The following is a 273,648-nucleotide window of genomic DNA, read 5'->3' as shown; positions in this document are numbered from 1 at the left end:
CCCTCCATCTTTGTTTCCTGTGGGTGGAAGGCAGTGGGAGAGAGCAGCGGTGCTGGCTAACTGTTCAATACACTGCAGTGGAATTGGGTTAATTGGAAGATTTGGTGGGTCTACATCTCCATGGGTCTAATCTTTAGGGATATGAGGCACTGTTCTCTATTATAATGGGGGTGGGGGATTTCAAGTCACCAGCTTCCAAAGAGAACTAACAAAGATTTCCTGAGCCTTTCTCCACAAGAAGCAATGAATGGAGCAGTCGACTCGGAGATGGATGACCTGGTCTCAACCCTGGCTCTTCTATTTATTAGGCATTGACCTTGGTCAAGTCACTTCATTCATTCAACCAGCATTTATTAGTCACATTCACTACTCATGGGGAGCAGCTAGGTGGCATAGTGGATAGGGTGCATGACCTGGAGTCAGCAAGACTCCTCTTTCTGAAGCCAAATCTGCCCTCAGATGCTTACTAGCTGTGTGACCCTGGGCAAGCCACTTGACTCTGCCTTAGTTTCTTCATCTGTAAAATGAACTGGAGAAGGAAATGGCAAACCACTCCAGGATCTTTGCCAAGAAAACTCCAGATAATCATGAAGAATTGGACACAACTGAAAAACTACTACACAACGGAACCATTTGTAGTTTCAAGGAACACAAAGACTAAAATGAAAAAGCTCTTGTCCTCAAGGAACTTACATCCTATTGTTGCAAAGCAATGCACACATACAAGTCAATGCAACATGTATACAAAGTGATGACAGTCTCAGAGGCAGAGGTGAAGAGGGACTGCTCCAAAAATAGGACACAACCTGTACAAAGGCCCGGAGGTAGGAGATGGGATGTCATGGACAGGGAATGGTAAATATTTTGGTTTGCATGTGGATTGTGTGAAATGCAGTCACACAGCATAAGCCTGGAAGCATTCATGTCTTCTTTTAGTTTCCTTCCCTGGGCTTCACCAAGAGAGACATAATTTCCAGGAACGGGCAGGTGAGAGTCTCACTGCATTCTGCCCCATATAGACCACACATGGGTTACTGGGTTTGTATCTGGACCCATATAGACCACACATGGGTTACTGGGTTTGTATCTGGACACCATAGATTAAGAAGAACGTAGATAAGGTGGAGAGTTTCCAAAGCAGGCCAATATAAGGCTTTGTTGAAGGAAATGGGAATGTTTAGCCTGGAGAAGAGAGGACTCAGGCAGGACATGAGAGCTGGGTTCAAAGATTTGAAGGGCTGTTGCATAGAAAAGGGATCTGACATTTTCACTCCCAGCTGCGGGGCACTGAGGAAATTGCTGCAGATAATCATTTAGGTCCAATGTCAAGGGGAGAACATCTAGGGGCTGCCTTTGCAGAGAGCGGGTTTCCCCTTATTGAATGTCTTCAATCAGAGACTGGTGAACATTATGCTGAGGGTTCATTTTGGCATCTGGGTAGGACTTCTGGGTTCCCTTTCTACACCTAAATGCTGAGATTCTGTAGCAAAGATTGCGTGGAAGGCTGGGCTTTGGCCAGGGTCAGAGGGATAAGTGGAGCAGGCAGAGATGGGAGCAATAACTGAGGAGAATCCAGTAGGAATGTATGTGGGCTCCTCCTTGAGAATTATTTAAGCCAGAATTTAAATCGGCTAGGATGGTGACATTTTTTCACTTTTTAAAGAGTTGTTTGGAATGAATAAATGAAAAACTCATTTACTAAGCACTTCCTATGTTCTGAGCACCACGCTAAGCACTGAGGATATAAATAGAAAAAGGCAATTGAAGGAGCCGGCACAATGGCAAAAAACCCAAACCCAAACCAAAAGTGAACTTGTTGGTCTACAGATCATTTTCGCAGGATTTCAAGTTTTGCATGTAAGGCAGTTAGGGGGTACAGTGGGTAGAGTGCCAGGCCTGGGCTGGCCTCAGCTGGTGACTAGCTGTGCGACTTAACATTGTTTGCTTCAGTTTCCTCGTCTGTAAAGTGAGCTGGTGAAGGAAATGGCAAACCACTCCTGTATCTGCCAAGAAAATCTCAAATGGGGTCACGAAGAGTTGGACAGGGCTGCAGTGACTGAACAACACTAACAACACCAACAAATACTTCTTGCCCACACAGGCAAATGCAGAAATACTGTGTGTGTGTGTGTGTGTGTGTGTGTGTGTATGTGTGTGCATGTATGTGTGTATGTGTGTGTGTGTGTGCATGTATGTATGTGTATGTATGTGCATGTGTATATGTGTGTGTATGTGTGTATATGTGTGTATGTGCGTGCATGTATGTGTGTATGTGTGTATATGTGTGTGTATGTGTGTATGTATGTGTGTATGTGTGTGTATGCGTGTGTATGTGTATGTGTGTGTATGTGTATGTGTGTATGTGTATGTGTGTATGTGTGTGTATGTGTATGTGTGTGTATGTGTATGTGTGTGTATATGTGTATGTGTATGTGTGTATATGTGTGTGCATGTACGTGTGTATGTGTGTGTATGTGTGTATATGTGTGTGTATGTGCATGTGTATATGTGTGTATGTATGTGTGTATGTGTGTGTATGTGTGTATGTGTGTGTATGTGTGTATATGTGTGTATGTATGTGTGTGTATGTGTATGTGTGTATGTGTATGTGTGTGCATGTGTATGTGTGTGTATGTGTGTGTGTATGTGTATGTGTGTGTATATGTGTATGCGTATGTGTGTATGTGTATGTGTGTATATGTGTGTGCATGTATGTGTGTATGTGTGTATGTGTGTGTATGTGTGTGTATGTGTGTATATGTGTGTGTATGTGTATGTGTGTATATGTGTATGTGTGTATATGTGTGTACGTATGTGTGTATGTGTATGTGTGATGTGTGTATATGTGTGTATGTATGTGTGTGTGTATGTGTGTGTATGTGTATGTGTGTGTGTATGTGTATGTGTGTATATGTGTGTGTATGTGTATGTGTGTATATGTGTGTGTATGTATGTGTGTATGTGTATGTGTGTATGGGTGTGTGTATGTGTATGTGTGTGTATATGTGTATGTGTATGTGTGTATGTGTATGTATGTGTGTGTATGTGTATGTGTGTATATGTGTGTATGTATGTGTGTATGTATGTGTGTGTATGTGTGTATGTGTGTGTATGTATGTGCATGTGTGTGTATGGTGTGTATGTGTGTATGTGTGTGTAGGTGTGTGTATGTGTATGTGTGTATGTGTGTGTATGTATATGTGTATGTGTGTGTATATGTGTATGTGTGTATGTGTATGTGTGTATGTGTATGTGTGTATGTGTATGTATGTATGTGTATGTGTGTATGTGCGTGTGTGCATGTGTGTATGTGTGTGTATGTGTATGTGTGTATGTGTATATGTGTGTGTATGTGCATGTGTATATGTGTGTATGTATGTGTGTGTATGTGTGTGTATGTGTATGTGTGTATGTATGTGTGTGTATGTGTGTATGTATGTGTGTGTATGTGTATGTGTGTATGTGTGTATGTGTGTGTATGTGTATGTGTGTATGTGTATGTGTGTGTATATGTGTATGTGTATGTGTGTATGTGTGTGTGTATGTGTGTATGTGTGTGTATGTGTATGTGTGTATGTGTGTGTATATGTGTATGTGTGTGTATGTGTATGTGTGTATGTGTGTATGTGTATGTGTGTATATGTGTGTGTATGTATGTGTGTGTATGCGCATGTGTGTATGTGTGTATGTTATGTGTGTGCATGTGTATGTGTGTATGTGCGTGTGTATGTATGTGTGTATGTGTGTGTGTGTGTGCGCGTGTGTGTGTGTGTGCACGGCTTTCTATATGGAATATAGCTAGAAATCAATATTTGAAAATACACTGAAAAGAGACCAAATTTGTAGAATTTGCAGAATAACCTGAGTATTCTAATGGATTGGAGCTGATTTTGAGAACCTTGGAAACAGGGAGAGATTTAGCCGAGGTGGTGCGGTAGATGGAGTACTGGGCCTGAGAATTAGGAAGACTCTTCTTCATGAGTTCAAATCCAGCCTCAGGCACTTACTAGCTGTGGGACCCTGGGCAAGTCACTTCACCCTGTTTTCCTCAGTTTCCTCATCTGTAAAATGAGCTGGAGAAGGCAATGGCCAGCCACTCCAGTATCCCTGCCATGCAAACCCCAAATGGGTCACTGGGTCTGACATGATTGAAACAACTGAACAACAAGAACAAAGCCTAAAACCCAGTTTTTTTATCACTAATATGACCCAATGAGACCTTTAAACTGGGAGATACCCAGGGCTGTGCTGGAACCAGCCCCAGTGGGCTCGGAGCTGATTGTTAAATTTTCAGTGTGAGCACTTACACCCTGGGTAACTATATATGTTACAAATCAGGGCTCTCTTTGTTGTTTTGTTGGTTGTGTAATAACAATTATGATAATGGCTAACATTTATATTGCATCTACTACGTGTCAGGCGCTAGGCTAAGTGCTCTACGATGATTGTCTCATTTGATCCTTACAACAACCCTGAGAAGTAGGTGCTGTTGTTATCACCCCCATTTTAAAGTGAATGAGGTTAAGTGACTTGCCCAGGGTCACATAGCTAATAATTGTCTGAGACTGGATTTGAACTCAGGTCTTTCTGACTCCATGCATTATGGCGCCCCCAGCTGCTTTACTGTCTAGATTTAAGAAAGCAAAAGAGAAAATTTTAGTAATACAAATTAAAGTCTTTTTTTAATTTTGGGGAGGGTAGCTGGTTGTTAAACATTTACCAGCCCATGCCTGGGAGATATCTACATCTAACCATATCACTTCCCTGCTGAAGATCCTTCAGTGACTCTCTGTTGCCCCAAAGGGGCATTTGAAGATATCCCCAATCTACCTCCCAGTACCTTCACAGACCTATTTCACCCTTCTCACCTTTACTGTCGTTTCCAGCCAAAGCTTCCTATGTGATGTTTTTGCAATGACACCTTTCTTTTCCTGCTTTGTGCAGACATTCTTTCTTGTCTGGGATGCACACCCTGCTTTCCTCCCACTCTGAGAATCCCCATCTCTGTAAGGCTATGATCAGGTGCCACTTTCTTCCAGAAGCTTCCTCTGATCCTCCTGATCTCCTGACTGTTCTCATCTTCAAATTACTTTCTATTTACCTCTCTAGGTAAAATTTCATCCTCCCAGTAGAACATAAGCTGTGTTTTCATTTTTGTCCTTTTGCTCATAGGGATTGCATCTAGTAAATGCTTAATAAATGTTTTATCCACTATACTCCAGAGGCAGTGGGTGGTGCAGTGGCTAGAGTGCTGAGCCTGCAATCAGGAAGGCCTGAGTTCAGATCAGGCTTCAGATACGTGCTTACTGTGTGCCCCTGGGCAAGTCACTTAACCCCTGTTTGCCTGAGCTGTAGAATAGAGATGATAATGGCACCTACCTCTCAGGGTTGTTGTGAAGCTCAAATGACATAATCTTTGTAGAAAGTGCTTAGCACAATGGCAGGCATATAGTATATACATGCTTGTTCCCTTCCTCATTCATTTATCCATCCGTCCATCCATCCATCTGTCCATCCGTCCGTCCGTCCGTCCATCCATCCATCCATTCATCCATCCATCCATCCATCCATCCATTCATTCCACTTATCCTTCTAGGTCCTGCATGGACAAGGAAGACTAGCCCACAATTGATGTTTACTAGGTATCTGTGGAATTTAGTTCAGTGTGAAGGTCTTATGTCTGCCTGATACAGTGGGTCACCTTCCCAGATCCATCATCATTTTCAGGACATTCTTCAATGACCCTGCCTAGCTCTGCCAGCCCCTACTACAGGCCTGCCTAGTTGTCTAAATCCCTGCACATCTGTTCAGCTGTGATAGTGACTTGGGTGCCTGGTTCAGAAGAAACCAACCAACCAGGGCCAAACCTTCCATTACTCAAAGAAATGTAAGTGGCTAGAATCTAAAAATAAATCAGTGAAATAAAATTGTGGGGTGAAAGGCATGCCTGGGCCCAGGGCCCAAGCAGGCACAGAATATTCCACTGAGATTTTTTTTCCTTCTCCTTTTGCAAAAGATGATCACAGCCGTCCCAGGGGAAAGGGAGCAGCAAAATACCCCACATTGGAGGTGGAAAACAACAACTGGGTGATTTCCCAGGGATGCTGAGGGAGCAACCTGACTTCCCCAGGGTGAGGGAGGAGAAAATGGAGGTGATTTCTCTCTCACCTTCACCTCCTCTATGAAGTACGTAGAATCCTAGCTTCAGAGCTCAGAGGCACCGCAGAGGCCATCTTGTCTAAATTCTTCATTTCACAGATGAAGAACTGAGAACAAGATGTGAAATGGTTTACCCAGGGTCACACAGCTGGGATGTAGCTGAGCTGGGATTTTAATCTAGGTCTGCTGACGCTACAGCCAAAGTATTATTATTATTTTGAAAGATACTGATGAAGTGTGACTTGTAATCATCTCAAAGGATGATTGATTTCCTGGTAAGGAGGTTTCCTAGGAGCATGATCATGATGGAGTCGAGTCCAAGGAATTTAGCTAGCATCTTAAGCTTTCTAAGTGTTCCTGATATAATATATGTCTAATAAGAGACTAGCCAATGAGCCCAGTCCATATGAATGTGCTCAGAATGCTAATCCATGTGATGCAATCCTCACGTGGATTTGGAAATGTTCTATGTTGTAACTAGCTCCAGTCTGCTAGCCACATGATGAAGAAGAGTCTTTTTAATTAGTAGAGTAGTGGGAATTGGGGACATTTGAAAAGCATGCAGTCAAGAAGGCCTGAGTTCAAATTTGACCACACATAGTTACCAGCTGTGTGATCCTGGGTAAATCATTTAAACTTTGTCTGCCTCAGTTCCCTCATTTGTAAAATGGGGATAATAACAGCATCCATCTTGTAGGATTTTGGGAAGGATTATTATATTGTGAGCATCAATGACATAATTACATATATATTGTTATAATTATATTATAGGATCAATGAAATAATATTTGTGAAGCAAGCAAACAAGCAAGCAACCATTTGTGAAGCACTTGGCCAATGCCTAGCATAATTAGGTGCTTTATAAATGCTTATTTCCTTTTGCCCCTCCTTTTAGGGAGACCTCTTTAGGCGATGTTCCAGAGAGAGAAGAAACGGTGCTTCAAGGGCAGAGAACTCAGGCTTTCCCCATTCAAGGTTGCCGTATGGCCTGTGAATGTAGACCTCTATTCTCTGCCTGGGATTTGTTCTTTTGTAGTAAGTAAAGGCCACTGGAGGATACAACTTTGTGCCCTTTGAAAGGTCAGGAGGCTGAATCACAGGTAGGTCTGGGAATGCACTCCATGCTATGCTTCAGTGTTGAGGCCCAAGAGCAATTTCTCAGACTCCACCCAGTGCCAGCTGGGCCAAAAGTTCATATGGCAGAGATGCTGAATGGGGATGCTGGTAGGACCAAAGCTATGTAGGAACTTTGTTCAGCTTAAGCCCAGTCTTCTCAAAGAATGAGGGGGTAGAGGGGACCTTGTGTTCCCCAGGTGTTGAGGGGACTTGTTAGTACTTTGGTTGTTACTATGTCATTGAAGTAAATATCCTTCAGTAAAAACAAATTGGTGTCATTTACTCAAGTGGAACTGGAACTGTGGTGTTCATCACTTGTAGTTTACAGTGGGGGAAATATACCAGAATGAGAGCTTGAGTCAATATTCTATCTATCTATCTATCTATCTATCTATCTATCTATCTATCCATCCATCCATCCATCTTTCCATCCATCCATCCATCCATCCATCCATCCATCCATCCATCCATCCATCCATCCATCCGTCTGTCCGTCTGTCTGTCCATCCATTTGTCCGTCTGTCTGTCTGTCTATCTATCTATCTATCTATCTATCTATCTATCTATCTATCTATCTATCCATCTTTCTACCCACCCATCTATCCATCTATTCATCCATCTATCTATCCATCTAGCTATCCATCCATCTATCCATCTTTCTATCCATCCATCCGTCTGTCTATCTATCTATCTATCTATCTATCTATCTATCATCTATCCAATATTGTGTGGCTCTGGAAAGTCACTTTACTTCTCAGCCTCGATTTCCCATCTGTAAAAATTGCCCCCATCCTAGGGGTTATTGTGAGTATTGAGACAATGCTGTTTTTAAAGTGCTTTACAAACCTTAAAGCTCAATATAAATGCTTGCCATCACCATCATCATCTGAAAGTGGATATTATATCTCCTACCTCACTATTGATGTGACTTTGAAGACTCTCTACTTCTCTGGGCCTCAGTTTCTTCAACTGTAAAATGATGGGGTTGGACTAATTGATTTCTGAGATATATTCCACCTGAATTCATGCTCCTAAGAGTGTTTCATCATTTGTCCTTTGGCACAGTGATGAGTTATTATATTTAATCTGAATTCATACAGAGCAGAACAGTAGAGAGTCGAAGGATCTGGGTTCAAATCCCAGCCCTGACACTGTCTGTGCAAGTTACTTTATTTCCTTAGTTTTCCATAGATTTCTTATCTGGAAAAAAGGGGTTGGATTGAATGACTTTTAGCTCTGTTTATGGTTCTGAGACTCAATGGCTAGTGCTGTGTTCTTTGCCAAAAGGGCCTCCCCTTTGCAGCCAATTGAGTCCTGCTTACCCATCTTTCATGGAGGAAATAGAACTTAAGCTAGACTTTGATAATATGATCCCCTTCTCCTCCTTTATATGCCCTGAGCCTGCCTACACCATGCCTAGGGCATAGGAGTAACTGAATTCATGCTTGTGGAATTGAACTGACTTAAGGTTTTCTCTGATTTCTCCAGCTCACAAGGGGTCCCTGCAGCTCCTCCTGTCTACCACGTGTTTTGACATTTGGATGATATGGCATCCTGTAAATGAACTCTTAGGAGCTTGAGATTCAGGGAACAGGCACATGGTCTCTGGGAGGGGAGAGAGAGGGAAAGAGGAGAAGGAAAATTATAGGCGCCACTCCCTGTGGGGTCTGCAGATCCTGTTGGTGCTGTTGTTCAGGAACTCAGCCTCCATCCTGATTTACTTCCTGCTGAGCTCACCTGCCCAGTTCCATTTTTGGAGCCCAGAGCCTCTGAGGCCAGTGTTGCCTTTTTCAAAGCTTTCTCTCTTCCCCGTCCCCATGGGAGTTCTTGGTGGTGGCTACATCCCTCTACGTGTTGCCAATGTACTCACTCCTCTCTTCCATGACTTTAGCTGTCCCCGTGGCATCTTTGGGTGGGAGGAGATGGCTGGTCAGAGTTAACCCTTGTTAGCCAAAGGTTCAGGGCAGTTCCTGGGGACTTGAGGAAGGATGTGATGGTGAGGGTAGAATTACTGGGTGTTTCCCACCCTGACCAGAAGGTTTCTATTTCCAGCATTTTTAGTTCTCCTTGGTGATGCTTCTTGGTATAACATCAACCTCCTTCAAAGCTTAAATAAAAAATTTACCTATATGGAGGCCTATTTCATTTATATGGAGCCTATTTCAATCCCTAGTTGTTAGTGCCCCAACCCCCCCCAAAATATTGATTTTTATATAGTTTATATTTACTTACTAGGTACATGTTTTCTGCCCAATCGAATGTAAGCTCCTTGAGGGCAGAGCCTTTATTTCATCTTCTAACCATTCCACCAGGGGCTGTTTCTCTTGTGACTGACCTTTCAGCCTGAGTTCCAGCTCCTATACTCAGTCTTGTATATAGTCAAATCAGTCACCAGATATAGCATCTTCTTGCCATACTACATCATACAGACTCCTCCTTTTACTTCCTCCTCTGGGGGAATTAAATTAATACCACCCATGGCTTTACTCTCCATCCCCATGTCTTCACCCTTTCCTGACCATCACTTCTTCATATCTGTCATCTCCCCATATCAAAATGTAAATTCCTTGAGGACAGGGCTTAGTACTTTTTCTTTTCCAGACAGCAAACATCTAACACTGCTATTTATCCATCCATCCATCCATCTATCTATTCATCCATCCATTTATCCATCCATCCATCCATCCATCCATCCATCCATCCATCCATTCCTCCGTCCATCCGTCCGTCTGTCCGTCCATCCATCCATCTGTCCATCCATCCGTCCATCCATCTGTCCATCCGTCCATCCATCCATCTATCCATCCATTCATTCTTTGTGTCCATAGCACTGTTTCTGGACCACAGTAAAATTTAATGAATTCTTGAGAATAAAATGGACAGGCAAAGTATGGATTAAAGGCTTGTCTGGTGGTGTTTGTTTCAAATATTTAATTGAGCAAGCATTTATTTGGCTCCTATGAGCCAGGTATGGGCTTAGACACTGAGAACACAGAATCCAAACCAAAATATGCCCTCTGCCCTATTCCTTGAGGGCAAGCCCTTTCTTGATTTTATCTTTGTTTTCCCAATACAATACTCAGCTGGTGCTTGATTCTTGGTAGGCATGGAAGCTAAAATCTCTGTAGTGCTATATGGTTTATAAAACCCTTTTCGTATATTAGCTCATTTGCTTTGCTTTGATCATCACAACAACTCTTTGAGGTAGGTGCTATCATGATCCCCATTTGACACATGAGAAAACTGCAGCAAAGAGAGGTTACATGAGTTGCCCAGGGTCACATAGCTGATAAATGACTGAGGCCAGTTAGGCTTTTCTGATTCTGAATCCAACATAGCACAAGAGTAGGATATATTCAAGCCCAATTCAATTCTGATCCAAATTTATATTATCAGACATTTTTGCAGCTCCAATCTGGGCAATGTTAAAGAAATGCCTTACTCAGAGCCAGGGGCATCCAGAGATTCTAAGGCATCAGTTCCTTGATAGAGGAAAGGCTATGATGAGAGGACATGTCCCTTACTCCTCAATTCATAGCACTAAACACTTGAAAGGTTAGAGAAAATCACAGAATGTGAAACATGCAGAAAGGGGAGTCACAGGGTCCTCCACATTTAGAGTTGGAGGTGACCTTGGGGGTCATCTTGTCCCACTCTCCTTATTTTACAGGAGAAATCTGAAGCCTGGAGAGGTGATACGACTTTTGCTGGAGGAAATTTTGCCCACTTTCTGTTGGCTTTCAAAGGATAGGGTCTTTGCCTTCCAAGTGCACACCTAACCCTGGCTCATAGGGCTGTGAGAGTCAGTGTGAGTCCTGAATGAGGGAAGGGAGAAAAAGTGGATTCAGATGAGCCATGCTCTAAGTGATGTTGCTATGCCAACTGTCTTTGTTCTCTAGATACTTTTAGCTGAGGATGTGAGATCACCATCAATGCCTGGCTTGGAGACTTAGGTTGGGGGTAGGGCACAAAATTCAACAAGAAAAAAACACCTTTCCCTCACTTTAATGGGTAACCCCCAGGACTGGGGGAAGATGGTGGAACAAGGCAGTAGATTACCCAGTTCTCCCAAATTCCCCTTCTAATAACTTAAAACAATGACTCAAATTGAATTTTAGATGGGCAGATATAATAAAAAGTTGGGGTAGTCATCTAGCCTAAAGATCTGACTCTAATTTGACTATAGCCAGTGGTCTGACTAGGAGATACAAATGCAGGCTTTGGGGGCAGGAGTGTCAGAGGAAGTTTTGGCTCAAGGAACCCCAGGGACCTTGGGTGGGGGGTTTGGGAGGCTGATTGGGGAAGAATGACGGATGTGTAATATGATATCTCAAAGAGTCAAAGGAGCTGGGTTTGCAGCCAAGAATAATCTACCTGAGCACAATCTTGCATGGGAAAAGACCAGAATTAATGGAAAATTTGACTTTTGGATACAAGAATCAGGAGAAATGTAAGAAGGTAAATATGGAAGACTAATCATGAGATTTAATAAATTCAAGCTTTACTGTCTTATATGGGAAAATGGTATTTGTAACTCTCGAAGATGTTATCGTTATTAGGGTGGGAGAAAGACATAGAGAAAGTGTGTATATAGATAGAGGGCTTGGCCTTGAGTTGATCATGATGGGATGATTCTAAAAAATAAAATTGGGTAAGGAGAAGTAAAATGGAGCAAATTATCTCATGAAAGAATCATGAATGGAAGAACTTTTACAGAGGAGGGGAGGATGGGATGGAGGGTGGGCAGTGCAGAAAGCTTATTCTCAATCAGAACTGGGTTAAAGGGGAAATAAAATATACATCTAATGGAATATAAAAGTCTTCTTAGCTTACAGAGAAATTAAAGTGCATGGTGAAAGGATGAGGGAGGTAATATTAGAAACATGTGTGGAGTATGGAGACAGTGGTCAGCAGTAAGCTAGATTTCCAAGGAGGGATAGGGAAGAGAGAGAAAGGGAGAGGGAGGGAAGGAGAGAGAGAGGGAGAGAGGGAAGGAAAGAGAGAGAGGGAGAGAGATGGAGGAAGGAAGATGGAGAGGGAGAGGGAGAGAGGGCGAGTGAGAGAATAACCAGTGGGGGAAAATAGAATGGAAGGAAATGTGAATGGGATGAACTTGCCCACAAAATGGAAACAGATAGCAGAATGGATCAAATCCCATAACTGAACAATGTGTTGTTTACAAGAAACACATTTAAAAGTGAGAGACACACATAGAGTAAAAACATAGGGCTGGAGCAGAATTTATTAAATTTCAGCTAATGTAAAAAAAAGCAAGGGTAGCAATCCTGATCTTAGACAAAGTTAAATCAAAAATAGATTTAATTAAAAGAGATAAGCAAGGAAACTACATCATGTTAAAAGATAATGAAGTAATATCAATACTTAACATACATGCACCAAGTTCTATAGCTCCCGAATTTAGAGCTGAACCTAGACTCAGGAGACTCCCTTTCCTGAGTTCAAATCCAGCCTCAGGCACTTACTCTATGACCCTGGGCAATTCACTTAACCCTGTCTGCCTCAGTTTCCTCATTTTCAAAGTAAGCTAGAGAAGGAAATGGCAAACCACCCCAGTATTTGTGCCAAGAAAAGCTCAAAAGGGGCCACAAGGGGTCAGACATGACTAAAAATGACTAAACAATAACAAACAAATTACAGGTGGAAATAGATAACAAAACCTTAATACTGGGGTACTTCAATCTTCCCCTCTATGAACTAGATAAATCTAACCAAAAAATAACTAAGCAAGAAGTCAAGGAGATGACTAGAATCTTAAATGAGCTAGATATGATAGAATCTAGAGAGAACTGAATGGAAATAGAAGGGAATATGATTAACTGTGAATGGCAACTATTCTCAGCATTACAATGATTCAAGACAATCTCAAAACACTCCTGATGAAACATGCAATCTGCCTCCAGAGAAAGAAATGATATTCAGTCTGAATACAGACTGAAACACACTATTTTTCACTTTCTTTCATTCTTTTTGTTGGAGTCTTCTTATACAAAATAACTAATATGGAATTTTTTTTTTACCAGATTGCATGTTTAACCTATATCAGATTACTTGCTATCTCAGGGAGGGGGAAGAAAAGGGAGGGAGAAAGAAAGGGATAGAATTTGGACCTCAAAACTTTACAAAATGTTAAAAGTTATTTTAACGTAATTGGGGAAAAATAAAATATTATTAAATAGTTTTTTGTATAAATAAAACCAATGCAGCCAAGATTAGAGGGAAAGAAGGAAATTAGGAAAAAAGTGTTTCTAGCCAGCTTCTTGAATAAAGATCTCATATCTCAAATCTATAGATAACTGAGTCAAATTTACAAGAACATCAGTCATTCCCCAACTGATAAATGGTCAAAGGATATGAATGGGCAGTTTTTGAAGGAAGAAATCAAAGCTATATGTAATCATATAAAAATGCTCTAAATCATTACTGATTAGAGAAATGCAAGTTAAAATAATTCTGAGGTACCAATTCATACTTATCAGATTGGCTAAAATGATAGAAGGGGAAAATGAAAAAAGCTGGAGGAAAAATTTGGGCACTAATACATTGTTGGTGGAATTGTGAACCGATCCAACCAATTGGAGAGCAATTTGGAATTATGCCCAAAGACTTATAAACTTTGTATGCCCATTAACACAGCAATACCACTATTAAATCTGTTTCCCAAGGTGATCAGGGGAAAAGTAAAAACAAAAACCTATTTGTTTTAAAATATTTATAGTAGTTCTCTTTGTGGTCACAAAGAATTGGAAATTGAGGAGATGTCCATGAGTTAGGGAATGGTTAAATAAATTGTGGCATATGATTGTGATGGAATCCAAGTGTCCTGTAAGAAATGACAAGCAGGTTGGTTTTAGAAAAACATGGAAAGACTTGCATAAAATAATGCAGAGTGAAACGAGCAGCACCAAGAGAACATTCTAAACAGTAACAGCAGTATTCATAGAGTAACTGTAAATGACTACTGGGGTGGGGAACCTGTAGCCTTGAGGCCACATGTAGCCCCCTCAAGAGAAGCCCTTTGACTGAATCCAAACTTCACAGAACAAATACCCTTAATAAAAGGATTCTTTCAGTCAAAAGGCCACACCCAAGGATGTAGACGGTCACACGTGGCCTCAAGGCTACAGGTTTCCCACTCCTGGAGCCTATACTGAAAATTATGATCATTCATATCAACTATGTAGGACTTATGAAGGAAAAGGCTGTTCACCTCTAGAGAAAGAACTGACACATGGAAGTATGTATTGTATGGGTCCACATATAGATCTATATCAGATATTGGCCTTTTCTACTGTGGGGTTGGGAGGGAGGGAGACAAGTTGGAACTCAAAATGTAACAAATACATAAATAAAAAGAAATCATAGTAATTTAAATTTAGATGGGACTTTAAGATTTGAAATAACTTTACATATGCTATTTGTTTGATTTTCCCAACAACCTTGTGAAATAGAAGCTATCCTTAAGCCCATTTTCCAGATAAAGAAACTGAGAGTTAGAGAGATTGAATGACTGCCTGGGGTCACACAGTTATTGTGTGTCAGAGATAGAATTTGGTATCTCTTATAGAACCATTAATTCTTATGCCTCCCACTGAGTGTGTGTAGTTCCTACAACTATGTCTCTCAATCAGTTCCAGGGACTAGAGATTAGGAATCTGGGTCAGAAGGGCAGAAAACATTTAGACCAATTTCAGCGTAGGTCAGTTCAGTTCAACAAACATTGGTTAAGCACCTATTGTGTGCCAGGAACTGTACCAGCTACTTGGGACAGACAAAAAATGGAATAGCCTGTGTTCAATGAGTTTGTATTCTATTGTTTGTCAAAATGATTCTTTCTCACTGGAATTCTTTAATTTGTCATTAGTTAATGACTTTAATTGGGCAGCTAGGTGGTACCACAGTGCACAGAGCACTGAACCAGGAATCAAGAAAACTCATTTTCCTGAGTTTGAATCCAGTCTCAGATATTTACTAGCTGTGTGACTCTGGACAAGTCACTTAACCCTGTTTGCCTCAGTTTTCTCTTCTATAAAATGAGCCAGAGGAAAAAAGTAGCAAGCCACTTCGGCATCTTTGTATATATTGTATACATAAGCTTCTAAAAGTTCGTTGGTGTCCAAGCTTGTCTGTTGATACAGAACCTCTGACCAACTTTGTGTCAAAAGCTCTTGAAGGCAGTTTCATCTCTCTAGTTAGACCACAATTGATCTTTCTTAACCCAGTCATCCAGCTCAGATGTCTGTTGTGTTTTTTCCCCACAAAACCTCTCTGTCCTTGTGATAATATAGAAACAGAAAGGAAAGTTACATGCTAACTTGCTTTAAAGTCCAATTCTATGAGATGATTCAATCCTCAATTGGAAGGGACCTCAGAGGACATTTACTTCAACACATGCCTGGCGAAGCACCCATCTCCTCTAGAACTTTCTCAACCAGTGGACACAGATTTCCACATCATGGCCATTACAATCAGAATTGGTCATTTTTGGATCTCCATCGACCTTGTTTTTAACTCATGTGTTCTGATCAATATATTAAATTTCTATTGCCTGGTCACCTAGCAACCATCACTAAGACAGAATTAAACATCACAGCTCTTGTCTGGCAAAGGACTCAGGTTGGAGTTGGAATAATCTGAGGTTGGAGTAGAACGTATCTTAAAAACACACTTAAACAGAACAAAACAAGATATCAAATGGTTTCTCCACAGAGGCACATTTATTATTACATTTCCCGGGACCCAAAGCAGTTCCCTCCCTCATCGCTCTTCAGTGTGCTGCCTATTAAGTAACCGCTAAATTAATTATGGGACCTAATGAGTTAGCTGATACAATTTAGTGGCTGTGGGGGAATTTATAGTCACAGAATAAGAGATGGAGAGACTTTAGCCATTATCTGGTACAACCCACTCATTTTATAGAAGAAGGAGCAGGGTCAGAGATAGGAAGTGATTCACTTAGAGTCACATTGGGCAGAGCCAGTATTAGAACCCAAGTCCTTGGACTTCAAATCTAGTTCTCCTTCTTTTGTGCCACAATCTCTTGGATATGTGTGAGACAGAAAGCAAGATGAGAGACACAGAGAGATAGAAATGTGTGTGTGTGTGTGTGTGTGTGTGTGTGTGTGTGTGTGTGTGTGTATTTGTCTTAACCTGGGATTTTACAGGTATGGGGAATTCTCAGTATGGAATCTCCCTCCAGTGATGCCATTGGGTAATTCTGGGTTTCCCAAAGTCCTACTAGTTGTCTAGGGGCTTCCGGGGCTCAGAGGTTAAGTGACTTGGCTGTGGTGATACACAGCCAGTATGTCTCAGAGAGGACTTGAACTTTCCCATCTCCAAGTGTGGCCCACTATTCACTACACCGCTTCTCATTATGTGTATAAACTTGTATATTATATAATCCACATTGCTAAATGCTTAGAAATAGAAAATGCTGTAATTTATCCTAAGGTCAGAGGATAATAAAATGAGAGCAGGGAGGGCCTTCAGCTCTCATCTAGGCCAAATTCCTCATTTTATATAGGAAGAAACTGGAAGTCAAGTGAGCTGCCCAAAGTAATGTTGATACATTGATGGATCTGCAATGTCATCATGGCATTCTCTGCAGGCATACAGATGGTGATCCATTCATGTCTGCCCATAATGTGTGGATCACAGCTCTTGTCATCACTGCATTCTCTGCAACCATGCAGATGGCGATCCATTCATGTCTGCCCGTAATGTGAGCCTCCAGTCCATGCCCTGGCATAGATCTCTTGTATGATTCCATCCATTGTGCTGGGCAGGACGGGGGGGCAATTCTTGTTGATCAGCTGACATTGTATGCATGATAATGGGCCCAAAGTAGTAACATAACACAACTGGGATTCTAGTCCAAGCTTTTAAACTTCTGATATAGAGTTTTCTTCCCTTTTGGAAAAATGCCACCCTTCAGAGTATAATTCTTTTTTCCAGTATTTGTTAAGGCTGTCGAGATTCTTTTGGGCATCCTCCTCAGGAACATACTTTTTAAGGACTTATGACGAGATACAGAATGAACGCCGTTTTCCTACTAAGTGGGTACATGGATAATTTCGGTCCATATATGTACATTGTTGTTTTTCAGTCCTTTTCCAGTCATGTTTGACTCTTTGTTATGCCTCGTGGGGTTTTCTTGGTGAAGATACTGTAGTGGTTGGCCATTTCTACGTCCAGTTCATTTGACAGATGAAGAAACTGAGCCAAACAGGTTTTAGTGATTTGCCCAAGGTCAAACAGCTAGTAAGTGTCTGGGGCCAGCCAGATTTGAACTCAAGAAGATGAGTTTCCCAGACTCCAGGCCCTGCACTCTATCCACGGTGTCACCGAGCTGCCCATATACGTATGTACATACAAACAAATATAAGAAAACATAGAAAGTCCCTTATGGGACTTGCCTTGGACAAGTTACTTAACCTCTCTGGGCCTCAGTTTCCTCATCTGTAATAGCAATAATATCAGACATGTAAATAATGTTTTAAGGTTTGAAAAGTGCTTTGTAAACATTATCTCATTTGATCCTTACAACAACTCTGTGAGGTAGGTGCTATTGTTACCTCTATTTAACAAATGAGGAAACTGAGGCCCGGAACGCAATGTTAAGGTGGCCTAGGGTCCCACAGCTCTTCCTACTCTAGGCCTATGATTCTCTGATCTTGAAGCATAAAGATTTTTTCCTGAAATCCCTGAAACATCTCTCCCTACATCTGGACTTGTGAGGATAGAGGAGAAGGCTGAGAGTGGCAATAGAAATCATATTTTGATTTTGAATAAATCAGATGGAGTGAATTTTGTTGGGTTGTTTCATTTGTGTCCAGCTCCTCATGAAGCCACTTAGAGTTTTCTTGGTAGAGATGCTAGTGTCTGCTCTTTCCTTCTCTAGTTCATTTTACAGATGAGGAAACTGAAGCAAACAGGGTGAAGTGACTTGCCCAGGGTCACACAGATATTAAGTGTTTGAGGCTAGATTTGAACTCAGGAAGATGAGTCTTCCTGCTCTATGTATTATGGTACCACCTAGTAAGTTAAGGTTAAAAAATAAAACAGATCTGTCAATTTCTTCAGAACAAATTCATAGCTATCTCAAAGTTCATGAACAGCTGTTCCCTGGAAGAGGGAATAGACTTAAGATCATAGACTTAGAGATGGAAGAATCCTTAGAGGTTCCCCAGTCCAACCCCTTTATTTGACATATGAGGAAACTGAGACTCATCAAAGTGAGTGACTTGGCCCGAGGTCATGTAGCTAGAAGTGACCATCTAGGACTCTGTGCATTCCACCATGCTGCCTTCTCTTTGACCTCAGTTTGCAGGGTTGGGAACAATGGGTGATCATTGCAGAGAGGCAAATTTAGACTTGATGGAAGGAAGAACTTCTTAAAAAGTCTTAATGGATTATTCAAAAGTGGATTGGGTTGCCTTGGGAGGTCATTATTTCATAGGATCATAGCTCCAAATTTGGAAGGGACTTCAGAGTACCATCCAATCTAATCTCATTTTACAGATGAGGAAACTGAGACCTCATGGAGTTAGATGACTTGGTGAGGGTTATATAGGCAGCAAGTAGCAGACAGTGGGTTCCTTTTCAGTGTAGAATATAAAATCCAGGCTCAGCAACATGTTTGTCAGGGATGTTGTGTGTTGAGACACATTTTAGACTAGATGGTCTACCCCACCGCTGATAAACTGTGGAAATGAGCCAACAGGAATAAGCTAAGAGGGACCTATTGGGAAGATGGGGAAGATAGCCTCTGGAAAATAGGCAAAACCATGGGGGGGGGGGTAGGAACATGCCTGAGGGCCTGTGTAGATGTTCCAGTGGTGGTTATCTGAGAAGCCCCTGATAGAAGGAGAATAAGGCACAACTTGAAGTCAGCCAGCTTTAATGCACTTCCCTGCCTGCCTGTGTTGGGGTAAAAGCCGTCTAGACAGCAAATGTGTTTTTCTGCAAATGTTTTCTAGTTGGACCTTGGCCAGAGTGGAAATACCTTACCTACTCAGACTTGCTGAAGATGTGTTTGGTGAGATGGACTCTTTATTCAGGAGAAAAAGATAGTAGTACACCAGGGAAGCCACAGAATATTTCCTAGATACAAAAGGGCTAAGGCTTGGGTCACCAGGGTTCAATCAATGGTTGTTCCAAACCTTCTCATCTCTTCTCATGCACCTGTGCATCTCACCTAAGTCAGTCTGCTTTCCTTCCCTTTGCCAAGGCCAAGCTCTCTACATTTACCTTGGATATAATGCCCTCTCTTCTTCTCCAGTAGATTGCTCCCACTCTCATCTCCACATTATTTCTCTAATTTTAATTCTCTCTCAATCTACTGGTTACTTCCCCATTAACTAAAAAAATACCCATGTCTTCTCAGCCCTTGTTAAAAAACCCAACATTTGTGCATCTCACCATCTCTACTTGCTATCAGCTATACCCCTTGAGAAAGCCATTTACATGGAGTGTCTTTACTTTCCGTCTTTTCAGTCTTTTCTAAGCTTTCTGTAGTCTGTCTTCTGACTCCATCATGCAGTTGATTCAATATTCTCCCTTAAGTTACTAATGATCTCTTAATCACCAAAGTGGTCTTCTCTCAGTCTGCATCCTTCTTGACCTCTCTGCAACTTTTGACACCATTGGCCACTTTCTCCTCCAGGGTATTCTTTCATGGGTGGGTTGTTGTGACAGTTTCTAATTTCTTCTCTGCTTACTCTTTCTCACTCTCCTTTGCTGGATCTTCATCCAGGTCAGCCAGACTCACTAAAGCTGTATGTCACCCAAGGCCCTGTCCTTATCTCTTGTGATCTCATGAGATCATCACCAGTCATCTTGACTTTTGTCTTGACACTGGACTGGGATGACTATGCAGGCTGGAGGCTGATGACTTTGCATAGCTTTGCCTCACTTAAATTCAATTCCTGCATAAGTTAAGACATGACCCTCCTGGTGCCATTGGTCCTCTTTGAGAATGAAGGATGAGCAGCAATAACAATATGTGATCTCATAAGCTCCCCTGGGTTCAATTATTATCTTTATGCAAACGATTACCAGACACACACACACACACACACACACACACACACACACACACACGCGCGCACACACACACACACACACACGCGCACACACACGCGCGCACACACACACAGCCCTTATCTGTGCTAAGTTCATCTCACATTATCCCCTGCTTTTTGGGCACCTGGAACTAAAAATCTGGCAGGTGTATCCTACTCAAGACCTCTAAAACAAAACTCGCTGTCTTCTTCCCCAAATCTCTCCTTGTCTGAATCCCCTTAATACTGTTGAAGGCACCGCCATCTTCCCAGTTACTCAGACTCAAACATTAATGTCATCCATGACTTCTCACTTGCACCCAGTCCCCATGTCTAATTTGTTCAGAAATCTTATTTCCACTTTGACAATCTCTCATATGTGTTCCCTTCTCTTTGTTCTCATGGCCATCACTCTAGTATAGGCCCTCATCCCCTCTTGCCTTGATTATTGCAGTAGTTAGACTCCCTGTGGTTAGTGGTTAGACCCCCTGATTTGTCTCCTATCACTCTAATCCATCCTCCACTCAGCTGCCAAAGTGATTTTCCTGAAGCACTGGTCTGACCATGTCACTCCTCTATCCAATGAACTCTAGTGGCTCCCTAGTATTGCCATAATCAAACATCCAGTCCTCTGTCCAGCATTTAAAGCTCTTCACAATGTGTTCCCTTTCTTACCTTTTCTTACACTTCACTTCTCTTCATGAGCTCTACGCTATAGCTACAATGACTCTCTTGCTGCTCCTGGCACATAACATTTTCTCTCTGAACTCTGTGCCATGTCCCAGGCTGTCCCCTTGGAGAGACACTCTCCCTTTTCCCCTCAAGGGCTGGGACTGTTTTGGCATTTATTTGTGTCTGCATGAGCAGTGTGCCTGGCCAAAAGTATGTACTTAACAAATACTTGTACGCTGACAACAGAGGACGAGATGGATAGTGTCATAGAAGCAATGGACATGAGCTTGGGCAGAATTAAGGACATGGTGGAGGACAGAAGGGCCTGGCTGCTATGGTCCATGGGGTCACAGAGGGTTGGACTGGACTGGAGGACTGAACAACAACAAAACTGACTTACCACATCAGATCACCATGAAGCCAAGCTCCAGTTTTATTTGGGTAAAGATTTATGAAGTGACTTCTATGCCAAGCACCACACCAGGAGGTGAGGGAAGGAGAAAGTTCAAATAAATCTCTGTCCCTGCCCTCATGCATTCTATTCCCCAGCTAAACTGGCTGCTTCTCTGGCAGTTTTCTGCATTGGACATTCTATTTGCCATTTTGGTGCCTTTGCAAGGTTGTTCCACATGCTCCTCTCTGAATCCTTTCCTCCCTTCAAGGCTTACCTTAGATGCTACTTCCTACTAGAGACCTCTCTGAATTTCTTTAGATGTTAGTTCCTATACCTTCACAGTGAAATCCATCTCTCTCTCTCTCTCTCTCTCTCTCTCCCTCCCTATCTATCTGGCATTTATTTAGCCTTCTCTCCACAGCCCCACTCTCTGACCATCTTCTCTCCATCAGAAACTTGTACTCTACCAATGGAAGCTTCCAGCTTTGATACATGAGCTTTTTGAATTATCTTGTTGGAAACCAGGGCCTTAGAATGTTTTCTGTGTCTCCTCATGTCCCAGTGCAGTGAAAGTTTCCAGTAGCCCTTTACGTGTTGTCTTCTTGCATTAGAATGTAAACTCCTTGAGTGTAGGGATGGTTTTATCTGTATTGGTATCCTAAGCACTTAGGAGAGTGCCTGGTATATAGTAAATGCTTAATAAATACACACTCTCTCTTTCTCTCTCTCTTCTTCCCCCTTCTCTCCCCCCTTCTCTCTCTCTCTCTCTCTCTCTCTCTCTCTCTCTCTCTCTCTCTCTCTCTCTCTTCTTCTTCTTCCTCCTCCTCCTCCTCTCCTCCTCCTTCTCTCCTCCTCCTCTCTCTCTCTCTCTCTCTCTCTCTCTCTCTCTCTCTCTCTCTGTCTTATCTACGTATATCTGTGGGAGGCAGGGTAGAATGGCAACCCATTCCATTTTGTGAGTTTTGTGAAGGTTTTCCCCTTATGTCAACCCCAAACCTGTGTCTTTGCAGCTCCCACCCTGATCCCAGTTCTGTCCTCAGGGATGAAGAAGAACAACCTCAATCTTTCTTTGACATTATGGCCCTTCATTTATCAGTTGTGCTCTTCAGGTTTGGGATTCCAAGCACCCCTCTCCCCTCTGGGATGAATGGCTCATTTAGAGCCCAGCTACCAAGATCTGATGGCCCTCAGATCTTAGAAAGACAAAGGGATGCCTAGTGGATAGTGTACTTAATTCCCTGGGCTACCTGGATATTAGGAAAAAACAGCCCATACTTGGGAGGATATGTGGCAGAGTTGCATGGATGGGATAGCCATGGGTGGATTGGGATAAAACCAAGGATTCCATTTGAATATTTGAAACTAAGGGTGCTGGAGATTGGATTTAGATCTAAATGTCCTGGACTGAAAGCTCAGCTCTGACACGTCATACCTGTGTTATTTTGGCAAGTCATAACTTAAAACAACAACAAAGAGAGGGTGCTGGAACTTCCAGCATGCCAATTCTCCCAATGTCCAATCAGACTTAACAGGATTCTTTTAGAAATCAGGGCCTGAAGTCACAAATGTTCAGATCTCCACTTGTTCCTGTTTCCTCTGTCTGTTTCCTCCTTTCCCTACCTTAGCCTGAAAGGGGCTCCATCTAACCTCCCTGTGTCACCTGAAAATAGTTGTCATGTCAGAATCACCAAGCCTGAGACCTGGAAGGAGTCATAGCAGTCACCTTCTCCAAGTCCTGTATGAAAGGAATCTCCACTATGATATACTCGACACGTTGTCATCGAGCCACTGCTTAAAGATCTTTAAGGAGGGAGAATCCATTGCTTCAAAAGTGGCCCATCCCACTTGGGAACATCTCAAATTGTTGGCTAATTTTTCCTTACATCCAGTCCAAGTTTGCCTCTTTTGTACCTCCCACCCATGGCTTCTACTTCTATCCTCTGGGGCCAAAGAGAGTAAGGCTGACCCCTTCCCCATGTGACAGCCTATTGAATATTGGTTAGGGGCTGTCTCTTCTGCAGAAGCCTGGAGTTCCCATCTTGCCTTTGGGGACTTTTACAGAACCAGGATCTTTGCACAGTCAGTTGTTTTTCTTTCTTTTTTGAACTAGTGGTTGGTTGATAGGTGCTTAATAAATGCTAGTTGACTGACCTCATGACCTTGCCAATCTACATTTTCTTCTTCTGTAAAATGGGGATAATAATGTTCATTCAGCCTTGACTGAGAGAATGAATTCTCTCTGAATGTACCTTCTCTTTCTTGGTGACACCATCAACGAAAGGTAAACTTTTGTCTTATCCTGAACTGAAAGAAGTCTCCACTTCACTTCTTGGCCATTCCTAGACCATGCAGCCACTCACAGATCTTCGTCTGCCTGCCCTCTCTTTCTAACGCTACTTGATGAGTTACCTCCTCTCACTGGAATATGGAGAGGATGTAGAACTAAAAATTAAATGAAATCGAATTTGAAAAAAGAATATAAATGCCTTAAGGGCACAGACTATGATGCTTTCTTGTACTTGCGTCCCCAGAGCTGAGCCCATGTCCCTTCTGGGGTGGTTGACTCAAATGAGAGGTGGTGCAATAGATAGAGTGATGGGGCTGAAGTCAGGGAGAGTCATATTTGTGAGTTCAAATCTAGCCTCAGACATTTATTAACTGCATGACCTTGGGCAAGTCACTTAGTCCTATTTGCCTCACTTTCCTCATTTATAAAATGAGCTGGAGAAGGAAATGGCAAACAACTCCAGCATCTTTGCCAAGCCTGGAACATAGGAAGCCCTTAGTCAATGTCCTGTTTTCTTCACTCATTCATTGAGTGCTTGGGATTCCAAGCACCCCATTGGGTTTATTATCATCCCTATGCAGATAGATGACATACAGCCACAAATATCCAGTCATTGTCTCTCCCCTGAATTTCAGTCTCATATTATAATGTAGGGGAGTGAGATGAAAAGTGATAACCCACATAGAGATAGCTTTGAATAAACTGTGTTGCTACTTACAAGGGGAGGAGGAGAACAATATCATTGTATGGCCTTTGTGCCCTGAGTGGGCAACCAGAAGCAGAGGGGTTATAATTACATTCTGGTGGAAGGACAGCTAGGTGGCACAGTGGATAGAATGCCAGCCCTGGAGTCAGGAAGACTCACCTTCCTGACTGGTCTGAGACACTTACTAGCTGTGTGACCCTGGGCAAGTCACAACCTCATTTGCTTTAGTTTTCTCATCTGTAAAATGAGCTGGAGGAGGAAATGACAAACCACTTCAGTATCTTTGCCAAGAAAACCCCAAATGGGGTCACAAAGAGTTGGGCATGACTGAAATTACTGAATAATAACAACAAGAATTCATGCTCTTGTGGAAGGCCCAGACCCTTCAGGGCTCAAACTTATATATAGCTCGAGACAAAGAGCCAGCATCATACCAAAGACAGGGTATTTTCTAAATTGCCTAATAAGGTGTGAGGACTGGGGGCAGAGCTGTAGAGAATTTAACTCCAATCGTGCCAGTCCAGCAAGAGACCAAAAGGACTAATTATCAGTCTCTGGGATTATTAGCTGTGACATATTGGCACCCTTGTTTTTCCTTGTCACAGGGGTTAGGGCTATATCAGTCAAACCACTGTTAACTGGTCAACACATCTCCAACCTACTTGATATTTTAAAACTGGATGTCCCACAGTTATCTCAAATGCAACACGTCCAAAACAGTTCATTATCTTTCCCTTCAAAATCTGGCCCTCTTCTAAATATCCCTAGTTTTACTAAGGAAACCTCTATCCTTCTGGTTCCCTAGGTGTGTAACCTTGGTGTTATTCATGACTCTTCACTGTCCCTCATCCCATACAGCCAATCAGTTGCTCAGTCTTTCTGGTTCTACATCCACAATCTCTCATGTTCTCCCATTCTCTCCACTCTAACAGCCACCATTCTAATTCAGGACCTCATCACCGCTGCATGGATTTCTACAAAACCCTCCTAATTGGTCCCCCTGCCTCAAGTTTCTCCCCACTCCAACCCATCCTTCTTACAACTGCCAAGGTGATTTTAATTAACTAGAAGTCTGACCACTGGTTAATAAAGCCCAGTGGCTTTCTGTTGCCTTTAGAATTAAATGTAAAATTTTGTTTACTTTGTAAAGCCCTTCACAATCTGGTCCCAGCCTAGCTTTCCAGCCTCACTGGACATTACTCTCTTTATACTCTATTGTGTATCTCATATCTCCGTACCTTTCTACTCCCATGCTTGGATTGCCTTCCCGCTTACCTGTTGTCTCAAAGAAGCCCTTGTTTCTATCAAAAGTCTGCGTCTATATGAAACCTTTCCAGAGCCCCCAGCTGCCAATGCCTCTTTTCCATTCACTTTGCATTTACTTTGTATTTTTTGTATATACTTACTATGTGGTGTTATTTCTCAAAATGGAAGCACGCTTTTGACTGTGACACCAGCTACCTCTGAGAAGTGAGTGTCATCCAAGCAGAAGCAGTTTGGAAAAAACCAAGAAGGTGGAAGAAGGAATGTTACATGTGGAGAATGGCAGGGAGATCAGTTTGGCTGAGACATAGACTTTGAGAGGAGTTATAGGGAATAATTCTGGAAAGGTAGGTAGGAGTCAGACTGTGAAGGACTTTCCTTGCCAAAGGGAAGAGTTTGTATAAAGTCTCATTTTCAGTGAGACGCAATGTGGTGTAGTTGATGACCTTGGTTCAATTCCATATTTGCTGGTACGCTGACAAATATCACAGATCCAGATTTAAAAAAATGCATGTCCCTTCTGGGGTGGTTGAAAGACTCAAATGAGAGGTGGTGCAGTGGATACAGTGATGGGGCTGAAGTCAGGGAGACTCATATTTGTGAGTTCAAATCTAGCCTCAGACATTTATTAGCTGCATGACCTTGGGCAAGTCACTTAATCCTATTTGCCTCACTTTCCTCATTTATAAAATGAGCTAGAGAAGGAAATGGCAAACCACTCCAGCATCTTTGCTAAGAAAACCCTAAATGGGGTCATTAAGAGTTGGGCATGACTGAAACAACTGAACACATAAGGAGCTTTGCAAACCTCAAAGGCTACATATATGTAAAGTACTATCATTAATGAAATGGGGAAAATATTATGTATATTATCATAGTACTGACTTCCCAAGGTTATTGTGAGAGTCAAAAGAGACCATGTAGGCTATGTACTTTGCTAACCTTCAAGAGTTTGGTAAGTACCAGAAATGGCTGCTGTTTTCCCCAGTACTAACCTTGTAGGAACATGGAGGGTCATTCATGCTGATGGGGGCAGAAAGAATGAAAATATTACCTGAAACTCTTTGATCCTCCTTGACAGCGCTCATCTTCCTTATCAATTCTTAGAATGAGAAATGAAAAGGAGAATGGACTCAGCTTCTCCTTCCCTCTCTTCCCCAAGACCATTTTTAAACAAGTAGCAATAAATTATAATGATTTATATTTACATCTAACCTTGATAGGGAACATGTTGGCATAATGGATGGAGTATCTGGAATACCTGGGCTCAAGTCTGGCTTTTGAGTCTGAGTAAGTACCTTAACTTCCCAGGGACCCCAGGCAATTATCTAAGCCTATTTATTATCAAACCATTGCTGATCTACATTGGTGGAGAGTTTCCATATTGAAGTTTCCCCACTTTGACAAAATCACAGCTGTTCACCCTATCCAACCCCTGTTTTATGTAATAGATGATTAACTGGACCCCTATTTTATTGGACTCCTATTTTGTTCTGATAAGTATTAATCAGTTTGATACGATTCCATAGGGGTGATATTAGGCCCCAGAGCTGTGAACTGCATATTGTAAGTTCACTTGCTTAGTCATAGGAAGATAACTAGAGGACCTCCATCCTTCTTTTTCCTTGTTTCAGTGACTAAGCCCAGAGTGGTGGGAGTTACTCAATTACATGGAAAGTCCCCCAGCTATTTTTGTTGCCCCTCTGTCCCTCATTATACCCCCAAACATAAGGAGATGACGATGAGCACTTGACCAGTAAGTGGCCATGGGTGTGCTCATCAGGCCCCCCCAAAAAGATAGGTCTGTTGAGGTCTGCTCATTAGCCCATTTGTTAACCAATGGGATTGTGTATTTTGTGTAGACCCTCCTGGAGGGAAAAGGGCAAGGCCTATCAAGCAATGAGATTTTGCATTTTTAATTTGCTTCATCTGTATTGTCTAGTTATCAAGCACTATAAAACTAAGGCCTTGGAGGAAGGGGGCATCTCAGATCATGAGGAAAATCTGAGGTCCACTTCATCAGGGAGGGGTATGGGACCTTTAATAAAGTGCCATTGACCCAGAGCTCTGCCTCAACAGTTTTTCTTACAGATTGGACACTTTTGGAATTTCCACACATGTAACACCTGAAAGTTTGCAAAGCACTTTCTTTGTGATAATTTTGTCAACTAGGTAGTCAAATATTTTTGTCCCTATTCTAAATATGAAGGAACCGAGACTTAGAGTTGTCCAATCTTAAGTTAGTGTGTTAGTAAGAACTAGTATTTGAATCCAGATCTTCTGACTAGCTGGTGGCTTTCCCATGAGACCATGCATGTAATATAAGATGGAAGGAAGTCAAAGATGCTGCTTTCAGACTTTACAAGCCACCTCAAGTTCACACATTCTTTTTGGGAAATATATTTCTTAACCCATTGTGATGTTTCATACCTTGTAGGGCTCTAGCTCCTACTTGGCCCCTGGGCTCCTTCTTTTTCTTGGGAGAAGCACTGCCAGGGAATGTATTGAGTGGTTAACTTGAAATTGTGAAGGTCTGGGTTCAAATCTTGCCTAAGATACTTATCATCAATATGACCACGAGAAAACCTCTCTGAGCCTCAGTTTCCTCATCTGTAACAAGGAAATAATAAAAACTCCTTCCTCCCAGGGTGGCTGTGAGCACCAAAGGAGATGATATATTTAAAATGCCTTGCAATTCTTATTTTACTGTGCAAATGTGTGAGTTGTTATTTGGTCAGATTAGAGAACTGAAGATGACAAAAAATTAAAGATGGTGGAACCCTGGACTGCTCTCTCTCAATTTCCTGAAATCTAATTCTTTGAGGACATAAAACTACATAACAAACTACAATTGTAAGGCAAAGCAAAATGTATTTATTAATAACTTACTATGTTCCAGGACCTGTACTAAGCATAATTAATGGAATTGTAGCTTCAGACCTTGAAGGAACCTCAGAGGGTATCTGGTACCACCCCTTCATTTTACAGACACCTGGAGTGTTGAAGTAACTGACACAAGGTTATATAGATAGTAAGATAGAAATTGAACCCATAGCCCTTGACTTCAAATTCAGAAGTCTTCATTCTCAAATTCAAGGTATAAAATATGTCTCTACCATTGCTACAGATACTGGTGACTCTAGCTTTGATAATTAGGATAGTGAGGGGCCCTGAGTTCATACTATTTGAAGATCAACTGAATGGATTGGAGATTAGAGGGTTGTAAATTCAGAGCTGGGAGGGACCTCGGAGTCTATCCAGTCCAACGTTGTTCATTTTGTAGACAAGTAAACACACTCAGGGAGATTCATGTCTTGGCTTCAGGCAAGAAGATTAGAAAGGAGGGGAATAGGGAATGATAGCTGCAGAGGTTATCATCTGGAATAAGGCATAGACTTATTCTTTTTGTCAGTAGAATTAAGGGCAATGGGTAGAAAGTGCAAAGAGGGTAATTTAGATAGAGCTGTCTTAAGAGTCCTAAGGCTGCCTTGAGAATTAGTGGGTTCCCTTCATTGGAAGTTTTCCAGCAAAGACTGGATGATTAATTTATGTATATATTCTAATGGAGAGCTATTTTCTGGCATGAATTAAACTAAGTGACCATTAGTGTCTCTTCCATCTCTGAAATTATGTGAATCTTCAAAGTAGAATACTATTTTGACTCCTGAAATACAAAACCATCTTTAACTGGACAAGATTCCTTTAATACCCAGAGAGTTCCAGGGCCAACCATGTCAGTTTCTTATATCAAAAGAACTTCCCTCTTTGGTGTTATCCATGGTCCTGGCATTACTTCAGTCTTTGACTACCCTTACCACTAAATCTTCTGAAGTAGAGAGATCATGGACTCTCAACCTGGGGTGCACAGACCATTCATGGGCAAATTTCAGGGAGTCTGTGTACTTGGGTGGGGAAAATACATGTATATTTTCAGTAACCTCTACCTAGAACTTAGTATTTCTTTCAATTGTGAATTAAAAACAAATAATTTTTTCTGAAGAGGAGACCATAGGTTTCACCAGAATGCCAGAAGGATCAATAACAGAAAAAGGTAAAGGGCCCTTACATAGTCTCTCTATCTTATTCCTAGCCACATACTCTCCCTTTGACCCCTCTGACCTTTTGACGGCCCAACATTGCTTATTAGTTGGTTCTTTGACTTCCTCCTCAGATCTCTCTACCCATCTAGCTATGACCTGGCACATGATAGGTGCTCAATAAATGCTTATTAACTGATTGACTCCTTCCCTTGCTACCCTGGTAAAGCATTCTGTTTTTGAACATAACCAGCAAACGTCTTTCTTTTGCTGGCATCTACCACAGTGGCTGGTACACAGTGGGTGCTTAATAAGTGTTTGTGAGTAGATTGAATTTTCGCAACAGTAATGTGATTCACTAAAGCATTATAGAATTTAAGGAAAGACATTTAAAATATTTTATTAGAGGACACATTTCAATATTGAACAAGACATAAATATATTGCCTGTATTTATAGGAGTGTAAATGCTTATCATTTGAACTACATTGTTGAAACAAATAGAACAACTCCCTTAAAACATGAATGAATTGCATGGTCCACAAAGTACATCTCCCCCCAATAATTTATTTGTCTGCTTATTAATTAATCTATACATTCATTTAATTCAAGAAAAATGACCAGCATGATTTTTTCAATGTATTAAAGAAATGAGTTTATAAAAATGGCACGTGGAAAATTCAGAAACAGCATAGTTCAAAGATAGTCCATTCCATGAGAGTAAAATGTCTTAGAAGCCATTTTCAGCTTGGGTGTCAATGCAAAATACTGCAGCTGATTCAAGTATACAGACGTTTTTGCAAGGCAGGATGCAAGTCAAGCTCATGGACAGACCTATCAGGCACATGAGCATTCTGTCTGTGACAGCAAATACAACACAACCCACATTGCCACAATATTAGGAAAGATATACATATATATATATATTTCACAAAATATAAAGATCAAAAGGTACCATCCACTCAAGATATCATGTACAGAGGTGATCAAATACCCAAAGCTAAAGAGGGCCAGGTTGAATCACATATGGCTGGTATGTTGGTGGAAATTTCACAGAGAATGGGGGTGATGTCAGTGGTGGTGGGGCTCATTTAGCTCATTCATGTTAAGGGTTGTGTGGGAAACCACTCTATCTGGTGGGCAGCCCCACTCCTCACCTATTTATTCTGATTATGACATGGAGCTCGTATCCTGGGTAACTTTTATTAGAAAAGAAGCAGAAGAGAGGCAGCCAGCTGGGACATGTGCTCAGATTCATGCTTCAAGGAGGACTGTGGCATGCTATTGAACCAGAGCCTTAATGTCACAGGGATATAATGAATCTTTACTCGGGGTGGACCACATATCATGCCAGGAAGAGTAAGCAAAAGCCTATCAGTTCAGTTGCTAGCTGATAATACTAAAAACCTTTCACTAAGCATTTCTTTTGAAGTATTACACAGGACTTGTGACTGCTTTCCCACCTCATAAGCCATCGTTCTCACCTTGGTAAACCCTCTTGACATAACAGGCTGAACATCATTCAACTTTCAGTGCCAAAGTTTAAGCACTTCTTGAGAAACATAGAGATTTAATTGTTACCACAGCCAGCATTTAAAAAAATTGATTTAAAAACACACCACCCATTTCTCTCTTTTGGAAAGCCCTTCTCACTTACTGTAGTTTAAAAAAATAACACTGCATTTTAGACAACACTGGATTGTTAATGCCTTACAAAGCCTTTGCTCACAGCTATGGATTAGTTGCCTCACACACAGTGAAAGTTTTATTTACATGATGAGTGATCAGCAAAAAAAACTGAATTCCTTTTTTTTCTGTCTAAAGACAAATGAAAAAGAAAGGGTTCTGAGGCCCAGTTTTTCCAGTGGCATAAACTAGAGGGGCCCAGGTTTTTCATCCACTGGCCCTTTAAAGGTTCAGCCTTGGGTAAAAGGTAAAGGGGAAAAGAAGGGAGAGATGTGTGGGCTTAGGGGTAGAACTAGTGATAGAACTAGTTTACTGTGCCAAGTCCTGGGATGCAGAGAGAGCCTTCTGTCATGACAGTTTTCCTTGACAGGGACTGGGGTTTCTGTGGTTGCATTTTCTGTATCTGTGAATTTTGTTCTTTCTTTCTTTGGTGATGTGGCAGTGGAGGGGTATTGAGGAACATGGTAGTTAGAAAGTTAGAATCTGGGTGGTGGGAAGGAAAGTGGTGTAACCATGAGAACACAACACAGAGAGAGATTGTTACACTGAGTTGGGTCTCCAAGAATGTGAACAATTGGATCCTGAAACCTGTTCTTGGCTTTTGCATGTTTGTTTTTGCAAGTGCTCATTAATTCATTCACTTAGACATGGGCCAGAAGGCAGATCAGGACAATGGACATGGGATGGGACCCAAAGCAAAGTTTCTTTTAAAAAGAGAGCCTTCACTTGAAAGTCAGATGGCATGTAGACTCAGAGCTGGAAGGGACCACAGAGTACATTGAGCCAAACCCCCTCATTTTAGAGTTGAGCAGAACAAGGCTCCTTGAGGTTGACAGAGCCTCCGGTCACAGAATTAGTGATCAGCCAAGCCAAGAAACCCCTCTTTTTACCCTACCACATTGCATCTCTTGATCCAATTTGCTTAACAAGCATTTTAAGCACCTACTGAGTGCGTGCAGAACACTGTCCTAGGACTAGGGGAGATACAGAGTTTAGATTCAGTTAAATTCAATACATAATTCAATTAAACATCTACCATGTATGAGACACTGTACTAGACTCTGGAGGTAACAAAGGCAAAAATGAAATAGTCCCTGCCCTCAAGGAGCTTACATCATACTGGGTGAAGACAAGAAGCATAAAGATAAATCAATTCAATATAACCACAAGTTTAGTACAACTGAAGAGGCTGGGAAAGGCGCAATATGAGCCTTGCTGTGAACTATTAGCCCCAAGAAGCATAGGTCAAGAGAGAGGGCATTCCAGGCATGGGGAAATGGCTGATACAAAGACCCAGAGGAAGGAAATGAAACATCATATATTGGGAACAGCAAATAAACTAGTTTTGCTGAAAAAATAATATCACTGAATCCCTTTTGCTCAAAATTGACAAATGAACGAACCCAATTTCATAGGGATATGTTCTTGACATGAGCTTGAGAAATCAATTAGCACCAGATGAGATTTCTGTCTTTTTTCCCCCATGATAGAGGAAGTGGGTTGCCTTTATTCTGAGATGATAGCTGTGCGATTTTAGGAAAGTTACTTGATCTTTCTAAGCTTCAATTCATCAGATGTAAAATGAGGAAGTTGGACAGGATAACCTCTGATATCTCTTCTCAATCTGAATCTCAGAGCCCACAAGTTATACCTGACTTTATGTAATAGGCATTTTCTTGTAAAGCTCTGCCTCTGCTTAACCTCACAGTGTCCCAGACAACTGAACTATAGTTGCAGTAGGGGTGCCAATCAGCTTTGGGAGAGTAAGTTTCCTTATGATATACCAATGAAATTACAGGTCTAGGAAAAATAAAAATATCTCTGTAAAAGGATTCCTTGTCACTTTTTTTGAGAGGTTGAGGAAATAAACTACTCTCAAAATTTACACTTTATGCTTAAGTTCACCACAAGGTACCAAATTATACTTTCGTTTACCATGAGCTAAACTAGAGGGAATCTAAGTGGAGCAAATATTTGTCCCTTTATAGAAACTGAAGAATCCTTTTCTGAAGTAGGCAATTCATATTCACATGATATAGACCAGCCCCGTCATTTATAATGGAAAAAACAAAGTGGATGAAAAATTGGCCAGATTACAACATCCCATTGGATGGGCAACCCACTGAGTCAGTACATTAGTGATCTATGTTGGCTGGTCATTTCAGGTGGATGATGATGTGGGCCCACAACAGAAGTACAGAGGAGAACTTGGGAAACTGTGCAGGGCTTTCAATGATAAGCAAAAGTTTTATGTTTTAATGCCAAGATAGTTTTGGAGATGTCGTATGGCTACAAATAATAGAAGACCATGATTTCAGAAGAATTACATAAAATCTCCCACTCTCTGATTCATCTGTGTTTTTCGGTTCAAATCTGGGTATACTGGTTTTTCTTAAGGTAAGGTAAATCTATATTCATTCAGGTCCAAAATCAAGCAATTCATCAGTATTCATTTATCAAGTACCTATCATATGCAAGGCACTGGAATCCTGAGGATACAAATACAAAGAATGAAGCAACCCTTACTCATGAGGGGCTTACATTCATAAGAGGATACAGTCATATTTCACTTTATATGTTTCTATATTATTAACATTCATAATTAATTACAGATCATAGATTTAGAGCTGGGGGGACTTTATAGATTATGTAGTCCAATATCCTCATTTTATAGACAAAGAAACTAAGACTTAGAGAGGGCGAAATGACCTTGCCAAAGTCTTTGGGCTCCCCAGCTTGTACTCTTATTTCTATGATTACCAAAAAGTTGAATTTTCTTATTTTTCATTTGTGCCAAACATTCTCAATAAAATCCCACAGCAGCTTTCTTCCTAGAAACCCCCAAAATGATTGATAGGGATAGAATATGTTCAGGCAAAGCTGAATTAGAACATGAACTCCATATCCAAAATTTACTTAGGGCCACTTAAACCAAGTTTAAGACCCGCAGCTAGGAACAGACTATATGGAAAGGGTTATGACAATAAGGTAAAATAGTCTAGGAATGTGACGGAATGGCCATAGTCAGACTGGTCATGATGGGCTAAAGCTTGGGGTATAACCATCCTCACATCATACCATTGCTTGTATAAATTCTGGAGCCAAGTAGTATAGTGAAGAGAGTGCTGGACCTGGAGTCAAGATGACTTGAATTCAAATCTTGCCTCAGACATTAACTGGTTGTGTGGTCCTGGACAAGTTACTCTCTGTGTCTTAGATTTCTCATCTATAAAAGGTGGGGTTTAGCTTGACGTCTTCTATGGTCTTAAAGTTCTAAATGTCTTCTAGTTCTAGATCTATGGTCCTATAGATCCTGTCTCAGATACATAATAAGTGCGTGACCCCAGTGACCATATGACCTCTCTGTGCCTCAGTTTTCTCATCTGTAAAATGAAAGAGTTGCACTTGATGGCCCCTATGATCCCCTTTATCTGCAAATCAATGATCCTATGATTTTATGATCTAGAAATCAAATGGAGAAACCCAAGGTTAGACCTGTGGTCTTAACACATGTAGCCTATAAGACTGTTCTCTGTTAGCTTGTGTTGATTTGACTCTGATTAGCTAGAGAGCCTCCAGAGGAAGGAAATCTAGATGGTGAAGGATCCAGGGTCCAAGCCACATGAGCATCACTTGAAGGAACTGGGGATGCTTAGATTGAGAAGAGAAGACCTGACAACTGTCTTCAAGTATTTTAAGAACTGTTAAGTTTCAGAAGGATTAGACTTTGCTTGGCTCCAGAGGGCAGAAATAGGAGCAGTGAGGAGAAGCTGCAGAGAGGAAGAACTTAGTTTGATATGAGGAAAATCAGAGATTTCTAAAAGTGATACGCCTCTCTCTCTCTCTCTCTCTCTCTCTCTCTCTCTCTCTCTCTCTCCGTCTCACTCTCTCTCTCTCTCTCTCTCTCTCTCTCTCTGTGTGTGTGTGTGTGTAGTATGTTCTTCCTCCCTGGAAGTCTTAGAGCAAGGGCTGGATGGCTATCTGTCAGGCATTCTTTTTCAGGTATGGATTGGACTTGGTGGCCATTGAAGTATTTTCTAACCTCAAAATTCAGTGATTCTGGGACTTAGATGGATACATTATAGTTGAAATAAATATTTTGGTTCTTTCTGATCCCTCACCACCACTGCTCCCCTGTCTCTGCCTGATCAGTCACAAAGTCATCTTTAAGCTGTATCTCCAATCCCCTCCTCTCCACTCCTGATGCCACCACTCTACTATAACACTCATTTTTTTTTTCTGGACTAGAAACTTAACCCTCTTTCTACAGTGTCTCCATGCCCTTATCCTTTGCATGATGTTTAAAATAATTTTCCTAATGTACATGATTGATCTTATCACTTTCTGGGTCAAAAACTTTACATGACTCTCCTTAGTTTATGGCATAAATATGAATTCCTTAGCTTGACATTCCAAACTTATTATAATCAGATTTTATCCCGTGTTCTCAGGTTTACCTCCCATGTCTCTCCTTCATGTCCTAGTAAAATTGGGGTGCTGGCTGTTCCTTGAACTTGCCTCTGGGGATTCCCCATGGCTGGACTAGTTTGCCCTCTTCATCTCTGCCTCTTAGAATCAATAACTGTCTTCTAGGCTCATCTAGGGTATCCCCGAAGCCTTCCCAGAACAATTCCTCCTGATGTTCTCTTCTTCAAATGCCTTATATTTTCTTCTCTGTCCATATGTTGCAGCAGGGCCATTTCCATGCCATAGTAGAATGCCATAGTAGGAGTGTTTCAGTCAATCAACAAGCATTTATTAAGCACTTACTCTGGGCAAGCCACTGATTAAGAAAGGCAAAAACAGGAAGGTCCCTATCCTCCAGGAGCCCACATCCTAATGGGGAAGACAACAATCAAATGATTGTGTTTCAGGTTGGTTTCTTTGCCTTGCCACCCTCAGTGCTTATCACAAAGCTTTGCCTCTAGTAGGCAATTAATAAAACTTAATGAATAAAAGAATGGTTATGAAGGTGATTGTGCTAATATACCAGAGAAATTAGCTATTTTGATGGAAGTAAAGAGGAGGAAATAGAGCAAAAGGGAAGGCAGGGCAGAACAGGAGAAGATTCTGTGAGGCTATAAAGAAGTGTGCTCAAAGAGTGCCCAATCACTGAATGTGGTGATAGATCAGTTTGGCATGCAGTAATATTGGAGATGTAGGGGAGAACTGGGAATTTCTGAAGAGTAAATGGGTTGTTTTACAGCCAAAGAAATATGGATATTGGCCTACAAATAGGAACTGACCCTTCAACCTTCTAGCTCAGTCACTAACCAGAGGGCCAAGATCTTCCCCTCTCTTGGCCTGAGTTTTGTCCTATTTAAAATGGGGTTATATTGTACCAAATCTGAGGTCCTTCTAAGCTCTGACATGTTGTGTTTCTATGAATCTCTATTTCTACTGCCCTTCTACCATGGACACCTTGCTCAAGTCACGTAATGCCTCAGTTTCTTCATTTGTAAAAGGACAAAAAATCAGCTACATGGCCTGCCTGTGAAGTCCCTGACAACTCTAGATCTGTATTCCTATGAACTAGGAAATACATGAAAATAATGAGCTCAGGGCAACAAAGATTTCTGCCTTTTCCTCTACTTTCACAGACCCAAATTTACCTAGTTTGTTCATTGTATTGTATTGCATTAAATTGTACTGGGTTTTTATGCTGTAATTGACTTGCACAATTTTAATGGCTAATTGATATTCCAGCACCCTAAGATAACGAGCCCATAGATTTAGAGCTAGAAGATAACTTAGTGGTCCTCCAGTGCATTGTCCTTATCTGAACTGAAACTGAACTTCGGAGAGTTTGCCCAAAGCCACACAGTAAGTAGCTGAGCTGAGGGTAGAATCCTGACATGCTGTCTTCCCAGCTAGCATTCCTTCCTCTGATCCATCTGTGGAACCTCTGTCTAGGTTCAAATCCTGGTTCTATCTCTTACTACATGTATGGCCTTGGGCCATCTAGGGGGAAGTCCCTTCGCCTTTAAGGTGAAGTTTCCTTAACTATAAATGATGATGTGAGCCTAGATGACTGCTGGGCTCTAAATTTATGAACTCATCATTGTTTCATTTCCCAGATACGGTCTACACTTAGTCTGGGACTCTTTCTTTTTTAGATTACTGTTAGATGTGCCTCGCTCTTTGTCTGTTCTAGTAACAATTCCCATTACTTGTCAACACTACACAAGATGAGCATCTGAAAGACTGACCATGCTATAATGAAAGAATTGTTTGTTTTTCCCACTCATCTCACCACTGGGCCTGGCTCTAAGAGGCAGAGAAAAAATAACCAAGCTGTCCTACTTTGAACAAATTCTGGCAGATGGAGGTAGGTGTGGGGAAACCAAAAAGCCATCTTTGCTGGCCACTTTATCTAATACCCAATTTGCTTCAGTGGTGGAGAATATTGTAGGACAGCTTCCTTGTGTTGCATAGACAAGGCTTTTTGTATGATGGCCATCCCTTACCGAGTGGGCTCCTGGAAACATGAAGAGGAGCGAGGTGAGCCGAGCATTTGCACACAGCTTGAGTGTCCTCTGTAGGAAGTTACTGTAACTCAGTTACTGGGTCCCTCTGTGGCCATTGGCTCTTGCCACCCCCATCAGCAAAAATGCAAACTGTGATCTCCACTCACCTATCTTGCAGAGGCTCTGGAGGGCCATGGGGCTCATGGCCAGCATTGTTTATGAAGATGGTTGGAGTCAAAGCAGGCTGAGATCAGCCTTGCTCCATGACCAAGTTTGTGGGCAAGGAACAGATGAATAGAGTGTCGTCAATGGCTCCGGCTGGAGCTGTTTGAAGGTGTTTTCAGGGTTAAAAGTCCTAGTGGTATGAAAAGAGATTACAGTAAGTGAGCACCAAGGTCTCCTACAGCACTTGTTCCTTAGTTGCTCCAATGGGACTTCCAAAGGAGAATTTTGCTTATCATAGAATAGTATCCTGTCTGCAGGGAGACTCCCTTCAATGTCACATAATTAAGTATAGTCTTCATGTGCGCAAGAGAGTATCACTTTCACAAAGAGGAAGGAATTTGAACAGAACTAGCCCCAGAAGCAATTGAAGAGTGTCTGAAGAGTTTTGATTAAAAGTGAATGTGATTAGACACTGAGGACTAAATAGATCACTGACTCAACTGAACAGCTGGTGAAATATTCCCATGCTCAGATGCAGAACCTCTGCTCCCAAGATCAGCGGATCAAAGTAGCTGTATGATGTTAATCTTGATACTCAGGGGGAAAGTATCGGTACTTGGTACTCACAACTGAAATGATCCCAACTAATGCACCATCATCTAGGCAAGGAAGTTCAAGGGAAGCAAGTGTGAGTTGAAAAATAGAATCTCAGAATTGGAAAGGACCTTAGAGGCCATCTGGTCCAACCTGTACCGGAGTAAGAATTTCTTGAAAAGATTTATGGCTAGTGTGATCTAATTAGGAACAATCCACCACCCCTAGGACTACCTATTCCATTTTTGGAGAGCTTGAATAGTTAGCATGTTTTCAAGTCTAAACCTCCTTGTCTGCAACTTCTAGCCTTTGCTCTAGTTTTGCTCCCTTGGAAGAAACAGAAAAGCCAACTCCCTCTTCTAATTGAGTATTAATGAGTAGTTACCATTTCCAATGATTTAATTTACAGACCATAATCTTTAGTGACTACCATGTCCTTTCCCAATAGAGTCTAGACTTCTTGAAGGTAGGGACTGTTTTGATTTATCTTTGCATACTCTGAGACTAGTACAGTGCCTAGTTTGTAGTAGTTACTCAGTAAATACTTGTTGAATTGGTCTGAATGGAACTGAAGTTGTCCTCCTAGACAGGGCCAAATCTCATCCCAGTCCATCAACTCTTGGAAACACAAAAGGAGATCAAGGAGAAGAAATCTTGAATTTTTTCCTAACTCAACCAACTCTCTTCCCAACTCTAATGTTGTAGAATAGAATCCTGGTGCTGACAGTGCCAAGATTGTTTAGAAGCTAATTCTAAGAACACAAAGAAAAAGATTTAAGGGGATAATTTTGAGCTCTGAAAAAATCATAACCCAGGGACTATTTTTTCATCTCTTCTGGGACTTAGCTCACCCAAAGGCATGGTTTTGGTGGTTCAATGTTTTAAGTGGGTATTCACACACATCAAATGTGGTCCTTAGGTAGGAGTAGTCCTAGATATAAGAAAATGAGCAAAAGGTTCTGATGGATGCTCAAGTGCTGACAGTAAGCCAAATGCTCACTTCCTGAGGCTCTTCATGCCTCCTTATCACCAGAGCAAGTTGGGTCTTTGTACAGTTTGAGACAGGCATTGTGCACACCCCATTGATCCCTAGTCCTATGAGTTTGGCCCTTCCCATTAGTTGTACTGACTTCTAGGGATATATAGGCACTTCAAAGTTCCTGCTTTAACACATTCAAAAAAGCTTTTCATTCTGGGCCAGTTCTCCAAACTAAAAATAGAGGCAGTAAACATAAGTCAGGAAAAGGGTCTATCCATGACTGTCATTTACTTAAAACAGAAAACACCGAGGCTTGGTGCCAATATAGAATGATTTCAGACAGTGTGGCATGCTCTGAGTTGCAGGGATCGATTTGGTTGATTGGTTAAAAAGCCAATTGAAGTTGCTGATCTTTTTTTCCTAACTCAACGTGCTAAACTTGAGATGATATCATCAAAATTTTAAATTGACAATCGCATATAATTTTATGACTAATTTCATACTATGGGAAAATGTCAGAGTGTAATTCTTAGGTTCCAGAGAATGGGAATGGGAATGGGGGTGGGGCCTGAGGTATTTAGGGATATTTGACATTACAATAGTCATTGTGGTTGATGTCCGATGGCTGGACAATTTCTGGCTGGTTAATTTCACTAGAACTTTAAGATTAAGCCTCCACCATGTTCTTGTTTGTTTGTTTGTTTTGTTTTTGTTTTAGGTGGCTAGGTGGCAAAGGAAACAGAATGGCCTGCATTGGAATCCTGCTTCGGTCACTAGTTGTATGATCCTAGGCAAAGCTATTTAACTTTTCTCAGCTTCAGTATCCTAACCTGCAAAATGTACATAATAAAAGCATCCATGTCATAAGGTTATTGGGAGGATTGAACGAGACAACATATGATGTACTTTGTAAACTTTAAAGCATGATATAAATTCTATCTATTATTATCAAGGGTTTCTTAACCATAAATTACGGTTAGAGATACTTAATTGTAAAGTGCTTAGAGATCGTCTCTCAAAAGACATCATCCACTTCAGGGGGACCAGAAGCTACTATTCTTCCCAAGAAGCTGCTATTCTTATAGGTGGTGTTAAAGTGGGAAAGTCTCATCTAGGCATTTCAACTTAGATGAAAGCAGTCCCTTCCAATCCAGATAAATTCATGAAGACTTTAAGTGAAGGATGACAGAAAAGTCCACAGGACTATCAAGGTAGAGCTGGAAGGGATTTTAGAGGCAGAGTCCAACCTCGTCATTTTACAATTAAGGAAACTGAGGCAAGGAGAGGTTAAGATACTTGCTCAAGGTCACACATATCATAAGTGGAGTAGTTGGACTTTGAAGCCAAGTCTTCTGTTCCAAATCCAGTTTATTTTCTCCTCCTGAATCATTCTGAAGTCTTTAGGTTTTGACCCCTAAGTTCTTCCTGTTCAGGAAGACCTGTCAGACATGACAGAATCCCCATCATCTTGTATAATTGCTATAGAATTAGTGAAAGTTAGAGAACCATAGTACCTTTGAGCCATAAATCTGGAGCTCAAAGGGACCTCAGAGGCCCTCAAGTTAGAGTTTCTTCTTTGACAGAAGAAGAGCCTGAAATTTAGAGAGAGGAAGCAACTTGCCCATAGGGGAAGTTACTACATGATGTTCAGCCACCATGCAAACCTAGTCTGGGTACAAGGTAGAGGGCTCATTACACCAACAGGAGTGAGAACATATGCAGGAAAAGTTTTTTCACTAGAGAAGCTGGTGAACACTTTCAATAAAGGAATGGGACAATATCCCCCAATGCTTCCCAACTGTGAAAAAAGTGCCCACAAATACTCTTAATCAATCCCCATTAAACATTCTTCCTTGCAATATGAGAGATGATGACCTCAAACTACAGTATCATTGCCAGGACTGCAGGAAAGGAAATAGAAGTGTAGCTTGACCTTGTTCTGAGGGCTAGGTAAACTTTGTGCCTTAACTAGGGTGAGGTGATCAGGACTGTGCTCCAGGGATCAATAATTTTGAGCAGTGGCATCAAACAGAAGTAGAAATGGGGCCAGTAAACCATACATAAGGATCCCTGTGGGCTGCATATTGACTTAGAAAAACTACATATTAGCATTATCTCTATTCTATTGTATTTTTATTTATTTTGTTAAATATTTCCCAATTACATTTTAATTACATCTGGTTGGTGCTGCACTTGGGAGTGTCTGACACGTTTGATTTAGAGAATGCTGACAACACTCATGAACCTTTAAGATAACTGAAACCATTGAGTTGAGCACCTAGTCAGCAAGAGTAATAGGTTAGGATGGGAAAATACAAGGTGTCATCCCCACGATGTCCACTACAATCATTTCATATCATTTCCCCTGGGTGCCAGTTCCTAGCTATGTCTCTGCTTGTTAAACACTTTGAAAATATTAAAGGAAAGGTGGAAAGAAAAAAAGGTACCACGGAAAGGATCCAGAGACCTTCTGCTAAGCATTGACATCAGTGATCTGGTAGGAAAATACACTCATAAATTGGAGCTGGCTCCTGCCCACACCTCGCAGGTGTGTTGGATAGTCTGAGCCTGGCACATTGTGCAATAACAGGTAATGGATATGGAAGTCCCGATGTGCCCTTCATTTGCTCATAAATGAGTTCCTGAAATACCCAGTGATTTGTTGAGAAGAGTCTTGCTGGCCCTGGCCAAACTGAAGAGGCTGGGGAGTTGTTTGGCAGCCTCAATCTTCAGGTGCACTGAGCTCCTGTGTTTCTCATTCTCTCTTTTCCCTTCTGTTCAGTGTGCTGCAAATGACTTTTTTTCTCATCAGCTCCTCAAAAAGACTTACCTGGTTGTATAGTTAAGATGAAATTCAATTCAACAAACCCAGCAGATATTAATGAAGAGATAGAGAGCCATGCTCAAGATCAGGAAAACCTAGGTGGAAGCCCTTTCTCTGACACATATTGACTATATGACTCTGTGATGGGGCTGCAGAGTCAGGAAGATCTGGGCTTTGAGTCTTGTTTCTAACACCTACTGCCTGTGTGACCCTGGGCAGGGAGCCTTGTAGGGATCTAGGCAACTCTCTAAAATGAAGTTGCAGACAAGGCGCTGACCTGCGTTGATAGAGAGAGTTTCCAAGCTAGGAGTTCCATATACCAATGAAATCAGGTCTAGTACCTCCGTTGTTTCTAGGGACTGGACACTGTACTAGGTGCTGGGGATACAAACCCAAAATGAAATCTTTCCCACTTTTAAGTGGTTTCTATTCTACCAGAGGATATAGTATATAAATAAGTAGATGTAATAATTGACTTTGACACAGTGCTCTTACGATCTGCAAAGCACTCGATACACTCTGTACATTTCCTTTGGGCCTCACAACGACTTGGTGAAGCAAGTGCTCTTTTATAGATAAGGGAACTGAGGCTCAGGTTCACATAGTTCACACATGTCTGAAGTAAGATTCTAGCCACCATGCCATGCTGACTTTCAAAGTACTGACAGGAGCCAGAGTAACAACAAAATTCTCATCCTCATTGCTCAGTAGAGTGGAAGCTTTCTGATGTCAGGAACGATCTTGTTTTCATTTTCGTACTCCCCCCAAACCTGCCCCCCTACCTGTCCCTGCCGAGTCTAGCACCGTACCTTGAAGAAAGAAGGTACTTAACAACTTTTTTTGGATTGGATTAAACAAAGTCTGATCTTCAATAGAAAGTAAACTTCTTGATGGTAGGGACTGTTTCATTTTTGCCTTCACATCGACTAGGGTCTAGCAGAGTGCCTGGGACATATTAGGTGCTTAAACTTGCTTGTTGAATGGAATCAAATCTTTTGGTGAAATGTGACTTCTCCTTCCTCCACTCTTCTTATAGCACTTTGTCTCTATCTCTCTTTTGACCTCATAGCCCCTTATCTTGTATCTGAATTATCTGTGTGCATAGCATACCCCTTTATTAGATTGTGAGCTCCTTGAGAGCAGGGACTGTGGGGCTCTGTATGTGCAGCATCCGGAACATAGAAGGCAATTAATAAGTATATGATGAATTATTGAACTTTATCAGTGAAGGATTTCAGTCACCTTATTGGCACTTTCAACACCCCACTCCCACCCCCCCCATCCAAAAAAAGAATTCCCTCTCTTTGATTCAAGAACTCAATGAATGTCATCTCATGCTAGTCTCTGGAGATTGGGCATTGGCATCAAAGCAAGAATCCAGAGAAAAGTATACCTCACTCTCATATTTCCCACAGCAGAGATTCAGGAAGGATCTGCAGTGGTCAGGTTGAAGAACTTTACCTCAGAGGAGAGGAAAATATGCTTAGGGATATTGAACTCCATTTTGAATCCTCTTTCTTTCTCCTGTTCTTATTCACTAAAATAGTGACTGAGGCCATCAGTAAATTCAGCCTGGAAAAAAAAATCTCCTCACGCCATCAAGAAATAACTCCAAACTTAGAGTGTGGGCTGAAAATATTCCCGATGAAATCATAATCATATATTTATAGTCTTTTGGATTGTGTAGGAAATTTTGTTTCCCATGATATTTTTCATTGGAATGACCAAAGACAAAAAGGAAGGCTCAGAGAGAAAGAGTGTTCCCAGCAGGAAATAATGATGACCATCGTTCTAAGTCACTGAACTAGGAGATGATCTCTCACTTCTCCCTTTTTCCTCCCCACTCCACCCTAGATCGAAGGCCCTTGCCTTTACTCCAGGAAGAGTAACTATCCAGCTTGATGAGTGGGAGATGGAATGACAAATGACCTAATGACATCCCTCTCCCTTGGGACTGCTCCAGCCCATTAGACCTCCTCCCCGTTCTCACTGAGAGAGATGGTGTGGATCTTAATGGTGGGTAGCTGGCGGTTCTCTTGGATGACTGGGCCTGAGGACCCCATGCAGCAGCACACCCTCAGAAAGCTTTTGCTTCTCACTCGGGCTGAAGTGCAGGTAGACTGGTCATGGGACACAGTATTCTTAGTGGGCCCACTGGATGTGGAAGAGAAAAATTTCCACTCGCAGACCCCCTCTGACTTGGAGATTTTATAGAAGGTCTCCCCTGATCCCACTGGGATACGCACCAAGTCCTTGTGCTCTTGTATGGCGTGGCTGGGTGGGTTGAGGGTATAGCCAATGGTATGTTTTGTGGACTGTTTTCTTCGGAGACACTGGACTCTCAGGACATTCTGAAATGCCTTTTTAAACTCTTGACTGGAACAGGGATAGATGATGGGGTTGATGCAGCTGTTTAAGTATCCGAGCCAAAAGACTATTTTAAAAACAGTATCCGAGGGCTTAGCTTCAGGGAAGAAAGACCCTAGAATAAAACACAAATATGTTCACATACATTATTTGGTTGGGTTGAAGCACAGCAGAGTAAGGTGATATGCAAAAGGCTACAAAGTATAGTACAAGGCCAGAAAAAATAGATCTTGGGATAAAAAAGGATGAGAAAGCTGACTGTAAATCCTTTCACTGTCACTAGCAGGCTGTGTGACCCTGGGCATGTTAGTCAACCTCTCTGTTTTACCTTTCTTATTGGGCTATTGTGAGCCCTTAAAGCACCATAGAAATTTGAGCTATTTTATTCTTTTATCTATTAATTAATTTATTTTTAGGTTTCAACATTCACTTCACAAGATTTTGAGTTCCAATTTTCCCCCCATTTCTCCCCTCCCCCACACCAAGATGGTGTGCATTCTGATCACCACTTCACCCAATCTGCCCTCCCTTTTATCACCTCCCCCCTTCTTTTATCCCTTTCCCTTCTATTGTCCTTTAGGGCAAGATGGATTTCTATACCCTATTTCCTGTATATTTTATATTCCAGCTGCAGGTAAAAACAATTTTAACTTTAGTTTTTAAAACTTTGAGTTCTACATTCTTCCCCCTTCTCCCTCCCTACCCACCCTCATTGAGAAGGCAAGCAAACGGATATAGGTTATATGTGTGTAGTTAAGCAAAACACTTCCGTAATGGTCACGTTGTGAAAGACTAACTATATTTCCCTCCATCCTTTCCTGCCCCACCCCCATTCATTCTATTCTCTCTTTTGACCCTGTCCCTCCTCAAAAGTGTTTGCTTTTGATTGCCCCCTCCTCTCATTTGCCCTTTCTTCTATCATCTCCCCTCTCTTATCCCCTTCTGCCTACTTTCCTGTAGGGTAAGAGAGATATTCATACCCAATTGAGTGTGTATGTTATTCCCTCATTAAGCCAAATCCAATGAGAGTAAGGTTCACTCATTCCCTCTCACCTCCCCCCTCTTCCCCTCCAATGTAAAAGCTTCTACTTGCCTCTTTTTTTGTGAGATAATTTATCCCATTCTACCTCTTTCTTTCTCCTTCTCCCAGCACATTTCTCTCTCATCCCCTAATTTTATTTTTTAGATATCATCCCTTCATATTCAACTCACCCTCTGCCCTCTGTCTATATGTATATGTATAATATATATATATGTATATGTATGTATATATATATGTATATGTATGTATATATATATATATATATATATATATATATATATATATATATATATATATATATATATATATATATATATGTTCCTTCCAACTACCCTAATACTGAGAGAGGTCTCATGAGTTACAAATATCATCTTTAATGTAGTAATGTAAACAGTTCAACTTTAATAAGTCCCTTATGATTTCTCTTTCCTGTTTACCTTTTCATGCTTCTCTTGATTCTTGTATTTGAAAGTCAAATTTTCCATTCAGCTCTGGTCTTTTTATCAAGAATGCTTGAAAGTCCTCTATTTCATTCAATATCCATTTTTCCTCTAAAGGATTGTACTCAGTTTTGTTGGGTAGGTGATTCTTGGTTTTAATCCTAGCTCCTTTGACCTCTTGAATAGCCTTCTGATCCCTTAACGTAGAAGCTGCTAAATCTTGTGTTACCCTGATTGTATTTCCACAGTACTTGAATTGTTTCTTTCTGTGTGCTTGCAATGTTTTCTCCTTGACCTGGAAACTCTGGACTTTGGCTACAATATTCCTAGGAGTTTTCCTTTTGGGATCTCTTTCAGGAGGTGATTGGTGGATTCTTTCAATTTCTATTTTCTCCTCTGGTTTTAGAATATAGGGCAGTTTTCTTTGTTAATTTCTTGAAAGATGATATCTAGAATCTTTTTTTTTGATCATGGCTCTCAGGTAGTCCAATAATCTTCAAATTATCTCTCCTAGATCTATTTTCTAGGTCGGTGGTTTTTACAATGAAATATTTCACATTGTCTTCTATTTTTTCATTCTTTTGGTTTTGTTTTATAATTTCTTTATTTCTCATAAAGGCTTTAGCTTCCATTTGCTCCATTCTAATTTTTAAGGAATTATTTTTGGACTTCTTTTTCCATTTGGACAATTCTGCTTTTCAAGGCATTCTTCTCCTTATTGGCTTTTTGGTCCTCTTTTGCCATTTGGGTTAATTTATTTTTTAAGGTGTTATTTTCTTCAACATTTTTGGGGTCTCCTTTGGCAAGCTGCTGAATAATTCTTCATGCTTTTCTTGCATCACTCTCATTTCTCTTATCAATTTTTCCTCTACTTCTCTTACTTGATTTTCAAAATCCTTTTTGAGCTCTTCCATGGCCTGAGACCAATTCATACTTTTCTTGGAGGCTTTGGATGTAGAAGTTTTATCTTTGTTGTCTTCTGGTTGTATGCTTTGATCTTCCTTGTCACCTAAGTAAGATTCTATAGTCTGATTTTTTTCCTGCTATTTGCTCATTTTCCCAGCCAATTACTTGACTTTTTAGCTCTTTGTCAAGGTAGGACTCTGCTGCCATTATGGTGGTGTACTGTCCCAAACTTCAGGGGTTTTGTGTAGCTGTTTTCAGAGATACTCCTAGGGACCTGTAAATTTTCAGTTTTTCCAAATTTGTATGATCTAAGGAGAGGTGTTTACTCCTCTCCTGGCCTGTGCTCTGGTCTGTGAGTGACCACAAGCACTCTTTTCTGCCTTGGAGCTGTGAGGATTCCCTCTCCACCACTGCCACAAGCTCTGCCATGCCATCACTTCTTGCCCCAGGATTGCCACCCAGGATTGTGACCCAGATCCAAGTAGGGCAAAGCAAGAGAATCCTACCTCAACATCATCAAAGAGATCCCTGCAATCCCCCTCTGATCAGCTGCTCGATCTCCCACTGTCGGTGGGCTGAGAGCTCTGGAAGCAGCTGCTGCCACCATTGCCCTGGAGCTGGGGCCAGACCACGCTCCTCTCTCACCCAGGTCTGACAGACCTTTCTAACTGAACTTCCAAGTTGTCTTTGGCATTTGTGGGTTGAGAAGTCTGGAAAGTGCCACAGCTGCCAATGATTGAGTCCCCTGAGGCCTGCTCTGGCCCATCTGTGGCAGCATGGCCCATGCTGGACTGTGTTCCTCTTCCAGCCCAGTGAAACAGACCTTTCCTATCGACCTTCCAAGTTGTCTTGGGCTGAAAATTTGTTTCATTCTGCCATTTTGTGACCTCTGCTACTCTAGAAGTTGTTTATAGAGTCATTTTTACAAGAATTTGGAGAGGTTTGGGGGAGAGCTCAAGCAAGTCCCTGCTTTTACTCCACCATCTTGGCTCTACCCCCTCCCCACCATTTGAGCCATTTAAAAAAAAATCATGATGTATGTAATTTTGGGAAAGTCATTCAATCTCTTTGAGTCTCAATTTCCCCATCTGTAAAATGTGAATAATATCTGCAGCATCTACCTCACAATTGCAAAAAGCAGGTGAGAAGTGTTTATAAAGTGTGCTGTTAAGGGTAAAGTGACTGATGAATGTCATCTCTGCTTTTACAAAGTTTGCAAATGGTTTGCCATATATTTGTACTCTTTGGAAAAAAAAAAGCTATACAAACCAAATCAAGAGGGAGGCCTTTGAACTGCTGCTTTCTTTACTGTCTCCTGAACACACTATGTTTATCTTTATATCTGGGCCTTTGCTTTACTCCCAATCCTTGGCAAACTCCAGTGGCTCCCTATCACATCCAGGATCAAATATAAAACCCCTCTGTTTGGTGTTCAAGGTCCTTCATAACCTAGGCCCCTCCCTCCCCCCACTATTGCAGTCTGTTTATATCTAACGACCATGTTCTCTTCGATCCAGTGGCACTGGTCTCCTTGCTGTTCTAGGAAGAAGACATTCCATCTCTGAGCTCTAGACATTTTCTCTGGCTATCTCCCATGCCTGGAATGTTCTCACTCCTCATCTTTGCCATCTTTGCTTTCCTGGATTCCTTCAAGTTCTAGCTAAAATCCTGCCTTCTACAGGAAGCCTTTCTGAATTTCTTAATTCTAGCACTTCCCCTCTGTTAATGATTTCTTTTTTTCATATATTGCTTGTTTGTACATATTTGTTTGATTGCTCAACTGCCCCACCCCCTTAGATTGTGAACTCCTTGAGGGCATGAACTATCTTTGGCCTTTCTTTGTATCCCTAGGGATTAGCACCATGCCTGGCACAAGGCAGATGCTTAATAAATGCTTACCCACTAGCAGTGTGGAGTGTTCTTCTCATTCTCAATCTATTCAAATCAAATCAACAAATCAATCACCATCCTTCAAGGCCCAGCTCAGATGCTACCTCCTCTAGGCAGCCACCTCCTCTAGGAAGCCACCTCCAGGAATGACTTTCTCTTTTGTCTCCTCCTGAGCCTTACAGCATGGACAGCTCCTTTGGTAATTAATGTCATTCCCCTGGTGGCCACATGGTATCAAGCACTAGATTAGGAGACCAGAAAGACCAGGGCTTGAATTTTATCTTCAAAATTACTAGTTGTGCAACAGAGGGAGCCTCTCTTAGCTGCAATTAAATTAGTAACAAATATCTTTATAATAATGAATTATATTGAATTTAATAATCTTCATAATATTTTCATTCTCTTTGTAATCATTCTCTAAAGGCTTGTTCCAAATGTTAAGCAATCCCTATGGTCCCTTTGAGCTCTAAGGGTTAAGTGACTTTGAGCAAATCCCTTAGCCACCCCAGGCTTCACTTTCCTTCTCTGTAATATGAGGTAGGAAGTGTTGATCACTATTATCTCTTCTGGTTATAAATCCTATGAATTCATGAAAGGAGAAGATGGCATCTTGTCACTTGGGTGAATCAGTCAGTAAAGAAACACTTATTAAGAAAAATGATGTCATTTTGATCCTCTTTGAGAATGAAGGTCAACAACTAAACATTAAGCACCTACCATGTGCTTGGCACCGTTCTAAGGCAGTCCTTGACTTCAAGGAGCTTGAAATCTAATGGACAAGACAAGTAAACGAATATGTTCACACAAGCTACATACAGGATATATAGGAAATATTAAAAGAAGAAAGTCAGTAAGTAAGAGGGGTTGGGAGAGGCTTCCTGTAGATGATGAGATTTTAATAGGGATTTAAAGGAAGCCAGGGAAGCCAGTATGAAAGTTGAGCTGCCTCCCTTCCCCCCTCATCCCTCCAAGTGGTTTTAAGATCTTCCTGCATTAGTGCTCTCATGTGAACACGAAAGCATCTCTCTGGTATTCCTTCCCCAGTGAATCAATCAAAGGAAGAGGTGGATGAGTGGAGAAGGAACGAGGTGGGGTGGGCAGTGAGTTACACTGTAATGATGACTTTAATCAAACAGAAGGGAAGGAAGGGCCAAAGGCCACCATGTTTGGCTAGCTGCAGAGGGAACTTTAATAAAGTACAGAAATAGCTGTATAGCCCAACGTTCTCTTTTCCCACACAGCCAGTTAACACTAACAAGCAGCATCACTAACAAGATTGTCTGTACTTTGTGAAGGCCAGAGAGTGTGCCTAATGACTGCCAGGGAGAGCTGGGTGTGTCAAAACTACCTTGAATGGGAGTTTCTCTTCTGAAGGAATTAGATTAGAGATAAATTTTCCTTTTTTGGAAATTTTTAGTAGATAAAAAATATGAAAATTTCTGAACTCTGACACCACACACTAATGAATGGTTATAAAGTTGTCTGAAATTTGTCATCATCCTATCAAGTGGTGACATTCTTGAATTGGTCATTACTTGAGGTTAAGTGTCAGAAAGCAAGAATGAGTGGGATGACAATAGCAGTGAAAATATTTCATATGCCTGAGGTACAAAATTTTAGGATCTCCTTTTCTTTACTCCCTCATTATTTCTCTCCGCATTCCTTTTATGTGACCCCTTCCTTCCTCCTGATCTCCTCTCTGCACAAGACTTCATGCTACCTTCTGGTTGAAAGCCCTTCATTTGACTCCCCATCTCTTCTACCCAACAATACCCTAGACTTCATAATTCTCTCTATCCTTCTAACCTCCCTTGACTGTGGAAAAATTCACATTTAATCAGCTTTTGTCAGATATGTGTTAGGAAAGCATAGATCATAGATTTAGAGCTGTGATGGGCCTTAGAAGGCATCTGGTACATTTTATAGCTCAGGAAACTGAGTTCACAAGAAGTAAAATGATTTTTCCATGATTACTGGTAATATACTGAAGCAAAAAGTCAATGGTGCCTCTCAAAATGTGAATGTGGCAGTTTTTCTTATTCAACTTGTCCCAAACTAATTCACACAAGACATTACTGACTAAAAACCCTAATATTCTCAGCAATTCTTCTTAGCACACCAAATAGGATATCTGATAGACTGAATTCCAGACAGATTGAAGGAGCTCTGCATGTGTATGTGTGTGTGTGTGTGCGTGTGTGTGCGTGTGTGTGTGTGTGTGTGTGTGTGTGTGTGTGTGTGTAATGGGGAGAACAGGGATGAGGATCTAGTCCTTAAATCACACCACTCAGTGTATTTCCAGGTTTGAAGAGCTGTCAGTGTGAAAGAGATACTAGTATTGATCTGTTTAGTCACAGAGGATAGAGCCAAGAGAAATGGATTCTTGAAAGATTTTGGCATCAAACAATGAAAGTCATCCTGCAGTGCAATGGACACTCTCGTGCCTTGCCTGATATTAACAATCAGAAGACTACAGCAAAAAACTTATGTCACCATTAAGGATAGAGGGTCCACCACATTTGGGCTCAAATACCACAGTCTCAGATGTGGCTACAGAGGAGATATAAATAAGACTGAGGAAAATCAAGAAGAGAAAGCTGTCCTTGATAAGTGGTCAACCAGTCTTCACCTGAAGATCTTCAAGGAGGGCAAATCCATCACCTGTCCAGGCATCTCCTTCCACTTTTAGACAGGTTCTAATCATAACAAAGTTTCATTGGATAGCAAACCTAAATTGGCCTCATTCCCTTCTTCCCATGACTTCTAGGTCTTCTTTCTGTGGCCAACCAGTAGGATGGTATATCTTTTGAAGATCATCCCTTCAAATATTTAAAGACAGTTATTGCCACTCAGGCTAAACATTTCCAATTCCTTTAGCTAGTTCTCATATGGATTGAAGTAGTTAGAGAATCTCCACCAACTGGGATATCCTCTATAAGCTCTATAGTATATTAATCAACAAACATTTGTTAAGCACCTACTATGTGTTAGGCACTGTGTTAAGATACAAGAAGAGGCAATATCTTTTTAAAGATGTCATGCCTAGAACTGAGCATAATACTGAGCTAGGTCACAAAACCTGGATGAGATGATGATGACTATTGTTGTGGTTGTTACATTCTGGTTGGGGTCTGACCAGAGCAAATCCCTTTGCCTTTTTAGATCTTAGTGGAGGTCCAGAAAAGGAAATTTATTTGTCCCATTACAACAATCAGAATTAATGGCAGAACAAGGAACATAAGTTTATGGTTTCTTGTCCTCTCCTTTTGCCATGATACTGTACTGTCTACCCAGGTTTATATTGTATTTTTTTTTTAAATTTATGGAATAAAACAAGCATTTCCATAACATACTGTAACAAAAAAGATGATTGTGCATGAAATGGCAAATCCATTATGTACAAGTTGCTATTCCTTTCAAATCTATAATAAAGTTATCATATAAATTTCTTTTTTCTTCCCTCTCCCACTCTAGAAATGGCTACCACTACACACACACACACACACACACACACACACACACACACACACACATACGTAAATTTATTCTATACAGATTTCTATTTGTCAGTTCTTTCTCTGGATGCAGATAGTGTCTTTCTTCATATGTTCTAGCTTTTAAATGAAATTTTTGGTAACCCCAGAATGAAATAAAAACATACAACATGTGGACATTTCAGTTTATTTAGGACACCATGGTATACTGGATAAGAGCATTCGACTTGGAGTCAGGAATAGCAGCATTGATTCTCACCTCTTGTGCTTACTATCTGTGGGACTTTAGATAAGTCATCCAGACTCTGTGCCTCAGTCATCTCACCTGTAAAATGGAGTTGAATTCAACCTTTGCAGTCCCTTCCCATTCTATGAACATATAATTGTTATAAGAATAACAGTAAAGACAGGAGGGGCCAAAGAGAGCCCAATTGCATATGGTAAAAATATAGAAAGTCATAATGAAAGGAATTATGTCACAGTGGAAACAGCTCAGGCTCGTATGTCAGATGATCTGTGTTCAAATCTTGGCTTGGACAGTGTGATATAGCAACCAAGAGGTAGATGCAATTATTCCTATCTTTATAGATGAGGAAACTGAGGCAAGCAGAGAAGTGACTTTTCCAGGGTCATACAGTCCTTAAGTTCCTGAGGCAGGAGTTGAAATCTAAACTTAGTAATTACACATAAGCACCTAAAGGAGGAAGTCATAGCGTTACGAGTAAGGGGGAGAAGGGAGTCCTTTGGAACCTTGCTTCCCAGAATATCAGGGGTGGAAGCGGGTCTCAGACCCGCTGGTCCTATCTGTACATGGACAAGAAATTCCTCTAGAAAAGGGGACCATTGAACTGTACATAAGGATTCCTATGGGAAACATACAAATGATTAAGAACTACATTTTAAATACGGGGCCACTAGGTGGCGCTGCAGTGCGAAGAGCGCTGGGCCTGAAGTCATAAGACTCATCTTCCTGAGTTCAAATCTAGCCTCAGACACTTAGTAGTTGTGTGACCCTGAGCAAGTCACTTAACCCTGCATGCCTTGGTTTCCTCATCCGTAAAATGAGCCAGAGAAGGAAATGGCAAACCATTCCAGTATCTCTGCCAAGAAACCCCAAATGGGGTCACGAAGAGTCGGATATAACTAAAAAACCGTAAGTCACAGAGAAGGTGCTGCCCTGCTATTAGTGGAAGGAGTTTGTTCACTTGGGATTTCTTATATACATATATTCAGGCCCTATACTCTATCCATTTGGCAATTCAACAAGCACTTAGTAATGGAATCTCCCTTCTCTGCTCATTTGCACAGGCTGGCTGTCCTTCATGCCTGGATCATTCTGTCTTCTCTCTTCTGTCTTGGAATTCCTTGAAGGCCAATTCACTGACTACCTCCAGCCAGAGGTGTTCTTTATTCCCTAGTTAATTACTGTCTCATCACATCCCCAAAAGACTTTGTATTTTTGTCTCACTGTTGCATTTATTCATAAGCGTAGTTTCTACCCAGTAGAACACAAATTTTCTCCCAAGGCATGGACTGCATAGCTTTTGACTTTTTATCTCAAGCACCTGGCATGTAGCGACCTCAGCAAATGATCTTTGAGTTGACTTCGGCACTGCTACATGCCAGGCACTGGGTTGGCATACAATAAAAAGATGAAACAGTGTCTACCCTCAAACAGCTTGTGTTCTACTGCAGGGAGATAAAGACAAAATGCATACAAAAACAATACAATTTAATTGGGGGGGTACTCTCAAAGAGCTTGTGTTCTATTGGGAGAGACAGTATATATGCAGAGAAACTGACAAAATGTATATGAAATACATGTAAAATAGCAGCTCAGGGATGAGTACAAGCCTTATGTAAGAGTGAGCCCCTGAAGTGAGATTTGAAAGGAACTTGGGGGAGGGAAAGAGGGAGTGCATTCCAGGCACAAGGAAACAGCCCAGCCAAAGGCTTGGGGTCTGGGAGCTGGTGGAGACCAGCTAGTCCAGGCATGGGGAACCTGTGGCCTTGAGGCCACAGGTTCCCCACCCCTGTCTAGTCCAAACACCTCAGAATCCATAGCTCAGAGGTGCCTGCAGCTAATTAGTTTAAGCCCAGGCTTAAACTAATGCTTAATGTCAAAATGCCTATCTGCCCTCTCCAGCAGCAACCTGGTTTGCAGCCATCTGAACAGAACTTTTAACCCTTGACTCGGCTCCCTTGGTTCACTCAGTATCTCTTGGCTAAAGCACTGCCTGCAGAGAAGAAGGACTAGACAGACAGACTCCACCACTGCCCAAGTGAGGTTACTTCCTGGGCTCCGAGAAGTCCTCACTATCTCCAAAAATGGTTTTTCCCTGCCTGGCTGGATGGTGCCTGGAATCCTACTATGATGGTCTCATTCTTTTGATCAAGTTCACTCGGCTTTATTCGCTGTACAAAATGCTGGTAAGTAGGGCAAAGCTGTACTTTTCTGTTAGCCCTGGGAGGAAATGAGCATAATCAGATTCACAGAATCATGGAGTTGGCAGGGGGTCTCCGTGGCCATGGAGCCCAATCCGCACTTGAATGAGGATCTGAGTCCATAGGCATCCAGCTTCTGCCGGAAGGCCTCCAGTGAGGGGAGGCTGCCGGCTCCACTCTGGGACAACCCTCATTGCTGGGAAAGTTTTCTGAGCATCTGGACTGAATTGTTCTCTTGCTCCTGGTTCTACCCTCTGGGGCCCAAGAGAACCAGTCTGAATACTCCTCCACATGACAATTCTTCAAAGACTTGAAGACAGTTATCACTCACCTCTTCCCCCAGCTACACATGCCCTGTTCTTTCAACTGCTCACGTCCCCATTCCAGATCCTTCTCCATCCTGGCTGCCTTCCTCTAGATGCTCTCCCCCAGCTTGTCTCAGTTCTCCCTCAAGATGAGGGAAAGCTGGAAGGGACACTAAATATCCTATATCATTTTATTGAAAAGGAAACCAAGGGCCCAAAGCATGAAGTGACTTTGTAAAGTCATACAAAGGTAGGATTTGAACCACAGTTATTCCAAAGCCGGCATGCTTCTTACTGCATAGTGCCCACTAAGTCACACTACCATGTCAACTCCTATTCTCGACATCACACTACCATGCCAACTACTGCCCACCATGTCACACTGCCATGTCAACTCTGGCCTACTATGCCATACTGCCATGCCAAATCTTACCTGCTACGTCACACTGCCATGCCAACTACTACCTGCTATATCATACTGACACATCAATTCCTGCTCGCTACATCACACCACCATGCCAACTACTGCCCACTATATCACACCACCATGCCAACTACTACCTGTTTTGTCAGCCCTCCCCGCCAAATTCCAGTGACTCCCTATTCCCTCCAGAATCAAACCCCAAATCTGTTTGGTGTTCGAGACTGTTAAAACCTAGCCCCTACTACCTTCCTAGTCTTCTTATACCTTACTCACCTCTGTGTACTCTTTGACCCAGTGACACTGGTCTTCTTGCTGTTCTATGAACAAGATACTCCCTCACTTCGCTCTGGGAGCTTTTTATGGCTGTCCTCCTCCCTGGCCATGCCCGAAATTCTCTCTCTCTTCATCTCTGTCTTCCCTGGCTTCCTTTAAGTCTCAACCAAAACCTCATTTTCTGCAGGAAGTCTTTCCCAACCCCTCTCAACTCTAGTGCCTTCCATCACTTAATATTAACTATCCTGTATAGCTTATTTGTACATAGTTGTCTATTTGTCTCTCCTATTAAATTGTGAGCTTCTTGAGTTTGTTGTTGTTGAGTTGTTTTAATTGGGTCTGACTCTTTGTGACCCCATTTGGGGTTATCCTGGCAAACATACTGGAGTATTTTGCTAATTTTTTTCCTCCAGCTCATTTTACTGATGAGGAAACTGAGGCAAACAAGGTTAAGTGATTTGCCCGGGGTGATGCAACTGTTGAGTGTCTGAGACTAGATTTGAACTTGGGAAGATGGGCCACCTAATTGCCCTAGGTGCTTCTTGAGAGCATAGGCTATATTTGGCTCTTTGTAGTATCCCCAGAACTTAGTACAGTGCCCAGCACAGATAGGTGCTTAATAAATGCTTCTTGACTGACTTTTTATCTTTTCCTAAAATCCTGCTTTTCTAGAGGAGGAAGGGTGAAAAGCAAACTTGAGAGCAGTCTACACTGGGTGGTGAAGGTGACCCCAACAGAATATCAGCTTAGCAACGGAAAGGAAGATTAAAGATCATCTCACCTAACGTCCCAATTTTTCAGAGGAGGAAACTGAGGCCCAGCGAAATGACTCAACCATGTTCATATAGGTGGTAAGTGGCAGAGGCAGGTTAAGAACCCAGGTCCCATGGGAGATCAGTGGCATCCTTTTAGAAGTCCACCTTCTTGTCTTCTGTCTCAGCTTTATGCAGAGGGATTCAGTTTTGACATTTGGATATACCTGAGTTACTCAGAGACAAAGCTCCTTAAATCTCATGTCTTTATAAGCTGGCCAGTCTCCTTGAAAGGATTTCTCTCCTCACTGATGCCAGGAGCATGATCAGAAATGCCCTTGTTCAGCAGCCTTGCTGATGAGGATATGTGGTGGGCATATGCCACAGGCATCCTATGCCAACAAACCTAGGGCACTTTGTTTTTGCTCAGAAGCACACCTTGTGAATTTTCCTTCTCTAGTGAAGGCATGATCCAGACCACTCTCAAAGGAGAGACAGCTGGTAAGGCAGCATAGAGCACTGAACCTGATGTCAATTCAGTCCTGGGCTGAAGTCTTGCCTCTGACACTGGCAGTAGGAACCTGAGCATATCATTTACCCTCTCTGGGCCTCAGTTTCTGTGTCTATGAAATGGGGATAATAATATCAATTTCATAGCAAAACCTTAAGGGATTATATGAAAGATACCATGGTGCATATGAATCAAATGAGATAATATATGTAAAGAAAGGGCATTTCAAACTGTATATGACAAATATATGCTAATAATTCACAAAACTAACCGAATAATAGCAATGATTGTCATCCTTCTAGAACCAGTCTTTTCTTCTTTAAATGGAGGGTTTTGGTTTGGACCAGATGGCCTCCGAGTCCCTTCCAGCTAAGATCTGAGATCTTTTAAGTGATCTCCCAGCAGTATCCTGGGGTCTCTGTCTTTTCCCCCATGGGGCAGGTTCTCTCTTTTCCCCTAAATGAAACTATATCTTCTTCCACCTGCTTATGCTGTGGCTCTGCTTAATCTGCCCACCTCCCAGGGCTGAGCATGACTGATGATTTAGAAACTCTAACGTGTTTTTATTATTCTTATTTTTTCCTTAAGAAATGTGAGTTCTTATTCCTGTCTCTGTTTTCTTCTGTGACAAATTTCTACTCATCCTTTGGGGCCCAGCTGAAGGGCCCCTCGTCCAGGAAGACTATCTGGCTGCCTCTAGCCTTCGTGGACGTGCTGTGTGACACTTTGCCTTATATGGTCCTGTTTTCTAATCCTGTGTCTTGTTACCTTGTCTATGGTCCACAAGGACAGGGCCTGGATTTGCTACTGCTCAGGTCTCTCTTGCATCCTCTTTACTCCTCAGCATCAAGGAGCCCCTCAATAGGGCACCGAACAAATACTGACTGGTTAAAAGAAATGTGGATTCTGTTTCCCCTTCAGTGTGAGCTGTTCGCCTTGATCCAGGGGTTGGGCCTTTCCCCTTCCTGTCCCATTTCCAAACTTTCCCTGCATGATTTTCTAGCCTCTATTTATAAGAAAACAAAGACACTTCAAATGGTCCTCTGCATCACTGTTACAGACACTTCATAAAATTATTACTTCTAGTACTTATAAAGACATTTTATAATGTCCTGGTGAAAGGGCAAAGCATGTAATTAAAAGGTGATAACCATCAGCGGTCTCTCATCAGAGGATCAAAAATTTGTGGGATGGAGAGCAAAGCCAAATACCAGAGGCCCAAGGCAAGATCAAGCAAAACATTTCCAAGGGATCCCCCACAGAGAGAGTATTTCAGAAAGTATTCCAGCCTTTGGTTTCAAGAGAGTGGGCCAGGAATGCCAAGGTCCTAGTCTGTTTACCCACTAACTGCTTCATGTCAACAAGGAAATGTATTGAAGGGTTGGTTCTGATGGGTTACAGTCTTGGAAGAGGGAAATTAGCACAGTGATGCCAGCTCCTGAGCCTCCTGAGTTGGAGTGCTGCCTCAACCTTCTTCTGGGTCATTCTGGCTGGGTTTTATCTCAAGACAAGAGGGATTTGAGGGTTAGTTATTCAGAACGCCATGGTAAAGTGGTCATTATAAATCTGTGTTGTAGGGGTGAAAGGGGAGAGGAGAGGCCTCACCACACTTCATTCCTGGCTTTTTCCATCCCTTCCCTCTAGTCATTGCTACACATGAGTATTTGTCACATAGTGCAAAGCCATATTACACTTTATATCTATATGCCTCTATTTTTCACATGAAGCACGCCTATTAAAATAGCAGTTGACATCCAGTTAGTGGAATAAAGGTTACAAAATACTTTACATATAGTCTTCTCTGACCCTGGGAGGTAAGAAGTACAGGTATTCTTACATCACATCATGTCTGGAATCTTGGGTTCCGTTCTGGGCACTACAAGTTAGAAAGGTCCTCATAAGCTGGAGAGCTTCCAAGGAAGGTAACTCTCAGCATGTAAGAGGTGTTTAATAAATGTTTATTGATCAATTGGCAAAAAGGCCTGAATTCATGAACTATGATGACTGGCTGAAGGAACTAGGGATACATGGCCTCGAGAAATCAAGAAATCAAGCATTTATTAAGTGCCTACTATGTGCCAGCATAGTGTTAAAGGCTAGGGCAACAAAGAAAGGGGGGAAAGACATTTCCTTCTCTTAAAGAGCTCATGATCTAATGGTGGAGAGAATATGCAAATAGCTAAGTACAAACAAGATAGATGCAGGGTAACTTAAAGGTAACCTCAGAGGGAAGATACTAGCATTAAGGAGGAATTGCAAAGGATGGTTTCAGGAGGTGAGATTTTAGCTAAGACTTAAAAGAAGCCAGGGGAGGAGGGAAAGAATTACAGACACAGGAGACAATGCTGGATGATACCTGGAATCAGGAGATGAAGTGTCTTGTTTAAGAAGCAGTAAGGAGGGCAATGCCACTGGACCACAGAGTATTGGGAAGAGAGTGAAGTGTGACAAGACTGGAAAGATAGGAGTAGGCCAAGTTATGAAGGGCTTTAAAAGCCAAACAGAATTTTATATTTGATTCTGGAGGTAATAGGGAGCCAGTGGAGTTATTTAAGGGAGGGTATATGTGTGTGGCATAGTAATATCTGTATTTTAGGAAGATCAGTTTGTCAGCTGAATGGAGGATTTACTGAAGTAGGAGAGTCTTGGTGCAGGGAGAAGAGAAGGCTCAGGGGAAGTTAGAATTGTCTTCAAGTATTTGAAGGGTTATCATATGGATTGAGCACTACACTTGGAGTCAAGGTGACCTGGGTGCAGATCCTGCCTCCTGACACTTACTAGTTGTGTGACCCTGAGCAACTTCTTTTAGCCTCAGTTTCCTCATCTGTAAAATGGGGATAATGATGGTGTCTATTACAAAGGGTTGTTGAGAAGGTAAAATGAGACAATACTTGTAAGGCATTTTGCAAAATATGGTCATCATCATCGTTGTTGTTGGTGGTTATTGTTGTTATTAGAAGGGGTGTAAGACTTCTTCTGTTTGGCCCCAGGAGAAAAAGGGAGAAGTTGCAAAGAGGCAGATTTAGGCTTGATACAAAGAAAACCAATTGTGACAAGTTTACTCATCTAATAATGGAATGGGCTGCCTCCAGAGGTGATGGCACCCCTCTCCCATCACTGGAGGTCTTCAAGCCAAGGGTAGAGGATGGATGGCTACTTGTCTGGTATGGAGGTGGTGGGATCCCTCTCCCATCACTGGGGGTCTTCAAGTCAAGGGTAGAGGATGGATGGCCACTTATCTGGTATGGAGGTGGTGGGATCCCTCTCCCATCATTGGGGGTCTTCAAGTCAAGGGTAGAGGATGGATGGCCACTTATCTGGTATGGAGGTGGTGGGATCCCTCTCCCATCATTGTGGGTCTTTAAACCAAGAGTAGAGGATGGATGGCTACTTGTCTGGTATGGAGGTGGTGGGATCCCTCTCCCATCATTGGGGGTCTTCAAACCAAGGGTAGAGGATGGATGGCTACTTGTCTGGTATGGAGGTGGTGGGATCCCTCTCCCATCATTGGGGGTCTTCAAACCAAGGGTAGAGGATGGATGGCTACGTGTCTGGTATGGAGGTGGTGGGATCCCTCTCCCATCATTGGGGGTCTTCAAACCAAGGGTAGAGGATGGATGGCCACTTGTCTGGTATGGAGGTGGTGGGATCCCTCTCCCATCATTGGGGGTCTTCAAGCCAAAGGTAGAGGATGGATGGCCACTTGTCTGGTATGGAGGTGGTGGGATCCCTCTCCCATCATTGGGGGTCTTCAAGCCAAAGGTAGAGGATGGATGGCCACTTGTCTGGTATGGAGGTGGTGGGATCCCTCTCCCATCATTGGGGGTCTTCAAGTCAAGGGTAGAGGATGGATGGCCACTTATCTTGTATGGAGGTAGAGGGATCCTTCTCCCATCATTGGGGGTCTTCAAACCAAGGGTAGAGGATGGATGGCTACTTGTCTGGTATGGAGGTGGTGGGATCCCTCTCCCATCATTGGGGGTCTTCAAACCAAGGGTAGAGGATGGATGGCCACTTATCTGGTATGGAGGTAGAGGGATCCTTCTCCCATCATTGGGGGTCTTCAAGCCAAGGGTAGAGGATGGATGGCCACTTGTCTGGTATGTTGTAGAGCAAACCTCAATCAGATGCAGACTGTGTTAGGTGGCCTTCCAACTTGGAGGGCCTCTGATTCTTCCTATTTTACAGATGAGGAAACTGAGGTTCAGAAAGGTTAAGTAACTTGTCCACAGTCATGGAGATAGTGAGTGTCAGGGATGAGATTTAAACCCAATTCTCTTCTGACTCCAAGTTCAGTGCACCTGTTACTAGAGTATACTCCCTGCTTCTAAGGGGCTTTTGGGGTGGGGGTAGGAGTGGGGTGAGAGTGATAACATTTATAGATAGAGGTAATTCCAAAAGAATCTGAGGCCAGAGAGAGCTCTAACATCTAGTTAATCAGTCAATTCACAGCCATATGTCAAGCACCTATTACATGTTAGGCAAGGAAGTTAGGTGGCCCAGTGGATAAAGCACTGGGCCTAGAGCTCATCTTTGTGAGTTAAAATCTGGCCTCAGACACTTACTAGCTGTGTGACCCTGGGCAAGTCACTTTACCCTATTTGCCTTAGTTTCCTCATCTGTAAAATGAGCCGGAAAAGGAAATGGCAAATCACTCCAGTATCTTTGCCAAGAAAACCCCAAATGGGGTCATGAAGAGTCAGACACAGACTGAAATGATCAAATGTGCATGCCAAGCATCAAGCACTGTGTTAAGGGCTGGGGATACAAAGAAAAGCAATAATAATCCATGACTTCAAGAAATGTACATTATAATTAAGAGACAAATAACTATACCCATGCAAGCGATATGTAGAATAAATGGAAGGTATTCTCAAAAGGGAAGGCCCAGGCAACCGCAGATGAATTGGGTGCAAGCTTCCTGGAGAAGGTGGAGTCAGATTAGGCTTTGTTGATTCACCTGACCTGAACTTTGAAGGAAGCTACGGTGTCTAAGAGGCTGAGGGAGAGTGTTTCATTCCTAAAGGTGTGGAGGGGGAGAGATGGACCACTGAGTAGAGAGAACATAAAGAAGATTTGTCTAGAATTAGTACAATGTAGGCTATGCCTGGAAATGCAGGCTGAAACCATACTTTGATAAACTTTAAACGCCAAGCTTAGAGGTGTGTACTTTATGTCAGATACAGTAAGGGTTTATTGAACTGGGGAATAACATTGTCGGACCTGAGCTTTAGAGAGACAGCTCTGTGGAGGGTTGACTGAAGAAGGGAGTTCACAAAGAGGCCATCAGACTAGCCTAAAGCAGGACCCAAATGAGGGTGGTGGCTGTGTGAGTACAGATAAGAGGATATATTCAGAAGCTGCTGGGGAGATGGATAATAGGATTCTCTCATATGAATCAAGTGTTCAGTTGGGGGTAGTGAGGGGAAAGAAAATACTTCTTTCCACCTCATCATTCAGACCAAATGGATTTGACCTCTCTGTTTCTTTCTTTCTAGGTACCACAAGTCATTCACTACCTCTTTTCTTTTTGCCTTTTTAATGAATAATGAATCACACAACCAAGAACAACTAGGATGGATCCTTTACATTGTATGGGCCTGCTTTGATACTTCAAACCAGCATATAATTAACTCTAAAGGACAGAAATTCTAGAATTAAACATCTGTTCTTTAGAGTGGAAGGGGTGGGAGGTTAGAGAGGAGCAAAGCAGCATATCACCAAGTGCATGAATTCTCTGCCAAAAGAAGGTCAGCACCAATCAGACATGCCTTGTGCTCTTTCCTCTAGGGTAAGGGTCATAGCGGCAATCATTAGACTGTAAATTTTGTGAGGGAAGGAATGATTTTCCCTTTATTCATGTTCTTAGCATTTAGCATAATGCCAGGCATATCATCTGTACTTAATCATTGATTGTTTACTTGTTGACTAATAACAGCAAAGCCTGAGGTATACTCAGTAGCACTACAGCCACCTGGTTTTTATTCTGTCAATCTAATCTCTATTCCTCCAACTTTACAGTGGGAAAAACTTTGTCCTAATTGGAAATGCTTTCTTACTTCCTACTGGAGCTACACCCCTTTTTCTTACAAAGGCCTATTACAGTAGAGGGAAAGAAAGGAGAGGGGTGATCACTATTTGAACCTTACTCTCATCAGATTTGGCTCAGAGGGAATAACATACACACTCAATTGGGTATAGAAATTTAACTTACCCTATGGGGAGTAGGAGGAGAAAGGGGAAAGAAAAGGAGGTGGGCTGATAAGGGAGGAAGGCAGACTGAGGGAGGCAGTGGTCTGAAGGAGAACATTGGTGAGGAGGCATAGGCTGAAAGGAGAGAGAAAAGTATAAATGGGGGAAAATAGGATGAAGAGAAATACACAGTGAGTAATCACAACTGTGAATGTAAATGGGACAAACTCTTCCATAAAATGGAAGTAGATAGTAGAGTGGATTAAGAACCATAATCCTACAATACGTTATTTACAAAAAACACATTTGAAGCAGAGAGATACAGAGAGTAAAGGTAAAAGGCTTGAGCAGAATATATTATACTTCAGCTGAAGTAAAAAAAGCAGGGGTAGCAATCCTGATCTCAGATAAGACAAAAGCAAAAATAGACCTAATCAAAAGAGATAAGGAAGGAAACTACATCTTACTAAAAGGTACCTTAAACAATGAACTAATATCAATACTAAACACATATGCACCAAGTGGTATAGCATCCAAATTCTTAGAGAAGTTAAGTGAATTACAGGAAGAAATAGACAGCAAAACTATACTTGCAGGGGACCTCAACCTTCCCCTCTCAGAACTAGATACATTTAATCACAAAATAAACAAGAAAGAAGCTAAGGAGGTGAATAGAATTTTTAAAAAGTTAGGTATGGTAGGCCTCTGGAGAAAATTGAAGAATGTACCTTTTTCTCAGTGGTACATGGCATCTACACAAAAATTGACCATGCCTCAGGGCATAAAACCTTGCACTCCAATGTAGAAAGGCAGAAATATTAAATGCATCGTTTTCAGATGATGATGCAATAAAACTTACATGTAATAAAGGGCCATCAAAAGCTAGATTAAAAATTAATTGGAAACTAAATAAGCTAATGCTAAATAATGAGTGGTTCAAACAACAAATCATCAGAAACAATCAGTAATTTCATCAAAGAGAATGACAATGATGAAACAACATACGAATACTTATGGGATGCAGCAAAAGCAGCACTTAGGGGAAAATTTCCATCCCTAAATGCTTACATGAATAAAATAGAAAAAGAGGAGATCAATGATTTGGGTATGTAACTAAACAAGCTAGAAAAGGAACAAATTCAAAATCTTCAGTTAAATACCAAATTAGAAATACTGAAACTCAAAGGAGAGATTAATAGAATTGAAAGTAAGAAATGATTGAACTAATAAATAAAACTATGAGTTGGTTTTATGAAAAAACTACAATACAATAGACAAACCTTTGGTTAATTTGATTAAAAAAAGGGAATAAGAAAACCAAATTACCAGTATCAAAAATGAAAAGGTTAAATTCATCACCAATGAGGAGGAAATTAAACCAATAAATAGGTGCTATTTTGCCTAACTGTATGCCAATAAATCTGACAATCTAAGTAAAATGAATGAATACTTACAAAAATATAAAGTGCCCAGATTAACAGAAGAGGAAAAAAATGTAAATAATCCCATTTTAGAAAAAAGAAATTGAACAAGCAATCAAACAACTCCCTAAGAAAAAATCTCCAGGGCCAGATGGATTTACAAGTGAATTCTACCAAACATTTAAAAAACAATTAATTCTAATACTATATAAAATATTTGGAACAATAGTTGAAGAAGGAATTGTACCAAATTTTTTAATGACACAAACATGGTGCTGATACCAGGAAGAGCCAAAACAGAGAAAGAAATTATAGACCAATTTCCCTAAGAAATGTTGATGCAAAAAATTAAATAAAATATTAGCAAAGAGATTAAAGCAATTTATCATCAGAATAATATACTATGACCAGGTAGGATTTATATCAGGAATGTAGGGCTGGTTCAGTGTTAAGAAAACTATTAACACAATTGACCATATCAACAACAAAACTAATAGAAATAATATGATTATCTCAATAGAAGCAGAAAAAGCTGTTTGACAAAATACAACATCCATTCCTATCAAAAACACCAGAGGGTATAGAAATAAATGGAGTTTTCCTTAAAGTATCTATAAGCAGTATAAACAGTATTTACCTGCTAAAGCAGAAAGATAAGCAGTATCTATCTAAAATCATCCGCAAGCATTATATGTAATGGGGGTAAGCTAGAAGCTTTCCCGGTAAGATCAGGGGTGAAGCAAAGATGCCCATTATGACATCCATTACTTAATATTGTACTGGAAGTGTTAGCTTTAGCAATAAGAGAAGAAAAAGAAATCGAAAGAATTAGAATGGGCAATGAGGAAATAAAACCATCGCTCTTTGCAGATTATAGGATGGCATGCTTAGAGAATCCTAGAGAGTCAAGTAAAAAACCACTTGAAATAATTAATAATTTAGCAAAATTGCAGAATTTAAATAAGCCCATATAAATCATCAGCATTTCTGTATATCACTAACAAAACCCAGAAGTAAGAGACAGAAAGAGAAATTTCATTTTTAAAAGAATTGTAGACAATAAAAAATATTTGGGAAGTTACCTGCCAAGACAAACTCAGGAACCATATGAACATAATTGGAAAACACTTTTCACAAAATAAAGTCAAATCTAAATAATTGGAAAAATATCATCTGTTCATGGGTAGTCTGAACTAATATAATAAAAATGTCACCTCTACCTAAATTAAGTTACTTATTCACTGCCATACCAATCAAACTACCAAAAATTATTTTATAGAGCTAGAAAAAATAATAACAAAATTCATCAGGAACCACAAAAGTCCAGAATATCAAAGGAATTAATGAAAAAAATGCAAAGGAAGGTGGCCTAGCTGTACCAGGTCTAAAATCACATTATAAAGTGGCAATCATCAAAACCATTTGGTACTGGCTGAGAAATAGAGTGGTGGATCAGTGGAATAGATTGGGTAAACAAGACACAGTAGTCAAGGACTACAGTAATCAACTATTTGAGAAACCTAAAGACCCCAGCGTCTGGGATAAGAGCTGATTATTTGACAAAAACTGCTGGGAAAGCTGGAAAATAGTATGGCAGAAACCAGGCAACACTGTGTACCAAGAAAAGGTCAAAATGGGTACATGATTTAGACACAAAGGGTGATACTGTACCAAGCAAATGAAGAGAGTAAGGAATAATTTACTTTTCAGATCTATGGAGAAGGAAGGAGTTTATGACCAAACAAGAGATAGAGAACATTATGAAATGCAAGATGGATAGTTTTAATTACATTAAGTTAAAAAGTTTTTGCACAAAGCCAATGCAACCAAGATTAGAAGGAAAGCAGAAAGCTGAGAAACAATTTTTACTAACAGTATTTCTGATAAAGGCCTCATTTCTAAAATATACAGAGAACTGAGTTAAGTATATGAGAATATAAGCCATCCTGCAATTGATAAATGGTCAAAAGATATGAACAGGCAGTTTTCAGATGAAGAAATTGGAGCTATCTTTAGTCATATGAAGAAATGTTCTAAATCACCATTGATTAGAGAAATGCGAATTAAAGCAATTCTGAGATACCACCTCACACCTATCAGATTGGCTAATATGACAGAAAAGGGAAATGATATATGTTGGAGAAGATGTGGGAAAATTGGAATGCTAATGCATTGTTGTTGAAGTTGTGAACTGATCTAACCATTCTGGAGAGCAATTTGGACATAAAGGGCTATAAAACTGCATACCCTCTGATCCAGCAATACCACTAGTAGGTCTGTATCCCAAAGAAATAATAAAAAATGGGAAAGGACCCAAATGTACAAAATACTTATAGCAGCTCTTTTTGTGGTACCAAGAACTGGAAATTGAGGGGATGTTTATAAATTGGGGAATGGCTGAACACGTTGTGGAATATGAATGTAATAGAATACCACTGTGCTATAAGAAACGATGAGCAGGTAGATTTCAGAAAAACCTGGAAAGACTTACATGAACTGATGCAGAACCAGAAGAATATTATACACAGTAACAGCGACATTGTGTGATGATCAGCTTTGATAGGCTTGGCTCTTCTCAGCAATGCAAGGATCTAAGACAATTCCAAAAGACTCACCAAGGAAAATGCTATTCACATCCAGAGAAAGAATGATGGAGTCTGAATTCAGATCAGACCATACTATTTTCACTTTTGTTGTTGGCTTTTTCTTTCTCACGGTTTTTCCGTTTTGTTCTGATTCTTCTTTCATAACACAACTAATGTGTAAATATGTTAATATGATTATACATGTGTATCCTGTATCAGATTGCTTGCTCTCGTGGGGAGGGAAGAGGGGAAGGAGGGGAGGGAGAAAAAATTTTGGAACTCAAAATCTTATAAAACTGAATGTTGAAAACTAAAAAAAAATAAATTTTTTAAAAAGAAAAATAAACAAACAAAAAAGAAAGGGAGCTTTTTAGGCTTTGGCACTTGAGTGAAGGGTTGAAGGGAGCCAGGGATTTTAATGGTGAAAGTGAGGAAGGAGATCACTCCAGGCATGCAGTACAGATCTGCAAAAAGGCATGATTGTGATAGATGGAAGACCACGTAGAAAGAACAGCAAATGGGCCAATTCAACTACAACAGAGAATACGTGAAGGCGAATCATGTGTAACCAGCCTGGAATTGTGGGCTGGAGCAGAGTGTGAGGGCTTGAAATATAAAACAAGGGACTGTATTTATCCTAGAGTCAATAGAAGGGAACCACTAGAGTTTTGAGCAGGGAAGTGATATGGGCAGATATGCTTTAAAAGTATGTCTTTGGCCTCTGTGTGAAGGATGGATTAGAGAGGAGAGAGGCTGGATTCTGGGAGACTCATTGGGATTCTTGTAGTCTAGATTCTAGCCTTTCCCACCTCTTTATCAACACTGCTGCCATGATGATCCTCTTTTGATAACATCTCTCTTCTCTCCTTTCCAGGGTCATTTCTATCTTGCTCCATATTTGGATGGGCCTGCCCTCAATTGAGAAAAACCTTTACTTGTCTTGTACCTGCCCTGTGAAATCCAGCTACTTTCCATAGTATCTTATTCCTTTCATGGCTTAACATATCAGATCCATGGTTGCCACCCACTGCCTCTGTCTCCCCAGCTCCAATTTGTAGTTTAACAAAATCCTCCAACATGGCTTCCACCCCCATTATTTGATTGCTCTGGGTGCATGGTGATGCATAAGCAATGGAGGTAGGAGCAGCATGCTATGAGTGGCTGTCGGGAAAGAATGCCCCTTTGGGTTGAGGGTTTGCAGAAAGGGGCCTGTCACTTTGTCAATGCCTCCAGATCTCCTTTGAGGTAAGTTTTCTCTGACCTACTCTGAGTTGACCTTCCTAGCTCTGGATCACGGCTGCACATTCCTTCTCCTGTCTCCATCCCAGTCCCCTGGGTTGTGTTACTCACATGAACTTTGACTTTATGGCCTGGTCAGATCATAACTTGGACCATGATGCTGTTCCCCAGGAGAGATCTTCCTCTTATTGTCCTTTTAATTGATTTCTAATCACAAGATGTCAGCGGTCATCCATTTCCATCTACACTTGAACAAGAAGCCATCTATTTCAACTCATACACCTGTACCTGACAAGTGGTGTTCCAGACTTGACTTTAAGCCCTCCAGCAACAGAGAATTTACCGCCTCCTAAGGCATCCCATTCCACTTTAGGAGAGCTCTAATTATTAGGTGACACAGTGGATTGTGTACCAGGGCTGGAGTCAGGAAGACCTGAGTTTAAATCTGGCCCTAGACACTTACTAGCTGTGTGACCCTGGGCAAGTCACTTAATCCTATTTGCCTCAATTTTCTCATCTGTAAAAAGAGCTGGAGAAGAACATGGCAAACCCCTCCAGTATCTTTGCCAAGAAAACTCCAAATGGAACCACGAAGTGTCGGACATGACTGAAATGAACGAAACAACAATAACAATTTTTAGGAAATTCTTCCTTATGTCATACTTACATTTGTTGCCTTGACACTGCCGACCCCCACCCTGCCCCATTGCTCCCAGTTCTGTCCTCTAGAATCAAGTACAACAAAGCCTTAGCTTTCTTCCACAATGGCCCTGCCCTGAAATGTGAGGCTGGATGACCACAGAATGGGTGTGTTATGTTCCTTTCAGGTATTTGCTAGATTAATTGGCCAATGAAGTCCCTTTCAACTCTCAAAATAGTGTGATTCTGTCAAAGAGTTTAAGATAGCTATCATATCCCCAATTAGCCTCTTCCTCCCAAGGCTAAAATCTCTAGTTTCCCTAATCAGCTCTTGCAGGCCAGTATCAGTAATGATATCCTTTCTCTAGGAGCCATGACTTTAGCAGTCCAAGGAGACCAGGGCAGGAGAATTGGGTGACCCAGTCTACTGAGGGGATAAGCACCCCTTGTTCATCAGAGCATGTGCCAATGCCCTAAAGGTTAGCCATGACTTTGATTATGTCACAGAACTCTGCTTCCTTGATAAAGAAGGCCTGAGTACCTGATAGTAGTACACATATTAAAGTAGGTCGTTTTAATCAACAGAGAGGAGAAATTGCCCATCTGCTCCCTTGGCTTGATAATACAGTTCTGGTAATACAGTTCTGGCTGTCAATTCACTTGCAGTATCAGAAGTATCAAAGCTGGAGAGCATGTGGGGTGGTGGGTCTGTGTAGATTTAGGGGAAAGTCTGATAGTTTCAGATACGTCTTTTGACAAGGTCAGACCCTTTTTTGAGGTGGTCCCTTACAAATTATATTGTTCATCCTTTGTTTTGAAGAAGACCAATGACATCATGAAGGAGTGATGTCTTTACTCATGGGTGAATTGGATTTAAGTGAGACAGAGCTGTGCAAATTGTCAGCCTCACTCTCTCTTCGAGAGTCATTGAAATCCAGAGGCAACACAAAAGTCAGGATGACTGGTGATAGCCCACGATGTAGTGGATGACCTTGGCATCTTTGATGTCTCACCAAGTTCTAAGAACTCCACAGCACTTGCTTCAGCCACCTTCATGGCTGTTGAAACAAATTGTTCCCGTCTGGGAACAATTCTGCTGGGAGAAGTCTTCGCATGCTTTGGATAGTTAACCCCTTAACTCACCAGTGGGTCTAAAGTCTGTTGGCTACCCTCAGCCTGGTTTAGCCCATCTGTTGAGATGGTTTACTAAGGTGTGGCCACTGAATATACAACAAGGGCCTGACCAGGTAAGCTGAATCTTTTTCAAAACAATTGAATGTGGATTTAAATGGTTTTGAGCACAATAGAGACAGAGTTGGCATCTGGGTGTCTTGAGGTTCTCCTATCATAGGATTTAGAGCTGGAAGAGATCTTAAAGATACTCTTATAGAAATCTTACATTTTACAGATGAGGAAACCAAGACCAAGAAAGCTTAAGTAACTTGACGAAGGTCACAGAGGTAGCTAGTCACAGAGGTGAGACCTGCTCAAGTGTCTGAATGTCACAATGGAAAGAACACCTGACTTGGAGTCAAGAGACCAGGAACACATTTGTTATTTCATTTTAGCTTCTATTATGCATAAGCTGACAGGATTCAGGTCTGGAAGGGACTTGGGACGTTGTGTAGTCCAATTCTCTCCTTACTCCAATGAGGAAACTGAGATCTAGAAAAGCTAATTGGTTTGCCCCAAGTCCCACAAGTAACAACTGATAGATGTCAGATTTGAACCCAGATCCTCTGAATCCCAAATCATGGCTCTGACCATTCTACATGTTGCCTTTCAGCCAAAACTCAGAGAAGATTTAGAACTGGACGACACTTGAGATGTCATATAATCTAAACTGATCATTTTTCAGATGAAGAAACTGAAGGTCAGAGAGGTTAAGATACATGTCCAAGATAGTAGATAATATGAAAGACATCCAGAGTGCTGGGTCAATACTCAAAGGCATCACAAAGGGCAGGCTGCTGAAAGCAGATTGACTCACCAGGGCATGGTTTCTTGGGGGTTTTCTCTTGTTAGAGAAACTATACATGCATTTCTGGAAAAGATCTCTCCCTACTTGTCAATCTTCATTACTTCATACACATAGTCCCCATGACCTTTGCTCAATCTGGATTCCAAAATTCTTCAGCTAATTATGACAAAGATGTGCTGAAGTTTTGGAAAGGAACAGGGTAATTCCTCAGAAAATCCAATTTTCTTGCTTTATAGCTCCCTTTGTGGTGATGACAATGGGCAGAGTGTACTCATCCCAGCTGGGTCCTCCCTCTCCTATATATTTTTCACTTTCTCTCGTGCCCTGTTCTCCTCCCCTTCTCTTATCTTCTCCATTTTCATGGAAATCCTTTACAATATATCACTTGCTTCTTCGCCTTCTTAAATAGAATGTGATGAATATAATTTAATTTTTTTCTTGGTGACTTAGGGTCACCATACTGAATATCAATTGATCACTGTGCTTAAAGCAGTGATGCCAGCAAGGACTCTTGGTATGTATTGGACTATTTGGCCACACACCAAATGGTCTCAAAATGGTTTTGCTTTTATGGTTTTCCATCTGCTTTTTATAACTTGTTCACCTCTTCCTTCTGCTGTCCACAGTCACTCCTGCTGTTCAGAGCTCCTCCTAGTACCCATTCAGTACCTTATTCATTCCACAAGAATTTTAATAACACCTAATCTATATCCACAAAAATCTTAATAATACATAATCTATGTGCAGGTGCTGGTGATGCAAAGACAAACATGAAAGCAGTTGTTTGCGCAGACTAAACACGTGTTTATCCTCCTATGGAGGAAAATCTGATGGATTTTATGACAGACTATAGTGGCTCAGACACTTTTCCCACTTACTTCCAGGTTATTGCTATTAAGCCTGATCTTAGGCTGAATGGTGTTGTTATATATATCAAAGATGCATCTTAGTTTCAGAAAAACCTGAAAAGACTTGCATGAACTGATGCATAGTGAAGTAGACAGAACCAGGAGAACACTGTACACAGTAACAGAACAAGAACTATAAGTGACTTAGCTATTCTTAGAAATACAATGATCCAAGACAAGCCCAAAGGACTGATGATGAAGCATACTATTCACCTCCAGAGAGAGAACTGATATTGTTTGAAAACAGCCTGAAGTTTGCTATTTTTTACTTTCTTTTTTTTCTTTTATTTGAGTCTTCTTGTACAATATGGAAGTTTTTTACAGAATTTCACATGTATAGTCTATATCTGATTGCTTACCATCTCAGGGAGGGAGGGATAGAATTTGGAACTTTAAGCTTTAAATAAAAATATTAAAAAAAGAAAACTGCATAATGGAGAATAGAAAATAAGAAGTATAATAATTTTATTGGGAAACCCATTCTTCTCATTTTGAAGAATACATAGTGAGCTCCCCACTGTGTTCAAAATAGGATTCTATTTATATGCAACAATTTGTATATAAAATATATGGCCTAAAGCAACATACATTTTTGCTACTTTGGGGAGCCTTTGTCTTATCATTTTTTATTATGATTACTATAATCTAGCTGAAAACTGTGATGTCTAAACTCTTAATGGGCCAGGCTTTTACTTCCTCATTACCTCTGTAATAAGGAGGAGAGATAATAATAGTACCTACCTAGAAGGACAGTCCTAAAAACCAAATGAGATAATCTATACAAAATGATTTGTAAACCTGAAATCTCTAAATGTTAGTCATTATTAGTATTATATCTTGAAATCACCAAGAGAAGAATATATTCAATCCCAACTCTCTACCACTAAAATTCTTGCCTGGTCTTGTATTTTCCTCAGACCTGGGGCGCATAAACTGTTCAGTTTCAGTGAGAAGCAGAGAGAACATTGGTATGATCATTGTGTTCCAGACAAAATGGCTACTTGGAGTCCATATTCCATCCTTCTCCTCCTTGTCTTGACACCATAACCAGAATACTCTCCATTCTCATCTCCTTCTCTTGGAATCTTCAACTCCTTTCATGGTGTAGTTCAAGTGCACCTTCTATGGGAGGTCTTTAGGGATACCCCTTACCTAGTTGTACATGACTCACCCCCCCAAATTACATACGTTAGTAACCTTTTTCCCTAAATGGAGAAAGCATTACATAACTGACTGTATTTGGAGCCAGCAGACATTATTTCAGTTTCCAGTTCTGCTAATTATTGTCTTGTGACTTTGAGCTAGTCACTTATAAAACCATTGGCTGTCACTGTGGAGTGTGGAGTTGGCCAGCAAGCACTCCATCTTTTTCTGCTCCATAGAGGCAGACATGAATCTTTCCCAGGTCTTTCCTGTCTCCTCCCTAAGGAGTGGTTTTGTATGGGTTCACTGATCACTGTCCAATTCTCTCTTTCTCTCTGGATATTTAATCAACTACAATCTTTGATAAAAAATAGCTCCTTTTAAACCATGTGTCCCTCAGTTCTGCATGGTTCTTTCCTCTATTTTATAGAGTGTTTATCAGACTTAATACAATCACAACAGCACAGAACCCCCAGTTAGGAAGATATTTAGTATGCAGACAGAATTTTGCCACTGCTGTCATTTAAATTGGACTTTATCTCTAGCTAGACCCCAGCCTCTTTATTTTGAGGCAAAATGAGGCTTCAGGAAACATTTAAGGAAAAGGAGCAAGCAGAGTATATTAGTCTCTGCCACAGAATAACTTGCATGGCCCAATTGGCAGTCCGCTACTTCTCCCTTCTCTGCTACAGTTCTGCTCTCCTTCCAATTCTGAGCAGCACCAAATGGCAGGAAGATTTTCTGTGTCCAATATTCAAACATCTTTGTATTCCCATTGATCCAGGAGTTCCTACCCATGACGCAGATGACAGCCTATCCACATTTATCCATCACGTTTCACCCACTGCCCCTTTGCCTTCCTTCTGGGGTCAAGCAGAGCGTGACTCATTTTGCTCCTAAATGACTGCCCTTTAAATTTTTCAAGAATCTTTTTCACTTCAATTTAATGCAATTCAGCTGTGTGCCAGGCACAGTGCTACAATAGAGAGGAGCTTGCATTCTTCTGGAATGCAGTGCCTCAATTCACCAAAGCCCAAGCTTGAAAATATCAGTAGGTTGTTTGGTCATTTTTCGGTTGTGTATGATTCTTCATGACCCCATATGGGTTTTCTTGGCAGAGATGCTGGAGTGCCTTGACATTTCCTTTTCCAGCTCATTTTACATATGAGGAAACTGAGGCAAACAGAATGGAGTGACTTGACCAGGGTCATATAGCAACATTGTCTGAGGCCAGATTTGAACTCATGAAAAGGAGTCTTCCTGACTCCAGACCCAGTACTCTATTCACTGTGCCACCTAATGAGTGCATATGATCACTGGAAATGGAGGCTATGGGATATCTTCACCTATCTACCTCATGCTTTACCCTCTTTTCTATAGCAAGGTGGAACTTAATATCCATGGTCTTCTTCCCCAGACCATCAACCATGTTCCTATAATTCTTATAATTGTGAAGTTCAAAGAGAGATGGGGCTAGAAGTTTAGGAATCACAGGCCAGTGGAGCCAGTCTGACAGTGGGAGGGCTAATCTCCACCCATCTGTCTGACTGGATGATGGTAAACTGAGTCCTTTCCATGTAGCACTCAGCAAAGATGAGAGAACATAAACCAGAATATCCTACTACATGTGTCAGCACTGGATAGAACAATATCCTCGATTCTCTCTTCACCTTCTGGGGTGTTTTGGTGTCTCCACTAGACACAATGGGACTTGGCCCAGGAGCTCTTAATGATAAAGCTGAGAACATTTTTCAAACAAATGGGAATCTGGCTTCTGTTTTGCCCTTTCTTTGCAACATAATAGATAGTGGTGGGGCAGAGAAAGCAGTTGACCAAGTCCATGGTAGCCCTGAATGTAAAAGAGGCGTAATTCATGGAGTCTGTGACTTTTGGCTCCTTTAAAGTGGAATGTAGGAGGAGAGCCAGAGTTTGATAAAAATAGAAGCTATCCAGTGTCAAGGCCTGTCTCCAGATGGTCTATGGGAGTCCAAATAATAACTCTTCAACAACAAGGTTGCCATTAATATGCACAGAGATTTCCTGTCTTAGAGTGGGGCAGTAAACAGAAAGGATTTCAAGCAGTATCCACAGCAAACAAGTGTTTTTCTCCAGGATGGAGGAGAAGGTTAACCTTTCCTCTTCTGGAGCACTCTGGGAAAAGATACTGGATGATTTGGGATGGGAAAGAAGAATGATCAAATGCCATATATTTCTGTATCACTTCCTCTTTTGTGAGAGAGACGGAAAGACACCTATGGGCCTCAATTTCCTCCTGCAAAATGAGGGGATGAACCAACTGGCTTCTGGGGTCCCTTCCAGCTATAGAACTATGATGATATTATCCAGTAAAAAATATGGCAATCCATGATTTCCTCTGTGCAGGTAATAACCAGAGAGGAAATTCCATCCACCAACATAGATCGACAACTCCTCTGGAACATATAGGAGTATTAGCAGGAGTGCTGAGAAGTTAAATGATTTGCCCAGAGAAATAAAGGCAATATGTGTAAGAGAGGATAGAAGCATTGATTGGGAGCTGGAAGGGGATCTAGAGATTTTCTTCTCCAACCCCTTCCAGGCAATCATGGTTGCTGTTTTCCAGATGAGGTTAAATGTCTTGCTTATGGCCACCTAGATAATAAGCAGCAGAGGTAGGTCCTTGACCCCAGATCCAGGACTCTACTCCGCAACACAATCTCTCTGAATCGTCCTGACTCAGAAGCCAGACTTCCTTCCACTTCACCGCAGCCTCTCCATTTTAAGGTTTCCAAAAATAAAACAACCTCCCACCCCCAACTCACAATATCCCTGTGAGGTTTGCAGAATAATTATTATGATGCCCATTTTACAGATGAGGAAACTGAGGCTAATAGCAGCAAGGTGACTTTACTCATAATTATATAATTACAAAATATCAATATCAGTAATAAAAAACTAGGCACAGTTGGAACTGGCAAGGAGTAGCTGGAACTTTGTTGTAGGTGTTGGCATCTCCACCAGGGGTGACATGTCCCCGGGGGTATGCTGTCAGTTGCCTGCAGACTTTCTTGGATGCCACCCTTCCCTGGACCCCTAAGAGTCCTTCAGGCTTCACATACTTCTTCTGGGGACCTTCCTCTGCAGAGGACTTCTCTTTATGTGCTATTTTCCCTTTATGTGGTGCTAAGTCTAGGAGCTCTGTGCCAGGATCATAAGAGGATCAGCTGAGGAGGATGCTGGGATCTACATGGAAGTCAGTGCCTAACAGTAATTGTGATTTCCCCCTTTCTCCATAGAAAACTCAACCCCCTCCCCTGCTAGTCATTATTCTCCTCTACCTTCCTTTTCTACTTACTCCAGCTCCCTTCTCCATCGTTAATAATTTCCTTCCATCTTCTGGTGTTCACTGAAACTGAGCTTTCTTCTGAGGATGCTACATCTTCTACAAGACTGACTCTTCCTTCTTTGTCACCATCATCAGTCAGTAGCCACCTCATCTATGTCATCTATGGACCTTCAGATCACTGAGTCCTCCCTCTCCCCTCCAATAAGCTCAATACCCAAGCTCACAGTCTGCTCCTCCACTCCCAACTCTAATTACCTTTGAATACCGCCCCCCCCATTACTCAGTTTCTTTAATGCCCATGATCTTTGGTTCTACTTTATCACAAACAACCAATCAAGACACAAGCATTTATTAAATACATACCACGTGCTAGGTTCTGTGTTGGGTACCTGATAAACAAGCATGAAAATAAAACACTTATTGCTATCAAGAAACTTACATTCATAATTACATTAAAAATACTTACTAAATAAATACATGGTAATGTTTTTTGAGGTAAGAGGGTGTTGTACAAACAAAACAGCTAAGGGGAAGAGGCAAATCCTCATGTGTTGCAGAGTATGTGAAGGGGAAGTAATACGTGATAAAGCCATAAAGATTGGTTGGATCTGAGTTGTGCAAGGCTTGAAATGCCAAACAAATAGTAGTACACTGGTGCTGCCTCATTACAGCCCTGGAGAGTTGATTGTTAAATTTCCAGTATGGGCAATTACACTTTGAAAACAGTCAAACACTTCAGATCCAAACATGATTTATTGTTTGGCTGATTGTCTAGATTTAAGAAAGTGATGAATAAAATATGAATAATACAAATTAAACTTAAAAGGGTATTGTGTGTGTAGAGTCAGTTGTTGCACATTTACCTGGAGGTGGAAAATGAAATATCTACTTTGAGGAACACCAAGAAGGCCAGTGTCACTGGATCACTGAATGGGGGGTGGGATAGGGTGGTGTAAGGTACAAGAAGAAAGAAAAAAAATCCCTTGCCCTGAAAGAGCTTGGGATCTACCATCTGATCTGCTTTAGGAATATCATTATGGTGGTTGTGTGGATGGAAGGGTTAGCACAGAGAGAAGCTGGAGGCCAGAAGAAGCAGTATTTGATTTCTCTTCCCCCGACTCTGCCCATTGGACCATAACACTTGTTTTAGACCTGTTGAATTTGAGGTGTCTATGGAACATCCAGGTCCCACAGAGATAATAATCATTCTTGCTCCACCTACATTACAGCACAGTTGTGAAGGGAGGTCTGTGTAAACCAGGAAATAGTGCATAAATGTGAGCTATAGTCCTCAGAAAGCAGGAAGAATAATTGGCATGTTCCTTAATTAGGCTTCTGTTTGTAGCTTTATTGTGGAGGGTAATCCCATTTTTTAAAGCCCACTTAAGTGAGTCTCCATGCCTTGATTACAGCTGCCATTAAGTCCGAGTATCAGATGAGTCCAGGGCCCCACTGGGAGATTTAAGCCTGTGCTATTCACACATACTTGTGAAATTCAAGCATACTCTTCTCTGCCAAGCACTAATGATAGTAATAAATTAAGGAAACACCCAGCTTTGCAAATCAACATTGTCATGAATAGTAGATTTTTCTAATAGTCCTTTACAGTTTCTAGTAGTGACACTGATGCATTCACTGGGGGAAAGACTACTAGCTTGGGATTTCTCAGAGAAGGTGTCAGGGAATTAGCAAGTCTTGAGATGGGACTTGAAGGGTAGGATTTGGACTGGCAGAGAGGAGGAGGGGGCAAAGATGGAGAGGTAGAAATGAGCCTGGAGCAGTCATGGGAACAGATGGATATGATGGGGGGATGATACTTGAGAGCAGAGAGAGTGGAGGTTGTGTTGGGTCAGTTAGTGGTCCTTGAAATGTTAAGAGGGCACTCCAGTCTCCTGCTTCTATATTGGTAAAGCATTTTCTCTTCTAACCTTTCAAAGGCCTATTGAGAGGTCCTATTTGGCCTACAGGGCTTTCTCTAATGAAGTGTTGGGTGGGCAGTCAGAGGGGGTTAATTACTCTTTGGTCCACTTGAGAGCTCAATAATATGAAAAATAAGCTCAGAAGAAATTTGTTTGGCCACTAGATTACCCCCTGTGTTTCTTCTTTCTTGGGAAGAATCCTCAAGAAGAGAGAGTCCTGGGTGTGAAGTACAGGAAGACCTAGATTTAAATCCTAACTTTGACACTCACTAGCTATATGACCATGGTAAGTCACTACATCTATGAGCCTCATTTTCTTCATTTGTAAAATTAGAATAAAAATATCTGCCTCTCAGGATTGTTTTAAGGCTCAAATGAAATAATGTATGCTTGACAACAACTTTAATAGATTTTCCCACAAAAATTACAGTTACTGTCTCTTTAAGAGGGTATGGAATCATGAATAGTGACAGTTTAAAGACCATTCTGTAACGAGTCAGTGGGGAGATTGAGTTTACCTTTTTTCTATGAGATATCTGTGAGGAGATGGAGAATTTTGTTATCTATAAAGGGATTGAGTTTTAACTGTCGTCTGTGAAGAGCCTGAGAGTTTAATTATTATGTTAGAACTCAGGTCAATGAACTTTAAAAAATATTCTGTTAAGTAGATTTCAATCTTGTTGATTTCTTTTGTGTTCTAACATATTTTGATCCATGAATTTAAGAGCATTTTTTTTCCTGAGAAGGGGCCCATAGACTTTACTAGACTGCAATGTTATAGAAAGGGTTAAGAAATCCTTCGTTAGAGAGTTACCTCTCATAGCTAGAGAGAGACTGAAAAAACAGAGTGAAAGAACTTATCTTTTACGATGTCTGAATTTAACCCTCCTTATTGAAAATAATTAAGAAGATTCTTTTTAAAAATTTTTTTGAGGGGGGAAGGCAAGGCAATTGGGGTGAAGTGACTTGCCCAAGGTCACACAGCTAGTAAGTGTGTCGAGTGTCTGAGGTTGCATTTGAACTCAGGTCCTCTTAACTCCAGGGCTGGTGCTGTACTCACTGTGCCACCTAGCTGCCTCAATTAAGAAGATTCTTGAGAGATTTTGGCTGATTTCTTGGGAGCTGAATAGTGGGACTGTGTTCCTGAAGTGAGAAGTCGAGTTAGCTGCGATGGTTAGTGGCAATTCTGGCTGCATTCATTACAACAACTGAAACATTGTAAATGATTATGCTTTTTAATATTTGTCACATTGTTAAAAGTTGCATTTCCTGTGACTCAATTATTTCAGCCTGGGAGAACATAGGTTTTTATATAGAGGAACATGAGAATCTACTTATGGGAAAAGATGTTTCTCCAGGTTGTTGAAGAAATGATTTTTCATCAACAGGAATAAGGACTGAGCGCCAATTGAGTAAGACAAGATAGGTGGTTCAATTTTAGTACTTAATAAAGAAATATCCAAGCATATCTCCTGAATTACTGCAGAACTTGTGATGATGGTGAGTGAGTATGGTAACAACTGAATTAACAATCTGTGACCATTCCAGGTAGACGATATATGAGCTTAGTTGACCTTAAACCCTGTTGTATATGTAAAGCACTTTGCAAACCAAACCTCAAAGCCTATAGGAATGCCTTCTCTCATTTGTGCAGTGTGTAATTGAATCTGGCTGACTGCCTGTGAGAGTGGGAGGCAAGCTTATTTAATGTCAGTATACCAGGCCTGGAATTCATTTCCTTCTCACCTTTCCCCCACAGAATCCCTTTCTTCCTTCAAGATACAGTGTAACCACCACTTTCTATAAGAAGCTTTCCCTGATCCTCCCCAACTCCCTAACTCCTTCACTTCCTTGCTTTTTATCTGTCTTGCATTGACTACATTGTATTTATTTGTATTTGTCCTCGTTATAAATACTTTGTATATACTTATACACATAGTCGTCTCTCTTGATAGAATGTAAATTCCTTTCCAATAAGGGATCCCCAGGACCTAGCATTGTGTCTGGCACACAGTAGGCATACAAGAATGTTTCTAGACACCTTTTTTGATGGCTGTCTTGAGCCCTGCCTCAAATATTTGACTTTGAATCTGTCATTTAACTTCAAGAATTCCCTTCCCTAGATGAACAATTCCTTGAGGACAAGGAATATTTCTTATGAATCTTTATATCTTTCACTGTGCTAATCCTATGTTATGTGATAATAAATCCTTGTTGAGTTCTTGAATAACTCAATCAATGTTTATTGATTAATTAATTAGACCCATCATGAACTGACTGAATGACTGAGCAACAAGAGTCAGCCAGGGGCTCAGTGGATAAAGTACTGGGCTTGGAGTCAGGAAGACCTACTTCACTTCCTGGCTGTGTGACCCTTGGTAAGTCACTTAACCTCTGTCTGCCTGACAAAAGATCCACTGGACCTTTTGGAGAAGGAAATGGCAAAGCACTCCAGTATCTTTGCCAAGAAAGCCCCCTGGACAGCACTGACCTGCTATTGACCACGGGGGGGCATGAAGAACTGGACATGATTAAGTAACAATGACATGATACTCTAGTTATTTGAGCTTATAGTCTACTGAGCTCCCAAGATATTTTTCAGACAACTTGTTGCCTACCCAGATTCATAAGTAAAATTTGTTTGGTGGGGGAGAGACTTTGGGATGCTACCTTATTGGGGGTACAGAACTGATATAAAGATAAGGGTAAGATAAAGACCTTAGTGAGAGCCACTATGTGTATAGACCCCACGACTCCACTGCTAGGGAGCCAAGCTTCTGGGGAAGAGACCATGATGAGATGGGGCTGGTGAAGGCTCACTTTACAGAGGAAGAGCTTAGAATCCCACTCGAGCCATTCCATTCCAAAATCATCTGAGGCCTTTAATTCCAAGAATCCCACCAGGATAACGGCCTTATATCTTCCCTGTACAGATGCTGTTGCATTGGGTGAAGGGGCAACTTATTTATCAGGGTCTTGTAGTATAGCTTTGCAGCTTCTGAGACTTGATCTTCAAATCACTGGGAGAAAGCAAGGAGAGTCAGAAACATCTGGCATGACCACTGTAGAAGGGAAAGACATGTTTTGGCCCCGCTTTGCCATGGCAACAGGACTCTCAGGGCACATGTCCAGGTGCACAGGGGTGAGGGGAGGAAGCTTTTTGTCATTATACATTTTCACTTTCAATGGCTAATAACAGTTCAATTGTTGTTACATGGAGGGGCATTTATTAATGGAAAAAGGGTTCTTCTACTCAAAAAAGTTGGAGAGAGAGTGGATTCCAGGCATGGTAAACATAGAAACTGAAAAGGGCAGTTCGAGGGCTTTACAAAAAGTATGTTAGCGTCTATGGGGCTGCTAGCTGAATGGACTGGTTCTCTCCTAGATTCAGACTGTAAGACCCCTACTGCTCCAATCCCTAAGACTTCATTTTGCTGATCATGGGATATCCCTCAGTACCTCAGACAATGCAGTTCTCACAGCGGGTGTCCAAGGAAGTTTGTGAAAGCTCTTTGAGAAGCATAAATAGGTCTCCAATGCTTTTTAGTTCTGTGATTTGCTGGTATGTGTGCTTGTGGGTGCTGGGGTTTTTATGTGCTCACACAGGCCACAAACATTAAGGCGGCTCACATGATGATGATGATCATAACACATGACATTTGCTCACATGGGCCATTGGTTCTGGACCCTCATTCAGAAATAAGATCTTAAGTACTTAATTTCTCTCAGTCTTCCCCAGTGGGACTAAAATAGAAAGTAAAATAACAATAAAGTCATGTCAGAGAGCAACGATGATATTTTTCACAGGGGCTGGTATCATGTTGGATTACTTTGCATGTATTTTATTCCCTTCCATTAGAATGTATGCTCCTTGAGGGTAGGGACTATGTTTTTGCCTTTCTTTGAATCTCCAGAGCTTAGCACAGTGCCTAGCACATAGTGAGTGCTTAATAAATGTTTGTTGACTATTTAACTTGCTTTGAGAGAAATCATGGTATACTGGACAGATCACTGGCCTTGGGGCCAGGAAAAATCTGAATTTCAGTCTTGCCTGTGATACTACTGAGTGTGTGACCAAGTAGGCAATCAATGAGCGTCTCAGTGCTCTAGGGTCTAGACAGCCAAGATTCTAAGGTAGCCAAGACTAAGTTGCAGAGCAGGTACCAGCCTTCATTGGTAGAGGGAGTTCCCTCATCAAAGTATTCTCTATACCAATGAAATCATGGGTTCAGTCTCCATTGCTGTAGTATATTTACTTTGTGTACATATAAGTATATGTATGCATGGATACATGTGTGTGCCTATGTATATGTGTGTGTATGGATGTATATCTGCGTGTATTAAAATTTATTGATTGATTCCTGCCATGTTGATATTCAAACATAAACAGCTACTCTGAATCTGGCCATCCTATCAATTCTGAAGCGATCTGATTGAATAAATGTCTAGTCCACATTTCTCCATCTTCTCCACTAGAATATGATAAGATACTTTACCAAACATCTTGCTAAAATCTAAGTAAACCATATCCACAGCATTATCGTCATCCAGATCATGCCATATGAGTTGAAGTAATTAAAGAAGAGAAGACTTGGGTTGAAGGATGGGGGTGAGGAAGGGTTGTTGTGGTGGAGGGAGAGGTAATTAGCTTTGTTCTGCTTGTCCTCCCCATCCCGGCCAGGTCATAACTAGAAACAAGGAATAGATATTACGGAAATGCACATCTAGGCTAAACATCTAGGAAAAAAGTCCTGACAATTAGATCCATCCCAAAGTAGATGTCATTGTAGGTCTTTAGTGCTTCACTTGCTGGGTGTGTTGTAGAAGAGATTCTTAACCAGACTCACGTGGGCTTAGGTTTTCTCTAAAGTCCCTTCTGGCATGAGATCTTTGATCCCATGAGTCAACTAGCAATTCTCACTTCAGCACGGGCTGAACTAGATCACCACTGAGGTCTCTTCTAGCCTTGAAATTCTCTGGTTCTATTACCGTGACTTGTCCCTAACTCTGAATGTGACTTTCATTGCTTGTGGCAGAAATCTGGCTCTGAGTTGAAGACCCTCCTTTGGGAAGGCCCAGGGCTCCACCCTCTGCCTGGCAGAGCCCTGTGGGCTTGCACATATCAATGTTGTTCAGTGATCTTTCTAAACCTAGAGGGCAAGACACTGACAAGAAGGTCCTCACCCATCATGCTCATGACAAATATCAGGGCCATTTTCATAAGAGTCGGCATGCAAGTCCTGGCATCAGAGCAAAACTCCAATTTGGGTGATTTCACGCTCCCTTTCTGAATTCCTCCTTCAGGGCTTATTAAATATAGGCAAGTACAGTTGAGGTTTTTTTTTTTAATGTTTTCTCCTTTTGAGAGTCTGTGAACTGGCATGGCCTAAAACGGTTGCTCCATTTCATGAGGGAGAAGAGTTGCACAAGTTGCATAAACCAAACAATATGCCCGGTTCTTCTGTTCCATGGTCAAGAGTAGCCTGGTGGGAAGCATCTCAGGTGATCTGGACAAAGGAAAGTTGACAGCGATGCTGGAACTGAACCCGATGGGAAATTTCAAACAACAGATTCTGTCCTTCTAAATAATTAGGTGGAAAGAATGGTTGTTGGTTGTGGGATATCATTCCACTCCTCTCAGTCCAAACAACGTGCATGTGCCAATCACAGGTCATTGGCTCCACATCCAAAGTCTGAGATGAAGAAATCCAATTAGCTTATCTGAGAGACAGAAATGTGGGCAGAGCTATAAATATGACAGGTACATGATCCCAAAGCTACTGGAAGAACCACTCAACAGAATGAAGCCCTGAAATAAAGCCTTTCATGGAGCGGCAACTGGTCTTTAAGCTTATCCATCTACCCCACAGCAGAGCCAACTGCCCTCAACGATTATTACTCATGTGTAGGTAGGGCTCAATATATTTGGAAATAACTGGACTCTGAAAGGGAGACTTACATTCATGGCCCACATCAGAAGCTCACTATTTGTGTGACCCTGGGCAAATTGCTTAACCTCTTTCAGCGTCAGTTGCCTAGTTACCTCCTGTTTATTCTTCTCTCTCTCTGTCCTCTCACCATCTCCCTCCTCACAAGTGTTTTGCTTTTGACCAGCCTCAGTTTACTAATAAGTAAAAAGGGGATAACAATAGCACCCCACTCTTAGAGTTGTTGTGAAGATCAGATGAGATTACATCCTTAAAATGCTGTATCAATGTGAGCTATTATTAATTCTCAGTAAATATATCAATAAATATTATTAGTTAAATAAAATATTAATTATTTACTGTATTATTTAATTAAAATATTATTTAATTTATTTAAAGAAAATAACTAATCAATCATTCATTTAAATAAAATTATTAATTATTTAATTTATTGTTTACTTAAATAAAATTATTAATCATTTAATTTATTATTTATTTAAAGAAAATCATTAAATATTTGATTACTCATTTAAATAAAATTATTAATATTTAATTTATTATTTTAAATTAAATAAATATTAGTAAATATATTAATAGCAACAAAGATTATGATGGACCTCCAGATTTGGAAAGGGCTTTATATACATCATATCAATTATCTTCACAACCATCCCAGGAGGAATGAAATAACCTCAAGAGAAGGGATCGCATTTGTATTCCTAGCACCAAGCACAGTGTACAATATACAACGGATGCTTAATAAATATTTGTTAATTGATTTAAGTTGGAATTATCAGTCTTCTTATCTCCATTAGGAGGAGTCTTTTGGGATCACAATGCTAGATTCTAGAGCTAGGAGCGACCTCAGAGGCCATCTGGTCCTTTTTCGGATGAGGAAACTGAGGTAAAGTGATTTCCTCAGTAACACGGGTAGTAAGTAACACAGATCTAGAGATCTGAGGGGCCTCAGTAGTTTTTGAGGCCATTCTCTCCATTTTATGGCGGAGGAAGCTGAAGTCCAGAGAGGTTAAAGGGCTCCTTCAAGGCCGTGCATAGAGCACAGTCACCGATCTAGAACTCTGACCACACCGATCTAGAACTCTGACCACACCGATCTAGAACTCTGGCCGCCTCTACAGTCATCCGGTCTGCCCTCCTGATCTGACATAGAAACAAAAGACCCAGGGGAGTTAAATGGTTTGTCCAAGGTTACTCAAAGGGTCAGCGCCGGTGGTAGGATTTGAATCCGGGTCCTCTGACTCCAGAGAAAGCCTCTCTCTATTGTCCTCAGACATCAGGACTCACAGCGTCAAGCTCACATCACTAAAAAGTGGATTTTCTTCTTATTAAAATCAAAGGTTTCTACTTATTGGACTGTTTCCCCCGCTAACCCTCCTCTGGCTCCTCCCCCTTTGGTCAATGTCTGTTACTGATCTATAGAAGCTCTAGTGATGATGGGGATCTTTAGGGAGCCAGACAAAGAAAGGCCTTGGTGCTATGAATTGGGAGCTCAACCAGTCAACAAACGCTCACTGAGCCCTGGCTCTATGCAAGGCTAAGGCTGATCACAACAGTTAGGCTTAGAGTTAGGTTAGATCAGGAGAGTGAACATGTCAGACCTGGGAGAAATCCAGTACAAAACAGACAGGGGAGATAGAAGGTCTTGGATGGGGAATGGCACGGAGGTCAGATTGGATAAAGGGGAGGAAGAGCTGACTAATGCAATTCAATTCTATGCACAATGCCATGGGCATACAGGCATCGTGGCACAAATGTACTGGAATATTTTGGGAGATCAGTGCCTGCCCTCAGGGGGCTGATATGCTACCTAGATAAACAATTATTGTACTTATATTCCCTCATCTCCACAGTTTAATCATTGCCCAGGGAGCTGGGACCATTGTACCAATGCTTCTCGCAAACTCATGAGTCCCTGTGGCCAGAATGGCCTTTGTTTTCTTTGAGTGACTCAGTTTACTTCATTGAGCCTCGCTGGGCGCTGGGGCTTCTCTTCCGGGGCAGGAAGCCCAGAAACCATGCCAGGAAGAAGAGAACTTCCTGTGTGATGAGTCATGGGGCTGGCTGGGGGAGGTGTTAACTCCAGAGCCACGCCCTATTGGGTATTAACCTAGTCTACGCTAGGGGGAGGGGCCAACTCAAGAACCAATCGGCCCTGGTCATTCAGGCGGTGCTTGATGATGTCAAAAACTCTACAAGAGGGGAGAGGACAGCTTGAAGAGCTCTTTCCTTTTCCGGTTGGCGTGGGAGCAGTGGGGAGCATGACTCTGGGCCAGCCCTTGTCCTCGGGCTGAGCCCAGATGTTGGTAACTATGAATTGTATTGGGTCTGTCTGTTAATATTTGTAATTTGTTGTATTTAGTTCTGAAGTTTGGGGTGCTGGCTTTTTCCCCCTAACTAAATGAATGTTCTGAACTTCGGGGTGCTGGCTTTTCCCCCTGAAGCAAGTGAATGAATCTGTATTGGGTCTGTCTGTTGATATTTGTAATTTGTTTGTATTTAGTTCTGAAGTTGGGGGTAGTGGTTTTGTTTTCCCCCGAACTAAATGAATGTCCTGAACTTCAGGGAACTGGCTGTTTGTTCCCCTGAACTAGCTGACTGTAATCTGTATTTGGCCTGTCTGTTGATGCTTGTCTCTTTGCTGCCCTGAACTAATTGAATGCTAACTGAATGCTGGCGTTTTCCCCTGAACTAAATGAATGTTGTCTGTATGCTAACTGAATGCTGGATTAAAGTAAGCTGGTCAATCCCTTCACCATGCTTTCCTTGTTTAAGCAGATAAAAAGAACCTGTGCTTTCCCGGTGTGCCAGCAGCCTCCTGGGTGCTGGCTGTTGGGGGATCTTATGACCCCACAGGAGCTGCTAGCTGGGTTGTTAAAACAGTCCCTTAATTAATTTCCTCCTGAAAATCTCTCCCTCCTCTCTCTCTCTCTCTCTCTCTCTCTCTCTCTCTCTCTCTCTCTCTCTCCTCTCTCTCTCTCCCTCCAAGTAGATATCTTCCCTCCCTTACATTTTTAAAACCAAAATATTTACTTCTAGGGATACAGTCTATACAAACTCCAGATTGTGAACCATATCATTTCCTCTTAGAAAATAGGGGTAGAGTAATCTAGTGGAATTTGAGGTTTGAAGTATGGACCCTCATGAGGGAGTGTGAATGTGGTGCAAAGAACACTGGCTACAGTCAGGAAATCTATTGGGTTCTGACATTTAATAGTTGGTTTTTTCCCCTGGCAACTACTTCTGAGCTGACTCAGTTTCTTCATCTACAAAGTGGGCATAGCAGTAAGAACTTATTAAGTACCCACTATGTGCCAGGCATACTGTGACATGTTGGGGATATAAAAACAAAAGCAAAACCATCCCTACCCTCAAGAAACTTACATTCGAAAGGAGGAGACAACATGAAAATATAGAGGTATATTCAATATATATAAGGATAAGAAGTTGCTTCCCTGGCTTCCTTCAAGTCCCAGCTAAAAGCTCACCTTGTACAAGAAGTCTTTTCTGATCCCCCTTAATTCGATTTCCTTCCTTCTTGTGATCATTTCCTATTTATCCTGCCTAGGTTTGTACGTGGTTGTTTTTGTGTTGTATTCCCTGCTAGACTGATCTCCTTGGGAGCAGGGATTGTCTTTTGCCTTTCTTTGTAATCCCATAATTTAGCACAGTGCCCAGCACACAGTAGGTGCTTCACATTCCCTGCCTGGCTGACTAGCAGCTTGGGGAGTGGGGAGGCTAATGCCTACCTTTTCTGCCAACTGCACAGCATTACTCTTATGATAAAATAGGGGAATAGAAAGTGAACAGAGAGGTTCTATAACAGCAGCCTGTTATACAGACGCCAGGTATTAGTCACAGTGATGGCTCCCAGGAAAGTCAGGAAGGATGAGGGGTGGCAGAGAGCAATGATGTGATTGGGAATTGACTTGCAATTTTCTTGGCATAGGGAATTCCTAGTGAGCAAGTTATCTCTGAAGATGAAGACCAGCACGTTTTCTAGATCTTTGTCTTAAAGAGAGTTGCCTGGAGTACTGAAATGATAAGTGACTGGTCCAGGGTCACACAGCCAGTCTGTGTCAGAAGCAAGACATGTATCGTCTCTCTAATACGGCCCTTTCTCTTCTCTTATTCTGCCCCCTACTCTAGTGAAGGACCTCATCAACTCGTACCTGGATTATTGCAATAGCCTGCTGGTGGGTCTGTTTGCCTCAAGTCTCTCCCCACTCCAATCTATCCTCCATTCTGCCACTGAAGTGATCTTCCTAAAGCACACAGTGACAATCCTCACACACATAGAGCTTCACTATACACATGGGGCCCACTCCTCTTTTCGTTACATAGATTTGTTTGCATGTTGTCTCGCCCACTAGATTGTAAGCCCCTTGAGTGAAAGCACTCTCTTTCTTGCCTCTTTTTGTGTCCCCAGCACTTAGCACAGCATTTGGCACACAGTAGGCATTTAATAAATGTTCATTGATTCATTGGCTACTTAAGTGAAAACCCCTTCTCAGGGATCTTGTAGAAGGCATCTCTACTCCAAAGAGGGGTCAGTTTGGATGAACTTAAAGTCCTTGTCAATTCTGAAGTTCCATCTTTTTACTGTTTAATAGAAAGAACAGCTCTACACTCTTCTTTTTGCTGCACATATTCCTGGTTTTTTAATAGTCCCATTGTGTGACCACACAAAAAATTCCATTATCAGTCATTAGTTCTAGTTTAACCTCCACGCAGAGGTCCTGGCTGCAGTTACAAACAGTTCACAAGTTGTGAACATCGACTCCTGCCACATAGGCTCTCACCAAGCACTATTAAAATGGACAGACTGTGAATCATTGCTTGCTCTTTAGCAGAGAAGTTGGTGGACAAGGGGAATATTTTTTCAGTTTGACCTGCCTTGTATCAACATTGTCTTCTTCCTCAAATGGAGCAGCTTCTTTAGAAGAGTTCAGTAGCTCTGATTCAGTTGGGGTGGCCAAACTATCCTGTGCTTGACAAAAGTGGTAGGCAGCGTTGATTTGGGGGAGGCTTACAGATCAGGCTTACAGTCAAGAGGCCAAATGTATCTTGGTATTGTTCCCCACCTCTCCCAATTCCCATCTTCCATTAATCCTCTCCCCGAAACTCCTTAGGTTCAATCTCTACTTTTGGGGGGTTCCTTTAATAGGGGAATGAATAAATGAAGGCTTGGAATTCCAATAAATGAAAGTATTGGAATGCTGTTAGATGGAAGAGAGATTAGACTTTACGGTATCTTACAACTGGCTAGAAACTCAGTGTCTACCTGACCAACCCATATCCAAAAAATAATCCTCTCTGCAACACACCTGACAAATGAAGATTTCCAATGAGGGGGAACCAATCACGACCCTAAGACACTCCATTTAACATGTACATAATACAGGTGTGTAATAACATCTACATGTTAATATATTTCCATGTACTTATATACACACATATATGTATGTATGTTGTGTGTATATGTGTAACCAACAGCTAATTTCTCAATAGATAAGTGATCAAAGGATACTAATAAGGAATTTTTCAAAGCAAAATTTCTAACCCACTTGAAAGAATGTTTCAAATTACTAAATGAACAAAATGCAAATCGAAACAACTCCGAAGATTTTACTTCGCACTGTGCAAATTGGCAAAGATGCAAAAAGATGGGAATAGTCAATGTTGCAAGGATTATAGGAAGACAATGCACACTGGTGCATTGTTTGTGGAGCTGTGAAGCAAGTAAATTATTCTGGAAGTAAATTTTAAATTATGCAAATAAATAAAATATCCATGTTCACACTCTTTGACCCAGAGATACTACCCTAGGCTTATACCTCAAAGAGGGTACTGATGAGATAAAGTCCCTATATATACCAAAATTTTTATAGCAGCAATCTTTGGGATAACAAAGAATTGGAAACAAAATAGGTGCCCATTGACTGAGGAATGGCTAAACAAGTTGTGGCACATGAATGAAAGAGAATGCTTTAAGAAATGATGAAAGTGATAAATGTCAAGATGCGTGGAAAGATCTGTAAGAAATGATGCAGAGTAAGTAAGCACAACCAAGGAACAATGTACACAATGACCACAACAACGTAAAGGGAAAGAAACAACCACACAAGAAAAGAAAATGAATGATGTTAAATTATAAAGAACAGGTATGGTTCAGAACAAGAGATATGCGAAGAGGCGCCTCCAACACATGCTTCTATTGAGATAAGATATCCATGAGTGTGGTACATTGCATATATCTCATATTCTTCATGTATTGATTAGTTTTTATCGATCTTTCGCTATAAAATTTTATTATTAATAGCTAATATTTATATAGTGATTTAAGGTTTGCAAAACCCTGTACATATGTTATCTCATTTGATTCTCACAGCAGCCCTGGAAGACAAGGTTTTTTTTAATCATTCCTATTTTACAGATGATGAAACTGAGGCAGGAAGAAGTTAAATGACTTGTCCAAAGTTCCACAGTTAGGAAGTGTCTGAGGCAAAATTGGAACTCAAGTCTTCCTGACTTTAGGTCCTGTGTTCTAGTCCGTTGTGCCACTTTTGTTATATGGGGTAGGCTAGTTTAAGAAGGTAATGAGAATGGATATTTGGAGAAATTATGACCATGTTAAAAAAGGTATCAATAAATCAATCATTTATAAGAAAGAAAAGTAAGATCAGAAAAGGAAGTGGGTTAGTCAGAGAGTGAGTGTGAGAGAATAGATAATCATAGCTGGGATCTGCACTGAGATACTCAGAATTTAAGGAGGCTTAGAGTACATTGGGAAGACCCTCTGGTAGGAATCTGTGAGAGAACCCAGATAAGAATCCCAAATGGTGAGAAAGAGCATGTGAGTCATGATTTTTTATCTATACATCTCACATCAGTCTCCTGATTGGTAATTGTCTCTTCTAGAACAGTATTTTAGGAAAGCCCCAGTCATGGCACTTTCATCCCCTCCTCTCTGGCCTCCTCCTCTGCACCCTCCTTGACAAATTGCTGGTCAATATTCAATGACCTGAATAGGGTCACAGGTCTGGCAAAGCAAGATTCAGAATAGGGCATCCTTGTCTCCAAGTCCAGAACTCCATCCTTCATACTATGCGACATCATGATGCCTCCTCTCTTTTCATAACCAGAATCTTTATTGGATATATGAACATGGACCCTCCTCCCCCTTAAGCAAACTCTATGTGTCCACAATAGAAATCATCATTTCTCAACATCCTCCCCAGGTCTTCTTCTGACCTTCTCCTTCCCTTCCTCCTTCCTTCCTTCCTTCCTTCCTTCCTTCCTTCCTTCCTTCCTTCCTTCCTCCCTCCCTCCCTGCCCTCTCTCCCCTCTCTGTCTCTGTCTCTCTCTCTCTCTCCCTCTTTCTCAGGGGCACTATCATCCTTCCAGGTTCACAAACTTAAAGTCACCCTCATCTTCTCATTTCCTTTTCCAAATATCCAATCAGTCACCAAATCAAGTTGATTATATTTCCATAACAACTTTCACCCCTGAACCCTCTTCTTCACTCATAGGCCAACTACCCTAGGTCAGGCCCTTCTCATTTCTCAAACAGATTATTTCAGCTTCTTAACTGGTCACCTTGCTACAAGTCTGTTCATTCTCCAATCCATCTTCTACCCAGGGATCTAGTGAAGTGATTGTTTCCAGTATTTTCCCCATATTTACCAAAGAATAAACCGAGGGTAAGAAATCAAATAGATTGCCCAGGTAACACAGGAAGTCTGAGAAGGAGTATTTAAACCTAGGTATCCTTAGAGAGACTTTTGCATTTGTTTTTGTCTTTAAGCAGAAGCTGGACATATAATCAGGCATATCATGGTGGGGATTCTTTTAGGACTAGGTTGAAATTGTCTGCCTTAAGGCTTTTTTCAACTCATATTCTGTGATTCTATTTCTCTAGCACCTAGCCCAATACTCTACATGTAGTGGGTGTTTCAAAATGCTTGTTGAATTTTAATTTGCATCTTTTATACACATAGCCCTTTATATTTCCAAAGAGCGTTTGCATACATTATTCCAGTGAAATAAGAGGCATCTAGGTGGCACACCAGGCAGCTCTTTGTTGCAGTGGATAAAATGATGGACTTGAAGTCAGGAAGACCTAAGTTCACATACTGTGTGAGACGCTGTAAGCCTGGGCAGGTCATTTACACACACTCTCTCTTTCCTTATCCATAAAATGAAAAGACAGGATTCAATGAGCCCTGGAAGGATAGCTCTAAATCTATGATACTATGAAATTTGATCTTTATTAAAATAAAAAGAATACCCAATGAAGAGCTTAGGGGGGTGAGTATGAGTAGGTGCAGAAGTTACATACCTTACCCAAGGTCACTGAGAGCTGGTGCATATGTGGGGCTTTGCCTGTCAGTGGAGGAGATGGGATTTCATCCTCCTTGCCTCCTTGGGAAGGAGCCTGATCAAATCCCCTCTTGCCTCCTGACACGCAGCCATGAATCTGGTTCTTTGTATTAAACCATGTTTTCTGAGATAATAAACAATTGATCATCTGCCCTACTCTTCTAGAAGGTTGAATGTTGAGAGGATGGGACTGGAAAGACCTGTTCTGACCATGTGTGGGCAACCTGACCTTGTCCCTCTGGGTTCTTTCATCAAGCTCCTCAGCTTTAGGGAGTGAAAAGAGAAAGAAGAGTAAGAGATGAAGAACAGGGAAGAGGGAATATGGGAGTCAGTGTTTATGAGCCCATTGTTTGCTTAGGAGTGGAGGGAGCAGAAGGAAATCCTTCGTGGGAACCAGGGTGACCCATCTGGCTCCTTGAACCTCAGGCATGAGAAGGGGGTATGTGTGATATTCAGAGCAGTAACCAGCACAAGGAGAAGTTGCCTTTGTCTCAGGGTGTTGGCATGAGAGGGTATGACTCCTCACCAGGGATTGGAGAGCACAATTCTGTTCTTATCTGTATGCTGTTTTCCACCCCATCCTTGTTACTTTCCCCATGGTGACCTTAGCCACCACACTGACCGCTGATGTTTACTTTTGTTGTTCAGTCATATCTGATTCTTCATTGGGATGTTTTTGGGCAAAGATACTGAAGTGGTTTGCGATTTCCTTCTTCAGCTCATCTTACAGATGAAGAAACTGAGGTAAACAGAGTTAAATGACTTGCCCAGGTTCCCACAGCTAGTGTCTGAGGCCAGATTTGAACTCAGGAAGATGAATCTTCCTTTCTTCAGGCCTGGCGCTCTATACACTGTGCCACCTAGCTGCCCTCCCTTATGCTTACTACCTGTGTGAAATTGGGCAAATCACATTCATCTCCACTGGGCTCAGTTTCCTCATCTGTGTAACAGGGAGGCAGGGTTAAGTGGCTCCTAAGATCCCACTGAGCTTTAGAAATAAGATCTTATGATCCTACACCTCATCATGAGGTTTTATAGAGACATAGGACACATCTTCATGCAAGAGACTCTGGCTCAAGAGCTATCCTTTGCTGGCATGATTGTACCCAATGTGGTTCTTTCTCCTGAGATGATTCTTACTTCCTCTACTACCACATTCTCATAAGATCATAGATTTAGAGCTGGAGGAGACCTCAGAGACCATATAGTTGAACCACCCATTTTATAGGTGAGTAACCTGAGACCAAGAGAGGAGAAGGTTCATGGTTCCCAAGTATCAGAGGTGGGATATGAATCTAGGTCTTTCTGATTCCAAATTCTTCATTCTATCCATTACACGTACTACATCTTAGCCAGTCCCTTGTGAAACTAATGCTATGTCACCACATTTTCGTACTTGTCCAGTCTCAATCTTGGACTATCCTCGGCTACCCTTAATCTTCCACTTTCTATCATAATCTTAACACCCTCTAGTACACACTGCTATGCTCCAGAATCAAGTTCAGCTAGTTATAGCTCTGAGGCTGCCTAAAAAGAAAGAACAGGGAGTGAATATGAAGATGCTTCAGTCGCAGTTAAATCCCCAGGGAAGCAAATGAAACCTGGGTAGCTAATGGCCATCTAACCATTTCATTTCCTCTGTAGGCATATTATAGTTTTGGCATGGAGAGAGGACCCTCAATACCATAAAAGCTGCAGATCAGCAGGTAGGAATAATGTTAAACAAGCCCATCTTGATTCCTGGAAAATTAATTAAGGCAAAGCTTTCAGCCTGAGAGCAGGCTTTCTCCTGAATTTGCTGTACATTATCCTCCATGTCAGGGGAATTTCATTTCCAATCAAAAATTGCGTTTTCATTGCTTTGATGCTGGGGTTTAAGCAAGTGGACAGGAAAACTCAGCCTGGCCCTTGATGACAATGTGTCAGGTCCATTTGACCAGTAGGCTCTGGATTTGTCTAAAACAGAAGCAGGGAAGAGAGCGTTATGCATCCTTCATTCTAGCTGAAGCTTGGTAGCTCTATTTACTGGGATTTAGGGCAGATGAGTGAGAAACTGATTAATGTAGTGAGAGGGGCAGTGATTCAAAACAAAAACAATGAAGCATAGAATGTCCAAGTGGAAGGAACCCCAGGGGCCATCTGTTCCAACTTGTATCTGAGAAAAAAAGCTTACCTTGCAACATACCAGAATAGGGATTATTCAGGTTCTGCCAGAATACGGCCAAACTCAAGGAACCACTCACTATCTCAGGAGGCAGCCTATGCAACTTTGGGTTAGGCCCAATTTTGCTCTTACATCAAGCCTAAATCTATTTCTCGGCAAATTCTATGGAACACACATTGTTCTCTTTGCACAGTGTTAAGAAAGATCTTGATAAAGTGGTGAGAGTCCAGAGGTTGGCATACAGGATGGCGAAGGGTCCACTGTCCATATTTTGTGAAAAGCAGCTAACGGAACTAAGGATAGTTACCTTGGAAAAGAAAAGTCTCAGGTGAGGGAACATGGTGGCTATCTCCAAGCATTTTTTCTTGGCTGGCATATCATACTATTGATTCCTTTTAACCTGGCAGTTCAAGAAAACCCCCAGGAACTATAGGAATTCTTGTCTCACCTGGATATCTCTTGTCTTATAATTTTGAAGTTAACTTTTTGAAGCCAAGTTTGAAGTTTACACTTTTTCCTTGTAAAATCCTTCCTGCTCAGCATTCTAGTCTTTTCTTTACAAGTTAATATTGACTTATTAATGACTACTCTTTGGATCTAGTATTTCTGATCATTCTAAGTCCACCCAACCACAACATTATCTAGCTTATACCATCTTACAAATAAAGACAAAATACTAGTAGGTATTATAACCCAGAATATAACATTCCCATGAAATAACATTGTAGTGAAAAAAAACAATGTGGTTAAGCTGTATCTGATGCCAACCATGGAGCTGCCTTTACTTTTGTTTCTTTCTTATATTAAGACAAGGACATGAGGTGGCCTCAGGATAGAATCCAACAAACTCTGGACTTGATAACAGAATTCTTAGGACTGAGTCTCAGTCTCACCACCTATGTGCTGCCTGAAAATTGATTTGAGGATCCTAAGATTTGAGAATTGGAAGGGACCTCAGTGGTTATCTAGTTCAGCCCACATATAAAAGGGATATCTGCTTTAACATTCCTGCAGAGTGATCATCCAGCATCACCTGCAGAGATGCCAGGCTCATGACTTGAAATTGTAAGTGGCTAATGGCCACAAGCAATCCTGCAAAACTCCCAAGTGTAGCCCAAACCAGTTTAAAATTTAATCGAGGAATGTTTAACGAAGTAAATGAAAATATAATATGACATGGTTGATGTTTTAGTTCAGTCATTTTTCAGTTGTGTTCAATGCTTTATGACGCCATTTGGGATTTTTTTCTTTTAGCAAAGATATCAGAGTGGTTTGCTGTTTCCTTCTCGTAGCTCATTTTACAGGTGAAAAAAAAAACCTGAGGCAAATAGAGTTAAATGACTTGCCCAGGGTCACACTGCCAGTAAATATCTGAAGCCAGATATGAATTCAGGAAGAGCAGTCTTCCTGACTCCAGACCTGGTGCTCTATCCACTGCACCACCTAGCTGCCCAGAGATAATGTTAATGCGACTTTTTCTAAGTCAATATCATGCTGGCAGGGATCTGTCATTTTACTGAGTTTGACACCACTGAGCTAGAAGACCTTCAGGGAGTGTAAAGCCATGACCTCCCAAGGCAGCACATTCTGCTTTTGGATGGTGCTTGCTGCTAGCAAGTTTTTCTTGTAATCAAACTAATATGGGCATATTGTTACTTGTACTCATTGCTCCTGTTCCCTCCATCCCCACCCCAGACTAAACACAAGACTTCTCCACCTGATAGCTCTTTAAATATTTTAAAAGAACCCTCCTGTCCTCCCGAAATCTTTCCTTCTATATGATAAAAAGTCCCCTGTCCTTCACCTGATTCTCAGATGACAGGTACTCAAAACCCTTCGTTATTCTAGTCATCCCCCTCTGCCCTCTCTCCAGTTTATCAATATCTTTCTCATTAATAGAGAAATCACTTTCTGTATTGCTTTGTTTCTTCATCCAAAAACTCAATTCAACAATACAATTATGTTTATTAAGCACCTGCTGTAGCCAAGACTTGTAGATGACATGGCTCTGGTTCCATCAATATCCGGAAAATTGCAAAGCCTTCAGGAAGGGGTCTATAACAATCTAAAGAATACGGCCAAGCTATTCACAGAAGAAAAACCGAAAGAATGAAAAATCTTTAATATTGAGATTATCACATGCAGTTAGATAAACTAGAGAGCTTGTTCATCATTATCTCTATCTCTATAGCTGTGTTTATATCTCTTTTTCTCCCAAATCTATACTGGCTGCATAGATAAGATTATTTTCTTTCCTTCTCTTCTATTTTCCTTTTCTTTTCCTTTCCCTTCCCTTCCATTTCATTCCTATCTTTTTATTTCATCCTCTCTTTTCTTCCCTTCTTTTCTACTTTCTTTTCCTTTACTTCCTCCCTCCCTCCTTTCCCCTCCCTCCCTCCCTCCCTTCCTTCCTTCCTTCCTTCCTTCCTTCCTTCCTTCCTTCCTTCCTTCCTTCCTTCCTTCCTTCCTTCCTCTCTCCCTCCCTTCTTTCCTTCCTTCATTCCTTCCCTCCTTCCTTCCTTCCTTCCTTTCTTCCTTCCTTCCTTTCTTCCTTCCTTCCTTCCTTCCTTCCTTCCTTCCTTCCTTCCTTCCCTCTCTCCTTCCTTCCTTCCTTCCTTCCTTCCTTCCTTCCTTCCTTCCTTCCTTCCTTCCTTCTTTCCTTCCTTCCTTCCTTCCTTCCTTCCTTCCTTCCTTCCTTCCTTCTTTCCTTCCTTTTTTTGCTTTAGTATCCGCAGAGTAAAACACAGTGCTTGGCGCATAGTTGGTGCTTAGTATATTCATCATTAGGTCCTGGAACATAATATGGCTCTTCCTCCCTCCCTATTCCCCCGCTCTTTTTTTCTGTCTCTTTCCTCTCTCTTTCTCTCAATATTCTTTCTCTTATCTCTCCCCTCTCTTTTCTCTCCTTTCTTTCTTTCTTTTCTCTCTCCTCTCTCTCTGCTCTTTTCTTTCTCTTCTTTATCTTTCTCCTCTCTCTCTTTTCTCTCTCTTCTCTTTCTTTTGTCTCTCTTTCTCTCTCCTCTCTCTTGCTCCTTTCTCTCTCTCTTCCTCTCTCTCTCTCCCCTGTTCCTCTTTTCTCTCTCCTCTCTTTTTCTCTCCTCTATTTCTTTTTTCTCCTCTATTTCTTTTCTCTCTTCTCTTTCTCTCTTTTCTCTTCCCCCCCCCCATCCTCCACCTCCTGCTTCTACTCCTGCTACTCCCATAGCTACTCGTTATTCTATATGATATATTCTATATATCGTTTAGCAAACACAGGCTTTGGGGTTTCCTCCTTTCCCTGTATTTTTTTTATTTCAGTCCCTCTTTATCACATCTGAAAGCTTCTGTATATTGCCTTCTGTATATTGTCCTGATCGAAGGCAATTTCAAAAGCTTCATGATGGAAAATGCTATCCACATCCAGAGAAAGAATTGATGGAGTCTGATTGCAGAATGAAGCATATGTTTCTGCTTTCTTTATTTTTTCATAGTTTTTCCCCTTGTCTTCTGTTTCTTCTTTTACAACATGACTAATGTGGAAATATGTTTTACATGATTGCACATATATAACCTATATTAAGTTGCTTACTATCTTAGGGAGGAGGGAGGAGAAGAAGAAAAATCTGAAACTCAAAATCTTGTAAAAATGAATATTAAAATTGTCTTTTCATGTAATTGGAAAACTACTATTAAAAAACCAAAACCAAAACCAACCACCAAGCAAACAAAACCTACAAATATATTGTCCTTGAGCCTCTTCACCACATGTTTCATCCCTAACCCAAAGTCCATTATTTTGGAAACCTAAGCCACACTTCAGATATTCAGTAAAGTTACTTGGTCTCACATCCTGGTTCTGCCCCTTCCTGTGTGACCTTGGGTGAATCACTGCAGCTCTTTGGGCTTTTGGGGTTGGGTCTGATGGCTTGTCAGGTTGCTGACAGCTTTCAATTGATGATCCTCTGATCTGATTCCTAAATCCTATCCTCCAGCATCATCTTCTTGGCCTCTTCCCATGTTAACTTCCTGCATCCTCCTTTCTTTCCTCAAGTCCTAACCTTCAATCAGCAGCTGGGATGAAAACACCAGCTGATTGCCAACAGCCTTCAGTTTCCAGCCCAGGACTTTATAATCCTTAGCAAAACATTTTGGTTTCTTTCTGGCAGCAGCATTTGTCCCCATGCAAATCACAATAAATGAGTGGTGGCCATCAGGTTTCACTAGCATCAGGAGACTTTCAATTCCATTCCAGATCCATATCCCTGGTGGACAGAAGACAAGACTCTCTCCTACTCATGTCAGATCCTCCCCACCCCTCTGAAATACACAAGAAGTTCCATTTTGATTTTTGCCTTTGTAGCACAGTGTCTGGAATATAGTAGATGCATAATAAACAGCTCTTGGATGAGGCAATGAATAAGGATTGAAAGAGGGCTGCCTTTATGTTCCCTTAGAAAAAGTTGCAGGTTGGGGGTCTCTTCTTCCTGTGGACAATAGTGGATGTCTTCATATCCATTGGTACCCAATGGGTAGGAACTCTACTTAGCATTCTGTGCAATACGGACAATTGCCTTCTTTTTAGAAAACCTGATTCTACCATATATAGAAAGCAGAACCCTAATAAGATGACTTGGCACCAGGCCAAATACCACCAATCATTTCTTGGACAAGTGGTATGGGGGCTCATAGCTGGAAGGGATTCAAGGAGTCAGACACAGGCCTTTGAGTGACAATAGAGGCAGGGAGGTGGACTTCACCTCAACCTGACATCTGGAAATTTCCAACACTAATTCTTGCTAACTATATTTTACCTCCCTTGTTTCTATGTTACTGGAAGACTTCAAGCAGAATTACCATTATAATAAGAGCTAGCATTTATATAATGTTTTAAAATTTATGGAGAAACTGAGTCTCAGAGAGATTAAAGTGAGTTGCCCAGTGTCATACAGCTGGTCATTATTTGAGTCTGGATTTGGACTCCAAGTCCAGAACTCTATCCCCAGTGCCACCTAGCTGACATACAGGATTAGATCTAGCACTCAAAGGAAACTCAGATGCCCATTAGTCCAACCTGTTCATTCTACAGATGAGCAAATTGAGATTGGGGCTCAAAAAGGTTAAGGGACTTGCTTAAGGTCACACAAATTCTAAGGTTCAGGGTCAGGATTTGAACCCAGGTCCTCTGGCTCTTTGCACTACAATGAGATTCCTCCAGTACTGTCAGCACCCTCTAAATTTGGTGCCCTGAGAAATAGTCCCATTTTGTTTGCCTTAATTATGGCTATGAGAGGAAAGACCTCAGAACTATCATATAGCCCCAGCACTTCAACTCAATCTAGTGATCCAATTCAATACCCATCTATCCAGCACTGACTCTAGTCACTGTTTTACCCTTCCCTTCCTTGCTCGTGTCGCATGCTTCCTCCCTCCAAATTCTAGGCATAGATTTGGAATTCTCTCTTCTTTAGTGTCTTTTTTTCTTTGTTATCCCTGACTCAGGTCTCTCTCCATGCTAAGCTAACCTCTGTTCAGATGTCAAACTGATCTTCCCAAAATGCAAGTGTAACCAGTATCCCAAGGGACACTACCAGGCTGTGAAAATAGTCAAGGCTGCACTCTGTACTCTCTTCAGATCACAGGATTTCAGAGTTGGATTAGACCTCAGCTGCCATGTAGTCCACCCATACTTCAGAAAGAATTCCTTCTCCACTCCACCCGACAAATGGCCATTTAGCCCCTGCTAAAAGACCTTGAGTGATATCTGCTGAGGCACCATAATGTAATTTGCAGAGAACTCTGTTTCTTGGGAAGTTTTTCCTGACATCAAGCCTGAATTTGCTTATTTCCATCTTTCTACCCCCCCTTGCATTGCTCCTCATCTGCTCTCTGGGGTTAAGCAGAACCAATCTCATTTCAATTCTATATGATATCCCTTCAAGAACTTGATTATTGCTCTCATGCTCCTCTCCCAATTCCTCCAGCCTTGTCCCACTTCTTACTCCTGGACCTTGGGAAATGGGCTTTTTGTTGTTGTTGTTCAGCAACATATCACTTTTCATGAGCCCATTAGGGATTTTCTTGGCAAAGATCCTGAAGTGGTTTGCCATTTCCTTTTCTAACTCATTTTCAGATGAGGAATTGACATAAATAAGGCTAAGTGACTTGTCCAGGATCACACACCTAGGAAGTGTTTGAGACCAGATGTGAACTTACAAAGATAGGTCTTCTTGACTACAGGCCTGGCACTCTATCAACTTTGCTACCTAGCTACTCCTGGAAAATCAGTTCTGGACTCTGTTTTCTAGAGTAAATGTCTTCTGCATTAATTCTATTAAGATGATCTGAAGACAGTAGACTCTGGCCTGCTCCTGAAGCCACACTTTCTTTAAGCTCTTATTTCCTTCAGCTTAGACTCATAGGCTACCGCTGCCTTCATCTCACCCTAGGATGCCATGCCTGGTGGGAAAGCATCCTTTCCTTTTGTGCTGTCAGGAGGATATTCAGACAATGACTGGGTTAACATGTCAAATAACAAGAAAAATGAACCTTTGGAGTCCAGAGGACGTTCTTTCAACATGAAAATGGTAAGAGTTATTTGAGGGCAAAGCCAAAGATTGTTTGGTGGGATGGACACCATATGGTTCAAGCTGGCAACAGGACCATAGCTGGAGTTTGTATCAGGGATGGACACATCAGCCAAAGAACTGACGGAGAAAGAAGACACCCTGCCCTGATTCATTTCAACTGTCTATGACACTGACCATGCCATCTTTCAACTAAAAACAATTTCTCCTGTATTCTTGTTCCCCCCTTCCTGTCCAACTTAGATACAACTGTCAGACTAATTTTCCCAAATCATTACTTTCATTATGTCATATCTTTCCCTAAAAATCTGCAATGGCTCCCTTCTTCCTATTACTTCCAGAACTATTTGGTCTGGCTTTCAAGGCCATTAATAATCTGGCCTCACCAGATTGATTCAACAATTTTTTCCTCATTACTTCTCATCCTCCCTCCCCCACTTTTGCCACATTTAGCCAAGACATCTTGTCCTCCTCAAACCTGCCTCTTTGTCTCTGTTTTTCTTCTTGTCTGTAAAGCCCTTACACTTCCTCAGCTCATTTAAATCCTATTCACCCTTCAACTCTGCAATCCAGTGACACTTACTCCTCCTCACACACAATGATATATTTCTTGACTCTAGGCATTTTAATGGGCTGTCCCCCATGTCTAGAAGACTTCTTCCTTATTGCCACTTCTTGGCTTCCCTGGCTTCCTTCAAGTCTTAGCTAAAGTTATACCTACAGAAAGCCTTTCATGATCTCCCAGAATGCTAATGCCTTCCCTCTTTTAATTATTTCCAATGCATCTTGTACATAGCTTATTTATACATAGTTGTTTACTTGTTGTCTTCTCTGTGAGGCTGATAGTAAAGGGACTGACTTTTACTTTTCTTTGTAGCTTCAGCATTTATCACAGTGCCTGGCACATAGTAGGTACTTAATAACTTCAAGTTGACTGAAGGGCTCGTCCCAGCTTTCCATTCCCACAAAGCTTTCCCTGACTAGTCTTGCCTTCATGCATTCATCCAACAGGATTTGCAGTTTTATGTGAAATCATCTTTTTTATTGTAATATGTTGAAAATGTCTGTTTTCTTCCATAAACTAAAAAAAAGAGAATTTAATAAGTACCTATGATGTGCTGGGCACTCGGCTTAGGTAGAAAATGGGGATACAAAGGCAAAAAAGAAGCTCTCTTTGACTGCAATGAGCTTACTTTCTCTTGCAGAAGTGGAGTCCACATGCACATAGATTAGTAAATATATACAACACATACAAAGCAAATATAAGGAAATTTCAGGGGTAGAACACATAACTAGGGAGCTGAGAAATGAGAAGGCACTTGAGTGAAGCCCTGATTAAGGCAATCAACAAGTGTTTTATCAAATGCTTACCATGCGGCAGACACTATGCAAAGACAAAAGTGAAACAATCTTTACCCTCAAGGAGATTACATTTTATATAGGAGACATGTTCACATATAAGTATATCTGAAATAAATACATGGTACTTTTGGGTGGTGGAGACAATGGTGCTTGCATTGAGATTTGAAAATAAAACAATGAGGCATTCTAAGAAGTAGAGGTGAGAAGGGAATGCACACTAGGCATGGATGACTGACTGTGCAAAGGTGGGAGGGCAGGAGATAGAAAGTCATACATTAGGAATACCTGGAAAGAACAGTTTGGCTGCACTTTAGAGTTTATGAAGAGAAGTAATATATCATTAAGGCTGGAAAAGTTGGTTGAGGTCAGGTCATCAAGGGCTTTAAATGCCAAGCAGAGGCATTAGTATTTGATTCTAGAATTAATAGGGAAGTTTATTAGTTACTCAAGACAAAGGCTTGGAGGTGGGAGATGGACTGAACTCTCTGTTCTGAATTCCCTTTGTGCTGATCATCAATATAACAGTTCACCTTGGAGACTCCCCAAAAGCCAAAGCATGCTGAAGTGATTCTGAAAGCCTCAAGATGCTTTGACCAGCTGATTCTCTCCCTTGCTCAGAGACAGACACTGGGACTGCAGGTATTAACAAACCCAAGAAAAATAGTATGTTCCGTAGAGCAGAAGTGGTGAATCTATGGTTCTCCTCCCTTGCCCTAGAGTCTGAAGTCTTTTTTGGCAGTGGTTTAATTAACTTGGTGGGGAAACTGGGGCAATGGCTTCTGTCCAACACCCAAAGGGAACTCCATTGCACTTTAGGGGGTGGCAGAGGGATGGAATTTCTTCTTTGCATGGAGCACATCAGGGTTTTCCTTCCCCTATTATCAAGATGTTTTCTTAAGGTTAATCGAGTTGATGGTCCCCTAAGATATGTTAGCACCAATCTTGTGGTTTTCATTGACCAGCTGTTTTAGGAGATGCCTTTTTCTGGGCTTTTATGGAACACCAAAAGAACATGCTTTGGAGATGATTGTGGGCCTGGCCCCAGGTCGGAAGAGTATGTGGCTCCAACAAAACAGCCTGACCTTTACTTTTCAGCTTCTGAGGGAGCCCCTGTCCTGAATACAGCCCTCATATGGATGTTTTAGAACAAGGATCTAATAATAAGCATCCAACTGAGGGAAGGGGAAAGGCTGAGAACACTTGGCACAATAGAAAGGTTGTAAAAAGGCTTATTATAGAGACTGCATATTAAAAACAGCAGGGCTGCAGATCACCAAGCCCATTATCCTTACCAAGGGCATGGGAGAGAGAGAGAGACAGAGAAGCAAAGAATGGAAGGTTTACAACATTTCTTTTATTTAAGATTGACCGATGTACATGGCACTGTATCATGGCTGATGTGCGTGGCACTGTGTTGTGGCTGATGCGCGTGGCACTGTGTTGTGGCTGGTGTGAGTGACACTGTGTTGTGGCTGATGTATATGGAATTGTAAAGGTTGCAAAGCCCTTTATGTACATTATTTCATTTGATGCTCCCAGCAGTCCTGTGATGTTGACTAATAATTATCTTTATAGGTGGTGTAGTGGATACAACAAAAGACCTGGAGTCAGGAGATCTGAGTTCAAATCTAGCCTCAGATACTTATTAGCTGTGTGACTCTGGGTAAGTCACTTAACCTCTGTCTGCATCAGTTTCCTCATTAGTAAAATGGGGATAGTAGCCCTACCTACCAGGGCTGTCATGAGGACCAGAGAAGATAAAATATGCAAAGTCTTTTCAAACTTCAAAGTGCCCTGTCATCCACTGCATCCTGAGCCATTGCTAGTTGTCTAGCCATTTGTCTTGCCATTGGACTTTGATGACTTTGGAAGAGAGATGGAGGCTGAGGCCTTATGCAAGTCTGCTTCACTTAAATCCAATTTACATGTGAGTCAAAAGGCATCACCCAAACCCTTTTACCATCTGCTTATTTGATTATTTTACTATCATGCTGCCATTTTGGTTCTCTCAAGCATGAAGGACAAAACAACAACATAAACGTGAGCTCTTACTGGTATGATTTTTCTAATTTTATAGATCATGGGAATATAGATTTTGAATTGAAGGAAACATAGAGGTTGTTTAGCCCAACTCTGTCATTTTACAAATTAGGAAATGGAGGCCCAGGGGGAGGAAGTGACTTGACTTGTAGGATCATAAATTTAGAACTGGAAGGGATGTCCAAGGCCCTCGAGTCTCTCCTTTTATAAATGAGAAAACTGAGATTTGGAGAGCTGAAGTGACTTGACTAAGGTCTCCTAGCTGCTAGGTGACAAAGCTGGAATTAGAAGCCAGTTACTCAGACCCCAAATCTAGTGCTCTTTGCACTACCCAATGATATGTTCATGGCCACACAGCTTGGAAAGATTTGATTCTGATCTTGTTTTCTCCTGCCTCTGGGACCAGTGCTCTTTTCCATGCAATGGGTTGCTTCTCAGAACTGAGAATCTCAGAATTTCAGTTCGAAGAGTCCTTGGTGGTCCTCCATTCCAAGTTGTACCTGAAAGGAAACTCTAGAACAGAATACCAGCCAAATGCTCCAACAGCCTCTGCTTGAAGTGCTCCACTGAGAGACAGAGAGACAGTCCTCTTTGGGACAGTTCTAATAGATGGGAAAGTTTTCTAGACATCAAGCCTATATTGGCTTCTTTTCACCCATTATTTCTGGCTTTGCCTTCTCTTTTGGTCAAAACCAGAACACTTTACTCCTTCCTACATTTAGCAACTTTGCGAATGCTTGAAGATGGTTCTCCTGTCCTACCTGATGTTTTCCACTTGATTCTCTTTGAATGTGAGAATGCTCTCCCTCTCCACTCAAGAAATATCCAAAGCCTAGAGAAACTGAGCTACTAGGGTCACATAGTGGAAGTATCAAAGGTGGAATCTGAACCCAAGTCTCTCCTGAGTCCAAATGCTTTCTGCTGTACAAGCTCAAAGAAATGTTGGAGATTCACTAGCCCAATGGTATAATTTTACAGATGAGGAAATTGAGGCCCAGTGATGTCATAGGGGCATAGACTTTGAGCCCAAGGGGAGCTTAGAAACCATCTAGACTAAGTCTTGCATTTTGCAGATGAGGAAACTGAGGCCCAGAAGTGAAGTGACTCATTGAAATTCACATAATTAACAAGCGTTAAGAGCTAAAATTCAAAGACAGGTCTTCTGAGGCTGGATCCAACATTCTTTGTAATGGGCCCAGATCTAGCCTTCCCTACTCCCTCCATTTGCTGGGCCCATCTCTACCATAATAGTGAGTAAGTATGTAAGTATATAGACGGACTTGGAGTTGGAAGACCTGAGTTCAAATGTTCCCTCAGACACTTACAAGCTATGTAATCCTGGGCAAGCTATGATCTCTCTGAACATGTTTCCTTATCTGTAAAATAAGGTTAATAATTGCACCCTCCTTGAAGGGTTGACGTGAGGGCCAACTGAGACAGCGTGTGTAAAGAACTTTGCAAATCTTAAAGCATTATGTAAATGTTATCGTTATATAAGCACCCGTTATTTTATATATGTGTGTATGTATTTATTTGTTCATTTTATATTTATTCCACATATGTTTTATACTTATTTGTTATAACTCCCATTCAAATTTAATCCATTTGCAGTCGGGATAGTTTCATTCTTTGTACTTTTATCCCCAGAGTCTATAAGCCAGTGCCTGATTCATGGTAGGTGCTTAATAAATAAATACTGTTGATTCATTGATTTATTGATCCATGCAGTGTTACTCTGGATTTGTTGTTGGTCTCCCTGTACTTTCTTTCATGGGTTCTTCTCTTTAACTGTGGCAACAAACTTTTTTTTAATCTCCCACTAAAGTATAGGCCGAAGATGAGCAAGGAGTGTAAGTGGTTTTCTGAGGCTTGGAATCCCAAGCTCTTCAGTGCTATGGACTGGCTATTTCAGTAATCTGACCACCACCCTAACCATTAACCATACCAAAGCCTAACCATGACATACCATGCCATCCTCATGAACTGGATCAGTTCTAAGGTCCGAGGAAGACAACAAGGCAGACTGCTCTATTCCATCACTTTGGCTAGTAACATCCATCTGATATTTCCTCTGCTCCTATCTTGATGGAAATCAGGTCCTGAAACTCATATTAGAATAAATAGGGTCTCAAGAGAAAACTCTGGCTGCCTCCTATTTTTGACTGGGTTGGAAATAGCACCCAGAGCTGTTTTTTCCTTCTTTCCTTTCTTGTCCATACTGGGGACCTTGGCTTTATATGAACCGGGAGCAGAAATATAAATCAAAATCCTGGGCCAGATGCAGAACCACTTGCAGCTAGAATCCTTCCTCAGGTGCAGTGAATTGGGACAATAACTTTCTTTATCTTTTTCCCAGTTCCTACCTTGGCTAATGTGACCAGTGATTCATTTGGGGACGTAAGTTTGGGGAGTAGGGTTGGTGGCAGCCCTACTGGTGCTAAAAAAGAACTGAGGCTTCTAAATACATAGACAACCAGTCTAATGTAAGCAATTAGCTTCCCTTCTCACCCCTCCCTATTTTTTACATACACAAATTCACAAAATCCGTAACTAAGCAAGTGATAGAGATGATCAAATGAGATCAATTAATTAACAAGCATTTATTAAGCAGCTATTCTGTACCAACGCTGTTTGGCTTTGCAGATACTAAGCCAAAAATAAAATGCTCACTGCCCTCAAGAAAACTATATCCTCTTTGAGTGGATAATTTAGATTAATTAAATGAAAACTTCTGCATGAATTAAATCAATGCATATGGAATAAAAAGAGAGACAGTTGAATGGGGAAAAAACCCTTTTGATCAAACATCTCTGGTAAGAGGTATGTAGGAAATTGATACAAAGACATAAGACCAAAAGCCATTCCCAATTACCTAAGTGATCAAAGTATATGAACAGTTTTCAGAAAAGAAAAATCCAAATCATCAGTACCTATATAAAAGATTTTTGCAAGTCATTAGTAATAATTCTCCATGATATTAACAAAAAGAAATGCAAATTTAGGCTTTACTTCACAAAGATGATAAAAGCCATGATACTGGAGAAGTTGGTGGCAAGGCAGGCATACTAATATATTGCTGATGGAGTTATATATTGGTCTGATTCCTTTGGAAAACAATTGAGAATTATATGACAAAACAACTTACAGCGAGGTCCAATTGCAGAAGTGTGAATAATGAATCTATGGAAATGGTTGCATGTATTTGAATTCACATTATTAAAAGTTATAATTTTCTAAAATATGGCAATTCATTTCATCCCAGTGGAAATCGGCAGTGAAAATTCGAATAATACTACCACTTCACAGGATTCATTATTCTCACTAATTGGAAGCTATCTATAATTTGTTCATATGTTTGGACCTAGTGAATTCACTCACTTCTGGTCATATTGTGCCAGGAGGTTAAATGACAGGAATTATAGGGCTTGCATAGGGAATAAATTTATGATTTCAATTGTATAGGAAAATTTCAGATGAGGAAATTTCCTTTACTAATACAAGTCTTCTTTGCATTTTAGAGCCTTGAGGTTACTTCAGATGTAGACATTAATGGGTTTACCCAGCTTCACACAGGCATGTTTGATCCCAGGTCTTCCTGGCCCTGAGGCCAACTCTCTGCTCACTACCATGCTGACTCTCTGATAGAAAGTAATCCTGATATATAACAAAATGCTTATGGCAATATTTTTAGGGTAATAAGAAACCAGAATCAAAATTGGTGCCAATAAATGAGACACCAACTGAACAAGTTACAAGGTACAAAGATATGGTGAAATAGTACTGTGGTATAAACATTAATATATATGAGAAATTGAAAGATGTATGTGAAGACTTACACGAAATGGTACCATAAGAAGTAAGCAGAAATATCAGACAACATACATACTGACTGAAAGGGGGCAAACGAAAACAATACTGAAAGGCTGTCAAACTCAGATTGTGACAAGTTCAGTCTAGAGAACTGTTCTCCTCTCTCTTAGTGGAGAATTGGGGGCCGTGAATGTGGAGTATTTGCTGTCAAACTTGTTCCTGGGCCTTTTGGCTGTGCTTAAAGGTTTTTCAATCACAAGAGACAGTACAGTGGAGCAGGTTACAGAGAAATGTCTGTGGTGTAAAAATAAAAAGGACCAGTAAAAAGAACCATCTATAGCAAAGGTGAAGTCAGGATTGTCTCACCTTTCCCCCCAGACCCTTCAGGCTACATATATGTTTGGCAGCTTTTGCTCTTCAAGGCTTTATTTCATGGCCATGGCAAACCAATTCCAAATACGTGAGAATATTTCAAGGTCATGAAATGATCATTTTTTTTCATGGTCACTCCAAATTGATTTCACGTGTGTAAGAATGTTAAGTAGGGAGACAGGAGATCAGACCAGGATCCCTAGTGCACCAGGCCCATAGGCATCTTCCGAGAACTCTCAGGTAAAATGAAAGAAGAAAGGGACAGCAGAGGGTAGAGGAGAATATCATTACTACCAATGACATTGAATTGTTGAAGTATTAATGGTATTCGGGGCACTACCATGGATATAGAGTCCAAGAGGATATGGGTTCGCATCTCAGCTCTTCGATTTTATGGATGTGGCTTTATTTAAGTCTCCTTCCCTCCCTGGATCTCAGTTTTTTCATTCACAAAATAACTATGTTGGATTAGATGGACCTTCAAGATCTCTTAGAGTACTAAATCTTTGATCTTAATGAAAACTGACCTTTGTAGATGCCCATTGGTTGGGGCAATGGCTAAAAAAACGTTATGGTATGACATGGTAACGGAATAGTCCTGACCCATAAACTGACAACTACAGAAGCCTAACAAAGAGCATAGAAAAATGTAGGGAGACGTCTATGAACTGGCATAGTAGCAAGACTCACAGTTAGGGTTAGCTGAGTTCAGTTCTGATTCTGCTCTCTGCGTGTGACCTTGGGCAAGCGACAACCTCCCTGAACTTCAGTTTCCCCCTCTATCAGTTGAGGGTGTTGGACTAGGAGTTGTCGGTGTCTAAGACATAAGTACAACCAGAAAGATAACATAAGGACAACAACAATGAAAATAGAATGAATGGAACAGCAACAGGAAAACTCGAACTGAATGCGATATAATTATAATGTCCAAGTTTGGAGCCAAGGAAGAGCCATGAAAAGAGATTTCTCCATGATGCATTGCATAGTTGGGGACCTATGGATGTGGAGCACTACAAATCGTGTCCAATTTGGTTAGTTTTGCTAAAATTTTAGTTGTTAAAATATAGAAATAATGGTTTTCTGGGAGGGGTGGGAGTGGGAGGGATTATTTTGGAAGCTGATGGTGATGTAAAGACAAAAGGCATCACTAATTTTTTTTAAAAGAAAAGACACTGGTTTTCAATGATCAATAGTGGTGATTCCTCACATTTTGAAGGTGACGACCTTTTTGAGTAGATAGAAAGCAAATTGATAACCAGACTTATCTACCATCTTTTTAATATTTGCTTCTCGTCCACAATGTCACACATTTGTTCTAAAAATTAGAGTGACTAAAGAGTCATTTGTGTTTGGCATCATTTTGAGAAATGCACTAATGCTCTTTTCAATGAACCCAGTGACCTCCCGGGATTTGGCCAACCTCGGGCTGGAAAAAGCCAATGTGCAATGACAAACCAAGTAATAAGAGAGTTTTGCTTGTGAGAACTGTTAATAAATGTCCATGCTTCAGGGCTTCAATGTGCTAAAGCTCAGAACTAGTGAAAAAAGACAAGGACAATAAACAAGATTTTAAAAATAGAGTTATAAAGAGAGGACTCAAAGGCGTCAGAGCTCCTGCTTATGGTGGATGAGATGGTGATAACTGACAATAGAGAGGAGGCAGAGCAGGTCAATTTTTATTTTGCTTCTATTTTCTTTGCCAAGGAGAATGATTTTTGAATTAGAAAAGGCAGAATAGAGATGACTAATAGAGACTTGGTACTCAGGACAAGTAAGAGAACACTTAGCTGTTCTTGGGGAATTCAAGTCAATTGGCCTGATTAGCTACACTTTCAGACCCGCAAGGAATTGTTGGATACGACTGTTGAGTCACTGTCAGTGACCTCTGAAGGACTGGGAAGAAAGGGAGGGGAATTGCCAATTGAGGAAGGACAACTGTTCTATTTTTTTTCCAAAAAAAGGATGAGACCAAGACTAAATTATAAACTGGTGAGTTTGACTTCAATTCCTGGAATAATCCTTGAACATATTACTAGAGGAATGGTCAGTGATTATCTGAAAAGGAAGTCATGACCTATAGACAGCTTAGCTCCATCAAGCCTAGTTAACCCTATCTTCTCCATGACAGCATTACTAAATTGGGAGATGAGGGGACATCTATAGCTGTAATATGTCTGGACTTATTTGCCATAGCTATAGCAAATAGATGGCTTATTGAGATCAAGAATGGTTGTTAACCATTCACTGTTAACATGGCAGCAGGTCTCTAATGGAGTGCCCCAGGGATCTATGTTTGGTCCTGTGCTGTGTGAAGGGAGGGAGTCTACTAGTTCCAGGTCTCAAACTATACCACCAAACAGTAATCATTAAAGAAAATTTGGTACTGATTAAAAAAGGGAAGGTCAATCAGTACAATAGATTAAGTACATAACACACTGAAGGAAATCAACATAGTACTGGTTTTTGATGAACCTAAAGACTCAAGTTATAGGAACAAAGACTCACTATGTGACAGAACTTCTGGGAAAACTGGAAAGTAGTTTGGCCAAAATAAAATCCAAATGGATATATGACTTAGACACAAAAGGTGACATCATAAGCGAATTAGAAGAGCAAGAAAGAAATTACCTTTCAGATCTGTGGAAAGAGTAAAAGAGCATTACTAAACAAATGATAGAGAGGATCACAGAAGATCAAATAGACCATTTTTATTACATGAAATAAAAAGGTTTTACACAAATATATCTAAAGCAGTTAAAATTGGAAAGGAAACAATGGGGAAAAAATCCTTGTAGCAAGCTTTTCTGACAAAGGTCTCATATCCAAGACGTATGAGGAACTGATTCAAATTTGTAAGACAAAAAGTGATTCTCCAACCAATAGTCAAAGGATATAACAGACAGTCTTCAGAGGAAGAAATCCAAGCTATCCACGGCAATATGAGTTAAAGTTTTGAATCAGAGACCTGGAAATTGAAGGAACTCTGAAGTTCTACCTCCAGCCTATCAGACTAAAAAAGGTGACAAAAGAGGACATTTGTGGGGCTGCATACACTTTGGGTGGAGTTGTGACTTGGTTCACAACTCATTCAAAGAACACCTTATAAATATTATCTCATTTTATCCTTACAACCATAGGAGGTAGAAGCCATTATTATTATCCCAGTTTCGAAGACAAAGAAACTCAGGTAGACAGTTTAAGTCCAGGGTCACACAGCTAGGAAGTGCCTGAGTTTGGAATGATGCCAAGAAAGTTAGGAAACAGGGCATTCCCTTTGACCCCAGCTATACCACCATTAGCCCAGTAAACCAAAGAGATCAGAAGAAGAGAAAAAAGGATCTGTGTGTACAAAAATATTGATAGCAGCTCTTTTTGTAGCAGCTCAGAACTGGAAATCGGGGGGAACTAATCAATTGGGGAAGAGCTAAACAAATTTTGCCATTTGAATGTAATGGAATATAATTGTGCTGAAAAATGCTGGAATTTATGGTTTTAGAGGAAATTGAGAAGAGCTCTATGTACTGATACAGAGCTGGGAAAAACATCTATGTAGAGGCAGCAATAGCGTAGAGAAAACCAACTTTGAAAAACTTTAGAATTCACATCGCTGCAATGTGAGTCCAGAGGACTGACCACCTACTTCCCTCCAGTGTGCTCATGGACTTGACATGCAGGAGGAGACAGACATTTTTGGACATAGCCAATGAGGGAATTTGTTTTGCTAGTCCATGCATATTTGTTATGAGAATCTTATTTTTAATTTCTGATTGAATAGTGAAAAGAGATAATAAATGCTTGTATAAATAAATGAATGGATTTTTTAAAAGGTAGTGGTTCTCCTTTCTTGGAGGTCTTTGAGCAGAGGCTGGTTGACCACTTGGGTGTGTTATAGTGTTCAGGTTGGATGGAAAGGTGGCCAAGGGCACTTCCAACTCATAAATTCTGGGACTAGTAGAGTTTGATAAAGTGCTATTCTTGTGGAAAAGACGGCTAGCACTGTGCTGGTTGATTGTGCTAGTAATGTTAATTAGATTCATAGTCAAATGATTAGATTCAAAGAGCATGTTCAAGGGAACTGTTGTTCAGATAGGAGTTAGATTGTGACTTTGGAGGTCCCCTACAACTAAAAGCTTCTGGAATCCCTGACTCTCTCAAACACACAACTCATCCGTACTTTCTTATGCTAGATATACTAGATAAGTGACTTATAGAAACCCTGATCAAGGCCAGAATCATCAGAATTTACTATTTTGTATTTTTCGGTCATGTTCAACCTTTTGTGACGCCATTTGGGGTTTTCTCAGCAAAGATGCTGGAGTGGTTTGCAATTTCCTTCTCTAGCTCATTTTACAGATGAGGAAACTGAGGAAAACAAGGTTAAGTTACTTGCTCAGGATCACATAGCTAGTAAGCATTTGAGGCCAGATTTGAGCTCATGAAGGCATCTTCCTGATGCCAGGCCCCTGTCCGCTGTACCACCTAGCTGCCTCCATTATGATACCCTAGAGATCATCTAATGTAATCCCCTCATTTTACAGATGAAGAAATTGAGGCCCTTGTGGAAATCTTCTTCTGGCTTTTCTATCTATCTATCTATCTATCTATCTATCTATCTATCTATCTATCTATCTATCATCTATCTATCTGTCTGTCTATCTGTATAGATATATAATAGCTAGCATTTAAATGAACATCTTAAAGTTTGCAAAATGCTTTATAAATATCTCATTTTATCTTTACAACCATGTGAGGCCTAATTTGAACTCAAGTCTTCTTGATTCTAGGTCTAGAACTTTTTCCATTGTGTCATCCAGCTGCCTTAATGTATAGATGTGTGTGTATTTATATATGTGCATATATGTGTATGTCTATGTCATCTCTTCCTATATCTAGATCTTCTATGGCTCTCAGGACTCAGCACTTGCCCACCCATCCAATGTCCCCCACTCTCCCAGAATGAATAGGCCATTACTTTCATGGCTATAACTTTTCCTGAATAATGTGCTCTGTATCACCTCTCATCCTAAGTCAGCTTTGTCCCTGTGATGCCTCCTGCCTCAGGCTGCCAAGTGTCTTTTCATTCCCTTTTGCATCTTTAGCCATTTTAGATTTTTCTGAGCTGGGGATTACTTATTTGTTTGTTGTTTTACCAGGCCCCATGAATGATACCATGATTAAATGTCTATAGTAAAGAAACAACATTTGCTCAAAATGTTGGTTGGCTCTAATAACAGTGAATAAGGACAACTCCTGACTTTTATATAGCACTTTATGGTCTGTCAAGCACTTAGGAAGATTATCTTATTTAAGTCTCACAAAAACTCTAACATAGTTGGAAAATAAACAGTAGCTTTTACTGTGCTGGATTTCCCAAATACATGACCCCAATAACCAGTCACATATGTTTTTTTATAAGGAAGACAAGACTCCAGTTAGTGTTACTACAGTCTGGAAATAAAACACGCACACATATATACACACACAGCGTGTATATGCAAGTATATACATATGTATTAATGAATTTATAATAGAATATATAAATTATATCTCATATGCAGATATTGAGAGAGAAAGTATTGTATAGTGGTTAGAGAGCTAGCCTTGGAGCCAGGAAAACTTGGCGTCAAGCCCTACTTCTGATACATACTGGTTGTGTGATCCTGGGAAGTCATTCTGCTCTCATAAAGTTGTAAATTTAAGAGAAGAATGACCCACAATCATAAGTCGATTTCCTATTCCTAGTTCTTGTGCAGAGATATATAGTGCATTTATAGAACTATAAATATATACCCCAATATTATGTGTACATATATATTTCACATCTATATATACATATAGGCATATATGATGTCTCCAAAGCCTTAGTGAAGTATATGTGTATGTATGTCTCTATGAACATATGCAGTTAATTTAAAAAAAATTTGCTTTTAATTGGACCTGTGATCTCATTTGTGTAGGGAGCTTCTGGTTCAAAACTTCCTTGACCAATGCATATTGGCACCTCCTTGGCAACTTTAAGTCTTAGAGATGCCTGAGGAACTGAGAAGGCAAGGACACACACAGGGTTACAAATCCTTTACGTATTATGAGCAAGACTTGAACTCAGGTCTTTCTGACTCTGAGGCCAGCTCTCGTAGAATCATAAGACCACAGATGTAGCATTGGAAACAGCCTTCGGGGCAATGACATCCAATTGCCTCATTTTACATATGAGGAAACTGAGACACTGAGGTTCAGGTTCACAAAACTAATACATGTCTGAGGTAGGATTTGAACTCAGATCATCCTGAATCTCTCTCTTCACTATACTGAAGCTGCCTCTCATATATAATATAGACACTCAAATACAATATATGTAAATGTGACTCTTCCTAGAAATAGCTGTTTCTGCAGGCATTGCTGGTAAATCTGGTCCTATTAGAGGTTTTGGGAAGGTCACTGATGCCCCTGAATTCATCTAAATGTTTCACCTGAGTAACAGAAAACATAAGGGAATAGAAGTGTCCCAAAACAACTCGTTCTTTTTACACAAAGCCTTCCTCTCCAATTCCCATTTCTCCTTATGTCACGTTGTTTATTTTTCTTTTCTTTTTTTAGCTTTTTATTTGTTATTTAGTATGAATGTTTGCACTGGCAAGCTCTCCGTTAACATATACAAATGGGACAGGAATTCCAGTAGTCGGACATCTGGGGAAATGAGTATCTGTTATCCAGCTCCACTCTGGAATACACCACTGGAGAGTGGCTCTCCCAGAGGATGCTGGGATGAACTCGGGAATCGTTTAGACAGGGAAGTTTCATTTCTCAGGTTCTCATGCCCACATTATGGAATGGTTTGGCTCTGAGAGACTAGATATTAAGCACCAGATCCAATCAATATTTCTCACTCTGTTCTTCTTTAATAATTTGATAACTATGTCCCTACCAGCTCTCAGTCTATGATCCTGTTAGCCTAAATAAACTGCTTGGAAAAACATCTTCTGGTGACTCAGCTTTTATTGTTCAGCATCTAGAATGCATAGTATGTGTATTACTGCCAAGAACAGCTCCCTGAATCTTCACATCTATGTGGTTCTCCTCTATTCAAAATACAAGAGGATGACAAAAGAGGGTACTTAGACACAGAAGCCTCAGTTTTGACTCTTATCTCTGCCACTTACTAGCCATCTGACCACAGCCTCAGTTTACTCACCTGTAAATTGAGAAGACAATACTTACATCTCTGATCTCATGGGGCTATTAGGAAGAAAACGAATCAATGTGCTCTGTGTCAAAGAGGTAGAGCATCTGGTAAGAAGGACGTCCTCTGCTCTGGTCAGACCACACTTCGAGATTGTGTTCAGTTATGGGTGATGTGATTGAGGAAAGGAATTTTTATAATAAATTCAGCTTAGATTTTTCAAAAAAAGAAGATGGAAGCAAAGAATGAAAGAATTTCAGAATTGGGGACTTCAGACACCTTCTAGTATTAACCCATACTTCCAATCCCCACCACTGTGCACTTCAAAATTGGCCAGAATGTCTTTGCTAGTTGTTGCTGTTCAGTTATGTCTGACTCTCTGTGACCCCATTAGGGGTTTTCTCAGCAAAGATACTAGAGTGGTTTGTCATTTCCTTCTCCAGCTCATTTTACAGATAAGAAACTTTGCTGAAAGATCTCCATTGATGGGGAATCCACCAGTTCCTGGGGAAATCCATTCTGCTTTCTGATAGCTTTGTCATCAAGTAAAAATCTGCTCTGCGAATTCCTGCCGCTGCTGCTACCCTGATGGATGAGAGCCCACTGCAGCTAGCTGGCACCTGATCAGGCTTCCTCTAGCCACTTTATTTTCCTGCCCACTGCTGCTGCAGTAAACTCTGATCCTGACCACCAAAGCCTCTCCCTCTATCTCACCAGCCTCTCTCTCTATCTCATCAGCCTCTCTCTATCTCACCAGCCACTATCTCCAAAAAGCACAGCAGAGTTACACCATGGGTGGAAGGAGGTCTTATACCAATACACTTGTAGTTCTCTGAAGCATTCAAGCATTTACAGATCTCTAGCTTTAGCAAGTGCTGGGGTTACTTAGTTCTTTATCATAAAATTAGAATTGGGAGAGACCTCAGAGATCCCATCATCCCCTGTGCTGGAGGAAAAGGCATCCTGCTACCACATCCCTGCTAGTGTTCTTTTATGCCGAAGAAAATATTAAAAAGGAAAGTGGTTACAATTATGGAAAGCTGAGAGGTATGTTGTGGTGGAGAGGCTTAGCCAGGAAATCAGAAGACCTGAGCTTAAGAGATGATATTCCTAATCTTTAGGAGGGTGGCTTTGAACCCTGCCCCCTTCCCTCCTGGTGTGCACGACAGTTTCGTCATCTTTAAAATGAGAATTGTCCAGGATGGAGAAGATGGTCTTTAAGCTCCTTTTCAGATCAGAGATTCCATGATTTTTTCAAAGGGACTATTACCCTGGCTCCAACCCCAGCTTTCTCTCCATTTTTTTACTTTATTCCAGCAGATCAGAGCCCCATGAATAAGCAATCCTTAGCAAATCATGTGACTGAGGTTTAGCAAGTGAGCACAACAGCAGAATCTCCTGAGAGTTTATAGATTAAATGATAAGCAAAAGAAAAAAAAGTATTAATTAAGTGCTTATAATGTGCCCAGCCCTGTGTTAACCCCTGGGAATACAGATACTAAAGTATTCCCAGTTTGGTTAGAATATAGAGATTATATTGTCCAGTTTCCTCATATTATATATGATGAAACTGAGTCCTAGGAGGTGTGCCCAAGCTCATGTAGGGAGTAGCAGGATCTCTGGGATGAAGAAAAGCTGGGTTGACTTTTGATGCTCAGAAGGAGATAACACTGGATCAGGGCAGCGTGAGAAGGCAGGCCAACTCAGAATCAGGACATGTGACCTTTACTGACCAGACTGTGCAGACCCAGCCTCACAGCCTTTCTTGTCAGAGTTCATCGACTTAGAGGATCAGTGCTGGAAGGGATGTTAGAGACCCAAATGGCTTTGCCAGAATTCAAAACCAGTCCCCTGCCTTCAAATCCTATGCTTTCCTTCTCCCACACAGTTACGTACATTTCGGGCATCTCCAATTGAGAGCTAGAATAGGTTCTCCTGTAAATCCTTTTTCACACATGATAGAACTGGTTGCAGAGTATAATATTATTAGGATTACCTTTTGGGTTCATTTTGGGCTAAATAGGCTTTGGGAACTGAGCCATCATTCCTAACAGAGGAACCATTTATGGAATAATAACTAACATTTATAAAACACTTTAAGATTGGCAAAGCCCTTAACATACATTATCCCATTTGATCCTCCAAACAGCCCTGTGAGGTAGGTGTTATTAATATCTCCATTTTACAGATGAAGAAACTGAATGTCAGAGGCATCAGACTTCCCCTGGGTAACCCAGTGTGGACCCATTTCTTCCTGAGCTCATCTGTCTTCTCTCTCCAAGATATCACCCTCAAGTGCAGTGGGAGTCACCCTATTCCAGGGGTTCTTAATCGTTTTTGTGTCATGGACACCTTTGGCAATCAGTCTGGGTAGGTCTATGGTCCCCTTTGCAGAACAGTATAAATGCATAACATAAAACACATGGATTACAAACAGAGCCAATTATATTGAAATACAGTTATCAATTTTTTTTTAAAGTTCATGAACTCCAGGTTAGGAAAACATCCCTAATATTATAGTGGCTTCCAGGATGTCCAAACCTCCCTAACCCCTGGTATTTCTCAGCCTTAATGAGGTTGTTGTAGCTGATAAAGCTCTGGGTTTAGTGTCAAGAAGATCTGGGTTCATATTCTTGCCTCAGACACTTAATGCTGTGTGACTCAGATGAAATCACTTAACCTCTCTGTGCCCCAGTTTCCTCATCTCTAAAATGAAGGGTTTTTTGACAAGATGATCTTTGAGGTTCCTTCTAGCTCTACACTTAAGGTCCTTTGAATCCTTCCTTGGTGAGGTACACATGGACTTAGGGTGTTTTGAATCTTTCCCTGGAGAAGAACACATAGACTTAGGGTGTTTTGAATCTTTCCTTAAAGAGGTACACATAGACTTATAGTCTTTTGAATCTTTCCTTGGAGAGGTACATATAGATTTAGGGTCTTTTGAATCCTTCCTTGGTGAGGTACACATGGACTTAGGGTGTTTTGAATCTTTCCCTGGAGAAGAACACATAGACTTAGGGTGTTTTGAATCTTTCCTTAAAGAGGTACACATAGACTTGTAGTCTTTTGAATCTTTCCTTGGAGAGGTACATATAGATTTAGGGTCTTTTGAATCTTTCCTTGGAGAGGTACACATAGACTTAGGGTCCTTTGAACCTTTCCTTGGTTGAGGTACACATACCCACTTTATCCTTAGTCTTGAGCCATACTCTCCTAAGACCCCCATTGGTCAAAAAACTTTCTATTTAATAGCTCCATGTCACAAGACAGAGTACTATTCCCTCTGCAGATGGAACTGTCCAGGAATGACCCAGATGTATGGGGAGAGGCCCTCTGGTGGAAGGCCTGTCCTTCAGATGGGCTGCTTGTTATTCACTGCTTTTTTTTTTTACAAACATGCACATGTGAAACCTAGTTTTACAGGCCCATGGGGCCTTGTCTTAATGTGGCCCATATCCCTTGTGGCTGAAAGTTTAGCCCAGTCAGACCAGGCCAGAATGCTCTGGTAGAAGGATGGAGGGGTGATGGGTGAAACTTCTGGGACTGGCTTTGGGCTTCAGCCAGGCCAGTCTTCTTCCTTGACAGTGTCTCTCACTTCCCCAACTCCCATCCTAATTATTGCTCATTCTCATCTCCCTCCTTCCTTCCTGCCCCTTCCAATCCCACCCAAGTGCTGCCTCATCTGTGAAATGTTTCCTCGCGACTGCATCCCAAAGCTTGGCCCTGTCTCCCCTTTTTAGCTTCTTTGTGGTTCCTCTTGGCGCAATACAACGAAATGCCATTTTATATGCTGCTCTTGTCTGTAACCCAATGTACCAGAAGGACTCAGCGTTTTATTATATCAGCCTAAAATGCTGGCACTCCATGATTTGGAAAAATTAAACTCACTGATAATCTCCAAGGTAATGGAAAGTACCTCTTCTTCCTCAGATTTTCCTAGGAAATAGCTGTCTAGGTTCTTCTTTGCCCTTATCAGCCAGGTGGAGCAGTAGATAAGAGTCCTAGGCTGGGAGGCAGTTTAAATTCTGCCTCAAATGTTAACTGTGTGACCCTGGACAAGTCACTTAACTTCTGTCTGCCTCAGTTTCTTCATCTGTAAAATGGGGATAATAAAACCACCTACCTCACAGAATTATTGTGATGATCAAATAAGATAACAAAACCATAAAATGTTACATAAATGCAAGCTATTTTTATGGTCATTGATATCAAATTCTGCCCTGAATTAAATTTATATGTTTGTGTGTCATTTCCCCCCAACAGAATGAAAGTTCCTTGAGGGCAGAAATAAGAGGATCATAGCACTGGAAACAGAAAGTATCTCAGAAGCCACCTAGTCCAACCCCCTCATTTTATAGATGAGGATACTGAAGACCAGGGAGGTGAATGACTTGCCCAAGGTCATATGGGATGATATGTAAGTTTTTTTGTATATCTACATAGGGACTTAACTCATCTGTAATTTCCTTAGTGTACTCTTATTCAGCCTTTTCAGTTATGTCTGACTCTTTGTGACATCATTTGGGGTTTTCTTGGGGTTGCTGTTTCTGTTTCCTTCTCCAGCTCATTTTACAGATGAGGGAAACTGAGGCAAACAGGGTTAAGTGACAGGGGCACATAGCTAGTAAGTGCCTGAGGCCAGATTTGAACTCAGGAAAATGAGTCTTCCTGGCTCCAGTCCCAGCGCTCTATCCACTGTGCTACCTAGCTACCCTTCCTTAGTATAAGGAGTTTCCAAATAAAGAAACTCTCTAAGAATGCATATTAAAACCTTCTCTCCAACTTCAGTTTAGTGATTTGTCCAGGGTTATTTTGCCACTACGTGTCAAAGATGGGATGTGGACTAAGGTCTTCTTAACTCCAATCCAGCTCTCCATTCACTGTACCACAGGACCTCACTATCTAGTAGATGCTTTAAAATGTTGAAATAAATAGAATGGTACATGGTATTTTTGGCAAAGCTACAGTAAGGAATCGACAATGATTTGGGGAGAGAGAAGTGATATGAAAGACTTATTTTAGGATAGGTCTGACTAGGTCCAAGTGACTAGTTATATAATAAGAATGAGAAACAACAGATGGACAGCCACAATGCTACAGTTTTCCTTAAGACTCTCAGAGACCCCCCAATTGAGAAATGGTCAAAGAATATGGACAGGCAGTTTTCAGAGGAAGAAATTAAAGTTATCTATGAAAAAATGCTCTAAATCACCATTGATTAGAGAAATGCAAATCAGAACGACTCTTAGGTACCACACCTCTCCTGTCAGATTGGGTAACATGACAAAACAGGGAAATGACAAATGCTGGAGAGGATGTGGGAAAATTGGAACATTGTTACATTGTTGGTGGAGTTGTGAACTGATCTAGCCGTCTGGAGAGCAATTTAGAACTATGCCCAAAGAGCTATAAAAATGTACATACCCTTTGACCCAGCAATACTACTTCGAGGGCTATATTTCAAAAAGATCACACAAGTGGGAAAGGGACCCATACGTACAAAAATATTTATAGCAGCTCTTTTTGTGGTGGCAAAGAATTGCAAATCAAGGGGATGCCCATCAATTGGGGAATGGCTAAACAAGTTGTGGTATATGAATATAATGAAATACTATCATGCTATGAGGAGCAGACAGACTTCATTACAACCTGGAAAGACTTATATGAACTGATGTTGAGTGAGGGGAGAAGAGCCAGGAGATCATCATATGTGATTACAGACACATGGTATCTGTAAGGACTAACTTTGATAGACTTGGTTCCTCTCATCAATGCAAGGTTCAAAGACAGCTCCAAAAGACTCATGATGGAAAAAGCTATGCACATCCAGAGAAAGAATTATGGAGTCTGAATGCAGATTGAGGCAAACTATTTGCTCTCTCTTTTTTTCCCTTCTTTTTTGGTTTCATTTCTTCTTTCTCATGATTCATTCCTTTGGTTATAATTCTTCTTTACAGTTGGATTATATATATAAATTCAATGCAAAGGTAAATGTAGTTACCTCCATTGGATTGCATACCATCTTGGTGGGGAGGAGGGAGGAGAGGGAGGGAGAGAAAATTTGGAACCCCAAAACTTGTGGAACTGAACGTTGTAAACTAAAAATAAAAAAGAAAATTGTAATTAAAAAAATAAAATGGAAAGGCTAAACTTAAAAAAAAAAGATTCTCAGAGACCCAGGAAGAGGTCTTAGGTGTGATGGTTAAGTACTCCCTCTCTGAAGAAATAACGGAAAAAAAACAATTCCATTCTCTTTCCAGCCTCTGTTCTTTTGCATGCCCCTCATAGCTTGGTAAGATCATTGATCCCTAACTGTCCTCCATTTTCTCACTCTGTCTTCTCTAATCCTCTCTGCAAACTTCTGTCACATCTTTCTTCCTTAAGTGGCCATTTAAATATGATTCTCTTCTTCAAAGCTTTCAACAGCTCCTCACTTTTTACCACCTTGATTCTAAACTTTTCCTGATATTCAAGGCTCACCACAATCTTTGCAACCCCATCTCTTCAAGCTAATTTTTCAGTGATCCCCCAAACTCTGCCTTGGTTGTTATGACATCAGTGGGCTTGCTGTCCCATACATACATCATTCTGTTTCTTGTCAACATAACTTGATTCTCATTTTTTTCCTCTCATTCATTATTTTCCCTCAATACGTCTTAGTCCTCTCCATCCATCAGGGTGGAGCTTGACTGTTCCATGGAGTTCTTACTCCTTCAGCCTTCACTGATCTCCCTCTCCTCTCAAATTCTCTAGCATTTCTCATTTTTACAAACATTTAAGCACTTAATTATATGTTGTCCTAAATTGTTCACAATGCTTACCCATATTAGTCTTATCTTAGGAAGACAGTGTTATGAAGCTGTGTGACCACATGAATAAATAACAGCTTTGTTGACCTTCAGGTTTTTTATCTAAAGTGGGAATATGAGAGGCATCACTGCATAGTGGATAAGAGGACTGGCTATAATGGGGAAGACCTGAGTTCAGAGTCTGCCTCAGACACTTACTGGCTATGGGAACCTGGGCATGAGACAACCTCCCTGTGCTTCAGTTTCCTCAACTGTCAAATGAAAGAGATGATATTAATGGCACCCACATTCCTTTCCAATTTTGGATCTATGATTCTTTGACTTACTCTTTTTAGCACAGAAGTAGTTGTGCGTGTCATATAACTACTGTGTGGCAAGGTTCATGGAGGTAGCAACCATCTCCTACTCAATTTTTTTTTGTCTCTCTCAGCACTTATCTTAGTGCTCTGCCCAGAGAAGAAGCTTGGTATGTTTGGGGAAACTGAACTCTTAGGGGCTCACTGAATGAGCTGCCTCTGTCCTTTCAGCTAAGACCCTAACCTCAACTTAAACTAAAGAAATAAAGGCCATTTACTACAAGCTTCTTTTTCTTGGCCTCTTCTCCTGTTCATCTCACAACCCCTTGACATCCATCTGCACTTCATCCTTTGCTTCAGGATTTGATGAAGAGATGGCTAAAGCCAACCTTAGATGTATCCTTAATGTCATTCCTTACCAAATTTTCCATCAGGTTATTCCCATTACCCACCATCATCTTTCTTACTCCCTGTCTCAGTCTCACCATTACTCCCTCTGTCATCATCATCATCATCATCATCTCTCTCTCTCCTTCATGGTTCCTTTGCTGTTGTAGACACACTCACCCTTAATAAATTATTTTTGATTCATTGTTATCTGACATTTCTGTAGTTCTGTAAGGTTTTCAAAGCTCTCCACATGCATAATATGACTTGATTCCTCTTACTAGGTGCCCCCTATGACCCCCCCAATTCCGTAGGTGATGAGGACTAGGGAAGGCTTTCTGTGGAAAGGAAGACTGTTGAGACTTTAAGGAGGGCTGGGAAAGCTAGGAGGCAGAGATGAAAAAGGGAGAGTATTCTCGGCATGAGGAATGACCAAGGAAAACACATGGAGTTGGGACACGGAGTATCTTTTTCGAGGAATGACAAGGAGGCTAGTGTCAGGAATGTAGGCATTTTTCTGCAGATATGACTTGGACTAAGTGGTCTCTGAAGTATCTTCTAACTCTATAGCTCTTCAATTCTGGGACAGGTGATGAAGGGGATCCATCCTCAATTTATCAACTGTGTTTAGTAGGATTAGGTAAGAAAGGGGTACAAACCCATTGACGCAGGCTGGTAAGTTGATTGTGATCAGTCTATATTTTGACAAAGATGGGCTAAACTCTTACGATGTGCTTAGTACTATATTAAGTGCCTGGGATGCCAAAAAATGTAAAATACATTGTCCCCAAGGAGCTTATGTTCTATCAAGGAAATACATTACTTTGTAATACTAAAGGAATGTGGGGATAATTAGAGACAATAGCATTGTAGTATGATGGAGTGTTGGCAGTGAAGTCAACACAGGCATTTACTAGTTTTCAGACCCTGGGCAAGTCACTTATCCCTATATGCCTTAGTTTATTCATCTGTAAAATGAGCTGGAGAAGAAAATGTGAAACCACTCCAGTATCTTTGCCAAGAAAACCCCAAATTTAGTCACAAAGAGTCAGATATGACTAAAACAACTCAGTGACAACAATTATTAGCCAGTTTTTTCTTACCTTAAGTCTAGATCTTGACAGCTTCTCCCATTGCTTCTGGTTCTAGCCTCAGGGTTATACAAAACATATTTCTTTTCATGTGGCAGACCTTCAAATATTTGTCTATACCTATCACGTCTCCCCATCAAAGAATGACTGAGGCAGGAAATGAAGCTTATAAAAGGAACCATCAATTCCCCTGGCTATCTGGGAGACTCAGTCAAGAGGCAGCAAAGAAGTGGGTAAAGAAATAACAACTTCTTTGACATATATAAAAGTTCCCCTTCCCAAGTTAATATCAGAAAAAAGAAGCAGAAGGTATCAATGGAACAAATGGGAAGGGGATTGGACTGAGAGCCTGAAGATTAGGTTCTAGTTTTGGCTCTGCCTCTAATTCCCAGTATGACTGGGGCAACTCACTTCACATTTCTAGATTCATCTCCTCTGATATCAAATCAGTGGGTTGTACTCACAACTTTCGAGATCCCTTCTAACACTAAAGTTTTATGGTTCTATTCTAGAATATGGGTACATCCATTCTATCCCAGGAAAAATGGACTGATATGGAACAAAATGGACGTGGAGGTTTCAATATAGTGCTCTAACAATATCAAAGGAAAGAAGGGAGTGGCACCTTCTAAATGAGTTTCAGGAGGAATAAAAATATTGTTTGGTTTAGAAGGTAACACCCTGCTCCAAATATATGTGCAGGCCAAAGGAGCTAGGGAGGGAGCTAGAAAAAGGGAAGAGATGGTTGGAAGGCAAAGAACAAAGATTTCAAAACAGAAATGACAGATAAATAGCTGTTTTTCCTTTTGGAATGCAAGGGTTTGGCATCTGAATTTTTCTCCTAGGAAGTTATAGGAGCAAAAAGATCTCCCTTGTCTCTTGATTGGAAGGAGGAGAGGAAGAAAAACAAGAAATGGAAAAGTGCTTAGATGGCTCATGGGGAAGGTCAGGGGATGCTCTGTTATCCTCTATCAATTATAAATTCTAAGCAAATGGATAGAACCTGACTTAGCTGGTTGGGGTTTATAAAAATCCTATCATTAAGGAAACCTCAGCTTCTTTCCTTCCCCCATACCAGCTAAAAGTGTCCCTTCTCTGCTCAGATGTCCTTGGAGAGCCTTGCTTATATCTGTGCTCCCATCACTAGCACCGACAACCTTCTTTATCTGTGTACATGCCAGAGACTAAATAAGTCTCTTCCCTATCCCTAGCTATAAAATGCGAACTCCATGAAGTCATGGACTATGTACTTATTATGTTTTTCTATCCCTTGCATCCAGCATAGGGCCCTGCTCATGTGCTTAATAAAAATGTGTGTGTGTGTGTGTGTGTGTGTGTGTGTGTGTGTGTGTGTGTGTAGGAAAGAGAGACAGACACACAGAGAGAGACAGACAGAAACAGAGACAGAGATTGAGAGAGGGAGGGGGAGGAGAATAAGAGAGAAAGGGATGGAGAGAAGGAGAAGAAAGAGAAAAAGCAGACAGAGAGTCAGGGATAGAGAGAGAGACAGGGAGACACACATAGAGAGACAGAGAGAAACAGAAACAGACAGAGCCAAAGGCAGCATGAGAGAGGAAGAAGGAGGAGAAGAAAAGAGATAGAGGGAGAGGAGAAGAGAGAGAGAGAGAAAGGAGACAGACAAAGATACAGGGACACAAACACACACACACACACACACACACACAGAAGGAGAGAGAAACAGGGAGAGAGAGATTTTATGTTGGATTAATGAAAATATCAGTGGGTCACTGCTAGCAAAAGGTAGAACCAGGAACAATGGATGGAAGATAGAAAGAGAGAAATTCAGGGTGTGTGTGTGTGTGTGTGTGTGTTCAACTTCCTAACAACAAAAGTTATTCATCAGTGAAATGGGCTGCCTTTCCCCTCTCTTCAGTGGACATCTACAAGGAAAGGATGGATGACTACCTGTATGGGATATTTTAGAGAAGGTTATGGATTGGAACAGATGGCCTCTAAGGTTCCTTTCAGTTCTGAAATTCTGCACATCTCTGTATGTGGTGATTTTCAGAGCAAATCAAGAGATCCCACTGTGTCCCCCGTATAGATGCTTTTCAAAGTCCTCACCTGAACTCTGAGCTTGAGGCTGAGGGACAGGGTAAGGATGGAATTCATGGCAGATCATTCTTCCATTTCTTTTTTTTGGAGGGAAGAAGTCAGGGCCATTGGGGTTAAATGACTTGCCCAAGGTCACACAGCTAGTAAATGTGTCAAGTGTCTGAGGCCGGATTTGAACTCACAATCCTCCTAATTCCAGGGCTGGTGCTCTACTCGCTGCACCACCTAGCTGCCCCCATTCTTCCATTTCTGACCAGTCCTCCCCAGCCTCTTCTATCTTTTAAATCACTGGGCTTTGATGAGGAATGAAGAGAACTATTGTGAAGAAGAAGGCTAGAAAAGAAGAGGCCAGTGAACAGGAGAGAGAAGAAAAAAAATCAAGAAAGGGAGCAAGAGAGGCTAATGTAAATTTTCCCTACCATTAAAATACACAATTTTTAATGAGGTTGCTTTATCACTGAGCGTTCGCTGGGTAGGTAGATAGACCCTCCTTCAGTTCTTAGCCTCTGCACTTAACCATGAGAGAGACAGAGAATCAGATCTAGCTAAGCTGGGGTTATATATTATGTTGACACCTGGAGATGTAGAAACTTAGAATCCTGCATCAATACACAGACCAGTATCTGAAGTGTCTATTTTCTTTGGAGGGCATCAAACCAGAGCCTCTGCTTATATTAACCAGAGCCCCTGCTTATATTATTTAGCTGTGGTGGTGATGGCTAAGTGGAAAGAACCAGGGCTTAGGCTCCTTCTATTATGTGACCTTGAGCAAGTCATGTAGTCTATGACTCAGTCCCTTAGCTACATTCTCACTGTGACTGTTTTATCATTTGTTAAATAGGGATGATAACAGCCACCTAATTGACCTCACGGACCCAATATAGTAATATAGAGAAAAATTATTTTTTTCAAAAGGTAACCATATTCTAATGATATTATATCATTCCAGGTTAAGAGGTTAACAGACCATATTTGGTTTGTTAAAGTGTGTAAATCATTTTACACACATTAGCTCATTTGCACCTTAATTCTATTATTCCCTACATTTGACAACTGAGGAAACTGAGACTAACCAGGGTGAGTGACTTGCCTATGGTGACAAAGCTAAATGACAGAGTAAGAACCCCAATATTCCTGACTTTAAATACAGCACTCTATCCATGAGGGCATAGCAAAACTTCCTAGATAACACCAAATACATATCTCTGTCCACATGTCAATAGTATAATGAAAACGGGAAAATAAAATTTAAAGCTAGATGCTTTGCCTTGATTCTAAAGCAACAGATTCTTAGAAGTATCCAGGTTTCCAACAGGATGTATACATGTTGTGTCCCCCAAAAGACTGTAAGCTCCTCTAAGACTGCCTTCTATCTTTGTATCCCCAATGCTCACCCAATGCCGGGCACTTAATAATGATTAAGAATAATAGGCACTTAAAAATACTTGTTACTTGTTTGCTTTTCACTTTTCCTCTGGCTCCCTGCAGATTCAGGTGAGAAGCTCACTCCACTTTGCTGACTTTGGATCCCTTTCTGTACAATCACCAGACAGGATGAATCTTAAATGAACAGTACAGCCAGGGGCTTCACCATATCTCTGGAAGCAGGGACTTGTCGGGACAAGCCTGGGCTGAAAACAGAATTCTCTGAATAACAAGGAGACCTGGGTAGTGACAGCCCATGTCACACCTGTGACCAGCAAGAGCAAAAGAGAGTGTTAATTGCACACATAGGGACCTCAAAAGAGGCGAAGTAAGTGAAGTAACAAGTCTACGGCTATAATATTGTGGGCAATGCTGTTGTAATGATGTCAGGGGGCTGTCTAAGGTAGATGGGACCAAGAGGCAGAGTTGCTCTGATGTTCTAGGAGAGAGTATAAGACTTACTTCTACTTTTCTGATTGAATTGAATCTAAATCAAAGGAAATCCATTTCAACCCAATCCATCAAGCCCCTACCAAACACACACATTTTTTTATGAACTGCACTAGATACTGGGGATAAAAAGACAAAACGAAATTTTTAAAATGTCCCTGCTTTCAAGGAGCTTACATTCTCGTGGGTGGGTACAGCATGTAAACAGACAAGTTAAAACAGTTAAGAACCACTGGCCTTGCCAGTGTTGATTCTCTGCTCTCCTATGTGCTCCCATAGGTATCTCCTCTGGTTAGAATGCAAACTTGAAGGCATGGACAATTTTGCCTTTTTATTAGAACTGAGAACTATATTTAACAATAGTAAGCACCTAATGTAAATTTCTTCCTTCCTTCATAGGTGTGCACACAATAACTTAAAGAAGGAGCCCCATTTAATTTCTTCTTAGCTGCAAAGTAACACAATTCATTAATCCTAGTTCCCAGAAAGTCAATTAGTTTAGTTGTAAGAACACTCTTAGACTTGGCATGGTTGGAATCCTGGCTCTTCTCCTTCTTGGACGTATAACTTTGGGTAAGTCACTTAACGTTTCTGCTTTCATTTCAGCATTTGTCCAACTGGATGAATAATGCTGGCATGGTCTACCTCACAGAGTTGTTCTGTAGAAATAGCTTGAAAAATGGAAAAGACCATATAGACATGAGCGAGACTCATTTCATTTCCTCCCCTTGTATAAACTCTCCCACATCTTGAATGTGCTTGCTCTTTGTCTTCACCTCATATAGGTTGTATCACTGAGGGATGGCAAAGCATGTACTCTTTCCTCCACACTGAATCTGTCTGCTTTGGATGGTTTTGCTTTGGTCTTATATTCCAGCCTAAGCCACTCACACTCCCTTTGGGTGACACACAAATATATGCATGCCTATGCACACACATATACATAGCCACTTCCATGCCAGGAGGAGACATTGTAGAAGACATTGGAGGAATATTTAATAGGATTAACATTACTGACAATTATAACAATTCTATGGTTATCTGCTTTGGTTTAATGGCTATTTATGGCCAATCCATGGAGAAGATCCTCTACAAAGTCAAAATTGAAGTAGAAGTCTTTATAAAGAGTGAGGTTCTCCATATTTTCCCATTTGTTGAAGACATTGTGTCTGCTGCTTTCAGTACCATATTACCACGAGACCTCCTTAATGAGATTCAAGGCTACTTATGAGATTCACCTAGCCATCCACACAGAAAAGACTAAATGGATGAAGAGTACCAAGTGTTCAACTCATTACATGCTATTAGATGGGTAGTCTATTATTTTAGTCTCTACGGTGTATATATATACACTTATGTATATAAAATATCTGATACAACAACCCTGTGAAATAGGTGATATCATGATCCCTATTTTACAGAAGAAGAAATTGAAGCTGAGAGGGTAAGTGACTTTCCCAGGGCTGTACAACCAGTAATCATATGAAGAAGAATTCATACTTGGGTCTCCTTCACTCCAAGTCTGGCACCCTAGCCACCATGTTCCCTAGTTACACAGGAGCCAAAGATGAGACTCTTACCTTTGGAAAAAATCACAAAGCTCTCAATGAACTTCCTTGGAGCAAAATTCAATCTTTTAAATGATAGTAATCTTCCAATGAGAATCAGTTTAATGTAGGAGGTGGAGAGCCAGGCTTAATGCCTAAAATACCCAAGTTCAAAACCAGAATCTGACATATACTACCTGTGTGACCATCAGAAAGTCACCCATCTTGTGTCCCCAAAGCACCTCTTTAAAATTACAAGTTGTAGAAGAGGTATAGCTTAGTACCTCTACTTAGACCACTGGAGTTTGAGTGAGGAAGACCTGAATTCGAATCCTGTCTCAGAAACTTACTAGCTGCCTGACGCTGAGCACTAGTTACCTTCTCTCAGCTACAATTTCCTTATTTTTAAAATGAGGAATTTTAAATTGGTTCAGCCTTTCTGACAAGCAATTTGGGATTATGCCTTCAAAGTTATGGAAGAAGCAACCCTTTGACTAAGCAATACTATTACTAGGTCTATATCCCAAAGAGGTCAAAGAGGACAAAGACCCATGGGTACAAATACATTTAAAAAAACATTTTTTTTGTGATGATAAAGAACTGAAAACTAAGTGAATGTCCATCCATCAGAGAACAGTTGAACAAATTTTGGTATATGAATGTAATACTCTTGTATTGTAAGAAATGATGAAGAGGTTTGTTTCAGAGAAACCTGGGAAGATTTTTATGAACTGACTCACAGTGAAATGATTAGAATCAAGAGAAGAATTTATGTGATGACAACAACATTGTAAAGACATATAAGGAGATTGGACTCAATGTCCTCTAATATCCTTTCCAACACCAAATCTTTGATCCTCTATGCCAGTGGAGGGATTTTCTACACCAAGGGTTTTCCAATAAAATCACAGGATTACAATTCTCCCCTCCAGACTTCCCCCAATCTCTTGGTAATGTGGCTATAAGTCATGGAATGCCATGATCACAGAAAAATCCACATTGTGAGAAACCCAAACTACAATGAATGTCTGATGGGTACAAGTCACCTGTAGTGTATTGCCCAAAATTAGGCATATGTAAGAAAAAGAATGGAGATGGCCTTGGGTTCTCGGAGGCTACATTAGCAGAATTGAAGCTCTGATAGGTCCTACTTAATTGGCAAGTGTCCCAGTATAGTCTGGTGATCTGTGTCTGCCTGTTGCCTGAGGGCCAGGACAGCTATGCCAATAGATGCTCATCACCAGAATTTCTGTTGGCCAAAAAAGTTTTTCATTGTTTGCTTTTTGGCTAAAGAAACTCATCAAACCAGCTTCTGTGGTGAGGAGAGGTTAGTATGTGTGTTTCTGGGACCCAAAAGAGACACAATTTGAATTTGGAAGAAGGCAGAATTCAAAGAGTCATGGTCTGTAGGAACCAGAAGGTGCCTTGGAGGTAATTTACATCAATGCCCTATTTTTACAGGTGAAGAAACTGATGTCCAGAGAGCAGAAAGGATTGACAAAGGGTCACTTGGTATATCAACAGCCAAGCTCGGGGTCTGGTCCTTTGATCTTCTGTCCCGTGGCTTTTTCCTTACAAAGGGGGTCAGATTCAAATGACTTGTACACAAGTATTGACTCTGGCACTTATCTTTATTATGATTATTTTAAAAGATCAAAGTAAAGATCTTTGTTGTAACGACCTTGTTGTTCCTTGAAGTTGACGCTCCATGCCCTGTCTCCTGGCATTTTCACCGACTGTCCCTCTTTGCCAGGATCCTTCTCTCTCCTCATCTCTGCCTCCTGCTTTCCCCCCTCCCTCTGAGTCCCAGCCAAAGTCCTGCCTCAACAGTGCTCCTTATTCTTAATGCCTTCCCCCTCAGTTTTCCCTCAGTTTTGATTCCCTCTGTCTTCTTTGTACGTAGTTCTTTGCGTATTGTCTCTTCCACTAGACTATGAGCTCCTTTAAGGGAGGGACTGATCTGTTTGCTTGTTTGTTTTGGGCCTTTCTTTCCCAATGTTTCCCCAGCATTTATCGCACAGTAGGCACTTAATGAATGCTTGCTGACTGACTGTATGACCTTTGGAAGTCTTCTTATGTGCAAAATGGGGAGTTGGACTCATTGACCACTAAGGTCCTGTCCAGTTCTGTATCTATGTTCTAGGATGCTAAGAACCTTCCACGTACCTGACACTGAGTTAGGCTTGAAGATACAGAGACAAAAAAGAATCTTCCCTAAAAGAGCTTATATTCTACAGTGATAGGAAACAACGTATACCGCAGCAAATAAAACCAAACATATAAGAAATGAGCAGAAAAGTATTTTGGGTGCGGAGGACCACTCAAGACCCAGGGAATGAGGAAGATCCCCTTATAGAAGGGGGATCTTGACTCACTAGCATCTACTGGAGCTAGAGATTCAGGAGCTCATGAAGTTGTGGTTTGTGAATGATCCTCAGTAGGGGTGGGGTACCTAGCACTCTCCAAAGAGTCTTGATGAATCACCTGGTCTGCCCACCTCCTGCCCCTGTGCCATTCTTGGAATCCAGCCTCCTCAGCACTACCTGTGGGTGGGCTTCGCTTACTTCACTGAAATCTTTATGGGGTGGGGGAAAGAAGCACTTGATGAGGAAGCAGGAGCACTTCTTCGGCCAGGGCTCAGTTTACCTGCTGTCGAACCTTGGGCAAACTGCTGTCCTTCTATTGCTGTCATTTTCCACCTCTTTCAAATGAGAGGGCTAGACTCTGATTTCAAAGGTCCTATCTAGCTCCAGCGTAAGGTCCTTTGACTCTGTGCACAAATGCACCAATAAAGAGGTGGGGAAGGGACCAAGCATTTATTAAGCACCTACTCTGTTCCAGGCACTGTACTAAGGGCTCAATAAATATCATCTGATTTCATCCTCACAACCACCTGGGGGTAGGTGCTATTATTATCCCCATTTCACAACTAAGAAAACCGAGTCAGATGGAGGTTAAGGGATTTGCTCAGAGTTATCCAGCTAGGAAGTGTCTGAGCCTGGATTTGAACAGCCTTTTTGACTCCAGGCCCAGCACTCTATCTACTGCACCCCCTAGCTGCCCTGATAAAGAAGCATATAAATTAGAATACAGGCAGGATTGAATGGCAGCTAGCACATGGGCCATGGAGTTATGAAGACTTAAGTTCAAGTTTTGACTCTGTCTTTACTGGGCAAATCAGAGACTCATTGGAGTGTTGATTTGAGCTGACAGGGAACTTAAAAAGACCTTATCCAGTCTGAGTCTCTCACCTTATAGATGAGGAAATTGTAGCTCAGAAAGCACATAGGATCAGAGAAACATAGATTAGAGTCTCAGGGATCTTAGGAGTCATTCAACAGATGAGGAGGATGAGATCCAGAGAGGACACAGGACCATGGGAGTATAGATGAAGGGCTAGAGGCCATGCAGTTTAACCCTTTGATTTTGCAGTAGGACAAACTGAGGCTTAGAAAGGTATGGTGATTTGTCCAAGTTCATAGGATCCTGAATTAGGAGCTAGAAAGGACCTTTGAGATGATCTAGCCTGACCTCTTCATTTTATAGTTGAAGAACTGAGGTCCTCCAAATAATAGGGACTTAGGTTCTTACATTAATTGTTGGAACAGACTCTTGGATGCCATCCAGACTGACCCTCTCATTTTACATTTGAGGAAACTGAACCCAGGTGGCCATAGGAGGTTAGGATTAGATTTAGAGTTGTATGGCATTTTTGAGGCCATCTACTTGGACACACTCATTTCAAAGATGAAGAAACTGAGGTTTGTTGTTCAGCCATTTTCATGACTCTTTGTGACCCCATCTGGGGTTTTCTTGGCAAAGATACTGGAATGGTTTGCCATTTCCTTCTCCAGCTCATTTTACAGATGAAGAAACTGAGGCAAACAAGGTTAAGTGACTTGCCCAGGGTCACACAGACACTTATGTGTCTGAGGTCACATTTGAACTCAGGTCTTCCTGACTCCAGGCCCATCATTCTATCTTCTATGCCACCTGGCTGCTCAGAAACCAAGGTACAGAAGGTTAAATACCCAAGTATTAAGTAATAGGGGCAGATATGAATCTTAATCTTTCACCTCTAATGCCACTGGCCTTCACACTGTATATCATGGTTTCTAACATTTATTCATCTGTCAAATAGAGATAATGATGCCTATAGTACTCACCTTATCATAAAACACTGCAGAAAACTTAGAGTACCATAGAAAAATCTTAGCTACTGTTCTAAACTGAATACCTGTGAAATGTATTGGCTTCAATGGTATTTGGGACCACAACCAACTCCCCTTGGGAACCCTTCCAAGAACAGAGAAATTGAAATAGAATTGTGGTTGAAATGGCAGAGATGATATGATTTGGTGAGTGGGAGTAGGTGCATGTTCTCATCGGTTCTCATCGGTTCTCAGAACAAATCTAGAAAAGGAAGGGATGAGAAAGGGGGGGGGCAGAATGTGGGAAGGAGAGATCGTTCCTTTAATTTCCCAGAGGACAAGTTAAATACTTCTAAAGGACAAGGGATTTTCCTAAGGTCGGGGGTAGGGCTGGGAATAGATCTTGGGTCTACTCACTTTCCTGCCTCCCGAAGCATTTCTCTGCATCCCTCCCATTCCCCAGATGACTATTATATGATTACAGAAGAAGACTCCTTGTACCACACTCCCCAGTGACCTCAAATCTCACATCTCTAGCTGCTTTTCACGCACCTTGAACTGGATGCCCAGTAGACATTAAATTCAACATTTCCCAAACTGAACTCATTATATTTTCCCCAAAACCCTCTCCCTTCCCACCTTCCTTATTACTATAGGGAACAACTCATCCCCTCCAGTCCCTAAGGCTTGCAAACTAATTGCCATCCTTGACTCTTCACTATCTGTCACCCCTATTATTCAATCAGTTGTCAAGGTCTACTGACTTCATCTTTGAAACACTTCTTGAATATGCCCCCTTCTCTTCTCTGACACTGCTACCATCCTGACACAGGCCCTCATCATCTCACACTTACATTAGTATGATAGTTGCTGGGGGCGTGGTCAGCCTGCCTGAAGTCTACATTTCAATTCATCTTCTGCTCAACCACCAAAATGACTTTCTTAAAGCACAGGTCTGACCATATTACCTCACCTTTCCCACTTACTAAACTCCAGTGGCTCCCTATTACCTCCAGGTTCAAATAGAAAATCTTCTGTGTTTGGCATTCAAAGTCCTTCACAGCCTAGCCCCCTCCTATCTTTCCAGTCTTTTTACACCTTATACCCCAACATACATTTTTTGAGCCGGTGACACTGGCCTCCTGGTTTTTCCAAAACAAAGACCCTCCGTCTCTTGGCTCTAGGAATTTTCTCTTGATGTCACCCTTGCCTGGGACCCTCTCCTTCCTCATGTCTATCTCCTGGCTTCCATGGTTTCTTTTAAACCCCAACCAAAACCCCACCTTCTATGGAAAGCCCTTCAATGCCCCTCTTCATTCAGGGGCCTTTCTTCTTGGAATTATTTCTTTCCATTGTGTATATGGTTTGTTTGTACATCTTTGTTTGTTTGCTGTCTCCTCCATTACATTGTGAACTCCTTCAGGGCAGGGGCTGTTGTTTGCTTCTTTTTGGACACCTGGTGCTTAGTATAGTGCCTAGCACTTACTAGGCTCTTGATAAATGTTTGTGAACTGATTGACTTAGGAAGAGCCTTTCCATTTGGAAGTCTGGGGAGAATCTTAGGACTGACACATGAAGCTATTCAAATGAAGACTTGGCTAGGACCATAGAGTTTTCAGTATGGCTCTTGTCGATGGCAGTCATCCAACAGCATTTCAATGGATTGAACAGTAGGGTATTAAGAACACATGTCCCTTATTTGCTTCCAAAGGCACACTGTTGGACATATAGCAAAATGAAAGTTGGATGGCTTTGGAATGGATGTCAGGCAGGTTCTAGATCCTCAGTCAACACAGTAGCAAAACCTCAAGCCTTCAAGATGGTGGGGGAAGCTAATTTATAGGATATTTCTTTCCCAAGATGTGCCTTTGACCCCAGCATGTGGATTCTGAGGCATGTCTGGGTTCATGATGAAACTGGAGCCTGCACCCTCACCATGATCCAAAGCAGCTGGGCTGGAAGCTGAGCACAGCTGCAGAGACACGCTAGGTCATTCGTGTGGAAATGAAAAAATGTCACTAAATTATGACCCTGGCCATGGACTGTACCAGCTCGCTTCCAGGGGTGTTTCTTTTTTTATCTTGGACATTTTGGGCGCCGTGGAACTTGGCAGGAGAAAAGTCTTAAAACCAGATTGAAATTATTACCTTCACCACTAAATGGTATTTGTTTTTAAAGACAAAGGGAAGGGGATTGATTCGTTCAAACCATATTTGCAGAAAACAAGTTCAACTGGGAGCTGAAAAATTGTTTAAAGGTCAAGTTTTGCCTTTGATACTTAAAAAAAAAGCTGCTGAGTATCTAGTCTTCCTTGACATTGGGTCTACACCCACCATTGTGTTGTCTTTTTTCCATCTTAGTAATGATGAGATTCTATGTGGCTAAAATAGAACCACTGGCACAGAAGACAGAAAAAAGCCCTCCTTATGCGGGCAAAGGCTCCTTCAGAGCTACTCTGGTGCCAGTAATGGACCTGGCAGTGCTGGGCTGTAGGCTAAGTGAATTTTGAACCCTAGATTGGCATAATGTGGAAAGGTTCAAGAAAATAGGAGTAGAGATTGTATTACCATAAATTTCTCCTAAGTGAATGTAAGATATAACTCCTTTTCTCGTCAAAGTGTAGGATTATAAATTTAGAGCAGGGAGCTTTGCTGTGCTGGAGGCAGCTTGAATTGGCTCAGGAGAGCCCAGTGTTAAATTTCCAGCATCAAAATTTATACCTCAGAAATCAGCAAATGCTACAAATGTTGGCTTGATCGATTCCTTTGTTGGTTGTCTAGACTTAAGGAAGTAATGGAGAAAATGGTAATACTGCAGTTTAACTTGAAAGTACGTCTTTTGTATATTTCCCTTCTAGTGAGCTGGTTATTAAATGTTCACCAGCACACCCCTGGCTGGGCAGGACGTTAGAGGCCATCTGGTCCAACCCCTTATTTTACAGATGAGAAAACTGACAAAATGTTTTTTTGCATTGCTCCCTATTCTTCCTCCCCCTCTTTTCCTGGTACTATCTCTGTAGTCTGATTTCTCATGATTTCTACCTTCATGCATTGTACATTCCAACCAAACACACTTACTTTTCTTCCTCATCCACTATCTCCTGCTTCTATGCTTTCAGATAGGTCCTTTCCAAAGGCCTCAAACATTATCTCTTCTTACCTCTGCCCCTTGGAAACTCCTGTCCCCTTCAAGACTCATCTCACACACAAGAGGCATTTCCTGAAGCCATCGATTATTGGTGCTGTGCCCCCCTCCCCACTTTGTATCAACCTTGTATATATTTCATATTATTTAGATGAATGTTGTTTAGTCCAGGAAGCTGTTACCCCTTGAGTGTGGCAAGGATGTTTTAATTTTGTCTTTGTATCCTCAGCATCAGGTATAGTTTTGTTGCTGTTCGGTCGTGTCCGACTCTTCGTGTCCCTATTTTGGGTTTTCTTGGCAGAGATACTGGAGGGGTTTGCCATTTTCTTCTCCAGCGCATTTTACAGATGAAGAAACTGAGGCAAACAGGGTGAAGTGACTTGTCCAGGGTCACACAGATCATGTCTGACAACAGATTTTAACACAGGTCTTCCTAACTCTAGGCCCACACTCTAACCACTGCACCACCTGTTACAAATGTAGTAGGTGCTTAATAAATGCATGTGGATTTGAATTCAACTGAATTCCCAGCAACTAATATGGATTATTTCCATGCCTACCTCCTCTGTCCCCAAGTCTGCGCCTCAACCTCTACCTCTCTTTCACCCTCCATTTCCATGTCCTTCTATTCCACCTTTGGAACATTGCTTGGATACACCCATGCCACCTTCTCTCCTCTGACACCTTCACTACCCTGGTGCAGGCCCTTATCACCGCACACCTGAGCTATAGACAACTCCACTCCAATCCATCCTCCATTCAGCTGTCAAACTGATCTTTCTAAAATACAGGTTCTAACTATACCAGTCCTCTACCCTCTCATTCAATAAACTTCAGTGGCTCTCTATTACTTCGAAGATCAAATATAAAATCCTCCCTTTGGTGTTCAAAGCCCTTCATAATCTAGCCCTTCCCCACCTTTCCAGCCCAGTTACTCCTCACTTCTCCCTACGAATGCCATGAGGCAGTGGCACTGGCCTCCTGCATGTTACTGGAACAAGACCTTCTAACTATGGGCATCTTTGCTGACTGCCCCTCATGCCTGGAATTCTCTCCATCCTTAGCTCTGCCTCCTGGTTGCCCTGGTTCCTTCCAATACCTAGCTAAATTCTAGAGGAAGTCTTTCCTAAGCCTCCTGAATGCTGGTGCCTTCTCCCTACAACTCCAATTTCTCCTGTATATAACCACTTGTTTGTACAGTTATTTATATGTTGTCTGCTCCATTGAACAGTGGTCTCTTTGAGACCAGGGACTGGGTTTTGTTATTGTTTTTGCCTTTCTTTGTATTTCCAGGACTTGGTTAATTACCTGGCACATAGTAAGAGCTTGATAAATTTTTGTTGATTAACACCCAAAATCTCTCCTTTCTTCTTTAAAATTATTTCTTCAGACATGAATTTTTTTTTGCAGGAGGAAGGTAGGGCAATTGGGGTTAAGTGACTTGCCCAAGGTCACATGGCTAGCAAGTGTGTCAAGTATCTGAGGTCATATTTGAACTCAGGTCCTCCTAACTCCAAGTGCTCTACTCACTCAGACATGAATTTGATCACTGAAGTACATAGAGTATTGGGTTGGAAGTTAGAAAAGCCTGAATTCAAATCTGCCTTAGACTTGTAGCTGTATGACCCTAGTAAGTCACTTAATTCATGTTTACTTCAGTTTTGCCTTCTATAAAACAGTTAACAATAACATCCATATTGTAGGGTTGTTGTGAAGATAAAACAGATACACACACACACACACACACACAGAGAAAGAGAGAGAGAGAGAGAGAGAGAGAGAGAGAGAGAGAGAGAGAGAGCTTTGCAAACCCTAATATGGCTATATAAAGCCCAGCTGTTATTGCTCTCCTGATCAAGAAGCTGCTGTAGCTCCCCATTACCATTAGGATAAAATACCAGCTCTTCTCTTTGCCCTTCACAATCTGGCTCCAGCCAGTCTTTCCAGGCTGAGTACACATTACTTCCCTTCACACACTCTCTTCTCCAACCAAATTGCCTTGGGCTTCCCCAGTGACTCTATTCCACTTTTTACCTTTATGTGAAGGTGAAACAGGCTGTCTTTCAGACCAAACAATATCTCTTCCCTCTCATGAAATCATCAGTTCCCTGCAAAACTCAATTCCAATGCTGTCTCCTTCAAGAGGCCTTTTCTGATCCCCTCCCACTGTTCAGACCTTCAGCTCCAAATTACTGTCTATTTTTAAACATATCTTACATTTACTTTTCTATGAATACATTACACCCTCCTGGCAGAAAGTAAGTTCCTTGAGGTTGGAGACTGTATCACTTTGGTATTTGTATCTCAAAGGCCTATCTCAAAAGTTCCTGGAACCTAGCACAGTTGATACTGTAAACAATGTTTGTTGGTTTATGAATTGATGAACAGGTCTTGCCTATCTTCAATTCAGTTTAACAGAAATACATGAAGTCTTAACATTTCCAGCCATTTTAAGTGTTAAAGGATACAAAGAAATACATGAAATAATCCTTGCCCCACTGGAGTTGCCACTCTTTGGGAGGGAAAAATTTATTATGTATTATTTTTATTATTCTATTTTTAATTATTTTTCATTTTATTTTAATTATTTAAATTTTTATGTATTTAATATATTATATTTATTGTGTATTATTTGATCCTACTACTCACTTGAGTTGCTGTCCAACTTCCCCCCTTCTTTTCATTCCAGAACTTTCCACCTTTGTTTCCACCTCTCTTCGAACCCTCTTTTCTTGAAGTCTTATAATCTGGTTTCTGTTCTCATCATTCTAATAAAGCTGTCCTTTTCTTTTGAAAAATAGATCTTCGTTGATTTCATTTGCTTCTGCATCGCCCCAGATTTCCTGCTCTATCTCTCATCCATTCCTCATAAACATGATTTAAAAAAACAGGAACAAGAGAAAAAACTTCAGTGAAACTGATATTACCTGGCAGGTTTCACTCCTATGGACCTCCTGGGGGTGCCTCCTCATTCCTCTTTGGCCTCAAATTTTCTGTTTCTAACTTTATCACACTCAGTTTCAAACTCTTTGTAATTGTTGTTATTTTCGTTCCGTCGTTGCAGTCACTGAGTATATTGTTCTCCTCCCTCTGCTTACTTTACTTTGTATCAGTTCAGGTGAGTCTTTCCAGGCTTCTCTGTATTCATTATGTTTGCTGCTTCTTATGGCACAGTAACATTACTTTCAATTTACGCAGCCATTCTCTGATCAAAGAGCATCTGTGTCATTTCCAGTTGTTTTCTATCACAAAAAGTGCTGTTATAACTACTTTGGCAGGTAGGTGGCACAGGGAATAGGGCTCTAGGCTTGGAGTCAGGAAGACCTGAGTTCAAATTCAGCCTCAGACACTAGTTAGCTGTGTGACTCTGGGCAAGTCACTTAACCATGTTTGCCTTGATTTTCCCATCTGAAAAATGAGCTAGAGAAGGATATGGCAAATCATTCCAGTATCTTTGCAAAGAAATCCCCAAATGGAGTCACATGGAGGTGAATATAAGTTAGATGACTGAATAACAAAAAATGCATTTTTTGTATGTACTTTTCTTGGGGGTGGGGGTAGATAGGTGGTGCAGTGGACAGAATGCCATGCCTGGAGTCAGGAAGACTCATCTTCCTGAGTTCAAATCTGGCCTCAGACACTTACTAGCTGTGTGACCCTGGGCAAGTCACTTAACCCTATTTGCCTCAGTTTCCTCATCTATAAGATGAACTGGAGAAGGAAATGGCAAACCACTCCAGTATCTCTGCCAAGAAAACCCCAAATGGTATTGCGGAGAGTCAGATAGAAGAGAAACAACCCAACAACAGCAACAAAATTTTTGTAGTTGTATATATATATATATATATATATATATATATATATATATATATATATGTATGTATTTTTAATGCTTTGGTAGATAGACTTCTAAATATTTGTGCATTTTGTAGTTGTCTTAATGGGATTTCCCTTTCTATTGTTGCCTCTTGGCTTTTGTTATTATGTAGAAATAATATTGTTTTTGTAGGTTAATTTTCTAGCTTTCAACTTTGCTGAAGGTATTAATTGTATCAATTGTTTGTTTGGTGATTCTCCAGCATTTTCTAATTAAGCCATCATGTCATCATCAAATAAAGATAGTTCCTTCTCCTCTTTGCGTGTATTTATATTTTTAATTTCTATCTTGCCTTACTGCTATTGCTAGCATTTCTGGAACTATATCAAATAATAGTGGCAAATGAAGCATACGTGTACAATTTTTATCTTCTCCAAGAAGCTTTTTCTGGTCTATTTCCCTCCCTCTATCCAGCACCTTGTACCTGAAATGATATTTCATTTATATAGTCCATAGCTTGTATGGTTATTGGCATGTTGTATGGATCATCAGAATGTCATCTGCTTAAAAGCAGGGGCCATCTTTTTGCCTTTGTATTCCTGGAACTTATCACAGTGCCTGGCATACAGTAAGCACTTAATAAGTCCTTGTTGTTTGAGCTGTTAAGTGCTTGTGAAGGGTAATATGGCCAGTATATGTTGAAGGTAATTCTGGAATCCAGGTCTCCCAGGTATCGAGGGCAGCTCTCTAGCTACTATGCAACATTATCTCTATATACAAACAGTAATAAAAGCAGGAAGAGCATTGAATGCAGAGTCAGAGAACCTAGCTTGGAAAGTCAACACTTATTCCACGTGTGACTTGGGGTAAATGATTTCAAGTCATTTCAACTTTGTTGGTTTCAATTTCCTCCTCAATAAAATGAAATTGGACTAGATACCTCTAGAGTCCATTCTGGCTCCAGAGTTATGATGCTATGAAGTCAGTCGAGCTTCCTTGTCCTCATTTTCCTCATCTGTAAACTCTTTCTCTCTCTGTCTCTCTGTCTCTCTCTGTCTCTGTCTGTCTCTCTCTGTCTCTCTGTCTCTCTCTCCCTCTTCTCTCCTTTTGTCTCACTTTCTCTCTCCCTCTCCCTCCTCTCTTCTTATATTTTCTCTCTTCCTCCTCTTCCTCTCTTTCTCTTCTCCCTCCTTTCCTTTTGTCTCACTTTCTCTCTTGCTTTCTCTGTCTCTGTCTGTTTCTGTGTCTGTCTCTTTTTCTGTTTCTCCCTCTCTCTGTCCCTCCCCCTCTCTTTCTCTCTCTCCCCTTCTATCCTCTATGTCTCTCTCTCTCTTTCTCATTTTTTTATAGATTGATGAAAAGCCTGAAGGGATTGTATGAAATGAAAAGGAGGTGGAATGTTCCTCAAGCGAGAAGACAATTACAGGTAAAGCATGGAGGACTCCACTTGATTCCTGGTGAGGTGAGGGCAGGACCTGTACTTGTGATTTCATCAATGTAAGGCATAGGTATCAAACTCAAGGCCATAAAACTCCTGAGTAGGTCCAGAACTACATTAAAATGTAACAAAAGATGTTTAATAAGTCAACATGAAGCCAACGAGGATCCATTTCTATTTGAGTTTGACACAGCTGGATGGAACTCCCAGGCGAAGAAACTCCACCTACTGAATCATAGGCAGGCACTGACTCTGCACTTTAAACTCTTTAAGAGCTGCCCAGAGCATCAAAGGACTAAATGACTTGCCCAGAGTCACTCAGCCAATTTGTGCAGTCAGAATGTGAACACAGGTCTCCATGGTTCTAGGACAGTTTTCTATCCATTAAACAACAAATTGAGGGAGTCCTCTTGCAGCATTACTGGACTGACTCCCTCTGGTGAACTTATGGGAATATATGGACAAGAGGGGCCCAAGGCAGGCAGGCATGGGTTGCAGCCTGAGTCATCGCAGGCAGCAATAAACTAATATTTCATGTGAATTAGGTTTTCTGAGGAATTACCAATAGGACCACCGGCCTACTGCAGAGTCAGGCCAAGTGAGCAAGCATTTCATATTAATCACATGCCAGGCACTGAGAACTGAGTACTAAGAAGAAAAAGAAAGACAGAGAGTTACTACTTTCAAGAGGCTTACAGTCTACTAAGGCTGATGAATGTTAAAGAAACTAGGGACATGAAATATTATATATGTGTATGTGTGAATGTACCTGTGTGTGCCTGTGCTTGTGCGTGTGCATGTGTGCGCACATGTACATGTACGTGTGCCTGTGTGTGTGTGTACCTGTGTGTGTGTGTGTGTACCTGTGTGTGTGTGTACCTGTGTGTGTGTGTGTGTGTGTGTGTGTGAAACATTGACTTGTGGTGGCAGACAGCGGGTAGGATTTGAATAGAACAAACGGGATTTGAATGGCCTAGTGTTTAAAGCTCCGTAATTTTAGTTAGGAAGACCTCAGTTTAAATCTTAAATTATAAGATTATTATTTATATCTGGAAGGGACTTAGGAATCATCCAATCCAATAATGAGGGATCATTTTATAGAGGGAGAGAATAAGCACTTCCATAGCATTTAATGTGTGCCAGGCACTGTCTGAAGTACTTTTTACAAATGTTATCTCATGGATTCTCACCACAACCCTTTGAGGTAGATATTCTTATCCCTATTTTCCAGTTTTGGAAATTGAGGCAATCAGAGCTTAAGTGACTTGCCCAGGGTCACACAGTTAGTATGCCTCTGAGGCTGAATTTGAACTCAGGTCTTCCTAGCTCTAGGCCCAGCACTCTATTCACTGTACTGCCAGCTGCCTATATGAGGAAATGGAAGCCAGAGAAGAAAGATGGACGGATGGATTGAACCTCAGAGGACTAGATCTAAATTTCACTCTGTCACTATTTATTTGGCCTTGGGAAACCACTAAAGTTCTCTAGACTTCAGTTTCCTTCTCTGTAAAATGAGTAGGTTGGACCAGACGGTGTCTCAGGTCCCTTCCAGCCCTATATCTGTGATCCTACAAATGTCAGTCATTATTAAGGAAAAGGGAGGTCCGGCTTACTGGAACACAGCCAGCCTGCTTCATTTCTTTGCCCGAGGGCCAATCCTGAGCTGCAGTAAAGTTACACTGGGTGGATGGGGGAGGGTAATTCAAAGGCATTTGAATCCAGCATCAGGGAAGCCAGGACAGTCAGTTCCCTGTATTCAAGTGGGGGTTTCTACTCCCTTCATCCATATGAAGCAATACCAGGGGCTGTAAGCATCAAACCACCAGGACCAGAGACTGGGTTGCTGGGCACTTACAGATCATTTCCCTTCCATTTTTGCGCCAGCAGACAAATAAAGTTAGTTCTGGGATAGCAGAGATATCCTCTTCCCTCTTTATCTTTATTTGCAGCATGAGGAGTGAGAAACAAGATGGAAGAGAGAGATTCAGCCCCTGTGAGACACCTTTGGATTCTTTTGTGTCCAGGGAAACATTTCTGCTGGTTTTGCTGATTCCTTCTAGAAAGTTCCTCATGGGGAGGCCCTGAGACTCAAGCTCTGAATGTCCTGGGAAACTAAACCTCTCTGGAGCCACATCCCAGAAACATCCAAGTGGATGCCAGCAGCTTTCAAATCAGTTTCTCCCTTTGCCATTTGAGCCTATGGCCTGAGGAACGTAGTGCCAGAGGGCAAAGGAAGCCCGGGAAAAACAATGGCATTGCCGTTTGAGGGGAGTGGGAAAGGTCTCAAAAACAATTCTCCTTATAAGGGTTCAAAGCTCCTTGGTCCCCCTCCGAACTAGCAGGTTTCTGAACAAAACCAAATGTCCTGGCAATCAGCTCAAAGCAGGCAGAACATGAAAAAACATCCCTGTGTGAGAGTCTTTCTCCAGCCCTTTTTGGGCATGGGCTGAGGCTCCACCAGCATTCCAGGAGGTTGACAACCAATGGGGCCTTCTGTGAACCCTCTTGGCTTTGCCTGGGATCATCCAGACCAAAGCTTTTTCTGCTACCCTTTTGATAAAATCAGAATCATGAAATATCAGAGCTGTGTGCTGCTGCCTGAGAGGTTGGTCAGTCAGAGAATCCTAGAATTTTAGATTCGTGGAAGGGTCTTTGAGGGGCCATTTAATCCAACCTATAACTAACCACAAATTTCCTTGAAGAGATCTCCAACAAAGGGTTCAGGCCAGGAGCCCATTTGAAGGCCTCCGGTGTGGTAAAACCCAAGACCTTCCAGGCAGCTTATCCAACTGTGGAACAACTCTAGGAAATTTTTCCTGAAATTTAGCCTCAGTTGGGCTCTTTGCACCTTCAAATGACTGCACCTGGGCCTCTCCTCTGGGATCAAGCAGAACATATCTAATCTTTCTTCCATGTGATACCCTTTCAAATACTTCAAGGGAATTATTATTAGATTGTAATCTATTGGTCACTAGGTTGCAAGCTCCTTGAGACCAGAGACTCCTTTGCATCTTTTTGTATCAACAGTGCTTAGCACAGTGCCTGGCACATAGTAGCATTTAATAAATGTTTATTGAATGAATGAATGAAATGCTATATGTTGTGCTAGGCACTAGAGATTCAAATAGAAAGAATAAAATAATCTCCACACATGGGATGATTGAATGAACTAATGAATGGATGGATGGATGAAAGAGTGAATGAAAGAATGAATAAATGAAGTGCCTCTTTTGGAACTGTGGTGATAGCCAATGCCAAACCAAGTGCAGAAAACCAGTTTCCTGACAATCTCTCAAAGTGAAGAGTGTCAGAGTTGGAAGGGACCTCAGTATTTAGTATAACTCATGCCTGAACAATAATCTGTCCACCCACATCTCAGATGAGTGGTCATCCACCCCTTCCTTGAAGGGCAACATCTCTTTCTCTCTTCAACCTCTGCATCTTATTCCACTATTGGACACACATCTAATTATTAGTGCCCCCCCACCAACATCAAGCCTAAATTTGCTTCTCTCCTACATTGACCATTTTTGCTTCATGACTCTGCCTTCCAGGGTCAAACAGAATAAAACTGATCTCCCTTCTATGTGACAGTCCTCTAGATTCTGGAGATTAAGATACTGGGGTCTATTTTTTGGAATATGCTTAGGTTTAGTAATTTTTCATTCTCTTAAGATGGATGTAGGGTTTTTTTTAGAAAACAGACACAAGCTGTTGACATCAAGACTGACACAGAGTGACTGGTCAAGTTTGAACACACTGTTCAGGATCAAAACAGAAACAAAGTGTGGTATAAAATTGTCTAGGGTGGACATTTTTTATTGTGGTTTATACCTTGGTTCTGATGTCACCTCCAAAGGAAAAGTAAGCTCCAGATATTTTATGGGCAAAGGCAATATTGCTGGGGGGATTGGAGGAGGTGAAACTAAAACTCAGAAAGGGTAGAAGATTCATATACTTATAAGTAATTCTATTGGAAGTCAGCATGGTACCTACTTCAGACACTAGCTGGAGTCCCTGGAGACTCATCTAACCCCTCTGTGCCTCAGTCTGTTATCTGCTAAATGAGCCTCTAAGATCCTTTCCAGCTCTAAATCTATGATCTTCTGAGTTGCCCAGGGTGACCCAGTAAATAAATGTCTGACGTGAGAATTGAAACTACCTTCCTGGACTCCAAGTAGCCCTTTCTTCATGCTGATTTTGAAGGGGGCATCACTCAATAGTACATAAAAGTTCAGTTAGAATTTCTACCCAATGGGACATGAGAGGCTTCAGCTTTTTCCATGACCACCACTGTCATCTCGGGTCAGATCGCCTTGACCCAAATTACTGTAATAGCACCTTTCTTTATTCTTCTAAGTCCTTGAGTCCCATTCCTTCCTCCCCCAATTCACTCCCTATTTTAGCCCCCCAACCTGGCCACCAAACTCTGCTATTTCTGTCCAGCACACTATCCTCTCTTCATTCAGTCAATTCAGGTTTTCAACCTCACTCATCCTCACTCCCTAATCCAATCATCTGATAAATCTTGTCAATTCTACTTCGGCATCATCTCTAACATCCATCTCCTTCTTTCTACCATTCTAGTTGTGGTCCTCATCACTTCTTGCCCACACTATTTCATTAGTCTTCTAATTGGTCTTCAGCTTCCAATCTCTCCTTACAATAATCTTTCCTCAGCTCAGCTAACAAGGTGATTTTCCTAAGGACTGTGCCTCTCCTTTACTCAGTATATTAAAGAAAGTCTCAATTACTTTCAGGATCAAATATAAAGACCTCTGTTGAATATTTAGAGTCCTTTGCAATCTGACTCCATCTAATGCTTCCATTTTTATTACACACTATTCCCCTTCATGTAAACTCTTTTAAGCTAAAATGATCTTACTGCTCCTCACGTGGTATCTAGGTGTCGAAGGCGATAGAGTGCAGGGCCTGGAGTCAAGAAGACTCACTTTCCTGAATTCAAATCTGGCCTAAGACACTTACTGGCTATGTGACCCTGAGCAAGTCACTTAACCCTGTTTGCTTCAGTTTCCTCATCTGTAAAACGAGTTGGAGAAGGAAATGGCAAACTACTCCAGTGTCTTTGCCAAGAAAACCCCAAATGAGGTAACGATTGAAAATGACTGAACAACAAATACCATTCCTCATATGTTGTACCTGATTGCCTCTCTCTAGGCCTTTGCATTAGCTATACTTACATCCCTGGAATGTACTCTCTCTTGACTCCTTGGATTCCTTCTCTTCCTTCAAGAAGCAGCTTCTAGAGGAAGCCTTCCTTCATCCTTCTAGCTACCAGTGTCCTCCCTACCCCAATCAGTCAGGTGATCAATAAATATTTATTAAGTTCCTATCATGTGCCAGACAACATCCTAAATGCTGGGGACACAAAGAGATGTAAAAGACAATCCTTGTTCCAAGGAGCTCACAGTCTAACGGGGGAGAGAATATTTATGACAGCGTAGAAATAAGCTATATGTGGGATTAATTTGAAATAATCGATAGAGGGAAGGTACGGGAATTAAGGGCGATTAGGAAAGGCTTTCTGTAGAAGGCAGACTTTTAGCTGGGACTTGAAGGAAGCCAGAGAAGTTTTCCCATACCTTTCCAGGCATGGGAGTCATCCAGTATCCATGTTGCATGTCATCTATGTATACACATACATGTATACCTTTTAAAGTTAACATATTTTTATGTACATGTGCATGTGCACATTTAGGTATGCATACATATGTACATGTAAATACACACACTCATATGCATACACTTGTTATCCCCTGAGAGAAGGGAAGCTCCTTGAAGGTAGGAACTTTTGTCATTATATACATAGTGACTAGCATTATACCTGTCACATAGTAGGTTTGTTGATTAAGTGACTTGCTGGGATCTGAGGCCATCTCCAATTGTCCTGATTTGTATCTTGCTACTGCATCCAGATGGCTCTGGAGCAGAAAGTGAGGCTGATGATTTTGCACAGCCCTCCGTCACTTAAATCCAACTCACTTGCAAGTCAAGATATCACCTTCCTGATGTCATTGGTCCTCTTTGAGAAGGAAGGACAAATGACCATAAGTGACTTGCCTGCAGCTGCACAGTTAGTAGATGACAGAAGTGGAATTCTCATTCTGTTCTCTCCCCAGGACTATTGTAACGACCTTCTTCTATTGATTTCCCTGCCTCAAATCTCTCCTGTCTCCAACTTATCTTCCACTTCAGCTGCTAAAGTAATTTTTCCAAACAGAGATCTGACTATGTTACCCCACTATTCAATAAGCTTCAGTGCTTCCCATTTATTCCCAAGCTCATATATTAAATCTTTGATTGGATATTTCAAGCCTGGTGCCTTCCTACCTTTCCATTCTGCTTATATTTCAGTTGCCTTGACACACACTACGTTGCCTACACTAGCCTGGCTTAGTGCTTGCTGTTTGTACCTTTCCACTGGCCACACCTTCCTTCTCCCATCCCCCAACCATGCCTAGAATGGTTTTCCTCCTTCCAACTGCCTCTTAGCTTCTTCCCTGCCTTTCTCCGAGACTCAGCTTATTGTATCAGTGATTTATATGTGGTCTCTTTCATTAAAATTTGAGTTCCTTGAGAACTGTGACTGGTTTCTGTTTTTCTCGTATCTCTATCGCTCAGCACAGTGCTTGGCATGCCCTAAGTGCTTAATAAATGCTTGTTGCTTCCCATCTGCCTGCCTAATTGACTCCAAGCTTTGTGCTCTCACCATATCACTACACTTTGTAGAATGCTCCTCTTCGAATGCTTTCCCCTTTCTGCTCTACCATGATGTGACATTTTCCACCTGGATTACTACAATGGGATCATATGAGTCACACCTTCAGCATGATTCTAGCTTTAGAATGGGGCATAAATTAGTCCATCAGCCTCCTGCAATTAGAGATGGGTAAAGTCCCATTTGATATTCAAGTCATCCTACATTTTACCTAGCATTCTTATATAACCACCTCCTGCTCAACCCATCCCAGTTCCAGAATATATCTAGGAATGTATATGGTGGTGCAGGTTGATGGAGCACAGGACCTGGAGTCAGGAGATCTGAGTTCAAAGCAGGCTCAGACACTTACTTTGAATGATCCCGGGCAATTCACTTAACTTCTGTCTGCCTCAGTTTCTTCATCTGTAAAGTGGGGATAATAATTGCTCCTTTCAGAATTGTTGTAAGGATGAAATAAGGCAATATCTGTACAGTGCTTTGTGTTATACACATGCTAGCTATCATGTCGTTAATACTTTGTCACTGTCTATATCTCCCTTTTTCTTTAAGTGATTTTTTAGATGTGGAAATAGCTGTGGTTGAGAAGATGGGTGGGTTGTGAGGTCCCTTCCCCTGTTGAAATAGACACCAAATATTCTAGAACAAGGCCTCTCTTGCTGGCTACCATGTATGCTGCCCATAATCACACTTGTCTATTGATATGACAAAGGAATAAGTAATTCTTTCAAGTTTTCCAATGTAAGGTATCACAGAATCACAGAATTACAAATGAAAAAGAAACATACAATAAACTCAAAATGTTCCAAAAGACATAAGAATCCTTAGGGTCAGAGACTTGAAGCTGAAAGCAATGGCATATAGTCCTTACATGATTTTGTTAGATGTAGATGATCTTTCTATATGTGCCAGCTATCACACCATCAATACTTCATCACTGTCTATATCTCCCTTTTCCTTTAAGTGATTTTTTTAAGATGTGGAAATAGCTGAGATTGAGAAGATGGGTAGGTTGTGAAGTCCCTTCCCTGGTTGAAATAGATACCAAGTATTCTCAAACAAGGATTTTCTTGCTGCCTATCAGGTCATATTATTCAGTCAGTAGGACAAGGGAGGAAGGAATTCTTCCAAGGCAACAGCATAGAATTACATGATTACAAATGGAAAAGAAACAGACAATAAACTAAAAACTATTCCAAAAGATATAAGAATCCTTAGAACCAGAGACTGGAAGCTGAAAGCCTAGTATTTTGATGCCATAACTAGTCATGTCTTTAGAACCTAGAACCTAAAATAGAACCTAGAACATCAGGGTTAGGGTGGGGGGCCCTACATCTAGGATACCTGCCCCATTTTACACTGGAGGAAATAAAATACTGCTGAGATGACATGCTTTGACGGAGGTCATAAAGGTTTTTTAGTGACAGAGCAGGGAACTGGCATTCTCCAAGATTCTTACTCCAGCAGTACATGCAAATGCTTCCTTATATCACGGCAAGCCACTACAGCGTTCTAAGCGCGGTACAGAAAAGCAAATCAAAACTACAGCTCCAATAAGTGCATGTAGTCAAAATTTGACCCAAAAGTACTGGAGGATTTAACTTGAACCATTTCTCATGACCACTTTCCAAGTTACTTGTCTGAGTCTCTCTCAACAACTGGGAGGACTCTTCAGTATTTGACTTTGCAGACTAAAAATAACAAACCACCATTTTGGGATCTTGTTGAAAGGTTCCCTCTCCACCCCTTGCATTCATGGACTGCTCTAAATGGATCAGCTTGCTGTTGTTAGCAGTGATCTGATGACTTTTGACACGAGTTAATTTAACATCTGCAGAAAGTGGATTTGTAAACCACAGAGCACTTTCTACCCTGTTTCATCTACAGCTCCCAGATAGAAAGAAATCAACCATCCTTCCAGAGTCTGCATGTTAGCGATGCTTGTTTAAACACACACACATTGCCACAGTGAAGAATGAAGTATTTACTCATTGGGAAAAATGTTTATGGTGTTTTCTTTAAAGCTTAAATGGGTTTGGGCTTCCAATGATTTTTCCTGTTAACAGTTCACTGTACTTACCTTTCATCTTGAATCCAGAAAATGAGTGCATAGTTATGAAGTAAAATCAGATTATTTTTTCAACAGAATACTTGTTAATATAATCTCATCCTAGTAACAGGCAATTGTCCAGAGCAAGGTTGATGATTACTCTCAATGCAAAATAAGAAAACGCACACACACACACACACACACACACACACACACACACATAAGATTTAGCTGCAGTATCTGAACAGATCTTCCACAGTCCTCAGCACAAATGCCTGCTGAAAGAAGGCCTGGGAGTTTTTAGGTTAAATATTCACTAAGGCTAATAAAAAGAACTTGCCATTCTTTTTAAGGAGGCTGATTAATCTGCATTATGTAGAAGAGGCTTTATTGTGCTCTGAAAGTGGCTTGGCTTCTGCTGTATAACATAGAATGGACCCCAAAAGGGAAGGCGAAACTCACACCTTTGGGTGGCATTTCCAGGGAGCTTTGGTAACGTGGATGTTTTAAGTATGGGTCTTTGGTTATAGCTGGAAGAGACACTGGGAATCATTTAATCTCACACATATACAGATGAGAAAACCAAGGCCCAGGGAGGTTGACATTTACTTGTCCAAGGTCACAAAGGTAGTGGAGATAAAATGAGAGGACCATGGATTTTGAGATAGAAGGGATTTTAAGACCATGCAGTCCAACCACTTTCTTCACAGATAAGGAAAAGTGAAACCCAGAGGTTCCCTGTGTGAACCAGCAGACTGGGATCAGAAGATCAGAGGCTTAAGGTTGGAAGGGAGTTCAGGATCATCTAGTCTAAACCCTAAATTAAAGATAGGTAGGCACTGAGGCTGAGAAATGAAATGAATTGACCAAGGTAATACAAATAATAGAGGAGCAGAGTCAGTATTCAAACCCAGGTCCCTTGGCTTCAAAACCAAGGCCTTTGCCCAATATCTGATATTACTTTTCCTGGAGTCTTTTGACTCCATATTCAATGGACTTTTTATTCACTATGCCAATTCTGTGTCCCAGATGTTGACAGACCTGCTATTAACAAGTAACTTGAAATAGACAACACACGAAGGAAGGATGGAAGCATCCTATTTGGCTGGCAAGGTAAAAAGTACAATTTTGTAAAGGGGTTTTATTTTTCCCTTCCAAAGACTTACCAATTGGCATCACAAGGAAGAAAGGGAGCCAGCAGAGGATGAAGCAGCCCACCACGATGCCCAGGGTTTTTGCTGCTTTCTTCTCTCTGGAAAACTTTAAAAGCCTTACAGAGAAGTGCGTCTTGTTCTTGGAGCTGGATCCAGAGCTACTGGCAGAGGGAGCATTTTTTCGATGGATTCTGAGTGTCACCTGCTCTGAGTCTGACTTGTCTGTCTTCAGGCCATGCTTGAGGCCCTTGCTTTCCCTCTTGGCCACCACATACACTCGGCAATACATCACCAGGATGATGGCCAAGGGGATGTAGAAGGATCCCAGGGCTGAGAAGAGCACGTAGCCTGGTTCTTCAGTGATCTGGCAAATGGTCTCATCTTCTGGGGGCTGCTCTTTCCAGCCAAAGAGAGGTCCGATAGAGATAGTCAAGGAGAGTGCCCAGACACACATCAAGGCCAAGAGTCCTCTTTTCTGGGTCACAATAGTGGGGTAACGTAAGGGGTAGCTGACTCCAATGTACCTGTCAATGGAGATGATGCACAGACCCATGATAGAGGCAGTGCAGCACAGGACATCTACAGCTGCCCAGATGTTGCAGAAAATCCTGCCAAAGGCCCAGTAGCCCAGGATCTCCAAGATGGCCGAGAAGGGCAGCACTGTGGAGGTGAGTAGTAGGTCAGCTACAGCCAAGTTGACGATGTAGTAATGGGTGACAGACTGCAGGTGCCGGTGGCAGGCTACTGAGAGAATCACCAGGATGTTTCCCAGCACCCCAAAAAGGATGAGCCCTCCCAAGATCACACCCAGCAGAATGGCCTTGGAGATATTCACTGGCTCCTGGGCATGGGTGCAGTTGGTGCTGTCGGAGGCATTCTCAGGGAGAAACACCATGGTCCCCGGGACACCACCTGGGCAAAATCCGGAATCTTGTTCTAAAGGGTCACGGAACAGTTCGCTGGGGAGTGGGAAGTTTAGTCAGATGATGAGGATATCAGAAGATTAAGTCTCCTAGGAGTGCAGGGGCTTGGCTTGGTTGAGAAGGCTGACGAGATGGACTGTCAGTAGCAAACCAAACTTAGCTTGGAAACCCACACGCGGCACAGGAAAATAGAAGGCAGTTCGGGAAGGCATGGTCAGAATTTCAGGACCCTCCGCCTCTGGCCCCTCCACTCCTGGGCCCACTCAGCTGAAGACAAAGAGGGCCGGGGGAACTAGCTTGTCAGCCGCAGCACCTTCCAAGTCCGAGAACTGCCTCTTCTGAAGGAAGTCCTTAACTTGCGGAAGGCATTTCAAAATTGGGAATTGGGAATGAGGCTGGGGGAGGGGAGAATTAAACTAAAGGAGATTCTGGTGTGCTTCACTTTCTAACTCTCTGAGTGAAGATTCAAAATCCCATAAAATAAAAGATTAAAAATCAAACAAACAGTATCTACCTCGAACCTCCACACCCCCTCCACATTAGCTAGTGGTTAGACCTTTCACGATCCCAAAGCCTCGGTCAAGGTCAAGAGATGTGTACAACTCTTCGGTTCTTGCGGACTCCTTCTCCCCAAAGACAGTAGGACTCCTGGACTCATCTGGAGGGAAAAGGAGGTGGAGGAGGAGCCCCTCCGATCCCCCGCCGCCCCTCCTAGGACGCTGGCCTCATGGCATGTCCCCGATCCAAGGGTAGAACGAGCAGGTGGATATGAAATCCTGGAGAAGGCCGCGGCGATTCTGGGGCTGTACGCGGCTCGGCTCTGTTCCTTAAGCCTCCTGGAAAAGACCAGAGAGAAAGGGAGGGTAGATGTGAATAAAGGCAGGCTCTCGAGGCCGCCCCATCAGCGTTCCGGGAGGACGTCTCTATTTCTTGGGATTCTAGCGCGCAGGTACCCCTTAATCCCAGCACCCTTGTTCTTTTCCCCAGCCCACGCGTGGGACAGAGGAACCTAAGTGCGGGGATTGTCCCCCCTTCAAATCCTCTGGACCCTAAACACCGGCATACGCGCTCACTGCCGGATTTTCTCTTGGCTCGATCAAGAAGTCCAGATTAGGAATCAGTCAAGTCAGCGGACCCCAAAATATTCTTAAACTTGCCCCCCCAGGGAAGTGAAACCCCGACAGCCTCTGCGAAGTCGCTGTTTGGGAAATGGGTAGAATGCTGTTTCTGGAAGTGCCGTTATGGAGATGCTGCCCCTTATTTTACAGAGAGAGAAACCAAGGCCCAGAAAGGGGAAGCGGAGAGGGAAGGAGTTCAAGGTCACAAAGAACAAGCGAGGATGCAGCCTTGGTATCTCTCCAGCTCCAGCACATATTTTGATCTCTCCAAGCAGCTAATAGTAGCTATGCATGGGTTCTGCCAACAGGTGCCCCAACATGCAGCTTCTTAGGGAGGGAGAACTAGGGGCTAACGCGACCCGCTAGGATAAGAAAGGGTCTGGTCCCGGAGCTAGACTCGCAGAAGTCCAGACCTCCGGTCGCATGCAGCCCCCTACTGCAGAGGCCCCACACCCTGGGAATTCGCCCGGGGACCGACGCGGAGCCTCAAGCTGGGGAGCGGCAAAGCCGCCCGAAGGCTTCCTGGGCCTGGGCAGATGCGGGGGTGCGGAGAAACGTAGCAAGGTACATGGGTCCCCTCTCCTTCTAGACGGCAGAGGATTCCTTTCTCAGCACCCTGCCACTCGCCAATACAGCTGTCCACACTGATCTCCCATCCTGCAGGCGCCGGGGACCCCACCAAGCCCAGAGCGGACTCCCTCTAGCTTGCACCGCGGCTCAATGTTTGCGGCTGGAAAAGCTGCTGGATAGACAAGAAGAAAAGCCTACGCGAGGGAGCGGAGCGGCACGGATAGAGGGGCTCCATCCACTGCTCCCCGGCCTGGGGGCGGGGCAGAGGGACAAAGCCCAGGCGCTGGGAAATGGCTCAAGGCTTTGAACCCTGCAAGGGAAGAAGCGCTGGGCGTCACCTCGGTGAGTTTCTGAAGGCTTGCCTTGGGTCCAGGACCGGACTCAGGGACTGAAGTCCCGACTTGGATCTGCAGACCTTCGGGTTGGGATGCAGGTGGAGACTGATGGAGTGCGAGTTTGAAGAACTGAGTTCCAGTCCCAGGATCTATGTTATCTTAGGCAAAACACTTCAACTTTTTGGGCCTCAGTTTTCTTATCTGTGAAAGGGGCGATTTGAGCTGGTTGGTCTCTAAGGTCCGTTCCAGCCTGAGATCTGTGATCCTATGATCCCATGCTCTCCTTGGTCATTTTCTCAAATCCTTTCCTCTCCACCCATTTTGTATAAATACAGCAGAGGTGTTTTTTTTTTTTTAAACACTTGTCAGCGAGGAAATAACTTCAGGGAAAGTGTGTGCTATGGGGGAAAGTAGAGGATTGTAGGAGAGGGAGGGAGGGAGGAAGGGAGGGAAAGAGGAGAGAGAGAGAGAGAGAGAGAGAGAGAGAGAGAGAGAGAGAGAGAGAGAGAGAGAAAGAGAGAGAGCGACAGAGAGCAAAACAGGCAGACAGAGGCACAGAAACAGAGGGTCAGACAAAAAGAGGCAGAAAGGGAGAAAGAGGACAGAAACCATCCACCGAACCTACTGCGTCCCCTTAATTTAGAATCAGAGGAGCTAGATTCGAATTCCCGCTCTGCTGATTAAGTTCCTATTTGTGACCTTGGACAAAAGACTTGTCTTCTCTTGGCCTCAGTTTCCTCCTCTGTAAACTAAGGGGATTGGTGCTAAAGATGGTGTTAAAGGATCCTTTCAGCTTTACAGCTAAGATCCCAGTAAGGTTTTCCTTCACCTGCCTGTTAGCAAAGAGCTCTCTGCTAGCTGTAACCTTCCCAGGAAGTCCGTCTGGCCCCAAAATGGAGAAATCCTCCGTGTCATCCGTCCCCGGCGCCCCTGAGTCCTGAGCCCCTCCGCCAGCATTTTTCCCCTCCTTCCTCCATCCCGCTCACCTAGTATGCGGTCCTGGGGCGCAGCATCAGGCGCTCATGGTGCGAGGCAGCCAGCTGGAGAGTCTCCGCCAGTGCCGGTCCTGGACCAGTCCAGCCGCCGCAGCCACCACCTCCTCCCTCTGGTCGCAGAGAGAACCTGCTGTCCGTCTCAACAGTCTCAGCTCCTCAGAACGCGAAGACTCAGCTGTCCACTCCTGTGAGCTCCAGGCTTGTGGTCAGCTCCCCTAGAAACAGAAAAGAAGGAACGAAGGGAAGAGAAAAAGAAAGAAGGGAAGAAGGCAAGATGCCCATACAAGAACTCCCCAACCTCTGTAATACTGTGAGACTCAGCTGGGAGATACTAGCCCAAAGCAGGCAGGAACTTTGCAGCTACCGCTGATGTAACAGGCGCTACCCTCAGCTAGTACCGTAATCTCCTATCTTTACCGTATTACTCTGCGTCAAAGGGAAGATTTCGTCCAGTCAAAGCTTCTGCGCAGGGAGTTTCCCCCTTCTGCTCACCGTGTGCTGAGAATTGAAAAAAAGACTTCACTTTGGTCGAAAAGGAAAAAAAAAAAAGAAAACAACTGGGGCATGGGGCGAATGCTTCTTTTAAATGGTCTAAATTAAGGATTAAGAAACAAAAAACAAACAAAAAATATCTTGGAATATCTCTGAAATATAAGGTCCATCCAGATTTACTATGCTGTGTGTGACATGGTCAAAGCTATCCCAGGTAATGCTAGTCCTGGGGACTTGAAGACTGTACAAATTGGATTATGTCCTGTTAAAACAGAGGCGAGCTGTATTGTGAGCCAAAGCTTCATTTCTTGTCTTCTGTTGCTTAGAGATCTTTGTAGGCCAGGTTTTAAAGACCAAATAAAAATCAAGTGTAATTGAGTAAATAGAGTCCATTACTCTGGTACTATTTTCAAGAAGAGAAAATGATTTTGTGCAGGATTTATTAAACATAATCTGGCTCCTAGCTCTTCCACTCTCACCTCAGATTCTTTAAAAGCTCTAAACTCTATTTCAAAAGTGAGGCTTTGTTTATATGTTGCTATCTGATTGACAAGAGATCTTTGAAACCCTGGAGTTTTGTGCCAAGTTACCTTTCTCTTATTAACCCTGATTTGCCTGCCCTGTGAAATCCTAAATCATGATTTGAAATGTCTTTTCTAGTAACTTCCACATACAGGATTTCCAAGAAAGTGACATTGCTAGAAGATTGTGGATTTTGTACTCTCTTGTGGGATTGGTGAATTCCTCCAATGCTGTCACTATGGGCCAATTGAAATGGAGATCCGACACCACTGTTTGAATAACTCCAGAGACAAACCTGTTGGCTCATAGCAGGAGACAATGAGATGTTTGGGGAGTCAGTGCATATGATATGGAAGGAAAGAAGGAAAGAAAGAAAGAAAGAAGGAAGAAAAAAGGGTGTCAGGTACTGTGATGAATGCTTTAAAATATCTTATTTGATCCTTATAGCAACACTGGGAAGGAGCTGCTAATATCATGCCCACATAACAGTTAAGGAAACTGAGGCAGACAGAGGTTAGGTGACTCACCCAGGGTCACACTAGAAAGTGTCGGAAGCTAGATTTGAACTCTGATCTCTATCCATTCTATTTACTATGCTAAAGGATCTCTATCACATATTAAGTGTATGATTTTGGGTAAAATGCATATCTTCTCAGAGTTTCAATTGCTTCAGCTATAAGAAGAGTGCTGGATTTAGGTGGTTTCTTTTAGTTTAAAGATCTCATAACTATCTTCTCCAATCTTTCTTGCACACTACGGATGGAGTAATGCAGTCGAAAAAGCACTGAATTTTTCTTCTGAACTTAATTCATCCTGATTGGAATTCTAACTCTGACATGTGCGATGTAGGCCAAGTTGTACCCTTTAGGGAACTCAGTTTCCTCAAATGTAAAATGAAGTGTTGGACTAGTCAGAAGGGTCAAGGTAGCAGGAATGTTGTGACTTTTACAACACTCCTGAGTGAGGCCTGAACCAGATTAAAGTGCAATTGGGAAATATCTAATAAAGTAAATAAAATTATAATAGAACATAGGTAATAATGTGTGGTGCTCTAATTTAGCATGCATAGCAGAGATTCTGATGCGCGGTTTAGTGTTCCAGTTTCTATATGAGTTTGACATTGCTGGATGAGATGGTCTAAAAGGTCACTTTAAGCTCTGGGTCTATGATCTATCAATCAATTAATCAGCATGCATTTATTAGGCACCAACTCTGTAACAGGCATTGTATTTGCTTTGAGGGATCCAAATGCAATAAATGTTCCTAATACACTTTTTTAACAATGTTGCCCCACTTCTCAAAATTCTCTAATGGCTCTTCATTGCTATTGATCAAAGTCCAGATTCTTCAGCCTGACATGCAAAGGGTTCCACATTCACCCTTATCTCACACCACTTCCTATTTGGTACCAAAAGAGATTTCTCACAGTCATTTTAGAATTACCCGCACATTCTCCGCCTCCATGTCTTGCCATTCATTTCCTATGCCAAACATGTTCTCTGCACATCTCTACCTAGTGAACATCCATGCTTCCAGGCTCAGCTCAAATGCTCCATCTTTCAGGAAGCCTTCCCTGACTCCTTCTTCACTTGCTCCCAAAGGGCTATTAATAATCACTGCCTTTGGGAAATGCGTGACGCATCTCATTTATAACTAGCTCTCTTCCATGCTGTCAATGCCTCTTCTGCTTTATTAGAATTCTGCTTTGTCTCCTCCACTAGGTGGTAAGCTTTTTGAGACCAAGAGCCAGATCTTATTTTTCTTCCTATCTCTTAAAGCACTTAGTATAATGACTTGCAGTCAGTGTTTAAGTCACATTTATCAAAGGAATGAAGGGATGAGTGAATGGACTGTTAATACAGAAGGGAAATTCCAAGTGGTCTTTAGTTTAACTGCCTTGTTTGAGAAGTGAAGGAACTTGATCAAAGTCATCATGTAGAGCTAAGAGAAACCTAGAGGAGAATTTCTTGATTGCCAACACTTCTGTACAGCAGAGTGTAAGGCCCTTGAAGGTAGCATTTTCATTTTTATCTCTATCTGTGCCTTATACATAGCCAGTGTTTGATAAATGGTTTTGAATTGCATTAAACTGAATTTCTTCTTGGGCAGTTTCTCATAATTGCCCTAAGGATGACACGTACTCAGTTATCCTGGGCTTCTGTTATCTCAGAATAGGAAGCTAGAGAATAGCCTTGAAAGAAGACATTGATATCTTAAAGAATGGGTGAATAAGGCAAAGTCTGGACAACAAAGCTTTTCACAAAAGGGAAAAAAACACCAAAGCACAAAATTGTTGAACTCTTATGAGATTACAGACAGTTATGATCTATTTTTGAGAAACTATTAACTCATAATGTGCAAGAAAAATGGTTACAATATATTTTATTTCATAAAATGTTTTTTTTCTGTTTAGGAAATTAATCATTTCCTAAAATATGGGTTGTGCTAGTCATTTCAGTGTACCACAAACTGTAAATGGATCCAATCCAATGTAGAGAACATGAATAGTAATAATAATAACTGAATTATTATATCTTTATTTTGTAGACTAAAATCCATAATCAATGATAGCTTTAATACTGAGATGGATTCGGAGCCACATGAGGAATGGGATAATTAAAAGGGCATGCAGAAGAGTGATTTGTCCAGGCTTCTGTGGTCAGTAAGTGTGAAAGTCTGGATCTGGGCCAAAGTCTCAGTAATCCTAAGTCCAGCACTTTGGCCACTATGCTATGCAGCTGCCCAAGAGCTAGCATTCCTTTGGGTTTGCACCATCCATTTTCATCATCTGGATATCCTGTCCATGTTCTCCCACAAATATTTCATATGAGATGGACAGGGCAGAATTGTCTTGGAGTCTTTTAGCATTTCTTGGGCAACACTGAGGTAGCCAGCTCTTCCCTCGCTATTCCTTGGACTCAGAACGTCTTGGCTTACTCACCTCCCTTTCTCATCATACATTTACAAGGTGAAATTTCTTAGACTACTTTTTGCCATATAATGCTGGCAACTGTGGGATTGGCTATGAGCATCATGTAACGGGAGGAATAGAATGCTGGATTTGGAATCAGAAAGAAAGCATGGTATAAGGCAGGGGCTCTTAACCTGGGCCAGTGAACTAGGTTCAAATAAAACAAACAAACAAAGAACTATGCACATATGCATATACCTATATATGTTAATTGAATTTAAATGTGATTGGCTTCCTTTGTAACCCTATGGATTTCATTTTAGGAATTGAAAAACAGGATTCTAAGCAAAGGTCTCTAGGCTTCACCAGACCACAAAGGGGTCCATGACATAAAAAGGGTAACAACGCCTGGGATATTGATATAACATTAACTTTGGAGCAACAAGGCATGGGTTCAAATCCCACTTCTGACACTGTGAGACCTTGGACAGGTTATCTAACTTCCTGAGGTCTCAGTTTCCTAAGCTGAAAAATGAGTGGTTTGGACCAGATAGTTTCTCTTTTTTTAGATTTTTTTATTTTCAGTTTAGAACTCAGTTCCACAAGTTTTTGAGTTCCAAATTTTCTTCCCCTCCCTTCCCTCCCCTCTCCCCCCAAGATGACATAGAATCTGATACAGTTTCTACATATACCTTCACATTAAACATATTTACACAATGGTCAAGTCATAAAGAAGAACCATGATGAATGGAGTGAATCATGAGAAAGAAGAAAGAAAACCAAAAAAGAAGAGACAGAAAAAAAGAGAGAGCAGATAGTTTGCCTCAATCTGCATTCAGACTCCATAGTTCTTTCTCTGGATGTGCATAGCTCTTTCCCTCATGAGTCTTTTGGAGCTGTCTTTGAACCTTGTATTGCTGAGAAGAACCAAGTCCACCAAATTTAGTCATCACAGAATCAATATGTCTGTGGCTGTGTACAATGTTCTCCTGGTTCTGTTCCTCTCACTCAGCATCACATCATGTAGTTTTTTCCAGGTTATTATGAAGTCTGTGTCTTCCACATTTCTTATGGCACAATAGTATTCCATTACATTCATATACCACAACTTGTTTAGCCATTCCCCAATTGGTGGGCAACCCCTTGATTTCCAATTCTTTGCTACCACAAAAAAGCTGCTATAGATATTTTTGTACATATGGGTCCCCTTCCCCCTTGTGTGATCTCTTTGGGACACAGCCCTAGAAGTGGTATTGCTGGGTCAAAGGGTATGCACATTTTTATAGCCCTTTGGGCATAGTTCCAAATTGCTCTCTAGAATGGCTGGATCTGTTCATAACTCCACCAACAATGTATTAATGTTCCAATTTTCCCACATCCTCTCCAACATTTATTATTTTCCTGTTTTGTCATGTTAGTCAATCTGACAGGAGATATGTGGTACCTAAGAGTTGTTTTGATTTGCATTTCTCTAATCAATAGTGATTTAGAGCATCTTTTCATATGCCTATAGATATCTCTAATTTCTTCATCTGAAAACTGTTCATATCCTTTGACCATTTCTCAATTGGGGAATGACTTGTATTCCTATAAATTTGGCTCAGTTCCCTGCATATTTTAGATATGTGGTCTTTATCAGAGACATTAGTTGTAAAGATTTTCTCCCAATTTTCTGCTTCCTGCCTAATCTTTGTTGCATTGGCTTTGTTTATACAAAACCTTTTCAATTTAGCATGATCAGAATTATCCATTCTGCATTTTGTAATGCTCTCTATCTCTTGTTGAGTCAGACAGTTTCTGAGGTCTTTGGTTGCTCTACATCTAGGATATTATGACCTGGCTTAAAATCCCAGGTCTGATACTTACTACTTTAGTCCTACTCAATCATTAAATGATGTCCATGGCAACAAATAAAATAAGCCCTGATAGTGCAAGCTGGAAAATCACGAATTCTGCATAAATATCGTCTCGAACTCTTCCGGTAATTTAAAATGAATTATTTAAAAAATCAAAATAGCCTTTTATTTGTGAATATGTATGTTTCTGAATATGCATTTATATTTGATTAAAATATAGAGAAATGATTTTAAGAAGAAAAGGCTTTCAGACCAACATATCCATTTGTGAGGGGCAGGGGGGAAATTTACATTAATTTTGCACAAACCACAAAGGACCTATTAATTGTTTGACAGCTCCCTTTGAGAAAGAATTACATCAGCTCCCCCTGCCCCTACCAAAACTCTACCAACTGTAGCAATTAGTATTTCTCTAAAAATTCATGCAGCTGAGACTTGAACCCTGAGATTTCCTCTCCACCATGGTTCTTCCGGCCATCTGTGTTACCAGCAGAAAAATCAGCTGAAAATGTAGGTGGTTTTGTTATTAGTTAGCTAATTAATTAATCAATTTATTTATTTTCTTGTCTATCTATCCACATATTTAGTTATTTAATGGGTCATTCATTCATCTATCTACTTATTCATCAGTTTATGTATTTATTAGTTCATTCCTCTCTGTGTCTCTCTGTCTCTGTCTCTCTCTGTCTCTGTAAGTTCAACAAGGCCCATGAATCATTTCCTCTACTTTTGAAACTGGCTGTTCTACTTGTCTAAGAATGAAAAGCTATCATTTCTCTTCCCATGGCTAAGGTGCTACATGGGAGATGATTAAGCCATCGCCTTGAATTTCTCTATCCTTGAGAAAGGATCAGGGACTCCATGATATGTGGCCTGTTTTCTGGTTCCTCACAGAATGGGAACTTAGCGGTGGTGGTTCACGTCTACATCAATGGAAAAAGAGACCCAAGGGGCCTGAGTTTGAGTCCTTGTTCAGTTAGTTAATAACTCTGTGACTGCAGCCAAACCAGTTTTCCTCCTTGAGCCACAGTGCCAGTTGGACCTTAGGCTCACATTACCTTGAAGGAATTGTTGGGAGGAAAACCCTTTTAAGCTTAGAGACTTCATAGACATGAGTTATTGTCATTAATGCTCTGAAGTGATAGAGGCTGTCTGAAGAAAGGGCGGTGGCTTTGGAGTTACATGTACTGGATATGAATACATGGTACCCATGTGACCTGGGAACATGTTATTTAACCTCTTTGGGCCTCAGGTTTCTCATCTGTGGAAGGAGCAGGTTGAGCCAGATGGCCTTGGAGATCCCTTCCATCTCTCGATCTATGACCTTTTGACCTTGGGTAAGTAGTCACTCAATCTCTCTGAGTTACAGTTTGCTTATTTGCAAAACAAGGAGATTAGAACAAATGACTCCTAGAGATGGATGTTTTAGGTTCAAAACTATCAAAAATTTAATTCAACAAATATTTATTGAGCTCCTGCAGTGCATAGCTTAATGAATGTTTGCTGACTTGCTTTGGGAAAGGTACTGTGCCAGCCACATGGGCACACATGGACACCTGGGGACACGTGGATAGAATAAACAAACAACAGAAGACACAGTCCGCACCTTCAAGGCATTATTTTCTACTGTCTAATAGACAGATAAGCACATTTCAAGGAAAAATAGGGAGTTGGAGGAATCAGGAAAAGCTTCAAAGGGAGGTGGCATCTGACCACCAGGTAGAGATGAGGAGACAATGTCTCCTGGGCATGGGAAAAGCTTGTGTTGGTGCCAGAGGTGGAAGATGGACTGTGGAGTTTAAGGAAGGGCTAAGAGCCCCATTTTAGGTGGAACACAGAATTTATGTGGATTATGAAATCGGCCTGGAAAAGTAGTTTAGAGACAGTAGAAAGATATAAATGACAGAGTGGGTATTTGTTTTTTAAAGAATAGGGAGCCATTGAAAATTTTTCAGTAGGTGAGTGGCATGGTCAGAATTTTGACTCTCTGATCTTTCTTTTCTTTTTCTCTGTCCAATGAGTATAATAATTCTTGAACTACCTACTTCAAATGGAAGCTATGGAAAAAGTGCTCTGTAAACTAGAGGCAGGTAGGTGACATAGGAAAGACAAAGTGCTGTAGTTGGAGTCAGGAAGCCCTGAGTTTGAATCTTTGCCTCAGACAGTTAATAGCAGTGTGACCTTGGACAAATCTCTTAACTTCTCAGCCTCAGTTTCCCTATTTGTTGATTGGGTAATAGGAATTTTTGAGGATCAAAGAGATTAGTCATTATTATTATTAATAAATTCAAAGGGTTAGATGAAGGTGGAAGGGCTCTTCCTTCATCAACATTCTCATTGCAACACCACAGGAATCTAACAATCACTATGTACTGCTGAGGCTTATTTTCTGCCCACCTAGGGCCCAAAACTTGTGGCTTCATGATGCATTTTGTGGTGGAACCATCTCAAAGAATTCAGAGTCAGACCACCTCTAATCCAAGTATAGGCATTTATTGAGATTGACACCTCTTATGAAGTGGTCTAAGTTCCAAGAGGAACTAGCAACTTCAGATAAAGCAAGATGGATTTTTATAGGGTAAAGATGCTGATTACACAATCAAAATTTACATGGAATATAGGAATATGATTAATATTAAAAAGGCAGGAGGAGTTTGTTAAGGGATTAAGTAATGAAGGAGGGGTCCCATCTATGGTTCAGTGGCTAAACATTCTGGTCATGTTGCCCTCCAATAGGCTAGCTATTGTGGTCAAGATAAATAGTTAGACATTATGGTCCTGTCTTGGGCTAGATGGATGATGTGATCATGACTGAATACAAGAACACACCTGTTTCCACAGGAATGGGTCTGGGGGCAGTACCTAGGTAGAGGCTGTGGCTGGGTTACCATCACATGGATATGCCTGCTGTTTCTATGGGAACTAGGAGTTCAGGGACACGCCTGTTGTTCTAGTGAGCAGTGAGGCATAAGTTTAGGACATTGGTGGGGGGGGGGGTGGGCTAAGTAGGTACAGTGGGGCCTGTAATGAAATTAGAATATTGGGGCTGGGGGCAGCTCTATTAAGACTTCATCAGTACTGTATTCCTTTTATGAAAACTACTTTGTAAATATTACTGAGAAAGTCATAGAATTTCCAGTAAAAATACAAAAACAAAAACAGAACTTACCTGAGTCGGTCTATTGAAAAACAAGTTGTAAGCAGAATGATGGGGAATGGGACTGTTCTTGAAACTCTCCAAGATGGCCTAGTCCTTTAACTAAGTGTCCTAGGGCTTATACTTAAAAACAGAAACAACTAAAATCTACCTGAAAATCTACTGATGCCAGGTGAAGTCCCAGTTCTCTAGATGAAAAATTTGTCCTAATCCTTTATCAAACAGAGAAAGTGATTCATGGATCATCCTTCAGGGAAGTGGCTGATAAGACAGCAATTCTGCCCTTGGAATTTTCATTCTCCTTACTCCCAGGCCACTTGAAGCTATAACTTACTCTGTCAGAGCCGTTTCTTGTCATCTGGTGTCACAACATCACAGGTTCTAACAGCAGGGACATTGTGGAGGAAATATGGGACCAAATCCCTTTTTAAATCAGGTTAATCAGTATTCAATTCAACGTGATATAATTTTATCCAATCTCATCTGATCCAATCTAGTCCAATACAATACAACATGACAAACATTTATTAAGCATTTACTATGCAAAGGCAAAGAGGTGGGAAATCAAACGGTGATTTCAGGGAAAAAAGCAAATCAGGAAGGAAAGAGAGTTTGTAAAGGGCAGTTGTGAAATCAACCTGGAAAGGCAGACTGGAGGCATGATTAAAGAGCTTCTAAAGGTGATAATAATTCTAATCATAAACGAATCCATGTGATGATTTTGCTGTTATAGTTCTGTGCCTCTGAAGCCCTATTCTTCCACTGGTGAGTCCCCTGGAACCTTCATTTGGAGAAGGCAACCAGACAAGCCATATTCTACTCCCTGGACTTTGCCACCATACCGCCATGCTGGTATCTCCCTTCCACCTTTCAGCTTCCCAGTGCTTAGAACAGTGCCTGGCAAATACAAATGTTTAATAACTTCAGTTGTTTTGACTAATTTTTTACTGTCATTATTAAACACACCCCCAAACTCTCTGGTCATGAGTCATGTGGATTTGTGGAAACAGAAGGGATTATAATGGCGATTCAGTACTAGGTCATAGGTACTTGAAGATACAGAAGGGTTATATTTCAGGATCTGGACTAAGTGATCAATAAAATTATGCAAGAAAACAATAGAATGGTGCAATAAACATGATGCAAAAATTTAGCACCAGCTGAATATTAGTAATACATGACCTAGTGAATAGAATTACCCAACAGAATCTATCAATACTGACCTGAAAATATCTTGAAAAATTCAACCAAGGGGCAGAGCCAGGATGGCAGCTGAAAAGCAGGGACTAGCATGAGCTCCCCACCGAGTCCCTCCAAAAACCTATAAAAAATGGCTCTGAACCAGGTCTAGAACTGCAGAACCCACAAAAGAGCAGAGGGAAGCAGGGCTCCAGCCCAGGATAGCCTGGATGGTCTCTGGGTGAGGTCTATCCCTCACGGAGCTGGGAGCTGGGAGCGGAGCAGAATGGAGCAGAGCCCAGCATGGGCGGCACGGACCAACCTGACCAGGAGCTGGGCGGAGCATGCCCTAGTGCCCTGAATCAGTGAGCTGCAGCAGTTACCAGACTTCTCAACCCACAAACACCAAAGACAACAGAGAAGGTTAGTAGGAAAAGCTGCTGGGGGCAGGGTGATAGAGTTTGTGGTTCAGCCACTGCCCTGGGGGCAGCAGAGGTGGGGCAGCTATGGAACTACAGCTGCAGTTGCTTCTGGCCCCAGGCCCACCTGGTGGGAGGAATTAAGTGGCAGATCAGAGCAGGAGTGAAGAGCCTGCTGAAGATCTAAGTCCAGTCCACGTTGTGGTTCTTGGGGAATGAGGAGTGCTGGTGTGGCAGAGCTGGCTCATCCCCCCAAGCTTGGAACATAGAACTCTTTAGTCTACAAGCAGTCATACCCCGCTGAAAAACTCAAGGGTCAAGTTAGTTGGTCAGGAATATGGCCAGGCAGCAAAAACACACCCAGATTCAGTCTCAGACTTTGGATTCTTTCTTTGGTGACAAAGAAGACCAAAACATACAGCCAGAAGAAGTCAACAAAGTCAAAGAGCCTACAATAAAAGCCTCCAAGAAAGACATGAACTGGTCTCAGGCCATGGAAGAGCTCAAAAAGGATTTGGAAAAGCAAGTTAGAGAAGTAGAGGAAAAATTGGGAAGAGAAATGAGAAGGATGCGAGAAAACCATGAAAAACAAGTCAATGACTTGCTAAAGGAGACCCCCCAAAATGCTGAAAAATACACTGAAGAAAACAACACCTTAAAAAATAGACTAACTCAAATGGCAAAAGAGCTCCAAAAAGCCAACGAGGAGAAGAATGCCTTGAAAGGCAGAATTACCCAAATGGAAAAAGAGGTCCAAAAGACCACTGAAGAAAATACTACCTTAAAAATTAGATTGGAGCAAGTGGAAGCTAGTGACTTTATGAGAAATCAAGATATTATAAAACAGAACCAAAGAATGAAAAAAATAGAAGACAATGTGAAATATCTCCTTGGAAAAACCACTGACCTGGAAAATAGATCCAGGAGAGATAATTTAAAAATAATTGGACTACCTGAAAGCCATGATCAAAAAAAGATCCTAGATATCATCTTTCAAGAAATTATCAGGGAGAACTGCCCTGATATTCTAGAGCCACAGGGCAAAATAGAAATTGAAAGAATCCACCGATCACCTTCTCAAATAGATCCCAAAAAGAAATCTCCTAGGAATATTGTCACCAAATTTCAGAGCTCCCAGATCAAGGAGAAAATACTGCAAGCAGCCAGAAAGAAACAATTTGAGTGTTGTGGAAACACAATCAGAATAACCCAAGATCCCACAGCTTCTACATTAAGAGATCGAAGGGCCTGGGATACAATATTCTGGAGGTCAATAGAGCTAGGATTAAAACCAAGAATCACCTACCCAGCAAAACGGAATCTCATGCTCCAGGGAAAAATATGGATTTTCAATAAAATAGAGGACTTTCAAGCTTTCTCAGTGAAAAGACCAGAGCTGAATAGAAAATTTGACTTTCAAACACAAGAATCAAGAGAAGCATGAAAAGGTAATCAAGAAAAAGAAATTGCAAGGGACTTACTAAAGTTGAACGGTTTTGTTTACATTCCTACATGGAAAGATGATGTGTATGATTCATGAGACCTCAGTATTAGGGTAGCTGAAGGGAATATTCATATATATATATATGTTTATGTATATATATGTATATGTGAGTGTGTATGTGTGAATATATGTATGTGTATATATATATATATATATATATATATATATATATATACAGAGAGAGAGAGAGAGAGAGAGAGAGAGAGAGAGAGAGAGAGAGAGAGGGCACAGGGTGAGCTGAAGATGAAGGGAAGATATCTTAAAGAAATAAAATTAAGGGATGAGAGAGGAATATATTGAGAGAGGGAGACATGGAGAGATAGAATGGGGTAAATTATCTTGCATAAAAGTGGCAAGAAAAAGCAGTTCTGTAGGAAGGGAAGAGAAGTCAGGTGAGGGGGAATGAGTGAATCTTGTTCTCATCAGATTTGACCTGAGAAGGGAATACCATACATACTCAATTGGGTAACCTACCCCACAGGAAAAAAGGAGGAGGAAGAAGATAAAAAAGGGGGGATGATAGAAGGGAGGGCAGATGGGGATGGAGGTAATCAAAAACAAACAGGGTCAGGGACAGGGTCAAGGGAGAAAATTCAATAAAGCGGGATAGGTTAGGAAGGAGCAAAATATAGTGAGTCTTTCACGACATGAGTATTGTGGAAGGGTTATACATAATGATACGCTTGTGGCCTATGTTGAATTGCTTGACTTCTTAGGGAGGGTGGGTGGAAAGGGAAGAGGGGAGAGAATTTGGAACTCAAAGTTTTAAAAACAGATGTTCAAAAAACAAAAAAAAAGTTTTTGCATGCAACTAGAAAATAAGATACACAGGCAATGGGGCGCAGAAATTTATCTTGCCCTACAAGAAAGAAAGGGAAAAGGGGATGGGAGGGGAGTGGGGTGACAGAAGGGAGGGTTGACGGAGGAACAGGGCAACCAGAATATATGCCATCTTGGAGTGGGGGGGAGGGTAGAAATGGGGAGAAAATTTGTAATTCAAACTCTTGCGAAAATCAATGCTGAAAACTAAATATATTAAATAAAAAATGTGGAAAAAAAGAAAAATTCAACCAATTCCCCGCATGGGAACTGTACAGACTGACCTGTTGCCCAGGTATGACATTGCATTGATCCACAAAAACTGAAGAGGAATGTTTTAATTGCTGTCACCATACAAAATCTCACAACCTTGAAGCTACATGGCACTGAAAGCATTTAAAAAATCAAGACCTGGTAAAAGAAATCAAAGTGGGTGGTGGTGGTGGAGAATAGGATAAGTTATTTTCATCCTCATTGTCCCATTGGCTTTTGAATCGGAATGGAGGATGCTCTCAGTGAGAGCACAGAAAAGGAGCTTACATCCTAGTACTTTGGTTCAAGTATTATTCTCTCCACCTATTCAATTATTTGCAGAACATTAAACATGAAAGAATAATAGTAGTACAGCAACTTGTTCCTTGACTTTCTATCTGAACCCTATCAAACGAGATGAGAATGGCTTTTCAACAATAAGTATAATAAAGGTTTCTAGCCTTAGTGATTGAAACAGATTATTCAATCAACTGTTGGAAACTGCAGTTTATCATTGCAGATTGCACAAATTTAGTGTCTACCAGATGCCTAGAGAGGCACAATCAGGTGGAAAAAGCTGGATATCATGTATTAACCAACAGATGCTGAATCTCCATACTACAGGTGAAAGCTCCAAAATATCTTTGGGAAATGAGTAAATTATCTCTTTCCGAACTAGAGCTTTATCTCAGACAAAATAGTTCTCTACAAATGCTCAGATATATAACATTGATCCACAAAACTGCAAGAACACCTTTTGAAAAATAGATTTCATAGTACTGCACACTCTTAATTTCCAAGCTACAGGGAATGAAGAACTTTAAAAATAAAGGAGTTGAAGAACTTTTTCAAGATCTACGGTGAGAGTGGTGAGGTACTTCCTTCAACCAATACACATCTCAACACCTCATACCTTAGGAAACCATCTTCGTTGTTTGCTCTCACTGGAACAAAACAAATAGTCACCTGGAGAGCAGTCTTTTGGCAAAAGATGTTCCCATACCTTGCTTTCCTGACCCCTTATCAATAATCTATTGATAGTCCATACTCAACATCTTTGCAGGTTCTTGGACCTTTGTAAACTTGTTCTGCTCTTCCCAGGTCTTTAAGAGACAAAATCATCTTCATGACACCTTAAGACTAGAGGAAATGTTCAGTGGAAGAATAATTATTAAAAAAATAGGGATAGGAGGATCCTGTAGTTTCTGAGTTAGGGGAACTCCCAAGTGAGGACACTCTTTCTATAGAAATGCAGGTGGACACCTTCTCTGCAACTTAGAATCTCAGAGAGTTGCTCAGAGCATGGAGAGGTTAAGCAAATAGCTTGGTCACTCAGCCACAAGAGACAGCTTAGTACCAAGGAGAGATTTGGCTCTAGAATCAAAGCATCTGTGTTCATCTATTGCTTCTGTTGATTATAATGTCTATCACATGAATCATGTCAGTTAGTCTGTCTGGCACTGAGCTTCTTTAGCTGTTAAATGAAGGGATTTGGATGAAATAGTCTCTAAGGTCTCTTAAAGACCTAAAATAATAGAACTAAAAATTACAAAGTTCTTTATAGTTACGCAATGCTTTAAATAGATTTCATTTGCACCTCACAATATTCCTCTGATGTAGATGGTACAAGTATTATTAACTCTTTGGATGGACAATCATATTGAGAGCCGGCACTGACAGTTATAGAGCATTTATGGCTTTCAGAGCCCTTTGACATGCGTTATCTCATTTGCACATATGTATAACCTTCTGTAAAGGAAGAAATTCCAGATAAACACATGCATTAGGGATTGGTGTCTTACAGACAATCTACATGGTGGGAACAAATCTTCTTAATCAATACGAATGTACTTTCTGTGGAGTTGTTACTCTATTTCATACAATGGTTTTCTTTTTGTTAAAAAATTCAGTTGAAAAAATTTCACTTTCTCTCTCTCCATTATCTTTTCCTCCTCAAATGAAAAAGAAAGAAAATCAAAACACTTGTAAATATATATATATCCACACACATATTATATATATACATATACATATACATGAATATATATGTGTGTATATACATATATATACATATACATACATACATATATATACATATATATATTCAGGCAAAGCAAGTTCGTGCATTGTCCATATTAAAAAAAGTCTCAATCAGCACCCTGAGTCATTCACCTCTCTTTTGCGAGGTGGGTAGCATGTTTCACTAAGAGTCTACTGGAATTAGAGTTGGTTATTGAATTGATCAAATTTCTTAAATTTCTCCAAGTTGTTTTTCTTAACAAAGTTGTTGTTATTCTATGAATAGTTATCCTGGTTCTGCTCACTCTATTCTATATCAGTTCATACATATCTTCCCTGGTTACTATGAAACAGTCTCCTTCATTACTTCTCATAGCACAAAAGTATTCTATTAATTCATACAGCTTAATTGATTCAGGCATTCCCCAACTGATGGTTGTATTCTTAGATTCCAGTTTTTTTTTTCACCACAAAATGAGCTGCGAGACATTTTTGTACCTATGGGTCCTTTTCCTCTTTGATCTATTTGGAGTTATAAACTTGGTAGTGGTGTTACTGAATTAAAGGGTAAGCATACTTTAATATATTTTGGTGAATAATGGGAAATGTCTTTCCAGAATGACTAGATCAAATCACAGCTCTACCAACAAGGTATTGATGTGTCTGCTTTCCCATAGTCCTTCCAACATTTGCCATCCAGTGGCTTTTGAGAACTTGCATCTAGTATGCTTTTGGTTGATTTATAGATTGTCTGGAGGTGTCTTACCTGGTTAAAGTAATAGGGCCAAAGGATATTCTTAGGGAATTTAAGTAGGATGGCTGATTGATTCACTGGCATTGTCTAGATCTTCTTTACACTTAGTTCTTATGTCTGTGCAAATCAATTGAGAAGTTCAAATGGCACTCTTAGTATCATTGCCTTCATGTTCCTTATAAGAAGCCTAGACTTTAGGGAGTCTCAGTGACTTATCCAAGGCCTCACAGCCATCAAATGGTGATGCCTAGAACAGAAGCCAGGTCTTCTATAAATTGCATGAGGCAGGCAAGAAAAAAATTGTTAAGCCCTATTAATTATTAAGCCACCGTACTAAGCACCAGGGATACTAACAGAAACAAAAAACGACAATCCGTCTTTGCTCTTAAGGAGATGCCATTTAATGGAGGAAGACAAGACACAGAAGGAAAATGAAAAGCAGTGGTTAAAGGAGAGAAGGGGAGGGGAGTGGGGTGAGGTAATAATGGCAAAGTCCAGAAAGAAGGGAGGTGAATGAAGAATGTCTGGCCTAATCTCTCCCCCAAATGGAGGCCCCAGGAAAGCCTCACCAATGAGAAAGGGGGGCTAAAAGACAGAGGGATATTTTAGGATGAGAAGGCCCCAGGTACAGAGGGATGATCCAGAGTGAGAAGACCTCAGGTATAGAGGTGAGAAGGCAGCTGAGGAATGGGTGGAAAGGCATGAGAGTCAAAAGCAGAGCCAGGAGAGCAGGGCCTGTATCTTAGCTAAGCTCAGCATTCTACCCATGCACTTCCACAGCACTCACTGTTCACCCTAGTTCTTTGCATCTACTGCAAAGGCTTTGTTGTTCAAATTAAACTGTGTCAATTCAACTTCCCAGTACCTTCAGAAAATTTCACTGTAATTCATAGCACTCTCCCACCTCCACTGAAAACTCCTATTGGCCCGGAAAAGGTGAATGAATTATCCACATTGCTTAGAAATTCAGAGCGTCTCATTTTTATTCCTCTGAGATTACTTCCCATTTATCCTTGTTTGTACATATAGGTTTGCATGCTGTGGCCTCCATTATATTGTAAGCTCCTTGGAGGGAATGACTGCTTTTACTTTTTCCTTGTATCCCCAGCACTTAGCCCAGAGCCTGGCACCTTTTTTGGCTGTTCAGTCATGTCTGACTCTGTGACCCCATTTGGGGTTTTCTTGGCAAAGATACTGGCATGGTTTGTCATTTCCTTCTCTAGCTCATTTTGACAGATGAGGAAAATGAAGCAAACAGGGTTAAGTGACTTGCCCAGGGTCACACAGCTAATAAGTGTCTGAGGCTTGACTTGAACACATCAAGATGAGTCTTTCTGATTTGTAGCCCAGTGCTTTATCCACTGTGCCATCTAGCTGCCCCCAGCACATTATAGATGATTAACAAATGCTTGTTGACTTTCTGACAAGCTTTCCCTACTGTCAACCCTCTAGACCAGAAAGCATTCCATAGGGCACTTAACCTTCTCAGATCTGACGCTCTTGCCCTGGCTCGTATTTACCAGTTGGTGAGTGGGCAGGCCACTATAGACATAGTCCACTGGATCTCAGCAGCTACAGCCAGAATTTCCCTCCCACTTTAGCTGTTTTCTTGTCCTCTGTCCTTCCTGCATGTGCACTACTCAAACCACTGGGCCTTGCCATATGTCTTGACATTAATGTTTTCATTTGGAAATGAAGTGATGTAAAACAAAGTACAAGAATCTAAAAATATAACCTCTAGAAAAGATGGAGAATTTTCTTCACTCCAGCATTGCAAAGAGACACGCATATTTTAGAAATAAGAAGCTGCCCTGTTGTGGTTTCACTGGCAACTCCAGTGCCCACACTGACACATTCTCAGCTCTGTGAAAGGCCAAGGGGGAGAACATTCCTTCCCTCTCCTGCTGAAGGCTAGGTTTGGCCTCTGGATCAATATGCCAACTTTTCTGCCAGCATCCTTAACCCAGCTATATCCTAGGAGCAGTTTGTTAACTGCCCTGGGGAGTACGTTAATAGCAGGAACTTGTTTATCTGTCGGTATCAGGGAAAAAACCCAGCCTTCAGCATTCTCTCTTTATTCTTCTTAACTACTTTAATAATTTATCTTCTTATTCCTTACTGTGATCTAGGGAGCCTAGTTAAGGAGCCTGCATCCAGTCCAGTGGAATATAAAACACCACAAGTCAAATCAGCAGCACCAATTGCTGTCTGTACCCAGGCAAAGAACAGCTGCCTTATCAGAAGAAACCAAACTCATCAAATTCCAGAATCCCAGAGCTATGAGGTTTGTTACAGGTCATCTGGCTGAATCTACACTTGAGGAGTGAAACCAGAATCTCAGAATCTCAGAGAGATAAGGGACCTTAGAGGCCATCAGTCCTGACATGGAGACTCTTCAAAATCCCCAATAAATGGTCATCTAGCTTTGTCTCTGAGGTTTCAAGAAAGGGGAAACCTATCACCTCCTAACACAACTCATTCTAATTCAGGGTAGTTCAAATCATCAGAAGGATTCCCCATATATTAAGCCTGAATTGGTTTCAATGCCATTGCCATCCATTCATTGCTTCTACCTCTGCCTCCTGGCGAAACAAGCCTAGTCTTTCCTCCACATGAAAGTCTTTCAAATACATGAAGATGAATATTAGGTCTTCCTAGAGGCTTCTTTTCTGCAGGTTTCTTTCATATTCTTCCCCTTCACACACTCAACACTAATAAATGCAAGTTGAGTTTGATTCAGTTGAGGACAGTCTACAAATATGAGTCAGGAAATACGCTTTTAGGGAATCAAAGACTGTATCTATTGCCAGAGACAGATAATGGAAGCCATTAGCAGAATCATTCAGACTACCCACTAGAAGGAAAAAAATGCCTATTTAATGTTCTGAAGAATTCAGATTGGTTGTTGACATTGATCAGGCTGGGTAATTAGTCTACTTGTCACTTTCCTTTGCCTAGATAACTGTGACTGAGTCAGGCCAGCCTGATTGTATGTGGCTCACTTTGAGATAATGCCATAGAGTGAGATTGGAGTTGCTTCTCCCTATTCTGAATTGTTCTTAGTGGGTTTGTGAGATGCATTTCTTCTTTTCCATAGTCATCAATGAATGGAGGAATGGCCCAGACGTGGGATGTCACATCTCCTATGGTGTTTGTGTTCTCCTCCCTAAGTCACATCATGTGGCTCTTTGTCTTTCTGTCCATACGAGTTCCTGATCTGATGGTGAGGCACAACATGCAAACAAATATGTACAAAAAAAGATGTATACAAGATATCTTGGAAATTATCGGAGAGGGAAGACACTGGTGTTAGAAGGTTAGGAAAGGCTTCCTGTAAAAGGTGGGATTTCAGCTGGCACTTGAAGGAAATCAGGGGATCCAAGGAGCAGAGATTAGGAAGGAGAACATTCTGGGCATGAAAGACAGCCCGTAAAAAGGCCTAGAGTTGGAATAGCAAGGAGGGCATTCCTGCTGAATCATGGAGGATGTCACAGGAGGAATGGTCAGACAGGTAGGAGAAGTACCTGGGCAGACCAGTGTCACCAAAACCTAAAGAAGAGAGCGTCAAGGAGAAGAGGCTGATCAACCATGGAAAAAAGACTGTAGAGAATTCAAGAAGGATTCACATTGAGAAAATGCTATTAGACTCTACAGGTAAGAGATAATTGGTAACTTTTGAGGGAGTGTCTTCAGGTGACTGGTGAGGTCAGAAACCAGACTGAAGAACTAAGAAGAGAGTGAGAAGGAAAGAAATGGAGGCATTGATTGTCAATGGCCTCAAGGAGGTTAGCCCTGAAAAAGAGGAGTGATTCAGGGTGACCGGAAGTAGCAATCATGGACCAAGTAAGGGTTTTTGTTTTAGGATGGGGTGGCGGTGGGGAGACATGACTGTACTTGTAGGAAGCAGGGAAACAACTCTTAGAAATGAGAGAGATGGAAGATTAGTGAGAGAGTGGAAATAGGTGAGAGGCAAAGGACAGTGACTTATTGGAGAAGACAGGATGGAATGAGATCACTTGTGCTTGTAGAGAGATTTGCTTTGGCAAGGAGAAGGGTTGATGTGAAGTAGAAGATATTGGAGGAAAGCATCTGAGTGATGTGTGATGGAGATAAATGGATATTCATTCAATAAACATTGATTAAGTGCCTACTATATGCCAGGTAATGTGCTAAAAGACAGTCCCTACCTTCAAGGAGTTTATAATCTACAGCAGCACTTCTTAAACTGGGTCGTGACCACATATAGGGCTGTTTAACTGAACGTGGGGGGGGGTCATGAAAAATTTGGCACCAGTAAAAGGTTTCTGAATGCCAAATGACCAAAAATTAATTCAAAATCAAATGCATCATGAATCTGAGGTGTTTCTGGCAGTGCTCGCCCATGTTGCATCACTTGACTTCACTGCAGCCTTGGTTCTGTACACACATGTGTACTTTGCACTGTGCGTGCCATCATGCTATGCAATTCCAATGAAGAGCTGCCAGAAACACCTCGGCTGAGATTTGAGACTTTTGTATGTTATGAATTGCAGTGTTTCTACTGTAAAACAAAACTGTCGAATGAATTTTGGCTTGGGATTAGGACAGAATTTCCAGCAGTTTCTGAAATGGCCCTAAACATACTTCTGCCATTTTGTACTACATATTTGTGCAAAGAGACATTCTCAGCACTGACAATTATAAAATCAAAATAGTGATCAACTCTGAAAAATGTTGAAGATTCTCTATGTCCTGCAGTATCAAATATTCTACCAAGATTTAGTTCTTTATGTAAAAGTAAACAAGCACACCTATCTCATCAGTATGCAATTTTGCTTTCATCTTTAATAAATGTAAATTTATATATATCAAAGAACTGTTTTAAATTTTTTTTGTAATTTATTATCAGTAAATGTTTGATTTGTATACCCGTTTTACATACCTATATAAATGGGGTTGCATGAAAATTTCTCAGGCAAAAGGGGTCATGAGCAGAAAAAGTTTAAGAAGCTCTGATCAATACCAAGCTCTCAGCAAACGGCCTTACTATTTTCTGTAAAATATGAGGCAAGAATCTTAGCTGAGAGGATGAGGGCAGGGGGAACTTTGGGAGCTTTGAGGAGGGATGAGAAGGTTCAGAATATCTTTTGTAGAGAGTTAGTGAATTGATAAAGGAAGTATTGTGAGATTGCTTCGAAGCAGTGAGGGCCCAGTTGAAATTATTTCACATCATTTGTAGCAGACTCTGGCATCATTCTTTCATGATTTTCTCTAGCTTCATTCAGCAGAACATGGATAGAAACTAACCCAGTAGATAGTGGGAGTAACCCAAGCTGGGGCTTGGAATGACAAGATCTCTGATAAGATAAAGGACAAGAGACTCAAGAGAAGGGGATAGGGTAGTATTGATCTGATTCATCAAAGGATAAAGAGAGGGAACAGAGGACATATAGCCAGTGCCAGGGTGATGGCCTGGTAAGGAAATATGGAATGGGAATACTGGAGATTGTGGCAAAGATGAAGAACAGAATTAGGGGTGGTAAAGAAGAGGGAAGGCATGAAGACAAAAGACTATGATTGGATAAAAGAATGTCAGTGTTCATAAACATAGAAATGGAACATTTGTAGGTGATGGCAAGATCAAGAATATGGCAGTCTCCCACATAGCTGAAGTGGGATGGAGGAGTAGGTCATGGGAAATGAGTAAGGATTGAATGAGTTAATACATATAAAGAGTTTTGTGGACCTCGAAGCACTATATAAATGATCAGTGATCTGTACAGTGAAGATGGTGATGTTCCAAGTATCAGAGAGAACCTTCTACTTATATGAGTAATACAATGGCCCCAAGGCTGCAGTTAGTGTTAGCTATTGCATAATAGATGCTCATCATTTTAGGGAGATATTTTCTTTTAGAAAGGAGCTTGAAATTTGTCTTTTCGTTCTACTTTTCTAACTCTATTTTGAGTTTTCCAGTAGTGGGTCAATGTGTTCCATTTGTTTGGAGGTAATAGTGGTTCTCAGGTGGATAGAAGGGAACGCTGTTGGAAATCCAGCTAAGCAAAATGTATCTGGCTGATAGGCAGGAGCCTCAGGCATAGGCAGTTAAGAGGAAGAAGCCAATTAAATCAGTTAGAGAAAAGCAAGCTGGTGTCAAAAGTCCAAGAAGTCAAGACATCTTCAAGTATTTGAAGGGTTGTCTTGTAGAAGAGGATTAGACTTGTTCTGTTTGGTTCCAGTGGGCAGACCTTCTCATCCTTCTTGTCCTCTCTGCAGTGGAGGATGACACAAAGAGGATGATTTAGGGTCAATATAAAGAGAAATGTTTGAAGAAGCAAAGCTATGCAAAAGAGGGCAATATGCCTTGGGAGGGAGTGGGTTTCTCTCTCACTTAGGCCTTTAATCAAAGGTTGGGTGACAAGTGGTTAGGTATGATGCAGGGAAGATCCTTTCACTCTCCTTTCTCCAGGTATGGGTCTGTCTCTAGGTTTTCCTGGGCCTTTGAGGTCCTTTCAACTCTAAAATACTGTGATTCTGGGTCAAGTCTAGAGATATCAACCAAGGCAGAAAGGTACTGATAGGTACCACATAGGTCTATGAGTGTGTGATCTAGAGTCCAAAATATTAGAGAGGGCTAGCAAGACTGTTCAGCCATACTCAGAAAATAATATGCAAATGGATCAGAGAGTAAACCACCTCTACCCTTGGATCAGAATTTTAAAGTTTTCTCATTCCTGTTATATATTACCTGCTAGGTATGGGTACCACTCCTGGATTACTGCCTTGTTGTGGTAGAGGGGCTTGCAGAGCTCAGTGAAACTATGAGCTATGCCATGCAGGGTTACCCAAGATGGACATGTCATAGTGGAGAGTTCTGACAAAAGGTGGTCTGCCAGAGAAAGAAATGGGAAACCATTCCAGTATCTTTGCCAAGAAAACCCCATGGACAGTAGAACATAATCTTGGACAGATTTCATGATAGAGGAAGACAGAAAGGCCTGGCGTTCTATGGTCCATGGGGTCATGAAGAGTCAGACATGACTAAACAACTGAACTACAGCAAAAGGTCATGAAGATTCAGACATGAGAGAATAACTGAACAATAACAAAGGCCATGGGCACAGAGATTTTGAGTACAGTTAGAAGGAGAACAGAAGCTTGCAAATGAATCCTCTTGATTGAGAATATAGGATTGGTAGGCATTTTGTTTAATAAATCTCCTGATTGGCTTGAGATCAATACATATCTATTTAGACTGAGCTTTTATTTTACTTAGTATAATGCCTGGAATATAGTTGGTGCTTAATCGATGACTGCTGACTAAAAGACAAAATCAACATTTTAGCTTTGTGTAGACTGACAAGCCTAGCTACATTTTATTAAGGAAACCAAATAAGCTGTTTCAAAACTGGGTTGCATTCCATGGGAAGGATGGAAATGCATTATTGGTTCCTTTTAATTTTAAATGCATTTGTAAAGATAGCACACAGCTCCCAGCCAGCCCACAGCATTTAATTTAATGAACTATTTTTTTTCTTTAGAAAAACACTTGCTGGCAAAGTACATTATATTAATTTTCACCAAAAACACCACAATTATTCTTTCTCTAAAGAAGTAGGTTTTTACTTACTTTAACTGAAGGCCAGCAACATTTTTTGGCATGTTGAAAAACTGCCTTCTCTCTTTTTTATATTAGGACTATTGTGGTTTTCATTTTCTCTCTTTGGAAAGTAAGAAAACCACAACTTCTTCTCAGCCCAAAGCATTTCCCACAAAATTAAATGATAGCTTCTAAGAAAAATTTAAAGCACAATATGAATTGATAATGAAAACCAAAATTTCTTTTTTTGGGAGTTGGAGATTTTTCCCACAGTCCATTGTTGGCCCAGAATGCTTTGGAAACCACAGCAGTCTGATAGTAATTTTATGTCCCAAGGGATCCATCTAAAATGGATTAAATGCCCCAGGTCAGGCTGGAGCACTTATCAAAAGGAAGTGACTAATATCAATGCTTACCTCTGTTACTGTATGTCATTTCAGACTCAAACAACTTTGCCCTTGCTACGCAAGGAGCCAATGAGGACCCAGTATGTATCATAAGAGACTGAATGGACCTTGCATCACAGGTCCAAATAAAGTGTGCGCTATTTGTTGAGAACTGCAGGACTGATTAATAATAACACTAGTACTAAATATTTATATGACACCAACTATTTGCCAGGTACCATGCTAAATGCTTTACAAATATTATCGCATTTGATTTTCACAACAACACTGGGAGGTAGATGCTATGACCACCTCCATTTTGTAGATGAGAAACTGAAGCAAATAGCTTGGTGACTTGCTTCATACAGCTAGTAAGTATCTGAGGTCACATTTGAACTCAGGTTTTCTTAACTTTAGACTCAGACATCTATCCCCCACCCCACCTACTTGACACTTTAGCAAAAATTTGGACCAGAGTGTGACTGAATATTACAATAAAGCCAAAGAACATTAGAACTATTGATCTAGAGATGGAAGTGAGTTCAGAAGCCATTTAATCTGACCCTCCTTTTTATAGGTGACAGAGAAAGTAGAGGCCCATAGACATTAAATGACTTACCCAAGGTTCAATTCAACTCAATTCAACTCAATTCAAAAACAATTCTTTCAATTCGAAAAGTACGTATTAGGCACTTAGTACCTAACCAACCTCTCAAAACCCCATTTTGTTCTTCTGTTTGTTCATCCATAAAATGGGAATGATGATAATGTCTACCTGCCAGGGTTATTGTCAAGATCACCTGAAATGCCATGTGTAAAGTACTTTGCAAACTTTAAAGGACAACAAAAATGCTGCTGGTGTTGATGATGATGGTGATGGTGGTGGTGATATTGATTATGGTTGTGGTGGTGATGATGATGATGATGATAATGATGGTGGTGGTGGTGGTAGCGGTGGTGGTGGTGGTGATGATGGTGATGATGATGGTCGTGGTGGTGATGATGATGATGATGGTGGTGGTGGTGATGAGATGATGATGATGGTCGTGGTGGTGATGATGATGATGATGATGATGATGATGGTGGTGGTGGTGGTGATGATGGTGATGATGATGGTCGTGGTGGTGATGATGATGATGATGGTGGTGGTGGTGATGAGATGATGATGATGGTCATGGTGGTGGTGATGATGATGATGATGATGATGATGGTGGTGGTGGTGATGAGATGATGATGATGGTCGTGGTGGTGATGATGATGATGATGATGATGGTGGTGGTGGTGGTGGTGGTGATGATGATGATGGTCATGGTGGTGGTGGTGGTGGTGGTGGTGGTGGTGGTGATGATGATGATGATGATGATGATGGTGGTGGTGGTGATGAGATGATGATGATGGTCGTGGTGGTGATGATGATGATGATGATGATGGTGGTGGTGGTGGTGGTGGTGGTAGTGGTGATGGTGGTGGTGATGGTGGTGATGATGATGATGATGATGATGGTGGTGGTGGTGGTGGTGGTGGTAGTGGTGATGGTGGTGGTGGTGGTGGTGATGATGATGATGATGGTCATGGTGGTGATAATGATGGTGATGATGAAAATGATGATTGTGATTGATTCATCACAGCAATCAGAATCAGAGAATCTCAGAGGTGGAATCAATCTCAGTAAATGCTGTATAGCATTCTAATCTCCTGACTTAGTAACCTTGTCAAAAAAGGAAAGGAGGCCAATGGCATTGTGATGAAGACTCAGTTTTACTTTTTCCAAATAGAAGATTCTTAACGTGTGTGTGTGTGTGTGTGTGTGTGTGTGTGTGTGTGTGTGTGTGATGGACCTTTTTAGCAATTTGGTGAAGTCTGTGGACCCTGTCTCAGAATAACATTTTTAAGTAATTCAAGGGAAAATGTTAAATTTCTCTTAGAGTTTAGAGGAAGTATGTAATTTTTTTTATAACCTAAGTTCGAAGACCCCCCAAAATCATGACTCCTAGATTGAGAAAGGGGAGGAAAGGGAACAAGCATTTATTAAGTATCTGTAATGTGCTAGGGACTATGCTAAGCACATTACAAATATCTCACTTTATCCCCACAACAACCCTGGGAGGTAGGATCTATTATCATTCCTATTTTACAGTTGAGGAAACTGAGGCAGACAGTGGTGAAGTTGCACAGGGACACACAGTGCTAGTCTGAGGTAGGATTTGAATTCAGATCTTCTGGACTCCAGGCCCAATGCCCTCTCTACTGTGTCACTTAGCTGCTTTTAGAATCTTTTTTCTATATGTTAACCATCTAGCTCTTTCCTTTCGTTTTCTAGAATTTCCTCAGGAATTCAGATTAAGCTCTGGCCTATGTCTTTTATGCTCACCTCTCTCCCCTTTTATTGAAAACCATGACATTTTCCCCTCCTTAAATCTTCCAATGTGGCATCTGTTCTTCATGAATTTTTTTTCTGAGGCAGTTGGGGTTGAGTGACTTGCCCAGGGTCACACAGCTAGTAAGTACTAAGCACCTGAGCCTGGATTTGAAGTCAGGTCCTCCTGACTCGGGGGCTGGTGCTCTATCCACAGCACTACCAAGCTGCCCCTCTTCATGATCTTTCAAATATTATGTCAATAAAGTGGGCAAGCAATCCAATTCTTTCAGTAACTGAAGATGCAGTCCATCTGAGCTGGAGGGCTTCAATTCTTCAAGATCAGCTACGTATTCTCTTAATATCACCTTCCTTATCCTGAGTATTCATTCTCTATCAGACATTAGGGTTTGGAATAGTCGGGTTCAAAGCTATTCAGCTTGGCAGAATCAAAATGAGAATTGAGCTAAGAGGCTTCCTGTTATCGATTGTCAGTGATTGTCCTGCTATCTAGGCATACCGAGTAGCAGATTAATCCCTAATTAGATTATTGTTTTTCCTCACCTCTCAAAACAATGGCCAAACCCTCCAAACCAACCCTTTTGATATTCTTCCCCAGCCTCGCCTCATCTCCTTCTCAGTACTGATGCTTCCAATTCTATTTTTTTTAAAATTTGTTTTTATTTTTGCAGGGGGGAAGACAGGGCAATTAGGGTTAAGTGACTTGCCCAAGGTCATGTAGCTAGTAAGTATGCCAAATATCTGAGGCTGGATTTGAAGTCAGGTCCTCCTGACTCCGGGGCTGGTGCTGTACTCACTGTGCCACCTAGCTGCCCCTCCAATTCTATTTTTGATGGACTATAGCATGCATTTCTTTCCCTCCCATTATTTCCATTTTTCTACATATCTTAAAAAACCCCAAACTGGAAACTAATCAATTGGGTAGTTGTTGAACAAATTATGATGTGGGAAGACTTTTATGAATGAATGTAGAGGAAAGTGAGTAAAACCAATAATATTTGAAAGATGAATAATACTTTTGAAAGACAAAGAACTGATGAACTTGTCGACCAAATATGATCGTAGAGGATGGATGATGAAGCATGCGAACCTCCACCTAACGGAAAACTGATGGAATGACTGTGTAGAATGACACATCTAGACCCATATGACAATTTGTTTGGCTTGACTACATATATTTGTTAAAAAAGGTTTTTTTCTTTCCAGTAGGAAAAGGAGGTAAGAAGGAGAAGAAATAAATGCTTGTTAGTTAAAAAAAATAATTAAAAATAAAATCTCTAGCCCTCTCCTACCTGGAACTGAGATGATGAAGCCCTGAATACACAGGTTTGCTATTGCTTCAGGTCCTGTTGGGTCTATTATGTGATTTTGGGTAAAGGAACATTGGACACAAACAAGACTATGAACTTTGAGCTTCAAAGGTCAATAGTACAAGGGGTTTGGAAAATGGAATCAATGAAGAATAATGTGGACAGCTGAGCCTAGGAAGATCAAAACCCTGAGCCACTTCTTTGACCCTTCCTGGTGATGGACCAATACTGAGATGCTGCAGACAAAGGAACAACTTTGCCCATCTGCTAGACTGCATTTGGAAGTGACTTTGCTGTAGTCCATACTTCTTTTCTCATGTTCCAGCTTTTCATCCTGAAGCCTTACTCCAGCCGTGGCATTCACATGCTAGCAGTACCTTTGACCCCTGTGGCACCTTCCTCTGGTTGGATGGCTCCATAAAGTACATTTAATGTGGGTGACCAGGCCAGCCATGTTTCATTCCTCTCCAGGCTCATACCACACTTCCTCTATCATTTTCCCATACTCAGTATTTTTGCTTCCTTTCCCCCTCCATTTTCAGTTTCTCTTTATGTTTTTTCCCCCATTAGAATATAAATTCCTTGAGGGCAGGTACTGTCTTTCTGCTTATAATTTTTCATTCCCAGTGTTTAGGTCATTGCCTGGCAGATGGTAAGCACTTAAAAATACTTGTCGACTAACTAGCTGCTACTTATTTCCATCTTTTATTTCTGATTTTTTGCTCAAGGTCCTCCTCTATTGAGAATGGGCTTCCTTCTTCCCTCCAAGTCATAAAATCCCAGCTGTCTTTGATGTGTATCTTGGGTGCCATTTTCTACATGAGACCTTTACTGGTGTTCTTCCTCTCCCCATTTATTAACACTTTAGCTTTCTCGAAATTTCTTTATATTTACTTCATAGAAACATGGATTTCAAAATGGAAAAGTACATCAGACACCACAGAAACATGCCTGCATTTTATAGATGATTGGCAGAGTCTATAGGAGGTCATGGTTCCAAGGTCACACTGGTAGCCAGTGGAAGAATTGGGATTTGAACATAAATCTAACTCTCTTTCTACTTTAAGGAACTGACACCCTTTTCAAGCCCTTATCCCACTGTAGAATATAAATCCCATGAGGTTAGAAATTGTTTCTTTTCTGTCTTTGATTATCCAACCAAGTACGGTGCTTGGAACAGAGTAGGTACTTAAGAACAATTCATTGAATCGAATTGAATTCAGCCTGCCTAGTTTTGAATTCTTCATAAATGTGACTTTTTGCTGTCATTAGAAATTGGCCTAGACTGTTCATCTTCCAATTTCACCACTCCAGTTGATTAAAAGCACACACACACACACACACACACACACACACACAAGCCCCTGCGCACTGTCCAAAAAACAAACCTGCCAGTATTTTCATATATTCCCCCATACTGTCTTCTGAGAAGCCAAAAAAGGCATTTGATCCAAACTTAATTTGGCCCCTTGCATGGCTGTGGCCTAGCTGATCCTCTTCAACTTACTCTCTCACGCTATTAGGGCACTTTCAGTTATCCCAGGCTTCAAGATGAATTATGAGAAATTGGCAGGGGGAGCAGTGGTATCAAAAGTAGAGAAGTAAAAAGTGTTGAAGCCAGGCCAAATTCAAGTGAAAATAGTTACTCTTCTTTTAGACAAATGGAAACCGACTCTCATATCAAGAATTCAGTTTAGATATTGATAGATATAGATAGAAAGATAGATATAGAAAGATGGATATCGATAGAAAGATTAAATATTGATAGAAATATATTAATAAATAGAAAGGTACACATATATACACATATGCATATGTATATATTTATATGTACATACTGTATATATGCATACAGAGAGAGAAAGCTAGAGATAGATATATCTATATATATAGATATATCTATATATCTATATATATATAGATATATCTATATATGGATATAGATAGAAAGATAGATGAATAGCTAGACAGAGAATTTATTAAGCACTTCTGTGCCAAGCACTGTGATAAGCACTTGGAATACCAACACAAGCAAGAAAGTTCCTGCCTTCAAGGAGCTTCTATTCTAATAGAGGAAGATAACACATGAAAGGGAGATAGAAAAGATAAGGCAAGCCTCCTTTTTTCCTTAGTTTGAATTGATTAGCATGTATTTACAGAATATTCTGTCTTGTGCAGCTTAGTGTGGAAAAAAGCACGTCAGTCTATGTGGGAGCCAGGAAACCTGAATTCTATTCCCCATTGGCTTTATCACTGTCTTGCTGTGTTGCATTGGATAAATCACTTAATTCCTGTGTTCCTCATTTTCTTCAGCTATAAAATAAAGGGATACTAGATGAAGTCCTATCCAGTTCTAATTCCATGCCTTGGTGTTCTCAGTGCTAATATAAATAAACATCAGAAATGTCTTGGTTCCATGTGCTTTGTGTTCCAGTAAGCTTGGTCTCCTTGATTTTCCAAATTTAATGTACTGTCTCTTACTTCTGTTCCTTTGCCTATAACTTCTTCTCTTGTGCTTGGAATGTTTTCTATCCTTATCTCTGCCACTCAAAATCCTTCCTCCAAGGCCCAGCTTGAGTGGCATTTTTTCCTATAGTTTTCCCCATCAATACCTTTAAATGCTTCTATTTTCCTCTTCCTCAAATTACTTGCATTTACTTAACTGTGTGCATGTTGTATTTCTCCAGTACGTGTAAGCTCCTTGAGGGTTTTAAATCTATTTTATTCCATTTAAAAGCATTTATTAAGCACCTACTATGTGCAAAGTATTGGATTACATAAACAAAATGCCTTGTTCTTTCTATTTGTAGCAAAGTACCTTGTATCTAGTACACACTTAATAAGTGTTTGTTGAATTGAGTTGTTCGAATTTCTGAGATATCATTTCCAGCCAAGTATGAACTCCAAAAGTAACATAATAGTTGCCCAAATGATTTCAAATTTAGGGAGGCAGGTAAGTGATATGGTGGATGGGCTCAGAGTCGGGAAGACTTAAGCTCCAGTCCAGCCTTAGACACTGGTCCTTTGAGCCTAGGCAAGTGATTTGACCTCTCTCAGACTCAGGTTCCTCATCTGTAAAATGAAAAGGTGGCATTTGATCATATCCAAGGTTATTTGTAGCTTTAAAACTATCATATGGAATTCTAAGAAGAAATTCAGCTTGGTTTAAAACTCCTAGAATGACCCTTTGCCAAGAGAGTTCCTGTACCTCTACTGAGCTGTTCAGCCACATCTGGTAACAGATAATTTATGACATCAGGTATGGGGACATTTAGGAGGGAATGTTCCCTAAGGAAAAATTAAAAAAATGTTTAGAGGTACCAAGGGACATTCCATGGAAGGATTTCCTCTTATGTGTACAAGATTGGATCCAACTAGTTCAATTTGTTCCCACTCATTTTTATAGCAGGCTGTAAAAGAAGAACAGGATTTATTGAACATATATATTCAGAAAAGTATATGTGATGGAAAATCCTGAATTTCCCACTTGTTATCATAAAGATGCCTTGGAAGCATGGGCCAATTTGAGTGGTTATCTCTCAAACTAGCCTCCTATGGACTATCCAGGTAGGATCACTGATGGCTGCAATTGTGTTCTGTACGATATATATGAATTTACTTCTTTTGGCTGCTACTCATTTGCTTGTGATCTTAGGGAATGTGTGCTTCAGTCCTTCCTTTCTAAAATGAGAGAAAACTTTGGGAAAAAGATTCAGAAAGTATCCTATAATTTGGTAGGTTTGTAATAGTTGGGTATAGGCTAGCATGCTATTTTCTCTTCAGGTATATATTGTGATAAATGTTCTCTTCCACCTCTACTTTCTTTGATTCTGGTAAATAGGAGGTGAAAAATAGACAATCTAATTATATGTGTATATACATATATACACATACATACATATATACATATATACACATACATACATATATACACATATACACATATACATATACATATACACACACATACACACACATATATGTGTGTGTGTATATATATATATGTGTGTATATATATATATATATATATATATATGTATATGTATATATATGTATATATATAGATATATATATATAGTTCTCTGAGAGGCAGGGTAGTTGAGCTGAAGAGGCAGGAAGGCAATAACTTCAGCCAATTGTCTGAATATGGGCCCTAACTGATCTCCTACTTTCTAGTTGTCTGCAGGAAATAGGCAGAAAAGGATGGTGAGATGTGGAATCTCAGAATCGGTGTTTGATAGTGGTCCTTTTACTGACACTGCAGAATTAATTTCGATGGCTGGTTGAAGAACAAGAAAGCCATGGAAGACAAATTTGGATCTTCTGCCCTACTGAAGGTCCAGGGGTAGGGTGGGGAAAGGAATGGGGTTGGGTGTTTCCGAGGGATTTTTCCCATGTTTCTGTTTCTTTGCAGCCTTGTATTCTGTGTGTTGTTGGCAGTCTCATAACTAGGAATGTCTATGAATCAAGACAAGTACTAAAACTATATTCAGGGCAAATTACATGGTGTACTTAAGCATGACTTGTACCATTGATTCATTGGGGAGGGAAGAAATGAGATGGGGTGAGGAAAAGTAGAAGAGAAGTTTATTCTGGTTTGCATGTGGTACCTTGTAATTTTGGCTAATTATACTTGCCAAATAGTTGGCATTATGAGACAAAACTCCAGTCACTATTGGACAAAACCAGTCACTGGGGACCAGGTCTTTGTGCTTAAATCTGCTGGAGGTCCTGCCATTACTATTAAGGACAGAGGAGGCATGGCCATCAACATCACTAACATTGCTGCTGTGCTCCTTGTGATGATTATGGTGGAAAGTCATGAATGATAGAATGAAATAGACAAGTGTTAACCAGGAGTAGAGGTTTCTGTGGTGCTGTGCAAGAAATATTAGATTGGGAGTCAGATGGGACAGTTAGGTGGTTCAGTGGATAGAGTGCCAGGCACATCTTTTCTTTTGTTTTTCTTTCCTGTTTACCTTTTTATACTTCTCTTGAGTCTTGTATTTGAAAAATTGAATTTTCTGTTCAGCTCTGGTCTTTTCATTAGGAATGTTTGAAAGTCCCCTACTTTATTGAATATCCATTTCCCCTCTGGAAAGATTATGCTTAGTTTTTCTGGGTGGTTGATTCCTGGCTGTAATCTAAGCGCCTTTGCCTTCTGGAATATCATATTCCAAGACCTCTGATCCTTTAATGTAGAAACTGCTAAATTCTGGGTAATCTTGACTGTGACTCTTTGATATTTGAATTGTTTCTTTTTGGCTGCTTGCAGCATTTTCTCCTTGACATAAGAATTCTGGAATTTGGCTATAATATTTCTGGAAACTTTCACTTTGGGATCTCTTTCAGGAGGTGATTGGTGTATTCTTTCCATGACTATTTTACCCTCTGGTTCTAGGATAGTAGGGCAATTTTCCTTGATAATTTCTTGAAAGACGCTGTCCAGGATCTTTTTTTGATCATGGCTTTCTGGTGGTCCAATAATTCTTAAATTCTCTCTCCTGCATCTATTTTTTCAGGTCCGTTGTTTTTCCAATGAGGTATTTTACATTTTTTCCTATTTTTTCATTCTTTCGATTTTTGTTGATTCTTGATGTCTCACAGAGTTATTAGCTTCCACTTGCCTAATTCTAATTTTTAAGGAATTACTTTCTTCATTTCACTTTTGTATCTCCTTTGCCGTTTGGCCAATTCTACTTTTGAAGGAATCGTTTTCTTCAGTGGATTTTTGTACCTCTTTTTCCATTTGGCTAAATCTACTTTTCATGGAGTTGTTTTCTTTTTCCCAGATGTTGTTTCCTTTTTTTCATGATTCTCTTGCGTAACTCTGATTTCTTTCTCCATCTTCTCTTCTATCTCTTTTTTGATTTTGAAAATACATTTTGAGCTCTTCCAGGAGGACTTTTTGGGCCTGAGGTCAGTTCATATTTCTCTTTGAGGCTTCATATGCAGGAATTTTGATTGTTATCCTCTTCTGAATTCGCATTTTGACTTTTTTGTTACCATAGTAGATTACCATGATCAAGGCTTTGTTTGCTCATTTTCCAGCCTATTCTGTGAATTTTAAAGTTTAGCTTTGCTCTTGGGGTATGGGGGTGTGTTGGTAAGCAAAATGGGCTCCTTAGCACTTAGTTCAACAAGTTCCCTTGAAGAGTTTGGCTTTTGTTTCCTTTGAGTAATTCAGTGTGTTTCATTGAGTCTTACTAAGTGCTAAGCCGCAGGCCCAAACCCCTATTAGGTGTAAAACCTATGTGGGTGTGGATTGGCAACTAAGGTGGGGCCCAAGGTGGGGCTAACTCCAGGGAGGGCCTAATTTACATGTCTGGGAGAGCAGAGGCTTTTAGACCACAAGTGGGTTTAAGTTGCCTCTTTGTGATGATTCTAAGTCACGTGGGTGAGTCGCATGCGTGACTCACCCCTGATGCTGAAAAAGATATAAAACCAGGGGTTGTCCTCCTCTTCCTTGGAGCTCCTACCTACAGCAGTGGACAGTGACTCTGGGCCAGCCCTTGTTCTGAGCTCCCGGGCTGAACCTAGATGTTGGTAACTATGAATCTGTATTTGGTCTGTCTGTTGATGTTTGTAATTTGTTTGCAATTTGCTCTGAAGTTTAGTGTGCTAGTCTCTTCCCCTGAACTAAGTGAATGATATTTGTATGCTGAATTAAAGTAAGCTTGTCAACTCCTTCACCTTGCTTTCCTTAGTTAAGCAGATCAAAAGAACCTGTGCTGTTGGCAGCTTTCTGGGTGCTGGCTGTGGGTAGATCTTACACCCCAACAGAAGTTGCTAGCCAGATTGTTGAGACAGGGGGACACTGTCTCAACATTCTAGTCCTGGGAGGCTGGGAAGGGCCTGGTCACTGACTTTCTGTGCTGAGCCTCTAGGGCTGGTGGCTCCTAGCTGTGTTGGGGTCAATCAGCCTAGTCTAGCTGGCTGTGCCAGGGTCCTCTGGGCCTGCCAGGCCTGACCACTAGTCTGCTGCGCCAGGGCTGGAGGCCTCAACATTGGCCTGTTGAGCCAGGACTTCAGGGCCTCAGTTGCTGATCTGTGCTGGAGCTAGAGGCCTCCCTCTGGCTTGTCCAGACACTACCTGCGATGGTGCTACCTTTTACTTAAGTGAGACAGAACTTTCCTGTACTCCTTCTAAGTTATCTTGGGCTAGAAGATTGTTTCACCCCATATTTTTGTGGATTCTTTTGCTTCAGAGGCATGATTTAAAGTTGTTTCCAAGGAAATTGGGGAGAAGTCAGTTTCTTCCTTTTCTCCACTCTCTTTCCTCTCAAGACTTCTGATGGAGAAGGACAGGAGAGTCCTAGCAGCATGCTTTTCCACAAGTGACATAATAGAATATAAGGTCTTTGAGGGCAGCAGCTGTTTCACTGTTGTCTTTAGTCATTAAATGCTTGTGGAGTGATTGGTTTCTTTCACTGTGGTATGTTCCTGAACAAATCCAAAGAGTGAACATGACATAGATCACACCATCACTTAAAACTATTCTACTTCCAAAATCTTAAATTCTTGACATTACATTTTCTTCTCATGATCTCCTTTCTTTCCTTCTGTCTCATGCCTCCTAAACCTATTCTTAGAGAGGCAGCCTGGTCTGGTAGAGGCCTGGGGTCTGGAGAGAATTGTATTTGTTTTTTTTTTTTTTTTTTGAGGGGGGAAGGCAGGGCAATTGGAGTTAAGTGACTTGCCCAAGGTCACATAGCTAGTAAGTGTGTCAAGTGTCTGAGGACAGATTTGAAGTCAGGTCCTCCTGATTCCAGGGCTGGTGCTCTACTCACTGCGCCACCTAGCTGCCCATGAGAGAACTGTATTTGAATCTTGTTTCTGAACTGACCAGCTGTGTGATTTCAGGTAGATTGAATAGCCTCTCTAAGCCTCAGTTTCCTCATTTGTAAAATGGGGATAATGACTATCACCAACCTTACAGAGTTATTATGACACTCAAATGATTTCATGTAGGCAGAATGCTTTGCAAACTCTAAACATGTAACATGCATCAGTTATTATTTTCTCATTCATGATTAAGAACCACTCTATATCTTCACTTGCCAACTCATACTTTGTTCTATTCTCTGAGGAAAGAGTAGTCAATTTCCTTGTCCATAACCCTGGGATTTTGATTCCATTTCCTCCCATTTTTTCCCAGGAGCTTGCCCCCATTGAAAGAACTGTGTTAGTGGAGAAAAGGAGAAAGATGAGGGAGTGTTATGGAGACTCCCTCTTGACGCTAGATATAATGCAAATTCTAGTTGGCATTTCTTTGCAATATGGCTCCAACCTTTGCAAATTTATTGCACATTAATTCTCTATACTCTCTCTACATTCCAGACAAACTGGATGACTAGAGTTTCTGTACATTCAATATTCCATCTCTCACTTCTGTACATTTGTATAAGTCATTCCCCATGTCTGGAGTGTAGCTCACTTCCTCCCTTTGAGGCCTTGTCTAGGCATTTCCCCATATTCCCAGTTGTTAGGGCACTCTCCCTCATCTCACTTTAAATCTACATATGTCACATCCTCCAGCAGAATGAAAGGCCCTTGAAGGCTTTTTGTCTTTGTGTTTCTAGTTGTGATAAGAAGAGTACCTCTTTTACGTAGGTGGGTTTTACTTGAAAGATAGAGGGTGATCTTCCTTGATTATTGACTGATTCCAGGAATTAGGACTTGAATCATTAGTTTAGCCTTCTAGCTGCCCAAGAGACAAAAGGCCAAACCAATGGGAATTGGTGTTCTGGATATTTAGACGAATTCTTCCACCTGCTTTGGACACTCTTCTGACCTGAAGCAGAATATAATAGCATCTTATTTTGATTATTAAATAGTAATTGTGGCCTTTGAACCTCATTCCAACAAAAGTTGTTTTTAATGGCATATTACAGTATACAGGAAATTCACTGTATTCCAGTCTTAAACCTAAGATACTGGACTGGCTTGAGTTAGGACTGGTCCAAAACACCAGTGATTAGCACAATGCCTTGCACACAATAAATAATTAAGAAATGATAGCTTATTTGGCTGCTGCTGAAATGAATTCCCAAGGAATTCAGTGGGGCCATCCTTTATACCCTCTTGGAAATAGCTATAATTTTGTTTCCGAATTCCTTGAGTTCTTTGGGAGAAAGACCACAACATTCTCGGAATAATATTTTTAGTTTCTGAATTTAGTTCACCAAGATCACAGTAGTTTAGAAGAGCGAATGTCTGCTTTTTGACAAATGAAAGATGGTATTGGGACTGTAGGCCAGATTATAGGGTTTACATCTGGACCACATGGTTCATGAGGACAAAATTCTCCCTTCATCATTGAGGCAGGCTCATAGAGGTGCAATGAAATAGCAATTCATTATAGTAGCTATCCAGAGATAGCTAGATGGCATCTAACAACTATGTGACCCTGCCCAGTCACTTAACCTCTCTCAGCCTATGTGAAAAATCAGGCTTACAGGACTCCTGATGAAAATTTTAGCTTTATGTTGGGGCCAAAGATGGATTGGTCAGTGCTAGCTTGGTCATGAAGGGCCAAGTAGATAAGTTTTTGTGAGAGTTTTCATCACCCAGCATGTTTGGAAACAAGTGATTCTTCAGGAAAAGACCTAAGTAGAACACCAGATAGGCAGGAGAGCTTTGAGAGATCACTTAGATGCAGGGGGAAAGGATGAATTCCATGGAAGTCAGGTAGGCAAAAGCAACAGCCTTGTGTTGTAGGTCCAGGCAGATAAGAGGGGCCTGGAGTTTACAAAGTCAGAAAGTAAGTCAGTAGGGCTTGTAAAATCTGATTTTCTAACTAAGGTATTTAAAGATTCATATTTAAAGGACCTGGATTCAAGTCCCACCTCTGTCACTTGTGTGACCTTGGAAGGAAGGCTGATTTCAACTGGGGCAGATGAAAGACAGCATCTAGCAGTTGCTCTTTATGGACTTGGACTTGAGAAATGAGTAGGCATACTATAGATGAAGAACACTTGGTGGCATACTGTGAACTACTGCAAAGAGATGTGAGAGGACAGCATATTTAGAATGAGAGTGGTGGAAGAGAGTTTTCCAGATTGATTGGAGCATAGAGAAGAAAATGAGATAAGCCTGGAAAAGTGAGATTGTACCTCATTTTTAAGGTCTTGAACACCAGGCAGATTAGTCTGAACTTTATTTGATGGATGGGCAATAGGGAGTCCCTGAACTCTTTTGAGGAGATGTGTGGCATTACCAAAAGATCATAGGATGTTTAATGGTGGAAGGATCTTAGAGATCATTTAGTCCAACATATCCATTTTACAGAAGAAAGTGAAACAAAGAGACTTGCCCAATGTCACAGAGACTGTAAGTACCGAGCAGTGTGTGGTGTGTTTAGTAAGTGTTGCTAAATGTTTTTGATTGATTGATTTGTTGACTGAGGTGGACGGGAAAGACTCAACAAGTGAGTAGATAGGAGGGGGAGGGAGAGGGAAGTGCCAAGAATAACTTACCATGTACGAACATGGGAGAGATTGAATGATGGTGCCCCAGACAGAAACAACAAAACCTGAAAGATGTCTGGGGTAAAAATCGTGGCAGGAATGCGAGATTTGGAGTAAGAGAATTTGGGTGTCTATTCCAATTCTGCTACTTGGGCAAACATCTTAACCCCTTTGTGCCTCAGCTTCCTTAGCTATAAAATGAGAGCTTTGGACTATATCTATATCTATGCCTATGTCTAGATCTATCTATATATATATATATACACATACACATAGATGTGGGAATATATGTGTGTACATGTATGTGAGTGAGAGAGAAAGAGAGAGAGAGAGAGACAGACAGACAGAGAGAGAGAGAGAGAGAGAGAGAGAGAGAGAGAGAGAGAGAGAGAGAAAGAAAGAGAGAGAGAGAGACAAAGGAGTCCTTTTAAGCTCTAAATATTCTATTGAGCTCAGTTTGGGGCTTGTTCAATTTGAGGTGGCAGTGAGACATAGAGATGGGTTTATCCCAGGAGTGGGGAACTTGTGGCCTCAAGGCCCTCTAGGTCCTCAAATGTGGCCCTTTGACTGTATCCAAACTTCACAGAACTAATCCTTTCAATAAAATGATTTGTTTTGTAAAACTTGGACTCAGTCAAAGGCTGCACCCAAGGACCTAGAAGGCCACATGTGCCCTAGAGGCTGCACATTCCCCACCCCTGGACTACCCTGTTGTTATTGTCATGTATGACTCTGAGACTCTGTATAGGATTTTCTTGGCAAAGAAATTGGAGTGGTTTATCATTTCCTTCTCCAGTGGATTAGGCACAGAGGTTATGACTTGCCCAGGGTCACACAGCTAGTGAGGGTCTGAGGCTGGATTGGAACTCAGATCTTCTTGACTCCAGGTAGAGTGCTTTATCCACTGAGTCATCTAGGTGCCTCCAGGGCTATCCTAGAGACAGTTATTAGAAATGAGGGTCTGCAGCTCAGAAAAGAAGTCAGGGTTGAACACCAAGGTTTTAGCCTCATCTGTGTGCACAAACTGATTTAAAAAAGGTAGTCCCCTGACCCCTTATCATTACCTGAGCCTAGATGGTATGAGAGATGAGAACTGTTAGGGATGCTGGTGAAGAGAGGTAGGGCTAATTTCCTTCCCACTGGGGTACTGCTGACCACAAGATAAAGGGTATAATAAAGAATGGAAGAGGCCCAAATCCTGGTTCAGGCAGGATTGCCTGATGCCCAGGCCAGAACCAGGGAACCCATCTCTCTACTTTCTATGTTATTTTTACTACAGGGAAGAAGTCCTGAAAACAGGGTATGTAACTAGAATGTGTCCCCTTTGTTAACTGACATGCTGCTGCTTACTCCTGGGATCATCCAAGCTTGATCTTCATTAGTATTTATGCTAATCAGGCTTAGAGATTCCAAGGAACTTATAACAAAGCCTTCTACTAAGTTGACCTAACCGGGGGTTTTATTGTTAGTATAAAATCCAATTTAGTGGATCTACTCACTCAAACAAAAAGGATGCTTGCTGTGACTAGCAACTGAAATCTATATGGGAAGTCTCCCCCTATCAAAATGTTAAGTCTCCTATCCACTCTTTAAGGACATGGTCAGCCTTGCCTTTCTCTTTGTATTCTCATTATTTACCACAGTGCTTTGCACATAGTGAGCACTCCATAAATCTTTTTTAAAAATTCATTCATATAGAACATCTCTACTTCCTTAGTATCCCCACTCCATTTTTTTAAACCTGTTGGTTGGTTGTTGTCCTTCATTCTCAAAGTGGACCAAAAGGACATCACTATGTTAGAGTCTAGTTACAGTGTGTCTGACCGTGGCTGATCAGAACAATATGAGCTCAGAATGCGCTACTACAGGTCAGGCACAAATAGTCCATGTGAATGTTCGGGGTGGATTCCCCAAAGGTGCACATTTCACAATTCTTTCAAGCTACTTCAATTGTGCTTTGCTCATAGAGCAAAGTTTCCTCATCTATAAAAGTTGCTTCATCTTTGATGAAGGCACAACATGCTGGGTGGTCCTGTGCCAATGTTTCCTGTGTCATGCAATCAATTCCAAAGTTCTTTGGAGAAACCTCGAGAGTGTCTTTGTATCAATTTTTCTGACCATGATGTGATGTGGTTATTAGAGAAGCAAAGTCATGCAGACAGATCATACAACGTGAGTTCCACTAGTTATGGGCAGGTTCTAGATGGCCCTCTGATGTCGGGTGCCATGAAATTTTGCATAAATGTTAGCAAAGTGAATTGTGCCCTTTTAGAAATGTGTCAGTCTTAGGGTAGTTAGAGTAAGTTAAGCAAAGAGGTTGTCAGCATTCTCTTTTTTTTGGGGTGTAGAGCCTGCACTCTCAGTCATAAACCAATCCATTTAGCTACATGTTATGTCCCTTTCTCTGGTTGAAAGGAACCCATCTAACCAGCATGCATCCAAAGCATTTTCCAAGGACTCCATTCTCAGGGAAAGAGCCAGCAGCTTTGGATCAGGCAATTATGATTCAGTATCTTTATTCAAGCTGTTTTGAGGAGTTTAAGGGTTACAATTGATCAGGAATCAGACTGTGTTGAGGGGTCAACAGCTGTGGATTGTATGGGGAAGCATCAGAAAACAATTACTCTTTGTCCTTTGCTGAATGAAGATAAATTTAATGAAAGCCTTTACATTCTCCATGTCCTTTAATGAAATTTCTGTTTTATTAGATAACAAGTTTATCATTTCTTAACCCCCAGGGGAACTTCTTACAAGCATCTAGCTACTGCTTTTCCATTAAAGGGCTATAAGTCTTGATATGTGTGGGGGACATTTTTAACCAAAGCTTAAAATGGCTGTGTTGTCAGAGTAGGATGAACTTATTTGGCAAAGAAGCTAATTTAAAAGCATTCTTAAAAATGTGATTAAGCCATTTGGAATACAGCCTCTCCTTAGACAAGGTTTGCATTATTTGTCTCATTATGATTCTATTTGAGCAATGTTGTTTGTCAGCTTTGTCTTGCAACATTTGCTATTAACTTAAAAGTTTAAATTTGCAAGACTCCTGCTGCTTGGGTACTTTTCTTATTCTGGGCATATTTCTACCAGTAAGAGTAAGTTTGGAAGAAATGCAAAAACCTAGTTGCAGTGAGGGAGTCTCACTACTATTCATTTCTGTATATCACAGATCCGACTTCATTGGGGTGAGCTGTCCCTATGCTGATGTTGGTCCTAATTAGTTAGGTTTTGCAGTAGATAAAACACTGGACCTGGACTTAAGAAAGCTTGAGTTCTAATCTAGCCTTAGATACTTATTCGCTGTGTGGCCTTGGACAAGTCATTTCAACTTTGCCTTAGTTTCCACAATGGTTAAATGGGAATAATAGAAGACCTTATCTGTCCCAGGAATGTTCTGGGGATTAGATGACTTATAAAGCACTTAGCACACTGCCTGGTACATAGTAGCCTCTTAATAAATTTTTGTTCTCTTGCCTTTCAATTCCCAACTACTTAATGGTGGAGCCATTATGGCCAAAAAAAAAAATCCAGTCAATCTGTGGATGAGTGTCTCTAATCTTAGTTTGGTTGCTCATGAGAAGACAGACATAATCTGTCACCAAATCTGTGAGCCGCCATGACTGCTACTTCATTGAGCCATTCTCCAAAAAATAGAATCCAGAGAATCTTATCACATTCCTTGCTGCTGCCCCTCTTTTTCCAACTGGAATGATGGTCTATCTTCAGACCATCTTTCCAAGATTAACCTGGCCTTCCAAGAGAGTTGGTTCATTCTACATTGGTCTTCCAAATGGGATGATCTGTCTAGATTGGTGGGTGAGTGCTGACTCATCTAATTCACCCTATCTAGGCTGACCCTAAAGATGCTTAACATCTACCACCCTTCCCCCCACTCTCTTTTCATCTGTTCTTTTGCAAATAATAATCAAATCATCATTTCCAGTCCACTGTTTTGTGTCTCCAGTCATTAACCCAGTGACTCACCAGCCCCAACTCCCTCTCTCTTTGGCCATCACTCTCCCATATGGGTTGTTTCATTCTGTCATGGGGGTTCTTAATCTGCATTTCCAGGGGGAGGGAACTCTGTGAATTTGAATGGGAAAATACACCTCAATTTTCACTACCTTCTGAATGAAATTGAGAGTTTCCTTCAATTATTTAGATACATTATTCTGAGTAGAGTGTCTAGGCTTCACCACATTACCAGAAATTTCTGGGACCTGATAAAAGATAAGAAGCCATGCCCTATTAGAATATAAGCTCTTAGAGGGCAGAAACTTTTCTATTTGTATCTGTAGCACTTAGCTTCTGACACTGAAAGGATTGTTTCTCCCTTGTATTACTAAATAATTATTGAATTGGAACAAAGGTTTTCCCCCTTTCCTACTTCCTCATCCAGAAATCAACCAGTATGAGAAATCTTGGCAAAGACTTACCCAGGCGAAGCATCTAATCAAAGACAGTAAAAGAAATTCTGGGTTTAGATTAATGGGTAGATTCTTCCTCATCATGTTTACTCAGACAGGTCTGGGAAAATGTTGATTCTCCCTTTTGTCAGACAGGTGACATGGAAATTGAAAAGTCTCTTTGACTAAGACTTGGGTCATCCAAGTCATGCACCCCAAGACCCTCATTAGAATGAGCTCAGCCCCTCATTATATTATTCCTTTTCTTGTTAATTGCTAACCATAATTGATTACCACCCTCAGAAACATCTGCTCTTCTAAAGGCATATAGACTGTGAGCCCACCACCTTGAGGGCTCTTTGGCATTGGAGAGTGCCCCATACTTCTTTTTATTAATAGCACACTAGCCTTATTAACAAAATGATTAAATTACCCAGAAATTATGTCTCTCAAATTTTTAAAATGCCACAGCTTCTAGCAGGTGCTTAATAAGTGTTTTTTTTTATTCATTCGTTTGTTCATTCATTAATTTATTCGTTCTAGGACTTGTACAGACCTGTATGCCTTCAGGAACAGCAAATAAGTTTTAGATCTAGGCCTCGAATCTATTTCTCCCTCACTCTGAGGCCAGCATTCCTTCTGTTAGCTCATTCTGACTGGCAGATCACAGGACCACAGATCCCAGAACTGGGAGGGACCTCAGAGGTCATGTAGCCCAATTTTACCTATAAGGAAGCTAAGGCTGGGGAATGGAGGTGACTTACCCAAGGTCACCCAAGTAGAGAATCTGGAACAGTGTGCCTTCTTTCTCTAAACTGGAAGCCAGAAAACCAGAATCTTTAATATCTCCAGCTCTCACCAATTCCTCCCTTTACACAGGTATGAAGCATTTAGTAATTAATTAACCCTTCCAATGAGGAGGGTCTTTATGTTTTAAGCCAAAGGATTACAGACATATAATCACATATTAAAGGCCTGTATATGTATATTAAAGACAGCTGGATGTCACAGTGGTTAGAGTGAGGAAGAAGACCCAAGTTCAAATCAAGTCTGACACTTACTAACTGTGTGACTCTAGACAAGTCACTTAACCTCTGTCGGCCTCAGTTTTCTCAACTGCAAAATGGTGAGAGTAATACCACCCACCCCTCAGCACAAATATACTTTACTTCCCAAAGAATTATTATTATTATCACTTATATGGAAGGTGCAATGAAACCAAAAGAGTTGTGATAATTGGAGTTTGGTTTGTTTTAGTTTTTGTTTTGGTGGGGGACAAGGTTTGGGAGGGAAAGATCTTCAGATGTGTAATTTCATAGTGTGGAGGATTGCCAGTGTGGAAATACCATCCAGGAATGTGGATCAACAACTTCTGTAACTTACAATGCTACAGTTGCCTAGAGCACTGAGAGGTTAAGTGACTTGCCTTTGGTGACACAGTTAGTGTAAAAATTTTATATAGAAGTTTGTAAATTTTTAGAGAACGTTTTACTGGTGATGGCAAATACATCTGTGATGTTAAAGGAAGACTTGTATTTAAAATTCTTTTGCCTTTTACAAATATTGTCCTTTCTCCCCTTTCCCCCTAGTTTCAGGTTCAATTCCAACTTAACCCATGTTATCATGAAATAAAAATATAGTCATTTTCCCTATGCACTCATTCCATGTTGCCCAATAAAGGCTCACCCTTTGTTTCTTACTATATTCATTTTGGTCAGCAAGGTAGCTCAGTGGCTAGAATGCTGGCTCTGGAGTCAGGAAGAGTTGAGTTCAAATTCGGCCTTAGACACTTAGCTAGCTGTGTGACCCTAGGTAAGTCACTTTGTTTACTTAAATTTCCTCATTTGTAAAGTGACATGGGGAAGGAAATGGCGAACCACTTCAGTATCTTTGCCAGGAAAACTCCAAATGGGGTCATCTGAGATGACTGAAGAACAAAGACAACAACTTCTGACCCCAATGCCTATACTTAAATGTTCCTAGATTGAAAACTCTATGAGGGCAGGAACCATGTCTTATGTAAACTACTCAGCTCCCCAAGTATCTAGCACAGTGCTGAGCTAGCTACTTAGTAAGAAAGTGATTGATATTTATTGAATGAATGAATTAAAATTGGACTCTTTTGTGCCTCTAAGTCTCTTTTATGTAAGCACAATGTGAGATCCTTGAGGACAGAGTCCAGATGGGGACTTAGACTTCCCTTATCCCTTGCTAAGGTCAGAGTTTTGCATATTGAGGCAGCATGGGATAATAGACTTGGGGTCAGAAGATCAGGATAAAAATCCCTCTTCTGATGTTGCCTAAGTGACCTTGATCGAGCCTCTTCAGTTTTCCAAAACTCAAGTTTCCTTATTTATAAAATGGGGTTAATAGCCATTGTATTATCTAGTTTACAGGGTTGTGGTGAGCCTTGTAAATCTTAAGTTGCTAGAGAAATGGAAGCTGGTATAGCCACTGGTCAATACAGTCAAGCACCTACTATGTGCCAGGCACATTGTTTGAATTTATCATTCACTAAATGGTAAATTGAATGGAATAGAATCCACTTTGGCCTCCCTTTTCAGGCTGACTTCACATCCCTCCCTCTCCATACTCAATATTCCAATAAAACTTCCATAGTTTTACTGTTCCTGCCTGACATTCCATCTCATGATCCATGCTTTTGTCCAGCTTGTTCCCTGTGTCTGGAATGCTCTCCCTCCTCCCTTCAGGCTCTTGGATCCTTAGCTCCCTCCAAGACTCAGCTCAAATGGTGCTTCCTACAAGTGGCCTTTCTGGAGGCTCTCCTCGATCACTTGCTTATGCTCTCTACTGTTGGCCCCTGCTTTATGATTGCATTGTATTTCATTTGCATCTCTATTTCTATTCAATTATGTACCTGTTGGTTGCCCCTGTAGAATGTAAGTGCTTTTTAAACCCTAATATGTGCTACTTATAGCATCATTATTGTTATTTATTACTGAGAGTGCCCTCTCTGACGTGAGATCTTTCCTGAATCCCTGCAACTCCTTATGTTCACACCTTGCCCCTTCCATTTACTGGGTGTCTAGGCCTATTCACTGAATGGGCATTACCTCACTCTAAGTGTGTACATGAAAAGGTCTTAGCCTTAAAGGGCCAGGGTCACCCATTGCATATTGAGCCATCTCCAGTCATACTGTTGAATATCTGGTCACTGGATCCAGATGGCTGTGGAGGAGAAAGTGAAGCTGGTGAGCTTGCACAACTCTCCCTCACTCAAATCGAAGTCAACTGCAAGTCGTGTCATCATCTCTCTGATGCCATGGTCCTCTTTGAAAACAAAAGACAGACACACAAGATCATGTATTTACATAATTGTTTGGGTATTGTCTTCCCCATTAGGCATTAGATCTTCAGGGGCATGGAACCATAGTTTTGCCTTTCTCTGTATTGCCAGTGTTTAGCACAATGCCTGGCACATAGTAAATGCTTAATAAATGCTTGTTGATTTATTGGCTGACTGAATATAATTTTGAATCGAGTCTCTGGGATCCTATTTTCTATCCTGAGAATGAACAGGCAATATTAGAGAACATGATGAGTTAATAGGCATTTTCTATGCTTTGCATGTAATTCATTAAATCCGGTAATTGTGTTAATGTGTCCGCTTCTGTACCCTTGGATGGCAAGTGGTAGACATGCAACACTGCTTCCATCCAGTGCAGATTACCGAGGGAAGGCGATTGCTTTGTAATGAAAATATCACTCGGCTCTCCCACCTCTTTCTCCCCTCCCCCATGTACCATCACAGTTAGCTTTCATCCAAGGAGCACGGCAGGTCTTAATAAGCCAGCCCAGTGCAGGGACTGCTATTTACATCACTTCTGAGATCTTATCATGGATGCCATTTGTAAGGCAGCTGGGTAGTGCCAAGATGAGCTACTGAGCTACTCAGACAAATCAGCTGTGAATTCTGGGTTGGGAAAAAGTTACTGCATTGAAGGTGAGCAGTCCCAAAAGAAGCATCGTGGAAGTGGAGTCTTCAAAATTAGATATACATTCATACATACATATGTATCTATCGGTACACACGTGTGTTTGTTATTCATTTGTTTCAGTCATGTTTGACTCTTTGTGACCCCATTTGGGGTTTTCCTGGTAGAGTTATTGCAGTGATTTGCCATTTCCTCCTCCAGCCCATTTTATAGATGAGGAAACTGAGGCAAACAGGGTTAAGTAACTTACCCAAGGTCACAGAGCTAGTAAGTGTCTGAGGCTGGATTTAACTCAGGTCTTCCTTCCTGACTCCAGGTCCAGAGCTCTATCCACTGTACCACTAGCTGTATACACATACATACACACATATTTCTGTATATATATAGCTATGTAGACATAGACATATGTGTATACATATATATACATACACACATATATCTAAATCTATATTTATATAAATTTAGATATTATTTATATTTTATTTTATATTGTTATAGTATATAAATTTACATATAAAACTTATATATAAATTCATATATAATGTATATTTATATAAATTTCATTGTGGCCTCTGGAGTCAGAGGTCTTATGTTCAAATCCCACCTCTGACACTTACTACTTGTGGGACTTTGGGCAAATCACACAAACACCCTGAGCCTCAGTTTCCTCATCTGTAATCAATCAATAAACATCCAGGTGCATGCTACGTGTCAGGCACTGCACTAAGGGCCAAGGATGGAAAAAGAGGGAAAAGACAGTCCCTGTCCTCAAGGAGCTTACAATCTAATGGAGGAGACAACATGCAAACAAATATGTAAAAAACAATCTATATACAGGATAAATAGAAAGTAATTCTCAGAGAGAAGGCATTAGAATTAAGAAGGATTGGGAAGTGCTTCCTTTAAAAGAGAGGATTTTAGTTGGAACAAAAAGGAAGCCAGGGAAGTTAGTTGGCAGAGTTTAGAGTGAGAGCATTCCAGGCAGAAGGAGAGCCAGAAAAAGTGTCCAGAGTTGAGAGATGGATGGAGCATCTTGTTCGTGAAATAGCCAGCAGTGGGGCTTTAGGTCAATTCCCACCTATGATGACCTTAAACCCAGTAAGCCTAATACCATCTGGAGAGATTATCAGCATCATCTCTCTGTACTCATATCCCAGGTAGTTTAGTGACTAGACCCTACCTCAAACTGATGGTACTGACTTTGTAATCATGAAGCCATGGGTTCAAATCCAGTCCTAGACATTTACTAGCTGTGTGATTCTGAGAAGGTTACTTAACCTCAGTGCATCCAGAAGCTCTCTAAGAGTTCAGGCTGTAGAACAGGTGTAAATCTGAATTAATGGAGGGAGTTTTCCTATTGGTAGTTCCCTATATCTGTGAAAGTTCCACACTACTAGGTCTATATCCCAAAGAGAGCAAAGAAAGGAGAGAACTATGTACAACATATTGTATATACAAAAATATTCATAGCAGCTCTTTTTCTGATGGCAAAGAATTGGAAGTTGAGGGGATGCCCATCCACTGGGCAATGGCTGAACAAGATGTGGTATATAAATGTAGTGGAATTCTATTGTGCTGTAGGAAATGATGGGCAGGCAGATTTCAGAAAAACCTGGGAAGACTTACACAAACTGATAGAAAGTGAAGTGAGCAGAACCAGGAGAGCATTGTACATAATTGTACAATTAACATTGTAATGATGATTAACTGTGAATGACTTAGCTGTTTTCAGCAATACAATGATCTAAGATAATTCTGAAGGACCCATGATAAAAAATGCTCTCCACCTCCAGAGAGAAAATTGATGAACTTCTAAGTGCAGATTGAAAGACTTAAAAAGTGTCAATCTTTGCTTTTCATTTTTTTGGGGGGGCAACATGGCTAATATGGACATATGTTTTGCATTACTTCACATGTATAATCAGCATGTCACTTACCTTCTCAATGGGTGGGGGAGGGGGAGAAGAAGAGAGAGAATTTGGAAGTCAAAATTAAAAAAAAATGTTTAAAAAATAAAATGGAAAGAAGCCCAATTTCCCCATATGTTGCCCCAGCAATGTAGGATCATAAATATAGAGTGGGGAGTGAATGTAGAGTCCAGTTGAGTCAAATAGCTCATTTCACAGATGAGTAAATTAAGGACCAGGCTTGCTAAGTTACTTGCTCAAAGTCACATTTATTCACAACCATCAGAAGAAGGATCACTTTATAATGTAATGAAGCTGTTATAACCAAATTCTACCCCGCTGACTTCAGTCTAATCTAATGTTATTAGAATTTCCTAGTTCAAATATTTTAGAATGTTTTTAGAATTCTGTGAGTTCAACTGGTCTTGACTGAAATATTTCAGACATCAGCCTAACCTGTCTCTAGTTTCCTTCATGCCCCACCTCTCTCTTGTTTCTACCCACTTAGGTCCATTCCTATGAGAATAATTGCTCCTTCAATGTTTTAACCTAAGCTTAAGTTTTTTCTAATGAAAGCGATTAATATTCTTATTTCCGATGTGTCTGCATTTTAGTCAGAGAGTGATTATTAAATGCTTACTATGTGCAAGTTGATCAGTAAGCATTTATAAAGTGCCTACTATATTCCAGGTGTTGGCTAAGCCTTGGAGATGCAAAGAAAAGGAAAAATGATTCCAGCTCTCAAGGATCTTACAGTCAAAAAAGGAGACAACATGCAAATAAAATAAAAATAGGCTAAACTGGAGGGAAGGTGCAAAAATTAATAAGGACTGGGTAAGGCTCCTTGCAAAAGGTGAGGGTTTAGCTAAGATGTGAAGGAATCCAGGAGGCAGAGATGAGGAGGGAGAGAGTCCCAGGTATAGGAGAGACCTGGTGAAAATACCTAGAAGTGTCTTGTGGAAGGAAAAACTAGGAGACCAGAGAGGAATAAATTATAATATAGCTATAATGGTAGGAAGGGCTCAACTTCTGAAGGACTTTAAAATCAAATCAGAGGATCTGATATTTGATCCTGAGTTTATTGAAGAGGTAGGAGTGACACGGTCAGATTTGTGTTTAAGGAAAATCAATTTGCCAGCTGAGTTGAGGATGACTAGAATGGGGAGAGGCTTGAAATTGCTATTGCAATGATCTAGGTATGAAGTGATGAGGGCCCATATCGGGGTTGTGGCACTGTCAGAAGAGAGGATTGGACAGAAAGGAGAGATATTGTGAAGGCAGAAAGGACAGGACTTCACAACTGATTGGATGAGAGTGAGTAGTTGAAGTTGACATTCAGGTTATGAACCTGAGTGACTGGGAACATAGTGGTACCTTCAACAATAAGAAGAGGGTACAGAAGAGGGGTGGTTTTAGGGGAAAAGTGAACTCAGTTTCAGACAGATTGAGTTTAAGATGTCTAGGAAACATATAATTTGAAAATTGTAGTAGTTGGAGTTGGGAGATTGGAGGTCAGGAGAGAGGTGAGGGCTAGCACAAGAGAATCATTTGTATAGAGATGATAATCTAAACCTTGGGAGCTGATGAGAACATAAAGTGAAATAGTATAAAGAGAAGAAGGCCCAGGATAGAGCCTTGGGTGACACCCATGTTTAGAAGGCGTGAACTGGTTGAGGATCCATTAATGTTTACTGAAGAGTCATCAGACATGTAGGAGGAGAACAGGGAGAGAGTAGAGTCACAAAAACCTAGACAGCAGATAATGTCCACGTGAAGAAGGTGATTGAGAACATTAAAGGCAGCAGACAGGTCAAGAAGGATTAAGGGTTTGTAAAAGACCATTTGGTTTAGCACTTAAGGAATCATGTAACTCTAGGGACAGTAGTTTCAATGAATGATGAAATCAGAAGGTGGAAAAGAGAGGCCAGAGAGTCTGGTTCATCGGGAGGGAGCCAGGTATCAATGCCTGAAAAGACGGATCAAGAAAGGAAAAGGTTTAAAATTAAAACCATTTTGTTATCTATAGAGTAGGTATTGCAGAGGCCGTAGTGTAAGGGTTGGGTAGGTTTGGAGTGGGACATTGGGACATTGGGGCAGTTGGGATGAGATGGGTGGAAATAGCGGAATGGGGCAGTGGGGGATGGAAAGGATCCAAAAGCTGGTAATTGTCAGAATCAGGATTTGAAGCCAAGTGATGTGACTTGGAGGCTAGATCTCCATTCACTAGCACACATTGCCTCTTTTTACATATTCAAAAACCTAGATCTAGACAGAAGCTTAAAGAAATTAAAGAGCACCATGGGAGTCAGAGTCATCATTCTTGGGTTCTTTTATTAGGCTTTTAGATCATATGCATTCAAATATACAGATATCGGGCTTGATCCAGGATTGTGCTCAGAGTATTTTTTGCTTTTATTGACTTGTCACTCCTCACACGGCATGGGGGAGGGGAGAGGATGTTCTTTGGGCAAATGAAAAGCAGGCAAGAAGCTCCACATTTGCATTTTATCAGCACCACACACAGCAGGAGTGGAGCTGCCTTTTCGCAGAGAATCATGTTTTAGTTTCTTCCTAAATCAGGCCAGCAGGGAAGTATCAGACAACTGGCAAGTTTCAGAATTCATGGATGCCATCTGAAGGCCAGGAGCAGGCACCAAGTTGCTACAAGAACCCTGGACAACTCCCACTTTCTATCCTGAGATACAGTGGAATGAAGCTATTGCTTCTCCAGGAGTGGGGTAGTGTGGGAGAAAGAGTTCTAGACTTGGAAAGAAGAGTGTCTTGTGTTCAAAATCCAACCTATGTCTAAGATCATGGACAAAGCCCTTACCCACTTTAAGGCGTGGTTTTCTCATCTGTAAAATGGGGATAATAATAATAATACCTAAAGCACAGAGGATTGTGGTGATTGGAAATTGCCATAATGGGTATAGAGTCCTTTGAAAACCTTTAAAGGATATACAAGTGTGAGTTATTGTTCATGGAAACCCACGAGACAAAAATCAGAATTCTCAAAAGAGACAATAAATTGCACTCCAGGCTCTTTTTGGTGTCTACGTTATCCACAGATGAAGATGATGATGATGATGATAAGGAAGAGGAGGGATAGAGCTTGAACTTGTGATTTCCTTGATATGGGGAACCCCCACTTAGTTTTAGGCAGCTAGCTTAGCAGTGGACAGAGCACTGGCCCTGGAGTCACCAAGACCCATCTTCCCGAGTCCAAATTAGGCCTCAGGCACTTACTAGCTGTGTGACCCAGGGTAAGTCACTTAACCCTATTTGCCCCAGTTTCCTCATCTGTAAAATGAGCTGGAGAAGGAAATGGCGAAGCACTCCAGAATCTTTGCTAAGAAAACCCCAAATGAGGTCATGGAGAGTCGGACAAGAATGAAATGACTGAACAACATATGACATAACTTCTTCTACCAACCTTTCTCATCTGATGATCTGAGACAGTTGCCTGGAGCACTGATAGGCTAAGGAATTGTTCAGGGTCATATAATAAATATGTGTCAGAGGCAGGACCTGAATCCAGATCTTCCTGGTTTTGAAATAATTTCTATCCGCCACTTAATGATGAAGCCATTTCCTGTTTATACAGTACTTTCAAAAAAATCTTTTTTTAAGTCAAAGGGCTATTTAGTAACACAATGTTGGTGGAGCTATGAATTGTTTCAACCATTCTGGAAACAAATTTTAGTTACGCTAAGAAAGTGACTCAAGTATTCATATCATTTGGCCCCCTAATTCCACTGCATCCCAAGGAAACAAATCTTCGGCTGATTTTCCTGCTGATAACACACTTGATCATGTGTGCTGAGGAACCAGGACTCAAAGAAATTGCGTGGTGATCACCTCAACTGAATAAATACAAAACTAAACGATTTTTAGTGTCACATAAATTGTTATGGTTGATGGGATTTCTGGAGGACAAAGATCGTATGTTCGTTTCTCAAAAGAGGTTGTCGAATAATCAATATATACTTACGGATGGCATGAAATTGGCATATTGTTTGCCCTGAGTAGTTAAGTTGGACCAAAAGGCTTTTTTCCTTCATATTAAAGTAAAAATAAACTTAGTGGCTCTGAAAATTTTGAAATAATTTATTTTAAATTGCTATGAAGCTGAGCAGGAGGACTAGAAGAATTTCTTATTTTCCAGCTTGTCATGGTTAATTACACAATGCTGGATAAAGGACAAACATGACTAAACTCTAAAAGTCCAACCCGGAGTGTCACATCACAGAAGTGGAAGTGGGATCACTGCAGATTTGTCTCCTTACTTCTGGAAAGAGCCGAGGTCTTGGGGAAGGGTGAGGGAGGGACATGTATAACAAAGCCTAGGAAAGGCAGACAGGGAGCAAGTGATAAGGGAAGAGACAAAACAAGAAGCCATTTGATTCTGATTTTAGGGGAAATTCTTCTACCTGTCACTACAAAGATCAGACTTTGCATAAGGTTATAAACCTGTACCAACAATCACGTTGCTTACTTTGGAGATACTGTTCTCTTGTTCTCCTCCTATGTTATTGTTCCCTTGAAGGCTGCTTTCCTAGATCAACATCCATGGACACTCCCTAACTGTGAGTGTACCCCACATTTCTACCCAGGGCTTTCTTTTTTCTCTTTGCTTCCTTGGTCATCTTCATGTATCTTGTATGTCCCAATTTCTTTATAGGTTGTCTCCACATTAGAATATGAGCTTCTCAAGGGCTGGGGCTATTTTACCTATATCTCAGCATAGTGTTTGGAACGTGCTGTTACGCAGTCTTTTCAGTTGTGTCCGACTCTTCACAGCCCCATTTAGGGTTTTCTTGGCAAAGACACTGGAGTGGTTTGCCATTTCCTCCTCCAGCCCATTTTATAGATGAGGAAACTGAGGCAAACAGGGTTAAGTGATTTGTCCAGGGTCATGCAGCTAGGACTCAGGTCTTCCTGACTCCAGGCCCAGTGTACTATACATCTGTGCCATCTAGCTGCCCCCTATGTGCTTGGCACATTGCTTTTTGTGAGGAGGGAGTTACTGAATACTCCCCCCCAATACAACCATTAAGCATTTGGCCTGTGGGCACCTCAGGGACTTTGCCACAAGTATATGGCTCACACATAGATACATAGTGAAAGGGGAAAAGAGCGAGAAAAATTCATTCTAGTCCAGTCACAATATCACACAGCTAGGTCTTCTAACAGAGTTCCTAGTGATCGGGAGAGACTCTGATGAGACAGCTCTAACAAAGCAGTGACAATATTTCAAAGAGACTGAATTAAGAGGAGAGTTAAGCAGCAGAGGCCCCTGACAAACAATGCACCCTCATCCTCATAAAAATTGATCTGGTGTTTGGATCTGTCCATTCTCAGTTCAGAAAGAGAAGGGCAATCTGTTGACTAGTGTCTAACAGCACAGGGGCCCTCCTGGCCTCACAATTTACTTGACCAGAGGGTTTCTAAATCTCTCTCAACAAATACAGCTTTGCTGCCCTACTCTTGCTCAGTTCTTAAAATTTGATTATGCTTGATTGTGCTTAGATCACTTTGGGGCACCAGTCTGGATTGGTCCAGTACAGATATCTACTGCCAGGTCTGCAATGAAAACAACTTCAGTCTCCTTTAAATAATAGAAAATAATCACTCTCCAACTGTTAGACTGTGTTAGCTTGCTTGCATAAAAAGATTCAGTCATAGAGCCAATTTTGTTCACTTTAAGCAGGAGGCAGTTGTGCACTTTGTTACATGCAGCCTTTTCCATGCAATTTGTGTTCGTCACTTTGAGATCATCACCTACCACTTAGATGCCTGAAGTAGTAGGGAAGGATTTCTAAGCTTCCCATACATCTTGATCAAAGGCAGATTCAATAGATATCACTGTATTGTCCCTGATGAAGGTCTTAGATGGATCTTTATACTCATTAATGGTGGTGTATCTGTTGGGATCATTAGAGAACTTGAAATCCAAGTCATATTTTCCAGATCAGAAGAATTAGAGGCAGCAATATTCATGACAATTAACATTGTATGAATATAGTCAGCCTGCAAGTAACATTCTTCAGCAGCCAGAGATTCTTTATTCTTCAGGATGCCAGCAGAAAGCCACCCCATTCCTTACATTAGCAACACCCTGCCTGTATTTCTGCTTACTTACATTCTTCAGGCTTAGTAGACTTGAGCTCCATTATGTGTGGCCTCTAAGTTTTTGGCTCTAGCAGGGAATATCATGAATTTCTATTTTGTTTGTTATAGCATAGGAGATACCATCTTTCATCTTGAAGGTTGGAACTGGTATGATCACCCATCATTACCTGCAAGGTCAGTGGTGAGGCAGTACAGCAGGGCATCCTTCTCTGCAGCTCTAGCCTTACAAATAACCAAGACATTCCCAATGAGTCATTTGCACCAAATTAAGTTTTATTTTCAGTACCATCCATATCTAGCATCAGTTTTCCAATATTTTCCTGTTCTGCAATGGCGGGGGCAGGAGTTTTATTGATTTAATCAACTGCTGTTGAAATACTATCTCCCATGAAGTGGGTCATTGTCAGGGGGCTCTAGGGTGTCAGATGCACATCATCTCTGAAGAGAACTTTTTCAGTGTAGAGATTTACTTCAACAATAGCGCTTCCATGAGAGTCAGAGCTTTTCTTTGCCTGGATCATGAGAATACACGTGAAATTCTAGTTGGGGCTTTCTCCACCGGGTTTAAAGAACAGAAGCTGAGGAGGCTTTTGCCTCTAAGACAGAGTATTAACATCAATAAACGTTTGTTGATTGATTCATTGATAAGAACATAAGCTCCCATGGGTGTAATCATCTTCTCTGTGATCTAAATATCCAGCCCTCCTCTTTCTCCTCAACTGCATTTTTTCATCCCTTGACTCCACAGACATTCCAAGTTCAGCCTGTCCAAAAAAGAACTCATCATCACTCACAAATGTACCTCTTTTCTTAAATTCTCCATTTCTGAGGGACATCAGGGAAGGCTTCTGTAGGAGGTATCCCTTGACCTCAACCTTGAATGGAGCTGGGGATTCCAAGAGCAGGAGGTGAGGAGGAAGAGTGTTCCTGGCATGGGGGACAAGCTGTGCATTGTATCACTCTCCATTACTTAGAGTTCTGAAAAATATAAGTCTTTCCACACTTCTCTGTGCTTATCATGTTTGCCATTTCTTACAACACAGAAATTTTGCTTGACATCAGGTTCTACAGTTTGTTAAGTATTCCCCAATCAATGGATAGCTCCTTCCTTTCCATATTTTTGCTACTACAAAAAGTACTACTATAAATATTTTTGTGCTTGTAGAGTCTGTCAATGACCTCTGGAATCTCTGGGTCAAAAGATGGATTTTTTTAAAAACCATTTTGCACAATTCCAAATTTATGTAGCACTTTCAAAGAAATTAAGCTGTTTATTGCCACCAAGATCCATTAAAACAAAAGTATAAATTCTCCTGATGAAGAATCCAAATTGCAAGTCTTTTAGAAGGCAATGGAAAGTTTCATGCTGGGTGGGTTGTATATTAGGTCATCAAGGATGGCTATATACAATGACACATGTTCCCAGAAAAAGAGACGAGTGAACAAGAATGATGGGACATACTAAGCAGCTCAGATGTGAAACTGTCATCCTCCAAATATGGGAGCCAGAGGAAGAGCATCTAGTAGGTTGCAAAGGTCCCAAAGGAATTCCACAGGCTGAGAATCAGAATCACAGTAGCTCATTCTTGACAGGGATCTAGGGAGCCAGCTAGTTCAACCCAGACGTGAACCAAGACTCCCTCTCCAACATCCCTTCCAAGGAGTCATCTGGTCTGTGTATTAAGACCTCAAATGATGGGAACAGTTGAGTAGGGCAATATGATACATATACAAATATTTATAATGAAAAACCCCACATAACACATAACATAATAATTATAATAGAATGTTATTACATAATTAATACAGTGTAATATAATGTAATTTACTATGATATGATGTGATATGACAATTTATCATAATAAAAATAATACATTACACTATTACTATAATATAATACAACCCAATATAACATGATGTGCTACAATATAAAACCATATTTGTAGGGACAAGAACACTTCATAGAATGGCTGTGTGAAGTCTGCAATGGGGACACACCAGTACTGCCTGGGGGATCAAGGAAGATTTCTTTATGGAAGTGGCTTTTGACTTGGGCCACGAAGTCCAGGTGAGAGATCAAGAAGCATCCTGGTAAATTCCCTCTCAGAAATGTTGTCTTTTCTTTGTTTTGTATATGCTTTCACATATCTACTTCTGTATCCCTTGCTATGATGTAAACTCCTTAAGGGCAGGAACTGTTTTGTTCTTGTCTCTGTATCCTCAGCCGTTAGCATAGTTCCTGGCACATAGTAGGCATTTAATAAGTGCTTGTTTATTGACTGATTAGAAGCAGACATTTTTTGGAGTTGGATGAGACCTCAGAGGTCATTTAATCCTAAACATAGCTGGCCAAGAATCTTCTCTTCAGCATCCCTGGCATTTGACCATCCAATCTCTGCTTAAAAACCTCTAGTGAGGAGAAGCTCGTTACCTCTCAATGTACCTTGTTCTAGTTTGGGGTAATTCCAGTAGTTAGGAAGGCCCAGAGTTGCATGTGAAATGCAGCTGGGGGAGAGAGAATGATACCAATGATCTAACAGCACCATTAAATATTAATTATTTTTAAACCAGAATGATGATTTTAGGGAAAAAAGAAAACAGAAACAAACCAGCTTTGGATGAAATGATAACTGTGATCAGTTCCTGGTATTTAGATATTCAGGTCTCTAATTTACCAAAAAAAGTTCTGGGGATAATAAATAAAGGGGCTAAGGGCCAAGGTTACTCAGAGCACAGGAATCTTCCAGGCAGTCTACGCCACTAAGAGGAGCCACTTAATCCACCCTCAAATTTGCAGAGTTAAGACATGACCATGATTTGATTAAGGACCTGCTATGAGTCAGCAATTCCAACAGTGAAAACAGAAGACAAAAATTCTGAAAAAATTCTTCCATTTGACTCTTGACATTTAATTTTTTTTATTATTAATACTTTATTGCTTAAGTCTTTTAGATAAGGTGCACAAACATACACGTACCTGTTTCTATTTTTACTAACATATACACACACTTTTAAAAATAATTGATATTTAATTTTTCCCCAATTACATTTTTTAAACATTTTTAACATTTGCTTTTTGTTTAGTTTTGAGTTCCAAATTCTGTCCCTCCTCTTCCCCCTCTATGAGATGGTAAGCAATCTGATATGGGTCATATGTGTGCAATCATGTAAAACATTTCCATATTAGTCATTTTGTGCAAGAAGATTTGAACAAAAAGGAAGGAAGGAAGGAAGAAAAAGAAAGAAAGACAAAGTGAAAAGTAATCTTCTTTAGTCTGTATTCAGACAATGTCACTTCTTTCTTTGGAAGTGGATAACATTTTTCATCAGGACTCCTTTGGAATTCTCTTGGTCATTGTATTGATGAGAATAGCTAGGTCATTAACAGTTCTTCAACAAACAATATTACTATCCCTGTGTACAATATTCTGGTTCTGCTCACTTCAGTTTGTATCAGTTCATGTAAGTCTTTCCAGGTTTTTCTGAAATCATCTTGCTTTCGCCTCCACTCAAAAGTTGCATAAGTTTTTATAAACTTGTTTTGTTTGGAAAATTGTAATTCAAATATAATTGTGGTTGCTCTTTAAGATGGATGATGTGACCAAAGAATATAACATTTTAACTGGAATGTATATTATGGCAGGGCTTCTACCTTTAATTGAAATTGTACATCTCAACTTCATAAAAATTATTCAAGTTACTTGGGAGTTGCTACTTGCTCAGCTGCAGTGGATTGGAGGGGATTGCTGCTGTTAAATGATAAACATTTGAAGTGTTAATACATTTTTTTTAAATAAAGGGACAGTAAAAATGGGTTGAGGCTCAACTAGATAAAAATAATCTTGCTTGTCATTTCTTATAGCACAATAATATTTCATCACTGTCATATACCATGATTTGTCCAGCCATTCCCCAATTGATGGGCATCCCCTCAATTTCTAGTTCTTAACCACCACAAAAAGAGCTGCTATAAATATTTCAGTACAAATAGGTTTTAAATTTTTATACAAATATGTTTTAAAAATCTTTTTGGGATACAGACCTAGCAGTGGTATTATTGGATCAAAATTTTACAGTCCTTAAGACATAGTTCCAAATTGCTCTCCAGAATGGTTAGATCAGTTCACAATTCATTCTACCAACAGTGCGCATTTACGGTTAGGCACCTAGACTTTGAGCATCACTGTTTCCAAAGTACTACATATGAGTGTCACACAGAAGGTGATGGTGAGGTACATGATAAGTATGAGCTGGATGCCACCTGTGAAAAAAGGGATAAGATGAAGAAAGAGAGCAAAGAATGTTATCAAGGAATTGTAAGTCAGGAAGAGGTGGGCTGGACACAGGGAGAGACTGAGGGGTAAGGGATCCCCTGATATCCCCTTGATGTTGGGGGGAAATTAAGGGAGGCCTCTATCAATCGGGATAATAAATAAAAGAAATTTATAATATTTTTTAAAAGAGAGCGTTAAGGCTAATAACATACTCTTTTCCCAATGACTTTGTGAAGAAGGTGATACAATGATTATCCCCACTGCAAAGGTGGGCAAACAGGCTGAAAGAAGTGAAATCATTTGCCCATGTCACAGAATAAGTAATCATCAGAGGACTTTGTCACATCTGCCGATTCTATGTCTTATCTTTTCCACTACCAGCACTGTCATGACTGAAGTCAGATACCACCGGACTCATCTAACATAGCAGAAATAGATCTATGGAGTTTCTACATTCTGGATCTTCCATATTGTTTTTGCATCTGGCCCAGACATCTTCAGTCTTGCCAGAATGCCTTGATATAAAGTTGATGACTTTATGATCTGCATGTATGTGCAACATTTTGATTTTTTTTTCTATAAATTTCTCGAATGATTCAAGTATTTGAAGACCTTCATATAGAGCATAAACTTCTTGAGGGTAAGGTATTTTAAAAAAAATTTCTTAGCACCTACCACAATGTCATTCACTTAGTAGAGATCTGATAAATATCCGTGGAGATGGATTGCATTGAAACAAATTGCTCTTCTTGGCCTCAGATGGCAACAGAAATAATGGATGGTAAATTCGAAGGAGTCATACTTGGCTTGATGCAAGGAAATCTCCTGATAAATAGAATTATCCTAAAGTGGAATGGAATCTCCAGGAGGTCTCACTAAAGGTCTTCAAGTAAAGGATAGATGTATCCTTTTGTCTAACCATAGCTAGGATGGTTTGTTTGGCATATTGCCCCAGGGCAATAAACTGGAAGTGCTCACAATTCTCCAGACTATTTGGCAAGAACACTTAATTAAAATGAGTGGCTATCTAATGCTAAACTTCTTACTCCAGGTGTAATTTGTGGTGCTTGCCGTATTCCCCCAAATTCCTAGTTGTGGCTCTGACTACTTGGTAAAGCAGTTTGTCAATGGAGCTCTATTCAAGCACAAATTTGACTGGATGGCCTCTGAGAGTCCTTTTAACTGAGAAACAATAATTCTGAATCTTTTTTCCATTTCTTCTTACGTGCCATGGACCCTGAATTTTATATGTTTGGTGAGCATAGTGTGTGAGGCAGTTTGGTAGAATAGACAAAGCCTTTGTTTTGTAGTTAGAGGATCAGGGTTCAAATCCTGAGTCTGGAACTTACTGTGTGACTTTTGGTAAGTCATTTGATCTCTCTGGTGGTGCTTTTCTTCATCTGTAAAATGAAGTGGTTGGACTTGTTACCTTCTGAGCTTCCTTCCAGCTCGAGATCTATGATTTGATGGATCTTCTGGATTTAAAGTCAAGAACTGGGTTTGAATCTTGCTTCAGATACTTGCTATCTCTGTACATCCCCTAACCTCCTTGGGCTTCCATTTCCTCTTGTATAAAGTGTAGATAATAATACCATCTTTTTCAGGGTTGTAAGGATAATATAAGATAGTTTACTACAGTGCAGAGCAAACCTTAAAGCTCTATATAAATGTCAGCTATTAGTAATTTACTATGTTTCTCAAAAGTTCACAAAATAATTTTATTAAAACCCTTCTCACAGAGTCTCAGAAAGGACATCAGAGGTCACATAGATGAACCTGTACCCTAATAGGTACTAAAAGTCTTAGACAACAGTTTTGAAAAGTTAAAAAATATTCCATTTGACTTATAGTATCTTAGGAATTTTTATTGGTTCCCTCTCCTCCTCCCCACCTTGATTAGATATAATTTTTTTGTGCATCAAATTATAAGCCAATACAATGACCATTACTGCTTGTACCCTCCCCCAAACATCCCTGAGAGTGGTCATTATCAATTATTTGCTCTACTCAAAGACTCAGAATAAAGGGCAACCACTACCTCCTATGAAGCCAATCATAATTTAGAATGGATTTAGTTTTTAAGAAGTTTGTTCCTACACATTATCTCCGTTTCTCAGAAATACTTAAAGAATCTTCTCATTATTTGTTGCACAATTAGACTAGAAGAACAGGCCAGTGATTTTGCCCATGCTCTAAGGGGGTAATTATCATTATGTTTCAGGATATGTACCTGAAAGACTTGGTACATAATGTTCACAAGCCAGTTCTGGGTGAACTTGTGTGATTTGTAGCCTGTGACTTGGAAGACTCTTTTACAGAAGTTCAGCCCATTCATGTCACTGTAACAACACATATTGGGGAATGGTGGCCAGGGTGAGATGTTTCAGGTAGGAAAATCCCACGGATAATGAGTAGAGGCAGAGTTATTGCATAGTAACCCACCACCTCATCCGGTGACTGCTTCAATCTCTACGCATCCTGTCTTCAAGATCAATATGTTTGGCTTGTATGGACATCATGTTTCTTTTCTTTTGTCTTTTTCTTCTTCCAGATTGTACTTTATTTCTTCGTATTTGCATTCGTAATCAATTATCTTCTATTTTGTTTCTTTACTGAAATGCTAACATGGATTCAAGTTTTCCTCTTCTGCCAATTTTTTCTCCTGTACAGGTCATAAATTCTGCTCTCATGATTCTTTTTTAAGCTGTTCAGGAACAGTTTGCTGTTGTTCTCCTTAAAGTTCACAGAGTCCTATGCCTCATCAAATGCTGAATCATTTTCTTTTGTTTTGCAGTATTTGTTCATAGAGGCCTGATTTTTTTTTTTTGCTAGATGTGGAGGTCATATTTCCTTCTGTTGGTAATATCATCCCTGTTGGTTTATCTGTTTATATTTAAGATGTCTCCTGGGATCTTTCCCCTTCTTATTTTCTCTTATTGTTCATTTTCTGACTTGCTCCCCTCTGATAATGGTTTCTTCCCCACAGTGCTATTCCATTTAGGTTTGTTGAAGTGTCACTCCCTCCAATACATGTATCTTGCCCTGTTTCCTCTGTTCTCAGTTCTTTGGTCCAACAGCACAGGACATGGTCACAGTACCACAGCCTGAGAAAATTTCTGCAATTTGGAGTTTGGATCTCTGCAGCACTGAGGGGTAGGGGTCAGAATGGAGCTCCATTACAGACATGCAGCCTGCCCTGCTTGCTCTGCTAAGCAGAGCTCTGTTGCATCACAGAAAGCCACCTTGGCACTAGTAGCAGGGATGGGGATAAAGTGTTTAATTCTGTTGAAAGCCTGTGGCTTGGTCCGTGCAGCATGGGTAATGGAGTCTGAGTTTGGTGTTAGTTCATGGAGTTTTTACCTTGTTTGGGTTTTTGGCATCCTAGACCATGAAGATAGTTGAAATTGGTTTATCTCTAGAACATAATTTTTATCTTGGAGAGGTTTGAGAGATTGTGATGATTGGAGAAAATATCTAGTCTTCCATCTTTTTGGTCATGTGACCCTACTTCAATCTCCCATGAGCTTTTGATTCCAACATGGTACATATTTATGAAATCATGAGGGAAAACACAGAGCTTTAGAAATATGTGGCTTGAAGATTTCACCTCACTCCCTCAGATCATTTAATTGCTTTGTGACTCCACTTACCATCTTGTGACACTCCTGAACAAAACATCTCTCTCTGGTCACCTTTTCTCTACATGTATTGTCTCCCCTTATTAGACTGTAGCTTCCTTGAGGGCATGGATTGTCTTGATTTTTCTGTGTATAGCTCCAGTGCTGAACATAGTGACTGGCGCATAAAAAGTGCTTACTAAATGCTTTTGAATTCATTCGTCCATCCATTTATTCATTCATTCACACTTTAGTCACAAGGAGTTTTTCTCACAGGGGAATTATGAGGAAGCCCTCTTAATTGATTAGTTCCCCATTGTAAGACAAGGGGTTTCTCTTGTGAAATTACATGTGCTTTAAGAATGAGTTCATGGAAGTGTATGTGTAGCCCTTTTGCTAATATAATGCAGCAATGGTGATATTAAAATATGATGAGGAGGTAGACTGGGATTCAGGAGAATAGGAATTTTAGAGGCCATCTAATCCAATCCCTTTTTATAAATGAGGAAACTGAGTCCCAGAGAGGTTTTGTGACTTGATAAGGTCACACAGCTGGTAAATAACAGAGCTGGGATTTTAACTCCTATTCTGTGACTTCAAGTCGAATATTCTCTTCCCACTGTCCCACTCTGGGGTGCAGTATAGTTTTAAACCAATGCAACTGGAGATGAATAGAAATAACTCTTCTCCCAGGCTAAGTTATGGGGTGAGTACTTAGTTTCTGTCATGCTTCTTAACAATAGGCTTCACAAAGCAAGTTGCTTTTTTTCCTCCAATAAAACCTTAAGAATGAAGTCATTCAGGAAAGAGGTGGAGATATCCAGTAATGAGATAAAGGCCTGAGGAGAAGGTAGCAGGAGGGAGAGGTCAGAGCCTTGCTATCATGACTTTGAGTGTTGAGATATTTTGGAGAGCCTACCTAGGACAGATGGTAGGACCCAAGTGCCACTCAATACTGGAACCTTAGGGAACTATATTTACTTGAGTCAGACCAGAAAATGGGAAATGTATTTTTCACCTAAGGCCATATTCAAGAAGGTAGTCACAGTAGAAGGTAACCTCTGGAAGGGAAAAAGAGGAGAGAAACCTTTCCTTCTGAGATATTACAAAGGGGTATCTGACTCCAGTGGATGTAGATAAGGTATGACTGAGTTGGTATTATGGTATCTGTGACTTAAGCATTTAAGTGACCAGGAGGCCAGTGTTGTTCTCAACAGAAATTGCAATGTGTGGAGGAAGGGAAAGTTTGAGGGTGAAGATAATAACATATTGCTTTGACATGTTGAGTTTGAGGTACTGAAAGTTTACCAAGATGGAGGTATACAATGTCCATGGTGACTAAGTTCAGACAACTCTAGGCTTCCCAAGCAAGAACTGCCTGGGTATCACAGGAGGTGGGCACATACTTTCTGCTTTGGCCATGGGTGCCCTTAAAAGAGAATGGGAGGGACTGTCATTGAGTACCAGGACTTTCAGAACATCTTCCTTCTGCATTTGTTGAGGGCACCACCACCTTGCCAATGTGCCAAGTCTGAAGCTTTGGAGTTAACCTTGCCTCTTCCCACTGCAATCAGCTGCTTGGTTTTATTGCTCCTCCATAATGTCTATGGCACTCTTCTCCTCTCATAAAAACTCACACAAAAACCCCAGAGTTGCAGAGTTTGAAGGGGCCTTAATAGCCATCTACTACAAGTCATATCAAAAAGAAAACCCCTCTACCATAAATCTGACAAACTCTCATCCAACCTTTGCTTAAAAAGGAGAAGAATTTGACTAATTCCCTAGCCCAGTGTAATTTTTTTAGATCACCAATTGTTAGGAAGTTTTTCTTCACATCAAATCTAAATCAGGCCCTTTGCAATATCTGTCCATTTTGTCTTATTCTCTCTGGAGCTTCACAGAACAAATGTGACTCTCCTTATTCATGACTGACCTTCAAACACTTAAAGAGAGCCAACAACTCCAAACTTGCTGTGACCCCCAGAATTCTCTTTTCCAGGCTTGATATGTCCATTTCCTTAAGTGCATTTTCATATGCCATGGATTTGTATTGCTTAACTATTGTGTCTACCCTACTCAGGAGTTTCTCTATGTTAGCAAATTCTTCCTAATATATGTTTCCCAGAGCAGGGCGTGATGTTCCAGATGTAGTCTGGCTAGAGTGAATACAATGAGACTGCCGTCTTTTTATTCCTGGTGCACAACATTAGTTCAGACAATACTGACCTCTTACCTGGATGATTGTAATAACCTCTTAACTGATTTCTCTGCTTCTGGTCTCTTTCCACACAGCTACCAGAATTTTCTTTCTATTGTACAGGTATGACTATGTCACCCTTTTTATTGGGGCTCTTCAGTGGCTTACTATTATCTAGAATAAAATTCAAACCTCTCAACCTGTATTTTAAAGCCCTCTAGAATCAGACCTCCTATGTGTTGGTGTCTCTCAAGACTTTGTTCTCCTGTCCACTCCTGTCCTCTCCTGTCCTTTCCCATTCCATCAGGAGAAGGCAAATGACAACACCAGGAACCTCTCCCCTCCCCCTGCCATGTGCCTCAGTATAGCCAAGGGAATGGGCAGACTCCAGCTTGTAGCCCTGGGGGAATAGGCAGATGGAGCCTCAGCACATGCCAGACATGAGCACTAGGACCCTGGCTCAGCACAAGTGCTACGAGCCCATTTTGCTTACCAGCACAAGAGTAAAGGTAAGGGGCTGGAGCAGAGTATGTTATGCTTCAGTTGGGTAGCAGTCCTGACCTTAGACAAAGTAAAAGCAAAAAATAGACCTAATTAAAAGAGATAAGGAAGGAAACCACATCCTGCTACAAAGCACCATAGACAATGAAGCAATATCAATACTAAACATGTATGTGCCAAGTGGTATAGCATACACACTCTTAGAGTAGAAGTTAAGTGATTTGTAGGAAGAGATAGACAGCAAAACTATACTAGTGGAGGACCTCAACCTTCCCTTCTCAGAACAGAAAGCTGTGTACTTTGGGAGAGTGATCTTTAATTTGCTTCCCCATAATTGATCTTGTGGACCTAAGAATATTGCTTCCTCCAAGCACAGTTTGGGAGCCATTTCTTCACTGAGCCTGGGCTTGATGCTCCAGTTTATTAGTGTTTTCTTACCCTGGATTTACTTTGGATATTCTCTGTACCTTGGTATCTGTTATTATAGTGTATCTCCTCAACAGAATGTGAAATCCTTGAAGGCAGAGGGTACCCTTAATACTAGCAGTTATATTTGTACCCCAGTGCCCAGCACCTCACTAGACAGTCAGTCAGTGAGTCAGTCAGTAAATATACATTTATTAAGAGCCTATTATGTGCCAGGTACTGGGGTAAACTTTAGGCATACAAACAAGGGCAACAAACAGTCTCTGCCCTTGAGGAGCTCATAGTCTAATGGAAAAAGAACCTGTAAACAACAAGATACAAACGTGCTATTTACAGAATAAATTGGAACTAATCAACAGAGGGAAAGTGCAGAATGGATGATTAATCTATGCTAAAATGAATTTCATGAGGACCAGATAACCTTGATGAGATTCATGCTTAGTCAGGAAGGATTGCTAATCCTATAGAAATATAAATGTGTATGTATAAATATATAAAATACACACATGTGTATATACATCCACGTGTGTGTGTGTGTCTATGTAGAGAGAGGGAGGGAGACAGAGACAGAAAGAGAGACAGAGACAGAAGAGAGACAGAGACTGACAGACAGAGAAACAGTGACAGAGAGAGATAGAGAGAGAGAGACAGACAGACACAGACACACATACAGAGTACATATATATTTTATAAAAGCAGTGCAGTATTATAAATAAAAAACAAAATAAATTATAAATAAAAGAGAGATAGATAAATAAATAAAGTATTATAAATAGAATTCTGTCTTTGGAATCAGGAAGATCTAACTTCAAATTCTGCCCCTGACACATTACCTGTGTGACCATGTGCAAACAGCTTAAAACTATCAGGACCTTTTTTTTTCTCTAAAATGGGGTTATTGGACTGGATGTTCTCTCATTTTCCTTCTGGCTCAGAATCTCAGATTCTAGGACTTTGTTCAGGTCTGGACACTTCCAGTAAGTGAATTTTATAGATAGATGGCCTCAAAATGCTGACAGAAGTTCTGACCAAACCTGACCTTTCATAGTGGTTGAAGAAATGGCTATCATACAGATGGAGAGTTTTGAGCAGGGAGAGGTTATCATGAGGTTCACTAGAATTTTCATGGTCATACCCTGGTTGTGACATCCAAATTGTAGCTTGTCAATTTTTTTGTGCTTTAGAAGTACATATTAGGGGACTTGGTTAAAAATATCAGCATCATCGACAAGCATTTATTAAACACCTACAGTGTTGTAGGAACTGTGCTAAGCACTTGGGATACAAAGAAAGGCAAAAATATATTCCCTGTTCTCAAGGAGCTCACAGCCTAGTAGCCAGAAATGGAGGGCTGGTCAAAGCCCAAGGCTGTATTACCTCTTAATCGCATACTGTTTCTGGTGGTTGAATCAGGAAAGGAAATGCTTTGTTATGGAATTTTTTTATCCCTAGTTCCCTAGTGCTTAGCATAATACTTAGTCTATGGTTAACATTTAATAAATGTTTGTTGATTGACTGACAAATTGGGAAGCAATTAAAAATGATGTCTGTATGGAGTTCCCCTCCTGGATCGTTGTCTTGTTGCGGCAGAGAGGCTTGTGTAGCTCAATGAAACTATGAGCTGTGTCATGCAGGGTTACCCAAGACAGGTCATAGTGGAGAGTTCAGACAAAAGGTGATGTTCTAAAGAGGGGATTGTAAAAAAAAAAACCAAAAACCAAAACACTTAAGATTGTGGTGATGGTTCCATCACTTCCTGGCATATAGAGGAAGAAGAAATGGAAGTAGTGTCAGATTTCATATTCTTGAGCCCAATCATCATGGCAGATGGCAACTACAGTCATGAAATTAGAGGACACTTGCTCCTTGGAAGGCAGCTATAGCAAATCTGGACAGCAGACTAAAAAGCAGAGACATCACATTGCCAACAAAGATTTGTTTAGTCAAAGCTATGGTTTTTCTAGTAGCAATGTGTGGCTGTGAGCATTGGACTATAAGGAAAGCTAAGCACCACAGAATCGATGCTTTCTAATGGTGGTTCTGGAGAAGACTTTTGATAGTCCCTTGAACAGTAAGGAGATAGAAACAATCACTGTTTAAAGAAATTAATTGAGACTATTCACTGGAAGGCCAAATACTGAAGGTGAAGCTTAAATTCTTTGGCCACATAATGAGAAAACAGGACTCATTGGAAAATGCTGTGATGTTGAGAAAGACTGAAGGCAAAAGGAAAAGGTGATGACAGAGGATGAGATGGATAGATAGTGTCACTGATGCATCATGTATATGAGCCTGGACACACTTTGGGAGATAGTGGGGGATAGAAAGGCCTAGTATCCTATGGGCCTTGGGGTCATGAAGAGGCAGACACGTCTGAATGACTTGTCAACAGGAAATCATAACATCATGAAACATACATGAAAAACTGAGTTTATTACAACAAAAATGAACATGCACGTAGAACCCTATGCAAAGGCAAAGAGTTCACAACTGAAACAGAAGCTTGCATATTTATGACAGTACAACAAAAGAAGGGTGAGGAAACAGAAATTTCCTCTCAAATGAGAGTGGCACAGGAAGAGGAAAGGAGTAGTAGAGGTAAGAAAAGGACTAAGCCTCTCCCAAAGAGGAGGAGTAGGGCGATAGTGAAAATGGCATTCTTTTCCCTTGGGAACTGCTTGACCATGAAGATAGTATGGTCTACTTACCTACTAGGCTCCTAACTTCAGAAGCAGTTTCTCCATCTGGTACAGACGGACTGGTGCCTGTTGACTCCCGAGGACATGCAGGGAGTCCACTGTGGGATGCAAACAACACATTATGTCAGCTCAAGGGAGTGGGGCTTCGTCTTTGACATATTCAGGATCTCTTGCATACTGTGGGTCCAGTGTTTCTGGAAAATATGGCAACTCATAAAGATAAGTTCAGGGGATCCCTTAACAGACTGAACACAGCATCCATGGAATCAGTTGATAAACATTTATTAAGTACCTATTATGTGCCAGATACTGTGCTAAGTGTTGAGGTTTCGAGAGGAGACAAAATACAGTCTGTGCCCTCAAGGAGCTCATTATCTAATGGAGGAAACAAGCAAAATGTGTACAAAAATATGTATGAACATGGAAAACTTGGGCCATACCCTGGGAGAGAACTAAGTATCCTATATTAGTCTTAATGGGCCATAAAAATGTAGACTATTTTAAGAAGGCTGTCATCTTGTTGGAACCTCAGGCCTCTAAATATATTTATTTCTATATTTCCCTTCTCTGAATTATTCATGTATCTAGAATGAGAAGTCTTAGTGCCATTACACTATCTTGACATTTGGAACTAGGGAAGGAAGATGCCTGGACGGAGACATGAATTGCTTCTGCCTCATGTGTGCTGACTGGAAGGAAACAGTCAAGGCCCTGGTGAAGTCCCTCCCTCCCCCAGGAATGGTGTCATCACACTATAGAAAGGAGAACTTATGGACTCACCATAAATGTCCTGTTAGCTGAATATCTAGGGGAGGGGAGAACCCTAAATTTAATACAATGGCACTATTTTAGGTCTAGTTGAGCATAGTATGAAGGATTTAGAATTATATCTGAGTGTGACCAGAGACAGCTCACAAAGAAATCTCAGTAGAAGACTTAGGGGCAATTAGAGTCACATCTCATAGCATCAGAATGGGCTATTATCTGATTCATCACCTTCAAAGGATATACCATCATGCTTGAAGCAAATTTTGGTGATTTCTCAAGAAAATGCCACTCGATCCCATATCTTGAGCTACCATTCAGTGAAAGAAATCTTGGTATTTTCCAAAGGAAGTCATTTGTTTCCATAGGATTCCCACACAGACTGTCTTGGATAGGTGTTTGAAAGTTACAGTTAAGAACTAGAAAAAGATTAGGGGTTCAGCTACTGCTTACCACAGTCTACCAGCCATAGGGGAATAGAGACAAAGAGTTTGCAAGCCAGGACATAAATGAAAATATACACTGTCACCAATAATGGGATGTGTCAAGAGTAATGCAATAAATTTTGCCCTCAGAAGCTTATATCTTCAGGTGGCTCATGGATTCTCCCCATGGGTAAGTCTGTCAGGCAAGCTAGAAACTCAGCCAGATGGTCTTAGGCTTGATGAACTGGCAATAACACTAAAAAAGGGAGTCCTGCCTTCTTAGTAAGTGGCATAGTGAGCATGGGATCAGGAAGTATAATATGGAGACGGACAAAGATCAGACTCTCTAGTGGAAGACAAGAAGTCAGATTTGGCTAACTGCATGCATTTCCTGGCAGACAAGGCTTCCTAGGCTTTTGATGACAGATGTTCATGTCTTTTCACTACTATTGTCTTTGAACTCAGTCAGTGGCTTATGAGTAAAGGTTATTGCAATGTTGGAAGACAGAAACTCTTTAACATTTCATACCTCAGAACTCAGAACATACCACAGAATTTCCATGGAAATAGACCCTGAACAGTTAGGGCTGAGATAAGAGTATAAGATGGGGGATTTTGGGGGGGTCAAAAGCAAAGCCAATGGCAGTATTTTATTTATTGGAAGGAGTTTGGCTCATAGGACTGCTCATGGTTGGTAGGATATGCCCATGCTTTTTCTGTGACTGGGGACTTTCATAAGAGGCATTTAGGGATATTTTGACTGTCTTATCCAAGGCATAAGAGATGCCATCATGAAGGCACAGTGAAAGAACAAGCAACGACTAGCTTCCATTAGCACCATGGCTAGAGAAAGTGACTTTTGTGATGCTGCCATCTGCTTGCAGGAAGATTTAAGGAAGAAGACAAATACCAATTCCTTAGGTTGCTATTTTATTTAGATGACCTAATATTGACTAATGTTTGGACAGATTCACTTTTCATGGAGAGCAACTGAGACTAAAATAAGCACAGGCACATGTGGAAGCCTGGAGACCTAAGGAAACCCACAATTGCATAATTAAGACTTTTGTAAGGAGCAGCTAGGTGGTGCAGTGGATAGAACATAGGCTCTGGAGTCAGGAAGACTCATCTTCCTGAGTTCAAATCTGGCCTCAGATAAGTGTGACCCTGGGCAAGTCACTTAACCCTGTTTGCCTCAGTTTCTTCATCTGTAAAATAAGCTGGAGAGGGAAATGACAATCCACTCCAGTATCTTTGCCAAGAAGACCAAATGAGGTCATGAAGAGTCAGACACAACTTGAAAAAATGACTGAACAAAAAATTGGAAGAAGTCCATATTGGATTTTCATATGAATATACTCTTATTATCATGTATGTTCTTATTGTCACCTTATTATCACCTCTTTTCACTGTGAAGTACAATATTGAAAGATGTTGCTAAAACATATCTGCAAATTTCATATTCTGTCCACAGATCTCCTTGTATGGATTTATTTTTGGTATTTAGTAACAGCTTGTGTTTCTGCCTAACTACACTTAATTTTATTTTATTCATTTTAGGCTACATATTCTACAAATCTCTTGTAATCAGAGTCCCTTTTGGCAGGAGGAAACAATTCCAGTCTCAACAGTTCTCTCTGAACTGTTAAAAGATAAAAGTGTCTTTGAAAGGGTTTGGCTAAAAATGTGTAGATGAATTTTTACAATCATTGGGACCCTTTTCTTATGCAGACATCTCTGAGTATCTCTCTCAGTATACTGACATGCAACAACATAGGAAAAGGAGTTGTGTATTAGGTTGGCTATTTCTTTCTGTCTGGGAATCTGTATGCTTTGTTTATCCTTAATATCTTCCTTTGGAGTATCAGACATATTGTATGGACAAGTGTCTGATGACATGCTCTTTCTGAGCCAGCCCAGACTGCATTTCTGTGACTTTAACTATCTGTATTTAGGCTCAATTAGCTTTGAGGTATTTGAGACTTCCAGATATAACATGAACAAAATGGATTATAGAGAACATTCCAGGGATAAGAAAAGGGATAAGCAAAGGCAAAGAGGCAGGAAAGCTCAGGGTGTGTTAGGGGATCAGAGGGCAGTCTCATTTAGCTGGAATATGGATGTGAGTGCTATGAAATAAAAAAGGAAAGTAAAAGTGGCATGATATTGTGATGGGCTCTGAATGCTATGTGAAGGAATTTGAACTGCCTTTGGTAGGTGGAAACCACTGAATGATTCTGAGCAGAAGCGGGGACAGGAAAAGATCTATGTTTAAGGAATATTTAAAGGGACAGAGATGTGAAGAAAGCAATGGTGTATTTGGAGGTGGTTTGGAAGCAGAATGATCTCTTATTCCAATTGCCCAGGCTAGTCATAATAAGGTCCTGTATTAGGGTGGTGATAGTGGATGTAGAGAGGAGGAATTAGATATGAGAGATGCTACACAAATGCGCAATATACAAACATGGCCATTGATTAGACCTGAGAGGTCAGGAGCATTCAAAGATGACACCAAAGTTAGGATGTATAATCCTACTCTATGCTCGTGATACGCTTCATGTTTACTGTTGATATGAAAGTATGATGAGTCAAGCATTTATTAGGCACTGTGCTAAGCACTGGGGCTACAGAGAAAGGCAAAAACTCACCTTAAGGAACTCACATGCTCATGGGGAGACAACATGCCAAGAGCTATGTAAAAAACGTACATAATGGGTAAATTAGAGGTAATCTCAGGCATTGAGGGGAAGGGGAAAAGGCTCTTTGAGAAGATGCAATTTGAGCCGAACCTTGAATGACACCAGTGAAGGAAGGATGCAGAGTCAAGGAGGAAGAGAATTCTCAGTGTTGCATCTGCGAGTGAAATGTATGGAGTTGAGAGATGGAGTGTCTTGTTCTAAGAGAAAAAACAAACAAACAGAGGCCGGTGTTCTACATCACAGAGTAAGTAGAGTGGGATAAAATGTACGACTAGAAAGGTTAGAAGGTGCCATGTTATGTAGGGCTGTAGAAGCCAAACAAAGGATTTTACATTTGATCTTGGAGGGGCGAGGGAGCCCTGATGAGTTGGACTAGATGGCCCTCATGAGCCCTTCTAATTCTGAGATTCTGTGAAATATGCTGATTAATGTTTAGGAACGGCTGTGGCCATCTCTTCCAACTTAGGCTAGGATGATAATGTCTGTAATAACACATGCAAGAAAAGGACACCCAGACTATACTTGAAGACCTCTACTAAAGAGGAGCCCACTAGCTTCTAAGGTAGCTTGCTCCATGTTGGAAGAGCTCTCATTTTTAGGAATCTACTCTCTGCCCCTTCAACATAAAGCCTAGATTTACCTCTTTTTTACTTCTACTGCACTTCCATACCACCACTTCTTCCTTCTAAATTCTTAATATATTGCAGTTTTATTTTGTTGTTGTTCAGTCATCCCAGTCATTGTCTGACTCTTTGTAATCCTATTTGGGGTTTTCTTGGCAAAGATACTGGAGTGGTTTGCCATTTTGTTCTCCAGCTCATTTTCCAGATGAGGAAGCTGAGGCAAACAGGGTTAAGTGACTTGCCCAGGGTCACATAGCTAGTAAGAACTCAGGTCTTCCTGACTCCAGGCCCCATACTCTACCCACTATTCTGCCTAGCTGCCCTTATGAGCCTAGTGTGGCTGAAATTACTCACTCCAAGGTTACCAGGGCTCTCTTAACTGTTAAGGCCTATGACCTTTTCCATTGTTTACCAAGTCTCACTGATTCCACTTCTGCATCTCCTCTTGCATCCATCTCCTTCTCTCCACCTGCACAGCCTCTGCTCAGTTCAAGCCCCCATTGTCTTCTTCCTGAACCTTTGCAAGAGTCTCTTAATTGATCTTTCTGCTTGTGCAATCCATACACCACACTGCCAAAGTAGCATTCCTACAATACAGATCTCATCATATTACTCTATGAAGAAAGCCTTGTTAAATAAAATAGATACAGAATTAGTAAGGTGTCTGAAGAGAGGATTTATCAAGGGCTTACTATGTGCCAGGACCTGTCCTGAATGCTAGGATAGAAATGCGAGTGATGATCCCTACCCTCGAGGAGCTGACATTCTAGTTAGAAGAAACAAGAAGTAAAGGGGAGCTGGGAAGAAGGGGTTGGAGATGGATCCACATGGAGTGGCATCATTTGGAGGCTGAGAGGAGAGGTGAAGGCTTGGTCCAGGCCTTACCACCATCATTGTATTTCATATAGTGCTTTTGAAAATCTCCAGTGGCTTCCTTTTGCATCTAGTTAAGATGTGAAATCTGTAGGCCAGTATTTAAAGCCCTCAACATATCCAACTCACATCTACTCTTCTAGACTTATTTATTCTTGCATTTCATTTTAGTAAAATTAGCCTGAAAGCTGTTCCTCATCCAACACTTCATGACCCTGGACTTTCCCAAAGATGGTGCCCCATGTCTGGGCTGCACTCTCACCTCACCTTTGATTGGTAGAGGTCCTAGCTTCCTAGACCCTATAGGTTCTAACTCCCACAGAAATCCTTCCTGACCTGACACCTTCTTTCCACATCCCAAATGTTTGTTCCATCTCCCACTTAAATAGCGCTCTATATCATGAGAATTGCTTATTTCTCTCTTATATTTAATAACTAATTGTTGTATTAGGAATGAAGATTTTCCCCTTTTCTACATCCTCATCCAGAAATCAACCAGTGTGGGAAATTTCTCTTAGAGATTTATCCAGGCCATGATCTAGTCAGACAGTAAAAGAAATTCTAAGTTTTGGCTAATGGGTCTAGTCCTGCTAGTCAGACAGGTCTGGGGCAAATGTTGATTCTCCGTTTTTTTCAAGACAGGTGATATGGAAATTGATGCCTCTTTGACCAAGATTTGAGTGACCTAAGTCACATACCCCAGGATAGCCCATTTCCCATTTGATTAAGCAATCAGAGGTCATTAGCATCCCTCCTATAAACTGAGGACCCCACCTCTACCACTGTTAGTGGTCTTTGATCTAAGAGAGCTCTCTAAGTGGCCATCCTTTTATTAATAACCCTCTGGCCTTATTAATAAAATGCTTAGATTGCCCAGAAACTATGTCTCTCAAACGTTTTAATCTTCACAGTATTAACTCTGCTTGGGAAGGAAATGAAAAAAGTACTCTAGTATATTTGCCAAGAAAACCCCCAAGAAGATCACAAAAAGTTGGACGTGACTGAAACAACTGAAAAACAGCAAATGAACTTTCTCCTTGTTTGCCTGTGGGCCTGGTGCCTTTAAATTGGGAAAAGTTTTATTTTTTTGTTTTTGTGTCCCTAGTGCCCAGGAAAGTGCCTCAATTTCCTCATTTGTAAAATAAGAATGATTGTAATAACTACCAGTTTTTATTATTGTTAACTAGTAGGGAGAGCACACAGCTAGCTCTAGAGGATGAGGAGCCGACCTTGGAGTCAAGAACACCTGGGTTCGAGTCTCAACTCTGACACATATTTGCTGTGTGGCCATTATCCCCATCTCCTTCCTACTACAAACCTAGACTTTGCCTGGAAGCTTCTTTGGGCTCTGATAGGTTAGTTCACCTCATTAGAAACAGTTGGGTGGCACAGTGAGTAAAAGTTCTGGACTTGGAGTCAGGAAGACTTGAATTCGAATTCTGACTCAAGCATTTATTAGTTTGTGACCCAGGGCAGGTCACTTCATCTTCCTCAGCCTCAGTTTCCCCATATATGAAATGGGAATAACAGTGGCACCTGCCTCCTTAGGTTATTACGAGGATCAAGTGAGATAATACATGAAAAGCACTATACGAAATGTAGTGATGGTGGTAAGGCCTGGACCAAGCCTTCACCTCTCCTCTTAGCCTCCAAACAATGCCTCTCTATGTGGAACCATCTCCAACCCCCTCTTCCCAGCTCCCCTTTACTTCTTGTCTCTTCCCACTAGAATGTCAGCTCCTTGAAGATGGGGATCATTACTTGCATTTCTGTGCAAGCATTCAGGACAGGTCCTGGCACACAGTAAGCCCTTGATAAATGCTCTCTCTAGCCACTTTACAAATTCTGTATCTATTTTATTTAACAAGCCTTTCTTCATGCTTGTTAAATTAAAAGTGAATTATCTCTCTCCTTATCCCATCTCACCACCGGGACGGGGAAGCTGTTTTGTAGAGTCAAAGACAGAATTCCCTAGGCCTGGGTTGGGGTATTCAGTCATCCTCTCATGGTGTCATTCATGAATAAGCATCCCTGGCCACAGTCAGCCTTGCACAGATCCACATAGGGTCTCTGAAGCTTCAACGTGTGGCTGCTTCAGGCAGAAGGGCAGTCGGGTTTTCCAGGATTGTACTCTTGTGGCTCTGCTGACATTTCTTGGCTTCAGAAAGCCCTGCTTATCTGATCCAGGTTTATTCTGGGCTCTCACACTGTAGACAGCTAGGCTGGCCCTGAGTGGAATAGGGACGTGGGCAGAATTCTCCTGCAGCAGCCTCCCCCTGTGTCCTCCCAGCATCCTTCCCATGCTGCTGTGAGGCTTGTCTCCCAGGGGAGCTGACGGGGCTGCCAGCAGAGGAGGCCTCTATCGATGGGTGCTGAAAGTTTCAGGGATGAGGTTACTAATGAGCCCCACTTGGGCTAAAACTCCAGAGGCTGCCAACGAGCCTTGGTTTCTTGCTTCCCTGACATATGGGCAGAGACAGAGACATTTCTTCCCATTTCCATACCTACTCTTTCTGAGCCTCTACCACTCCATTTGGAATCAGTTCCATCAGTGGACTGGATTCAAGTACATTCCAGAAGGATTTATGAGTCGATTAGACAAGAACGCAACTAAATAAATGCCTGCTATGTGGCAGCCCTGTACTAGGCACTGGGGATATAGAGAGAAAAATGAAACTGAATCTGCTCTTAGGAAACTGACATTGTATTGGGGGCTCATCTTTTCACTAATGATTTTCCCAAAGGCAGATCTGACCATGTCAGCCCCTCCATAATAACCTCCAGTGCAGCCACCAGTATCAAACAGAAAATGCTACGGTGGGCATTTAAAGCCCTTTATCTTCCTACTTTACCAGTTTTATTAAACTCTACTGCCTTTCACACACTCTGTGACCCAGGTGTCCTGTCCTTCTTGCAATTCCTCACAAGGGCCAGTCTGTTTTCTGTCCCTTGCACCTGGAACACCCTCCAAACTCACCTCTGCTCAGAGAATCCATGGATTCCTTCAAGTCTCAGCTCAAGTCACCTTGGGCAGGAGGCCTTTCCAGGCCCCTCCCCAGTGGCTCCCTTCTGTTGATTAGCTCCCATTTAGCCTTTATCTACTTTGTTTGAACAGAGTTGCTGGCTTCCCTGTTAGAATGTGAGCTCCTTGAAGGTAGGGTTTTCTTTGACCCACAGCACTTACCGCAGTGACTGGCACATAATAAATGCAGATTTTCTGACTGTTGACTGACAACAAATATTTAGAGCTACAGGGTCATTTGTCAAGCACCCATCAAAGCATTCTATCCAGTGGTCAACCCAGTGCCAGTGCATGGTAGGTGTTTAATAGATGCTTGTTGTTAAGTGGTTGAAGGAGCTAAGGCTTCTTTGATGTTGACTGTTCTGCCTCCATCATTAAAAATGTCCTACCCTCACTCTATCTTAAGGGTTTGCTCTCACCCCTATGCTATTCTAAAGTGATTTGAAGCTGGGTCATCCAGAGGAGGGCAAGCAGGATGATGAATCAATCAATTAACCAACCAGTAGGACAGAACAGAATGCTGTGCACTTTGGGGGAGTGTGCTTCAATTTGCTTCCTTCTGATTCATATTGTGATATTGATTTCTCCAAGCTCTTATTAAGAACCTGATTTGTGTGAGACACTATGCTCGGTGAAAGGCCACTAATTCATGTCATATAAAGGAAGTGGTAAGAGAATGGTAGGTGTTTAGCCTACAGAAGAGAAGAAACAGCAGACAAACACACACACTCAGTTGAGTATAGAAATTGATCTTACCCAGTAGGGAAATAGGAGGGAAAGAGAATAAGATATATGGGATGAGGGCATGATGAAAGGGAGGTCAGATTAAAGGATATAGTGGTAAGAAATATAATAAACTTTTGAGGAGGGACAAGAAAAAAGGATAGAGAGAGAAGGATAAACAGAAGAAAACTGGATGAAGGGAAATACACAGTTAATAATCATAATTGTCAATGTCAATACGATGAGTTAACCCATAAAACAGAAATGGATAGCAGAATGGATTAGAAGCCAGAATCCAACAATATGTTGTATACAAGAGACACACTTGAAACAGAAGGACACACACAGAGTTAAAAATAGAGGAAGAGAATCTACTATGCTTCAAATGAAGTAAAAAAGGCAGGGGTAAAAATCATGGTCTCAGACAAAGCAAAAGCAAAAATAGACCTAATTAAAAGAGATAATCAGGGAAACTATATTTTGCTAAAAGGTACCACAGACAATGAAGTATGATTAAAAGCGTTTTTTGGCAATGAGGTCTGATAAAGACCTCATTTTTCAAATATGTAGGGAACAAAGTGAAATTTATAAAAAATAAAAGCCATTCCCTAATTAATAAATGGCCAAAGGATGTGAATAGGCAGCTTTCAGAAAAAGAAATCAAAATTATCTGTAGTCACAGGAAAAAATGCTCTAAATCATTATTGATTTGAGAAAGGCAAATTAAAACAACTCCAGGGTTCTACCTCACATCTACCAGAAATGACAAATGCTGGAGAGAATAAGAGATGATAGGTACGCTAATGAACTATTGGTGGAATACTGAACTGGTCTGGCCATTCTGGAGAACAATATGGAACTATGCCCAAAGGGCTACAAAACTGTGCATAACCTTTGAACCAGCAATACCAGTACTAAGTCTGTATCTCAAAAATATCAAAGAAAAATTAAAAAGATCTGCCTGTACCAAAATATTTATAGCAGCTGTTTCTATGGTAGCAAAGAATTGGAAATTGAAGGAATGATCATCAAATTGGGGAATGGCTAAACAAGCTGTGTCATGTGATTGTGAGGGAGTACTGTTGTGCTATAAGAAATGATTAGAGGAGTGGTTTCAGAAAAAAGAAAACATGGCAAGACCTATATGAACTGATGGAAAATGAAGTGAGAAGAACTAGGAGACCATTGTGAATAGTAACAGCAACGTAGCAATGATGATCAACTGTGAAAGACTTGTCTACTCTGATGTTTACTGTCTTATAAGATAATTTCAAGGGACTCAGGATGAAAAAGGTTAACCTCCAGAGAGAGAACTGATGAACCCAGTGAAAACTGAAATATAATTTTCTCATTTTATTTTTTGCTTTTTTGGTGATATGGTTAATATGGAAATGTTTTTCATGATTTCAACTGTATAATTGATGTCATATTTTTTGCCTTCACAGTGGGTGGGTGAAGGCTTGGTGGGAGAGAGAGAGTCTGGAACTCAAAATTTAAAAAGAAAAAAAAATAAATAATAAATTTGTTAAAAGGGTGAGTCATAGCAAATGACAATGAGGTTTAAAATCTGGGTGACTGGAAATATGTTGGTACACCTGGTGGTAATGGGGAAATTTGGAAAAGGGTAGGTTTTGGAAGGGGAAAGATAATGAACTTTGCTTTTGACATGTTGAGTTTAAAGAGTCTATGGCACATTGGTCACATGTCCACTAATAGACAGTGATTTGTAATTAGAGCTCAGAGGAGGGGCTAAGACACATAAACATAAGAGCTGTCTTCTTAGAGATGATAACTAAATCCATGGGAGCTTATAGGATCACCAAAGAAAGAGTGTTGAGGGGACAAGATAAAGTGGTCTATGACAGAGCCTTGGGGAGCTCTTATGGGTATGACATAGACAATGAATCATTAGACCAGACTGAAAAGGAATGGTTGGACAGATAGGAGGGGAACCATAAGAGAGAACTGTCATGAAAAGACGAGAAAGTATTTAGATGGCCAGTCATGCCAATGCTTTAGTGACATCAAAGAGGAGGAGGGCTCAAAGAGGCCATTAGATTAAGAGATTCTTGATAACTTTTGAGCCAGCAGTTTCAGTTGAAGGTTAAGCTCAGAAGTATGACTTGATTGGAAAGGATTTAGAAGTGAGTGAGTTAATTAGGAGGTAGTTGATGAGAGCAGGTTAGATGCTGAACAGATGATTTTCCAAGTTATTTGGCTGTAAAAGGAGAGATATAAGACAATAGAAGTGAGGAGGGTAGGATCTAATGGTGATTTGGAGGATAGGGAAGACATCAGTTTGTTTATAGGCAGCAATGAAGTAACTAGTAGCTAAGGGGGATTGGAGATTACAGAGAGAAAGAAAAAGGGAAAATGGCGAGAGCAATCTCCCAGAGAAGGCAGGAGAGGGGTAAGATCTAGGGGCATACAAAGAAATTGGCTCTGGCAAGGAGACATAATTCCTCAGTGCTCCACCCTGGTCAGATGACATCTGGAGAATTGTGTTCAATTCTGAGTGCCAGAGTCCAGGATGGCCATTGATAAATGGGAGATCACCTAAGGAGGGAAACCAGGATGATAGAAGAACTTTAAATTATGTCCTGTACAGATCACTTACTGCTCATGGATCACTGCCTTGTTATGGTGGCGGGTTTGCATAACTCAGTGGAACTATGAGCTATACCATGCAGGGTCACACAAGATGGACAGGTCATAACAGAGGCTTCTGACAAAATGGCAAACCACTCCAGTATCTTTGCCCAAGAGTACCCCATGGACGGTAATAAAGTGATAAAAAAGATGACACCAGAAGATGATCCCCTCAGGTCCTAAGGTGTGAGGAAGAGTGGAGGATAACTACAAATAGCTCCAGAAAGAATGGAACAGCTGGGCCAAAGCTGAAAAGAGGCTCTACTGTGGATGCGCCTGGTGACAAACGCAAGGTCTGATGCTGTAAAGATTAATATTGCACAGGAACCTGGAATGCGAGATCTATGAACCAAGGTAAGCTGGATGTGGTCAAACAGGAGATGGAAAGATTAACCATTGATAACTTAGGTATCAGTGGGCTTAAATGGATGGGAATGGATGAATTTAATTCAAGTGTTCATTATATGTACTACTGTTGATGAGAATCCTTTAAAAGAAATGGAGTAGCCCTCATAGTCAAGAAAGGGGAGAGAAAAGCAGGACTGGGGTATAATCTCAAATATGACAGGATGATATGTGTTCAAATTGCCAACAATCACTGGATTATGGAGAAAGCAAGAGAGTTCCAGAAAAACAATCTACTTCTGCTTCATTGGCTACACTCAAGCCTTTTGTGTGGATCACAACAAAATTTGGCAAATCCTCAAAGAGACTGGAGTACCAGACCATCTCACTTGTCTCCTAAGGAACCTGTATGTGGGCCAAGAAATAAGTTCAATCTGAACATAGAACAACAGATTGGTTTAAGATTGGAAAAGGAGTGTGACAAAGCTGTATATAGGCACCTTCTTTATTTAACTTATATGCTGAGTACATTATGTGAAGTGCCAGGCTGGATGAATTAAAATCTGGAATTAAGGCTGCCAGGAGAAATATCAACAGTCTCAGATATGCAAATACCACCCTGATTGCAGAAAGTGAAGAACTAAGAAGCCTCTCAATGAGAGTGAGAGAGGAGAGTGTAAAAGCTGGCTTAAAGCTTAACATAAAAAAACCACTACAGTCTTAGCAACTGGTCCCATCACTTCCTAGCAAATAGAGGGAGAAGAAATAGAAATAGTGTCAGATTTCATATTCTTAAGCTCTGAGATCACTGTAGAAAGTGACTGTAGACATGAAATTATAAGATACTTGCAAAGGGAAGGAAAGCTATGGCAAATCTGGACAGCATACTAAAAAGCAGAGATGTCATTTTACCAACAATGGTCTTTGTAGTCAAAGCTATGTCTTTTCCAGTAGCAATGGATGGCTATTAGAAATGGAAAGCTGAGTGCTGCAGAATTGACACTTTTGAATTGTGGTGCTAGAGAAGACTTTTGAGAGCACCTTGGGCAGCAAGGAGATCAAATCAATTAATACCTAAAAAGAAATCAATTCAGACTATTCACTGGAAGGCCAGATACTAAAGCTGAAGCTTAAACACTTTAGCTGCTCAATGAGAAGACAGGAATCATTGGGAAAGACCCCGATGATGGGAAAGATTGAAGGCAAAAGGAGAAGGGGACAGAGGATGAGATCGATAAATATGAGATGCAAACAATGAACAAGAAGTTGGACAGACTTCCAAAGATAGTGGAGGATAGAAGGGCCTGGCATGCTATGTCCATAGGGTCACAGTCAGATATGACTGAATGACTGACAATGATGATAACACAAAGATAACACAAATAACACAACACAAAGATCACTTATGGAACTAGGAATAATCAGTCCTTTAAGACAAGGTCCAAGGAAGAAGGGGCCTGATAACTCTCCTTGGGTATATGAAAAGCTATGATATGGAGTGAATAATGATTTGTTCTACTTGGCTACTGAGAGCAAAACTGGGAGCAAAAGGTCAGTGTTGTAGGCAAGTGAATTTAGGGTTGGTACAAGGAAGAACTTGCTCAAATGAGAGCTATCCATTGGAGGAATGGGCTGCCTTGGGAGGTAATGGATCCACTTTTTTAAGTAGAGGCTGGTGGGTCACTTCTTGGTTCTTTGAGGTGAGGTTTTTTTTTGAGTACTGATTGGAAAAAAAGCCAGAGTTGTAACTTCCAAGTCTGAAATTCTGTAATTCTGTGATTTCCTAAAATACTTAACAAGTGATCCCTAATTGAGAACTCTCCTGATCACATTGGGCGTGCTGGCCTTCTTATCATATTCCAGTGGGCAACTACCACATATTGTGTTTACTTCTGGATGCCACATTTTAAGAAGGGGATTGATAAGCTGAGAAGGGCTCAAAGGAGGATGTAGCTCTCCCTAGTGTTTGGAATGCATTTCTTCCTCACATTCATCTCAGCTCAAGTATCATATCCTACATGAATGAATGAATAAAAAACTCCACATTTTATAAGCACTTACCTTGTTCCAGGCACTATGCTATGCATTTGGGATACAAATAAAAAAGTAAGGTATTCTTTGCTCTGAAGGCACTCATCCTAGTTAGATAGTCAGCACACAGCTGATGTCCAGACGGAAAGACCCGGGGAGCAGTAACAGGGCAGATGGCAATGCATTTTCTTTAGTGTCATTTCCATCGGTAAAACCATATCCTTTTCTGTGGTTGAATCATATGACAGGGCTAAAGACCTAGATGGTGAGAATATGTTTTTCCGAGACTTTAGAAGCTTTGGCTATTAATGAGTCAGTGTATAGTACAAGTTACATCGTGATAAGGTTTGCTCCCCTGGATAATGGCCGTGTGTGTTTAGGATCAAGAAGGGTTAATTGCTTGATGTTGCTTCCATCAAGGGCTCAGAGGAGGTGGTGCTTGAGATAGTTTGTGATGGTTTGATGCACCTGGTGCATATAAACTCCTTTCCCGTGACTCATTTCCTCAACATCGAATACCTCCTCCTGCCTTGATTCTTTTATGAACGCAAATTAGGCCATCTTTTGCATCAATTCTTGTCTGGCCTTTAATTACTGAATGGGCATTGTTCCAGAAAAACTAACACCTGGGAAAGATCTTAGCTTACAAAGGCCAAGTTTGGCACTGCATCCTGGGCCATTGCCAGTCATCTTGACCTATGTCTTGCCACTGGACTTCTATGACTCTGGAGGAAAGATTGAGGCTCTTGACTTTGCACAACCCTGCCTAACTTAAATCCAACTCAGTTGTAAGTCAAGATTTTTTTTTCACCCTCCTTATGTCATTGGTCTTCTTCAAGAATGAAGGATCAGCAACAACAAACATCTAATGCCTCCTTCTCCAAATCACCTCTTTTCTGTTTTACATCTAATTTCCATATACTTATATGTGTACATGTTTCCTTCCTTATTTAGAATGTTAGCTCCTTGAGGGCAGGGACTGTTTTGAACTTTTTCCTTATGCCCAACACTTAGCACAGGACCTTACACACAAAAGGTGCTCAATAAACATACATTAAAAACATTTATTAATTCCTTGCTGTGCTCCAGTCACTGCTCTAAGCCACGGGGGTGCACTGCTCATACAAGGACATTCTGTCTAATCCTCTTCTTTTTTCCCAAACCTTATCCAAGAAGAATATACCTCAGACATCCTTTATGCTCAACATTCCTATGGCAAATCTCCCATTTATGGTTTCTGGATTCTAACTAAGGTAGCCTCTACAGACCTCAAGAAAATCCCCCCAAGCAAGAGGCCCCTCACCAACCTATTTTTATCACAGATACCTAGCATGGCAAAGAACAATAAGAAGATTTTATGCCAGTTGCCTGCTGCTTGTAGTTCAATCAATCAATCAGTAAGCATTTAAAAATACTTACTTTGTTCTAGGAATTGTGCAACGAAGAAGACAAGGAAAAAGAAAAAAAAAGGACAAAAACCCAAGTTTCTGATGAGCTCTTCCCTTCTGCCCTAAGGACCTTACATTCTAGTGAAGGAGACAAGATATAAACAAAGAGGAACATGCAAAACATGGGACAAATAGAAGTACCAGGGAGACACTGGAGATCACATGTTCTTTCAAACAATCACTTTTGAGGCTGAATATATGTACAAAGTTGTAAAAATATTCAGCTTGGGAAAAAAGCATACATACACATATATGTATATACATATGTATATGCATGCATATATGCTAAAGTATCATATTGTGTTACAAATGGAACATGGATATATAAACATATAGAAATACATAAAAATGTATACGAAGTAGTCAAATGCAGTAATTATTCCAAGTCAAAGATCCACAGCTAGGAAACCACATCCTTCTGGTGAATATGGAAGCTTTGCTGGCTCCAAGTCTAAGTGAGTTGCTAACCCCAATCACTTCTCCTGGATGTTCATATAATGAATGTGTGATGACAGTAGTACATAATTATGCTACTGTTCTTAGGACTTTTAGCCAGGTAGGGCAGAGGTTTTCAAACTTATTTGACCTACACTTCCTTCAAAAATACCCAGAGCACCTCTGGAAATCCACTTTCTTTAACTCTAACCATTTTTTAAAATTTGCATCATTTCAAAAATATAAATATTTCTTAAAAATGATTCACCTTAAATTTAATAATTTATTATAAATTTTTCCTGTGTCGAAATTTTGATGATGTAATATTGTTATGTAACTGTATAGTACTATATTGTAAGCAAGTCATTACACACAAATATTTCTGCCAATGCTTGCTGGACTTCTTGACAATGCACATGCTTGCCTGCCAACACTTGCTTGTTAAGACCTGTCAGTGAACTTGACCACTGATAGGTCATAACTTGCATTTTGTGCGTTTATGGAAAATAATGTAATCACTACAACTTTAACTCTGCTACACAACAGATGAAACATGTACACATGGTTTTTCAAAATTTTCTTCTCTTCTTTCCTTATGTTTTTACTGCCCCTTATTTTTGTTCAATGCCCCACACTTGCACCTGAAGCTACTACTGCCCCTCCCCCCTGCCATGGATCATTCCAGCACTCCCTAGGGGGTGGTATTGCCCACTTTGGGAACCTATGAGTTAGGGCTATTAGCCCCTTCCCTTAGTTTTACCAACCAAGTGATTTTATATCTGACTAGAAATGGGAAGTATTTCCTGATGACAGCATGGTGTAGTACGCTGAGTGCTAAACTTAAAGGCAGGAAAATCTGGGTTTAGGTCCCATCCATCATGCTTAGTACCATTATTAATAGCTGTCTGACCTATCAGCCAAGGTAGTAAGACATCTTAGATGTGATAATTTACATCAGACCCTTTGCAAACTTTGAAGCTGAAGATGATGGTACATTATCATTAGTATTCTTTTTTCACAAAATTTTTGGAGACCCTGATCTTGTTCAAACAAGATGATTATTTGTCCAGGCATGGTAGCATTTCTCAATCAATTTATAGGTGATGGAGATTCTTTGATGGATCTTATGGATTTGGGAATTCCCTTGAACCACGCAGTTTATAACTCCTAGATGCCTGTTCCCCCGTTCCTCCCACCGCATGTGACTCTCATCCATTTCTTCCCACAATTCCACCATGAAGGTCTCCTTTGGTTTCTCCTCATATCAGTAGGCTATCAATGAATTCCTTTGGCTGGCCACCTGTCATCCATTGCTCTTGCCACATGACCAGCCCTATGTCTCATCACATAATTCCTTGATAACATTTTTTCTCTTCTTCTTTTGAATTTCTTATTATTTACACATTGTAGCCTCTTGGCTCACACCATCATGTGACTCTTCATTGTCCTCTGTGTGATACTCATATTGAATTCTTTAAATATAATTGTGTTCCATGGCTCACTGCCATGGGAGAGCACTTTTTGAAGGCTAATATTGAGAAGATTGTCCTTTGCTTTCATAAGGAACTTGCAGGCATCAAAGGAGCTTTGCAATTTCCTAAACGCAATCCAGCTCCTTTTCGTCCTCTGGTGCAGCTCTGGGTACAACTTGCTGTCCATCTGTCCAATGCATCTCAGAAATACATATTGATGGACTAGCTCTTTTTGGTGTCCATCCAAATGCATGTTGAAATGTAAGCAACGGACATTCTTAATCCACTTGGTATTTCCAATGTGGATGACCAGACCAAACTCCTTTGAGTGTTTATGAATCTCTTCCAGAAAAGACTCTACACTATTCTGGAACTAGATGCAATCAGTTCAATATCATCCCCCAAACAGGAGCATTTGGAGGACTTCACTCTTTACACTGAAAATTTCTTCATATTTTTCTTTTTCTTTGCAATATCTACTCTGTTTGAATGACAAATAATTTTGGTCATCATACATCTCTGTGGATTGTGCCTCACCTGACATTTATTATCACAGGGTCATTGAACAGAGTTATTCCTTTTGTTATATCTTCCAAAGAACCTTGGAGGATTTTGATATAGAGACAGAAGATACCTTGTTGTAAAAAAGCCTACATATCAACTTTCTGCTCTACTGACTTGTACCTTTTGTAATCAACTAACAATGAGCCACAATGGAATCTTATAATCTCTACATTCTTGAGATGATTGTTACATGGTAAAGGTGGATTCTTTTTTTGAATACTTATTATGAAATCCTACTTGTTCCTTTCTAATACCCTCACCTCAGATGCTCTTGACAAGGACTTAGACAATGCATACATTTTTTCATAGGTGAAATAGTAAGCATTGAAAACTATAGTTATTTATGTTCTCAATCACCTTTTTCAAGGTCTAGATTTTTTCCATGCTTTTCCTACTTCAATTATCTTATTTATAGATCCCCTGATACCCTCACAATGTGCTACCTCCAGGTAGGTGAGGCCTCCAGCTTCTAACACACAAACACACAGATAGTCTAATAAATTGCTTTCTCCATCTTTGTTTTCTTTAGTTGCCTTGAGCACATGCAGAACTGTCATGTTACATTTCCAAGTGTGGTACTTCTGTTATATTTGATGGAAAAAATACTTTATTATAATTAGTGCACCAATCTATTCCCCTTTTCTTCTACTTCTTGTTCCCTTTCCATTTCATCTTTCAATGCCCTTGGGATGACTTTGCTGAGTTTGAGATCTTGCCAAGCTGATTTTACCCTCCGTTGCTTCCCTCTGATTTATGAGATGATACTATCCATCACTGTCCATCATCTTTCTTTGTCTGACTTTACAAATTAGTTTACATTTGAACCTGTTGTCACCTTTGGCAGCTTTCTCTCTCCATCTGGCAAGTGGATCAGATGTTTGCTGATCAAGTGGCTTTTGAGATCTTTTGGTCTTCTTGTTATTGCAATCCATTTACATGAGTTAAACTTTTGACATTGTGGCTTAATGGATAAAAAGCTGACCTTACAACCAGGAAGACCTAGGTTCAAATATAACCTCTGACATGTACAGAATCTTTGGCAAATCATTTAACTTCTCTATGTCCAAGACAGCAAGTTACACCAAAGGAATGGACTTGCATTGAGAGAGGGAATTTATTCACATTAGAATTTTCTCTGTCAATAAAAATACAGGTCCAATATCTATCTGAAAGTTTCAGGATAAAATTATTATAAATGGTGTCAATGTCATTTGTGTTGTCCACTTTCTTTTGATTGTCGATTGCTTATACAAATAGCTCAGGGTCAAGTTGTTTCTATTGTACATTACAGCTATATACAATAACCCTGGAAAGAGAGGTTGGAGCTAGGTTGGGAAGGACTTTAAATCAATAAATGAATCCATTAATAAACATTGATTATTGCTGCTGTTCAGCTGTTTTTAGTCATGACTGACTCTTTATGACCCTGTTTGGGATTTTCTTCACAAAGATACTAGAGTGGTTTGTGATTTCCTTCTTCAGCTCATTTTACAGATGAGGAAATTGAGGAAAACTGGGTTAAGTGACTTGCCTGGGATCACACAGCTAGTATGTGTCTGAGGCTAGATTCAATCTCAAATCTTCCTGACTCCAGGACAGGCACTCTATCCACTGCGCCACGTTGCAGCTACTATGCATCAGGCACTGTGTTAAGCACTGGGGTTACCAAAAGAGGAAAAAAACCAGTTTCTACATTTATGTTATAAAAGACAGGTATCATTTCCTAAAGATAATAAGGAGTCATTGAATCTTCTTGAGCAAGGGTCTGATATAGATAGGTCCTATACTTCCATATGAATTTGGCAGCTATGTGGAGGGTAGATTGGAGAAGAGAGAAAATGAAGGCAGGTAAACTAGTTAGGAAGTTGTTGTGATAGTTCAGGCCTGAAGTAATGTGGTCCTCTGTGTGCCAGGGACGGTTGTGGCATGAATAGGATGACGCAGACAGATATGAGAGACATTGATGTAGAATGGAGAGGATTTGATGACTCACTAGGGAGAATGAAGAGTTCAGAATGAGTTCTAGGATAAGCACATGCAGCAAAGACCCTTCCTTCTTTATATTATCCAGGTTCTGTCTGGCTGCATTGAAACCCTACTTGTCTTTTCCAGTTGTATAAAAATAGTCTTTTTTTTCCCTCAGTAACCAAAGCACATGGTGTAAAGGACAGTGTGCCAGATACAGCTTTAGGAAGACCGGTGTTTGAAGCCCACCTCTTCTTTGGCTGCACATGTCATCGTCTCTCTGAAAAGCGAGAATAGAAACTAATAGCTATAGTAACTGTAAGTTGAAGGGGTTGGCTTTGCTTCCCAAAGTCCTTGTGAGGCTCAGGTGTGTGAAAGGCACCTCGAACACTTTAAAGCTGTGTGTAAAGGTCAGTTATTGTTATAAAAGACAGCTGCTGAGATTCTGCTCCACATGGAAAAAAGCCCAAAGAAAATCAGACTCTGAAAGATATTCAAGAGCCATAGAGCCGTGGATGTACCTCTAGGCTGAGCATCAAATAAACCCAACCCAACTAAAATGGGTTTTAGTCCCAGCTCTGCCTCTAACTAACTGTGTAACCCTGATCAAGTCATGTATTTTCCCTCAGATCTCAGTTTCTCTTTTTGTAAGATGAAGATTTGGACTAAATTCCCTTCCAAGTGTGTACTACGAGCTTAAAGTTCCGTTTGAGACTTATGTTACTTAGGCACAAATTCCCAGAGACAGCAATGAGAAATCCAGAAATAAGAAGATAACACTAATAAACAACAGTAGTTAGCTTTTATAGTGACCTTTTAAGTTTCAAAAATGCTTTATGTATATTAAATCAGTCCATTGTCTCTTTGGAAGCATATCTGGAGTCTTATCTCTGATTCTGCAGGTCACAGTTTTGAAAGTTCCTTAATAAGCTGGAGAGAATCCAGAGGAGAGCCATGAGCATGGTGGAGAGCCTTGAATTTATGTAAAATGAGGATCAGCAGAAGCAACTCTTGAGTGTTTAGCTTGGAGAAGAGAAAACTTTTGGGGAACCGAACAGATTTCTTCAAGCTGTGATAGAATCAGAGGGCGATGAGATTTACCCCGTTGGCCCTCAGAAGTCGGAACTAGGAACAATGGAGGAAATTGCAAAAATAAAGGCTAATTAAGAATGAGATCAGGAAAAACTTCCCAGGAATAAGGGCTGACCCCCAGGGGAATGAGTTGCTTTGGGAGATAGTGAGATTCTCCTCCTTGGAGGCTTTTAGGCAAAGGCTGATAAAAGCTTGCTACCTACATTGTTACAGGGATTCTGGTCCCAGTGTGGTTTTCCTACTTGGCCTCTGAGGTTGCTGCCAACTCCAAAATTCTGTGATGGATGCCTCCTGAGAGACAGCTTGAACGCTTTTCAGTTGAAATCCTGGGCTGGAGAAGAATCTAGGCATTAATGGGCCTTGGGTTTATGAAGGGGCTCCCCAGGACTTTTAATAGGCTTTTTTACTACTGGTGATTAATTGCAGGCCTAATGAATTTGCTGGCAAAATTTATCGCCCTGATGAGGTAGACACTAGGCCCTGGCATGCCGAGCCTCCGGGAAGCTGAGAACCTCAGGAAGATTGAGTCTTCCCTCCTGCTGAGTCATCACTTTCTGGAGACATTAATCCACTCACAGTTTAACTCCCTTGTTTTCGCTTATTCCTGATTGAGGATTTCTTTCCAGAATCTCTCAGATCCTGTGGTTTGGGGCCACCTTAATTGGAGGGAAGGCGACATAACAAAATGAATAGGGAATTCCTTTCTGAGGGTCGTGCCAAGTGTCAGAGGAAACATCATTTCCCCTATGTTGCAGGATCATGGATTTAGGAGTAGAAAGGATGTCAGAGGTCCCAGCACTTCATTTTATGGAGGAGGAAACTGAGGCAAAGAGATGTTAAGTGACTTGTCCAAGATGACTTAGGTAGAAGTGGCAGAGCTGCAACTTGAACCTGTGTCTTCTCACTCCAAACTCAGCTTACTGTCCCCAAGAGGGTATCTGCTTGCACATAATGCAAAAAAAGGCTTGGTGTAATTCCATTTGCCAGCTTGTTAAATAGGTCTCTGAACTTTGTTCTTAACCTTGGCACAAACTCTGAGTCCCTTTGTCTGGAGTTTTAGCATATAAAATAAGCTGGCTAAGTCAGTCTAATGCTTTACCATTTAACTCTTGAATGGGTATACTGGAAAGTGACAACCTTGCCTACTATGTGCCAGACTACTAAGTGCTATCAAAATATTGTTTGTACTTGATCCTCGCAGCAGTGCTGCAAGGTAGGTACTATTATTATCTTCATTTTACAGTTGGGGAAAACAAGGTAGACATAGAGGAAGTGACTTGCCTAGGGTCATACAGTTAGTACATATCTGAGGCTAGATTTAAATTAAAGTCTTAATTCCAGACCTAGTGTTCTATCTACTACACAAACAGCTGCCTTTGGCCTCCTATATAATATTTATAAACTAATATGAGTGATTTTTTAATAGATATACACATCTCTCATAATTAATACCTGTGTGACTCTGGGAAAGTGACTTAACTTTGCTGGGACTCTCTGTTTCCTCATCTGTAAAAGAGGTGCTTGAATTAAGAAATGACCTGGAGATCACAGTTCCTTAATCTGATGGGATCCCAGAGGGTATTTAATGCAACCCCTTCAATTTCAAGATAAGGACACAGAGACATTGTGACTTGCTCAAGGTCACATAGCTAGTAAAGGGATACAGGCAGGATTCAAACCCTAGTTTTCTGCCTCTAAAGTCTTTCCATTGGATAGTGTTTCTTCCTATCATCATACCTTTCCTCTAAGGTCCCTTACAACTCTGTACTTCTGACCCAAGCTATTGTTATCATTCTGTTTTTAGCTTGAATGAGTTCAGGGTCAACTCATCTCAATATAACACCAGCTTCATCTGCCTCTCACTAAGGTTCAATTTCCCCTTAGAATAGAGTAACAGTGGCATTAGAAGAATATTAAATATAGTTAATGAAAGACATGACATAGTCTTCTGAGTGCCAGACTAATAATAGTACAGAAGATTGGGGTTCAAATCCTGCCTCTAACACCTACTAGCTAAGGATTCTGAGATAAATCATGTAACATCTTTGAACCTCAGTTTTCTCATTTGTAAAATGGGCATTAAAATACTTATGGTACCCATAGAGTGGTTTGAAGGTTAAATGAGATGTTATAACACAGAGCATGACACAGTAAAAAAGAACTCTGGATTTGGAGCCAGAGAACCTGTTTGCTAATGGTTGTTTATTACCTGCGTTGTCCAAAACCAACATGGTTGTTTATTAGCTGTGTGACCCAGCTGTAGTCACTTATGGTCTCTGACCCTTACTTTCATCATCTCTAAAATCTGGAAGATAATCCACATAGCAGCTACCTCCAGGGCTGTTGGGAGCTTAACATGAGATAATGCATCTAAAACTCTATGTAAATGTTAGCTGGATGCAAGTGCAGTCCATTATTATTTCTTTGCACGTCTCTCAGACGTAAATGCTTAATAAATGCCTTTGGCTGCAAAGCCTGAACTGGCAGCAAGGAACGGAGGAGGAGGAGCTGTTATTCTCTGGTCTGTGCCAGCAAATCAGGCAGATTAAATGCTTTACAAAGCACACAGACAGTCTTATAAATGATGCATTTTCACAGGAGCAGTCATCATCTTATTTTTTTTCCCAGCTGACAAGCTTGATGCAGCCTGTGACTGTAGATGGTCCTAGAAACTGTGGATTACTCCTTGTTCAGCATTCCTGAATAAAAAGCTCACAGTTCAGAGTGATGTACAGTTTGGGATGGGGAAAGAGCGGAGAGTTCATGAAACAAAAGGGACCATCATCAAAAAGAAGTTTGGAAGACTGGAAAACAAGGCTGGGGTATACTAACTAATTTGAAGGCATGCCTAGATCCATAGAAATCTGAGTTGGAAGGGACCCATTGTAGATATCATGGAATGTTAGAAATCTAGTTCAACAGATTAGGGAACTGAGGCAGAGAGTTTATGTTATTTGGCCAAAGCCATCCAAAAAATTGGTATCGCGGTCAGCATTAGAACACAGTTCTCCTGATTCCCAGACTCTGTCCTTTCCAGTTTATGAGTGATCTGGTCCAGTCCTGTCTGTGAAACATGATTCATCTCTTTGCTTGAAGAATTCCATTGACAGTGAACTCATTATCTTAAGAGGAAGCGCATCCCGTGTTTTGCTTTTTTACGTCCTTAATTAACAGAATTTTTTCTTATGTGGAACCATAATTGGTACTATTGGATCATTGTTATGTACCCTTTTATTTAATTAATTCATTAATCAATCACTGGGAATAAAGATACAAAAAAATGAAGTGCTATGGTGGAAAGTCCACTGGGCTTAGAGTCAGGAGTTGGAACTTTGAGCTTAAGGGTTCTAATCCTAACTCAGCCATTCTTTCCTATATGGCATTAAGACACTGAAATTATTGGAGCCTCAGTTTTCCCATCTGTAATGTTGTTGTAGCCAGAGTGGCCTTTGTTTTCTTTGAGTGACTCAGTTTATCTCATTGAGTATTGCTGGGCCATGCCTGGGAGCAGAGAACTTCCTGTGTGACCTCTTCCGGGGCAGGAAGCCCAGAAACCCATGCCTGAAAGCAGAGAACTTCCTGTGTGATGAGTCATACGGCTGGCTGAGGGGAGGTGTTGACTCCAGAGCCATGCCCTATTGGGTGTTAACCTAGTCTACGCTAGGGGGAGAGGCCAACTCAAGAACCAATTGGCCCTGGTCATTCAGGTGGTGCCTGATGATGTCAAAAACTCTATAAGAGGGGAGAGGACAGCTTGAAGAGCTCTTTCCTTTTCCGGTTGGTGCAGCAGCAGTGGGGAGCGTGACTCTGGGCCAGCCCTTGTCCTCGGGCTGAGCCCAGATGTTGGTCACTATGAACTGTATTGGGTCTGTCTGTTGATATTTGTAATTTGTTTGTATTTTGGTTTTGAGGTTCAGGGTACTGGTTTATTTTCCCCCGAACTAAATGAATGTTCTGAACTTCAGGGTGCTGGCTGTTTGTTCCCCTGAACTAGCTGACTGTAATCTGTATTTGGCCTGTCTGTTGATGCTTGTCTCTTTGCTCCCCTGAACTAATTGAATGCTAACTGAATGCTGGCGTTTTCCCCTGAACTAAATGAATGTTTTCTGTATGCTAACTGAATGCTGGATTAAAGTAAGCTGGTCAACCCCTTCACTGTGCTTTCCTTGTTTAAGCAGATAAAAAGAACCTGTGCTTTCCCGGCAGCCTCCTGGGTGCTGGCTGTGGGGGTATCTTACGCCCCCACAGGAGCTGCTAACAGAAGCTGCTAGCTGGGTTGTTAAAACAGTTGTGATGATAATGATCTTAACTGAGTTAACAGAATGATGATGAGATACCCGATTATCAGTTCATCCTGGGTAGGCCATCACATTCAGCAAAGCTGCAGCTGAAAAATAGTAGACACCACCCACTTTTGACTGTCAGTCGATCAATGATGTGACTGATATAGGCAAACCTTCCAATTGCATCTAAACTTGTTCCTCCACACTTGCCCATCTTATGTGATTCTCATCCATGTCCTCCTGAAAATTATGCATAGAAAGTCAGCCCATGGTCTGGAGACTTCTACATATCTGTGAAGCACTTATCACTATACCTGATGCGTTTTGTTGTTGAGTTGTTTCAGTGGTGTCTGACTCTGTGATCCCATTTGGGGTTTTCTTTGCAAAGGTACTGGAGTGATTTGCCATTTCCTTTTCCAGCCCATTTTACAGATGAGAAAACTGAGGTAGGCAGGGTTAAGTTGGAGGGGATGAGATTTGCACTGAAAAGACCATGTTTTGGGGAAGTGGACCCCAAAGCCCCTGAACCAAGTCTCTGGCTTTCACCTGAGGCATATCCCATCCCAGTCAATAATCTTTTTAATTGCCCTTTCATCTCAGTGGACACCTGGTCCCATCCCATGCTATTCAATACTCTTTAATCCCACCTGGATCTTTCCACAGTCTTTCTGTATAAAAATGTCCATATTTTTTCCATTAAATAGCTCAGATTCTTAAAATCCTGCCTGTTTCTATTGGTGATACAGTAAACCTTGTCCCTGACTGAAAGAAGACTTGAGTGATCAAATTCTTTTGAGGCAGACCTGCACCCTTTTGCCATTGCATTTTAAGCTTCCTTGAACCCCTAGATCACAGCAAACTGACTTGTCCACAGTTATATGGATAGCAAATGTCTGAGGCCAGTTTTGAACTCAGGTCCTCCTAGCAGGGCCAGGCACTCAAGCCACCAGACCATTTAACTGCCCCTACCTGGCACACAGTAGGTGCTTAATAAGTACTTGTTCCTTTCCTTCCTTTAGGTCTATGGGCCCTAGTTCAATACTTGAGCTGCCCACATGTTCTTTACTACTCTTCCTATGTGTCCATCCAATATACTTTTTTGGATTGTGTATTTCCTGAATGACATCTTTCACACCATATCTTACACTATATAATATAATAAACATTTATTAAATGCCTACTGTGTGTCAGGTACTGTGCTAAGCCCTTGGGACACAAATAAGAAAAAGAAAAAAAACCCTTCTTGTCCACAAAGAGCCTACAATCCAATCAGGGAAGTCAAGACACAAGAGGAGCTGGAAAGAAGGTCTTCCAGGAGGCACAGTCAGGCTTCCATGAGGTTCACACCAAATAAATAAATGGTATTGTTTTTGAATGATATGTGAGAGAGAGACAGAGAGATTTACACACAGAGAGATAGAGTGAGAGACATAGAGACAGACAGAAAGAGACAGAGAAACAGAGCTGCAGATGGAAGTCCAGATCCCAGCCCTTTATAAAGAAAGGCTTTGGGAAAGGTTTAGTGCTTCATTTCCAGCCCTCCAATCAGAGAAGAGAGAAGACTGAGGGAGTTGGGAAGGTGTTGAGTATTCAGAACTGAGTTAACAGAATGATGATGAGATATCAGATTATCAGTTCATCCTGGGTGGGGCATCATATTCAGCAAAGCTGCAGGTGGAAAGTAGTAGACATTACAATTGTGTTGAGTAAGTCAGCATAATGAAGTAGACAGAGATCTAGATGTCAGTGTAGACATGGGTTTAAATCCTATCCTTGACATTTATGAACTATCTGGTTCTCACCAAGTCATGTAACCTCTTGCGTGGCCCTGAGCAAGTCACTTAACCTCTGTCTGTCTCAGTTTCTTCAACTAAAAGGGGGGGATAATAGTAGCACCTACTTTATGGGGTTGTTGTGAGAATCAAATGAAGTAATGTCTGCAAAGTGCTTAGCATACAGTAGGTGCTCCATAAATGCTTATTCTCCCTTCTCTCTTTTACAACCTTTGTTATGCCTTGATTTCTATAATTAGATAATTGAAAAAAAACATTAGATTCAAAACCACTTCCAAGTTGTGTGAATTTAATTATTTCTATTTTTCAGACCTCAAAGGTTATCCAGTTGAATGTCTTAATTTTTAGACAAGGAAACTGAGGAACAGAGAGATGGAATGAATTACTCAAGATCACACAGGTAGAAACACTGGCAGATCTGTTCCCTTGTCCATTTATTTGTTACTCTCTTTCCAGCTCCATCAATCAATGATCTTCCGATGATCTGGCTTAGTTGGGTCTCATACCAAACTTTGAGCAGGCTCCTTTCCCTTCCATAGCTCTTTGCATTGCTGCAAAAGAATACTTGTCTTCCATCCTCCTACATGGTTTTTTTTTGAAAAGCAAATAGAACTTTGTGAAGAAAACACTATATACATGTGAGCTATTATTATCATTCTAAGTTAACAAGGTGATTGTTAGATTTGCAAAGAGGGCTTCAAATTGCACATATTTAAATACTTTCTTTGATGTATCAAGGGTATGTGGTTTCATCATTGTGTGTGTTTCATTATTGTGTATGTACACTCCCTCTGCTAGCTGGATTGCAATGCCTTTATAACTTTTAAGAAAGCCTGCAGTAATTGAAATGGCCAAATAACCCTCTATCTCCTTGCAACCAACCGGGTGAGGAATCTCTTTGCACTTAGCTACATTGGTCTTTGGATGATAAGTGTAGAGTCCCTTGCTGAGGCTTGGGTTAGAGATTTTCCAGCTTGGTAGGAGTAAGCGCTACCCAAACTTCCCAAAACTCAGGGTCACTGAGGCATTGTCACAATTCTCCCCCAGTAGATTGTGAACTCCTTGTGGTTAGGGGCTGGTCTTGCCTTTCTGAGTATTCTCAGCATTTAGCATAAAGTAGGTGCTTAATAAATGCTTGCCAACTTGAACTGGCTTCCACTCTATGACAAGGACTAAATAAAATATATTAAAATTTTCTCATAATATTTCAATTTTGGAATAAAAGTTTATTCCCTCCTCCCCCTTTAAGGTATGTGGCATTCTAGAGGCAATCTTCAAGCCAGTGCACAGATGGTACCTCATGTCTGCCATCTATTCCTTACTGACGTAATCCTTGTCAGTCAGTCAGTAAACAAGCATTTTTTAAAAGTAGTTAGTAGGTGCCAGACTCTAGAATACTAAGTTCTGGGTATACTGTATAAAAAAAGAGAAAAAAAAGTAGCTTTCACACTCAAGGACCTCACATTCAAAGGGTAGAGAGAACATGTTATCAACTCTGCAGGCAAGAAATATACAGCGGCAAAGATAAATAGAAAAAAGAGGGGAAGGCATTAGCATGTGTGGGCCACAATCCCCAGCTTCCTCCGGAGTTCAGCTCAGACTACAGCTTCCTACTCTGCCACTGGACCTTTCCTCCCATCTCCATCTTAAAATGACTGTTTGACTTTGTACTTTCTAACATGTACACAGGGGTTGTGCTGTATCTCTCCAGTAGGAAAGGAGTGTCTCTGAGACCATGGGCTGCTCCTTTTTTTCTTTGTTTCCCTGCTGCTTAGTGCCTTGACCATGGCAGATACTTGATACATGTTTGCTGAGTTGGATTGAGTTCCATGGCTTCAACATTTTTATACCACTTGTTTTATTCTACCCCTTTGTCTTTAGTTTTGTCCTGAGGTGTGGCATGATGTGCCCTGTACTCTTGATGTGGAATGTCATTTTTTTCTGATACTTTTATCCAAAAATGTCTGTTGGATCCCCAACCCTACTCTCCACCCCCTCCCAGGCTTCCTGTGGGGCTTTGCATCAAATATGGCTGCATGGTGAAGGAGGAGTCTAATCGAAAGAAGGTAACAGAGGTCTTGGGCAAGTTATGAAAGAGACAGCTGGGCTTTCAGTTTTAGTCCAATTAAGGGACTAATTCAACCTGGTAGGTACTGACAGAGCTAATGCTCTTCTGGCTGAGCTTCAAAGATGTCAGGGTCACCTCCACACTAGGAGGTGATATTAAAAGACCCCAGCAGTACTGTACACTGCTGTAAAGCCTCTCTTTTTTATTATAATGTTCGCTTCATGACTGACACTGCTGTGAATCATAGAAACAACCCCCCTTCCATGACATAAAGAAGATTCACAAGGCAAGTAGTTAAAGGTCAAGAAAAAGCTGCCTCCTTGGGTTTATCGGTTAGCTAATGCATATTGACAATGATTATTTAACCAGAAGAAGTACCAGAGACATCATCAAGGCCATGTGTGATCAGAGGCAAAGTTGGCCTGGTTAAGTAGGAGGAGTAAAGGGTAAGAGATATCCGGATTCTGCACTGGAATCTGGGAAATACCAAAAGAACTGGAGGTATCTACACAAAAGAATTGGGCTATCTATAGAAATTCATAGACAGAGATGCCATGGGATAAAGTGGCATGGATGGGTAGCAGGCCTTTATCACCAATGTTTTCCCAATTTATTCAATCAATAAGCATTTATTAAGTACCTACTATGTGCCAGGCACTGGTGATAAAAAGCCCTGACATCTCTGTCTCCTGACATGACGTCTCTGTCTCCTAGAAGCTTATGTATTAATAGAGGAGACAATGCGTGCGTGTGTGTATTTTACGTATATGTGCATGTATATGTGCATGTATATGTATATGCATAACATTATATATGTATATACATATATACATACATATACGTACACGTATACATACATACACACACATAGATGTGTGTGTGTGCGTGTGTGTGCGTGTGTGTGTGTGTGTGTATGTGTGTAACAAAAGATACGAATGTAGCACCCTGGGAGCTCCTCCATTGCCATCTTATACTTCTGGTTTGATTTCCCAGAGTGAAATTGCCCCAGTGACAAGTTACTCTTTGGGACATACTTCTGAAACTATAGATCATAATCTCCCGTTGGTGTATACACCTTTAATAGTCAGCCATTTGATGCAATTGCTTCTACGGCTGTACTCTGCATATCATCTCTCTACCTGAGTGTGTCATTTCTCCTGTGTTAGTCATTCCCCTCCCAGAGATTATTCAGCATAAGGTGGGGAGCAGAGAAAATGCCCTTCCCATCCCTCAGTAATGCAGCAAAGAGCTGAATCATTCCCCATAAACTGTCTTTCTTTTCTGCTTCCAGAGATCCTTTAGCCAGACGATGGCTAGTCACCTTATTATTTCATCAAGTTGACTGAGGAAATTCTTCCAACCTCCTGAGGAAAGAAAGGAATATAAACATTTCTTTGTACTTTATTGACACTAACCAATCAATGGCTGAAGGAGATACACCTTTGAAAGGTGAAATCAAGGCACTTTAAAATCAGAAAGAGGTGAATATCTCATTTTCTCTGTTACCTCCTCTTTATATCTCATCATTTGGCCCAATGGGTGGGAAGAACACAGTTGATCAAGGCTTTCTTTATTTCATGATGGGTGGGGGTGGTAGTGGTGGGACTGCAGAGAAGTGCATTCCTGAGGTCCTTCTCTGACTGTGGGGTGGGATTGAAGAGATGGAAGTCTAGTTACTTCTCCCTCCTCTCCCTTGATTCCTTATCAGGGATTTGGCCAGAGATTTCTCTCCACTTAATTTCTAGCTCTAGGATTCTTAATCTTTACCTTTGGCAATCTGATGAAGCCCATGGATCCCTTCTCAGAATAATGTTTTTAAATAGGATTGCATAGGAAACTAATTATATTGATATAAAAATGTGAATTTTCCCACTTGAATTCATGGATCCTGTGAAATTTATCCAAGGTCCAAACCTTGTCATGACTTCTTAAGCCATAAGGTAAGCACCTCTGGTCTAGATGTCCCAATTTCTTGAGTTTTAAACTTGTCTTCCATTTTATAGAAGACCCATTGGGTGTGGCTAAGTCTCCCAGTTAATCCAAACATATTTCCTGTCACATGGAGTTTTGATGGATTGATTTCTAGTCCTGTTTGTGCCCAGTTCACACCTCTGACTAATTCAATGGAACAGATGTGTTCTTACCTAATAAGGGTGTCAGAACTAAATGGAGCTGGTGATTTGGGCCTCTTACTCTCACACTTAAAGGCACAGGACAGATATTGCTTCTTATAGGAGGCTTTTCTCATTCCCTGAATTTTTAGTGCTTCCTACCCCTGTCATGTTTATTCTTTAATTTACCACATATAAATTATATTTAAATATGCTTTATATATTAGAAAGTATACCGAAATACACTTTATATTTACCTCATATATATTTTGTTGAAACTTTTCTATGCTTCTGTTGTTTCCTTGTGGTAGTATATAAGCCTTTTGAAGCTAGAGACTTTCATTTTGCCTTGTGTTCCCAGCACCTAGCATAGAGCAGAGTAGGTGCTGTATGATTGTTTCCTTAGAAATCTATCCCTCCTGAATCTATCCCCAGCACAAGCATTTTATAGCACCTACTATGTGCCAGGCACTGTCCTAAGTGCTTTACAATTATTATCTCATGGTGCTATTATTGTCCTCTTTTACATGTGAGGAAACTGAGGCAAACTGAAGTGAAGTGATTGCCCAGGGTCACACAGATAGCAAGTGTCTGTGGCTGGTTTTGAACTCAGGTCTTCCTGACTCCAGGTTGTGTGCCTTATTCAGTCCACCTCCTAGCTATATATACTATATATATGTCCACCTCCTAGCTATATATATGTACATCTGCTACATCCATCCATCATCTATCTATCTATCTATCTATCTATCTATCTATCTATCTATCTATCTATCTCTTTCCTCAGAAACACTGAGGGGCCAGCGTCTCATAAGGCACTCTACCAATTACCAGCATAAGAAAAATTCCCTGACACTCATTTATAGCCTTGGGGTGTAATTTACTACTATTATGGGCAACTATGAGTTCCTTTGCCTCAACATACAACTTCCAGCCTTTCAAATCAGGTAACCCGAGAGTCCAGAACAGTCACTAAAGTTTATTGAGCAGGGAAGTGAGATGATTAGAGGTGTGATTTTGGAAGAGTAATTTGATTGTAGGATCAAGAATTGATTAGATGTGTGACATGTGGGAGCCAGGAAGACTTGTTAAGAGGCTGGTGGGATGATGAGCTAGAAGAAAAGAAATTGAAGGTCTGAATTATTGTGGTGGGGATGGGAATGGGGAATCAAGGACGCATGAGAAACATTTTGGAAGTAGAAGTGATAGGACTTGGCAATTGGTTAAAAGTGGGAAATGGGTTGGATGAAAAGATCAAACATGAGTTAGAGGTTTTGAATTGAATGGAAGAGCATTTATTAATATATGCATTTATTACCATTTATTACTATAAGCCAAGTGCTGGGAATACATGTAGACAAAGGAAACAGTCCTTGCTGAGAGAAGCCATATTCTGACTGGGGGAGATAGCACATATAGTGAAAGCAAAGAATGATAGATAGGTTGAGTCAGTGGAATTGTTGGATCAGATATCAGAAAACTGAGAAAGGCTGAATAGATCAGAATACTTTGGGATCATAGATTTAGAGCTGGAAGGGATCTTCAAATCAATTGAGCTCAAACCCCTTATTTTATAGATTAAGAGAATGAGGCTCAAAAAAATTAAGTTACTTATCCGAGGTCACACAACTAGTAAGCGTTTGTCTTCATACTGTATCATCCCTCTGGGCTTCCTCTACCAACTTCCATTTGGCTGGCAGATGGGGTACCAGAGGGTAATGACTATTGTTCTCTGCAGGGCTATAGAGGCAACCCAAAGGGATTTAAGAGACTCTAGTACTGTTGCTCATAGGCCCCCATATGATGTGTTCCCCCTATCAATTCATTAGTTGAGATGCCCCCAATATCAAATTAACCAGTTGATATTGATTAGCTTTTGTAGAGAGATATTTGCTGAGAATGTACAGCAAGGAAAAGAGCATATTACAAAACCCACCCAAACATGGACACACTCTCCTTTGCTGCACGTGTTACTCCCTGAGGAAAGTGGGCTCAAACCTAAAATGATGGGCATACCCCTCCCCCCTTTCTCCTCCCCCCCGAGAAGTTTATTTTCACTCCTGCCATTTCACAATATTCCTAGGGAGAGTGGACTTACATTTAAAATACAATGTACTAAAGCACATATGGCTGAGAACCTCTTGATCCTGGGAGTCCTTTTCTCTTTTTGTGGAATCCCTACCAAGTTCACCTCTGAGTCTATCATAATCACTGAATGGATTATTCTGTTGCTCATAGGATATGGTGTCTCAGTGCTGGATCAATTGACAGCTGGCCTGGGCTAATCAAGTAACTCCTTAAGGATGGCTTCTCACCAGACTCAGCAACCAACAGACTCTGGTATCTATTCCCTGTTCCTGGAACTTTGATGACTCTTCCAACCTTTTGAAGCTCTTAAAGTCAGTCTGACTTTAAGACATTTACTGACATTTACTAATGGAAGATTAGGGAAGAATAAATATAAAAATAAAACAAGTACCATGAGCTCAAGGAAACACGGCAGTCAGGTGGGAGATTGGAGCCAGTACTTTTCCCCCATCCAAGACCTCACAGCACTTTTCCCTCCTCCTTTGAAATCCGTCAAGAAAGTGAGCAAGAGATCACTCATCAAACTTTTTGTACGCACACCCATTTCTGGCTCAGTAGCCAGTTAAATAGCTTTTCATCACCACATAGCAAGCTGACACAAAATAGAGGACTCCTTTGTGTGTTTATACATGCTGGGGAGCAGGTTCACAAAGCATCCATGCATATTGCAACTAGGCAGGACAAATTACACATACTCTAATGCCTGGCCTTCATCCATTACAGTGTGATTGGCCTTTTATTGAGGCAAAATGAGTTGGGACAAAATTTCATCTTAGGAACACTTATAATATACAATTATAAGAAATCAAAGGGAACAGAGGTATAGTCAGGAAAATGGTCATAAATAAAAAATAATACATTTTTTAAAAGGGAACAGAGATATGGTCATAAAATATTCTTATATACAACCCAAATACTGTATTGTATTATTCTTTGGTGCCCATGCCTGATACCACAGGTCTCTTAGCTGACATGGCATTTTAAGCCACAAGGGCACCCCCTTATAATAGTGAGTGCAGAAGTCCCAGATGATTCCTGTGTGAGTATTGACTTTCTGTCAATTTCCATTGCTGACACTTAAAGTGACATTGCAGAAAAAGCAATGTGAAAAGCAATAGAGTCTTGCATTTGGTGACCTAAGGGTAGGGATGTGTGACCTGACCTGAGTCATTCAAAAAAGCATTATGGATGAAGCAGAGGCAACATAGGCAGCCCTCACATGGGGCAGGACTAACACCTCCAGACTAGGGAAGCCCACTAGTACCCCACCACAATTACAGGGTCAAGACCTACCCCCTCTATAATAAGATAATAGGGTACAAGATCAGGAGTTGAAAGAGAAGTTAGAGGCAAACTCCTCATTTCACAGATGAGGAAACTGAGGCCTAGATAGGTAAAGTGATTTATTGAGCGTCATATAGCTAGTAAATATTTGCCTTTGCATCTCATTTGGGCTCGTTCCAGAGGGGAGTTTCCAACTCCCCACTTCATTGGCTTGATTTGAGCTCAGGTTCTCTGACTGTGGAATAGTTGCTTTCTCCACAGTTCCGAAGCCTCTTAGATCTGGAGCTGGAAGAGCCCTCAGAGGTCATCTAGTCTTCCCCTTTGTTTTATATATATGGAAACTGAGGCCCATCAAGGTGAAGTCACTTGTCCCAGGTCACACAGGTAGTGAGCCTCAGAGGCAAGGTTTGAATCCAGGGCTGGTGTTCTTTCCACTTCACCATAACAATATGGAAGAAGCACATTAAGAGATGTTGCCAGGGAAGCCTAGGACTGGTGGTCTTCAGGTTATGGCAGATGTTGGGAATCCAGAATTGTCTTAGATTTCTTAAGTCATTGTTCTTAGCTTCAGAGCAGCTTAAGCACATCTAGCATCAAAGCAGCTTTCTCAACACCAAGGACAGGAAGCCCTATGTGAACAGAGGGCCTCACATGTTTGATAGGACAGGGGGGGATTTTATTTGGTCTCAATGGGCCCCTCCCCACTGTGATAGTAGTCAGGGAGGTCTCATTCACTGGGAAATTGGGAGTGCATAGACTGGAACAGGATCGAAGTTGAAGTTCCATAGAAAGGTCATAGGCTCATTGAGCTGGAGCTTGAAGGGACTTCACTCAGTGCAACCTTCTCATTTGACAGATAAGGAAACTGGCACAGAGGGGTGAAGCTATTTCTACAAAATAACAGACATAAGTAGCCCATCTTGAGGCAGGATTTGGATCCTGGGCTTCAAACTCCACATGAAATCTTTCCACTGTTTCACTCTAGAAGGACAGAAAGGAGGCAGTGTCAAATAAGAGAGAGAAAATAAAGCAGTAGACAATAGGTCAAAGAAAGACTGGGACAAAAGCAGCAGTGGTTTGTCAGCCCTACAAAAGTGCCCAGAAAATGTCACAGTTTCCTTCTCTTTGAATTCTGTTTTTAAGGGTATAACTGAAAAATTGACTCCAGATGGCTATGCAAGAGATATTTGCTATGGTTCTGCTGTCCTCAAGTGAGTCACCCTGGGAGGACTTTCCCAACTGATCAATATTATATCTTAGTCGTTACAGGCTCTTGGGTCCATGTCTCAAGTTAGAGTGTAGGTCCTACTCCATTGTTTCAAACACCACCTACATTGTTGTAGAGACAATACTTTGCAAACTTGAAAATGCTACACAATGAACAAAAAATAAATCAAGTCCTGATTTGTAGCAATTGTAGATTTCTAAGGTGTGAATGATCATACTGAGCATTTCACAGTAGACTCCTACATCATCATCATCACCATCACCATCATCATCATCATCGTCAACAGCAACAACATCAAAGTGCTTGATTTGGATCTGGGAAGATCTGGGCTCCAATTTCATCTTTGATAATGACTAGCTTGCTGGCCTTGGACAGTCTTTTCAATCTCTCTTGACTTCAGTTTCCTTCTGTATAAAGTGAGGATGATAATAGCACCTACAATGTAAGGTTGTTGTGAAAATCAAATAAATTAATGTATGTAAAATGCTTTGCAAATCTTCAAAATTTTGCAAAATTAAAAATTTCCATGTTCTATATGTGATAGCTATTATTATGACTAATATTTACAATAGCATGAGTGCTCAGGTTGCAGTTGGAATCCCACCTTCGATCTTTGTGAGTTGTGTGACCTAGAGCAGAGCATTCCTTTTCTGTGACCCACAGATTTCTCACCTGTGAAATGGGGACAAGCCTCCCTGTGGTGCCTGTGTCACAGGGCTATGGATAGAGGCAAAGCAAATTTCAAATTTTATATAATTAGATAAATTTCTATCATTAGGATTATTTCCTTTTCTTTTTGTTATTATTACTTTTTTCCTGAATAACAGGTCTGACAATGTCATCCCTCTACTTAATAAACTCCAGTGGCTTCTGATTACCTCCAGAATCAAATACAAAACTCTCAGCTGGTATTCAAAGCCCTTCAAAACCTAGCCCCCTCCTACATGTCCAGTCTTCTATTTTACCCTCTCCCCCCACACATTCTTCAATCCAGTAACACTAACCTCTTTGCTGGCATTGTCATTGGCTGTCTCACATGCCTAGAAGGTTCCCCCTATTGGCTTTCTTCAAGTTCAAGAAAAGAAAATCCCATGTTCTATAGGAAAGGCTCCATTACCTAATGCTTCTTAATTCTAATACCTCTCCTTTGTTGATTACTTCCTATTTATCTTATATATGCATGCAATATATTTATCATATATAATATAGGATATATAAACTACATATAAGAAGTATATAAGTATATACAAAGATAATTATACATAAATGAGAGTTTATATATAGTGTATGTATGTATATAACTAGTTAGCTAGACAGATAGATAGTGCTTGTGCGCACATATTTGTTCACATGTTGTCTTGCCCAATTAGATTGTTAGCTCCACAAGGGCAAGGACTGTCTTTTGCTTGTATCCCCATTGCTTAGCAGAGTGCCCGGCACACAGTGGGTGCTTAATCAACATTTATTGATCGCTTATGATGATAGCCTGAATAAATACTCTCAGAATGAGACTCCTACAGAAAGCTCTGTGTCAGCAGACCATTCACCCAAACCTCATCCCAGGCTAAATTCACTGATGGCCTGAGAAGCCTCAGTAATGCTTCTATTATTAACTGATTAAAGTTCACAATCCTTTGTCTGGCATTCAAAGCTCTCTCTGAGAGAGCACCCTCCCCCTTCTTGTTCATACTTCTTTATGCATGGTACATTCCAACTTTCTGTCACCCCATGGAGACAGCATGCTATAATTTAAAAGTCTTTGTGACTGGGAAACTCATCACCCTGAAGCCAACCTGGTGATAAACCTGTTTTGTCTCATTGGAGCTAGTCCTTGGATGAAAGTAGGAGGCCACATCACCCATAGTCCATGATTTTTAGAGGCAGCTGGTGGTACAGGGGATAGAGCACTGGGTCTGTAGTAAGGAGGATGTAAGTTCAAATCTAGACTCAGACCCTTACTAGCTGTGTGATCCTGGGCAAGTCACATAACCTCTGTTTTCCTAGTGTCTTCAACTATATAAAAATGAGGAGAATAACAATACTTACCTCCCAGGGTGTTTGTGAGGATCCAATGAGATAATATTTGTAAAAAGTTCTTAGCACAGTTCCTAGTACATAGTAGATGATTAATAAATGTTTATTTCCTTACTTCCTGTGTGACCTTGAGGTAGTCATTTAACTGCTTTGACTTAAGTACTCTTTTATAAAATGAAGGACTTGGAAGACATAGTCTCTGAGGTCCCTGCCAGCTCCAGAGTCTATGATCTTACGACCTGTGACCATAAATCATAACGAGGATACTAATCATTGTTTTTATTATGACATAATCGGTAATTGCCTTCCTCCTCTTCCTCCTCCTCCTCCTCCTTCTTCAACAGTCAAAGCAGGAGTGTGATGTGGGAAGGGCACTGGACTTGCAATCATGATCTCCACAAGTCATACGTTAAGGTTTAATCTACATTATCAACATTTTCTTAAGTCTAGACAATGAACAAAAAATAAATCAAGTCCTGATTTGTAGCAATTGAAGATTTCTGAGGTGTGAATGATCACATTGAACATTTCACAGTAGGCTCTTGTGAGCATGTTTGAGCTAGTCCAGCACTCCTCCTCCTGAGAAGCTCCAATACTTACCCCCGGTGTGACTATGGCTAAATCACACAACCTCTCTAGGTTCCTGTTTGTTTTCTGCAGTACAAATGTAGTGGGGATACAGAAGTTCCTTGCAATTTTGGTATCGAGAACAATCTTCCTAAAATATGTTCTCAAATGAACTGTTAATGATGAATTCATTTGAGAAGGATGGAGACAGAAATACTAGAATACTTTCAGGCTGTTTTTGTAGAATCCAAACAAGGAGTGGAGGAAATCCAAACTAGGAGTGGGGGAAGCAAAATGGAACCAGGATGGTGAGGAACTCACTTATGGGCACCTCATGGAGGAGGGAACATTCCTTCTTGTAGTTTCGTATCATGACTAATTATTTTTACTAATTGAGTACTAAGACCACTTGTTTTTAAGTTGCAGAAGGATTATAAATGCTTTCCATGCCCTTTAAATTTCAGAGTCCTGGGCTAATGACTTGGTTATTCCTTCCTAGTTACATCATTTGCTGGATGATCCCCCAAACTCCTTTGCTTCACTGAGATCCTATAATTCTATTTTTTTTGGAGATGGTTCAGGCTTATGGCTTCTGATGGAAGCCTTTTGCAGCATAATGCAGATCTGAAAGTGACTGTGTATTTGCAGGAAAATTTATGATTCAGGATCTAAGACAGAAAAATGCAGGAGTTGGGACTAGTGAGCTGTTACGAGACGCTATTAGTTCCATTAGATGTTGGAAAGTTCACTGAAGTCTTGCATTGCCTACCTGGCTGAGCCATTCTGCTCGCCCAATTTGTCTTTCATGTTGATGGATGAGGGGTGACATTAGCATACAGATGGCTGCCCAGGTAATTCCTTAATTGCATTTTACTTTCATGTTGGTGACGTGGGCTGAGCATCAAAGACAGGAAGTCATGGACTTCCCAGGAGAGTAATGCTGGACAGAGGTCTTCATCACTCTTGGGACAGCTATAATAAGTACAAAACAAGCCAATGTTGGAGAGAATTGAAGAAGACAACTACAGCAAAATGTAGTCTTGGAGCTGTTTTATCAACAGTTGACAGGCAGCTGGGCATGTTTGTTTCTCCTAAATAGGAAAGAATTCTTCCCATTAATTTTGTTGAACATCAATTTGCCAATTAGAGACGGAAATGACCAAAGTACAAAGTCCATATCTTAGTAGCTGGGAAATAAATAATCCACGGGGGACTAAGAACTCACAAATATGGGTAGGTGGGTGGGGGTAGCTTTGAGAACAATAGAGATAATTGATTCTCATCTTTCCCTGTCCTTTCTGGACATCTTAGTCCCTCAGGTGAAAAATCACCCTCTCCTTTTGACATCTCTTTTGACAGACACCTAGTTACTCTGGCTTCATTAATCTTAACTTGATTTAGAGTCTCTTTAAATGTCATGAAATTCTATTTGAATCCATTTTTCTATTCCCTTCTCATCACCTGAAGTTCCCTCAACAATCCTTAATTTCTTTTCCTTCATCTGACACTTTTTCACCTAATATAATTGATTATCTATACTGGTTTTCCCATCGGGCAATAAGAGTGAACCCTTTGGAACTTAGGCATGACTGTAAATCATTAGGGACACCTATGATGTCAATGGAAACTGTCTCCTGAGTCATGAGAAAATATTCTTAAATTCAGAGCACTTCCTTCAGCATCTAGTACAGTGCTCACAATGAGTGACTACTCAATCGGTGTTTGCTAATTGGTCAGTGAGGAACTTGGCACTATTGTGCAATGCTATTGGTCTGTGTGTGTATCTATGCATACCTGTGGCCATATTTTTACATCTATATGTATCTATGTCTATCATCTATCTACCCAACTCTCTGTCTATATATTATTAGTGTTTCTTCCTGAACTTTAGGGCCAGAAAGGACTTTGAACATTCATCTAGGATATGCCTGCCAGAGAATTATCAGAGATTAAAGGATGGAAGTGACCTTAGCGAATCATTCCAGTCCAATTTCCTTGTTTTACAGATTAGGAAACTGAAACCCCAAAGAGGACATGGTTTGTTGAAGTTCATGCAATTAGTAAGTGGCAGAACTGGGATCCAAACCCTATTAATCTGGTTCTACATTTGGCATCCCTCTAATGCATCACATCCAGAGACAAGGTAAATCAAGCCAGTTATTGAAGATAGGTGCTTTCTTTGCTATTTCTTTTTTTTTCTCTTCTCTCAGTGCTTATAATGTAAGCTCCTTGATGGCAAGGACTGTTTCTCATTTGCTTTAATATCTGCATTGCTTATAATATCTCCAGACACATAATAGCAACATAATATGTTTGTTCATTGATCATTATTTATGACAAGGAGACCAAGACTAAGTGGCAGTGATGCTGAATGGGTAGAGCAGTGGACTGGGAATCAAGAAAAATTAGGTTTGAATTCTCCCTCTGACATTAGCTATGTGATGCCATGTGTAAGTTATGTAGTCTCCAAAGGCTCAATTTTCTCATCTGTAAAATAGGGATAGAAAAACCCATAATGACAACCTTCCAGGGTTGTGGAGATATTCAAATGAGGTAATGTGTGTGGATTTACAGGTTCTATATAAATGTCAGCTGTTATTAGTAATGGCCTACCCTGATTTTGTCCATGTGTTATTTCTGTGCTCCTTTCTTGGCTACTATATCCCTCTTCTTCATCCTGTCAAGCTCAACCTCTTTAGTCTCTTTAGTTTCACTCTTCTCCAATCCCCTCTACCTGTCCTAGTCAGGCACTGAAGGACCCAACACTACTGCTACCTGTTCTGTTAGGTAGTCAAAGATATTAATTAGTGGGGCCTTGAGTCTGCGCCAAACAAGACTTCCTAGCAGGAGTGGTGTTATGTGTATGCAGAGTACGGGGTCATTTATATGGTATGATTTAAAGAGTGCCAGAGACACTCCTTCCCCAATCTCTTCCCAAATTAAAACAATGACTATAACCACAACATTCTAATTAACACCATTAGTGATTCATTCTTTGGGATCACATATTGACCTCTCCTTGATTATTTTTCTTTAACAATATAATTACTCCTGGAGCAGGTAGCATATTAATTCTGCAACCTCTTAATGTTATTACATGTCTTTCATTGACTGTCCTAATAATTGGAAAGGAAAGTCTTTCTAAAAGACCTATCCAGAAATGGAATGGGTGCCTCCCCGTGGCATGGGTGGCCCTGGCTTCTGAAAGACTTAGCTCCTGGAGTGTATGCTCTGACAGTTTCCACCAAAATAGAGGGGATTTTATTATCACCTTAGGGATACTATCTGTCTCTAGGACTTCAGGATCCTAAAGCTAGAGGTGAGAGGGACCCCAGGCCTCATGTTGTCTAACTCCACAATGAAACTTAAGTCACATACATAGTAAGTGGAAGGGCTATGGTTCAGGAATCCAAGTTCAATATTCTTTCCCCTGGAGGGATGCAGAGATGAGCATTTATATTGCATCTATTATGTGCCAGGCACCACGCTAAGCACTTTTTTTAATACAAATTTTATCTCATTTGATAACAGCCCCTGTAGATTTTTGTCATTGTTCAGTTGCTCAGTCATGTCTAACTCTTCATGATCCTGTGGACTATGCTTTCCATAGGTTTTTCTTGGAAAAGAAATTGGAGTGTTTACCATTTCCTTCTCCAATTGATTAAGGTAAACAGAGGTTAAGAGAATTCTCCAGGGTCACATGGCTAGTAAACGTCTGTGGTCACATTTGAACTGAGGTTTCTTGACTCACAGCACCACCAGCTGCCTCTATAAACTGTGCATCATAGACCTTACCACCTCCTTCTTTCATCCAAGGACCACACCAGCTACTACTGGAGAGGTCTGTCCCCAGCATGGCTTCAGGGTGATGAATTTTTCAACTACAGTGACTCTTGAGTGCAATTGGATTTTTTTTTCGGGTGGGAATGAATATTTACCCCAGCAAAGTGATGCATTTCTTTTTTTATATATATATTTATTTATTTTTAGTTTACCACACACGGTTCTACATAATTTTGAGATCCAGATTTTCTCCCCTCCCTCCCCCTCCCTCCCCAAGACAGCATGGACTCTCATATAACTACCATGTATAACTTTGCATTGAATTAATTTATACACTAGTCAAGTTGTGGAGAAGAATTATGACCAATGGAGTGAATCATGAGAAAGAAGAGACAGAACCAAAAAAAAAAAAAAACCCAAAAAAACCCAAAAACAAAAACAAAAGAGAAGAAAAAAAGGTGAGCATGAAGTGTGCCTCAATCTGCATTCAAACTTCACAGTTCTTTCTCTGGATGCAGATAGCTCTCTCCTTCGTGAGTCACCTGGAGTTGTCCTTGTACCTTACGTTGCTGAGAAGAGCGAAGTATGTCAGGGTTGGTCCTCACGGAATCCATATATCTGTGGTTGTGTACAATGTTCTCCTTGCTCTGCTCCGCTCACTCAGCATTGTGTCATGTAGGTTTTTCCAGATTGTTATGAAGTCCGTATCATCCCCATTTCTTATGGCACAATAGTATTCCATTACCTTCATATACCACAGCTTGTTCAGCCATTCCGCAATTGATGGGCATCCCTTTGATTTCCATTTCTTGGCTACCACAAAAAGAGCCGCTATAAATATCCTTGTACATATGGGTCCTTTTCCCGCTTGTGTGATTTCTTTGGGATACAACCCTAGAAGTGGTATTGCTGGGTCAAAGGGTATGAACATTTTTATAGCCCTTTGGGCATAGTTCCAAATTGCTCTCCAAAATGGCTGGATCAGCTCACAACTCCACCAACAATGTAACAATGTTCCAATTTTCCCACATCCTCTCCAGCATTTGTCATCCTCCTGTTTTGTTATTTTAGCCAATCTGAGAGGAGAGATGTGGTATCTGAGAGTTGTTTTGATTTGCATTTCTCTAATCAGTAGTGATCCAGAGCATTTTTTCATATGCCTATAGATAGCTTTAATTTCTTCCTCTGAAAACTGCCTGTTCATATCCTTTGACCATTTCTCAATTGGGGAATGGCTTGTATTCCTATATATTTGGCTCAGTTCCCTGTATATTTTAGAAATGAGGCCTTTATCAGAGAAACTAATTGCAAAGATTTTCTCCCAATTTTCTGCTTCCCTCCTAATTCTTGTTGCATTGGCTTTTTTTGTACAAAAACCTTTCAATTTAACATAATCAAAATTATCCATTTTGCATTTTGTAATGCTCTCTATCTCTTGTTGGGTCATGAATTCTTTACTTTTCCATAAATCTGATAAGTAAACTATTCCTTGCTTTCCCAAATTACTTTTGGTATCAGATTTTACTCCTAAATCATGAACCCATTTTGACTTTATTTTGGTATATGGTGTGAGATGTTTGTCTATGCCCAGTTTCTGCCCTACCATTTTCCAATTTTCCCAACAGTTTTTGTGAAATAGTGAATTCTTAGCCCAGAAGCTGGCCTCTTTGGGTTTATCAAAGAGTAGATTGCTAAACTTGTTGATTTCTCCTACTTGTGTACCTATCCTATTCCACTGATCCACACCCCTATTTCTTAACCAGTACCAGGCAGTTTTGATGACTGCTGCTCTGTAGTACAGTTTAATATCTGGTATGGCTAGGCCACCTTCTCTAGCATTTCTTTTCATTAATACCCTAGACATTCTAGACCTCTTGTTTTTCCAGATGAATTTTGTTATTATTTTACCCAGCTCAGTAAAATAATTTTTTGGTAGTTCGATTGGTATGGCACTGAATAGATAGATTAATTTAAGTAAAATTGTCATTTTTATTATATTAGCTCGGCCTAACCATGAGCAACTGATATTTTTCCATTTATTTAGATCTGATTTTATTCGTGTGAAAAGTGTGTCATAGTTATGTTCACATAGGCCCTGGGTTTGTCTTGGCAAATAGACTCCCAAGTATTTTATAGTGTCTATAGTAACTTTGAATGGGATTTCTCTTTCTATCTCTTGCTGTTGGGCTTTGTCAGTAATAAAGTGATGCATTTCTGACACATCTATGTCCCATGTCTAGTATGGATCTGAGTTCTAATAACCTCCTAAACTAGTAAAGCACTTCAGGGTTTCCAATGTTCTCTGATTACCTCATCCTAGAATGGCATTTGTCATGCTAATGATAACAGAGATGCCGAAGCCTCCTAAACAATCCAGCAACTCTGAAACTTCACTTTATAATAAATGACTAGAAAGAACTTTTATCTGCAGAATCAGGATTCAGAGTCACTTGTTATTTTGAAATCAAATTCGATTCAAAAACACCTATTAAGTGCCTACTATATGCAAGGAAATGTGCTAGGTACTGGGGATATAAAGACAAAACCCAAGTAATCCCTGCCCCCAAGGAACTGGTATTCTAGCATGGTGGGGGTTGCCCAGCACATGCAGAGAGGCCCGTTAAATGCAAAGTACAGACAAAATTATACAAATAGTTTAAGGAGGGAGGGAGTCTGGAAAGGCCTGCTTATAGAAGGTGGCACCTGAGCTCTGCTTTGGAGGAAGGCAGGGCTTCCAAAGGGAGAGGTGAGGAGAGAGAGTGGTGGGTGGTGGGAGATGAAGGATGGAATGTGGGGTATTGGGAACAGCTAGGAAGACTCCTCATCCTGAGTTCAAATCCAGCCTGAGATGCTTAGTAGCTGTGTGACCCTGGGCAAGTCACTTAGCCTTAGCTGTAAGAAGGAAATGGTAAATCACTCCAATATCTTTGCCAAGAAAATATGTACAGTATGGTCCATGGGGTCATGAAGAGTCAGACACAACTGAAACGACTGAACAACAACAATATACTGCAAAGACTAGAAAAGAGAGTACATGACAAGGAGTCATGAAATAAGATGAGAAAGGCAGGTGGGAACCAGTTGTGGAGGCCTTCAAATGCTAAGTTAAGGATTTTTCATTTTATCCTAGAGGCAAAAAGAAGTTACACCATTTTCTGCAATGGAAAGAGTCATGTCTTGACTCAGAGAGTTCATTTAGATCATCTCTGTCTCTAGCTGCCTGTGTGGCATTGGCCAAGTCACCTTCGTGTAGCATCACATCTAAAATGAGGCAGGGTAGGGAACTCAATGATCTTGAGGTCTCTTCAAGCTCTAAAACTATGATCCCATGAATTTTGAAGAGCAGGCTGACATGATCTAATTCATATCTTTGGGAATTCCAATTTTGGGGAAGATGGATTGAAGAGGAGAGAGATAGGATGCAGGGAGACCAATTAAGAGGTTATTGTAATAATCCAGGTTAGAGGTGATGGCAGGTCTTAGAATCATTGGAATGAAAGGTCTTGATGAGGTTATCTCCACCATTTACACTCAGGTAACGTCATGTATCTCAAATGGAATTGGAGCCTATTGGAATTTAAACTTTTGCTTTTGGCAAAATACAACTGTGTGCTTCTCAGAAAAGTTTTCTAATAGAATCCTCAGAGGTATTTTAGATGTCAGGAGGAATTCACAAAGAATGGTTCATTCAATGCTATTTCAGGACAACCAGAGTCAGACTGGGCAAAGTTTTGATTGAGATAAGTATAAATCAATCTGGAGTTGATGTAAATGTTTACATAAGGCTTTAAAAATGAAAGAAAAACGTTCTAGGGACAAGGTGCATTTGTGGTTTTGCTGAACCCAAAATAGGAATGTTTACAGATGACCAAACTTAGATAGCTCCATCCTCAATCCTCATCAGAGAGTTACATGAAAGGAAAACAGGCTGCAATATGAACCGCTTCCTTGAATGGTAATATACAGCCCTGATCGTTCCTCCCTTTTCCCCCATTCTCTTTGCTAGAATTCATAATCTATAGCAGAGGTTCTCAAACTTATTTGACCTACTGCCCCCTCTAAAAAAAACTACTCAGTGCTCCCCCTCAATCTACTTTCTTTAACCCTTTAATGTTTTTTTGAAATTTGCATCATTTTAAAAGGAGAAATAAAATTAATATAGTCCTTGCAAACCTTAAAGTGCTATATACATTCTACTATTAATAATTATGATTATTACTTATTTACACATTATCTCTTCCATTAGTCCCTTTTTTTGCATTTCTTGTATCTTCAGTGATTAGCTAATATGCTAATAAGGCAAAAAATAGTCCCTACTCTCAAGAAGCTCCCAGTCTATTGCGGGACACATCATTCAAACAACTATGTATAAATAAAATACATACAAGATAAACTGAAGGTAGTCTCAGATGGAAGGCATTAAGATTAAGGACTGGGAAAGGTATCTTACACAAAAAGTGGAACTGTAAAGGAGACTTGAAGGAAGCCAAGGGAGTTAGGAGTATAAATGGGAAGGGAAAGAATTCCAAGCATGGGAGACCACCAGGAAAAATGCTCACAATCTGGAGATGAAGTATCTTGTGTGAGGAATAGCAATGAGGTCCTTGTCACTGGACCAGAGAGTCTACGGGCAGGTGTAGAGTATAGGAAGACTAGAAAGATATGAAGGGGCAAGGTTATGAAGGGTTTGGGATGCAAAATGGAGGATTTGATATTTGATTCTAGACATGATAGAGGGCATTGGAGTTGATTGAATAATAGGGAGACATGGTTATACTTGCTTGTTAGGAAGATCAGTTTGATATCTGAGTGGAGGATGACCTGGAGTAAGGAGAGACTTGAGTCAAGGAGACCAACCAGCAGGCTACTGCTATGATCCACGAGTGAGAGGACAAGGCCCTACTCCAGGTGGCAGTTTTAGAGTAAAAGAAGGGGGACTAAATGAAAGATGTTAAGAGGGTAGAATAGGGGAAGATGATATATATATTATATATATATATAATATACATACACACACACACACACATATATATATATATATATACATATATATATATGGAGAGAGAGAAAGAGAGAGAGAGAGAGAGAGAGAGAGAGAGAGAGAGAGAGAGAGAGAGAGAAGCCAAGAATGACACCTAGGTTGGTAGGTTGGGAGCCTAGGTGACTGGGAGGATGGTGACAATAGTAAGGAAGTCAGGAAGAAGGGAAAGTTTTGGGGGGTGACAGAATGAGTTCAATTTTGGACATGTTGAGTTTAAGATGTTTACTGGACATCCAGTTCAAGATGTCTAAAATGCAGTTGGGCATGTGACTGGAAGTTGGGAGAGTGATTAGGGCTGGGCAAACAGATCTGAGAATCAACTGTATAGAGATGATCATTGAAACAATGGGAGCTAATAAGATTAACAAGTCAAATGCCATAGAGAAGAGAAGAGAGCCTAGTTTAGAGCTCAGAGGGATTTCCACTGTTAATAGACATGACCTAGATGAAAATGCAGCAAAGGAGAAGAGATAAGGAGTGGTTAGACATGTAGGAAGAGAACCAGGAGAGAAAAGCATCACAAAAACCTAGAGAGAAGAAAGTATCAATGTGAAGAGGGGAATCGACATAGTCAAAAGTTGTAAACAAGTTAAAAAGGATGAAAGTGAGGAAAGGCCATTAGATTTGGAAATTAAGAGACCATTGTTAACTTTGGAGAGGGTAGTTTTGGTTGAAAGTTGCAAGCCAATTAAGAAGAGAGTGAGAATTACAGACAAGAGAGGGAAAAGAAAGTAAGTGACGGATATGAGAAATATTGTAAAGGTCAAAATGATGAGATTGAACAGTAGCTTGAATATTAGAGTGAGTGAGAGGAGACAAAGATGAATTTGGGTTGCTGTTTTTCAGTTGTCCAGTCTTGTCTGACTCTTCCTGATTCAATGGACCATAGCACTCCAGGCCCTGCTCTCCTCCACTATCTCCTGATGTCTGTCCAAGTTCATGTTTATTGCTTCCAGGACACTGTCTATCCATCTCATTCTCTGCCATCCCCTTTTTCCTTTTGCCTGCAATCTTTCCCAACATCTGGGTCTTTCCCAAAGGGTTCTGTCTTCTAATTATGTGTCCAAAGTGTTTAAACTTCAGCTTTAGTACCTGATCTTCCAGTGAACTTTTGTTGTTCAGTTGTTTTTCAGACTTATCTGACTCTTTATGACACCAT

The 273,648-nt window shown here is 40.9% G+C and overlaps 1 protein-coding gene across 2 annotated transcripts; it reads right to left on the bottom strand.

The window, feature by feature from the left end:
• Positions 1-30,095: 30,095 nt before the first annotated feature.
• On the bottom strand, positions 30,096-157,436 carry ADRA1A (adrenoceptor alpha 1A). 2 transcript variants are annotated; one of them, XM_036750202.1, is made up of 4 exons: positions 156,953-157,436; positions 153,033-154,779; positions 44,674-44,909; positions 30,096-38,220 (listed from the first exon to the last, which is right to left on the bottom strand). In XM_036750202.1, exons 2-4 carry the CDS (start codon positions 153,913-153,915, stop codon positions 38,212-38,214), a joined length of 1,128 nt encoding a protein of 375 aa, XP_036606097.1. In that variant the 5' UTR covers positions 153,916-154,779; positions 156,953-157,436; the 3' UTR covers positions 30,096-38,211. The 2 variants fall into 2 exon arrangements, with proteins under 2 accessions (XP_036606097.1, XP_036606096.1); XM_036750201.1 differs by lacking the exon at positions 30,096-38,220 and having other exon boundaries at positions 43,728-44,909.
• Positions 157,437-273,648: the final 116,212 nt, after the last annotated feature.

Source organism: Trichosurus vulpecula, chromosome 3 (assembly GCF_011100635.1).
Source record: "Trichosurus vulpecula isolate mTriVul1 chromosome 3, mTriVul1.pri, whole genome shotgun sequence".
Lineage (NCBI taxonomy): Eukaryota > Metazoa > Chordata > Mammalia > Diprotodontia > Phalangeridae > Trichosurus > Trichosurus vulpecula.
The sequence above is the reverse complement of the archived record's forward strand: the minus strand, read 5'-3'. Positions and strand labels throughout refer to the sequence as shown.

Bases quoted from the DNA above. Each gene is read 5' to 3' on its own strand.
- ADRA1A (XM_036750201.1), bottom strand. From the start codon at position 153,915: ATGGTGTTTCTCCCTGAGAATGCCTCCGACAGCACCAACTGCACCCAT. The intron at 44,910-153,032 runs GTAAGTCTTTGG...GTTTTATTCTAG, and splicing joins CTTCCTTGTGATGCCAATTG to GGTCTTTCTTCCCTGAAGCT.